Below are 206,437 nucleotides of genomic sequence, written 5' to 3' on the forward strand. Positions count from 1 at the left end.
AGAAATTCTCCAGTAATGTGCCTGTAATTTTCCATTAATTGGTGCACTGTAATTTCTCTCCAAAAACAAAAACAAAAAAGACAGAAAAGTCACTTTTTACAGGACGACATATTCTGTAAATAAATCAAATAGCGTGCACGTGAGAAAGCTGTGCTTTACGTTACCATAAATGCCTCGAACACAACGTGTCCTCATGACGTGTTCGACTTTGAATTGACAGGCAGGGCTGTCACAAACTGACATTCACGATTAATTATTAATTTAATCACCTCTCAGCTCGAGTTCAGGTGAGTGCATCCAGTTACCCTCAGCAAAATTCACGCTTTTGTTTCCAAAATAAAAGTGTTTAATTTTGAAAGATTGAATTTAGAACAAAATCGATATTATTATGTGTCTTTTTTGGGGGGGAGGGGGAATGATTCAATCGCCATTTCGGACGCTGGGCTGTGTCACTTTTAACGCGGAAGATTTGACCGTTTACTGTCTTTTGATGGGAGAATCATCAAAAATTAAGAACGGACGTAAAAGTCGAACACGGGAGGAGGAAAGTTTTACAGCTGCTGGGCTCCTATTTCAAAAAGATGATTTACCTTTACCTGCATCCATCTTGACTCTCACAACTCCCCAAGTCTTCTGACACGTGCAGGTTCAGCTGGTGATCCGTCCCTCACACACACACACACACACACACACACACACACACACACACACACACACACACGCACAGTGAGAGTGAGTGGCTGCAGTGGTTGTTGCATTGCATTAGAGAATCCAAATGCAAAGTGAGATCAGGTTACATTACTTTGATTGGAAAACACTTTGTTAAATTACTTTTCATACCCTGAGCACAAAAGCAGTCAGACAGTGGAGTTCCACGAGCTTTCGCACGCCCCAGGTACAGCAAATCATTAAGAAAAATTAACATCTCATTTGCATTTAAAACGTGGGAGAAGGACGACATTATTAAAACGAGAGGAGAAAAAAAATACATGTTATTATTGTTATTGGTAAGTTTTTAAGTTCCTGCCAAAGGTAAGTCAGCATCTTGGTTTTTTTTACCCCAAAATAAATATTCCCAGTGTTTCCTGACACTGTGTCGAGCGTTCACACACTAAGTTGAGGGAATGAAGTGCCAGAGACTTAAAAATACACTCTGGCTCCTCATTCATTATGCAGATTTGCATGTAATTGTTAAATATGCCCCGCAGTGCTGGATTTAAAAATAGGTCTGTATCTTTTGTCATTTTCAGAAAAAAAAGAAAAAAAAAAGAAAGTATTCTTCACGTTGCATTTTATTGTACTGGGAACAAGGGGGATAAATCCCTTCTCTTCCCCATCAAACTTTCCACATGAATAGTTAAATGTGTGCCCCCTCTGGTTGGAACTTAACAGAGAGTGGAGAGGCTTTACAGTAAAAGATTGTAAGGGCGTCGGAATATTTTTAGATAATTGTGAGAGAAAAAAAGGGGGGTTGGGGGGGACGAAGAATTTAAGGTTTTTTGCTTCACTTTTTCTTCAAAAGTTTTGACTTTATTCCCCCAATTTTTGTCTTTGTTACATTTTACACAAATGAAGTCACCACACTGAATTGAAATAACAATAACAATAATAATAATAATAATAATAATAATAATAATAATAAAACCCCATCTTCATTACCTCCCTCACCTCTCTCTTAGCAGTCGTCCCATAAGGCCCCCTTTTGGTTCATCACTGTGGGAGAGGATCCTTCAGTGGATCTGTGTGTGTGTGTGTGTGTGTGAGTGTGTGTGTGTGCGATCAGCCCGAGGCGGCTCGGAGGTGTCCCGCCAGCTGCCTCAGTCCCAACCAGACAGCCAACAGCTTCAAATCACATGTCAGCAATATGGGAAACAGAGCTTCTGTCCACTGGGCCGCTGACATGTGTTAGCCTATGGCGCCGTGCGAATGCATAATGTAGCAGTCACCTCCTGGTGGCAGGCTTTGACCTCACAAATGTAGATTTTTTAATTCATTTTTTGAAAAATTTTCACATCAGATTTCTTACAAATTTTCCCCCGTCTTTTGTCTTCTTTGTAATGATGATGTGATAATGTGTCAGCCCCGCGCAGTGTGACTTGCTGATTAGTTTGTGTGTCTGGTGGGTGTGTGTACACATATATTCCTCTCCCCGGAAATCTACGGATGAGCGGCTCCCACATAAGCTCCTGATCACTTCTGTAAATGCTTCCTGTCACCTTCAGTGGTGTAATGATCATGAAAATTGTGACCTTGATCTATGGAAAGCCATAATGTGACTGAATGGGCCTCCTCCCACACACTTCTCTCTGCCGGCTCCCCGAGCTCGGAGGTGCGCTAAAGGACGGCTGCGAGGAAGATTGTTTAGTGGTAATAAAAAGCCAGTAGTTTGGCTTGTAATGGCTCGGGCATTCCCTCCTTCTCCTCTCCAACAGCCATTTGGCTAAATCTTCAGTGATGGAGGCCCCGTGCGAATGTAGATGAGAATCTAGGAGATGTTGTCCTCAGGAAGCGGGGAGATTTTTATCGTCTGGTGGTCTGACATGATAAAGCACATAACTGTGTTTAGGGGATGGAAGGGAGCAACACTGATGTTATGTCCTGTGCTTATCATTTAAGTGCAGGAGTTTTAAAAAAAAATCCCCTCTATATTGGTATTGGAAGGTGTCATCTGCTGGTTTATTATCATTGTTTACTTCTGAGCCAAAAGAGGAGCGCTGTAAACTGTGACTACGACCATAAAAATACATATTTTTATGGCTTCAATCACATTAGACACGTCGCTTGAGTTTGTTTTCTAAAGTGCATTGTTTTTGCGCTTTAAATAAAGTGTCTGTTTATATGAATTTTAATGTGTGACAGTCTTATCTGCTTCGGCACAACTTTCCCCCCCTCCATGTTTGTTGTGCTCCAAGTGAAGACAGGAAGAACGAAAAGGAGAAGAAAAAAACGAGAGAATCAATCTCTGGCTCCGATGTCGCTCGGATTCTCATTTAGCCCTGGAAAAATCTGGTTTGCGCAACATTGTTTATGATCACACCCTTGCCAGCTTTTCATATTTAAACGAGCAAAGGTTTAATTACCAAATGATGACAGTGTCATATGGTGCCATGATGGCACAGGGTGTCTAATGAATGCAGAGGAGCGAGGGATGCGTGCGCGACACTGAGTGACAGTGGGATGCACAGATCAAAACAGGGAAAAAAAGAAGAGGGAGAGACAGTAAAACATCTGTAATTTGCAATTCACTAATGTTCAATGGTTGCTCATGGATTAAGAATTTTAAACTATTGTCTGCCAGATGGAAGAGGAGAGGGGAGGAGGAGGGAGGGGGTTGTAGGGGAGGAGGAGGAGGAGGGGGCTTCCAAGCAGCATATTTACATCTGTATATCAACCCTGGATTTAGTAATCAGACAGAAAACCAACTGCCTCCAAAAACACTCTCGGGGCATTGCATCTATTACCTATTTTCCAGCAGCACAAACATTAGCGAATGATTCTCCTCATTTGTTTTTTGTGTTGTTTTTTTTTCTCTCTCTCTTTTTTTTATCTGAGGCGTATTTAAATTTGCCGGGGCAGCTCGTAGATTGTGGGGAGTTTTGTGCACGACTCGCCTCTATCTATCTCGATATAATCACGAGACAGTTCGCGGAGTGCCGGACCCGGGCCTGTTCACACATCAGAGTTAATTTCACCAGGGGTGTTGATGTGCTCTGAAATATTGCGCCGAAGTAATATCAGTTAGTGGGGCCGCCAAAAGATGTACATGCTTAACCAGGCGTGAAACCTTGCTGAATTACACCATATTTATACTTATCTCAGATCAGCGCATTTGTCATTAAAATCTGGCCTGGTTTGCCTGTCTGTTTTATGGATCTGTTTAATGATGCACTGTGTAATAGTGTTACAATGTATAGCCCAGGCTATTGGCACATTTCACTCAGCGGCATCGATAAATAACCGCAGCAACCTTCAAGTTTCATCTCGACTCGGAGGCCTCCTTGTATCCCAGGATTCCTTGTGGTTTTCTGTGGTCTGGTTGCTTTCCTGGTGTTAACAAATCATGTATGGAATACTTCACTCATAGTGGAAGAATCGTCATAGGAGACATACATCAATTTAAAACATACACCATTACATTCAACATCAAGTTTAAGTGTTTCAGCTGCCTGAGAAGGAGCAGATTTAGACCACTGTAACTGTTGCGTAGTTCGACCCACAACAATGTGTTGTATGTTAAAGGTCATGTGTTTTGTCATCTTAACTTCACTGAGTAGCAGTAAAAGTATCTCCAAATTGTACTGAAGTAGCAAACCCTGCCCCAAAATGCAGTAGCAAGTCTGGGCCTTCGTGTTTAGTCACCATAATCTGACAATGTTAATAATTATTATGCCTCAAACACTTTTAAGCAAGAGCATATCGAAGAAAACAGCGTGTAAAATGTGGCCTGCACAGCTAAATACCAAACAGTCACCAGCCTCAAGGTGTTATTGAAGACGTCCAGCCACTGAACGTGGCATGCCGTCTTCCCCTCTCCACCATATTCCCATTTGAATTATCATTGCCCGTTTGTTGCAATAACTTACGCTGCGAATGCTGGCTGGCATTCATTAGCTAGCTAACACAATCAAGGCTAACGCTAGCTGGCCAACATTAACGTCCCAAATGGCAACTAGCTAATGAGATGCTGGGCACAAACAAGGATGTTACAGTAACATGGACTCAGTATTTCTAGGTGGAACTTTGTTCATTGCTAGAAAGCTGCTTAGTGGTGATTTGGAGCGAAAAAAGCTTGACTTCCTCGGTATAAAAATACCCAGATCTTCCGTGTTGTGCACTGGAGACCAGCTGAGCTGGCTAACTGACTATCTTTAATCGGGATGAAATAATTGAATCGTGTAGCTCTTTAAGACTTTCCAAATGTTATTGGACCGAATGGCTCCAGTTATGACAGTGAAACGAGTCATCTTGCGGAGGTTGTGACAGTCAAATGTTTCCGCCATTTTACAGACACTTCATTCACAATGTAAGCTTATGGGAAAAAGTCTTTTTGGGCTGCAGTGCTTCATGTGATGACGTATTTACACTGCTCTAATCATTTTGGACCTGACAACCATTGTTTTTAAGGAAAAGAGATACTTTTATGCTCTTCATTTCCACAAGTTCTGTAGATATATTATCAATGATTTGTCCACCACAGTATTTCATGGGGCTGCAGATCTCTTTCCAAACCCTTTACATTTCTTAATGCCTTTTTCCTTCTTTCCAGACAGCAGTTGATTTCCATTGATTTCCAAATAGTATGAAAATCATTCAGCAGGCTTTTTGAATCATTCACCGCATTATGTTTGATTTGACAGCGTTCACAGTGATGAATTGCACAGCTTAAGCTCCAAGAGTTTCAAGAGGATGTCAATTGATTTTCATGCCATAGGAAAATGAATGGAAGCCAGTGGCTGTTTGTAGCAGGGGGTCCGAGCATGGGGGTCAGCACCCTCTGAGGGGTCACGGGATGGCTGAGGGGATGGAGAAGCAGGAAATGTTTATGTTACACAAAATCAGACTTCCTTCTAGTCTTTGTTTGTTTCTTATTAATCAGGGCATACTTTTAGGTTAGGGACCACTGCTCCACAGATCACAGGATACAAATAAATATATTTATGTTTATTTCAGTTCAGTGCTTCTGTCATTAAGAGGGTGTGTGATGACCTGTGTGTGCCATCTTTAGGCTAAATTCTTTATTCGTCTCTTGTCACAACTTCATGCTCGTACTCTGGTAAGGTTTAGGCACAGAAACCACTTGGGTATGGTTAGGAAAACATGGCTGAAAATGCTCATTAAAAACACCCAGTGTTGTCGCCCCGGACTCGGCTTGGGATGGCGCGCCACGTAATGATGTGGTTTAATTCCAGCTGTTGACATTTGTTGGAATGTCATCACGCTCTTTCGTCCGGTTCCACAGTCTGCTACCACTAAAGGTTAAAGACACATTATGTAAAATTTCAGGATAAAAATGTCTAAAAAAAAAAACCCAATGAGACCTTAGTTACATATTTTGTTGAGTTGTGTGTATGATCCGAAATGTGTCCAAAAATATCCAAACCCAGAAATCCCTAAGTTTGCTTGAGGTAACGGCGGTCATGGTCATGAAGATAGACTTTCTTGAGCAGTGGAGGTAGTTTGACAACGGGGACTACAATTCCCATCATCCCGTTCTACTCATGTCTTTTGTTTCATTTTGCTTTGATTGACAAACCCCTTGTATGAAATTATTTTTACACATTATGCATTTATATTGAAAAATGAAAAAAACATATAAGAAAAAAAAAAAGAAAATCAGACATTTTAAAAGCGTAGTGTATTCATCAGCCAGAGGTAATGTAAACAGCAACAATCAGTGTCACTGGTACGGCCCTTTAGTCCTGGATTCATTAAGCAGAAGTGGACTGTGGAGAGCTCACCCTTTCATTAGTAATTAAGTGCCGCTGTCATGCTGTGACGTAATGACTTCACCCCGGCCATCCATCCTGTGACACCACGAGCTCCTCCCTCTGAATCACACACCGGGAATCAGCGCATCATCATACACACACTTTAAATATTGATTGTGTTGTTGGGGGGGAGCTTGTCATTTTTGTTTTGTTTCATAGAAAAAGAGCTGAGTCCTTGCTTTCCGGTGCGTGCTGGATGTACACCGGGGCGGACACATGTTGTGGCAGTTGTTTGCCGCCGATATATCCGGGCCCTCTGACTGTACGGCTCTCCCATGGCTCCCTCCCCAGGACCGCGGAAACATCTGTCACGGCGGCTGCCATTTTCCTCTGTGGTCAGAGCGTCAGGTGAAGGTGCTGCCTGCTAGCCTCATGACATGGTACACATGGGTACCTCCAACAACAGTGCTCATTAACAGGCAAATGGAGCAGGAGCCCCAGCAAATTGAGCAGCGTTTCGCCAGGATCGGCCCTGCCAGATTGTTCGGATAGCCAAAGTGACATCACCAAGTGCCAGCCCCCTTTGCCCCCCCCTGCCCCCCCCACTCCCCTCCAAAAAAATTAACATCCCTAATCATCTGCCAGGCTAAACATTATTCTTCATGATTCAGATCAGCCATGCTTGCCCTCCACTCACAGAGTATCTCTCCTCTCTCTGGGCCAAAAGCAGCCAGCCTTGGACTGATTGCTCAGCCTTTTGTGCCCTTCGTTTGTGAGAATGGCAAATCGATTCGAAAATCATCACCCATGAGCAGCTATCATGCAGAGCCGGGCGTGTGAGTGTTGCAGATATGAAATGGAAATCAGGAAAACAGAGAAAGTGAGAGGCCCCTGCTTTTGGAATGAGCGTCGCTGAGAAATAAACTCACAAACAAGTTTTGTTTTTTCGTGTAAAAACATTAAACGAGAGCCGCGAAACTCACAACGCGGGATTCAAACCCGCTGTCGCTCTTAAATTGGGGCCTAACACTACAAAAAAACTAAATGACAATAACAAGTTATAAGTTTTTTGTTGTATTCTGATGCTTGTGAAGGTTTGTTTGAATCAGTAATGTTTAAAAAATGTAGTTTAAATCCTGAGCATCCAACACTTTAACAACTTTTCAAATTCATGTATGTGAAATGATGCAGAAGGTCGAGAGAAAAAAAAACAGGGATTAGGCCTTTAATACCATCACAATTTCAGCCTTTAAATAATGTAATGATGTATTAAATATTATATTTAAACTTTGCCATGTGAAAACCCAGATTCATTATTGGTTGCATTAGAGTTACCACATGTTTCACATCTTCCACAGACAGTTGGCTGTTTTCTTAATAAGGATATGAACTAAAATTGTGCAATGTGAAAAAAAAAGCAGTGTCACATGTGAACTTGACACTTTCCTTCATGATTGTTACATATTCTCCGTGTCCTCACTATTTGAACATGTGAACTAAAATTTTGAAAGTTTAAAGAACATAATGTCACGTGAACTGGACATTTTCAGACACGGTGGGCTATTTTCATGCATGCAAAATTTTACAGTGAAAGTAAAATACCGTCACATGTGAACACATGACAATAATTTCACACATTCAAATGTATTTATTTCTTTTTTCGCATGTGAATATCACATGATTGGCCATGTCACATGCACAACTCTTGCATCTCCTTCGTCTCCTGCGGTTTTGAATCCTCACTAAAACCTCAGATTTAACCCCAAAAAGTTACCTACAAGAAGAAAAGACCGGCACGAGGAACAGAAAGGAAGCTTGGCATATCTAATTAATTACCGCATATTAGAATGTTTGTTTATAGAAATGAAGTGCTACAAGAGGTCTGATGTTAATTAATTTAAAGTGTACTTCCCCCCTCACTCCCCACAATGTGTTGATGACTGCTGCTGAGGTACTTTCATGGCAGGTAAACCTATGTCTCATTGGATTTCCATCAATGGCTCTGAGGTGTGTATGGAGCAAGAGCTTGCCACACAGATTAGGGAGAGTGTTAACATGATTGCTGGTTAATAACGCCAATTAGAATTCACAGCAAGGCGACGAGAAGAGCAGATCAGCGTGATTGTGACAAGAGCGGGCGAGGATGTCTGAAGTGTGCCGACGTTGAAGGATCACAACATACTGTACACGGCATACAGCAGCTCGGCCGCGGCTTTTTTCGTACCGCGTTTATAAAGTCCGAACTTTGAGAAAAAAAGACAAATGCGAGATGTGCTGCTGCTTCGCTGAGGAGCAGACTATCTCCCAACGTAGTTATCTGTCCTCCAGCTGTATTTTTAGATTCTGCAGCGCACTGTAAAGGAGTAAGAAGTGCTTATCCATGTGTCCTGTTGACTTTTTTTGTTGCCACTTTATCAGTGTGCCTGGGAGTGAAGCGCAGCGCTGCACACACAGTATAACCGCGGTCTCAGGAGGTCTCTCTCTGGACAATGATGTATTTAAGCCCCTCCAGAGGTCAGATGGACTCTGTCCAGAACATCACCTGCAATCAATAGTGTTGGTAAACCAGGCACAACTGAGCGGACATGGAGGGTCCTCTTCTAAACACACTGTGAGGGAACCGCATGGACCATTGCACTGCTAAAACTGTGCGAAGAATGGCCTGACGCGCTGCTACTTAGGCAGCGGCGGCCGAGGGAGGACTTATTTATGTCGGGCTCCGCCGGCTAGACTCAGGTTCATGCAACACTTCCCCCAAAACTTGACTGAAGAAAATATATATCTCACTTAAAAAAACCCCAAACAAGATAAACAGCTTTAAATGAATATATGTAAACTGTAGCATGAAGGTCAAAGTTCAAGTCTTTTTTTAAAATTCATATCCAAAGATCCTTCTGCTGTCAAGAGATTTTGATTTCAATGACAAACAACAATAAAACAGATCTCTGTCGTCCCCACGGCATGTTTTCAGGTGCACAGGTAGAGCCTACAAGTAGTTTCTGATAACATGTGCTTGATTGTTATTTTTTCAAAGACGGAGCGTTGCGTCTGGTGCCTGTGCATGATCGTATGTTGCAGCACAAATGTCGCTGTAAAGTCCATGTCATGTAAATAAACCGTACTAAACCAAGCTAGCTGGCTTTCTTACACACTCGTCTCATTTGTCTAAAATGGTATTCTTATTTTACACATTTCAAAGCCAGAACCATGCAAAATTGTATCAGTAAGATAAATACTACCATGATTTTTTTTAGCTTTTGTTGACTAAAGCGCTCTGCTTCAGAGCTCCTGTTGAACCATTGTTTCAACAGAAACCGTTTTTAAAAGGAATTTGACCTAAGAACAGACTGTAAAAGCACAATAGAGGCAACAGATCACAGAAGTAACTAAGTAGATTACATAATGAAGAAAAAATGACTTCATATGACTTAATTTACGGTAATTGGAATAGTTACTGCATTCTATTTTTGGGCTTTAGGATTTACTCTTTTACATTATTAATTTCTTTATGAGTAATTTTTGTAAATCCAGACATCCCACAAGCAATGAATAAAATGAAATCACTTGTTTGGACCAACATTTGGTCCAACCAATTCTTTCAAGCTCTGCAGGAGACACTTGTCTGGTCTGTGCTGCATGATCATCATTTTAAAATGCTTAATATTGAAGTCAGTACAGTCAATATATCATCATTTTTCTTTTATGTTTAAAGATCTCACAAAGATGCAGATTTTCTTTCCTACATGAACACATCCTCCCTCTGCTTTTTGCTCATTTTGCGGACTTTACAACATCGGTGGGGTTTTTTTAGATTGAGGAAACAAATCCGACTCCCGAGCGCTCAGATCTTTATCCTGAGCCAGCCCCCTTTCAGTAAGTGGGCCGGGTTCAATCATGTGTCTGCAAACTTGATCCACCCCCCCTCCAAAAAAAGAAAAAACAAAAAAACAATGAATGCAGAGGCACCGAGTGTCAACTGCAAGTGGGTTTTGAAGAATTGGCATAGTCATTTAGGCAGCACCTCACATCCTTCACAAACAAATGAAGCCCCCAGTGCTTCAAAGTGAGATTGATCTCCTTTTGAGACTCGGCACAGAACACTGGGATTCTGAATATTGAGAAAGGTGCCTCTCTCCATGGAAACCCGTGTCTACGCCCGCCCTCCCCCTCCGTCCTCCATCCCATCCTCCACTGGAGTGATGTAGAAAACGGGACCCGGCGGAGTTTTTCAACTTCATCAATATTCACTCATTCATCGTGAATCCTGGCAGCAAATTCTCGACTGTATTACTGGATGGATGTTCTCCTTTGTCACCGTGAGGAGTGTCTGAAATGGAATTTTAAATTAGAATAGAACAATTCCTCCAATTTTTATGGACTCCGGTCACAGCCATATATATCACTTAATGATGGAAAACTTTTCAATTTTCCTTTGCGGAAGGTCTTTGGCACAATCCAGCCATTAAATAGGTCAGGGATGAATGTGCATAGTTTACTCTCAATTCAATAAAAGAGATGGAGGAAATCCTGTTGATAAAAAAACAGCTTATTTGGAAAAACGCATAATCAATAAGAGGAAAAAAAAAAAAAAGGATCACCTCCTTTGGTTTCATCTGCCCGCCTGCTTTCGTCTTAAAACCTTCCCTTTGAATAACACCACGTGATGATGAAAAATAACAAATAAACACACACACAGCTTGTTGATAAAGATGTTTCCAGCGGGTTTAAAAGTCAGTGAACCCGCTAAGTGAACGGATCATAGCTGGTCACCGCCTCGCTCCCGATGACCCATGGCTGCATGGGTCACAACATCTGCAAAAGCCTGTGACAGAGAAGAGAAGCGGCCAAACTTCTTTTTCTTTTTTCTTTTTTTTTTTCCACGGCTCCCGCTGTCAATACGTGTTGAAAAAAATGTGGTTATGGCGTGATTAGCATGACAAACTGCCTACGGTGTAATTAGATTAGTGTTCAAACATATCGGTGTGGGGAAAAGAGAAGGCCTCGATCTGCTTTTGTAAGCATCCAAAAATGATACTTTCTGAAGATTTTGTGGTGGAAAATATGACAAAACTGGTGGTGTTATAGCTATTTTTGACATATATACAAAAGACAAGCCTGAGCACTCTCTCAACGGGGAAAGATCTTTTACATCAAAGCTATAAATGTTTATGTTTTTCTGTTAATTATTCCTCTGTGTATTCCAAAACCGTCTAATCCTGATTAAACGTCCTTTTAATCACTCGGCTTGAAACCTGAATTAATTACAAATCCGCTCCAAAAAGTGTATTTTGTCATAAAAATGTTAATTACCAGGGGGTACTGACCTCCCTTTTGGCGTTGTTGTATCCCCAGCTGAGGACGGGGCGTTTGTCCACTGTCGCCACTTAATGACGGCGATATTAAACACTCACAGAATGTTGTCGCGCTTTTGTCTTCATTCATATCAAAATGAAGTTCTTGGAGGCCCACATTTATCAATCACGGCAGGGCTCCAGCTGTTCGCGAGTCTTTGGCCTGGCTTCAACAGCCGGGCTTACAAATTGTCTCTGAATAGCGTCGAGCAAGGCCCCTTCAACCCCCTTTTGTCACTGTCTCCTGACAAATGCTCCTCGGCTGCCTCTCCCAGACACATGCCTCCTTCCTACCTTCTGCTCTCTGCTATCAGATGGCCTGCTTTGCATTCTCGCGTGGCTCGCTACGAGCTGCTTTATCTGCCCGGCTGCTGGGAGCCCAGCATCACACAGGGTTATATATCGCGCTCACAGCTATGATCTGTGCCCAACCTGCCAAATGCCTTTTTTTGCCCTCTTTAGCTGTGAACTGGGATTATTATGCAAAAAAAAAAAAAAAAAAACCTATGTAGTGTTTTCTTTCTCTGAATTCTCTGAATCGAGGGTACATGCTTTCTGCTTTAAATTGCAGTGATGTTGTGAGGTCAGTAATTAAAACAAGTTAACACTTAAATCACCAGTTAATTAAAGCTCAGTTAATAGAATATATTTAACTGTTAAAAAAACGATGAAATGGTGTTTAACCATTTATTAAGTGCTTGTTTACTGTAAAGTTGCACCTGATGTATATAATACTTAAATACTGTGATAATGCTGTAAATGTTAATAAATACTGTTTGGTTTATCTAACAAACATTTTAGTGCCCATTATGAAACTGAAACTGATGTTAATAATAATTGGTACATAAATGGTTTATAAGACTCAACTTTTTATTCTTTATTTTTTAACCCTTCTTTGTCCCCATTGACTTCCACCAAGTTTTTGTTAGTCTTCTTTGGCTCTACACTGAAAAATAAACAACAAAAATGAAAATCACATCAATTCTAAATGGATAAAAGCAGAAGAAACCAAGTGCAAATGACAGAAAATAAGTGAAAAACGGATTTGACAAAATACAAACATCTATTTCTAAGATTTAATACGACAAAAAAAAAAATATATGTTGGAGGTTCTTTTCTACTCATGTAGATGTGGCTGGACGAGGAATTTAGGAGATTAAATGTCCAATTTTGTCTAAGTTTGAGAATTGAGAATTCAGTTATAATTCTGTTTTCCCCCCGTTTTTCTTTATTTCTTTATTCTTTATCACCCCCATTGACTTCCATTATTTCTCTATTGTTTGTTTTCTTGGGTCTACATCATAGCATAAAGAAGAAATATGAAAATAATCTCAGAATATAAAAGCGGAACAAACCAAAAGCTAAAGAAAAAATGAGTCCGCTGAGTTCACAAAGTACAAAAATGTTTCTCATCTAAGCATAATTTCTGTTCCAAAAGAGCTTTATTTAATTAATTGAAATTATACCAGCATATAATAACAGTAACCCTTGAGAATATAGAGCCTAAAAAAAAAATCACCTAAAAATACAAACATGTTCTATCAGTTCAGCATAGATCAGTAGTTCAGATGCTTTACTGTTATTGTTTTATTGAAGACAACAACACATCCCAAAAATCAAATCTTTTGGAAATGCAACGTCCGTAGAACGCACATAAAAGTCAGCTAGCTAGATCGCACGTTCGCAACTGAATAACATGATTGAGAGAAAAAAACGATCAAACAAACAAACAAACAAAAAATGAGAATCAGATGTCAGCGCCTCGAGCTACAGTGTGCTATTGTTATCTCAGACTAAAAGAAAATCATGCATGTCACGAGATCAAGCGGAGCGGTCATCTTCAAGACTAAGCTTTTGTTCTTCCTGCCTCCCGCAGCATCATTTAAAGCTGTCAAACACGGAGCGGCTCGCGTTTGCCCTCCACTGACCGACAGCCAGCGCTGGACCTACATGTTGAATCATCTGTCAGACTCTCAAAAACTCCCGCTGATGGAGACCAATTGAGACTGACAAGCTACAAGTGCCTCCAACTGCTGCTCAGCTGAGACTTTGTAGCTGACAGCAGACAGTTTAAGCCTTGAGTGATTCAGTGTTGAAGGACAGACAGAGCCACGGTTTCGTTTTTATTGCCCCCGATAAAGTTAAAAGCCGGACACTTCAGTCCTCACATCAACTGAAATGATCAGTTTATCAAAGGTAAGGGCTTAACTTAACACAATCGTAATAAAGGACGTCAGTTAAATAAATCAAGACAAGAGCAAACATCTCTTTTTGTGATTGTAGATTATTCTCCACTAAAATGCTCTTAACAACTCAGAAAATGTATGTTTATAAGCTCCAGTGAGGCTAAAAGCTAGAGGAAGGCCCGTGTCTGTTAGCATTTCTGTTGCTGCAGTCAGCTAGCCAGCGAGTGTTTCATACTTCTCCGTGATTCCTACCAGGCCTGTTGTGCTGCCAGCAAACTTTCTTCTTGATTATATAAGAGATGGTTTGGTTTTTTGCAACATTAGAGGTTTGATCCTTTTAGCCTATAAACCAACTGCATGAAAAAAACAGAACTACAACCAGAGCTACGAATGTTATTATCAGGCTAAACTAACGTTTTGTCAGCTAACTTACATATTAGCTTAGCTAGCTTGTTTACTTTACATGAGAAAAAAGGGTCCAACCTCTCTCCTTATCTTTGCAATCCACTGGCGACAGATGCCCTGTCTTTGGTAGTATCTATAGTGGGGTCCACAATGTTGCTTAATTTAAGCTTCCCTCCGGCACTTTCTTCATCTCAGCTTCTTTTTCACGCATGAAAATTTCCATTGGCATGATATCAGAAAATATATCCTCTATGCTCAGCTCAAACTTTTAGCTCATGCCCAATGGAAGCAACAATAGGACGCAGAGCAGGGTAAGTCTTGCAAGAAAAGTAGTGGGATCCATAACAACACTTGTCAGAGCAATGTAAGCTAAGTAGCTGCTAGCTTGTGCGGTTAGCTAGCCAGAAAGTTATGGATGCACATTTTTGTTCAAGTTAAGTCTTCTTATAATGACATTTAGTTTCAGAAACTTACTTGAAAAGTAGTCAGTTTGAGGCATGGGAGAGCAGTGTCAGTAGCTGTTAGCCTGCAACAGCAGCGAGCTAACCAGGAAATTGGATGCACATCTCTTCACCAGAATTTAGTCGGCTTACCATGACATGTGATAGTTCTAACAAATTAGTTTTGCTACTACATAGGAGAGGGCCATGCTTAGTTAAGTGTATATATTTCTAACTATGTATTAATTCAAGGCTTGGCAAGAGTGGTAGCTGCGAGCTCTCAGCTGCAGCTTGCTAACCAGGACGTTGACCATTCAGCTCTTCCTTCACTTGATCTTTACCTGAAAGACACGATTTAAAGAAAAAAAGACAATGCTGCAGTCACACTGATTTTACTAAAGGTTGAGGCTTTAATTCTTTTCCCCTCCCTGTTAAAGGTTTTTAAGTGGAAAATGACGGTCCATGTCAAACAGATTGTAAAACCCTTTGAAGCAAAATTTCCATAATTTTGAATTGGACACATTTTTAACACTAAAAATATAATGATTCGCAAAATGGCAGACAAATTTTTGAGTATGGAAAGAAAACGATTTCACAAACATTTCTGAAATTAGTCAATACATTTTATTGTGAAAAATTTCCTCTGCATACTTATTTAATCCATGTTTAATCAGAACACATTTCCCACCATCTTCCTCTAGAGGTCGAGGCCTTGAGACGCCGCTGCATCACTCAGTCTGTATTGACGTGTGCTGTTGACCCGATCTTCAGAATTCATTGCAAAGAAATGCTGCATCATGTCAAAAATGGAGGCATTACCGGCAGATAAAAAAATGGAATTGTCAGCTGAGAATGAATGAAATGTTCAGTTTGTCTTTTGTATCCATTTCAGAGGAAATAATTAAGACAGATGGGCAGATGAATTAGCTGTCCTCCAAGGTCAAACACTGATTGCCTTATTACTCTATTATTTCACTCTGGTGGAGCTATTACTGCGGACACTTCTTCATGATATTTTGTACATCCGCACCAGAAGAGAGAGTGAGAGAGATACAAATTGATTGTTTGGCGGCCAAATCAGTCACAGTCATCTTCGGCGGATGGATTAATGGCTTTGATGGCTGTTGCAGGTTGGAGCAGAGAGACTGGCTGGAGACAAGAGAGATTGGTTTGAACCCCAGGGAGCTGAATGGATGTGAGTTGCATGTAAGGTTGCTTGGTTTTGTTTAGAAGGAGGGGTTGGTGAAAAATGTGCTGGTGGAGTTTGGCGCGTCCTCAGGATGCACTTTTGTTCCTCTGCTATTACAAGTGATTGACTACCATGTTCACGCTTCCCCCAATGTGTGTCAACCGGCCTCCCTGTTCCCATGCTTGAGCTGTCATCTGGCTTTTATCTGAGGTAAGTCTGAGGTCATTTTTACAGTTTTACATTAACTCTGAAAAAGAGGCTGCTTTTTTGAAGCTCCCCTAAAGTCTTCATACATTATAGTGATTATTGTGTACGTGTTCAACTAAAGGAGCAAAACAACTGGATTTGATTCTTAAAAGACCCAAGTTTAAGCCCTAAATGTTCCATCTCAATGTGCTGTTGATGTAATATTTAAAATTTTTATGAAAAAAATAAGTTTTTATTTGAGACATTAAACTCCAAACATTTGATGGATCTTGAGTTCATATAGGGGTTAAGGTCCAGTATTTCATCAGGAATGGGTTTTGGGCATTTTCTCTCAAAACCTGGTGCCTACATTACCCACAATGCAACATGTCCACTGAATGACATCACTGGAGGCACTTTATGGGATTACATGCAGCTTCTACTGGAGCCACAAAAGGCTTTACGCTACTTTTTTTTTTATTTTACACATATGCAGTTTTACTCCACAAAACCTGTAAATGCATTTTAATGTGCAAAACTGTAAAACTAAGGTGGAGTTACCCTTTAACCAAAGGTCACCTGATGAAGTCACCCTGAAAAGCTTCAATTATTAAGACACAGAATGGGTACAAACTACAGCATCTTATGAGATCGTGTTGCCCGCCAAAACAACATTTCATCCACTCTTTTTGCTTTCAGGTGAGACTACAAGGTTCTCTGTAGGTTCAGAAATCAGCTAGATACTGTAGATAATCTCTAAAAACCTGAAATGTGTAAAGAAATGAATAGAAAGCCTACCTTCTATGTACCTCTGATGAATACACATTGACTGCACACTCTCCAGTTGCGTTGGACGTTCTTCTTCTTTGAGCAGCGGCCGACGTGATTTATCTCACAGAATCTTGGAATCCGGTGAAATTATTCATCTTCCAGCCTGTAATTCCAAATATTTGTTGCAAGCACTTGATTGGGGTCAATGCCTCAATACTGTATCAGGGGAACAAGGAGTCTCGTAATGATTTATTACCAGCCCAGCTGCACATATTATTATGAAATGAGTTTATTAGTTTTAAAGCTACAGTAATGTGCTTTTGCTTTAGGGGAGCAGGCATGGGTGACGAGGGCCTGCATTAACCACTTGATGTGAAGGCTCCATTGTAGTACATGTATCCCTAATTTGGTTCAGTACCGTGACATCATGCACATTGCAAAACAACTCAGCTGTGCCACATGATTGCGCGAGTTGGAATAGTGGGTGAGTGTTGCATTGTTTCCTGTCACGTCGTCAAGTGTTTCTCGTGTAATTCCTCTCCCAGTGTATTTATCTACAGGCGTCTAAAGGGTTTTACACGATTTTCACAGCTCTATTAAAAGAAATAAAAGTTTTTCAATAGCGGAGTGCAGCATGTGGCTCGTCACTTCGCGTTTTTCATAGTCACAGGAGAATAATAACTAAACAAGAATGTTGTTACTCTGTAATGGGAGGGAGACAAAATGGTTTCTCTCACCATTATCAACTCCATTTTCTTCCTTCCATTCCTTCTGATGATCAATTAGATCTTAATGGATAGCCTGCTGTGCTGTGAGATGATGACCAACATGTTTTTGTGTTGAAGTAAAGCAAATGACAAAAACCTCGCGCACGGCAGCCAGCAGCACAGAACTGAGCGTCCCATTCAAATCTGTCTCTATATGTTTCAGTCATTGGTTGCGTCATTTTTAAATGTGTGTTTATTGGATTTGTTTGTTATTTTGCAATCACTTATTGCCACTGTGGGTGTTTAAAAATGAATGTTAACTTCTTGAGCCTTAATGAAAGTTTCTATAGCAGTAAATGCTTCATTGTTTTCAGTGTTGCTGACTGCTGGGCTTTTCCTCCGATGTGATTTTTATTTTGTGATGTTTCAAAAGAGGATAGTATATGACATTGTTGGATGTTTTTGGCCTCTTGATGGGCGTTTATTGAAGCTGCAGTTCCCAGTGCGCGCAACTTGATGCAAAATGTTTTTCACTTTCTACAACATTCAGCAGGACCCACATGAAATTCATTTAGTGGTTCACTTCGAAAGTAGAAGTTAGCAAGCCTGGCTCCACACAAAAAGTTGAAACAAGCCACAGTACCCTAGCTTGCTAACATTAGCCCTGATTCCCGCTACTTTGCTTTTGGCCCGTGGTCTGTTCAAGGTACAATTTTCTTCATTCTATGCAAACAGGATATATATACAGCTAAAACTAAACACACAAATATGCATAAACACATACGGCGTGTTTCAAAGCTAGCTCAGGATGTAGGGAGGCAGCAGCAACAAGATGGGGATGATAATGTGGTCTTCATCTTAAAAGTCTAAAAATTTGGGACCTATATCCATCAACTCCGACTGTGTGTGAGCACTGAGCATCGATGTTACAAACACAGAGTCCACCTCTCCTCCTGCTGCAGTCCTGTGCTCCGTCAGCTCGTAACATGGTGTGGCTGTTAAGTGCAACAGTAGATCCAAGATGTTGGAGATGTGGAGGCACACAATTATCACATGGTAGCAGATGTAATCACGAGCTATGTTCGGCTCAGAGACATCAGTTCTTGAGTTACTAAAGCAATATGATTATCTGCCATACCAGAGTCACAGGAGGATGGTTGGTGTGGTCATTGGACGACGCCAGGGTCCACAGTTTGCACCCAGACTCCAGTGGCACCCCCAGACATTGTGGTGGCCAGATGAGGCAACTGAAAATGTTGGGGTTGCACACCAAAACCAGCAGGATTTCTATTATGTTCGTCTTTTAATATTTTCTTTCACACGATCTTTTCTGAAAAATGTGCATGACTGATTTGAATGCATAGGAGGCTACTTAATCCTTAATAGGAATATATCTAGTGACACAATCGACAGAATCTTATTTGCAAAGGTGTGGGCAAAGATCATGCTTTTTTTTTTTTTTTTTTTTAAATGTTAATAAAAACATTATGTTTCAGGTCACTGCTGTTTGACTGCCTATCCGAAAAAAAATTAAAACATGTTTATGTTATCATAGTGTTTGGTCAGTAACCCGTATCTCTCGTCTTCCTGCTCAAATCTTCTGGTATCCCTGCCTACTTTATCCAATTGGGACAGAGAATTCCATAAAGAGGCGGTCCTGTCTGCTCAGTCAACACGCACAGAGCAGCAACCTCTGTTCTGGCATGAAACAGAGAAAAAAACACTCGAAGAAAAGAAAGAAACATTTATTTGAATCCTTTAATTTTCCAGCTTTCTGTGCCTCCATTTGGAATTCTATCAAAAAATTACTAGGTTTGCCCTTTGAAGTCGGATACAAGATTTAATAAAAAATCTTATACAAGAAAATGTAAATAAAGTGAGTGTAATCTATCAAGCATCCTTTCTACACCGTTTACCTCTTAAGACCAAAATGGACTCATAAGTGTGTTTGCATCCGTCTTCATAATAGAATATAACAGTTTAACATGGTGTTTCAGTCCTCTTCTCATTTCAACATAAATAGCTGGTCCCTATTTCAAATGACAGCACCATTAGTAGGATAAATATTCTGAATTGAAGCAGATAAAAGCACCAATATTCACCTGGTAAGCCAGCGCACATTAACAGTCCTGCTCCTCTCATAATGCTACGCTGCCTCCGACACAAAAGCCTGATCAACATCCAAGGCTGCCGCTTGTCAGCCGAGGAATATATAAAGATAAATGATATTATGTTAAATTCCACTTAATGACAAATTTTTAATTTTCTGAACATGGTCATTTTCTGGCTAGTGAATCAAGTGTAAGGAGCTAATTACGTGAGGATCTGAGCAAAAATAACTCCTCATTTTCAGGGATAATGGAAGAGAAATGTTGTAGATTAATGGCACTATTTATCTTTTTTAAATTTCTATCTTTCTCCAGTGATGGCTGCGCTCCCCAAGGAAAATATTCATAAAATGAAATTGAAGTCATAACTTAATAGGTTATTAAAATTTTTGAGTGCATATCACTTCTCTTTTCGCAGCGCTGTAAATTTAAATTGAAGTTTGTGGTGTTCGGAGTCACCAGTGGAGGGTTTTTTCTTTTTTTTTTTTTTATGATGGCACAATAGAGGAGGAACATGCATCTTTGTCAGGAGGTATTTGCTATTCTAATTTTATGGCAGGCCAGATTATCAAAAAGGAATGTCACAGTGTTGGCTGCTGACAACACCTCAGCCTTCAGCCATGTGTTTCCATTAGGGGCCCTGGGCCGTCCAGGGGTTTGTTCCCTCTATTATTTTCCATTTCAGTCTTTTATCTTGATTTAAAGTGAGGCTTGCTGAATATTCTCTCTCACCCCTCCACCCCCCCCTTACTCCTGCCATTCGATTCCCCTTTTAGGAAGTGAGAAATGCTATACTGCGTAAGGTTTCACAAGAGGGACCGGTGCTCTCTGGGGAGGCGATGTAGATCGGTTCAAGGTGGAATAACTATCTTTAGCCATGCAGCGTGTTTGGAAATGCAGAGAGGAGGGACGGAGCACCTGGAAGGAACAAGAGGAGGCAAAAGCAACCTGCAGCAGAGAGTTTCTGCCAAGGTCACAGGGCAAATCTTTTTCCTCTAAGTCACATTTATGATACAGTACATTTTTAACTCAGTGCGTCCTGGTTAGCATGAAGCGGTCACAGTTTATTTATTCTCAGTTATTGGTCAACATCAATGAAACGGCTTTTATTAATGGCTTTCTGCAGCAAAGTTTGATGCCTTATGTCTTAATATGGACACATTTTCTATTAGTGAAAAACACCGTAGGTGAACTGTTCTGTTTGGCTGACACAAGCATTACTGCTGTTGTGTGTGCTTACTTTTCTTTAAATATATAAACAGTAATTATCAGTTTTCTGCAACATAATTTTTAGAAGTCTTCGCTGTGCCAAAATCTGGGCTTCCACATTTCATGAAGGCAACATTTAAAAAAAATGACTATATAGCATTGTTATTATACAAAATGAGGACATATTTAATGTTTTATACGCAATATGCATGAACAAACTCGTATTCCCCCGTTTGCCAAAGTCATGTCCAGAAATCTGCAGTATGTTATCCAGCATATGGTAATAACACATGTCGGAATCTGAATGTGACTCGCTTTACTGGTGAATACAGTGAATTTAACTCCTTGCGCATAAATAGACATACAGCAAAGAACAGGGACAGACAAGAACTGAGCAGATGAGTTCAGGAATGGTTAAGAATAAAGAACTGGAATGGTCAAGAGGGAAATAGGTGTGTGTGTGTATATATATATATATATATATATATATATATATATATATATATATATATATATATATATATATATATATATATATATATGTAATTAAGTCACCAAACAAACACCATAAAAGTCTTCATATGCTTGTTCTATATGTTGTAAAAGTGGTGCCTGAAGTGAAAGTGCATGATGATATTTATATGTTTGAACTGTAAAAAATAACCTCTGTAATGGAAGTAAGTTGATGTCTGTTGGTGTTAGAGGGTTGTTGACACTGTGTGACAGCTTTAAGTGTTCATCAATAGACATTTGGGGAATTTTTAAGGGGTAAAAAAAAAACCATAAATGGTCAACACCATCCACAGGTAAACAGCAAACAAAAATCAATATGCCTTTAATTATATGTTTACAACTGGGGTCCCTGAAACCCCAAACAGCAATATGACATAAGTATAAAGTTATGTTTATAACTCAAAATATTAGGAACATATTGAATGGATGCATGCAGTTAAAGTATCAAAATACAAGTAAAAGTAAATGATACCTTTATTTACATGTATGTGGTTCTATTCTGGCTCTGATACAGTATGTAATCTGCAAAGTGACTAGCAACTAAAGTTATCAAATGAATGTAGTGAAGTTAAAAAGTACAACATTTGCCTTGAAAAAGTAGCAGAGTGCAAGTATGAAGAACAGCAAATATGGAAATACTCAAGTAAAGTTCAATTTCTTCAAACTTGTACCAGGTACAGTACTGTTTAAATGTTTATGACAAGCACTTTTAAGCACCAGCTGAGGAGATCACTTGTGTAGTAGAAATAGTTGCTTTCAGTGCAATTAGGATTGAAAATAACCACCGACGAGCTTGTTATAGCCTCTGGCTGCATCATAAATAAAACTAAAAGTGTTCATCTGACACAAACAAATGCAATTCCAGTAATAATGGCCTTAGTTTGCCCAAGTCCTCTCATGAAATCCAACAGTACTCCTCCAGCCTGTGCAGGCTCTTAATTGCACATCCATGGTCAGTTATGAAACACTGATAGTATTTGCGAAGTCAGAGCTCCAGCAGAGGACAAGAACTGCAGGGTTTATTATATTGTTTGACTGCCTCAAGACAAACTGGAGCGCAGGGACGCTCCGAAACACTCAGCCCGCACAAAAAAAGCCGAGCTGGAGCGCCTGTCAGTCAATCATCTTCTGCTGGAGAGTCGTATTACTTACAGTCTGAGGAATTGTGATACGGAGGTCTCCAGTTGGTTTGAAATTAATAACATTTTGTTCCCCCGTTTCAAAAACGGACACAGCGCAAATTTATCATTTCTTGGGCAGGGGAGCTTTGTAGCATCCCCTCAAGGATCCTTCCCTCTTTTTTTTTCAACTTCTATTTAGGAATTCTGCGAGCTCAAAAAAAAAAAAAACAACCCTCAAAGTATAACATATAGGAACACTCGTACAGTCCTGGCCTGTTTATGCGGTATAAAGTTGATAGGCTGTCAAGCCCCCAGCGAAAAGGCCCAGGATGAAGCGAGCTATCCTTTAAATTGCCGGGGTGATAGTTTGCAGATAATAAAAGAAATAAATCAGACAATGGGGCTGAATATTTCATTTGTTATCCATATTCCTTATGGGCAAAAAAAAATATGATACAGAAATGTAAAAACAGCAATTCCACTTTACCCCCTCTGGAATTGTAACACTCGAGATGCTGTTTTCATGTCTGAAGACAAAGTACATGCTTTCCCCCTCGCCTGCAACAGATAAATCTAATAGGCAGCCAGAATTACTGGTTGTAATGTTGTGTAGTCTTAACCTAGTCTTCTCTTTCACTATTTTTATTTCTGTCAATCTCTCAAACTAATGGACACTCTCAAGGAGCAGAAAATGGCTGGGGACCGCTTTCTATTTATAGATGTAGAGGATGTAGTTCAGGGCACAGAAAGAGGTTAGACATTTCAGTGTGAGAATACTTTGAGAGAACATTTCACCAGGGCCGTTCCTGGGGTTTTGGGGGGCCCGGTGCCAAAAGTTATTTAGAGGCTCCTGTTTTGGGAAACTATGTTGGGGGGTTTCAAACCCTCAAACATGACACCTAATGTTGACCTCCAATTAAAACTACAAAATAATAACTGTTGAACTTACAGAGCCTTTCCTTAAAATGTTTATTTTGAATAAGAATAACAAATGAATAAATAAAATGAAATAGGACATCACTACAGAACACTGGTTGGTGGGACCTGATGTACTGATGTAATATTCAAATACATCAGTCTGGTGCTTTTTAAAAGGAAAAGAGGCTAGATCTGAGAAAAACTCTTCAAATCTCAAACTCAAGTGAGACAACTAAAGTTGACTTAGCCAATAAACACCACAAAACAGTAATAATAAATGTGAAACAATAAGGTAGAATTTCACAGAGACTTTGTTAAAATGTTTATCATCTGCATATAGCAAGAAATTAGCCTGCCAGGGCCGTTTCCAGCTTTTTTGGGGCCCTGTGCGAAAATCTTTAAAGGGTCTCTATTTTGCAAAAGCAATATTGTGGGGGACTTTTTCAAAAGAGCAGAGATTCGATCTGTGAAAAACGCTTCACATCATTCTTTACGCTCTCAAACTCAAATCTGACAGTGAAAGTTGACCTCAGCCAATTCAAATGACAAAAAATTATATAAATATCATATAATAAAAAACATATTAGGGCTCCTCTACAACATGAAACTCCTGAAAACAGGATTTAAAAAAAAACTGCATTATAACGTCTGGCAAATGTGCATAAACAAGACAGAAGCTGAGTTTTCCTTGAAATGTTTATTTTAACATTATTAAGCATTTCACCCTGTGATTTCTTTTGCGGTAAAATCGCACTTTAAGTCAAACTTCACCCTGATCCTTTCTCTGCTTGTTTTTGACGTTCACTAACAGGAAAAAAAAAATCCTCCAATGGCTGCTAAGTATACACGAAAATTAGATTTAAGTAATTTTCTCACTTAAGGGCATGGTGCTGAGTCTGTCTCCATTGTTAACCCAATCTAATTGAAGCCCATTATTGCATTAATAAGATGTTTTTCACCCTGTGAGCCCCACACTGAGAAACACGGCGCCCCCACTGCTGCTGCTGTGTGATGGGTCTTTTGCTACACGGGGCCCAGAGCACATCGCTCATCAGCCAGAGCCGTTGTACATTATGTTTCCGAGATGACACCTCAGACCTCCCACAACCCCTGGGTGAGATTTCCTCCCCTCTGCAGTGGCACTTTAATCTTTATTTCGTCATGTCCGTCCTCCCCGACCTCTAATATACTGTCTCATTTCGTCTTCGCCCATTTTCTGCTAATTCACCACCATCTGCCTTAGCATCTGTTTGAAGGGAGAAACAGGAGGGGGAAAAATCTTCACTTTGAGGAAAAAGTCTGCTCTTTCTTTCTTCCTCTCTTTCTTTCTTTCTTTTCTTTCTTCTTCTCCTAACTTTGCTCATTGTATCTTCCGCCGTCTTTGTCGGAGCCGAGGCCTCCGCCCCCTTCTCTGTCTTCCTTTTTCGCAAAAGCCTCCTCAAACCCCTTTTTAAGTCTAATGCTACATGTAAACCTCAGACCTGCTTCCTCTCTTGTTTGTGGAGGCCCCCCAAAGACGACAAAAAAAAAAAAGAAAGAAAAAGAGAAAGAGAGAGAGAGAGAGAGGGAGGTGGGGAGGGTAAGGGTGGGGGTCATATCCTTTCCATGTCCAACCGCTTAGTCAATAACCACTGTCAACAGGAGCACACAAAAGATCAGAAAAGTGCAATTGTAATTTTCGGACAATGGCGGGGAGCTCTCATAAGGCTCGACTGAAAAAGGGACACCACCTCCCCAGCGCCCCACTCCCCGCCGCCTCTACACCCCCCCCCCCCCTCCCCCAGCCACCCTCTCTCCTCTCCCCTGGCTTCCTCCCTGTCCTCTTTGAGCGTCGCTGACAATAGGGAAGCCTGCTGCATTGCCGGGGAGAGCCACGGGATCACCTCAGTCAGCCTGCGGATTACAGACATTCTTTGGCAGGGCCAGTGTTGCTGCGGAGAGCCCGGGTCCTCGTGGGCCCTCTGAGGCTGCAGCACCGCCTCGGGCCCCCCACCACCCCCTCCTCCTCCACCTCCCTTCCTTTTTTGTATTGTGTTCACATGTTTGACAGACACAGAGCCCATAATAATCTCTTTCCCGCAGGGACCTGCACCATTTGTTTGGCAGACCCTACAAACAGTTTCAATCCCTGTTCTCCCGGCCTTGTCTTCGCTGCTGTAGCCCATCGCCGTCATCTAATTAATGCAGCCTTCCCTTTTCATCTCCACTTCCTGTTCATTGTCTGATCCTCTCCCCACTCCCCTCTTAAGTCCCAGATTTAAAAGTCACTGCCTCCACTGGTTATCATACCATATTTGAGTGGCTGGGGATTAAAAAGGTGTCTCTTCTGTGGATTATGACTTTCTTACATATTCATTGTTTTACCATTACTTCCATTAATATCCTCAGAAATGTGGTTAAAGAGGTCGGGATTTGTTTTAAACAGAGCAAAAAAAGGGGATTAGCCAGTTCATGCTTGTCTTTTTTTTATTTGAAGCAGCTTCATGTGATTTAATTTGCAGCTAATTGTGTACTTTCACATTGTTCATGAAATTAGCATTTTAATTAGGATGTCCCGAGAGACGCAGTTATATTCGGCGACTATATGCCTGAAACTGAGGAGATATCTGTTACATAATGATATATTCTGAGCGATTACTGAAACAACAAGCTGCTAAAATGGGCCAATTTTAAAGAAATGTGTTTGTGAATGGGCAGACCACATTTTCTCAATATTGTTTTTTCATAATGGTTCATAGACTCATTTAAGTGTTTGATTATATTTCACTCACATTTTGTCTCCAAACCAAAGAGCTTGATTTTGATTTATCTGAGCCTTGTGGGCCTCGAACAGTCAGTTTAAGACTTTGTTACGTCTCAACCAGACTGTTAAACTTTCCGAAACTTGCCATATGTAATTTGTGAGGAGTTGTAGAATGTGAACTCCTCCACGGGTCATTAGAAACCTAAATTTCCAACAGCATGGAGGACATGTCGTCAGACCTTTAGCTATGATGCACGGCAATTACCAGCAATCCATGCGGTAAGTCCAGGAAATGGTAACAGTAAAAAAAAAAAAAAAAAAAAAAAAAAAAGTAACAGAAAAGAAATGTGAGCTAGTAGCAAGGTATAAAAGTCTCTTTTATAGGGCTATTCAATTACCAAATTCAATCGAGGCATTGTTAAAACCAGGAAATGTAGATGGGCAAGTCGTTTTCAGCAGCCTATTTAAAAACGGTTTTCATTGTCAGTTTTACATTTCAGGGTTGACGGAGCCGACTTGTGACTGTCAACAGCCAGATGTTTTGAAAAAGCAGCTAAGTGTGGTCGGAAGTCGAAGCGCGTCACACGAAAAAATGGCGATTTTTGTGAAAGATACCTGATCCGTACGTCCCATCAGATCCCAGGAGGACGAATCTCAGCCCAGAATAAACCCCATTAACCTTTGGTGTGGATCGAGATAAAGGGACGGATCTGGGAATGTTTTTCTCTCTTTCTTTTACATTGCGAACACCTTGGTTTATTTCTCAGGGAATAATTCATGGATCTTTTATTTAAAGATGGCTGTTATCTATGAGTCATTACAAACTGATGTGGATAAAGGGGACTGCTGGGCCTTGGCGGAGGTATGCGATCTACGGAGTCCCTTTAGAAGTTATTGCTTGGCCAGATGGAGGCTCCTGTTTCACATAAAAGAGACAGAGATAATAAAAAACACATTCTTAACTCGACTAAATCCAAACAAAATGTTAAGGATGAACTATCAGTGTTAACAGACCCATTGCAATTAATACTCGATACTGGTTGATCAATTGCTACTAAATAACACTGATTACAATAAATCGCAGAATTTGTCAATATCACACTGTTGCTGTACACTTACAGTGCACTTTTCAGTCACCACCTGTAATTTTAGTTAAATTGAATAAATGAGGAAGTTTTCCATTGAGACACTTTCCTCAGAACTCCACTCTTGGATCTGTTTACTGTACTCTCTTAAAATACAACATGCTACAGATGCTGGCTGTTACCTTTAATGATACCAGCATCTCCATATGGAAGGATATACAGCGAGCCCACGCGACTATCGCAACCTATTTATGACCTCTCCCTCTGAGAGGAGAGAGATTTGAGGAGCTATAATTGGTTCTCCTCACATGTATTCTCCCCAGTGTGCGCCCTGCTCGCTCCACAGGGAGCACTTTGATGATAACTTGCCGCATTACACGCTAACTTTTCGACAATGGCTACACGCTCTGTCTTTATTGCCCCGACTCCTAATGGCTATCTTGAAGTGCTGCCTCTGGCAATCTGGTCGCAAATAAATAGAAGCTGACACAGTAATTTACTCAAATCTTCTCTACAGTTTTGCCCCGTTCTCCCTCCAGAGATTACCCCTGTAACAACAATTATTTCAAATGTCATTGATTCCTGCCTGCGGGGCACAGACAAAATGAACATAAAGTCTTTTCACATGGCAAAAATTAAAATATTTAGGGGGTTCTCAAGAACAGGAACGGTCTCGTGAGGTGGACGACACATGTAGCCGTGGCTCGGTTGTGTTTGTGTTCGGGATCAGACATAAAATCAGCTGTTTTCTTCACCAAATGACTATTAACCTTTATCTAATAGGGGCAATGGTTCTCATTTAGAGAGGAGACCCAGCGGAGGACATATAATTCCCTTTCAGTGGAGTCTTGTCAGCTCAGAGCACTAAACAAGATGAACACATGGGCCACAGTGCTGCTGTCTAGTTGAGCAATCCCAGCCCCTGCACAAGACTACGCGTTTATGGTTCCACCTGAGATCTTTAAAAAAAAAAATATGAATATCAAAATCTGGCTGCGACTCTGACTGTGGCAGGAGTGACGTGGCTTTGTGTTTCCAGCCTGTGCTCCCATCCTTGTGTTTGCATGCCATTTGCGCATGTGTGCACGTGCATGTGAGTAGCTGGGGGGGTCAGGAGAAGCGTTTGTGGCTCATTTCCTTGTTTCATGTTGTTGTGCAAGCCACAGCTCAGTGGAGGGGATCCTAACATGTCACAGTGTCACGCCAGTGTCTCTGTCTGGTTCTACATGACCTCTCTCACCCTCTGCTCTCCTCTCCACGGACGCCGCTCGGCCAGACACATCAGATAATGTAATAAAGATATTTCTGCACCAATAGGAAATAAAGAAGGGTGTCCTTGTGTGACCAACTGGCACTGAACTGCGGTCTTCTTCTGTGAACCTGAGCTAACCTGCCGAGCGTTAGTCTGTGAGGTTGGTGTCCAAGGTTCGGTATGACAAGATAGTTAGGCACAGTATGATGTGCTCATGGTGAAAGGAAGGAAGTCAGTTCTAAACTAGGCAGTACTTAGAATCTGAAAACTGGTTGATATGTAACGCTATAATGTCATTTTAAGTGAACATTGAGGGAAAAGTGGCGCAAAAAGGATTGCAAAGTACTGGCAGCTCAAATATTTATCACGTTAAAAGAGGAAAATAATTATTTGTTGGAGCTGCTAACATCTCAAAGACATCTGAAATGTGACCCTGATTATAGTTTTTTGTGAGATATAAGAAGCTGAAAAGGCTGGAAACTGCTGGTTTAATCTTTAATAATGTGTTACACGAATAAAAGCTTGTTATAGTTACAGAAACTTAAGCTGTCGAATAATCGTACTGCCATAGAAAGCACAATATGTGCGTAAGCTGAAATACTCAAGTTCAGTAGGTGTATTTAGTTAGTTTATATCAGTGGTTACTAATGTCAAAAAAGGTCACACCTATGAGAATGATTCAATGAAAATGGCATGGAATCTCCTTCTTCATGCACCTTGGAAGTAGGTGAAGTGGTGCCAGACATCCCACCTGGGGAGAGTTTAAATTCCACAATCGAGAAGACTGACACACGGGGAGGATTTTATATGCTGAATTTACAGTATAACGGCCACAAATAAATACACGAATAGATAAAACAAAAAAAGAAACAAATGAATTATATGAAATTATTTCTGGCAGTGTGAATAAGGCACTGGTGATGGTTTTAGGTGCGCATTCTGAGAAATCACACTTAAATCAATAAGTAAGATATGAAAAATCCGTGGGTGGGACGGCACAGAGTCGTGACCTCGGCCTTTAAAAAAAAAATCTTTGCTACTCTCCTGTTTCAGGGCCTTTTAGATACAGTATGTACGTCTGAAATTTAGTGAAGATTGGATGAATTTTGTAGCAATGAAAAAAAAGGCAAGAAATCTGTGCAAACCACAAAATCCAGTGAAAGGTCGCTTGTGCACCTCTTTATTTAGACATCGCGTACCGAAAAGAAATGAAAGAAATGCGACACATTCCTTTGTCCATAAAATCACCAAATGATGTCCAAATATGACATCTCCAAATAACTTTATTGACAAACAAACAAAGGAAATGATCAGCAGTTCAAATTTTGTACGTTAAACAAAACAGAAAATGATTCACAATTTGGTGACAGACCTAGATTTACAACATCATCAACATCATCATGATCCTCTCTGGATATTCTTAACTCAGCAGTGTTTACAGAGTGAATACATCCTGCTGTAACTCTGTGATGCTGTGCTTTATATTTGAAGCTGTTGTCTATCAAACACTGATTTCGGCTGTGATGAGCCCTGAAGCAAATGCAAGCAAACTGTCCCAGATTGCTCAATAGCCAGCTTCTGGCCCAGTTCGTTGATTGGTTAGCCTCTTTCACATAAATACTCACTCACACAGACAGACACACAAATGAGAATTGCACCCATGGGACACAATGATTCTATCATACTTTAGCTAAACATAGACTGGGAATTAGTTGACTGGATAATCAATTTGACGGAGTGCCTCAGCAATAAGTGAGTGAAATGTACAGACAGTGCATGTCGGATAAGCCTCTGTAAGTCTAACATTTGTCACACGGATCACATGTGTAATCTGCATGAAGACGGAGCCTGGAAAGTTTGGGATTTTATTTATTGCAACCTTCTGCACAAACCTGAACGGGCCTGATATTTCTATTCTCACTGTTATCCCTCAAGTTGTTAATCCAATTTCGTTCAACTATTTTGTTGTAAAATGTCCACAATGTAAAAAAAAATGATCCAGATAAAACTTCTCAGAGAAATCAATGCGTGTTAACAGTTCTCTATGTCTCCTGGTAGTGGTCTATAATGTATAAGCCAATTAATGTTTTTTGGGTGAAGAAAATCTCTGGGCATCATGTCAGCATTTTAACAGAAAAAAAAATAAACAAACATATAAGCACTAAACACCTCTAAAAGTAAATGACATCTGAATAATTACTACCTATAACCTCTGCTCTCAAGGGAGCAATTGAGAGAGCCCAGATGGCCACCAAAATAGGATTTAGGTGACAAATTGACAACATTACTCACACAGGGATTATCAATTACCTAAATATCAATTTCTGTGAAATCTCACTGAATAGCAGGAAGGTGTCTTGGAGGAGGTGTCACTGCCCGAAGTATACTGACTGCAAGATGGGACATTTTAAGATAATTATCTTTCAGCAGCCTAATACATCACATCATTTGCACTTGCATTAAAACAGTTTATCCCATTGTGTGTTTCTATATGTGGTGGGATCCCCAGTATTAAAAGTACAGGTATACCATGTGGTGGCATCTCATTTGTTTACAAATATCAAGAGCACGTTTCAACGATATGATTTGAAAATGCTCATACATTAACAATTCTGCAAGTTGGATGACTGAGAGCCTTTATCAACATGTATAAACTGTTGTTTGACAGTTGTGTTAAACATGATGACAACCTGACCATATAATATTTGAGATATTATAATCTTGGATACATCTCAGTTTGTTTTATTTTGAGATTAATTTAAAAGGGATTTGGGCCAAGGGCCATGTATGACTACAAACCATTACATGATTTTCTGAACTTTGATCCCAAACTAAACAAAAAGTTAATAGACTAGTGGAATTAGCATTCGGAGAGGGAGAAAAAAAAAAAACCCCATCACAGTAAAGGTAATCAAAATATCACTATGGTATGAAAAACACATGTGACACATAAGATTGTATAGACTACTGTATGGCACATCTTGAATTTAAGAACCAGTGTGTCAAAATAATCCCTATGTGTTCCTGAAAACAGCATTGCAGTCACTTATATTCATGTTTGTGCAGATGTGATTTACCTTGATGGACAGCTGTGGAGTATGACGCATGTCCCGCCTACAATTCACCGGATTGGATAAGCCCGCCCTCCTGCTAACCAATCAAAAGTAACGCTACAGAGGGGACTTCCTATGTACGCACGTACAAACGTCAAGTACGCTCAACAGTTATGCTGAATAGCTGGTAAGTGCATATTGATATTAGTTTGAAAAATGTAGCCTAGCTATCTTTAACAGAACTGTTAACATAGAATACAAACATAAACAGCAACTCTGTTTATAACTACCACCAAATTTATGGAGTGGCTGCAACTTTTAGCCATTATTAATGAAACTAACGTTAGCCTAAAATTGTTAGCTACATAGCTAAGGCAAGCTAGTTAGGTAGCAAACTTTAGCTCTAGCATTGTGGGGATAGGTGAACCTGGGACTGCTGTATGTTTCAAGCACAAGTTTCTTTGAATAGAACCAAAAAAACCTACTGAAAACCTAACCATGAAAACATTTGGGTGCATAAAAATACGTGAAACAATGTTAAATTCAAATGGTCCTGTACCTTTATGAATATGCATTCACCCTAATTGCTGAATGACTGCCTGTATTTTAATTTTCTGTTGTCCAACTTACTTTAGTTTTGTCATCCTATTGCATTTTTTCTAACATGAAATGTGAATTTTTGATTGTACAATGAATGAATGTCATGTCCTGAAAGAGGAGTGTCAGCAAGTTTTGATTTTGATGCTAACCTGCCTAAAATGCATAAAATGTCAACCATGAGTAATGTAAAGCCAAAAGATTTTCTTTTCTTTTAGCCGATGAAAGATAGCCCCAGCCATACCCCAGCAAACATCTCACAGAGTACCTGCCTTCCTGCTCTGAGTTTTCACAAAAGTCAGGTATGTAGATGATGTATACTGCATTCATTTTCATTGTTTGGATTTTAAATTAAAGCACTGAAAAGACACACTAAGAATTTTACATTTGATTTTGTATAGCAAAATGAATTCTCTGTTGAAAATTAGGTTAGGATGATATCATAACTTGGTGGTCAAATGAGAACCAATACACACATACTCACACATTTATCATAACCATAGAAATCCTATGCAATTGTAATGCAGTCTAGTACAGGAGCCCTGTTTTTAAAATCCTACCTCTGTGCAACAAAATATCTAACTTTTGTGAAGACTGTTACAAGGGTGTTGATTTGACTTTGGAGTACTTTTGGAGCCCATCAGCTCATGAGGCTGTCTGAATACAGTTACTCATGTCCATGTTACCTGGTCTGTCAGTGCTGTCACTTCATGAGAAGAAGCAATTTTACGCACATGAATATTAACCTGTGTAAACATTATTTATTTATCCGTGAAATATAAATGTGTTTGTTGAAGCTGTACATCCACTGAAGAGTTGAACCATACGTATAAATGTAGTCTGAAATACTGTAGTTAAGAAGCCAATAGATGTGTTGTTTATATGCTTTCTTAACTTCAACATCTTGATTATATTTAGCCGGCAGGTTTTACGTGAAACCTTTCACCTCACGTGTTATTAATTTTCCATCAGATCTGCAAAGTTTGGATGCATGTGATTAAGAAGTCAGGCAATGTAAATGAAACGTTTCAGTAAGTTTCCATGACAGTGATATATACTGCATAGATCATCTTCACTTATTTTGACTTGCTAATTAATCAACATTATTTATTCAGGGAAGAAAAAAAAAGCAAACTTTGTAATTAGCGAATGACTTGATCTGTTGCGGCAGACTCAGCAAGAATTAGGAACTTTGAATTTGATCTGGAAGTCTAAATAACTCATTAGCATTGTGATTTAGTAAATGCAACATGAAGTCAGGAAAAAACAGTGCTGCTAATGCTTGACGTGCAGATGATTATATTAGTCAGCAAATTAACAGACAAATTAATCTCCGGACAAATAATTCAATGATGTGTGGTGTATACACAGGGCTTCTCTGTTTTTTCAGGAGACTACTGTTTACATCCAGTAATCCTGATTCCATAGATGCACTGCCTGCACCTAGATAGCTTTATTGTATGTTTTGGTGACATTAGATTTAATAAAACTATGAACTTAAACTGGCAGTCGCTCATTACTTCCTGTTTGACTGGATAAAACAAACAATTAAGGCAGCTTTTCGTAAGACACAGTAGATGCAGTACTACTTACGACTCAAGTGAAAACATGTTTCCCTTGTGGATGAGGCTCAAAGACAGAAATCTGGTCTCGTTTTCGAGCTGGACCGGAGCTTTGTAGCAGGCAGTGAGTGAGCACATTAATCTAATGCATCAGCAGGTCCACATTTGTTTTAATGCAAACTGAAGAGAAGAAACGCACTGCATCTCAAGGGAGAAGAAGCTTAAAATCTCAGTCTAATGATAATAGATGATAATGTTAATGAGTTGTCCAAACATAACAAATGGAATGAATTACTGCCTTAGAACCAAGTCTGTTTCATTAAAATACAATAAAAAGGAAAGATTAGTTTTATATGGGAAATAACTTTCCTCTTTTGCGTTATTGATGAGACTAAGCAGAACATATCAAGGTTGGCTTGAGCCTCTGGTCAGTATTGATAACATATTGCCACTGTATAGTGTAGTGTTACATTAAGCTAAATCGAATTATTATCATGACTGCTGACCCCTCAACAGGCAACATGCTTCAACACTGGTCGAAGCATTAAGCAGAGTTTCAATGACAATCGTCTCTTTTTGGGAGGCAAGATTACCTAAAGTGAGAACCCATGCCCATTTGAACGCAAGAGGTGACCAGAAGTACACAGTTCCATCTGTCTTGATGATCTTATTCCCCAAGTAATGTTCTTCCACTTTAATCAATTTTGTGGCAGGCCTGTGTTCATAGTAGTCAGGAACACTGGGATTATGTGCTGAGGCTACTCTCTCTCTCTCTGAGACGACCTTGTCTGTGTAACAGTACTGTTAGCCCTCGGCCTCGAGCAGTCAAACACACACTCAATCACCCCTGTAACCCTTGCAGTCAACAGCAGACTGTCGCAGGCCGTTTGCTACAATCTCAATTTGTATTTCGTCTCAGACTGTGATGACTTGACAGAGAAAAATAAGAGGATTTGTCTTGATCTTCAACTCTCCCTTGAGGAAGTAAGTCCTCACCTTGAAGTTTAGAAACTGCATGACTGCCTGCTTTCGATCAAACATGTCCATTCATCCATTACAATTTTACAAAGAAAGGGCATTTAGACGGTAAAAGAAAAATATGCACAATCATTTGAATCATATGGAATGTATTTTGTTTTCTCTAAAGATGAAACATCAGGAATTCAGTGAGTTTTTCTAAGATAATGTAAAGTATTCGCTGATAGGGTTGCTTATGTATGGTACTTTGTTTATGTTGACATTTCTTTGATATACAACTTTTATAGTGCTCTCAACTTAAAAGCCATACTGTCTTGCCGAGAGCTTAAAAATTAACGTATACGTTGTCAGAAATGAATACATTAATGGAAAAATGCACATTAAAACTGTGCATAGAAAAAGAAAGAGGTGACATCTCCAGATTGCTTGTTTTGTCTGTCAAAGAATGAAAAACTTAAAGATATTAGGTTTCCAAGGATATAAATTACAGTCAGAGATAATTTAATATAGTACAGCAGCACCACCTCTTCTTTAAGAAGCTACTGAATAGAGTTCCACAAAACGTGGATGGGGGTTGGTTCTTGGCCCATTATAGACCCCATAAACTTTTGATAGAGATTCAGATAAATGGGTGATCCAGGAATTTTTCTCCCACATTTTTTAATTGAACTGTTGGTCAGACAACAAAAGCAATTTGAAGACATCACATTGGTCTCTGGGAAATTGTGATTGTGACATTTTACAGACTTGACGATTACTTGATTTTTTAAAAGAAAGGCACATCAATCAATAATGAAAAGAAGTTGTTAGTATCAGTCCTACTTAGCTTTACATTTTACCAAAACCGTAGCAGCAGGGTAAATGGTAGAGCAGTCCTCTGCCAAGCCTGCATCAGTAAACACTGCAAACCTCTAACGGTGATGCACTGTAATGGTTCGGTCTTGAGCTTGGCCAGAACATCGCATGAGGTGCTAAACAGCAACTGGCTATAAATATAAGTGGTGAGCACTGCCAGTTGCACTCTTGTGGCTGAAATGAGCCCGATGATGGGAGCTTGAGAAAGAAAGGGGGATATCAGTGGTCACTAAATCATTCTGTAATCAGCTCTCTATGCAGGATCATCCATGCATGTTCAACGCCCCATTCTGGAAGGCTCCAGCAACAGAATGCTCCAGCTGACCCCATCTGTACCCCATCTCGTTTTGCATTATCCCAAACCCATAAAAGTCCCATGCAGCACAAAAGAGTTAATGATTCCCTTTGTTTTGTTGCGGGGAACAGAACCAAAGCAAATGACAACAACAAATCCATCAAACTTAGCAGCAGTGAGCACATCAGCAGTTTTTGCCAGCCCACCAGAGGCCTAAAATGCACATATTGCATGCTGGCCCCCCAAGCAGCAGGCGGCCCTGGGACTCGCCAGCCCCTTGGTGGCCAGAGAGGACTTGATAAATGACTGGAGCAAACTTCTCTGTCACCAGTGAGGGAGGAGTCCCCCACAGTAAGCTACATCATCCTAACAGCATTATTCTTTTCATGCCCGTTGTCAATACAGCGTCCTGTGATTGGCGTCACGCTTTGCACAGGTTAATTGGAATCCTGAACTGGAAAACAGCGGGGGAAAAGTGCAAATATCGTCGCCCAGAGAATCACCATATGAAGACCATGAATAAGTCTGTCGATTCTGATTCATGGCAAAGACATGAAATGTTAACAATGTCGTAGTGCAGATTGTACAGATTGTTAATAATGATTCTTAAAAAATATTTAATCAGGAGAACATTTTTATATTTGTATTTCTTAAGAGCTGTTAATTGAAAGTACCATGTAACAAAACCAACAATCAAGAGATTTTCCATTCTGAGTTTTGAGTTTATTGAGACAAAAAGTCTCATTTAATATGAAAGCAACATTTATCAGAATACAAGAGGATGCTGTTGAGCTCCCTTCCCAAGATGCAGTGTACTATTCAGGTCCATTACTGGGTTGGAAAAAGGTAACTCAATCACTGCATGTCTCCGGCTATATAACAAGCATATACTCAGACCAGAGGGCACCCTTATGTTCAGTGACCTATGGCATGAACACGACAAGAGCAACACCTTGATAAAGTAGCTTAACATGATGGAAATCCACAGTGAGATTGACACTTGGCACCTTAAACAAAGCTTCTGACTTTCATCAAGTTTAACCGAATTAGTAAATGTGAATCGAGGTGTGTTTGACTTGATTCTTTGGCAACTCATCAAGATGTGGGACAAGTGCAGGGCCATTACACTACACTGGAATGGACAGCTTTCCTCATCAGGGTAAATAGGAGACAATGTCAGATGGCCGTATTGATAAGTTAATGAGGCACAAAACACTTTGTAGAAGACCCATCCACCACCCACCCCACAACCATCTCCTCAAAACATTGATTTACACATTATTCACATCACAGTGTTTACATTGCAGAAATAGTCTAGGTAATTAAACCTCTTGTCCACGAGAACACGTAACTTAACCATTTCCTTTACTCTTGATCCACAATTATCCTACATGGTCCCGCTGACATATGTTTGCTGTATTGTGTCATCAGACGGACGAGCGGCATAGAAATCCCTAATGAGAGCCGAAATACTTGTTTCATGTTTGAGCAGTAATGGAAATTACTTTTCCTTTTAGAAACTGGCGCGCAAGTATCACAAGAATCACCGAGACAGCAGATCAAGAGTAAAATGAAGTATGCAAATGTAATCATATTTATCAGAGAATGCTTATGGCAGAAAGCTATTAATTTCTCCTCTGCTTCTTGACACTTTAACATATGCATCACCTGCTTCTCGCAAATGATTATTTTTGTGTTTTCCATCTCCGTTGACAGAGCATTATTTTCTTTTCCATTGCGTCTTGTTATTTTTCTAAACTTTCTCTGTCTGAAGAGTGTAATGGCCTCTGATTGAAATTTCATTCAGAAAGACTAAGTGAAATACATGTTGTGTATTTAATGGGAAAAATAATTGCACGTCAGATGAAACAAAGCATGACGCATAGTAACCAGGAAGAGTGACTGAAAACACAAGTCAGCAAAGAGGTCAGGCCGTTCACTCTCTCATTTGCTGCAATTACTCGCTACACTCTTTCATTTACTCATTTCATCACTCTCTCACCTGACTCATCTATAGCTTACTCACTCCTTCTCTCACTGTTTGGGGCTTTACGTTAGCAGTTCTTTACAACTGTTGGAATACAAGGTTATTTCTGAGACATTTTAGTTGTGAGGAGGTTCAAGTTCAAAATCACCTTTTTAGATATATGTATATATGTCAGTGTCTTCTTGATGCATACTAGCAATAGATAACTATAATCAGATTTAGATCTATCCGGATTAATATAAGTTATTGACTGACTAGATAAAAGACCTCCATCTTTTTTGCTGATCTCAATACTGCCCGTTGTGTTAGCTTGCAATTTTTTGGTAACACATCCAAGAGTCAATTTTATGTATTGTTTTGGTAATGTAGTTTATTTTATTTTTGAGGAAATTAAAGCTTGTTGCTCATATTTTCGGGATGACTATTAGTACCATCATAAAATATGAACACAATGAGATTTTTGATGAATAGTCTTCAGTATTGTTGATATAATGACAAAGTGGTCGAGGGAAGTATTAGAACAAGTAGAACAGTCTTGTAAATTCAAAAAACTGCATAATTTTACTGTAATGCAGCCTTTACAAGATGAGTAGCAATAGTAGTATTGTCTCCTAACATGATAATGATATAAAATCCTTATATCGCCCAGCCCGACTATACTGCATATGTAAACATGGAAGCTAAATCCGTCCTCGACAGAACAATACTACAGTAAAACAATTAAAAGACACACAGTGATTTGGACACTACCATGATGACAAAGTCGCTCCATGGTACAGGATCCTCATAAAAATGAAAATAGTGCCATAAATCTTCATTAGGATTGTTGCACTAATAATAATGTCTAGTTGTTGGCAGATCTTCTATACTGCAATAAATAAATGAAAGCTTTTCTTATTGATAAGCAGAGTTCTCCTCCTCAGTCATGAAGGTGACCTCTGCCGAATTGTGAAAAACCCACTGACAGACAGAGAGCTCTTGTGCTCTCTCTCTCTCTCCTTCTCTCTCTCTTGAGATGCACAGTTGCTGCATTTGGATGAATAAAAAGCAATACTTCCTGTAAAGACTGCCTGTGTGACTACTGTACAGGAGTGCTATTTCAATTCATCCCTGGAGCAACCCACAGGAATTGAGCCCATATTGAGCTCACTCCTGGGCTCCGAGAGTGGTCAGGAAGATTGATTCCAGGGCTAGATCACCGCTCACTGAAGACTGAAGTGCAGTCTGGTTTGCGCTCGTGCATCACATGACCCTGTAGGTTTGATAAGAATAAACAAAATATTCTATAAAAAAATAATATGAAGATGGAATAATGTCAGCTGTCTACTTCGGGCATTCAAAGTTCTGGTCATTCATAATTATTGCCTATCATCATAGAACAGCAGGCTATCTTCACTATCTATAGCGTAATGACCTGTGGGTTATTGCAGGGACAGTATGGTGGTGATCACTGCATCTGCCAAAGTGCCTCTAACCTTTTGAGTATCACTTATAATTAGCGGGGAGAAGACATGGAAAAAATACCAGATGGTAACATTATTTGATAGTCTCCCAAAATGACGACCACGGTCCTTTAATTCTTGTCTGATAGTTTTAATTAAAATGGCTTGTCAAAACGACAATTTACGCTAAATTGATGCTATGCATGATGCTATTAATACAATGTCACTGACATTCCTATTAATTACCCTGACTAGTTGATATCACACACATCTTCATTATCGACATAAAGATTAAGATTGCCTTAACTGTTAGAGGACTGGAGGAACCCCGATGTGATGCATTATTCTAATATCCATTCAATACGAATATTAGCTCATTTTGAGGCCAGCACGAGTCATAAATGATGTGCTCTACCTGCCGAGGCTGTGTTTTCTTGTTCTCTTTTTTTTCTGTTTCTTGCTCTGTGACCTGAGAAATGGCACAAACAATGACAAGCCTGACAGGGAATATTGTGGACAAAACAAGCCTCTGTTTGGCTAACCAACCAGCAAATATGTCAGATGATGCAGTTTGTTCACTTCACACCGCAGCGTGTCGCACAAACGATCAAGCTGAGCAAATTATTTGGATCTACCATTGAAAATCTACACATTTTGTCAGTATTTCAGTAGCAGTGCTTTCACAATACAGTTCACTGTCATGCTAACTGAACTGTAGAGAAAATGCATGCCAAAAAATACCACGCCTTTCTCATTTCATTTTGGCAGTCATATTGGATTTGTAACAAAGAATACAGAGTCAACTGTCCATACGCTGAAAAAAAGCAGTTACTGAAACATAACCAAGGGCTCACAGGCTTCATCAGTTTCAGCTGATACATATAACCAATAATTATCTGCTTCGCATGGTGGATACCCATAAGATAACCGATATTATCACATTATTTTCATTTTTTTAAAAGTTACCAACCTTTAGGTTATGCACAGCTGAGGGTAAGAAAAGCTAAGAAACACTGAACAAAAATGGATGATTTAAAATGCCACAGCTCAATAAAGATTTGGAGTGTTAGTTTCCAATTTTTGGAACGAAAGGTTATATAACCTAACCTAACCCAGATTGTAATTTTTCTATATAGTGCATCCCTAGATCGCTAGATATTAGTAGATTAAGCATCAAGATTGAGTGAACAACATGCCAGCTTCAAGCAAAATACTAGCTGAATTTTATTTAGGATTCTTAATACGATACAATAGAAAACACTATAGAGAAATGTGCAGATATAGCTGCCTCCATAGTAGTTATAATAAAAATCACCACACATAAACAAGCATAATATATTCAAGCAAAGCACAACCACAAGTTAAACATATTGCACATATTACACAACCAGTGATAAGAACACCATGAAGCAATATCACAGCCCCTGAATTATCACAAAGATTGTGTAGAATCTCTGTAATAACCTTTATTTTAAGGGTCTGTCAATCAGCTTTGTACAACACGACATCAAGAATCCATAAAACTTCCCCCAAAAATGCTCAGCATATTTTTGACATACTTTGTAAGCAGAGCTAAAGCATGGCTGAACATACTCCACCACTATTGATCAAATATATCAAAAAATTGTTTGTTAGCTTGCAGTGTGTTCTATGAGGCCCAGGTTGCGGTAAGTGAACAGTTCAGTCAGGTCTGTCTGGTTCATCTGTTTTTTCCCGTGACAGGGTAGTCATCTTCATTCCCTTTGTCCTTACTTTGGAGCAGGAGGTAATATATAAAGGTCTGTGCTCACATGAGGTGTCTCCCTCACCTCTCCACTTGTCCTCCTGGACTGAGTAATGTCTGAAGCCTCAGTCTTGGCTTGATATGATGAGTTATATCCTGAATTCAGGGGAGTGGACATTTCATTTTTTTTGTAATGTAGACATTTTATGATGCGGTCATGTATGATTCCATCCCATTGGCTTTCGAGGTTTTATTGTCAGATAAGAACTGTGGCACATTATCAGCTTATGCACGCATTTTTTCATATTCTGTCTATTTTTCTTTATGTTTAAAAATCAGTTGGTGAGTGAAAATAGCAGTACCAATTCTTATATTTCCTCAAAACAATTAGGCCAACTACATGCTTTACAGTGAGGGTAGTGTATTTTAATTGTCCATAGTTTATGACTGTTTGTCCACACTGTTATCCTTTGTTTTATGGAACCAACCAGCTCAAAGTCAAACTCAATATGATGAGGTATTAGCCTCCACCACCATTTCACTCAGACATGTCAAGGTCAGGTCACTGTGGGATTGTCTCCAACCCCCAGCGGCCGCAGCCACACATCTTCCCTCTGTAGGGGACGCACATTATTTGTGTTCACCTCATCACTGCTCAGATGGGCTGTGCAGAGATAATAATACCCCCTTTAACCTTCTAAATGATTACAATTGTAAGAAAACAACTGCTTTTGCCAACACTGTTGCTGCTTGGATTTTGTTTTCAGGCTACTTGTTTATTTTATTCTGTGGTAGCAGTTTGCTGCACTGTTTACATTGCATAGATATAAACAATATGAGTATTTATATGCACAGATTCCATGTTTTATAGGAGCTGCTCTGTCCTGCAGCAAGTCTCCAATGATGAACCTACCCACCTGCCTGATGAACTTGTACTTCAGAGCAATGAGACCTCCAGTTTTCTGCCATGGTGTTTACTCTGAGGCTGCCAAAGGAGGAAGGAGAGGGGATTCATTTGTCCCAAGGTGAGACACACTCTCCAACACCCCGATGTTAAATAAACACTCCCAGACCTCTGGCCAGCTCACTCCAGCCACTGGAATACCATTGGCGTGTCTAGATGATGGAGGGCTATTGTTATCTATCGCCTCTGCACTCTACTGAGAGGCCAATGAGAAGGCAGACCACAGCGGCGCGCTACATATAGACTCGCCCACTCACATTAAGTTATATTTGTTGGTCCTAAATAAAAATAGAAAAGCAGATTTAGAAACACTTTCTTAGAATATCATCTGATTGAAGAGGGAAAGAGGGAGAGAGGGTGGAAAAAAAAAATTAGATCGCAGCTCAGCGTGTGTTTCATCACCTGCAAAGCCAATGAGGGAGAGCGTCTCCGCGTCAACAACTGTAAAGCGTATCCCAGCTTCTGCTGCTGCTGCCATCTCCGCTGCACGCTACACTAACCAAGAATGTGTATTTCTGCAGATGATTAAATCAATACCATTTTGACAAGACTTGTTGGAACATGCCTCTTTATTTTACGCAATTCCTTCCCTTTCGTCAGGGAGCATTTATCAACCTGCCGGGTTGCTGTCACCTAATGGAGATTGTTCTTTAGTCTGCTCTTGATAGAAGGGAACGATTATGATGCATGTCGATAGTTTACAGAGATATTGACACAGGAACAAAGAGCAGACCCTTGCGGCTGATAGCCTTTTCCCTCACACTCCCTCAAAGCGCCTTGGTCATGTTTCAGATGTGTCTTTCTCCCTCACCTTACCTCTCCCATGATGATTTTCCTTTGTTTTAGAGGTCAATTAAGGTCTCAAGGCCCCACAAAGGGAACTTCACTGTTCCCTTGTATTTACTTTTCAACACAAGCCAGACACTCCTTCCCCTGTCAGTTGTTTGGCTTAAGCCCTTCCCCCAAACAACAAAAAACAATCTGCCACCTTATAAAGGCCTTTACATGATGCAAACATGATGATTGGTTTGGCACGCAAGGAGTTAATGATAAAACCAGCCCAGGGTGTGACAACAGGCCGTGAATATAATAAGCTTGAAGGAGACAGGAATGAGAAAAGGTGGGATGCATATAAAAAGAGGGAGGAGAGTGGGAAAACAAATGATGAGCTCTACCTATAAATTCTTCATCTGCATTGGCTGATTGGAGCGGCTTGACTGTGCGCTCAGCTGTGACTTAACAACTAATCCAGTTTGTAAGTTATTATTTATCTCCAGGAAAGTTTGTCAAACTTGGGCTTTGATTTTCTACCCTGATTTCCCTCTTGTGGCTCGCTCTCGCACATGCTCCCCACATAATTTATGACTGCCTCTGGTCTTGATGACAGATTATTAAAAGTAGAATTAGTTTTTTGCGCGGGATTTCTCCACTGGGAATTGGGAAGGCAGTGCTCTCCGCGGAAGGTCTCTTACGAGGTCTCCATTACTAATAGAAGTTTTTTTCTCTGATGGGGGGCAAGGAGACTAATGATTTGAATTTACTGTGGCAGCCGTCACGTGGTCTGGAAGGCATCAGTCGAACAGACAAGAGGTTAACTTCCTCCCTGTGGAGAGGTTTATTGGATTGTTTAGCAGCAGAAGGATAATGTTTTTGTCATAGACTGCTGCGGCAAAACAGCGGTGTGGCAGAGAGAAGGGGAGAAGAGAAATGAAGGGAGGAAGGACACAGAGAGAAGGGGGTCCAGGGATGGATAGAGGAGCAGAGAGGAGAAAACAGCATGATCGGAGCACAGTGAGCAAGGCGAAAGCAAGTTATTTCTAATATAGGTGGACAGATACGATAAAGCTCGGTGATAGTGCGCCATTCCGCTACAGCTCTTACATGTGTGCAGGGAGAAACACGCTCCCATTCAGCGGTGTGCACAAAAGTACACACACGCATTCAGTCTCTCTCACACACAGACAAAAAGAGAGATGTTAGTTCCTTTCACCTGATGGCCGTTTGGAGCTTGTACTCCCAGCATGCCTCGGCAGTATGGGTACCAGAGGGGAGTCACAGCGCAGCTGAGAGCCTCGGCTTAATCTTATGCATCATTAAGCACTCAGCGGCAAGCCAGCGCTGTTCATATACATCATCCACGCTTAATAAACATAATGATGACATAAGATGTAATTCTAGATGAATTTTCATTTTATAGGGAAATGGAGAATTCCTGTAGAAAGGAAAGAAAAAAAGTAAATTATCTGGGAAGTACAAAATAAATTATGTTTTTTTTCCCACTTAGATGAATGTAGGTGTTTGGTGCATCTGAGTTGGGGATAGTGTGTTAGGCTGCGTGGGGATGTGGCGTCGACGGTGGCGATGAGGCTTTTGGTTATGGCGGTGGTGGTGATGGTGTGGCAGGTGTAGCTGGTTCAGAGGCGGGGTCGTGGCGGAGCGCGGGGAGGGGTGAGTCTGAGAAAAATGGGGGTGGCTATTGTGAAACGTTTGCAATTTTTAATTCCTAATCGCGGGGCATGATGGACAGGCTGAGACACCCCAGAGTGTGCAGCTCATCCATCATGGGAAGAGGAAACCGGAGAGAGAGAGAGAGAGAGAGAGAGAGAGGAGAGATGTAAAATTTCAGATGGAGTTACCTTACAGGGGGGAGAGGGAAAATAGATTCCCGATAAAAGCGAAGGATGTGGGAGTGAAAGGGCAGCAGGTACTGTGGGAGGGCATCACGGGCCCGAGATTGCTTCATGTCTCCCTGCTGGGACTCCGGGGTAGCTCGGCCTGGAAATGAGTTCCGCTTTCAGGGACTGTACCAGACATTGAATCATCCTGAGAATCATCCTCGCTGCACTTGTCTTCAACAGATAGTAGATGTAAAGTGATGGTGACCTGGCGATGGAAAAGTGAATACTCAATGGGATATAATCAACCAAGGAAACAGCAGAACGACATAAACACAAGGGATGTAAATGCAAAAGTCTCCAGTATTCTGTGCTTTTACAGTAAAGGGACAGTTCATCGCAAAAAAGAAAAGCACATTTTTTACCTTTTACCTTAATGCTCTTAATCCGTCTAGATTTGTGTGAGTACTGAGTTTTCTCAAATATAATGGAACAAAATAGGACTTGGTTTGTGGTACTAAAAGCTATTTAAAAAAAATATTAAAATCTGAAAAACTTAACAGCAATGCCTTCATCCAAAAACCGTGACGACTATTTTTTTTCTGGATCATAGCGCAGAAGGAAGCGTGCATCTACCCGTGGATGAGAGGCTAGTTAACTAAGCTAGCTAACACAGCGCAGCAATGTTATGTTTACGTTCACGTCTGTTGTTCATGAGTAGATGCACTGTGTTACGGTTGCCGGGTTCACTTCAGTGGAAAAAAGAAATCATTTAGACATGAAACTGCCAACAACAAGGTCTTATATTTTAGAGAAGGCAGACATCTATACAGCTGATATCACCAAAACTCAGCATCTCACAACAAGACAATCTAGATGGATAAATAGCACTACACTTATTTTATTTTTATTTTGTCCCTTTGAATTGCCTGCAGCATTTTGCCTTTGGACCTGGATGCCTCCAGTTTCAGCAAATTCCCCCCCAAAAAATCCTCAGGCATAAACTATGCTCACTTTCACATTGTTTGACACGACAACTTGATCTACTAAATGAGTTTTGTCGTCTCTGCCTGATTGTTTCCTCTTTGTCAGAGCAAGTTTTCTCAAACTATTTGTGTCCTGATAGCAGAGAGCACCCTGAGAGAGTGTGAACTGTACATCAAACATGATAATGTCTCATTATATCTGAGAATTAATTAGCTTCAGTGTGTTGAGGTCCTGGTTGCCTGCCTTTTTTTTTTGGAGCCGTAATGCGAGTTTTAGACCTCAGCAAGTTTGGAGCCAGTGGACCATACAAGCCAGTATGCCAGTGGGTGAGCCAAGTCTCTCAATGCAGGGATCATTACCGCCTCTCTTTCTCTCTGTCGTTCTTATTCCCTATCCTTCGCTCTCTGTTCTGCTCTTTATTTTATTTTCGTCCCCTGTTAAATATACATGAAGCCTCCTTTTTCACATGTATTATGTAAACACTTTCAATTTCTTTTTAGACAAAATCGTACCCTTTTTTAGTCCAGTCATAATGGAATTTATTAAAATATAGTGTTTATCTGACTTTAATTTTAGCATCTACAAGTTGCTATTAAGGTTAGGCCTATGTGATGTCATCTTTGTGGTAATTAGTTACCCACAATCCCCCTCAGTCCCATTTCTAGGAAAAAAAAGAACAGTAATAGGCAGAGAACAGTGACAGGATCAGAGAAATGGGCTTTTAACTAACATGCAAAGTGATGAATGGATTGACCACAATGTAGACTAATGGAGCCATGGAACTAATTAGGCCGAGCAGAGCTGTGCTTAAATGTAAATGGATTGAGCTGGATGAAACGTAGGAACAGCTGAGAGAATGATGAGGTCCTTCACTCGGGGGTCAATCAATGGCCAAGCAAACACAATCTATGGGCCTCCGTGAGGTCGTAGCCAAGGAGCATTTCATCTGTTATAATTCAGGGATTGTTGCATGTGTACAGTATGTATTTATGTGTTATGAGTGTCTTATCCATACAATATGATTTAAAAGTCTGAAATCACCTGTCACATTGTTTTTTTTATTCTTATCTTCAGCAGTTTTAAAAACCCTTCTTAAGAAAGGTGTCCCAATTCAGCTGATGAAGTGAAAAAATGATCAACATGGTCTGCCATTTTCTGGACCAAAGAACTAGTTGATAGGTAAATTATACATATAATAATCAATGATGAATATTATTGTTAGATGTTAGCTAGCAGTATGAGTACTGTTGCAGTCATTTTTTTTTAACTTCTGATTATTCATTTGTTTTCCAGTCTGAAAAAGTGACCCTTAATCATTATTGAATCACAGCAGTGCAGTTGGGCTCTACAAACTTGGGAAATCTGGCTCTCTTTTCGTCCTTGTGCAGTTCACTCATATGTTAGATAGCAATAGTGTTAACCTAAGGCTAACCCTCTATCTCAATTTTGAAGTTTTCACTGAATAGCTTTGCTACCGCAACTTGTTATCAAAATTATTGTGCACCTGATACGAAAACAGGACCCTGCTCATGTTTAATTTTGCAGACTTTGCTGCTAAGCTTCCAGTTTCTTTTACCAATGACTTACAATTTCTATATATTCTTATTTAACTGTTGGTCAGAGTATCTGTGTCTCTTTCTGTCCTTTCAGCGTTCAGTCTGGTTGAACCATTGTACAGCATTTTGTTCTCTATGTACAAACCTTATTATTATTATTTCCATTTTCCATGCCTCATGCAAAATCTGTTTGGATAGCAGCCTTCCTCCAACATGAACCATTAAAAAAATATAAAATAGCCCTCCCAGCAATCAGACTGCCATAAATTAAGCTTTTCGAGCTTATGAACAGTAGTGAAGACACTCTGTGTCATTGATACATATGGCAGACTGCATGACTTTGCAGAAAAGCTGTAATAAATCTCTAATCATTCTCGTCCCTGGTGCCCAGCTCTCAGACCCTGCAGCTTGGCACCTACCACATGTTTGCTGGCGTGCCCTCTGACTTTGCGGTCCTTGTAGACCACTTCTGTTGGCCGCGCCTCAAATCTGCTGCTTTCACCTCAAGAATGGCCGCAAAGATAATTAATGCACTGAGCTACAGCACCTAACCTGCAGTTCTGCTCCTCATATAGAGGTGTGTTTCCTGCACATATTCAGCCTTTATGGCCATGCTCTGACCTTGTAAACATCTGTGGAGTGAAGTAAGTGACATCAGTTTACACACTGTGTGTACTGTATTTGCCTGCTATGCTTCCTGTTGTTGTAGCTTCGCTAGCTTGGAGAGCAGTAACATCCACTGAGAAGCCTACCAGTTGCTGGGATGCAGTTCATGCCCTCTGTTTGCCTCTGTAGGCGCTGCACATCCCGGAATTAATGCATGCAGAAATGCAAATAACCCACCCCAGTAAAAGTTGACATTGCCTCCTCTGATAAATTTTTCTGCTGAGGTAAGAGACAATTTAATGCAGAATTAGAAGTCACTCTCCGCCACCATTTACATCCTTAATTAGCTGTAATTTCTCTGCACCCATTAGAGAGACAGAGAGGGAGAGAGAGAGAGAGAGAGAGAGAGAGAGAGAGAGAGAGAGAGAGAGAGAGAGAGAGAGAGGGGACACAATGGAAGAAAAAGAGGTTAAGATGAGAGCGTGTTGCCTTCCCCCGGTGCAAGGATGGTGTGTGTCTGTTTGTGTGTGTTGTGTATCAGTAACGTCCTCCCCAGCCAGGTTGCCTTTGGTGATTGATCCACGTCTTGCTCAGTCACCAGCCATTGGCACTGGGGTGGATGTAAACACTGATTAGAGGGAGGAAATGAGGCCCTCACTTTGTCCTCTGTGTCAGGGAGCACTGCGGTGGCTGTCTCTGTTTGTCTAGTTCTTTCCACCTGAGCACGTTTCAGAGGACACCGTTAGCTACGCTTTATAGCCGTTATTTAGATAGCGACACAACGGGATGCTCCTTTTGCTCTTTGACTGACATGCCCAGCCATGTGCTCAGCAATTCAACTCCCCGCATCGGACAAAGTGCCTACAAGTTTGCGAGCACGCAAAAATGATGATGTGTCACTTTGTATGAAGGAGAGGTTGGACAGGGTTACTGTTGACTTGATTGGAATATACAAGTAACCAGCAGTAACTGTACTTTCTGTCAGTTTAGTGTAGAAAGTGACGTTTTGCTGCTGTTTCACCACTCTGAGTAAAATATATCTGAGTAAAAATAGACATTCTTAAAATTGTTTTGCCAATATTATAAAGTGCATACAGACTGTATGGTAAGCTGTATTTTCAAGTCACTGGTTATATTTTGGGATATTCATCATACTATTTACCTGTAATGTTACAATACATGCAAATCATGAAACCGGATACTTTCCCCTTATGAAATTATGACAAACCGTTCAATTTGGACAACAAATCGGCTCCAACTACTTTGGTGGCGCCTTATCAGGAAAAGAACAGCACAGAAAGAGTGCTGCACAGAAAACATTTTTCTTTCTTTGCCAGGAAAAATGAACTGTCAACATTTAATGATAGATATTTGCATTGTGATACAAATCGTGTCCTTGGCCCTAAACATAAGATATAGATCCATTTATAATGAATTCAGATAAAGTGTCCTTTTTGCATTCTCGCTCTAATGGATCTGTGGAGCCAGCCAGTCAGTGACCCTGGTGCAATCAACAAAAACCTGTGCCAGTGGATGATCAGACAGACATCTATCATTTCCTCTCACACCTTCTTAGACGTGGCTGATACTTAGGTGCAAATGTATTTTTTCCCGCTAAATGTATGTGTAACTTCTGCAAGCTGGCTGACTTTTTTTCATGGTTTTGTGAGAATGTGTGGAAGAAAGGGGGCAAAAAGACATTAGATTTTTTTTCCATCATTAAGCTGTGTCTGGGAGATGATGTGCTAGCCGTATGTGGTCCAGGGGAAGTATTTATAGCCCTGCTGGAATCTTGCTGTGCCGCGTTGATAGCAGAGATAATGGGAGAGAATGGGACGCAGCGAACTGTTCTAATGACACCAACAAGACAAGAGAACAGCGAGGATAAATAAATGTTAGCCATTTTCTCTCGCACATCATTTGCATTTTTTCTTGTTAAGGTCACTTATAGACTCAGACAATAACAACGAGGGGGAAAAAAGCTCTTGCCGAATACAAAATCAGAAAAATAACAAAAACAGAACTACTTAGTATGCAAGCCAATGATTTTATTTCCTAATAATGTGACATTCAGTTAAAGATAGTGCCGGTTTTTAATTTTTAGCCCCTTTAATTCCCGTGTAGCTGCTTCAGTGGGTTTCCTTGTGAAATAGGGGGAATACAAACAAGATTTCACTTCATTACACAGGAACAAACTGTACAGAAATTGCACTTACTTATGGAAATGACTGTTAAACATGCACAGCATTATGTGCTCTGCCTGTGCCGAAAACGTTGGAAACATTAAACCATGAGCACATGAGTACAGACAGTGAGCCAATAAGGAGGACCAATTACCAAGGACTGAGTTTGAGGAGCACTGGTCCTGGGGATGATCAAAAGGGACAACTGATTAAAGAAATACATTGACCTTAAAATGGGCCTAATTTAATCAGCCGCTGTTTCTGACGACGGAAACACACTCTTAATGATAAACGGACTTTCCTTCTTTTCAGAGGCTCACTGTACCACCTAACTGCTGACAGATCCAACTTATTTGTTTCATTTCATACTTCCATCCAACGGCAACAGTAGTTGCAGTAACTTTGTGGAGGAGAGGGTCATTAGTGTAACCTCTGGGCTCCGTTTTGTTGCCGGAAGGTAATGAGAGACAAACAGCATGGTCAGCAGTACGCATAAGTGCTGGGGGTTTATGGGCAGTGTGTTGTGTCCCAGGTTAACACTGATGCCACCATTTAGAGCTCTGTGTTTTAGCACCCGCCTGCTAATTGAGATGACAAAGGCCATAACAATGACATTGTTGGCCAAACAGCCCTCTCTAGGCCCACGTCTGGCTCCAGTCAAGGACGTCCAGCAGGCTCAAAGTGCAACCTTGGAATTTAAGATGGTGCCTGAGACCTTATGTGTATCTCGAAAACAATTAGCGCAGCTCAGGTGGGCCAACACACATTCTCAGACTCGCTTTAAGTGCCAGAACTGCTGCACTTGTTTTGTTTGCTTTACTTAAAGTCACATAAACCACGTCCTCCACTCACAACAATGGCACATAAACGACTCTGGAAAAGCAAATGGAATGGATTTTGTGTTGTTGTTTCAAATATCAAGTTAGATTACCGTATTTGTCATTTATGCTTCTCGTTACACACTGAGGCATCCTTGTAAATAGGCTCCTGCTGTAATATGAAACAACATCAATTGACACCCCATAAAACATATATAACGTGTTAACAAGAGATATAAACAAGGCCAGCTGTTGAATTATCTTTTGACTATCCTAAAACTGTGTTTGTGATCAATTAAGGCTCAGTCTCACAATTTCACATTGAGAACAGGATGTCTTCTGTTACCAATCTAATAATAGTAATGCATATGGCGAGTGTTTTGATTAACATAATGGAAAAATAGCCCACATAATTTATCTTCTAAGTCCGAGGGAGAGAGAGCCAGATTGGAGCCTGAGGACTCAATCCACCTCAACATATGCTGCCATTGTAAGTCTCTGAATGTGGAGTATCTCGAGCCTCGTTCCCATGATATTTATTGAAAAACATTTGACTTTATGAGCTGCATACTTAATGAATGCCTATCGATGCTGCAGCTCAGCAGATGAGGCTATAATTCTACATATAAGTATCGCAATCACACGTGGGACTCTAATGTTGTTTCTAATTGTGATCTATTCTAATTTCCAGTTTATCAGTCCTGGTCTGAGGCTGTGTAGAAGACCACCATTTACATTGTTAATTTGCAAGCTAATTTGAAAGGTATTATAGCGGTATAGGCATTTTGTTTCCTCTTGAGGTTAACATTTTCTTTTTCTGTCCTTACCAGATATATCTCATGTTATTTCTCTTAATCTCTTTCACACTGAACAAAAAACCCCACTGGCAGCCACAAACATCGGGCTTTTGCCTTCATTGGGAACAGCTACGATCAGCATTCATCCCCAGTTAAAATAGCTCTGCAGTATTCACTGGTATGATCAGCAGAGATGGAAACATGACACCCAAGTAGAGACGTAAATAATCCCTTAATTTTCCTCAAATTTTTCCAAACTTTTCCTCCTACTTTCCCTAAATGTCCCTTAAATTGTCCTTAAATGTTTCTCATAATTTCCCTACGTTTTCTTCAAAGCTTTCCCCTTTCCCCTCTTCTAGTGAGATGCTATGACACCCATTGAGTTCCAGGCATTAAAGCGAAAGCAGTTTTCCATCTGTCTCTGTTCAAGCAGCGCTCAAATATTGTTCAGCTGATGTTGAGTTTGTAAAATATACACAAATCTAACCGCCATAATGTTTTACTGGCCTCCATGCTGATTTCTACTGTTCACTGTTTATTGGTGCATTTATGATTTTGAAACAGACACACCAGGAAAATAACAGAAAGGTAAACCCTCTAATTGCAATGGGAGAGGAGTCAATTGTGTGTGTGTGTGTGTGTGTGTGTGTGTGTGTGTGTGTATATATATATATATATATATATATATATATATAAATATATATATTCTCGGCATGTTTAGCCGTGTTTGAATATATGATATGTAACCTTTTGTTTCAACTAATTCACGGTAACGGTGCATTTCTTTAGGTCACCTGGTGCTGTGACTTCCAGGAAATAGTTGTGTAAGGGAAGGGATTTGAATATGATGTGAAAAAAAGACATGAATTAAATCAAAATTTTTGCCTCAGTCACAGTACATAGATTTTCATCAGCAAAGGTTGTTTTTTGAAAATGAAGACAGCAACTCCCATGATCCCACTTTCTTTTGTTTTTAATTGAGACCCCTAGTGGCATAAAAATGTCATAGTTTGCATTTAAGAAACCACCATGTGCTTTTTTGTGTAAATATGTATCGAATTGACAAAAATCCTGATCTGTAAAGTGACTTTTTTCTACTCTGATTGCGATTGAGATTTAGCTTCTGAAATCAGTCAGATGTGTCACTACACCTGCCATGTGGCATAAACAGAAAATGCCTCTGCTGGATAGGAATACACTTCTTTTTATCAACCTGTTATATATACAGCTCCAGCTGGATGTGAGCTATGACTGAAGAAAAATACCTGCACAGATGGAATCACCTCGCTGTAAGGGAGATGCTGATGTCTGGTCAAGCTCCAGTTTTATACCCAGCAAAAGACAAACATAATTCAGATGCATTGCCTGGCTTATCTTTTCTTGTAAGACGAAAAACAAAAACCTCAGAAGTAAATCTCGTTCATATATTTGTCTGAAACCAGATCTGCAGTTGCTACTTAACGCTAGTCCATTGGTTTTGTCTGAGTGATTCACCTATCGGAGGAAAGTTAGATGTATTCCACTGATTGTCTAGCTGCAAGGAAAAATCCATCTCAGAGCATCCTGCGGCTGCTGGGCCTTTATTGACATATCAGATGGGACATTGGAGGAGAAATTGGCCTCATTTGTTTCTCATGTCACCTTAATGGCAGATCTCTTTCAAGGGGCAAAGAATTGACAGGCCCACGGTCTCAGTGAGCAAACAGCCAAACCTAGTTTATTGGTTTCCTCTTGCAAACACTCTGCCTAATGTGGCTGGCTAGATCAGCCTCCAAAGTTGAAAAGATCCCCCAGAAAATATTAATCAAGTCCTCTGACTGATTGTCTTTGCATGATAAATTATCTGGAAAGGGACAGTGTTGCTATAGCCCAGGGACATTTATCACACACATAGGCTGAGTTGGGATTCCAGGAGAGAAACGACTGTGCTGACAGAGTGGAAGGGTCAATTAGACATTTTCAGCGCGGATGTACTGTATATAGAATCAGAAACAGTGGTGAGAGGCTTTAGACTACGTTGTGTTTGAGATAGCTATGAATGAATGAATGAATGAATTTTACACTAAGGTTTCACACGTTGCCCAGCCAGCTTCATGTATTACACCGATATCTTCTGCAGTTGTTATCCACCAACTATCGTCGCTGTCAATACTTTTACCAATCATTTCCCTCTTCAGCAGCGTTAGCGTCTTGTTTCCCGGCTTGATTGAAGTTTCTATGCGTCACTTGGAAGTGAACAGGTGTCAACCTAGCGCAGGCACCTCGCAGATGGCAGCATAATTAGCATTGATTCTGGCAGGCTTTCACAGGCCAGGGTCTAGATGGCCGTGACGACCAACTAACCTCCCCACCTCTTGATGGGCTACCTCTGGGACAGATCGAAGCTCATTTTACTCCTAGAGTGGTGCACACTAAAGGACTTAGTAACACACACCATCTGAGGCACACAAATCCTGCTGCATAGCCTCTGAGAGAAACAACTGACAGAGTAAAAATGTCTCTGTAGTTGAGTAAAATACGCCAAGATTAGTGCTTTAGCACATGTTAGCGACTTCAGTTAAGACTATTACATTTTATTTATTAATTAAGGCACCAACTAATGATTGTTTTTACAATTCAATACTTTGACAATTATCTTCACAATAGATTGTATGTCAAAAATGTCCTGAAAATTCTCATTGCAAGTTGACCCATTCACATTGCTTGTTACGTCCAACTAACAATCCAAAACACCAAATATATTCAGATTTTTGTCATTGTTTACATTGAAAAACAGAAAACATTTTCACACGAGTAGCTGGAACCATATAATTATTGGCATTTGTGCTTTAAAAATTACTGAAATGGTCAGAAATGTCGCTGGGTAATTTTTCTGTTGATCATCTAATCGATTAATCAATTCATTGTGTCAGCTCTTTTGTTGATGTTACTCTAGATCAAATTATTGACCCAGAATATATATCAGTCGTAATATAGGTGTATCCATCTCTCCTCATATTAGATTCATAAACATTGATGAATATTTATTTAATGAATTTAAGACTTATTTGATTTTACATTATTTTGACAAGGATCTCAGATTAACTGGGATTGACCCAGTGGCTGTGTAAACAGATTGACTAGATTAAAGCAATGCAGTAAGTATACACTATATTACCAAAAGTATTCGCTCACCCATTCAAATGATCAGAATCAGGTGTTCTAATCACTTGGCCTGGCCCCAGGTGTATAAATTCAAGCACTCAGGCATGCAGACTGTGAAAGAAGACATTTGTGAAAGAATGGGCCGCTCTCAGGAGCTCAGTGAATTCCAGCGTGGAACTGTCATAGGATGCCACTTGTGCAACAAATCCAGTCGTGAAATTTCCTCGCTCCTAAATATTCCACAGTCAACTGTCAGCTCTATTATAACAAAATGGAAGCGTTTGGGAACAACAGCAACTCAGCCACGAAGTGGTAGGCCACGTAAAGTGACGGAGAGGGGTCAGCGGATGCTGAAGCGCATAGTGCAAAGAGGTCGCCGACTTTCTGCACAGTCAATTGCTAGAGAGCTACAAACTTCATGTGACCTTCAGATTAGCCCAAGTACAGTACGCAGAGAGCTTCATGGAATGGGTTTCCATGGCCGAGCAGCTGCAGCCAAGCCACACATCACCAAGTGCAATGCAAGGCGTCGGATGCAATGGTGTAAAGCACGCCGTCACTGGCCTCTAGAGCAGTGGAGACGCGTTCTCTGGAGTGATGAATCACGCTTTTCCATCTGGCAATCTGATGGACGAGTCTGGGTTTGGAGGTTGCCAGGAGAACGGTACATTTCAGATTGCATTGTGCCAACTGTGAAATTTGGTGGAGGAGGAATTATGGTATGGGGTTGTTTTTCAGGAGCTGGGCTTGGCCCCTTAGTTCCAGTGAAAGGAACATTGAATGCTTCAGGATACCAAAACATTTTGGACAATTCCATGCTCCCAACCTTGTGGGAACAGTTTGGAGCGGGCCCCTTCCTCTTCCAACATGACTGTGCACCAGTGCACAAAGCAAGGTCCATAAAGACGTGGATGACAGAGTCTGGTGTGGATGAACTTGACTGGCCTGCACAGAGTCCTGACCTGAACCCGATAGAACACCTTTGGGATGAATTAGAGCGGAGACTGAGAGCCAGGCCTTCTCGACCAACATCAGTGTGTGACCTCACCAATGCGCTTTTGGAAGAATGGTCAAAAATTCCTATAAACACTCTCCTCAACCTTGTGGACAGTCTTCCCAGAAGAGTTGAAGCTGTAATAGCTGCAAAAGGTGGACCGACATCATATTGAATTCTATGAGTTAGGAATGGGATGGCACTTCAGTTCATAGAATGAGTAAAGGCAGGTGAGCGAATACTTTTGGTAATATAGTGTATGTATAAATATGGTGTGAATCAATACAGATTTCCAATTGACAGAAGGATAAATATCCAAAAAGTTGCAACCACCTTCAAAAGCAGGCAGCAGGATTGTTCTGTAAGTGTGTCAACGTTCATGCCTCAGTGCGCCTCCTCTCGTGGTATTTGGATATTGCAGATTGTATGCTGGTATAGGCCAGCCCCTGCACTTTGAAATGGATCTCATCTAATCATATTTCACCATGTCAAATGGCAGCATGACATGCTGTTTTACTCCGTAACATTTGGTTGTAGCGAGCCAGCTGACTGCATCCGATGCGAGGAGTCCCCTTGTTATTATGAACCACTTGTAACGGTGTGTGTCTGTGGGGTTGTTGTCAGAGTCGGTGGGTCATGCAGACATGTTGGTCACTAATACAATACACGGAAAATTGCTTCTGCGGCAGACATTTGTTTTCATTCTCGCATTGCAGTGCGTTCACTCCATTACGGAAACATAATCCAGACACATTTACACAAAGACCTTTTAATAACATCCAGTGTAGCTTGAATCACAGCAATCTAAATGTCTCTATTATAGCAACCAAATGCCGAACACAAAACAGAAACACACGTCGGTGACTCATTATACTCAGCAGCAGTAATATAATTGATGATCTCTAGTGCATATTTCCCCCCTCTCACCTCAGTCTTTTTCCCTAAATACTGTCAGCAGTCACTCCTTAACAATGTGAACCACCCATGCTGTATACTGCACTGGTCAGGTGTCAGGATTCATTATATTTGGCTGAGATTTGCATAATGCAAGAGGCATCAAATTAAATTTGCATAATTCCTCTGATTACACTTGTTATTAAATGTGAGTGACATTGATTTACAAAATGGCCTGATATAAGGTTAATGGCTGATGTCACCTTCTTGCGCCTCTGTCTTTTCTCAATTATTCGTAAAGCTGTCTTCAGCACGTCATTTGTGTTTCTATATCCATGAGTAACATGGCCTTCTACTGTATGCATCTCTGCCTTCACCTCTATACATTGAACTGCCTCTATGCTCAAACTGCCCTCTTATACGAGGTTTCTGTAATTATGTAAGGCAGAAAGTAATTTAAATAGGATGAACAGCCATAACATTGGTGTGCCCTGGCCCATTTAAGCACATTTACGTGGGCCATTATTGACAGACGGCTAAGTGTCATTTGTCAAGGCAGGAAAAATTGACAGGGCTAAGAAACAGAGTGAAGTAACGGTCAATCAGACCTACTTTACAGTCATAAGGAAAAAAAAGCAGACAACTCCTGTGCTTTCATTTTCTTCTGGGAGGAAGCATAAGATCATAATACCTATTTTCATAATAATACAAACAGCCTGTAGGCTACAAAATAAGAAGATGGCCATACTGTGTGTGCCTCTGCATTGCCTGTCGGAGACAGAGGGGTTTCAATCTCTTTTTCATTTCATCCTGATAGCTCTGCCTTTTATTACCGAGGGACAGGAACGTTTCCTGAGGTAAAAAGGAGAGCACATTCCCAAGATAAAGTTGGAGGTTTACAGCTATTTCCAGCCGTAATGTATTATTCCGTTAAAGCAATGATCAGGTAGTGTTGGATGAATGGGAGATGTTCAGCACCATTACTGCCTGGCACATCAGTGAGGCATTATTACATTATCGCTGCTCTTTAGTAGGAGATTGGGTGTGTGACCGGGTTCTGAATACACTCATCCCGCTCTCCACGGCGTAAATTGCAGATTGGCTCATTGACTTCAATGATAAAATGTAAAAATTGCCAGTAAAGAGAACATAGACTCAGGTTACTCCTTAGCTGTTTGTCAACGGCAGATGTGACTCAGTTGGTGCAGAGCATGTTAAAGAGTTCCATCTCCCAGAAGTCAATGTCATTTATGCCTGAAACTGCTAAAGCAATAGCTCATCTTGTCTCTGGTGTGTCATACTACACTGCCTTTGTCTGAGATTAAAATTTGCTTCAGCGGTGGGCTAAAATCCTAAAATATCACGAGCATAAAGCAAAGATTTAAATGTAACCAGAATGTGTTGAAAGGAATGAAACATTCAAATTTATGTTTCAGTATTCAAAATTAAAGAGCTATTAAGAATTAAAAGAAAGGTGTTTTTTCTCACACAAATAATTAACAATTACGATACATGTCACTGACATCTTTAGGATAATTTGCGTTTGATAATTGACAGCTAATTAATTAAATAATGCATCAACAATCCGTCCCACAGACCATGTGTTCAATGTGCGCTTTACTGCCACATGAAAGAAAAACCCAGAAGCATTATTATTCTGCCTATTAGACCTGGGCAGGTTATTCTGGAAATGGATACCGCTAATGTTATTTCGCATGACACTCCAGAACAGCATTAATCCATGATAATTACCTTGGAAGGAAGCAAATAAAGACAAACTAATGGCAGGGTTGATCATCAATTTCAAACATTCGACTCAAATGCCCTACATTTTTATGCAGGAAGCGTCTAGTTGCTGTGCTTCTGCTCTGAATGCCTTTTTAAGTGTATATTATCCTGTCCTTGACTGGGGAAGTGCTAGGAGAAATCATTAAAGCAAATTAGACTATTAACATCCTAAAGAGCATTTATCTTGTGGATCAATAGGCTCTCATCTTCTTTAGAGGACCCTTTGGTGTCCTAAATCCATTATGAGCCAGATTATGAGGATAGTCAATTCATTACATGCAGATAGGCCAATAATTATTGACACTGTTGGTACCACTAATAATTTCAAGCGCATATCTTTTGTAACTTTTAAATTATCTTTAAAAAAACAAACAAAAGACAAGCGTGTTACTGTTTTTGAATAAATGAAAATGACTAAATGTCTTCAGCTGAATTCATTAAAGTTTTCGCACAATCTCAGGAGAATCCAGGCGCTCACTGGAGAGGATATTTAAAGCATCCTCTCAGACAGAAAAAAAAAAGAGTCTCTTGGCATTGATACACTTGTCGTAGATCAAGCAACACTTCACCATATGATTTTTCCTGCTTTGCTGACTGTGTGTGAAGATGCCATACACCGGGAATGGATTGGATCTGCAGTCTACCATCACAAGATCTGCGATGCTCCAATCAACACACAAGATGTTCAGACATTTACAATTGCATCATTTTGCAGCACCCTGCGCGTGACGTCACTGCTGCCTCGGTTTTTGTGTTTGCATGCGCTTGACTGTGTCTCTTGGATTTGTCAGCGTGATAGATCGACACATACATGTGGATTTTTGTTTTAGCTATCCATTGTCTAACAAAAATGCATTTAAAGAAGTGGGAAAGAAAGGAATAATCAGACATCATGTGGCCCAGGAGGCAACATACACAAATCAACAGAGCAGCCGCCTTTGACATGATGTATATTTGATGAACATGATGTGATACAATTATCTCTGCCCGAGCCTTCGCCAGTATGTTGACCAAGAAGGGTATTGTTCAAAACCCATAAATCTCACCCCCTTACGTCGTGCCAATAATGGCCTTAAATGGGAATGAAATGACTTTCCCTTTTTCATCAGTTGTTATGCTAAAAACTGTAACCCTAAAGTGACCGCTGCCACGCATAATATGCTACACCGTTTGTTGTGCGCTGAAAAGGCAAGCGGGAGATCCTTCTGTTCCCCATATGGCCCCATTGTCTTGGTAATGCCGTACAATGCGCCCCCTTCAGAGCATGCTCTGAGCCCTGCTGGTAGAGAATAAACTGTTGGTTTCACAGAGGCGAGCAGGAGGCCTGTGGACACAGAAGTGTGTAAGATGTGGGGCTCCCATGCGCGTGGTCGGTCGATTCCACCCCACAGCCAGCGACGAGCCAGCTGGAGAAATGGAAAGCGTTCTCCGAGCAGTGGAGAAGGAATTTTTCACCACAGGAGGATGTTTTTGAAAGTTTGTTAGAGGTATTTTCTCAGTGTTTAATTAGAAAAAGGGAACGTGCACCCTAACTGAGGTTAACAGCCTATTGTTGCTGTTTTGAGATGGATTATGTTTGTCGTCCCGTGCATTGCCACTTGTTTTTGAAGTTCCAATTGATGACTCACTCCCGTTCACACATCCTATTTTGAGGTTCAATTTCAATCAATTAAGGCAGTCGTTAATTTTGCATTGATGACGATGTAAAAACAAAATTGAGTAGCAACGTGTCAACTCTGCATCTATTTAGATTAATTTAAAACATCATTTTTGATTTGTGCTTTTAGACACACTCCATCAACAAATAATTACAGCAGCCTCCATCAACAAATAATTGTAAATATTTTAATTTATTGATTCATTAGCTATTGGCACAGCAGTAGAGCATCACTTCAGCTGCATGCTTTGTGTGGGCTGTGTGAATATTCCCTGCATAGCTTCCATTGTCTGGCCCCTGGTAGCACTGAAGCTAAACTAATCAGTTAAAGAGTTGCTGAGTAGACAACAACCAGATCGTGCTAAAAAGGAAAAACAGACCATTAAAACACTAACTGGCCTTACCAGAGCACTGTCACATTTCAGCTGTTTTTTCACCAAACACTTGGCAGTACACATACGGAGCTGCAACTAAGGATTATTTTTTATAATAAATATATCTTTAATTAATCTTTTATTTTAACAAATAGGTTGAAAATCTTGAAAAACATCTCAGAGCTAAAGGTGACACTCTTAATATATGTTTTGTACCACCAACAGCCCCAAACTATATTAATTTTATTGTTGGAGAAATCTTATTTGGGGCCAAATGTGAAGCTATAGAAAGTAATTCTTTGCCTTTTTTGTTGAAAACTCACTTAGGAGATTAATCAATGACGAAAATACTTTCCTACCAGCAATCTGTCGACTCATTATATTTGACTAATTAATGGTTTAATAATTCATCTTTGTATACTTGCACGCAAGTGAGAAGCCATTAAATGATCATGCTTACTGTTTGTATTTCACCTCCTGCTTTCCTATTTTTTTGTGGGTTAGGTCTCGTCTTAATAAACAGTTGGCCAGGACATTAATGAGAGCACAGTGGGGACATGGACCAGGATGTGTGCGGAGGCTTTGGGAATGTAAGGGTCACCTGGTCAATGAATATGAAGGCCCCTGCTTATTATAACTTTGTCAATGACAAATAACAAACTGTTGGTATATGAAATGCTCCGTTGTATCATTTTGTGGAGGACAAGGGACATTTTAAGCTTGGCTGCCCGTACACTAGCCTTTGAGCTGGCCCTGGAAAAGCTGTTTGTTTGACCCTAAGGAGTGAGAATTGACAAAGCAAGCCGTGAGCATTTGTTTCATCTGCTAAGCCATAGATTGAAAATGATTTCCCAATGCCCCGTTTGAGATCCCCGTGAAGGGGGTCATCAATTATTTCCTGATACGTGACACAATATTGTACCTATTTTACTGACCACTGCTTTCTGGTTGGTCAGATAGCATCTCTTTTATCAGCCCATTATTGATGGTGAATGGAAGCACAGTAAACAGACCTGTGGGTTTATTTCTACTTTCTCTCTGCCAGGGTGCTTCAGAGCTAAAGTGTGAGGAGTGAGGTCAGTAACAGAGAGGATTGAAAAATTACCAAAAAATCACAAAAATATCACAATAATTATCTTGTATAAATGATGTAATTTTCACCTCAAAAAGAGGTGAAATGATTGAGCTATAAATAAAAAAAATACAATCTACAGATGTATGGATAATCACTTGTTTCAGTCAGTCTTCAAGCAAGAACTCACTGGTTCCAGCTTTTCAAATTTAGGGAACTTGCTGCTGTTCTTTGTCTATGTATGACAGTTAACTAAATATTTTTGTCTTTTGGTCTGCAGGTCAGACAAAAACAGATATTGATAGGTAGCTTTCATTATTTTCTGACACTTTATAGATAAAACTATACATTAATTGTAATTGAGAAATAAATATCAGCAGATAAATAGATAATGAATAACATCATGAAACACTATGATGAAATATCTTGTTTTTTGTGAGAAAACACTTCCAATTGCAGAAATGAAGCACTAATACCTGTTTACTCAACCCATTACTACTCACATACATCACACAAAAGAAGAGAAAAACACAACCAGAACAAATGCAAGACATTCATACACAATAAAACTCTTTTAGGCAATGCTGTTTAATCTTCATTTTGCTGGGAGAAGTGTGAGTCTGCTGAAAGCACACTGTTTTTTGAGCAAATGGAGTTCTAAATTGCTTTTTTTAAGTACCATGCGCCAGGGTAATGTCTAGAGGTACCGACACAGCATTCCGGTGGCAATGATTTATGGTGTGGGGCAGCCACAAATTGACTTGTATGCAAGAAATGTAAATGGAAGTGGGACATTTGATGGAGAAGCTCATTTCCAGCCTTAAATGTTTTAAATTAACCACACAAACTCACAAGGCAAAATGTTAATGGGCATTTTTTTCTACTTTTTTTTTTCCTTCAGTCTTTTCTCCCCCCTTAACTTAATCTACATTACAGGTCAATTTATTATACAAACAGTAATGTTGCTCTAGATTTGCAGGGATCAATGGATTTGACAAAGGGGATTCATTTCAGGAAATAAACCTTTGAAATTAGCCAGGGAATGGGGTAAATATTTGGAATGATAGATGTTCAGCACAGGACAGTGTAAATTACATAAAGGTGCAGCCAGAACAAAGAAAGACAGACACAGACCAACAAAGACAGCAGAGCAAATTCACTTATTCCTCAACAAGGCTATTTAGCACACATTAAACTGCAATCCTTCCCCTTAAATACACGCTGTTTTAGTCATACTGTAAATAGGGTTCAAACACAGCACAAAGGAACATTTTTGCAGAGCCTGATCTATCGATTACTTCTTAACCATGCTGTAAAAAAATGTGAAATCTGTGTTTAATTTTTCAATAGAAACTGAGAACTTTCTAACTTTTTAGCATCATTTATTCATCGTACATGAGGCAGTGGCTGGATAACGGGATGGAGGAGTGAAACGTGGAATCAGTGGTGCCCTCAGGCTGAAGAAGAAGTGGCCTGGAGGGAGAAATTGTTTTCTAATAACAAGAGCTTCTGGTCCCCCGAGGGACAATTACAACGTTAGCTCCCTTGTCAGAGTAAAAGCCGCTTTCAAGCTGCTCCTTTCATAATGCTATCATGTTTGCCCCTGAGATATGCCCATGGTCTTCATGTCTCTGTCTCTTTATTTCTCTCTATCACTATTGATTGAGGGGCCATTTATATTCACAGTAGGGGGTCTTAATTATGAGTGTGAGTGAGGCCAGCCAAATAGGGCTAAGTGGTAACAGGGGGGCAATGCCTCTGCCACAGGGCTCTTTACCTATTTAACATTCAGCGCCTCTCTCCATGATCATTGGCAGTACACTTATAAAATCAACGTTGCTCAGTGGAATAATAACAGTTTTTGAAGTGGCTTCAGTTAAGCTTGTAGGCATGGCAAAAATTGGGATTTTGTACGGTAGAATTGGAAAACAGCATATGCTGTATGGAACTATTTATTTGAAAAAACTATAATTACAAATCATGCTTTTTGTAATACTTGTCTGCATGTCAGTACTCACACTTACTGCTTCAAATGTGGTCTTTGTAATGTGCATGTTGTGGATTATCTATCCCTAAGTGAAAACTGTACAAAATTGACAGCCATTTGCACTTTTCTTCTCTTGATATGACAGCCCCCGCGACATCAGCGTTGAGACTTGCCTTGCCTTTGCCTTTTTAATTTTAAATCCCCCTTATGCAGTTTGGCAAACTGAGACCATCCAGCCAGTAAATGTTCTGGGTGAGTGTTAAGTCGCTACGTTTCAGTCAGTCGTGGAAATGAGCTCAAGCACAGCTCCCCGTTTGCTTCAATCTCCCGATCACACATACAGTAAAGGAATAAGCCCTTCGTTTTACCTTTTTAGGCTTCTCACAATGCAAATTCTTCCTGAAATGACAACTTCTTATTACTCAACATGTATTGACTTGCCATTGACTGTTAAATATGTGCTAACAGCTTTGATTAAGAAACATCTTTCACATGTAATCGCAGTTTGAAGTAACCAGACTTCTTTTTCTTTCTTTTTTTTCCCTTTTTTTTTTTTTTTTTTACATCTGACCTCATGGCAGACTGAGAGCGTTTAGGTTCAAGGCCTCTCTCTGTGTGGCAGTGCTCAGCGGCGTGGCCACCATGGTAGTGGCGGTGGTCGAAGGGTCACGTGGTGCCTGGCTCATAGGCCTCTGTATCTGCTCTCGCTGACAGGAGGACATTGTGTTCCTCTTTTTTTTTTTGCTTTAACCAGTCAGCCATGGCTTACATGGTTTGTTGTGGCCCCAAGATCAGAAGGAGGAAGCTGAATAATGTCTTCCTATTCTTTAAGGGGAGGGCCACGGTTGGTTGATTATAGAATAGCTTTGACAGACCAGAGGGAACTATGGCTTTTGTCCAATTCCCCACACAAAGAAAGGTAAGTTCAGAAAGAGCTTGGGTTGGCTTTTTTAAGCAGATGCTGGCTGGCCTACTCCTCATCATGCCATCATAAACTTATAATGCCTTCAGGGACTCCCACTTATGCAGGCTGTCAAAGGACAAGCAGCATGCAGCACTCACTCTCTTAAAATAAGGCGTGAGTAATTTAATTCAAGGCCGGCATCATGTGAATGTATGAATTTAGAGTTCAGACAAAGAAATTAATTATTTAATCCATTTAAGAGATATAATGTCAACCCATTTTTTATGTGAACTGAATTGAGATTATTTTTTTCTCCCCTTTAATTTGTGTTTTTTAGGATTAAATTCTATTCCTATTCACATGTGCAACGTGTGTGACCACACACATGCACACAAAGACCCAGAATCCAGACAGTCTGCGAGAATTAGCATTTCATTCAATGTAACAAGGCCCAATATGTTTCCAGAAGTGCTGCCATACTGAAACAAGTCCTTTTTACAAAACAGAGCCCGAGGGCACGGGGCTGACTCCTGGGACCCCGGCAGCCTCCACGGCCTATTTGTTCAGCAGAATCTGTTATTCTGTCACAGCAGGCCTGTCACAAGTGAAATCATTTAAATGTCCAATCCTGTATTTAAGCAGACTGTCTCACCACGACCAGATGAGCGGCACTCAGAATTTATAGCCAGACGTATCAAAGGGTAAGCAGAGCAGTGTGCAACCTGGTGAAGCAGTGGTCCTGTGGGAGCTGATTTAGTTGCTCTCTCCCTTATGCAACAATAACAAACAGTCTTCTCATAATGAATGCCCTGGGTATTCCTCATTGTAAATTCAAATTCAGCACTTTAAGTTTTACAGCATTTGTAATGAAAGGTTCTTAATACCAATTATAACCAATTATAATTACTGACTGAATGCATCATTTCAAAAAACTTTGAAGAGTTGTCTCTTTCTGACTTTATAGACTGCATGACAGTATGGTCATGCCATTTTCAGAACTTACAAGACTGTTGTACTTGTTATATTGTCTTTCACCCACTTTGTCAATAAGTCCACACTACTGATTATTGTTTAATATAATATTTAATGTGTTGTAATAGTTGTATTTACAATTTTGTTGCAATATCCAAACCAAGGCTTTCAGTCAAAAAACATGATTCTTGTCTTTGGCGTGGAACAATATAAACATTTCACGGTTCACGGTTACCCCGTCCAATTTAATTGTGATTCACCATATTATCCTGATAATATTCCAAATCTTCCTAAAACCTTTAATTAAAAAAAAAAACAAACTAAAACATACGAGAATTACTTTGTATTGCATCACAGAGAAGACAAATCTTTTTGTTGTGTATCGCGATACCGCCGAACAGTATCGCAATATTATATAAGGCCACACCTCCCAGCCGTACGCTGTAGTTATTATCATTTACTACAAAATCGAGATCAGGAATTCAAACTGCTCTGTTTGCTGCCAACAAATTGTTCTCTGTAATATTTCAACTCGCATGTAATACCTCAAGTGGGACATAGTGGACAAAAGGGTTCACCCCACCAAAAGCAGTCTGATGTCGGTGTGTAATGGACCTGTCATCTCTGATGGATTTTCAGCTCTGCCGTATTGTTTGTCCCACTACAGACAATAGAAATCTAAGGAGACAAGCCATACAGGGTTAGTCTGTGAGGGCAGCACACCTTGATCAATACTAAATTTTTGTGATCGGACCAAAATATATAATTGCATGAAGCAGATAGGGGGAAATACGATGCAGACCGCTCTTAGGGTGATTTCTCATAAACATAAAAGCTGTTTGGAGGATTATAATCAATGGCGCAACCCGACCCACCACGTTGATGATAGACTATCATTACAGATTGTTCTCTGTGAGTAATGGGACCAACGCAAAAACAGATAATGTGATTCAATAGTATATTTACTGAATTTGTGAAGAGAAAGAAAGGGGAATATCTCTGAGTAACCCAGAGGCTAAGGCCTTAATTAGGACTTGCCAGGATCGAAAGGATGACACAAGATCACAACAGAAACTCCAATAAGTCAGAGCTGGTTATTGTCTGTCTACTGTATGTGTAGTTGTGTCAGATCTGAAACAGAAGTGGCTCTCAGCCCCTCTAATGTTTGGTGTAGACTCACGTTAAGATCGATGATTTGTTTATTAGATTTCCAATCAGAATATAATGGCCTTGAAGCATTATCTGCTGTAGGGTAGATGTGGCTGAGTGTGTCTGCAGAAGAACCTCCCCCCTCCCTCCTGATCTCTTAGCTCTTCCTCTGAGTGTAAACAGACCAGAAAGAGAATTAAAAGAGATTGTATCGCTGTGTGCCATGCCACTGTGCAATTCCCGAGAGATAAACATTAAGCAAAAGGCAGAATGGCTGTGTTTTTTTTTCTTCTTACAGTCATAAAAGACCCCACCCTCTGAGATTGTTATTAGCCGGGATCCCAGGGAATGTCATATTAACAATGAATGTCTGGTAGTGAGGGAGATTGTCCTAAGTATGAGCCTGGCAGGGAGCTCTCTTTAACTCTAATTCACATTGGAATCAGATCGTCCTGCTAAGATCTCATCAGCGTTATTACCCCTGTGCCCAGCCACTTCCTCCTCCACTGTCCATATATGTCCCACCGAGCAAAGCAGGCCTCTGCCATCATATTCTGTCATTACCACTCCCTTCTTCATTTTATATGGCCTAAACTAATGTTGATCAGTTCAATGGAACCCTTTCATACTTTGTCATTCCTTTACAGGCAGATGAAACTTAAAAGAATTCATGGTAATCCCTCCCTATTTTATTTCACATTTTTAACAATTGTTGCTAACTGCACTGGTGTGAAATTATGTTTTATGTTTCCAGTAGTGTGTTTGCAATAAATGTTGTTTTTTAATTTATGATCAGTTAACCTACCGATTATTATCATGACCTGTGATAAAATTAGCGGTTATAAAATGCGAAAAAACGATGAAAAGTGATGATTACTCAATTTCCCAGGGACTAAAGACTTGAAATCATTTCTTCAGTCCAGTCCAAATCCTACTACTGTCTACTACTCTACCATCATAAATGACAAAGAAAAAGCATCAAATATTTACATTTAAGATGGCAGAAGCAGCAAACGGCATTTTTTTCTTGAAAATTTAAAACATGATTAGTCTGTTATCAAAATAGTTGTCAATTAATTGCCTACATTTTGATCAACTAATTGATTTATCGGTCTAAGCGTGCAGCACTAGAATAAATACCCAGCCTAGCATAGAGCAAATGAGAGAGCACCACTTATGTGGAATTAACCTTCATGACCAGAACACCCACAGAAGACGACCTCACAGTACTGCTTCACACTAATATAAAGACAAGGCTAGTGAGCACCGACAGTATGTGAAACATATACAGTACAGTGTTATGGACGCAGTCTCTTAATTAGTTATTTAGAGAAGTAACTAATAAACTGGCAACTGATTGTGTTTCAGATTTGTTTACAGCTGTATAGGTCTGCTCAATATAAACTGATGGACTGATGGTGATAATGACCTAATTTATGTTTGGGAACATAAGAACTTTGCACAAGGAAAGATTATGTAAAATCTCAAGAGTTGCATGTTGCTGTTGCATGAAACAATAGACAAAACGCTATCAAGTTTCACGCAGTGGATCAGAGTTTGGAAACACTGCTTCGCACTAAAACAAATTGTAAGAAAACATGTAATTGATAAAGAATTTCACTCAATTTTGTTCATTTTTTCACACAGAAATGCCAGAAATATTTTTATATATAAAAAAAGATGGTCTTTTTCTGTATTTTGCACAGGGGAGCCCGTGTGAAGACTTCACTGCAGATACCCAGAGGACACTGGTTGGGTGTAATGTGTTCAGTATCGGCTAAGAGACTGAGGGGGTCGAAGACTTCTCTTGTTTTACTCAGATGAATTGGACAGGCTACTAGAAGCGCCGAAGCTTCAGTATCTTGATAGCAAACTTGATAGAGCAATGGGCCGTGGTGGCACTGAACATAGGCTTACATCGATAAAATGCAACGTACTGTGTATACAGTATATATCCAACAAGATGTGTATTCAGTTGAAACCATTAAAATGCTGAGAGAACCCTATAGCATAAATGAAATTGTTGTACATACTCACTGGGCCCTGACCGACAAAATGGAGTGCAAATGTTAAGTACTGCGAGATGTAAAGTACAAACACATTATGGGCAGGTATTAGCTTATAAAACACTGCAAAGCAGAGAAGAATGAGAGCACTCACTTCACTGCTCTAGCTCACCGAGCCAAAAAAATGAAGGTTTATTATTGCTCTTCTGAATGAAAATAGAAAAATTAGATACCAAGTCATGACATGTAAGAGTTGGCAGAGTGTTCTGCTTCATGCATTGTAAAGCAGTCGTGTTTTTTTCATTTTTTTCTATAGATGTGCCGTTTTTTGTCCCTTGAGGACTTAGTTTGTTTTACATTTTCAGGAGCATGTGTTCTCAATAGTTCCTAAAATATTTGTGAATTTGACTGATAAAACAAGGCTTTGAAAGTTTTCTTGAATAGACATGAATAGACATGGGTCAAGTGCTTGCTTTGTGTATTTTGGGCAAGAATAGAAATTGATTTCTTTTAATATCTTTAGAACTCTTGTGTATGAGCTTCTCTAAATCCTACTAGTTCTTAAAAGTATTTTGCCAGAGATGCACAGAGGATGTATAGCTAAAGTAGATCAATTGTGGAAGTTTAAAATACTAAATGGGTAGCCAAGTATATTTTTGTGGCCAATAATGTACTGGTGCTTCCTTACCAAATAAAGTATATGAGTAATATGGCATAATGAATTTGAAATAATTGGACCTGCAAATTCCTCTTCAAAGTTCTTGAATTTTATTCCTAAGAAGGATTTGGGAACTCTGACATGGAAGTGAAATTAGAACAAGTGTCTCTACTAACTAATTAGATAATTGTATGTATTAGTTTGGAAAAATCCACTTATTATATATCTAAGGAAACCTTCAGTTCCACCATTGTTGCTAGTCACCAGTTTATTGCTGAGGTTTGAACAAATATAATCTTATTGGGTCACGTCCTATCAAATCTCGAAAGCCTCTGCCTCAGACATCTTTTTGTGCTTTACGGTATGACAGGCATGTATGATCGCTCTAAGTAATATGTAAGTTACGTTATTTGCTTTAACAAGTGGAATTACGGCCCGTTTGACAACCGTGTTCGACAACCTTGGCAGCACTAAAACTGAGCCACATGATGTCATTTTAAAAATACCCTTCCAACTTTGCCACACTCTTTAGTCTTTAGTCTTGAAGGGGGAATGCTCACTGATTTGTTACCACTCAGCAGTACTTTTCTTCTTAATGAATTTTTAATATCCTTAATGACAGCAGAAGAATGATGTCATTAGGAGAGGATGTTTGGAAAACGCTGACTTGAACTCTTTTGGACGACCATTTTTATAATTATTTAATATAGATTAACGCCCCATAGTAATGAGCAGTTTGGCTATGAGGGGGGCAACCATTTAAAGTAAGACCCTGCCATTCATTTGGCTGTAACACTTTGAAAAACTTCAGTTTCTATGATCCATCACTCATCCACTGAAGTTTGTTGTTGAGTGACAGTCCTCTTGATTCGACATCAATCAAAGAGTAGACAAAAGATAAGAGGTGATGGTTTAACACTGATACAGCTTACACAAATTGTGAAACATATATTCATGTTTCCAGCTCAGAGATAGAGTCACACACATTTTCAGAATAACCATGACAAGTATCTTCCTACAACTATCTACATCCACTAATGCCGTGATCATCTCCGGACAGAGCAGTAATGCCATGGAAGCAGAGAATTAAGATTGTGTCCTCCTGGTAATTTACCTACTGGACCTTGTGCGCTGGTGAAGTGTGAATCAATTTGTAAAGGATAGTTAAATTTCTATAACAACCTCCCCCTTCTTCACACTTGACTATCCCACATCAGCTATTAAAAATGAAAAGGAAAAAAAAAATCACGTGGCGCCTTATGAAGATGATCAAGGGGAAGGCCACTCGCTGGGAATGATAAAACGACTGGCTGCTCTTTCACCCCCTTTTTTTTTTTTTTTTTTTTTTTTTTTTTGCTGAATGGACCGACCTCTCCTTTCTGTGTACTGTATGTGTGTATGACAAGCGCATGCATTAGGCAGAGAGAGATAAATAAACAAGCCCTGGAATATAAAATGAATAAAACAAGAAGGTGGAAGCAGGCTGGCTAGGACACTGATATCCCTTGGCAAAATGTTTTATCATATTCAGCAAAGGAAGAGCCTTTATTTTATTGATTTAAAAAAAAAAAATCCCAGAGGCACTAAAAGGAACAGGCAATGATTAATGTCCCTCTCAGAAAAAGAAATTATATGGAATAAATTAAACTACTGCGGCAGCAAATTGAAAAATAAGGATGTAAATGAGGTTTGAATACTTAATATCTTATAAAGAAAAATAGTCAATGAGGCCCAAAAATGATGAGGGATTGCCAAAGAAACATAATATTAACTCTAATGACTGAGGCTAGATTTTCTGTACTGTCAGAATTTACCTGTCACAACTGATTTTCTGGCACAGACATGAAAAATGAGGGACAGTGTTCGAGGCAATTGAAGGAACTCAGTGAAAGGAATAAGAACAGGAGCAGATGAAAGTGGAATTAGGGATGTAAAACATCTTTAGCTTTATCTTAATACTCGCTTGTATTACATTATACATCCATGTCAGAGCTGAAAATCCTTGAAACAAAGCCTGAATGCTACATCTGTTGTACCGCCAGCAAATGCTTCATTGTAATCACACATCAGCCTATTACCATAGCACGCAGGTTAGTATGTGCATCATTGGAGTGCATTATGTTCATATAAGGAGCTCATGTTTATCACAGGCTTCATCTCCAGGCTCCATCAAACCTTGGAGTACGTCTTTATGTTAACGCAAATGATCTGCGCTTGATTTATCCAGCATTATGACGTTTATTTTTCTCTCGCTATCATCGGAAAAGGTCAAGCTGCTGAAAGACGGCTCCTGTGATATTTGTCATTCGTACGCTTTTGAGAGAGCGTCCTCGCCGCGTTTGCACGCTCTCAATTAAGTCACGGCGCAATCTGGAATCAGTCATTCCTCAAGCTATCGTTCACATTGCGGTGTGCGATGCACAATGCCGACTAAATGAGGAGAAAGCCAAAAGCAAGAGAGACACAGAGAGAGAGAGAGAGAGAGAGAGATCTGTGCTATCAGTCGAAGTCGTTGTAGAGTTGGCCCCCGGTCCTCCCCATCCATCAGAGGTGGGGTAAAGATGAGAGAGTGAGACGGGGCCTGGGGAGTGGCAGTCGGGTGCTTGCATTGCACCCCATTACTTCAGATGGATAGCAGAGGGGTGCTCCACATTAAACACTGTTCCCTCAGTCGGAACCTTTAATTATAACTCCTCAGTATCACTTACAGCAGCCCAGCACAGATGTTAAAAACCTTTCGCGGCTTGGTTACCCCACCTTACTTAATCTCAAGAAGGGGTGAAGATACAGATGGCGTATCAAGAGTCTGTGGATATGCTTGATCTCTGACAACAGAAGTGTTTTTTCCAGTTGGGGAGGGTGGAGGTTGAGTTTGTGTGTCTGTGTGTGGTTAAAAATTTTTGGGCATATTTTGCAGTGACTCAGAAGTTGCGAAGTTGCCATAAAAACTGGTGAGGGGTAAAATGCATCGGAGCTCATACTGTCACTAAAGCGGCGCAACCAATTCAGCAGGGAGCACGACTTGTGCTCTTAGGAAGGGAGGGAGCACTGTAAATCAGTGTGCCTATGAGCAGCTTTGTTTACATATTACACTCTTTACTCTAGTCTGAAGGGTTCAGCAGCCCTTATATCACCCTGCCTCTGTGTATGGCTCATAAAACTAAAGAAGGAATATAACGCTGGTGTGGTTTAGCTGCTTCAACAGTATGTTGTGGCATCATTGTCAGTGTCAGAGCAGTAACATCAAATAGCATGTTGACTTATATGTACAGCTGCAACATGAGGTGATTTGTCGTCAACTATAATCGACAAATATATTGATAATCATATGTAATAATTCTGTAAAAGGGAAAAACTCAAAAATATTTCATTCCAGGTTCACCATTTTCTGTTTTCTTTACTCCTCATTTTAAAAAACAAACATTTTATTCGACCTAATTTCCAGAATGAATGTTAGCAAGTACATTTCTGCAGATAAGTTTCAACATTACTTTTTGATTTTTTAAGTTCGGTTCTCTAATTCTTATCACAATGCTGTGTTTGTGCTCTGGTTAGGTTTCAACACAAAAACCACAGGTAAATCAGGGTTTGGCTTAAAATACCTGTTTTGGTTGCCAAAATGGAGATGTCTCACCTTAAGAATGTACATTGGTGTCATGGTTACAATTGTTTAAACATTGCAGTCCTTCATCGAAAATATCCAGTGTTTTCACACTTACAGATGTTGAAAACGCAGACTCGAACTGAGATGACTGATTAGCAGCCTTGCCCCCTGTAACTCCACCACAGCCCTTAGACCTCCGATATAAAAGCCAGTTCATAAACAAATAATTTGAACAGGGTATTACATGTTTTGTACAAATGTCTATATGATACGTATCTTACGACAAAACCCACATCTGTGGGTTGCAGAAACATTATATCCCCTCTCCAAGCAAAGCAACAAAGAATTTTATAACAGATTGAGGAGAGCCTGCTGCTACAAACAGAATTAAAAGTGATTTGCTGTGTTCAATAGAAAGTTGTTGCTCCTCTTTAAGAACACTTGAATGACCTGAAGTAGAAAAAAAAATCCACCACTTCACATTTTATTTAGAGAGGTTAATATACAGGATTCCTTTATATTGAACTTTGGTGTGTGCCGTTGTACACAGACACACTCATTAAAAAAGATTCTACAAGAATTACTTCTTACAGTCACCTGCATTAAAGCAAACAGGTACACTCATGGGCAGAGAGCAGCAGTACATCCTACCTTTGCACTCAGATCACTGTGTTTGAATTACATTATACCACAAAGCACTACTGTATCTCAGTGGGTACCCATTTAAAGGCTGTTACTGGGATGCAATTTAAAGCAGTGCCTTGGCAAATTACCACAGTCAGCCGTGATAAGATGCTGCAGAAAAATACAAATCAGGCTTTGTTTGGTGCCGTTACCACTCCGCCCACTCGACAAGATCGGCTGCACACCTGCCTTTTGCATTTACGATGGCCTACTCATTTCAAAATGCAATAAATCACATCTGTGTAATCTTGTAAAACATGACTTATTGCTGTCACCTTCAAGTTTTGCAATCACAAAAAACTTTGCAGTGTATTCACAACGTCCAAATCAAAACTCTTTAAAAGGTTTTACTTAATTGCACATCCATGCTTAATTGTATTTACACTGCCAATGTGGAGTTATATTGGATCAGTATCAAGGTCATAAAACTTGGTTGTTAACTCAGACTTCCAAACATGTTGCTCACGAGTCTCTCATCCAGCTGATTTTATTACGCAGGATCTAATTAATTGACCTCTCGTATGCTCTTTTGTTGTCACGGGTCGCCTGTAAAACACTGTCTTTGGAGGTGATTTTATATGGGCCAGAGAGTATTTGTGTCAACGTCAAGTCAGGCCTGGATACAAGGTGCCACACTCTAAAGGTTTGGTAAGTGTGATATCCTGACATGGAATCCATTTCCCTGAATCTATAAGCCTTGCCTGAGTGACTATGTATTGTGTGAACAGATAACTCCCTCACTCCTTCTCCCTCTCCCTCTCTCTCTCTCTCTCTCTCTCTCTCTCTCTCTCTCTCTCTCTCTCTCTCTCTCTCCCTCCCTCTCTCTCCTCTATACAAACATTCATTGCTGCTGCATGCATGGTACCTGAGCAAGCACACCAACAATGTGTTACAACAACTACATTTCAGTTTTGCCACGTTGCCACTGTGATGCAGATGAACTGTCAAAAACGTTTGGCAATTTGTTCTTTTACATTAAAGAATTGCGTTATCACTCATGTAAACCCATGGGGCCCTTTGTGTTAAACTGCCAGTGATTTCTGTTCTGACTTTTCGCCTCAACATGAAGAAATGCAGTACATACGGTGTACACAGTGATGATAAAGACACGGTGGATTATGTAGCTACAGTTATCAGTTTAACAAGGCAGGTGAGGTGAGGCCATTTTGCTATGTCAACCAAAGACCAATGCAATTTAGATTAATAGTAGAAGGTAAAGTAGTATTTTCTTAACCCTAACCCTGCCTTAAAAAGCAAATGTTATTCCCTCCATATTTTGTCTTTTGCATGTATAAAAGTAACAGTAGAACACTGTAATATTACGCTACTGCAGAAAAAAATCTGGTATTCCCAAGGAAAATGTTAAAAACAATACTCACCAAAATATACTCAAAATATCAAATGTACACATAACACCAAAAGGCACCATTCAGATTGTCAGATTTATGATATACTATGTTACTGCTTATTGTGTAATACTGTTGCATAAGCAGTCTTCTCAGGTTGTCAAGGTTGAGATGATTTTAAAAACTTTATATACTGTTGGTCGTTAATCGACACAATATAAAGGCATTTTATAAATTGGGCATAAAATCAAATTAACTAGTGGCAACAGTGGCATCAAATGGTGATACCTAAGTAAAGTAAAAGCACATTATATATATTCAACATTTGTTTTAAAAAAATGAGAATACTGAAATTGTTGCTAAGGTAATAGATAATGGTAATGTACAGAAACATCAAAATTCTGTTTCTATATAAGGGAAACAAGTTGCAATTTACATTTATTTTTATTATCTGCTAAATACTTTATCAATTCATAGGTCAAACTGTCTGTAAAATGTCAGAAAATAGTGACACATATCCATCACAAATTTACATTGGTCAGGATGGCATCTTCAATTGACTCACTTTGTCCGACCAACAGTCCAAAACCCATAAAGACGTTTGATTTCATATCATGTCATAGTTGAGGGGTTGGAAACAACAATCAGTTATCAAAGTTGCTTCTCCTTATTTTTCATTAATTGCAGTCAAATGTGTAGCCTGCAATCGAGGTCCTAACAGTTTTGAACATGGTATTAGCAAATTATCTTTTAGAACACAGTCAAGCAGACAAGATATATTTATATAAAAACAAGGAAAGAAAAATTTTAATCCCATGTATCATAACAGCTACATCATAATTATCCTCACAGTTCATGTTGACATTGTATTTTGTATATCTTCCATCAGCTCTGTGATCTCTGTCATTTGGTGAACAGTTAGTACAAAGAAAAAAAAACATAATCTACATGATGAAACACCTGTGCGGATATTGACTGATGTATTCTTGTTGTGGCACTGGTAATATTGTACGTTATAGAGGTGACTCTGCTGCACAGCACTGGAATAGAAAACTTAACTTAACAGACCTATGCATTAAACATATTGTAGAATACAGTGTAACATTCATCACTGTCAAGGACAGAGTTTGTATAAATTTAAATGCACTGAAGCGTTCAGAGCATTTTTTTCCCCCTCTTCTTCCTTTGTCTATGGGTGGGAGTATATGTGTATCACTATCAAGCTGCCTTATTTTTTCTAACACTGCAGAATTAGATATGAAGACTTCAACGGCATAATGTTCTAGCATGGGTCATATTCAAATTAAAAGCGTAACTATTACAGCTGGACTACTTGATGTAAAGTTAATTCAATAAAAAAAGAAACCCAGGCAAAAAGAAATGCATTGAGATTTGTGGGAATAGCTTGTTCAAAGATGTAGCCTAGTTTAAAACCAATCATAGCCCCAAGTGCCAAATGTATTGGGAACCAAGACATGGCTGTGTAAGTGCCTGACAGTTTTAACATTAAAACAAATTGCCTAACCTTTCCAACATCCAGTGACAAAAACAGGAAAAATGAAAGATAATGGGTTATTATTCACAGAGGGATCCTATACATAATAATGATATCATCAATAATGGTACACTGGGGCTCATATACTGGGGGCTCCTGTGGCTTAAAAAAAAAAAAAAGGCATTTAATGGAATTACTTATTTTGAATCATCAGTCCTAGTCTGCTCTTTAGCTATCTGAATAGAAAAGGGCGAAAGTGGTGTACAAATAGGGAGAGGGAAGATATTTGTTGGGATGAAAGAAAGAAAAAAGGGTAAAACAGAAACAGAGAGGGACAAAGAACAGGAGAATGTAACACGTTCTAATTCTTTGAGGACTGGTTCCAAGCTTCAGCCATGAGTCAATTTGCCAAATAACACAAGCAGAACCACACAAAGGAGGCACATCAGCACCGGCTTAAAGTACATGGCAGTAAGTGGGCAATAGACTTACAAAGTATGCAGCGCTCGCCTGACAAATGCAATAAACAGCATTATCCTTCAGAGGCGATGCTGGTGGTGGCGGCTGTGCTCCACAGCCCTGTGCCCACCTCCTCCTCACTGTGGAGGCCAGGGACAACACACAACACTTGGGAGAGTCGGGGAGCAGTGGGGGTAGCGGCGCGTGGGGTGGAAGAGAGGGGGGCTCTTATGGGTGGGGGAAGAAATAGGAGTTGCTGGTAGACCGAGACTGGCACCGACATGTGGGGAGGTGTGTGTGAGGCAATCTACAGAACAAATGAGGGCACTATCGCCTGTCATATTTCACATTTTCTTCGTTCTAAATAAGACAAAGACCATGTGAGCAGAAAGCTCTTAGGAGGCATAAACAGCTGGAGAATGCTGCACCTCCACTGCACTGTGACCCACGCTGCAATAAATCTGCATGAAAGTGATTATGATGAGGCAAAGTGATCAAGCAAATGAAATATCTGGGCTTTAGCATATAACTCAGTGAGGTGAGGTGAGCTTTATAGCCCTTGCTCTAGGGGAGCCATACCTTGCATGTCCTGGGCAATTTGCTTCTCTTATTGCATGTTCTGTCTTTACTCTGAGAGGGTTTGGCAATGTGAGCATTGCATGTTTGAGAGCTTGCTAACGTTGTTGTTTGGATACTTGAAGACTGGTGAAATAAAAATGGTATTAATTTAATTTTAGGTTTTTGGAGTTGAATGCACCCATACCTCCTAGCAACACATTTATTCTAAAACCATTTTTGTCACCTGAGTAAGTCGTTGACAGCTGAAATATAAAGTTCATTTTCCTGTATCTGAGCAGGAGTAGCCATAAGCAGCTTGAGGAATACAAATTGGATATTTTTTTAAATTTTCATTTTTTTATACCACCTAATTTTTCTGTAGTGCCATATGTAGCACCCAAGTAAGATTGTGAATAAATTGCTACATTCAGAGACTTGGAGGAATTTAAAAAATGAAAAACGTGGGCTTCAAGAAATGTTCACATTTTACAGATACATTTTTTGAATGAAACTTAGAGGATGTTGAAATATTAAGGGATGTCATACTATTTATTTTGTTTATTTGAGTTGTTAAAGCAGATTAATGGATTTCAACAAACTTAATTTCGCAAGTGCTAAACCGCATTGGGGAGTTGTATAACATTTTAGGATTTAGGTAGAGGTGCACTGATTGCAACTTCCTTGGCTGAAACGTATTTAAGACAGTGAGCTGAAATGAAACAAGTGCTCAAATTTGGTAAATAACAAAAAATATTCTGTTTATTTTGGTTTGGGTTAGTGGTCCCAATTGGACAACAATTGGCTGGTCAACAGTCATGGCTATGATCATGGCGAAAACTGTCCTTTTCTAATTTCTGGCTGATCGACTGTTGCATCTCTAGATTTAGGGGCTCTGTAGCCTACCAGCTTTTGGGTCATGACTAGTTTACCAAAAAAACAATTACCAAATTTCTTGAGGATATAATAACTATTTGATTTAACAACCAAGCAACTAAGCTATTATATATAATGGATGCTGTATGAAACAAAATCCTATTTATTGCTATGGTCATTTTTTCATAATTGAGGATAGGTGTGGTGGTTAGGTTGCTGTTGGTGTTGGTTAGGGGGCATGTATCCTGTTTAGGGACCCTACTAAAGCTGGTACCAGCCCCTGGCCCAGATGCCGTCACTTTAGCCAGTCAGTGTCCCAGCTCTCTGTGCTGCCGAGTCTATATAGTGATGATCTAGCAATGATAACTGGATCAATACCTCCAGCCATGTGGACAGCCGGCTGGGAGCTGCATCACTACCCTCACAGGCGACCGACTTGCAAACACCTCACCCCCCACCACCACAGCCATCATCAGCCCCACCCCTCCTCCCGCTGAGACTGTGGGCTTCACAACTCCTCCGACACACTTCATCTTATAATTTGATCAAGAAAAGTGTCACATTAAGCAGATCTTACGGTCATAAATGAGAAATATGTGGATTTTATGATCTGTAAATGAGTGCCCCTTCATGGACGGTTATTTTAGTGTCAAAATATATTAAATACATAGGAAGGAAAGGCTGTACCTGATCACTGATTCCATACAGTCAGCACTGCACCGTAGTTAGTTATTTGTCTTGTTATAGTTTCATTTTCTTAAAAAAAAAAAAGAAGAAAAAAAAACACGTATCAGATCCATTTCTTCTTCAGCATATTTTAAGATAACCAGCCAAGGAATAAACAAATAGAGATATAAAATTAATTTTCACAAAAATCATAAAAATATAACTGTGGACATGTGTGCTGAGAATAAATGTGAGCCGGCGGCGTAGGTAAAACCAATGAGATGTTACTAGTAGAGGAATGAAATTGGTTAATACAAAGGCATGTCCGTAATAACAATGTCCTTTCTCCGGTGACAAAGACAAAGTGCCTGCGTTTGGAGCGTACAAGCGCAAGAGACAAGTGACGGCTGAAGGTAGACTTTGGGAGAGCATTTGAATTTCATGTCCAAGAAGAGGCAGCCCATCATTAAAAAACCCTAATTTCTGTGTCAGGTAGAGTTACAGGTAATCGATCATCTTGTCACACCGATTTATTTTTTTCTGCCCCTTCAAAGTGAATTCTACTTCTTTCCAATTAAACTTGTTGCTGAAAAAGAAAACGTCTCTGGCTATTAAAGGCACATTTTGCCATGTTAGGTCTTTTTCCACCAAAGGTAATTTCTGAACATTTGGAAGAAAGGAGCCCGAGGGAGATTGAGGCTTCCAGGCAATTCTTCATATAGAGCTGATCTGAACAAAGCAGACCTTTTGAGGTTGGCATTGGACGTCTATTAATGTATGTGCATAGTCTTAAATCATTTGTTTGGATTGTCCTCAGTTGTACTTGAATGACATAGAAATGCTAATGCTACACTTCCTGTATAGATCCTTGTCACAATCTTTATTTTTATGTTTGTATGGATGTAAGCATGTAAGATGTTAAAATGGATCCTCCAGTCCATACTTTCAGTTTCTGTGTTTTGTATTTTAAATTGTGAGAATGAACAGAATTTCAGATACAGTAAAATAGAATAAAAATGCGATTTATCGGACAGATATTCTGATTGTGATATGATTCACAGTCATCACAGCAAATGTCACAGTTTTTGTTATCACAAGAAAAGTTATGATGATTTGACATTGGTTGAATTTCAGACTTTATTTGCACATCATAATATGAGTTCAAACAAAAATGAACCATAGTGCAATGGTAAAGAATCAGAGTAGATCTTTATCAAAGGTTAAGTTATCAAGTTTACATGTCATCTTTGGTTTATCAGTCTGTAATAATAGTATAAGGGTCTGTACCAAGAAAACATGTTTTCTTACATCTGGAGAACAAGGTTTTTATGACATGTGGCAATGTGGTATTGTCATATGTCCTACCATTTATCAAAAGGAGCAGCTTCTGTGATTTGGATATAGCATTTGGCCATATTGCAATTTTGCTAATATTTGAATTAATTGTTTGGCCCTATTGTCAGAAGTTATTCTTGCAACAATAGGTAATGAAGGGAACTTTGTTGCTGTAATGTGTCCTAGTGAATTAAGTATGATTCCACTTTGTCCGCACAAAACGAGGTAGCATTGTGGTTTCGCCAAAGGTCTGATAGATGCTTTAGGTCTCAAGAGGGGCTTATTTTGGAGAGGGTTTCCCCACTCTGACAGCTTCACTCAACCTGACACTCCTGAACAGTGGCTCTGGCCCTGACAGTGTATGCCACCAAGGCACTGGGATATGTCTGCATAAAAAGCCATTTATTGGTACATTTCTAAATGTTAACGCTTGTCAGCTTCACTTTCTTTAAAGACCCTCACCTCACCAGGGGGATAAAATGCCTGCGCTGTTCTGGTTGTAATACTCTTCTGTCCCTGACAGACAGTGACAAAAACGCCACTGCTTGTGGCCTCCGCCACTCACATGGGAGCGAGTGCTCCTTTGTCCCTTGGCCTAATTTATTTATGTGGCTAATCTTCAGGGGGTGGAGCAGCCATGCTCAGAGGTGTGTCATTTTACAGGGGGACCCACCGGAAGGATCAGTGACCTTGCAGAGACTTTGCGCGTGATTCATTTCAATTAGAGCACGAGATCTGTCTCAGCATGCAATCGCATAAATAAGGGACACATCTCTGGAAAAAGTCCCAAAAGTTCCTACTCAACACTTGATTCCTCTCTCATCTATCATTTAAACTTCTACTTAGGAGATTCTCAGCAGAGAAGTTAGTCAAATTACCTGAAATAGTTAATCAAAGTTGACTCTTATCCTTGACAGCTGCAGTCTTGTTTAACATGGCATGAGAGCTGCATCGCGCTGCTCCCATAAGATTCAGTGTCAGAGGCAAGACTGCATTCATCCTTACCCCGCAGCATTTATTTGGACAGAGGTGCAATGGCAGCAGAAAAGGAGTGGAGGAGATGGAGCCTTGATTAGCAGCAGCCTTCCCAGCATGCTCTGCTATGACAAATGACTGACTTCGAACAATATCTAAGGCGATCAGGATAAAGTACCAACCATTTCAAGGCTCAGCAAAATTCTAATTCTAATTAGACTTCGCACCACACACCAAATAAAAATTGTTCCCATGGCATTTTGGCCTATCAACGGTTTCTCCTATCGCTGAAACAAAACGAATAAAGAAAATGATTAAAGTGATAACAAAGGCATAAAATTTAAATTATTGAGGCACCACATCTGGGATCTGTATGTCACTGCGCTGCCATTTTTACCCTCTCATTCAGCACTCCATTCTCTCTGCATGAGAGAGACTGCAAAACAGAGGGAGGCAAGGAAAAGGGAGAGAAAGAGCAGGAAGAGATTGTAACATTAAAAGGTAGAAAGCGAGAACGCAAATAGGCCTTCAGCTTTAGCGTTATTAATGACTCTTCAAAGATCTCCGACTTTTCCAATCTCTCAGAGAAGCGCATGAAGGAGTCTGCAGATGAAGCTGACCTTCAAAATGTTCTTTGGTCTTTAGTTAAGAAATTCACTCGCCATTATGGCATCATTAAGGAAACAAGGATAAAATTACTCCATGGTTAATGGCCTATAGGATCCCCCACCAAAATTTGTTTCAGATCTAATAAAACTGTGCTTAACACACTCGAATGAATTATGAGGACTGTTATGCAGGGTATTAAAATGTGGAAAATAGATTTTCGAGAGCTTGGAGGACTGGACTTTTCGATTCAGATAGTAGAATGGGATTTTCTGGGCAATAAATTCCACCATGTCTCAATTTAATTTCTTTCAGCTCTAAAATCTGAAGGTATGATTTATTGTGTGGTTTTGATCTTCTTTTCAAATACACTGTGGCCAACTTGGCCATTTCCAAGAAGAATAAACACAAGCGTGCTTTCACATGTTCGACACCGCATACGCGAGCACATAAAACTGCTTGTTTTTCAAACACTGTTTGGCTTATAGGGCTTCATTAAGAAAAGCAGTGTAATTAACAAGACATGCCTTATTTGAGGTAATCACTTATTATTAAGACCTCCATTAAATTGAGGTTTGCATTTACATTTTCTTAACATGCTGTTGAGAGAAAGGATGCAGAGCTGGTTATTAGCATGCCGCATCAGAGGGCAGAGAAAGCAGGCAGGAAGCTGTTATGGAGAAAAATGAAGCTGCAGGCTATTGAGGCTCTTCATTGTCTCATATACAACCACATCGCAAAACCCGCAGAACTGTGTCATTTCCGCCACTTATTACCTGCTATTGTAATCCAGACCTGGATGCCATTGTGAAATACAGACTTATTATAAAAAGGGGGAAAAGTTAGCCCAAGATGGTGCCACAGAGAGGTGGTTTGTGCGGTAATGGCATTTGCTCTCTTTAAACTTTAATCTTTCCTATTAATTCCCTGCAACTGGAGAATGTACGAGAGTTAATGTTCCATGAACGTGTTTCTCACTCCGCAATCTCTTCAAGCTAATTACCTTCAGGTGCTAAATGGTGGGAAATTGCCATCCATTTGGATGAGAAAAATTTCACCTCCTGCTCCCTAGTGAAACATTTTTTTGCCGGGCACATTAAGGAGAAAAAAAAGAGGAAAAGAGGCAGGCCTCCACCAAGGTAAACAGTGGTCATAAAACTACCTCTTCCTGGTCTTTTCTGTCCTCCTGCTTGAAACAGGAAACCACAGTCCCACTCTCCCATCACATTGCTTACCGGCGGAGGTCAGGTAGAGGTCAACAGGTGCTCCTCTTGACAAGGGGAATGCAGAACAGATGTTTGATTGGCATGAATCATCTAAACTGCCCATTAGAAACTTATGATGTGAAAGGATAGGACTCCTGGTGCTAGGACACTTTTTAATTTGATGTCCAAACAGAACAGAGATCTTGAAGTTGCTGCATATTTAATGAGACACCAGTGGTTGAATGTCAAGTATGACTGCAGCAAGAATTGAGGTGGTGCCTTCAAATGGGTGAGCAGACGGCATTTATTAAACTTTGATGTAATTTAATGCAGTTTTTCTGGGTCTAAATTGACAAAATGTCATTCCTATCTCCTATAATAACATTTTACTGTGATCAATAGATTAGTTACTGAGATGCATAGATATAGTAGGGCTGACAGAGTTCTCGACTGAAACAAGTATCCAGTATCATCAAAGTATAATGTGTCAGTGTCCAATAAGCATATTTTGTGCATAATTGCAATACAACATGCTTAATGCTTAAAAGTACAACATGCAATGAAAATAAAACAATATAGTGAAAGAATACAGGTAAAATACTTGTAATTGTGATGGAGGGAAACTTATTGGGTAGCTTTAAATTCATTCAAGATTAGTATAGGTAAATAGTTGTCTGAACTCTTTTGATCAAAAGCATTCATCTAAAGCTCAATTATGAGACTGTTCTGTAAATAGTTTTCAATTAATAATATATACAGCAACTTCTGATCAACCCATATTAAATATCATCAGCCCGCATACTTTCGGTTTAAGCCTCACCCACTTACGAATATAGATGTGTGGTGTATTTGCTCATCTCTAGTATATAGTGACATATGTGGGGTTTCCATTCATACGTACAGTGCTGCAAATTGAAATATAATGTCCAGGAAATCTGAAAAACGTAAACGTTAATTCAATTTGTAACATTACCATTATACGATTACCTTCAGTTTGTTCACTGAGATGAACAGCAGGCGTCGCTAATTCTTCTCGTGGCCGCCATTAAACCATCGCAGCATAAGAGGGCGCAACAAAATGACAGCGCATAAGTAGTACCAGTCAAACCTTCAACAGAGAAAACATAGAGGAAATATAGCCTTGATGTTTATTTCATGTGTCATTGCTCCACACAGATTGGATGTTTTTCGTCTGTTGATATTTTTTGTGCCTTATGTGGAACTTAGTCACGTATGTTGTGATGCATTCGCTATGTCTGTTTTCATTGCATTTTGCTGCATCCGGCTTTTGTCGAAATGTCATCTCCTCCTCCCTCACCAAGTATAAAAGATTTTTGTGCTATTTCTGTTACATGTTTTATGTGAGAATTTAAAGTGTGTCTTGATACAGATTGTACCTGCTGTAACAATTCTAACTACATTAGGGTCAAAGTTGAAAGTCAAGGTTTAAAGTTCTGTATAAACCATCCATTATGGCTTTTGAAAACAATAAGTTGTAAGTTGTTCAGACAAGTGTTTGGTTACCTCATGCACTCTTTTGTAAATGTGTTTGTAGTGGTGCCATAGTGCCTCCATTATTCACAAAACATTTAGTTCATGGAAGTTAATCAACAAACAACTTTAACAGTAAAACCCAAGTTGTTTAGAAGAAGTTGTTGTTTGAACTGTCCCCGAACTATGCACATTCAGTTATTGTCATACACGGTGTAGTTAATTATTTCCAAGCTGCTGATGGGGAATCAAACTATGTTGGGAGTCTTAAACACGGAGTCCATCCAACTGTATTCAGCCCCCTGTGAACTCCATATGAAACCCCTCATGGTGCAGTTCAGCGGGTTCTCAGAAAGAGTCAGGAAGATGCATCATACGAGGGGAGTAAAAAGGCCAGCTGGGATGGGTGGGCCACATTGTGATCACTCACCTTCATCCCTGATTTGTAGTCATTATCCCTACCAGCGTTTGAAGATCAAAAACAAGGACAGGGAGAGTGATGGGGGACAGAGAGAGGCAGCCGGAGAAAGAGAATGGGGGAAATGAGTGAAGGAGGGAGGGACAAAGAGACGACTGGATATGTGTGTGTGTGTGTGTGTCTATCCCAGTGACTGCCATTTGCCCCTGTTTGGTGGATATAGGAGTGTAGGTGGCAGCGATGTTGGGGAGTGGGTGGGGTTGGGAGGAGGGTGGATAAGGGTGATAGCACCTTAAAACCAACCAAGCTGCAAAAGCAATGAATATTAAATTCACGCCTAAATAGCTGGGTCTATGTGAAGCATTACTGTATTATAATTTTAGATTTGTCACCGATGGGATGCAGGTTTGAGTTGGAACAACAAGGCACGTCAGACCAGTCTTTACTCCCCTGATAACGGCACAGCTGTAAATCGATAATCTTATCGTGCATTATTATGAATTTGGCATTTGGTGGTCTTGCAGTCGGGCAAATGCATATGAGGTGTGTTTTAGTTGTCCTGGCAAGTGTGATAAGGTAAGACAGTAAAAAATAGGAGCATATAACAATTAGAGGCAAATATAATTTCTCTTTACCCATCCATGTCCCAGGCAGAGTGTAAATGTTGAAGGACTCCCATCAGGCCTTTGTATAAATTAGCCAAACCCTCACTGTGCTGAAATCTATCCCCAACTGTTTGAGTGAGAAAGCAGAGATTTTTCCCTCCTTTTTTAGATTTAATTATCTTTTGTTGTTCTTTTTATCTACCTTCAAGGATTGTCCTCAGTGGGGGGTTAAAAGAATGGGAAGTGGAAAAGACGAGGGGGGTGTCTGATAGTGAGCGCTGGGTATGTAGGGCTAGTTTGTCCTCTGTTTGATCTGATTTCCTTACAATGACACAGCGGGAAATTAAATATGAAACCGAATTAAAGCCACTACTTAATGAACAACGGGGAAAACAAAGTTGGCTCCGCTCCAAATTAAGCGAAAGTCTAACTTCTCCTTCGAGCGTTATCTCTTTAGTTCGGCTCGGTCTGAGGTAATTTTCACTCCATTTAGACACAACATTTAGGCAAGTGTTTGATGATTTGTAATAAAATCCCAATTTCGAGCCATTTATCTGTTAAATTTATCTCAAAACAGTGCACAGAACATGAAGTCTGCTCCAACTTCTGACTGTTTGAAGTGTAAAACACAGCAGTTTTATTACTTACCTCATTTTTTGTGTGATGTATCGGAGGTGAGTTGTCCACAGTGGCAAGCCTTCCCACATATTGATTTAATAGACTCTCTGAAAGAGCTTTGCTTCTCTCCTTTGAGAGAAACAACACATGTAGAACATTAGCCAAATTCATGTTGTTAAATAATTTAGTATCAGCCTTTACTGTATGCGCAGTCATTCAAGTGAAGGCTTAGGTACATTACAGAAACATAACATCATTATTGGCTGTTCCGTTGCTTTTCTGTTGTTTATTGCTCTGTATTTCTGTTTTTACATCATCAAACCTACAGAAATATATGACAAAGATAGGATGGTTACATAAAATAAAGTAGAAGCCGAATCATGGTGAAAATGGGCAAAGGCGTAATCAAATACTAGAGTAAAGGTTTTAAATCTAATTTTTCTTCTCCTTTCCTTAACCAACAGTATCATCCTCCCTGTAAACAAATCAGCAGATTGTTTCACTTCTGACAGGTGGAAATAAGGGGGAATAATTTCAAACTGAAAGAATACTGGATGCAACAAAAACACTGTCGAATGATGCCTTTGGCAGGTGGAACTGCTCCCCTGCCAAACTGTCACCATTTAGGCCCCGATAACGCAGGTAATTGCATTTCCAGAAGAGCAGGAGCAGATGAAACATGCTGTGGACAGATACTGCTGGCACACTGGCCCCTTCTGTTGGAAAATTTCATTTTTCCACAAGGAAGCCATGAATGCTAAGGCTGAATCCAAATCCGTTTTTCCGCACTTTATCAGTGTGTGGCCCACCAAGTGGGGAGATGGAGGTAATTCATTCAGCTGAGACTCACCACCCTAATCCAATTTCCAGCCTCCCCCAGCAAGAGATAATTACAAGTATTAAAGCTGTTAGGACAGGGGGGAAAAGGGCCCTCTCTCTGAAACTCTGCTGCAGGCCCTGGAAATATCGACTGAGCGGGGGGATTTCTGCTGGGAGAACTCAAGCTAAGGTATTGTTCAAAACTAAGAAAGTGTGTTAACTAATGAGGCAAAGGGAATCTCAAGGTATAAAAGGACACCCATAGCCACATGTCATTACAGACCCCAGGACTTTTTTTTCCCCCTCTTTTGCCTCGTGCATCACTTAAGCCTGCACGAACAATTGGTCATTTCATGTGTAAAGACAAGTCGGGGTTCCTGCACAATCAGTATGCATATAATAGTCCTTGGAATGTCCCATCGCTTTTAACTCCATATGAACTTCAGCATCCTAAATACAGCTCTTCACAATCACCCAGCTTTTTAAGAAATACTCTAAACTCAAGACTTGATGCCTTAAAACTTGCTTAAATGCCTAAAAAGCTTCTTAAACAACCAAAACAGTATCATAATGTCCTCTGGGGTGAAAAAATCTCACTTTTCACTGTTTGTCCTTGCCGCAGCCCCTCGAACATTGCAGCCACCTACACCCCAACCACTGGTAAACTATACCTTTTCATGCCTTTGAAGCCACAATAGAGGACTGAGGGTTGCTTTTTTTCCCCACTGCTTAAACTTTGACTCCTCAAGGAGCGGAAGCCGCAAAAAGCTCTAATTAACGGAAGCGGAGACGCTCCTGCGCTCCCCCATTCAGCGCGCAACAATAGACAAACCTATGAAGCAGAACCAGGAATGGAATATTGAAGGAATGAATGGAAACGCACCCAAATAAGAGACCCGACATCACCCCGTCCACTCTTACTCCCTGCTCTTTATTGTGTATCTTTGTTGAAGAGGGTCTGCCACAGGAGTCCCATTCTCTATCAATTACTGAAGATCAAAGAGGCATGGCGAAGAAGCATGTAAAGAAATGTGTGTTATTGAGTTTTTATATCATCTGAGACCGCTTTTCTATAAAAGTATGTTTAGTCACACTCAAATAAGAAGTGCCCGGAAACATCTTGTGCATTTTAAACATTATTGCCGAATCTTTGCCGAAGTCACTAAATGTGTTATTTTACAGAAGCAGCAGAATGTTCAGTCCTTTTTAGTCTGCATCTTTGTCTGTACACAGATAGTGACAAAAAAAAAAATAGGCTACATATGCAAGATTGTATTCACTCAATTCAATTATATTCCTTCATTAAATTAGTAGAAAATTATAATGTTTTTAAAAATCTTGAAGTTTAAGAGACTGATATAAAACTAGGGCTGCAACTCATGATTATTGTTATTGTGAATTAATCTGTCAATTGTTTTCTTGATTAAGTTATTACCTGTTTGGCCTCAAATGTTAGAAAATGGTGAAAAATGTGAAGCAGTGTTTCCCAAAGCCCAAGATGAAGTCTTTATTTTGTCCAAAACCCCAAATATATTCAGTTTACTGTCATAATAGAATAAAGAAATAATGAAATATTCTCATTTTAAGAATGGAATCACATCATTTTGACTGAAACTGATAAATCAATTATTTGACTAGTTGAGGTTGATTCAGTGGTTGATAACTAATCGATCTATTGTTGCAACTTTATGAACAACATGCCTCATAACTGATATGTTTCAGTCCCTAGAGTCAAAACTAAACATGGAGATGCAGCGTTCAGTTGTTATGCACCACATACCTGAAACAAACTCCCGGAAAACTGCAGGTCCGCTGCAACTCCAGCTTCTTTTAAATCAAGGCTGAAGACCTTTTTGTTTGCCACAACTTTTTATTGAAGCAATTTTATCAATAACTACACTGTAACTTTCATTATATTGTCTCTTTTAAACCTATTCTGTTTAACTTATTTTTCTACTTTTAACTTGTTTTATTATTTTGCTTCTTGATGTCTTCATTCTTCGTAAAGCACTTTGAGTTGCATTGTGTCTGAATTGTGCCATACAGATATACTTGCTTTGCCTACGGGAAACAAGAGACAGTACTTCACTCTGTCGCCTTAATGTGAAACACTTTTCTATATTTAGGTGTGAAAGTGTATCTGATTCTACTTAGATTAAAAAAAAAACTAGAACAAAAAGATCAACAATGTTTCCCGTAACGCACATTTTAGAGACTTCCCACAGCTCCATGCATATTCATACCAGCCATTTTAGAGACGTGCTAATCCAATTAATGAGACTCACACTGGTCCTTACCTCATTTCTATTTAGGTGTGTTCAGCCTCAGAGATGAGTCAGTTATCACAGTTTGAATGTTGTGTTAATTCAACAAGTTCCGTTAGAATAGATGATAGGAATGCAATGTTTTTTTTTCTCAACAGAGCGCTCTAATTCTGCTCTGACCTGGTTTTAAGAGAAGAAATCGCCTCCTACTGCAATCCAGAGATTTAGGTCATTTTGTTCCCAAAGTGTAAACAATGAATACCTGAGAGTCAGTGATGGATGTCTTTCAAAACGTAAAAGAAGGCAAGGCAAGTTTTTATGTATAACGAGCGTAACGAGGCAATTCAAATTACTACAGAGATTAAATGCATTAAGACAAGATATCAACGAGACACAAGGCAATATATAAGAAAGACATAAATAGGGTTTAAAAAGAGTAACTTAACTTAAAAGATCCAGGAAGATCCAACAAGGAAGATCTTTTTTTTATTGGTGTACAGAACAAACTAAACAAATTCGAAAAACAAAACATAGACAGCAGTTGTACACAAAATTACATCGAAGAGTTATGATTACAATGATCAACGATGATATTTAATGATATTATCACAGTCCAGGAGGAAAGATTATCGAGATTAGGTTGGCCGTTTGTGTTTTAAGTGTTGTTGGAACAAAAACTTCCAGCTGTTACAGTAAAAGATGTGGGTGAATCAGAAAAGCCTCCACCCAATTGAGTCTGACAGTCACAATTCAATATACCTGGGATAAATAGTTGCATATTATACTCAGGCGCAATTCAGTTGAGGAATGATTTTACAGGAAATAGTTCTTTTGCCTTTGAATAAATTGGGTGTTGGTAATTACCCCTCTCATTTAAAGAATGTGTAAAGACAATCTAAGAATGGCATGTACTGTACTATATCGTTGCTAAAGGGGCAGAAATAGCCGCGCTGCTCGTGTTATCTGAAATACTGACACTCCTATTCGTTACCAAGAATGTTTACTATTGTTTGCAAGCTTTATTTCCTTGAAATATTACATATCCCCGGCATAGGGGGAAACTGCAGCGAGTCTTGTGTGAAGTTTTTAATATGTCACAGGCATAGTGCTGTTTGGAAAATGCAGTGTATTTTACTCAGCCCCCAATAATCTATTCTGTTCAGCCAGGCGCACACATTGACAAATGTTTCCAGCATTAGGTATTTACCTAGTGGAATGTAATGGATGTAAAGAGTTTGAAAATGCCTGGCGCACTAACAGCATGGGCAGTAGCAAGACTATCTAGACTGAGGAGAAAAACACACTATTCAAAACAGAATCAATGGTTCTGAAGGATGGTGTATGTGTGTGTTTGTGTGTTTGTGCATGGTCATGTGCGTGCATGCATGTGTTTGTGTTTATGCGTGCACTTCTGTTTGTGCTCTTAAGCACTGACTGTAAAATGTACCATAAGTCACTCCAGACAGAGTGATAGTTTCAGCACAATCCATGCAGTGGAAATGTAAATATTTTTTTCCCAACACAAAGACAATGTGAAGTCATTTCATTTAGTGTCACAAAGTGTTCTTGTCTGCAAAGAAAAATATGTATTCTAGCCCCCCAGGAGTTCTGTGGTGAGAAGTTACAGAGGTAATCCAGCCTGCAGGACACCCAACACATGAATGTGAGAAAATCATATTTAAAAGCGTATTCGTTTGGATTCTTTTGCTTTTCCTTTGGTTGTATTTCATGGTCATAACCTTAAAAAAAGAGTCGATAGTCAGTGCTCAAAAGACAAAAAAGTTTACTTTTATCTCTCAGCTGTAAGATTTAACTACCTCAGATAACTTCAGTCCTTACTGTTGAGCATGTGTATGTGTGACAATGAGAGTTTGTAAACGTGCAGTCTTGTGTATGTACAGTTATGATCTGGAGGGTGGAGCTAAAGTTTGATTTTGGTAAAGTGTTTCTGATAATGTAGACAATATAAACTTGGGCTTCAGTCTACAACTTTTTGGTCAAAATTCTTTTTGCTCTTCATTTTCTTTTGTGTTTTTTTTTTTTTTTTAATTCACATAGTTTTTATACTTGTGGAACCATTCAAAGACCACAAATGTCCCGCTTGAAAGCACATGTATTTACCATGTTCCTTCACTCATTCATTCAGGTTTATCCTTTTACTTTGTCACCCATCTGTATCTAATCAAAGAAAAATAATAATACAACCAACTATTTGATATCAGCTTCCAGCTCTTGACTTTTTACGTCTGTAGTTGCCGATGCCTGATGCAAGAGACACATTTGGTCTGTAATCAACGACCCTTAATGTGGTAAATCTACATGTCGTCCCTTGGCAGCTGAGAGATGAGAGCTTCGGCTGGGACAGAGGTCTGCTTTGGGACAGTTTGAAGGGGCTGATCCCCGGTTCAGCTTGGATTCTCCTCTTCTCATCTGTTGGCTGATCTTTTTCTCTCTTTCTCTCTCTCTCTCTCTTTTACTCTCCCTGAAACTACTTTTCAGCCCTATAGAGGCCTACACAGCCATCTCATTCATTACATGCACCATGCATCCCGTCAGACATACAGACGGGCAGGACACTTTGAGACAAAAAGGGGTAAGATCGTTTAAAGTATGTAGATTTTATAGGTGTATCTTACTAATATTGTGCTTATCCAAATAGTAGCAACATTATTGTATGGAAAAAAGTACATATAAATATACACTTCAAGTACTTTTTTTAAGTAAACTTTGAAAGTGTTTTGAGAATAATGTGATTGTAAGGGTAAAAGAAAAAGTCAGAAATGTGGTTAGGTTGAAGAAAAGGCAGGTCTGACACATCAGAAGTCCCATATATCTTTTAGAAATGGGATTTATAATCCAGCCTACAACAGGAGGGCTGCTATGATGTGCAGTCAATATATGGGTGGTGCTCCCCATAAAGGCCTCGGCCTTCTTTCTGCTTTTGATTTATTGTCACAGCAGCTCAGCTCAGACGGCCTCATGAAACCTTTGTCAGTCCACTAATGACACTGTTTTTGTTATTTGAGTCCTTTTTTTTTGTCCCTTTCGCCCAGTTACCATCTTTTAACTGTTTTGCTCTAAATTCCAGCAAGAAAAGAGTCATGTTTTGTACTTCTATAGAGAATTATGTTATGTTTTTAAACTGAGGATTGTAGTTTAAGAGGAAGAAAAGTGTATAAATTGTATCTTTTATTTCAGGAGGCTATTTTATGATTATTCAAATCACAAAATGAGTTTTTCTGCCGAAAGTTAAGAATTAATCACCGTTTTTTTTTTTTTTGTTCTTTTTTTAATGCCATTGGGCAATAATGTCTTTGAAACTGTCCATTAAGTTCAGTGTGCAAGAGGAAACTGTTAGTCAGACATACAACTGGATATAATTTAGCCCCTAATCTTGAAGAGATGGATAGTTATATTTTTATGTGAACAATTACAAAATGATTGTCAGTGACTCACATTCGAGGGTGATGTTTTACGGAGACACTACGCATCCATCTTTAATTCTTTTACTTCTGATTTTTGTTCTTTTAAAGGCTGATGTTTTATTGTAGTAAGATATATTTGTTTGGTCAAATACTTACCACAAAATGAGCAGATTAAGGCTAAAACTGGTTAATACTTTTTATTTCTTTCATGAAGTTGCTGGTTGCTTTATGAAACCGACCCTTTTGCCAAAATCCCCTTGTAATTTGAGCTTAATGTTGCTCCAGACGAATTAAGTGCAAGTTAATGATTAAGCTATGAATCTATCAGACACTTGGTATGGGAAAGTTTTTAGGGAGGAACAGCTTGGCCTGGCTCAACGATCATTAAAACGTGCTGACAGCGATGGGAGAACAAGTTCCCACTTTGATCCGATGACAGACCTGAGCTCAGCCTAACGTCATCCCCTTACTCTGCCTCCGCTCTCTCTCACTTTTATTAACTCTGAGGTTCAGGCAACAATGTTGTCCACTCCAAATCTGGCAAAATACTCACTTAGAATAGTCATATCAAAGGAGTTATGGCATATGAGAAACAAAGCGCTCTTGAGAACTGTTCGGCTTTGTTTCTCGTTACATCACATTTTTTTAGGGGACAAAGATGACAAAAATAGGAAGTCAGGATGTTTTTCTTCATATCTCTTAATTTTAGTTGTGTCATACTTGATTAATATGCTTTTATTTAGTATTCGAAATCTAACAATCACACTCATTAATGTCTGTCTGTGCAGTGCCCACCAGCAGATACATATTCATGGCCATCTACAGCCGATTTCTATTCTATATATTAGGTTTGCTACATAATTAAAGCAGATGTTTGGTAATTGGGATGTGATATAAAAACAGTATATAGTTCTGAACATTTGCTGTTAGTCACAACTGCGTCTGTAAGTACTATTTAAGTCTTTGACATCTGACAAAGACAGATGGAGGAAAAATTAAAAAAAGAAAGTTTCTATGAAATCTTTGCTTGTTTGTTTGTAATAGCAAACTTTATTGTTTCTTTTGGACGGATTTATCAGCCGTCTGAATCGTGTCCTGACTTGAGCCTCAGCATTAGGTGACAGTTGGTGTAAGTCAGCCATAAGCAGCTACACCGGTGTGGAAATTAAGGTCTTCTGCTGCCCCCCAGGGGTTTGTAGAGGAGATCGCAGGCAGTCCTGCAGCCAGCAGCTCTCTCTGCTTCACACAGGACTTATCTGAGGTGATACAGCTTAAGTATATGTGTACGGTCATGCTGAGAGAACACTAGCGTGGACGCTGTGTGCTTTTATATGATTATCACGCTCAAAATGTTGTAAAACTATATGCTAGTACTCAGTTTTTTATTATAGTGTGTGTGAGAATGCACACTCTTTTATTCCACTGTGGTTGTGAAGCCTGCGCATTTAGTATGCAGATTTTAAATTTCCATTTTTATACATGTTCACATTAATTTATTTCATGTTACACTAAAAAATAATGCACATAATGCAATATTAGATTGAGTTTTTTCTTGCAGCTGCTCTGAAGCTGATTTTCATAAGAGACAATGAAAAATACATCAAATTGGTATTTAAATGACAATTAGCACATCTGTGTAATGCCATAAAAACAATCATGGCCCGTATTACTGAGTAAATATTTAATCCAGATGCAGAAAACGGCCTTAACTGCAATCCATTTGTTAAGACGTCTTATTGAATCGCAGTATGGGAGCTTCAGTTCACTGTAAAAAGATGAAACGCTGAAGTGCATTAGGACGCAGAAATGCTCATAACATCTGTTTCCTTTGTGTTACAGAGGATATCGCTTTGTGGCGAGCAATATGTGCCATCAGTGACTGGTGGAATAATATTTGTGTTCCCCCCTCAAACAGACACACTGTCACAGAAGCACTTGTCTACATTTTGTAGTTGCTCGAGGAAAATAATTGCCTTATCTGCAACTGTCAAAATGATGAATGCCCTGGAGAGCACCGAGAATTGACTGATGGAATTGGGGGAAAATCTAATCCCTGATCTGAACACTTTGTATAATACATTAACCCCTCTGGTACAATAGGCTGCACAGAAACAGATTTGTATAGACTTGTAGAAATAAATTCAACAGAGGCTGAAGGATCGATAAACATCAGGAGTTATGGCCTCGTCTGCATCGAGTCAGACAGAGCGTCAGGAAGCATTAGGTGCATTGAGATGTATGCCGGGGCCGAGTCAAAGAACGGATGCAAAGTAAAATATGATACAGTGCATTATGTGCCACATGTAAAAGTATAATTGATATGGATAAATAGAGTAATTGTTCATCCTAAAGAAATTGTGTTACAGCAGCCAGGGCACATACAAATGAGGGTAGGTTAGAATTAAAATAACTGAAAAGCCAAATGATATAAAATTACTCAAATTGAACAAATAAAAAACTGAGAGTAGTCAAGCAAAAAAGTACCTAACATGAATCTGACATGAATTAAATGCACACAGTACAAATGTACAATGATTGAGCTGGTTTCAGAGTTACTGTATGTGAGCAAACAATAGATCCTTAGATCCATCTATTGATCTGTTTAATGAAGAATTAAAGCTAAAAGGAAAAGATGACGGAAATATAAAAGGATAAGGAAAGGGAAGAGGGAATGAAGATGAAGGTCTTCTCAATCGGATATGGAAAATGGAAGTAAATCACATCTAAAATGATCAAACAGATGTGACTGCCCAGGCTGTAGGTTCGTTTCAACATCGCGGGAAGACACGCATGTTAAGTGAGGGTCAAACAGGGTTTGAGCGTCAAGCGCTTCGTTTCAGTGGTTTTTATGCTCCAGTTTTGCATCAGTTTCTAGCAGAAATGTCTTTTTTATGTAAAGGAAAAGCAGAATTCAGTCGGCAGGTAACAATTCAAAATATGTGGTGTTATAATGCAGAGAGGCTCTCAGGCAGGCGGTTTGTGAAGAACAGAAGTCATCTGCTACTTTCGTGTTGTAACAGAGGGGACCTGTCTCCGCCGTCCCTCCTGAAATCTACGCCTATGTTTAACGCTGTTGTTGTGTTTTCCACTGTTCAGCTGACACATCTCTTTGAACATTTAAAACGAAAGCTTCACTAATTCTGTTTTATAGTAATTTTCTTTACAGCTGCAAGGATTAATCAACCAATTGTCAATTATCAAATTAATCAGCAATTATTTCACTATGCAATTAATCACTGAATAATTTTCTAGGAAGAATAAAGTCATAAATCTTTAATTCCAGCCTGGTAAATGTGAATATTTTCTGATTTCTTTACTCCTATTTGACTGTAAGTGGAACATTCTTTTGGATGTTGGGAAAGCAACATATTTGAGGACATCGTCTTTTAGAACAGTGATCAACACATTTTCTGACATTTTATAGACAACCAGTAGATTAATTAAGAAGATAAATGTATGAATATATTACATTAGGGCTACAGGTGACATATTTACATTGGTAATCTGTACAACAGAACGGAAAATATGAACACAAAATGTTGATGACAATGTAAAACAATTCCAACTAAGGCTAAGAAATGCTGATATTAAATGATCACCCTACCCCAAAAACATGCACTAAACAAACTAGTATTGAGGGACTTGTAACTAATACCCATTTTTGCAAATGTTCTTGAAGGGAAACTTACCTTAAGATGAATATTTAAGTGACAAGTGACAAAGAAATAATGGTGATGTTTAGAATGCAGTGCTATAAATGAGCACAGTGTGATATGCAAAGGAGCATGATGGGAAACTATCTTGTACTCTTCCTCTATCTGTCGACAAGCAGCAGAGTGGAAATCTCGCCCAGATATGAGGGGATATCTCTCCTGATTAAAATGATATTAACTTTTCATAACCTAATGTTCTAAAATGAAGTTTGCTAAAAACGAATTGCTGGCACCTACCTGTGAGCGAGTTCTCCCCCTTTTTTGTCACACTCGGCTGGAATACATTATCCCCAATATTAGGAGAGAACATACCTGTAACAGGTTAATGACCTCACACTTTCCACACCATTTCACTTAGCGGGCCATAGCCAGGAAAAGCTAAACGCTTCACTCCCACTTCACTAAATTATGAATTAGCCAAAAGGTGAGGCGATTAAAGATTCAACGTTTTGCAGTTCGACCAATGGGCGGTCTCCTCGTTGAGCTCGGGTGTGATATCTTCAACCATTAGCTGAAAACTGTCTTGATATCCATCACGGAGGATATAAATATTGGAAGAGGAGAACAAATAATCCAGAAATTACCAATCAAAGAGTTTGCAACCTCAGAGAAATTACTCGCTGTAGTATAAATAAAATCAACACAGTCTTCATCTGTACACATTAATAAATAACTCACACATTGGAAAGCATGAAGGCTGTTGAAATATTCCAACAGCTTTTCATTTTTATCATGTAACCGAGCCTGATTTTGATATAATACAATGTTCAAACCACAGTTATCAACCTTAACGAGCATTTCCTTAACACGTTGCCATGAATTTTCACAAATCGACATGTAAACAACGGCATTTCCAAACACCTACAGTGGTCTCGGCATGTCAGACTCCCTCAGCCTCAGCCTCTCCGTAACGAGTGCTGACAGGTCACATGGCACAAACTGTGATGTCTGAATAATTTGAACAAATGCTAAATCATTGCAAAGCAGCCAGAGAGATCAGCGACGTGAAAGTGAAGCGTTTGCGCTTCCCCAAGGCTCAGTGGCATCTGTTCTACATGTGTGCAGCAGCAACATCCATGTTTCACCAATTAATTGTGCTTGTATTAGAGTAAATATTTGACTTTGAAGCGCTAAAGCGTTAATTGGGGTCCTTTATTACTGCAAAGAAATCCATGCGTCAATACTCCACCACAAAATGGGAGTTATTTAATGGGAAACCCTTTAAATGATCTATGCAAAAGTCCTATTAAATGTCAATGAATTTTAACTTGTAGCAGTGAGCCTACGTTTCAGAATCTCCCAGCCTTTGAGTCCTGGAGTCGTAAAAAAGCGTTTGTTCTGAGCACAAATCAGCGGAATAAGACAGGCTGATGTCTCTCCTTAATTCTGTAAATTGGAGGGTTGTGAGTCCAATTACGGTCTGATGGTTCAGCTCGAGGCCACCAGGGAGAGCTGTGCTTGTTTCTCAGAGCCACTGGAACAAACCACCCTAACAGCTTTTGCCTTACCACAAAGAAAGTGGTATTAATTACCACTCCAGTCTTTTTTTTATTGGCTTTGTTGATGTTTAAACACAGTAAAAGAGGTGTTGTGTAACAGCCCTGTCTGAAAAAGCAAGTTCAGATGCAGCTTTTAAAATGACTTGTTTTTTAAATGAGGTTCTGACTGTCCCTCCACATCAGGAGGATATAGATCTCGTCTTGCTGCAATTATGATGGCGGGACTTGTTCTCTTTTAACCTGGCGAAGAAATTATGTACATGAAACCTCTGCAGGATGTGAGGTTGTTGGGGTCTGTTGCTTCTACTGGCCATTAACTGGGGATTAGTGCTGGTGGGGCACACATCCCTTTGAAGAGGTAATTCCTCACACTTCCTTGCTATAGAAAATCAGGAAGCAATCATAGTAGAAACCATGCAGATGGTCCAGACAAGGAAGCCTGTGACAATTTTGGCTCACAATTAAGACTTGGAGCAGTTGTAGCGGCTGCCATTGTGAAAACTTAGCACATCAGAAAATTCAAGGGGACATCAGAATTAGCGGGAAGCGCTCCCAGCCCTGTCATGCAATCAAGCTTAAAAGTGAAGAGGGGTAAGGGGTAACGGCGACATCAGATGTTTCTGGGAGTTTTTCTTAATAGTAAAAGTGTTTACAAGCTTGTGGACTCACTTCACAGTTTCCCATATTTCTGTCAGCACAGTATATCCAAGCATGAGCGAAGGCTGTGAGACTATAAAAAATGCCGGAGGGGAGATCAACATGATGTCACACAGAGAGGCTCAAAGAAGTTAAGAATATATGTTAGTGAGAGTAATGACGGGGCATGAATCACTGTGCTGCTGCTGGAAAGAAGAGAAAGTCGCGAGTGCTGTATGTTGGAGCACACTGACCTCTACAGGGACAAAGGGTGACTAGACGAATACTGTAACTCCACTGGGAGTCTGAGGTTCTGCTCACATTCCCTTTTCAAACAGAAGGAAGGCCATCTGTATATTTGAATTTTACAAGATCTTTCTCAGTGATTCCCAAGTAGAAACACTTTTAGAAACGTTTAGTGTGTTTAGTTTTTACATGTGTCTCTGGTTTCCTCTGGTGGTCTCTCTGGTAAATTGTTAGCATGTCGCCCGAGCCAGCCAGACTGTGTTGTATATAGAACTGGGGGTTTGTCACTCTCTCAAAGCTGTTTCTGTATTTTGGTTCTCAAATCACTGACTTTGTAAAACCAGGGGCCACTTTTACGTGAAAAGCTAAATTGAAGGTTGGAGATTGCGCTTGTATTTAAAGTTTGCACGTAAACTGGGAGTTTGAAGGCAGTTTTGAGGGCTGCAGTTGTGCTGTGGGGCTCACAGTGGGTGTTTACTCTGCTCAGTTTGACGTGCAAGTCAAAACACAAACATATGAATTATCTTTCTTTATGAGGTGCAATTCTGCCTTTAAAGAGCTCGCTTTGGCTTCTCCCAGTGAGGAGTCTATAAAGGCAGTCACTTGGCCCATATTGTATGTTCTATCTTTCTTTTCATCATGCTATTTTAACGATTTCTCTAAAAAATGTCAAATCAACTGTACTTTCACTCAATATTTAATCATTGTTTTGTATTTTCTGGTTGTTTCTCTGCTGTGCTGCTCCCAAAAAACTGAAACTTAATGCCAATAAAGTAACTCCGAAAGAGATGTAACCAAGACAACCCTTTGGAATACTCCAAAACAAACAAGAAAAATAATTTTAAATGTTTATACAGCAGAACATATTCAAGTTTTATTAGCTGTTTTATTTGATTACTCGTTCACATACAGAAACCAGAACAAAGGTAAATTTTTTTATGTCCATACTTGCTGCACATTGTAAATTATATTACATTGCATAAGTAAATCCTTTACTTATACATTATTACACATATCACATACTGTATATACAACAAAAGTATTTTGATTATGTAATAATTGATCATCTTGAATCATTATACATAATAGAATTTGCATGCAAGTGACATTAAATTAAAAACAAAATTAATTATTTCAGCTCTGTAAGTATGGCACATGTAAAACTATCGCACATGAAATAGTATAAATGTGAGAGACCATATTGAACTTAATGATAAAGACAGGGCTGCAATTATGGATTCATTTTCATTTATCAATTACTCTGCTGGTTATTTTCACGATTAACTGTTTAGTCTGTAAAGTCGTTGTGAACCGGGCTCATCACAATTTTCCAGAGACGTCTTTAAATCACTTTCTTTTGTCAAACCAACAGTCCAAAACCCAAAGACTCTTCATTTAGAATTATAAATGACAAAGAAAAGCGCAAATCCTCGCATTTAAGAAGCTGTAACAATTAATCAATGATCAAAACAGGTGACAACTCATTTTATTTCAATTCAATCCATAGTCTTATTTTTTAGCCTTTCTTGAAATCATTTCTGGACTGTCAGTTACTGACCAGGATGCTAGCCTCATGTACAGTCTGCTCTTGTATAAGTTGATACATTAATCTTCGATTTGGATTAAATTTATATAATTCAAAGTAATTATAAATCTTGCTCTGCATTAGTCTTTATAGCATTATTGTTGCACTATGTCTAGTATAAGCTACTGGTTGCCTGAAAGACCTTCAGGATCAATAAAGTGACTCACTGCCTGTGAGATCAGTAAATAATCATTTGTGTGTTTGCGCTGAAATTCAACTTGGCTCCAGTCATCACAATCACATCATGTTATCTTTCTTTTTAGCTGAACGTCAGCGATGTTACCCAGCAGGAGGGGCCCTCAGAGCCACGGTCGCAGCTCCCTCTGCTTCGAGCTCGCTGCCATCAGATAATCGGGTACTGGGTTACACGTCCGTCTGCCAGAGGTTTTGATTAGCAGCATCTGTGTGAGCAACTGGTCATTTACGAGCCATGTGAGAGGCCCAAGCTGCCCGTGGGTACTGACTGACACTTTGTCTGGATTTTTTTATGAAGCAATTTAACCACAAATCTCCTAATTTAGTGTATGTGCTGCATGAAAATAATGTCACAGCAAATCAATTTCAAAGAAATTGATTAATTTTTGACAAAGCTGACATTTGTTCCAAGTTTCAGACTAATCCTGATGACGTAAAACTGGATAAGTGTGTCTCTAAGTCAGAGTTTATTTAACCAGAATTCCCAAAAGCTAAATACAAGAAACTAGGTGTTCCATCGTCTTCAAAGCTGAGTTCCTGCCCTTTGGAAAAGTAAAGAGAGGTGTGCCTCTCCCCTCGCGGGGGCCTCCTTCCTGCGCAAACTGAAAAAGGACCAAGGTTGCTGAGAGAGGAGGGAAAGGGGCGCAAGGGCAGCTGAAGCTCTGGTGATGGAGTGAGTAAGCAATTTAGTTGGTGGTTTGATGCCTCGCTCCTTCTGTCAAAATGCAGAAGTGTCCTTGAGCAAGAGACTGAGCCACAAATTGCTCTAGATGAGTGTGCAGAAATTTGAAGAGTGCAAGTCATTTAACAGTTCACCCTTCTTATCTGTAGTGCTATATATCTATCGAGATTGTTTTTTAGAGTTGCTGTGTCTTGGCGTTATCAGCCAAAGAGACGTGCTGTACCTTCTCATGAAAATAATGCAACAAGATGATACTCGTGTCTCCTGAAATCATGACCTGGTTACTCAAGACAATCCACAGACCTTGATGTGATCAGATAAATGTGGGAGCTAATTTATTTCTACCAAACTACACTCGCCACCGCACGGAAGGAAAAGTGCAACCGCTCACGGACAAGAGGCTTGTGCTCATGACAGCGATTGATTTAAACATTAATGGCTTCCTCCTCTACTGAGCTGTAATGACATTTAGCTCACTTAGCTTGTCTCTCGTCCACAAGTAGATGCATTCTTACATGTACTTCTGCATGGTGATACGATGGGTTTCGGTAACAAAGAAAATAGTTCCTGCATGAAACTACTCACAGCTGTCGGTGAATTATCTTGAGTATTGAGGTCATGATTTCTGGAAAGACACACTGCAGTTACGTTTTCCAAATGTGTTTTCTGTTTGGCATTTGAGCAATAGCTTTTAGCTTTTTTGTGGATCTCCAAATGAACCAATAACCTAGCAGCCCTGGAACCCAAACTCTTTTTAAGTGCATATTTAGTGTAACAACAAGATCATACATTGTCAGTCATGAGAAGAGAAGCTTCAGTCCAATCAGCTGCTGCTCGTCTGTCATCGGGCATTAATGAAGGGTCTCGGCCTCACCACCTGTTCTGCATGTTCTAGTGCCACACAGATGTTTGTGTAGCTGCAGGCGATGTTGCTGTGAGGCCAGCAGTGGTTGTCCTGTGCGGTATGTGCAGCACCCGTTCAGTTTGTCCTGCCTGACTAAAAATAATAATATAAGTCTTCTCTGTTCTTTGTTTAAAAGTATGTGCACCTGAACCTGTCCTCGCCAGGACATGCAGGTGCACAGCAACAAAAAACAGCATTTTTCTGTAGTGCCCTTCAAAGGCAGGTAGCAATGACTGTTTTCAGGCTGACTGAGAAACTGTATAACACTTTGAAAGGCTGTAATGCTTTCATATTTTTAAGGTTAATTTTGAGGTTTACCAAAAAGGGGACATAGCCATAGAAACCACAACTGCACTAGGCTATTGCATCGTCTTCTGATAGCTACCAAGATCTTTCAAGGTACTTAACCTTAGCAGGAGTTAAGCTCAGTATATCCATCACAATTGGATTTCTGCCTCATGTAGTTGTGCGGAATAACTAACTGAATTGCAAAGATGTCAGTTAATCAATATGGATAATTTTCTTTCGCAAATATCAGTTAGGGAGAAATCAAGTAAATTTGGCTTCAGTTTAAGTTCAGGTTAGTCTTGGTTATATCACGACAGAGTCCAAAACATGCCACAACAGAGAAGCAGAGGTGTTTATTGCATGTACAAAAGTATTTTGGTTGTATTAAATGCAAATAAGTAGCTTCAGTTATTGGTAGTCTGTCATTCAAATTAGTAAAACCACAAGGACAATAAGAAGCAACCGCGCTAAATGGGTGAAATCACAGATAATACGACAGGCTGAGAGGATTTTCCCTTTCAGCTTCAGTTTCCCTCCTCATGCACTGATTCACTTTGCAACATGCTCAACTGGCCATAAAGCAGCTGGCAAGGGCCGACTAGTGCCAACGGTGCAGCACACACCACAACAGCTAGGGCTACAGACGCTCACCGACGGTCCTGACATCGATCGTCAGCCTTGTGTGTCAGGGCCCGTAGGGTTCAGTGTCCTGCCCAAGCAAATTGGGATAATGGAGCCTCAATTTACACTTCTAGATTATATTTATGCCATGCTGGACAGCAGAACAAAACCAGAATGTAATAACTACAAAGCCGAAAGAAATGGGTCTTAACTCTTTGTCTGTTTAGAAAAGTATAACAAAGGGACATAGCAGCAATTGTGGTTGTATGAAGGTTTTCTATTTCATATACTACAAATCCTATAAGAAATTCTTTTGTATTAAACTATTGTACTGTATTCCAGCTTGATTTACACACTGGTAGAGACAGAACCACTTCTTGGGATGGGAACAATGTGGGCACATAATTTATGTGCCCTTTTGGGAATAGACCTCATTTTTTTGATAAGAATCTTGCAATAAGAGAAGGTAAATGTTAGCTTGTTAGACGCTGTGGCCTCTTTATATAACATGTTTTTCTCTGAGGGGAATTCTACCCATACTTTTATCTGCACCCACAATCCGTATAAGACCACAGCTTTGTGCACTAGAAATAGAGCAGCTCTGTGTGCAAGAAATGGCTGAGGTGCAAAGGTATGAAAATATTCTCTTCCTGCTGCTGCAATCAAAGAGAGTGAGTGGCTGCTGTGGAAAGGGCTGACTTGTTTTTCTGCAGTGTATACTCTTCTCATGGTTTTATAAGATGTATATTTAGAGATGGCAGCGATAATAACAAGACAAAAGACAGAGGGAGAAGAAAACCGTAAAGGATTTAATCGTCTGTCTGTTGTGTATATATATATATATATATATATATATATATATATATATATATATATATATATATATATATATATATGGATGCACCGTTGGACTGAATTTGACTGAAAGTGTTAGAAATACCTCTGGCTGGCGGTTTGAATTCTTTTCATCATCACATACAACTATTTAAAGGTGCAAATGGTGACTGTTTTTGTTCAAAACAAAAATAATTAACAAAAATTATCAACAGAATGTGAAGAAATTCCAGTTTTGACGTTATGGAGACATCTATGTTTTATGTGCAGAGATATCTACTAAAGTAAGCATGCTAACCAGCTAACCCAAATCTGTCCTTATCTCCTACCACTTTTTACCTCAAGAGTGGCAGTCTGATAGTATAGGTCAGGCCTCCAGAGGGGGGTGACCTCCCGCTCCTCCTTCACTTAACAAGTCTCCTGTCCCTGCTTTGTCTTGGTCATCCCTAGAGTCAGTGTCCTAGTTGGGGTTGCTATGTATTGCCCTGGTACTGTATTCCCTGTCGTCATACTTGTGTCTACTGAAGCTTGGAAGCTTGTTCAGTCCCATTAAGGTAGTGTTCACTGGAAGACTTATGCCTTGCCGTCTCACCCGGCTCATGTTCTGGTGCCCATTCTGCCAGAACTCCCCGCTCCTCTTCCAGGTAGTCTAAAGCTGCTGAGCTAGAGGTCTAAATGACGCCAACTCTCCCCTGGTGCTCTGAACTCTGAGTAAGGGCAGAGTGAGCAATTCAGACCGTTAGCTACACAGCTAACTAGCTGCAGATCTGTAGTGAGCAGCAGTTAGCAGTTACGCTGGTGATTTGCTGCCCCCTATTTTGTTATGGGCATAGATTTGACAGGTGGCCACTTAATACAGTCAAAATGGTATTATGAGACAGGTCTGACCACGCTAGCATGCTAATGTTAGTTAACACCACTGCAACACAACGAAAGTTTTTCTAATGACAGTTCTGGCCATATATTACAAATGTTGAGCGCTGACTTGACCAATGACTATATGATCCTCTTTTATGTGCAACACACTGGCCTACTGCGGCATGGCACACAGTATAGGGGTGCATTTATTGTTATTTTTAGCACTGTGGTTTGTGGTCAAATGTGGCTAAAATCGTATTATTAATACAGCCCATAGCTCTATTTTTATCACTGACCTATATTAGAATTATCACAGTATAATAATGTTTGCTATGACAACTCCAAATCCTGAATGCCACAATGGGGCGCGACAGTCTGTAATTATTGTTCCACTTATACTGAAAATAAATGGTCTCCGTTCCTCGGTTGGTGGTGCATGATACGCTATGAGTAATACAAATGATTCTTTGGGTCTGCAGCTTCTCCAAAGTGAGGGAAAAAGGTGGGAATAAAAGCCCATAATTTGGATTTTTGGAATGGCTGCGGTTCAGTTTCTCCACCATCATTTCCTGCTTGTAAAAATGGATACTTCCGGCGGTGATTCTGGTCTACTGGCAGACATGTTTTACTTTACTGGATCCTTTAATCTGTGGCAACCACGCAACAGCGTCACATGGTCGGTGCTCTCATGGCATCTGTTACGTCAAAAAAAGCAAAGGCCTGTTATTACACAGTTGAGGCTTGAGATTAATCTATAATTGGTAAATGCATCAACATCAAATTGGTAAATGCTCCTTCTGCTCCTTTTAGCCCTAAACTGTAATGCCTGTTTTATTGTGACTAATAGTGGCAGTAGAAAGGCACTTACTCTGTATTTGGAGCGGAGCCAGCAGAGTGGGACAAATGGAGCGACCCATTCAGTACTTCTGAATATTTTTAAAGACCTCTTCGCTCTGGCTTGCTGCTGACACAAAAGGAGGTATTGATGTAAGGGAAGACTGAAGCTTTGTGTCATGCCCACCAGATCTGGCAGTGGAAACACTTCTTTCACAGACTTTAATTTAACATGCAAATGGTGGCACGTCTTGTTACTCAAGAAACCTACAGTAAGGCTCATTGTATTTGAGCTACACTGTACTTTCATAACAGACAGGAATTCCTAGAATTTATTCGTTTTTTACATGATTTAAACTAAGTTTAAGCGGAAAAATTCAACTTGTTTTCTTTTTGATTCTGGTATATAGGACCAGCCTAATGGAATGTAGAAAATCTTAAATGGTCTGCGTTTCTTTTGTAACGGCAGTAATACATTTTCTAGCTTTGAATCCTCTCAGGAAGGACTGTGTGTTGAACTCTACGTATCACGATTGTATTTGCGCAAAAAAAATAAATAAATAAGGGAGAAACGGTAAGTAAATATAGGAATGACACCTATTCACTGAGAATCAGAGCTGTCCATTGTTGTCTTGTTTATTTTGCACCACCTGCTGACCTAACCCCAAGTGTTTGCTCAAACTCTCCCCTCTCCCACAAAGCCATTGTTTGTTCTGCAGGAGGCTGACTGAAGCTAAATGTCATGCTAGATGGCTAAAACCAAGGAATATCCATGGCATTTCAAGCCAGGATGGATATCTAAATTTAGAGCGGGAGTAATGCTTTATGTTTTCTTGTGGGTAGAGGAGTTGGCAGTGCTGCACATACACTGAGCTCATAATCGAAATGATAAAGGGTGTTCCAGTGAAAACAAATGCAGCCAAGAGAACCCCAAGTAGGGAAGTCCAAGATTGCACAGTATTCCACTAGAAAATTCCTGGTGTTTATCACATGTCACATGGTGCTATGGTGCTCTCACAGTTCCACTCTTGAGATGATTAGAGCATCATCAAAATTCAAACATAAACTGAGATTGAGTTTACACTTCAATTTTCTTGAGGATTGATATATTTTTAAATAAGTTAGATTGGTTTTAGCAGCACATTTTTGCCTTACCGAAAACATCGAAACCTTATTGTATGGATAACATTTGGCTGCTGCATTTTTTATTTTTTTAAGCTACCACAGTCATCACAATTATTGTTATTTCGTGTCTTTAAACATTTTGGTGGCTACGATGGTCAGACAGCTTGAGCCCTCTGCCCACGTCTCAGTGGCACTCTTAACATGTTTTGCTGGATCTAAATCCAGAGAAGATTGGTGTCCATTTCCGTCCTGTCAATGGCTTTTACGGCGTGGTCAGCCACAAGGGAGAGCTCAAAAAACAAAAACAACACAAAACAAGTTGCGATGTGTGCCATGTTACAAAGAACTGTTAAAAGGTTTCTCAATAGTTCGGTGAATCATGATTTTAAAAAAAGAAAAAATGAATATCTCCAGAGTATATTTAATAATTGTGATTTCAAAAGCCTTCTGTGTCACAATGGAACAGTTGCTGACTTCCTGCTGGAAGATGAATGGACATAGATAAAGAAGACAGTGATGGAGGTTGATAAGTTTATTCTGTGTGTGCAGGAAGCCAGTTTTCATTCTCATTTCTGCACTGCTTTTAGCCGTGTTGACAGCAAACACATCAGTGCAGCTGTGGCAGGGAAACTTAACCACATCAGATCTTTGATGTCTGTCTATGGTAGTATATGTGCAGAAAAAAACTCATAAATCCCCAGGTTACCGTTTCCTGTTTAAGCTCAAAATTAGAAAAATGTCTGGCTTTAATAACAGCGAGACAGCTCACGTGACTTTTGATCCCATGTCAATAAATGGCTGCCAAAAAACAGGTTTTATTGCCAGCCTTTTATTTGAAGCAGCATGATATTAGCCAAGAAGTGCTTCCTATGCAACACAGCGCTTTATGCAACTTCTGCTGATACACTGGAAAAAAAGCCTGTATGGATTGTATGTATAGTCCGGAAATGGTCAAAGATGAGAGAAAACTCAATAATGGTGACATTTCCAATACACTGGTTTTATATGACTGATGAAAACTGTTTAATTTGTCTCCTCATCACTCATCAGCTGCATACAGTGAGCTTTGTGCATTGAAATTCTGCGCCCGCGCCTCGCACAGTCACTCATTATCACATGCAACAACCTGAGTTTTATGAATTGCATTCCTCAGTGTGAGATAATTTACCGTGTATTTAGATTTATGTCTCCTCCTCAACCATCATTATCGTCTGCAACAGCACGAGTTTTATGCCTAGCTCCTAGACACATCTGAATTGACTCAATTCTGTGTCTGTTTATCACAGATAATGCAGCATGGCATCGTTCAGATCCTCTGCCCGGGCTCTTTTGCATATTTCAAACCCCTCATGGTTGATGTGGCAGGGCACCATATAACAGAGTAGGAGGGTGGGGTTACCTAAGTGCCCTCATTTTACTGCAGAGGGGGGGTGGGAAGGCTTTAATTCAGTGGAAAGTGGTTATTCTATATTTGCTCCAACCATATGGTTACTCCACCCTCCACACGTCCCACATAAAGCCACTCCAATATAAGAGTTTATAAACGCTGAATCTCTCCTCATTAGACTGAGACGCTGCAGACCTGGTAACACTTTTCATTAAAAACAGAACAGCCAGCCCCAAACTAACCAGATAATGATCTGTTGATATGAGTAAATGTACTCAGGATTACTGATGTGGCTTTGCTGTGCAGTGTGTGAGAGCTCAGACGCTTGAATTCGCAAGTATTTAGATAAAAAGTTGCTTCTTGTGTAGAAGAGACTGAACGAGGCAGAAAGAGAATATGAAGGACAGCTTTCCTGCATGTCTGTAACCGGGTGGGGTCAGGTGGACGAAAATGACTTGGACCACATTATATGTAAAGCTGAGGTAATTACTAGGTTTGCAGACTTAAATAGCCAGGCCCGCAGTGGTAAACACACTGGAAGTCAAGGCAGCCTCCACAGCCTCCCTCCTTCTTGCCTCCTCAGAGACAAACTACTCAGTGTGCAGAAAGCTTAAACATTTGGTTTAGGTAGAGCCAAAGACGGCAGGTACACTTCAATTAACCACTCTAACGAAACGTAAGGAGGTTTTGGAAACCAGTGAGTGGCTTTGTTTCACAAGTGTTTGTTTATTCTATATATAGAGTTCTTTATTGCATAAAGCACAAAACAGCTCAACAAATACAAGTGAATCCACCGATGTCGAAGTCTTACTAGTAATGGAGCAAATGACAAGAAGAGCTTTATGCCACTATACCCTATCAAAAGTGCCTGTCACGTGGTCTTATAGCTTCGGAAACCCCTTCAACCCACACATTTCCCACGTCAAACTGAAAGTAGGGCTTTTGCTTTCCAATGTGGTTGGACAGCATTCTATACACTTCCTTGTAGCCCAACCACAACTGCCTTTTTCAATTTTTATTCTGTTTTTAGACATGTTAGCAGAGTAGTTTCATTCAGTTGTTCTACCACTTAGGTCCAGATTAAAACGCCTCAACATCTATTGGAATTGCTATGAATTTTGGTACAGATATCTCTGGTGCACAAGGGTTAAATCCCACTGACTTTGTGATGGCCTGACTTTTGTGGTTTCGCATTACTATCATGTGAACTGCGACGATATTTGGCACATACATTCATGTTCCCCCCAGGATAAATGAAAACTCAACACTCTTCATCTTCTGCCAAAATCTTATCAGTTTGAATAAATTCAATGAAAGTTTGTTTTATGACCAAATAACCACAGTGTGACCATGGTTAACAATCAACCCACTAAACATTATCATGATAGCATTGTCAATCTGAGCATGTTAGCATGCTGATGTTAGCACTTGCCTCACAGAGCTGCTAGCTGGCAGTGGACTCTTGGAGATGTTGACGCAACTGTGGTAATTTCTGAGGCCAGAGTTTGTCGTGTTGTCAAGCAAATAATCTGTGAATGCTCTTTCAGTGTCGGTGGGTGAACTTGTGCCCACCGTTCCTGTTTGCCAATGTAATGTTCCAACTTTTTGAACACAACACCAGCAAACACAGACTGTAGTTAAACACGCAGACATCCACTAAAGTCTGAAGGGAGATACTCCATTAAAAGCTTTGTGAAGCTCGTATTGATTACAGGAGAACAGTTTTACTGTGTACCATTTTTGAGAGGTGTTCCTTTTTATTGCTACACCACATTTACACGCCACACTTTCTTCCTGCCACATTTGCTTCCGTTTATGTTGCTTAGCATGCGTGATCATCATAAAAAGATAAACTGACAAAGATGACAAAATGAGGAAGTTGTGGTTGAATGTTAAACTCCTTCAAGACTGAATATCAGTTTTTCCACATTTATGGATGCCAAAAGTGAGATGTTTAACAGCTCATGTAAAAGAAGGTTTATTGTGACAGACAAAATGCAAGAGGAACAGACTGGAACATCAGCAAAACTGTCTGGCCGGCCAAAGTATCAGGGCCTCTTTTTTTTCACCAGCCGAGAGACTTGTGTCAACAGACAGAGACCTGCCGACCAACCTCGCACAATCCTGCAAACCAGCTGCAGTTGGAATGTTTGCATACAGTGGCAGTGTAAACATCTGTTTTTACAGAATGGGTCCTTACAGTGCCGAGGACAACTTCAAACAACTTTTTGGCCAATTACAAACATGCATGTACAGCAAACTACAGTATACGTGTGCAAGAAAAGTACCCCTGCAGAGGGGAAAAGAACCTGTGGAGAACATTCAAAGCTGGAGTCATTATGACATTGAGGAAAGAGAAGAAATAAATAAATAAGCATGGGACATTACTTCTAAATCTCATGCGTAGAAATTACCTGGCAAAAAATTGATATTTCCTGTTCCTGCTATGAGAATTGCTATACTAAGCAATTCCTTTTTTTTGGCTATGCATAAACATTTCAAGTTTCTTTGGTGTAAAAGCAGCTTATTACTCAGAAGTTGCCAGACAAAAATAACTAATGAGTGTGAAACAGGTCCTTATTGTTCACAAACCGACAGCCATCTCCCCCAGGACCTCCTATATTTGCTAAGGAAATAAATCTTGACAGACTTGCAGGATAAGCCAACGATAAACAGAGAAAAAAGTGCAAAAACAAAGACAGCTTTCTATTTTGACCTTGCTATACCCATATGTACAGTACCTATATTGTTTCAAACACCCTTGCTTCAGTAATTGAAACCTCAAGATGTATTTTCTTCTCAACAATCATTTTCTTCATCAAATTGTTTTAAATAGTAAAACGCTTTAAATAGCACAGTCAGAAAATATAAAGCTCTCAGTATCAGCATAAAAGACCCTAATAAATATCCACAATTTTCCAAAGGATTGTTTTTTTCCTGCATCAGGGTTCAGAGTTCATGTTTGTGATAAAAAGTTGAACATCTTGTCCTCAATCAGACTAATCGACTTGTCTGTGAGCATTTCTTCACTGCTGACAGATTTATACCCAAAAAGCTTCAGTGTTGGCCCACAAACTTTCTGTACAACCTGGGCTATTTTGAATGGTAAACTGAACCTCCATTTCTCTACTTGTTCTGAGGAGTTTTTCTGAGTTGAGTAGACACCACTGGCCTTCTTAGAGGCTTGGATGTTCCTCAGGATCCAGGATTTCGCTTGTGGAGTGAACGGGATTCCAGTAAACTTGTACATCTCCGTGGCCTTCCTCATGGGGAACCGAGCAATGTCCTCATACCGAACGAGCATGTATCGCTTGCGAAGCCACGGTGGCCGTCTCAGGCCGATCTCAGCGGACATCCTAATGTTGTCGCAGTTCCCTTTCAGCTTTCTGACTTCATCGTCATCAATGGGCACATCCCCATCCATAGCCCACTGTTTCCAGTTCTTGTACTTGGCTTCAAAGGCCACCATGCGGGAGGCTAATACAGCCCGGGGATCCCGAACCAGCTGAATGAACTTTATGTCAAGGCGTGGGTCCTCAGCCAGAGGACGGAGGGTCTCCAGCTGGCGCACCCTCACTGACTTGATGGTCCTGTGCTCCTTTTGGAGGCAGGACTCAGATGCCATGGTCAGGTTCAGGGGCCCACAGCGCCTGGTCCTGCAGTGATAAGGCTCAAAGACTCCTTTGATGGGAGGGCTGCAGACCGAGTCCTCACAAAGAGAGATGCTAGACTCTCTGCGGAAGAGGGCAGGGGTGATGTGGTCCACAGGGGGGGGTTCGATGAAGCTCTCCAACAGGGAGAAGTCACACAGGAAGAGCTGCTGGAGCACGTCACGGTATGCCTTCGCTGCCACTGTGGCATTGGTGCCACCAGTTTCCAGTGTCAGCATCTTCTCGACGTGCCACAACGGCTCGAACAGGTAAAACATGTTGTCACCCTGCTGGTTGAAAAACTCGCCCACAAACGAGGAGCCCGTCCTGGTTGTGGCCAACAGGAGGATGTGTTTCCTGCCCCTCCTCACCACCCCCTGGTGCTCACTGAAGTTCTCCAGGCGCCGCTTCATCAACGTGAAGGCAGAGTCCATCTTGCTGATTGAGGTTAAGGAACCATTGTGCTTCAGCAGTATGTGGGAGAAACCACTGGGCGGTAGAGGGGTCTGGGGGGTCTGCATTAAGGAGAGCTTATCTGAAACCCTGGAGGATGAGAGGAACCACTGAGTTAAAAGTTGACAGAAAGAAGTCAAAGGCGTGTTATTCAGCTCAACACTTTTTGCAGTAATTTTCTGTTGGCAAGAGGGGAAGAGAAAATCACAAAAGCACCCCATTCATCACTGAAATGGACTTACCTTGAGATAATGTTGTTTTCCTTCTCAATGATAACAAGTGTCACAAAGAAGACGATGTATATTGTGTATTTGATCCTCATTCTTGGATGTAGCTGTGCCTGGATGTGCTTTTACAGACTGCTTCTTAATAGGTTCTGCCAATCTTGCAAGTCTCCAGTCACCTTCTTAAAGAGCCTTCCAGTTATTTGTATTCCCCGATGTAGGCGATGTTTCATCCTATAAACAAAATGAACATCAACCTGTCAGTTACACATTTTGCACATTTGAGCGTGGCTGCGAGTAACTACTCCTGTCTCAATTCTTTATGACGAAATTCTTTAAGCTATTTATTTTAAGTACTCGTGGAAATGGGGAAGTTGACAGCTCATTGTTGCACTTCTTAAACTGCACTGTGATGCAGAGTCATCCCTCGTTTGTTCCTGTATTTGTTCAGCGTGCACATCACCACTGTATATTCTACAAAAACCAGTCATGGAGACATTAAATTCGACAAAAATATCATATCTGAAGAAGGTAAGAATAGAAAATAACTGAGTGTGTTGTACTGGATTCTAAGCCAGTTCTTCCCACGAGGAAGTCCTTGTTATCTCTAAGTGCACCAGTGCATTTCAGGAACATGCCCACCCACCATGCAAGACTGAAGGCTGGTGCACAATGAAAAACAGTGTTTACGAGTCCGTCTTTACAGAAGTTATTTAAAGAATGGGGAGAGACAACTGCAATCAAGCACAATTTTGTAATTAAACCGTAATTCCACTACCGTAAGGCTGCCTGCCTGCGTTCGAATGACAATCCCAACCTCCCACTGATAGGTAGCAGTGCACCCTGTGGTCCAAACTGCCAGCTGCTCTTCCATGTCAACACTGGGAGGAGATCTTTTCAACAGAGGCCTTCAGTGACATAGGTTACTGGTACAGTAGACCATCTGGTGGCGGGCTAATGGCTTGCTGCTTCCTCATAATATACTTTTGTGCTTCTAAAACACTGACTGAGCAGGACACATGTCCAAACACTGAGAGGTATAACTGCACAGGGCTGAAATTGAAGGGGAAAGCCTGCTTGTCACTGAGCTATAAATTGCAGAGCTCTGAGCCTGCAGGCCATTCAGTACATCTGTTGGTCTATAGAGGGCATTCACAGAAGATAAGAGTGGATTTAATGATAATGATGCACATTCCTAAAAGATTGATATTACTTAACTTCTAAGATAATTGTAGCTTGGCTCAGATCCCTGACTAATCTTTGGATTTTAACATAATCCTGCTTTGCCTCGTCTGTTGGTGAAAGGGTCAATAACACAGCAAGAGCAAAAGAGACACCCTGAGGAAATTGGCATGTGTGCTCGCAAAAATGCCGGGGGTTAACAGTTGGGGTGTACAGTGGCTCTTTTTACAACCTGAATCAGACGTCTGGGTTTGTGAAAACATTTGATTATTGGATCTGTCAGGTGCTACACACAGTATCCTGAGTGTGCCCGAGATCTTTAATGGATCACTGTTAAACGTTTGCAGCTCTAGCCTCAGGGGCCGACACATTAGCAAAACTGCTGCTATTAATCAGCAGAGCCACAAGCAACAGACCAGCCTTTTGACTCACTACAGTCAGGTAGTCATGTCACGAAACATGCAGCGCTGCGGAGGAAAGCGAGAAGCCTGATACATGACCCGGTCTGGAGGTCCAGTTCTCACATCCTGTCGCGACTTCTGTCCAGTTCCGAGCACAGAAGCAGCAGGCCAAGAAGAGTGCAGTCTCAACACAGGGAATGGTTGGACACTGGCTGTGAAATTCTCCCGAGAAGGGAACGGGAAGTTTTACAGCTCCAATAGAGAGCTCTGTTGACGTGGAACGACGTGTAATGAAAAGGTGAACGGCCCGTGCACTGAGAAACGTTTTTCAGCTGGAGGAAAAATCGGCTCTGTCTTGCACCACCCTGCCGCATGCCACAACCACAAAGGTCTCTTTACACAGGAGTGACTCTAAACCTCCTTTGGGCTGAGATCGCAGAACATAAACTCCCAGGTCACTCACACGTCACAGGGGTCAGTGACTAAGCCCCTGGATGTTACAAGCCATGTAGAAGTGGTTAGATATTCGGCTGCACCAAAGGAAATTACTGAGTCCTTAAGCCGTTAGTGGTCGTTCAACAAAAACTGTCACAGTTTGTCTGAAAAACTAACAAAAGATTTGAGTAAATCTGTTGTTGTACTAAAGCAGTAGTTATTGTTCTACTGCGGCCGCACCAAAAAAGCGATGTGGCCTAACGAGTAAGACGCAGGACTGAGCATGTATTTAAGCAGTTTTAGCTCTTTCCATATGCGATTTAAAATAAACAATTCATCAAGAAAATAAGTGTGTCTGAGGTTCTGTCATTTGTGTGGTAAATTAGATGTACACCAATTATCTCAGCTTATTGCATCTGCTGTGTGAAACAAAAAAAAAAGAAAGAAGCACACACACACACGAGCAGACATTCTTGAATATTCACAAACCACTGAGGCATATGACACTTTTGATCATCTGCTCATAACAAAACCGCCACTGTACCATTTATCATCTCGCTGCAAATTCTTCTAATTGCCGCCTTTTATTTGATGTCGAATCGTATGTGAAGACAAATTAAAAACACCACTCAGCCCACTTTGTCTGAGATATTGCCAGTGTATGTTATACCGTTTATGTCACATGCCTATCCTGTTTTTCATTCAAGGCCATCAGATAAAGGAGTCCACTCTGAAACACAGCATGTAGGCGTGATAATTGCAGGATGATGTGTCTCGAGAAACAAAAATAACAGGCTGGAAACTACCAAACCTTAGAATGAGATTGGGCGATGGTAGAAATGTGTCAACTGTCATTTTCTGACCCAGGTTATACTGTGAGATCTATCTTTGTAATGTTTGTTTGTTATGAAGAGCAGCGTTACAGCCTAAATAACTGAATGAAACACTGTACTGTACATTTGTGCTAAGCTACATTTATTTTATTTGATAGCTAATGTCACTATAGTGCAAATTAAAATGTCACATGGCCTATAAAGCACATCATATAAAAAAGGATGCATTGTTATGGATTAAACCATTTTTGTTTTAATTCATGAGAAGATAATTTTCTAAATGTACTGCAATTTACAGACATGATTGGGGACACTTACAGTGCATTACTTTCTATCTATATGTAATTTATTATTTCAAGAGTACCTTAGCCACATACCAAATTATAACAATGGGATGTGTTCAACCATAAGCCTGTGTGAGTAATGTAGTACATTACATTAGCTAGGAAACAAAAAAGTAACTGTTAAAAAAATGCTCACAGTTCATGTATTGATAATGAATAAAAGTGATCTTCTTCATGTGTACTTCCTCTTGTCTCTTGAAGCAGTGGCTTCCAAAAGTAACGGAAAGTATTCAAGTTACATTACTTAATTATAGTGATACTTGGATTAGGTATCAGAATACATTTTAAAAGTAACCCTCCCAATCCTGTCAGTCAATTTGTTTGGAGAGTTTGTGGTCAGTTTGACTGCTGGTATAGTGAGAGTTACTAGACTCAGAGGTAAATTTAAAATAGTTGCTCTCTCCATGGTTACTGGCAGTTTAATGAGTATGTTCACACTTAGAAAGGCGGGCTGAACTTTGTCAAGGTCCATGAAAAATACTCATATACTGTGTTTGTTTACCACCTAAAAGCCTTTAATCAAATGGCACACGCTTATAATAAACTATGAATAAAATGCAGGGCCAGCTTGACATTTTATCAGAAGAGAGGGCTGAGCTGTATCAGTCAGGGTGTTGGAGGAGTAGAACAGTGTGGCATGCAGGCAACAGGTCGGATTAATCTCAAGAGTGTGGCCGAGATTCATGCTTGTTGGTTTTAATCTGTTTTGGGACAATGTGGTGATTTTTGCACTTGGAGGGGGGGGCATGCAGCACATTTGTACCTAAAAGGTGTTGGCATGCAACTTTGTAACTGCTGATTCATAATCAGGTTGAATTGAAAGATTAATGGTCGGAACCCCCCCAGCTCCTGGTAATGCCACAGCAGTTAGTCTCTGGAGAGCATGCGCTGCAATTTTAAAGGTCAAAAGGACGAATTGGACAAACAAGTCATGCTCTCTTAATAAAAAGAAGGAAAAAGAGCCCCATGATAAAAGTCACTGTCCTTCTCATTTAAGTGTTACGGACTTTTCTCGGGTGTTGAAGGAGCTTAACAGTCCTCTCATGTGATTTGATTAGTTTTCTAAGTTTTTTTTTTGTTTTGTTTTTTTTGGTTAATTATATAAGGAACAGCTCGTCCGCTCTCCATACCCACCATCACGCTGAGCTGCGCTGTCTTGAAGTCCGCTTCTGTTCATCCGTCAGCAGCCTTTCCCTCAAAGAGCGACTCCGGACACAAATTAATTCCATCACATCCCGAGGAGAAACTTCACGCGCGCAGCAGGAAGAAAAAAAACGCAGCCCGATGCGCGAAGAGTAGGTCGACTGCTTTCAGTGAGTAAGAGCCGCGGAGGAGATGGGATCATGTTTGGGGAGGCTGCTGCTGCTGCTGCAGGTCAGGGCTGCTCAGTGGACTGAATGATAAGTCTGTGCAACAGTTGCGACTCAGTGAATCACATGGCAAAGTTTGGTCCAAAGGAGCGGAGCTTCAGGCAGGGAGGCGCACAGTCACCCCCTCCCCCCCACAGACCCCTTGTTTCTACTGTAATAACATATATATCATACAGTGAAACCACATGATAAACAATGTCAGGGTGAATAACGAGGTGTTGGCCTGATACTGTTGTTATGTTGCTGTTATTTAGGTCCACTCTGTTTTTAGTGGTGGATGTCGCAGCCAAAAGAAGAGGTAAGCGCTCCACCTAGTGGAGAAAACGCAATGTGCACCCTGACTTGTGTTGTGGGTGAGTAGATGGGATAACTGCAAAACATTTACAGATGTTGAAGTTTAGTTTAATTATTGTTTAGCACGTTAAGTTTTGTCTGGTCACGATTTTGTTTTGTTTGGGAATTTTGGTAACACTGTGGGCACCCAAGGTTGTATAGATAGAAGGATAGGTGTAGGACCACAATGCACCTGGGTGGGCCTGTGTTTGCTGTATTTTTCATTTTTTTCCTGTGCAGGAGAACTATGAAAGATTCCCCTGTCATTTGTTTGCTTACTTTCTTTTTGGAAAATTAAACCATGAAAACCAGAGGAACTTCGAATACACATTTGACTTATTTTACCTGCATAGAATACAAGCCCATGGTGCAGCAGTGGCTTTTTAAATAGCTTTTTTATCATATGATCTAGATTTTTATATATACAAAATGGCCACTACAACTGATTCTGCCTACAACATGATTTTCCGGGTAAATCCAAATAAAAATATAAGTAATTTACTCAAGAAGTGTTGTTGTTATTGTACTTTCGAGAGGAAATAGAGCCTACTATTTTACTCCATTAAATGTATGTGATTTGTTATTTTTTTAATTTGCAGGTTAAGAAGCCTATAAGACATGAAATTATTCCTTAAAATATATATTTTTGCAATATGTTAAGTGTTTAAAATTGTCTGAAAAAAAAGTATATATGTATATACATACACAACATAAACATATAACATGGTGTACAAGTAAATGTCTGAAAGAGGCTAGTTTGATATAAACCCGCCTACTTTTTATTTTCCTTTAACGTTTAGTACCCTTTGTGAATTAAACGTATACTTTTAAATGCAGGGTGTTGTAGTACTTTTTACATGTACATTTATTTATTTCATTTGTGTAATTTCATTTATGTAAAAAAAATATTTTTTAAACCCGTCCTGAATGCTTCTTCCACCACCACTGATTAAAGTTTTACTGGATTATGAAAGGCGACCCGATAATGAACTACAATTCCCAGCATACCCGTCGCGTAATGATGACGCACGTATAGAGAATTTTCACGAAGGTTGCAAAACAATTGCGTCAGGAACTTGCGCACTTGTTTCTGGAAAGGTGAAAGACGACCGTTTCTCTCTTGGTATGTAACCTAACGTCAGTTTACTTCTACATTTCTATCATTTATGATGAATTAAACAGTTTATTGTTAAAGTTAATTCACTAAAAGCGTCTAAACATTGTGTACATGTAGTCCGCGAAGAGTTTATAGCGTAAGTCTGTAATGTAACATCGTGCTAGCTAACGTTAACATTAGCTAGCTTAGTTGACTAGCAAGACATGATAAAGTTTGTTTTCTTCACTAAATGGTCAGTGTAATCGTGACAGTACTATAGCATTATGCCTCTCATTGTAATAGATAGAAGCTGGCGTTATTTGTTCAAACATTGTGTGACGTTATTGTCAGATGCTGTACAATGACGCTCTGTTCATCCCTCAGACTGATACAGGATAATATACTGCAAACATGTTGGTGGCGAGGCTGACGTGCCTGAGGAGTCTTCCTCTCGCCGGGCTGCGACCTGTGCTGTCGCAGGGCTCCTCAGCCCTGAGAACACCCGCCCTGAAGGCCTGTCCACCGCTGCTCAGGCCCCAGCAGGTACTGTAAACACCGTCAGGCTGGCACTCATGGCTTTATGATTGCTGTATTCACCTTTAGGTTCAAAGAAATTCTCATCACTTGTGGGTCATGACAGCAGATATTGATATACAGATTAAAATACATTAGAAGATAGGCACTGAATGTAAATAATCTAGCCCCCAAAACATTGAATGTGATACATCATGCCTAAGATGCATGTTTGTTTTGTAATACTTCCAAATGTGTGTTTCCATGACATGTTTATTCTAAGCTAATGTATTAGATTGTGTGTCTTTTGTTCAAAAATGCAGGAACCAAATACCGTTTAACAGAATCAGACTAAATGCCAGACAATATGACACCTCAATTTTGTTATGTAAATGTTTTTTCTTAAGCTAGTCCAATGCCTCATATTTTATTGGCTGACTCATCAAGAGCTGTGGGTAGGGACCAAAGTAATACAGGTTAAGTAGCAATAGAGAAACCTACAGGGTAGAAAACTGCAGCCTACAAATATTCAGAATAAAAGGCTTTTCAAATGAGGGATTTTGTCAGTATTTCACAGGTTTAAAATCTGTTTAAAATCACAAATTGGATCCCTGCAGCAGCCTTCTTGTTCCATCAGTGCCCTTTCTAATTGAATCATATGAATAACATTCGTTCTAAGTCAAAGTTTCTGTCAACAAGACACATCTTGCTTGCACATAGCACACAGGATGACATAAATTCAGTCCAGTTTTGATTGATGATTCTGAGCATGAAATCCTATGTAATAAATCCACAATTGCTGGTTTGTGTTAAGTTTCTTTTTCTCCCACCAGGGTTTCTCCTCTAAGGCCAGATTTGGTTTCCGCCGTGGGAGGACAACAAAAGACCAGCTCAAAGAAGCAGCTTTTGAGCCAGCAACAGACACCGCCATTAAAAGTAATCACCATTACATCTACTAGTAGTTAAATACACATTTTAGAGCCTTTGGCAGATTTCTAAATTGCTGTGATTCCAAAATTTCCAAGCACAAACTCCAAACCTTTTACATGACAGTCAAGTCACTGTGTTGATCTATAACACTATTGAGTGTTTTGGTTTGTTACATAGTGCAAAAGAAATGTGTCTAAAATATTGTTGTGTACACAGTTGACAGCATGGGCAGAATGATTCTGGCTGGAGGTGCAGCAGTCGGGCTTGGAGCGCTCTGCTACTACGGATTTGGCATGTCCAATGAAATCGGTGCCATTGAGAAATCAGTGTAAGTTGCAGCCTTTTGATTTTTGTTTTAAAGCACATACACCACTGCATAAGCTACATATTCACCTGGCTTTTCCATCTCTGTCTAGGATCTGGCCTCAGTATGTGAAGGACAGGATCCACTCCACCTACATGTACTTTGCAGGCAGTGTCGGACTGACGGCTCTGTCAGCTGTAGCTGTGAGCAGGACCCCGGCACTTATGGGTCTGATGATGAGAGGATCCTGGCTGGTAAGCTTTATAAAAAAAAAAAAAAATATATATACCATATACATATATATATATACCATATACATATATACTGTTTAACTGAGTTCCCAGTCATCATGAAGCTGGTTAAGCAATAGCTGTATATCTATATACCTTTCAATGATTTAGCACATACTTGATATTTTTAGAGGTATTTAAAGGTTATTAATATAAATATCTGATGTTTGTTCTAACTCAGGCTATTGGAGCAACTTTTGCGGCTATGATTGGTGCCGGCATGCTGGTCAGGTCCATTTCATATGAGCACAGCCCGGTGCCCAAACACCTCGCTTGGATGTTCCATGCAGGTTTGTGCGAATCATCACTCTGTTACATTTTTCTTCTGAGTCCTGTTGTTTCTGTGATGTAGTTGCTGTGGGTGAACACTAGAGGGCGGTCATGTAAAGACTCAGAGTAATGATGGCCTTTGTATTTAAACCCATACAGTACATTTGTTTTGTTGTGAATGTGCTATTCAGTCATCGTCTTGCTATTTTGTTCAGGTGTGATGGGTGCTGTAATTGCTCCCCTCACCCTCCTGGGAGGGCCTCTGATGATAAGGGCCGCCTGGTACACAGCAGGCATCGTGGGAGGTCTGTCCACTGTGGCCATGTGTGCCCCAAGTGAGAAGTTCCTCAACATGGGTGGGCCACTGGCAGTCGGCTTTGGAGTTGTCTTCGCTTCCTCTATTGGTTAGTACAACACAGTGTCACCTCGTGAACTCTGCCTCACGTGCTCTACACAAACATGCAAACGGGTCCTGTCGGTGACTTCTTTCAGGTATAAATCAGATAGACCCTTCTAAATATGAATGTCACATTTATAACCAGTATTAGATCCACCAAGATGAGGGTTCATCCGCAGGATTATATTAAGAAGTGAGACAAGACACCATGTGACAAAACCTCTGGAAAGTTACCATGGTAACATGCCATTACAAAGTTGTCTAGCAGAAATTGCACTACCGTTGGTCTGTGCTGCTGTGTTTGCACCTTATGACACTTTAAATAGCAGCATTTTACCAAGTTAAATGTTTCAATGTGAACTTAATGAGAGCCTACAGCTAAATATCAGGTGTTTGGTGTTTTTTACCATAGCTATTTCCTTAAGCTCCCACATGAGAAAATTCACTTTGCCAGCTTATTTGTGCATGATTTTGTTGACATGACACAATAAGACATAACAATGAATAATGATGTACGTTGTTTTATAGAGTGCTTTTATAGACTCAACCCATAAAGTGTGAACATTATCAGCAGATAAATTAGGACGAAAATAATCATCAGTTGAAATTTTGGTGACAGCTGTGGAAAAAAATCTGACAGTCATGAACAAGTTTCATTTCTGTGATGGCTGGATTTATAAACACAGTGATGCTGTCAGGCAATTAAAATAATTCACAGACACATGTTCAAATACATTCATACATTTGTTGATAATTTAGGCAAAAGGAATAAGCGTTGTGTCAAGCACCTAAAAATATGGAAGAATTTATAGGAAGTTAGCTGATCCATTAGCTCTATACGAACATATTATAATGCCCTAAGTCTAAGAATAATATTCATAAATAAAAGCCACTCCTGTACTAGTCAGTCTCACAATTCTTTCCTCCTCAGGATCAATGTTCCTGCCACCAACCTCGGCGTTCGGTGCAGGCCTGTACTCAGTGGCCATCTATGGAGGCCTGGTCCTGTTCAGCATGTTCCTCCTGTACGACACGCAGAAGGTCATCAAGAGAGCAGAGACACACCCACTCTATGCTGCACAGAAATACGACCCCATCAACTCGTAAGTCTCAGGGTAATATTCGAATTTCTGCTGTTTGTTATGCACTTGCACCAAGGAATAGATTTCATGTTTTTTGGCTTCTAACAGGTGTATGGGGATTTACATGGACACACTGAACATCTTCATGAGACTGGTGATGATTCTGGCTGGCGGCGGCGGCGGCAGAAGGAAGTAAACAGACGTATTTTGGCTTCAGCTGTCTCGTTTTCCCCTCCACAGAGCTTCAACAAAATCGTGTTTTACTACTAGCAGCATACACCAGGTGTTATCGCTTAGTCTCATCTAACTGGTAAATAAACATGAAGGCTTTGTAAGTGTTCAAAGACGAGGATCGCACAGACAAATTGAGAGCTCTTACGTTGATGGTGGAAGTATATTGTTAATCCTGGGGGTTACAGACAGGTCACATCCGACTGTCTGCATTGTTTCGCCTGCCTCAGATGTCCTTCGTATTCTCTATGTTTTATATTTATTTTCACTTGGTGGGGTTTCTGTTTATGATGAGAATGAGAGTTAAAGAATATCATTTATATGGAACGGAAAAGCCACACCATAGACTGATCAATAAATGACTGTGCTGTATACACATGCTCCACTATACAAACAGATATTGCACTTCTGTGATGGGATAAAGAGGATGGAAATAGTTCATATATTTCTGGAAAAATACTCAGTAATTTCAACAATAAAAGTCACTTGTTAAACAAATCAAAAGTGATGTTTATTTTGTCAGATGTTGCTGTTGTGTCCTTTAAAAATGATCCTAAAATCCAGCAGAGGGTGAGCTGACATGTTCCTTGAAGACATTTTGACACCGTCACAGTAGAAACACCCTAAAATGATATCACAATGTCACGTCATTTGTAAAAGTCTATTTGAACAGATGCACAAACAGGACTTACACACATGCATTAATGTACCTGCAACTGACTACTTGATATTTGCACACACACAAAAAGGAGATTACCCCACATAGGCTTAAAGAAGAAAAAAGATAATTCTGTCTCGAATTTAGTTGAAACTATGTTGAAAATGTATTCAAAAGCATGAAACTGAAGCATCTAATACCTGTAGACAACCTGATCAAACGTAGAACGTTGAGCGTCACAGTGTTTGAAGAGAATGGAATGGAAGGAATGGACAATTCCTAAAATGGGATAATCCATTCATTTTCTTTTTATGGCAACAATAACTGTGTTTTAGGTGCATATTTCAAATAAACTCAATAATCTGTAAACTCATCAACATTAGAGCATCTTGAGCAGCACATCAGATTAATTGTGAGTAGTGTTTTAAATCAGGAAACTTCTCACTGCTGCTACTTAATCAGCCAAAACTCACATAAGGTATTTTACTATTTTGTCAGAGCAGGTCGGAGCAGAATATCAGGGACCAGCGGGGTCCACCTTGTATTTGCCTATAAACAGTCAGTATGTAGCAGCAGATGACAAAGGCTTAGCGTAGTAATCCTCTTGTCCACCATCTGGCCGCTCCTCTAAAATTAAACCTCCAAACCAGGGCACTTGCAACAGATGCTAACATCTGTAAATATGCAGGTGCTTCATTAAAGCACGTACACGTGGAGCCCACAGCTGCCGGGCAGCGTTTCAGTCTCTCAGATCATGTTCACGTTTAGGACACATATGATTCACGTATACTGCGTATCGCAAAAGCCCTGCGGATGGGAGGGATAAAGAGGGCAATAATGGATGAGATTGGGGAAAGCTTCAGCATGTGGAGATCTGGCATTACTGGGGATAAAAGTTCCTCTCTGTCAGTCATTTTCAGAATCAGATTGATGACCAATATTTGGTCAGCGTCCAAGGTTTTTTTACTGCTCAACGTAGGCTTTGACATGGTTTGTCTCACTGTGTGAGAGAGAGAGAACATAAACAAATTCAGAAGAAGATGAATCCATGCACGTCTTTTCTTCTTATGATTATAGCGTCAGCACTTTCATCCACAATACCTTAAAACTTCTGACCCCAGGAGCTCTTGCTCTTACATAATGACACAGAGACTTAGGTTTCACATCAGCCTAAGCCCTGGACGGTACAGTTCTTTCAGGTCATGTTTGAATTGATTTTTTTGGCCGTGCGTGCAACACCGACACGATGGCCTGTTGGTCATTCCACCGCTTTGATCCAAACAGAACCATCTCAGTAACTAATGGATGGATTGGCCGTGGCTCATGACCTAATGACCCTTGAAATCTCCTCACCACAAGAAGCTGACATTTATGAGTTTTGGGGACACTGTATTAACAATAAACAAAACAGAATATGATAATTTGCTCATCCTTTTTGACATTTTCTCAATTGAAAACAAAACAAAGACAGTATAATTGTTATGACTTCATCAGGGGCCTACCAACACACTGTAAGGCCTCGAACAGACGTTGTGGTAATGATATATTTGAGTTAATTTGAGTGCTAAAAATTCTATAAACACTGTTTAGCCAGTCATTTACAAGTTTATGTTAACACCTTTTAATTATCATAGGCTACATAAAGCATTTACAATTTTTCATCTGAAACGTTAAGATTTAATATACTACACTTACACCGTTACATATTACATAGTAAAATACATATTACAAACCTAAAGGGCGACATTCTGCTTGATGTATATTTGTACTTTCAATACGTTGGCATTGAAAATTTAGCTGATTATACCACTGTACTTTCACATACGTAATAATGTGAGATTAACCATTTTTACGTTTTCATAGTTTCCATATTTCATGTCTTAAATCTAACATATGCAGCAGTATTATTATTAATTAGCTCTTGCCCGTTTCCTCTTGGATTCTGTGTTTATTTTCATGAACAGAGCAGATTCATCATTGGCTGCAGACCAGTAAGATGTCTTGAGCGTGTCACTGAACGTCACACCCTATTTTTATACCTGTGAACATAGGAAGTGCACAAGTCTGCACCTCTGATGTGAGTGAGTCAAGGCGGTTAACACACCTCGCCCAAACTGCAGGCAGTGTTCACTCGCATGACGCCGATAAAATGAACAAAAAAGGTGCAAAATGGAAAGTCTGTTCAAAAATGCAAGATTTAAAACATCACACCACTTTGGCCCCTCAGAGCATTTCACTTGTTTTTCTTATCTTTATTTTATCAGATTTATTTTTTGGGGTTGTGTCTCACTGCATTTCAGAGCAGTGCCTGTTTTTTTAGAGGCAGCAAGTGAGTCATAGAAAGGGAGGTTTGAGACAGCGCTGAGTGGCAAACATCTTCTGTAACATGACATGCTTAAAAATTAAGCTGAACATAAAAATAGAAAAATAAGCTTGCAGCAGGAAAAACGTTTAAATCCAACAACACTGACTGGCAATACAGACTTTTTTTTTTTTTTTTTTTTTTTTTAAGAACCTCGTTTGTGATTGACAGGTCACTGGGTTTCCCGGTGAAAGTAGTCTTGCTAAGACCAACAGAAAAGCCTCTTGGCTTCGAGCGCAACACAGATCCACAAGTGCAGCTGAGGCTCGTGTTGGTCAGCGAGCTGCCAAGAAGAACAGAAGCAGAAGCTTAGGGCCAGTGGGTCTCGCTACATGTGACTAATGAGTTTGTTGAAACCTTTTAAAACGCCGGCGAGGGGAGCCAAATAAGCCATGTGTCCACTGACAAAGAGAAATGAAAATAAAGGGTGTTTTATGGGAAGTCTTTGGGGAGGTATATCATATCACAAAGCCTTTTGGTTTCACAGCAGTCACATCTGTAAAATGTGTACACTGGTCACATGTGTGCAGAGGTGTGATGATCGCCACGTCTCGTGTGAAAAAAAAACCCCGAGCCCCCTCGCCATCCTCGTGCAGGTTATTCCAGGAGAGGAGTCGTTGTGCGAGGAGCAGTGTGGCAAGAGATGTCTTTTGCGGAGGGGAAGGGATGCGTCACTGGATTAGTGCCTGAGAATCTGTCCCAGCCTCCCTCCTCCTGAGCTGCTGAGACGCCTCCAAGAAGGGGCACGACACTCGCTGCTCGCTTTCCCCCTCCACACAAGCCTTCCACATGATCCAGCCAAGCCTTACCTCCCCACCAGGATGAAGAAAGAAAAGAACGCTCTGCTGTTTCTCCTCCTGATCCACTTCAGCTTGGGTGAGGCTCCGCTTTTTTCCTTTTTCTTTTGTGGTGTTTTTTCCTTCTTCTTGCAGTGTTGGTTTAAGACTTCTTGGCTTGCTCTTATCTGGTTAATCCTCTAACACAGAGGGCATGTCCATCTTAGCGTAGACTGCTCATGCTGCCTGCACCTTCTTAGTTAGATGTGTGATTACATCTCTGTGTTGTGATAGTGGAAACTTAAATTCCAAATATATTTATGATTTGTGTCCATCCTCCTTTTTTCCTCCTCCCGGCTTTCATGTCGTGCCCCTATTTTAGCAAGTGAGTGCCACAGTTATCACTTCATTACACAAGCAAGAACCAAAATATCTAGAGAATCTAAGTGTTATTTTTCAGTTTTTACAGTTGATTGGGTAGCTTACTATTGTCATTATTTCACAATTTCTGAATTTCATTTTTTTTTATGTTTTCCCCAAAAAGGACAATCAGACTATGCTCCATATTTTTACGATAATGGACCCAGCAGTACAAACGGCAACATGGCCCTGTTCAGCATCTCCGAGGATACACCAGTTGGTAAGTCTGTTGCACAATCTACTTTACTTATCAACTTTACCTGTTGAAAATCTGGTTGATTCCAGTTGAAGGTGATGCTCGGTGTAGTTTGAGTGTTTGTTTTCACATGCGTACAGTGTGCGTTACAATGAAATCATCGCACTGGTGTTGAAGCTGCAGCTAATCACTGTAATACCTTCTGGATTGTGACGTACAACAAGACTTACGGAGAGGAAAACAATAAGGGTGCTGGCTCTTCTGACCTGATTGTTAAAAACGAGACGTTCACACTGAATAAAAAACAAATGGAACAATGATAGCATTTTGTGCATATCGTTTGCTCCACAGGGACACAGGTATACATCCTGAACGGCACAGATCCAGAGGGAGACCCTGTACGATACGGTCTGACCTTCGAACAGAGCTCCAAGGAATATTTCAGGGTGGACTCCAAATCGGGAAACGTGACTCTGGTTCAGGAGCTCGACAGAGAGGTGAGCCTGACGATGAGAGTCTTATTTTGAAGAAAACCTGCAGTAAATGTGTCACCAGCGATGCTCAAAGTGACATTTAATGTTTTCTTTGTAGAAACAAGCGGAAATCTCAGTGACTGTGAGCATAACGGACGGTCGCAATAAAGTAAGTTTTTACTGTTTTTAAGTTTATCAAAATCTGAAGGAACTGTAACATCTGACTGAAATGCAACTGATGCAATGCATTTAGGGCTTCCAGCCGAGGTTTGATTTTCAGTCCTTGTCCCTAGGTAGACTGTGATTGTTACAACGATGACTCGGAACAACAGTAACTGAAAATAACATCTAAGAACAGACAACAGGAATGAAAAAAAATGTAAAAATTCCAAATCTGTAGGCCTTTAACTGTAGAAGAGAACTGGCTGATGGCTGTCTTGTACTTTATATGTTATCCTCATCAATCTACTGCATTAACCACACCATTTCTGTATGCATATAACATCTTATTTAAAACTAAAAAGGCTTAAGGCTTGTCAAATATTTTGATGGCTGAGCCTCTGCGAACATTTTCTTTCCCCACAACTGTAGCACACTTTTTGGTTCTCCATCAAATTTTTTTTAGAATTTCAAATGTGTCAATGCGTCACTGGTGTATCAATTTCACTTATTCTTTATGGTATTTTACAGTTGTGACTATAAGACTTCTGCAGTCTGTCTGTGGAATAAAACAAAAATCAGTGAAATGAAAAAAAGAAAACAAACATAAATAATGTGAACAAGTTATGAAATAAGTGCAGTGACAGAAGGTAAACAGCAGAAAACTTGCAAAACTCGCTTGTACTTGAAAAACAATGTAAGGTTATAAAATGATCTGTCTCTGATCACTTTCAGTTAATTATTCTCTTTGAAAAAAAGATAAAATAGCCTTTAAATAAATCCCAGTTGGCACAGTTTGTATGTGTTGTTCAGAGGTTGTTTCCTTGTCGCTTTCAGGTTGTTGAGACTGTGCGAGTGTTTGTCACCGATGCCAACGATGAACCACCTGAGTTTCAAAACCTGCCTTTCATCATTGACGTCCCAGAGGTACAGTATGCAGAATCAATACCCTCATATAATAAATCCCTTTTTATAGGTGTTCCCATGCCACTATCAAACTGAGAATAAAGTGACCTCTCTTGTCTCTTCATTAGAATACGACTTCAGGAAGCAGCATCTACAGAGTCCAAGCGCTGGATAAAGACATGGGCTCAGGTGGCAGCGTCTCATATTATCTACAGGTAACCTCAAAGCTATGTTTTTATGCAGATGATGCACAGCTGTGACCCTGGCAACTCCAAAGCTCTGAGTGTCAGATAGAAAACCTTTTTAAAAAATTAATTACAACAAAGCTGCTCAAGGCTGTTCCATCATGACATTTCAGGAGCACATGGAGGCTTTGTGTTGAATTTGCACTCATTATGACTCAGGTGAACATGTCTCCAGTTTGATATGTTGCACATCTAAAACCAAATATTTCCCTCAGATTATATCCCTCATGCTTTCATTTTGTCTTGCTCTATCTTTACTCTGGGATTAGGTGGGAAAATCTCTTACTGAAAATGCTGCAGCCAGGATTTACAGTAACACCTGCACGTGCCCGCATGAGCGACCCAACGTAACCTAGGCTAAAATATTTAAAGCTATTCTAGTCCTCTCGCACATGGCCACCAGCTGAATTGATTTTATTAATCACACATAGAGCTGTAAATAGTTTGGCTTCAGACAACATCTGATTTCTTTCACTCCTACACGCTGGAGTGCAGCCTGCCAACAAGTTTATCCTCTCAGGTCCCAAAACCTTATTTAAAAAACATTCTTTCTTATAAGTTATTACTGTTTTCCTCCTTTTACTGTTTCACACTAGGTGTTTTTTTTTTAAGCTCTTCTATTATCTTTGATTCAATTTCCTTTTATTTGTACAACCGCACCATTATCATCTACACAGAGATAACTGGCTTGGTGTCACCCTAACATTCATGGGTAAGACCACAGGTCGAGCTGACAACATGAGAGCTGTGCTGCCATGTGGAGGGAGGAAAAGGGCATTCGAGTGATGGGACAGTGTGCAGAGGGGAAAGATTAATCTCATACCAGAGAGCAGTCTGGAAACGGTGTTACTTTAGTGGATTAAATTTCAATTACATTTGAGCAAGGCACTGAGGGCTTAATAGGGGCTTATGTTTGGTCGGGGCCAACAGCTGACAGCACAGTAGTTGTTACTGTTCATGTGTCAAAAACCATCCTGATGGAAGTCCGTAGATAAAAAGTCAAGGTTGGTCAGGAGTCAGTGCTGATTATGAAATGAGCTTGATCGCTAAGTTCAAGTATAAATAAAAATTGTGTGTTAACACTGTCTGTTTACACGTTATCAGACGTCGCCGTTCGCCAAGTTCACCATCGACGGGCACAGCGGCATCCTCAGAGTCAAGCCTGGAGAATATTTAGACTTCGAGACCACGCCCACCCACTTTGTGACCGTGGTTGCAAAGGTGAGAGGTCACTGTCGCTCTCCGCTCTCTTTGGTTTGTCCTCTCAGGCGTCCCGTGAGCAGCTTGGCTCGCAGGTTTCCTCATCATTAACAAAGTGTTTGATGTTTCAGATTCATCCATGTTGGGTTTTTTTTAAACATTCAAATCCAACGTTATGTTTGTGCGCTAATCAAAAAATCTCAGCAGGGAAAAAGAATATCAGTAATCCAAGCAGCCAAGAGCTGTTTCTCCTGGAGCACTGCTTTTGACACGTTTATTCTGGTCGTCTTACAAAATAAAATAAAAAATCTGTGAGCAAAGTTTTTAATTGGCTGAAAGCAACTTCACCATTTTGCTCATTAAACAAGGTAATAGGAAACAGGAAAACAGCAGCAGGAGTATTCAGATCCTTTACTTAAATAAAAGCCCTAATAACACAGAAGTATTCAAAGTAAAACATGTCCCCTGTGACTGCTGTAGTATCATATTTTGCATAATTTCTGGTGTATTAATGTAAAAGCAAGATTTAACAGTTTAGTTGAGGTGGAGCTCATTATGTACTATTTTAAATATGACAGCAACCAATGATTGTTTTCATTATGTTTTGAGAAATTTCACCACAATTAACCAGAAACCAAAAATAATTATTATAAAGCAGTAAATTTACTAAAATAATGAAAAGGAAATCAAATTTATGAGGCTTGGATCATGAAATGACTTACAGATCTTCAAAACAGTTGCACGTTTATTTTCCGCCTCATGTTGCTATTAAGCTCTTTTGTCTAATCAAACGTGCACATTTTCACTTCTGAAATGTATTGCACAGTGAATCTGGTTAATTGATCAAGGAAATCAGTACTAAGGAACTAAGGAAAGTAGACTATAAGTTGTTCAAACTTTTTAGCTCGTACAACTTTACTAAATAGTCTAATTTACTCGGTATTTCTGAGGTAATCGGCTTCTTGACTTTTTTGAAGTAAAAGTCAAATTTTCAAATTGACGGTGAAGTAAAAGTAGAGAGTAGTATGAAAAGAAAAGACTCATTCGAGTTAGTAAAAGTGCTTAGATACATTCCACCACTGGTCGTGAATAAGCTGTCTGAACGACGACACTCTGCTGTATCTTCACAGTCTCTGTATGTGTAATCCTTCCATTGTTAGTAATAGGATGAAGGATGAGGATGATTCTCTCCTCGGCTCCGAGTGTCTGTGGAAGAACAAACAGCACGTGCAGCTTCACACTTGAAGCACAATAACATCATTAACATCACCATGCAAATGAAGCTACAGATTCTACCCTTCCTAATTTGACTGGATTTGCCATGCTAAGTGTGGATTAAGAGGTTTACATCCCAGTTTTAAACGGACATCCGGCCAATAAGTCTGATATAATCTTATTAAACCGCCCAGTTTGGTTTTATTTTGTAATATTATTTAACTGGTTTACAGACACCAAACTCATCAAACCATTTCAAGCTAATGGGAAGGATATTATTGTAGTTGGTTAGAAATGGGAACTATACTCACTATTAGTACTACTGTTAGTCCATTCATTCCTATGGGAACATATATTTCATACTGATGGGCTTGTGAATCATGTTCTTTCTTTATGATTTGGATTGCGGACAGGCCGTACGCACTGTGTGCCGCAGGAAGTTAGCAGAATCAAATTATCTAAGAAACACTGAAAGCTCTGTTTGTTTTGGGTGAAAAGTTCGATACCATATTTAGCTAACATCGGTAGCTGCGTAGCTTATGGATCGCGTGCATAACGTTAGTGGTTCAAACATTGTTGAAAAAAGCATTTAAAAAAAATGACTAAATGCTAACTTCCTCACTAAAACTGAGAACATTTTTTAAAAATATTATAACCACTATAACATGTTCTAACTCTGCCTGTCTGTTGTTTGCTCAGGATGGAGGTGGAAAGTACAAGGGGAAGCACCAGGTGTTGACCTCCACAGCCACCATAACGGTCAATGTAATTGACTCCCAGGACATGCCCCCGTCCTTCATAGGAACTCCTTACTTTGGCTACGTCTATGAAGTGTCCGTTCCCGTAAGTCCTCCTGTTGTTCCTCACACGCCAGTGAAGGTGATCAACCATTACACTGTGAGATTAATTCTATTCCTTTTTTTCCTTCCAGGGCTCTGAAATATTCACTGTGTACGCTAAAGATGGAGACCAAGGCAACCCGAACCCAATACATTACTCCATTATGAATGGTAAGAACAATACATCTTTAAGTAACACTATCAGATTTGCTCTTTTTTTGCCACATTTAAAACACTTCTTTCATCGCCGGCTTTCAGGCAGCGATGGTGTGTTTGAGATAAACAGCACCAGCGGATGCATCACCCTGACAACGTATCCGTCTCTGCTGAAGAACGAGTTGTATGAGGTTAAAGTCAAGGTAATGTCGAATTTCTTTGAGTTTCCCTCCAGTTGATTTAATCCACTTTTACGCCTGTTGATGAATGATGTTTTTCACACGCAGGCGTCTGAGGTAGGACCAGGCAATAAGCTACTCGACTACGACATCACCATGGTGACGGTCCGGGTGGTGGATCTCAACAACCATCCTCCGACCTTCTACGGAGAGAACGGCCCGCAGAGCAAGTTCGAGGTCACCATGTACGAGCACCCTCCAGCTGGGGAGATCCTCCGAGGCTTCAAGATCACCGTCAATGACTCCGACCAGGTAGATGTATTCCCGCAACACCCTCCTGTCTTACTGATCTCTTTCCATTATTCACTCTGTGTTTATTGGGCTTCAGCCACCTGTCGATAAGTGTCACAAAGGCTGCTGCTCTTATGACAAAAAGTGTTTCTTTCGTTGATCCGCGGCTGACGGATGCACTAATACCTCTGTACACAACGTTACATAAATATCTGCCTCAAAGCATGTGCAGTTACGCAACACCATTTAAAAATGTTGACGAAATCTGTTCATTAATTCAAGATGTTATTCATTATGTCACCGTTCTCTCCACACGCCCTCAGTGACTCATGTTACATTAAATGCCAAGGTTCACTAAATGTCATCCTGAGTCAGACGAACCTTCAGTTTTCTTGTTTTTTTTTTCCCGAGCAGCTATATATTCTTACTTGCCTGACAGATTCACAGTCTCTCGAATCCTGACGTTTGTTTGTCTTCGCAGGGTGCAAACGCTAAATTCAAACTGAGACTCGTAGGGCCGAGTCGAGTGCTGCGAGTGGTCCCACAGACGGTGCTCAATGAAGCGCAGGTCACCATCATCGTGGAAGACACATCTGGCATCGACTATGAAAAGGGACCGACCCTTTCTTTTAAGGTTCGATTTTATTTATCAGTAAATTACTAAATTAGAGTGTGAATATTTTGACACCAACTAATTTATATCTTCGCCGTTTTAGTCTCTTATTTCTTAGTCTTCACGCTGGGGTTGTCTTCAGTGGGAAAGGGTACAGTCGACATTCATTCTTGGGTCAAATGACTCTGCAGTACTCATTGACAATTAATTGGATAAACACCAGTTGGCAGCAATTTGAAACACAAGCTCACTTTTGCCCCCTTTCCGGTACACTGCTATTATGTGAGTTGAAGTTAAAGATGCTGGCATGTACTTTTCATCAGCTAATTTCCATCATCAGATGTCCACTGGCAATGAGAAAGGAGTCAGTTGCCTTTGTTTAAAATGCATGTACGCGCTAATTTTCTGTGTAAAGCGGTAGTAGATATCTTTTTTTATTAATCAGTTATTGGCTTTTCTTAAAACCTGAGATTTTCTTCAAATTGCTTGTTTTCTTTGACAAACGGTCAATACTCCAGATATGTTCGGATTACAATGAGTTGTATAACTTTTAAGTAGCAAATTCTCATATTTATGTTTTCATATTCTTCTTGTAGCTCCACCAGCAGGTTGACATTAGACTCTGTGGACAGTTATTTCTTATTATCACTTCACCACGACTGCTAAAACAATAAAACAAATTATGAATTTTGGTTTTCTATTTAAGGACGTTGTTTGGTTTTGGCCAATTGTTTCAGCTGTCATATCATTTCTCTTTCCATGTGACTTTGCAGCTGCTGGCAGTGGAGATCGACACTCCGGAGCGGTTCAGCGCCGTGGCCGACATCGTCATCAACCTGCTGGACACGAACGACAATGTCCCCAAGTTCACGTCCGAGTACTACATCGCCCGAATCCCTGAGAACTCTGCCGGAGGCTCCAGCGTTGTGTCTGTAACGGTGAGTCCAATTGAGATTAAACTGTGTTTTGACCCCAACCAAAGAGATTACATAATCCATCAATCCTCCGATAAATGCATATTACTCTGTGCAGTTCATTAGATGAAAGCCAGACAAAAAAAGGTCATGAGCTGTCTCTGGCTTTGTTTTGTTGGTCCTGGTTATGGAATTCGTGCATCTGTGTGACACTCTGGCATATGCTCCATGTTACACCTCAGGCAGGGGTTTTATTATTAGAAATATCAGCACATTCGTCTCCTCTTTCCCACCATTACGGATTTATCCCGCTGCAAGGCAACATTTTGAAACCGCGCAGGGCGGAGTATAAAGCTTAATTTTGCCCCGAGGTTAATCATCCTGACCTACACCTCCATCCCCTCTCACCACAGGAAGAGACTTATAGCCTGGCCCACCCCACTGTACACAAGCTTAAGACCCTAGCTGGTTATCCTTCAGTAGAAACATCTGAGTAGACAACCTTCAGTCACCTTGGTTGAGCTTCGTATGCTCCCTAATGTAACTATGCTGAATTAAATGTATCCGATTAGTCAATAATCTTGCTCACGACGTGTCTGTATTTTTTCACACATTATTGTATGTGCTATAAATACTGAGCTTCTAATCGCTGTCCTGTTTTTTGTTTTGTTTTTTCTTTCCTCCAGGCAAATGATCCAGATTCGGGGCCTTGGGGGGAAGTCAAATACACGATTTATGGATCAGGATCAGATTTGTAAGTAAAAACCCTTCCACTCCTGCCAGTTCATGTTTGATCTGATCCGACACTTAACTCTTGCACCTCCAGAAAACACATTAAAGAGACCGAAAAAAAAGTCGGTTTAATGTGTTTAAAAAAGTCAAAGCTGCCCAGGGTGGTTGGGTAAACTCAGGCCAGCAGGACGCCGGTCTTGATTCATCTTTTGTGTCTTTGATGGAAGCGGCAGAGCAGGAACCCAGTTTGATTGGCCCCTCTGCTACACAAACAGCTCGCTCTAAAATGGCTGCAAGATGCTGGCTAATCTCCTAATTGGATACGAGGGTTAAAAATAGACAGCCTGGCCCGTCTCACATAGGGAGAGCCAATTAACATGCAATGTGACAGCTGGAGCCACAGAAACGGCAGCTTTGAAAAGCAAGGCAGCATGCGGCAGAGGAAAAAGTGCGAATTTATTCCCGTCTTCAGGCAGGGACCTGAGTTAATTGTGCGAAAGTTATCAGTTTCAAGGCAACTTGTGAAATTTCACAGTGGAAAAACCGAGACAGAGAAGATGGCTGAATAAACTGGCAGTGAGCCTGATGTTGAACCAGAAAGCGCTCAGAAAGCACAGACCTGCGTCAGTGTTGCAGAGTGCTTTAAATTCATTTCTCATGCGTAAAATTCTGTGATTATAACATCTTTCAAGCGGAAAGGCGACACAGTCTTGGTTGGAAATCGTTCACGTACATCACATCTTTCTATCAGATCTTTGGAATAAAGACATGTTTAGAAACTTAGAGGATCAGATGCTAGATAATCATACTAAACTGGTTGATGGTGGTGATGAGTGGAGAGGAGTGTGCACCTGTGATTTTGTTGAGACTGGACAGTTTGTTAAAAACAGGTTTGACTCTTTTTAGCAATTTGGCCATTTCAAGATGGATTCAGAAAAAACTGAAGGAAAACTGCATAAAAATGTTTAAAAAAGACCAAGTTGAAAGAAATTGAACAGTTAATCCAAATATTTGCTGCACCTGATTTGCTCAAGAATTTCCAAGAACTATTTAGGCAACAATAGACTTTGGCAAAATTTAATTTAGATTCGAAGATCTTTCCCTCTTCAACATAAAGGTGCAATAAGTAAGAACCAGCCACCATTTGAATTCATACTCCAAACAAATATTTCATATCACCAGAGTAACTGCTAACTGCTGCTAACTGTATTCTGTTTATAGGTCCGTGACTGTAGCTACTGTTAGCTTGTTAGCTCCGTTAGCCGCAAGCTGGACTACCAGGCTAGTGCTGGTGTTTACACTGCTAGGACAGGAGCTTTAGACTGCTGGAAAAAATTTGTTTCAAGCCCGGGGCTAGCTCATTAGCATGCTCACTTCAGTATATCTCTGCAACACAACACATAAATGTCTTTGGATTGTTTTGAAAGTTGCATCGCTACTTGAACCAGATCTGGACCAAAAATTGACCAGTTATTCCTTGGTCGATTATGTATTTTTGTTAAATATCACTGAAATCTGAAGAAAAAGTTCTACGAAGGACAGAATTAAAAGTATGTAGAAATCAATCTGAATTCAAAAAACTACAATGCTGATAAGTGTTCAGAAAAGGCAAAATAAGGTTACATTTTAATTGAAATCAACAGGCAAACAAACAAATAAATAATTGTTGGGGTAACTTAAGACTGTAAGGATATCTGTAACTAACCTGAGCCTTATTGATCCTCAGGGAGGAAACACACATCAATTATCACAGGAAACAGACAAAGTAGTCAAAAGTTCAACTATAATAAAATATAACAAATAAACTGAAGAAATTAAACAAATTACATTTGAAGGCTATTTCCATTACATAAACCACAACACCTTAGACCAACTGCAGGACATATTCACTTATCCGTGTGATTTCTGAGACAGATAGGTGGGTACTGAACATGTTTTGTCCTCCAAATTGTTGGGTCCCCTGTATTGACTTCAGTATATTTTTACAACATATTCCCCGCAACAAAGGATGTGAATCTGCTTTTTATAGTCACATATAAATGTGAGTCACGCAGAGACTCACAGGATGTGGCGTAGGTGTCACTCGTGCTGGGAACAAGTACGTCAGCGTTAGAAACACCTGCTCCGTCGGTAGAGAATTGAGCGCTGTGTTTATGACTCATGTGCGTTTCTGAACCTGCAGGTTTACCATCCACCCGTCAACGGGCGTCATCTCCACGCAGCCCTGGACCACCCTGGACGCAGAGGTCAGGTCTAAATACAACTTTTACGTCAAGGCTCAAGATTCGGAGGGGAAGTACAGCCTGGCGGAAGTCTTCGTCACCGTCATCGACATGAACGACCACCCGCCGGAATTTGTTGAAGAACTCCTGGAAAAGACGATGATTATTGGTACACCTGTCAGAGTGGAGGTACTGCACGCTAAAACATTCTCCCCTCGCACTGAAAATCAAGACACATAAAAGTAGTTGAAGTGCAGAACTGCCCATATTGAAATGTAACTGAAACCTTTTAAATTGCCATTGGTGTGAACATCTTCATATCATATCTCGTTTCAATTTTCATGTTTTAAAACTCATCATTACCGCCAAAACTTGAGGATAAGGCAGTGAAAGTCTGTATTTTCTTAGTGGCATCAAATCCCACCGACAACCTACAATGAACTGATCCTATTAACAAGTGTTACATGTGTGTCTTAAGGCTAACATGGCTTATATCCCCTTGACATGCAGCCCTATTGTTGTGGAAGGCATCCTCCTCCATTACAACCATTAATCCACGGCTGGAAATAGTCCCCACTTAATGTTGTGTTTGCTACAACTGCAGAAGCCACAGTGCCCAGCAGGAAATGACTTAAAATGATCTCTTTTTTAATGTACATTTTCATTTTACTTAACATTTTTATTTTACATTGACTCTGTGTCCATCGTATGAAATGTGCGACATAAATAAAATTAACTTGACTTCCTGAGATCCTGCTCGCTGGTTGGAGACGTGTAACTGTCATAATCCACCACAACAATTAACTTCTTTTAAAAATGTTTCACCCCATAGCAAAATGAAACCTTCAACTTATGCTTAATGGCACACTGACATTAAACATAAGCTGTCTTCCTTGCTGTCCGTCATCTTCTGTTATGCTGTTATCGTTACTTCTGAAACGATTGTGAGATATTTATGCCAACGTAGTATCCAGTGCTTGCATACTTTCCCCCAAAATAGTTTTCTTTTCACTTAGTCTTGATTCCATACAAAGGTTTGGGACATGCTAAAAAAATCTCACATTTTGACAAAGTGTACTAAATACCATATTGATGAAGAAGTCTCCATTAAAAGCAGTGATTTGGATTCAGCCACTTCAGTTTAATGGTTTTTAATGTTCGTTGGGCTTTTTTTGGCTTATAAAGTTTATTCAACCATGTTATGTTATTCTGACACTTTCTTACAGGCAGTGGACGAGGACGCGGAGTCTCCAAACAACGTCATCGAGTACTCCATCATGACAGCTGATCCCGACAACGCGTTTGATATCGACCCCGACACTGGCGAGATCCTTCTGAAGCCGTACATCAAGTCCATGGAGATCGTGCAGAACATCACCAAGCAGAAGGACTGCAAGTGGTCTCTGGTGGTCCAGGCCAGGGACAGAGGCTCGCCGTCTTTCAGCACGACAGCCGTGGTCAACATCGACATCACGGAGGCGGTAAGACCTGCAAAGACTCGCAGCATGCTCGCAGCGCTTTCTATACCAAGCCCGAGCTTTAGGCAGCAGGAGCTGTAGATTCAAGCAGATTGATACATGATGTAGGCATTGCTGTCATGCTACACAGCTGCTAATCCTTGTTTCAGCCAATCACGTCATTGATCGTCTTTAAAGGACAATGCTGCTCATTTGTATGCTTATTATCAAGACCCACTGATGAATTTATCCTACTGAAAACCATTGCATTTTGTGAGTTGAGGAGAGGTGCTGACAGATGTACTGCAGTTAAAAGTAGCCCTTAACACCCCACACTGAAATTTTGGACGGTGTCTGTTTCTGTGAAGCCGCTCACGTCACGATCCCACCACTCCTGGCTCCCACCTCCGCATCCACACACACCTCCCTTCAGAAGTAGCTGCCAAGGCAACACACACACACACACACACAAAAACAACAAATAAAAATATGTCTCTCTTTCTCCTCACCTCACCTCATCAAACTGTAAATGCTGACTTCGGTGGCCTCGTTGTCTATGTCCACAGTGTTGCATGTGATAAGCCACATTTAAAAAAAAACCCAAAACAACAGCCAATAAGGTCTGAGCAAAAAGTATGAATTGAGCATGGACGTGTGCAGTGTGAGGTCAGCCTTAGAGTCATGTTGTATGATGGTAGTAAGTCCAACTTTCACTGCCCTTTAAGCTCTATTGTGAGAAAAATATTTGAATATTATGTTTATTATGTTGTTTTTTCCTTTTTCTTCACCAGCCAACTGCTTACCTTATCTTATTATAATTACATTTGGTTTATCAGAGCTTTTTGCATTATAAAAAACAGCTGCTTTCCTGCAACAGAGGGAAACACTAAATATGACATAAGACAATATGTTCAAGTTGCTAAAAAGCTAAAGAGGTGGCAATAATTCTCTGTTGGTCTGATATCATGAGTTGTTATTGAGTCAATTTTATACAACAACATAATGAAATTATTATTAAATGTTTTACACAGAGACATAACACTTTATTTCAGCAAATTTGTTGCCTTTGGATTCATGGCCCATATTCCCCTCTGTCATCACGCTCATGGAGGCTGCTACGCTTTCTTTAAGAGTTGGAACAAACCCTGTATTGGGTTTTTTCATAACTTAAGCTACTTAGGAAGATATCAAGGTTTAATGAATGGTTTGGTCTCCTATACATTCTGGACAATAGATTCTATGGCAGAGAAGAATGAAAACAAATGGCTATGGCCGCAGATGACACGTTAGTTGTTTAAATTCAAGCTGGTTTTAGTCTCAAGAACAGCAGCATTGTCCTTTAAAGTTTTCACTCATTTACATGGAACCATATTTTATTTGACTTGTCCTCACCTTGTCTTCATTCCTTCACAATTCATCAGAAGATGACTCTGTGCTTTTCGGTGTTGTTTTTCTCTGTTGTGTATCGTGCATTTCAGGTCAAAGGTCGAATTGTTTCATACTTCATGGGCCTCAGCAAGCGTCCGCTGACTGTCTTTGGAATTTTTTTCAGCATTGTCTCGTCCCTCATTTTACTTACAATCTGCATATCCACAATCCTGTACTGCAACGCTGTGAAAAAGTCCCGAATCAACCCTGAGAGTAACTATATTAAAGTGGTCCGCAGGAACAAGTGAGAGATATTTTGTCTCTGGTACATTCTTCATACATAACCTTTAAAAAAGATTTATATTTTTTTACTGGTAAGCTTCTGTCTGTAAAAGAGTCCCGGAGCACATTTGAAGGAATAATACTGTATGACAGCAGGATGAAATAGTTTTTTCTATTTTGCATTTTTTTTATTTGTCTTAATTAATTTTTGATTGGAAAATACTCTAAAAGTAACATTTTTTTCCTCATAATGTAGTTGGAATCTTTACAAACCCCGTCTTTAATAATCTAAAATACTTCCCTTGAGCATGACTCATGACTATTTGGCCGTCAACGTGACGAACAAGAGATTGAGCCTTTTACTTTGGATTTTAACAAACCCTGGATTTGCTCACTTAATCTCCATCTTTTCCCACACAAACATGCACTTCACTCCATTTTGGCCTCATGAACTGTCATCGTTCATCAGTCACATGAGGAATCCTAATGCACCGCACTGCCAGACGCATCCCCAGCAACTAGTGTTGTGCGTAGCTCTTAGCTTTCCTTCAGCAGAGGGAGACGGACGGCTGAGTGATGATTGGGTGTGAGTGTGGGAGCGTCGCATTGTGTGGTAGACATGTTGTTCGGGCCTCCTCTGTCAGTGCTTTGCGCATCCATCCATCTCTCGTGCTTGCATGCTTTAGATGAACGCTGCGTTAGCACTTGGATTCAGTCCCTTGGACTTGATTTAAACTATTTTATTTGTGCTCTTTTACAGACTCCTCTCAAGGGGCCTATGGCGGCCTTTTTAATGAAAAGTAGGGACAATCCTATGAAAGCGCTAGGCATGGTCACTGTTATCATTAGCTTACTGGTAGGGGTGACGGTCTTGATCTCTACAGCTATGTACATGCGGAACTCAAAGTCAAACAGGATCACGCCAGCACGTCGCATCATTAAGAGGCGACCCAGGGACCAGCAGCCGCTGTCCTGGACCTTCAGGATGCCCATTATCAAATTCCACGACCCTGCAGACAAGTTCCTCATCAGCAACCCAGAGAGCAGCGTGCAGCGGGGCACCAGCACCCCCCGGCCCAAACCTCCACCTCCTAGCGCTCCTTGTCTTCCCCCTCCACCGCCATCTAACATACGGCCCAGCGAGAGGCCACGGGCGGTCCCAACAATATCCGGTGCGCTGGCCTGCAAAAGCTCCAAGAAACCGAAATCCACTCGGCGCAAAGAGGGAAATATCAGCTCTGCTTTAGTGTCAGAGCTTAAAATGAAGCTGGAGCAGAAAATCAACGAGAGCAACCAAGGTTATTATTAACTTTTATCAATCAAACCTCTTGTTTAAGATTCCATGCTCCATTATTTGACGGTTCATCCGCTGTCTGAGGGGTGTCACCTGAACTTCACGTGATGATCTGGTGGGGCGGGCCTGCCTGTAGGTTGTTGTAAACGTTATGAGAAGTGTTAACAGGAAGGTTTACAGATATTTATGTCTTAACACGAGGCTCCACTGCATCCTCGGCTGACCCGGAGAGAGCTCGAGTCTGTCACTGGTGCAGTCAAAGATAAATTCCCACACTGCCATCTTGAGGAAGATTATCTTCACACCACTGTAGATTGTCCAGGGAGAGGATTACTCAGACTATGTATATATAAATTGCATAACGTCCCTGAAAGTGTAAAGCTCGCGACTCTGTAATGTCTGCAACACAAAACCTAGGATTCGCCCATCAAATCCTACTAAAAACAAAACAGTTCGTCCCACTCAGCTGAAAGACACAGTCATGAAAAACAACACCTGCTTCGTAAAAAGTGCTAAAAGACCCATGTGTTAATATTTTTACTGTGTTACATCAGCCGCCGGAAGCTCTTTTGTATGATTACAATGTGCCACTGTAGGTTCTCACAGCAACACAAGCTAACAGAGTCGCTTTAATTTACTTGAGCGGGTCATTCTAGAAAAAAATGCTTTTCTATAAATACCATGTGTCCATTTTAAATGCACAGTGTTGTGTTACTTTTCTTTATTTTGAGTATATGACAAGATATTCCCATATCTATCTTGCAGCAGTGAATAAACATGAAGTAAAAGAAACCATCTAACAAATTAGTCAGTTAGATCATTCTGTATATAACCTGCTTGTACATTTCCTCTGTAGATAAATAGCCTGTGTCGAACGTTTAGAGTTCACGCAGTTAACCTCCATGTTACTCTTCAATGCCTTCAAAATGTAGGCAAATAAAAATCTAAGTCGTTTAAATTGCTGTAATGCATATGTTGTATATGACTATATCTTAACTTATAACTATCTTAAATAAGTTGAGATAAATTATATATGTTCACTATAAATTACACTTGCCTGGTCCTTCGAAGTAACATATTTGTACCGTCTTTGTACCGTCTTGATTTTGAATAAATATTTGAAAAACAAAAACTGGGTGTGAGCATCTTTTTTTTCCGGAGGTGAATTAAATTTAGTTTAGATTAGAACACTTTATATTAGATCATTTGTATTTAATTTGTCATTATTTAGTTGTTTTGATTTATGCATAATCTTTGTTTTCGAGAAAAACAAAGGTTCCTAAACAAGTAAGAAAGGCACTCAGTGTTTTTCACAGATGCAAACAAACGGTAAACATTAGATATTAATATATGTGAAATAAATTCACACTCATTTGAAATGTGGTGCAAAGTACACACAGTCTGAAGGTGCACTGTGTAGTTTTGAGGAATGAATTATAATCTTAGGAGGAAGATCTTCATTGACTGTATTTTTTGAATAACTGAATAAACAAACTGACCTTAAACGACAACACAGTTTCGTACTGTTTTACTTTGTTTGTATATGGCAGACCCTGCCATCTTTTTAGCTTCAATCAGTGTTCTGGGAACTTAATTTCCTCTTACAATACCTTGTTTATTCAGTTATGGAGGATATTTATGAGTTTTGAATTATTACCTCATTGATATTAAATGGTAAACTCAACCACAAAAGAAAATTCATTCATCACCTTCATGCCATTGGAAAGAACAGGTCACAGCAAAACAGCTGCTGTATTCTCCTAATCAGCAACATACAATGGCTCAATAGAGCTTATCTGGTGTAATCCAAGTCTCCAGAGGACCTGAGATTCCAGATTGATTTATCAGGATGTTATATATGAACACCCTTGCACCACAGTTGTGCTTATGCTTTTAGCTTATAGCAACCACAGTGAAGATTTGGTTTCAAAAAGGGTGTAAATGACGTCTGTTTAAATCAATTTGGAATCTCAGGGCGTCTGGAGACTTGGACGAGCTGTATGGAGCCATTTCGTGTTTTATTTAAGTTGTTCAGTTGTTTTTTTCACTCCAAATCTCCAGAAATGTTTTATGGTCTGCAAAACTAGATCATGACTGAATTTTCTTTTTTGAGTGAATTGTCCTTCAATCATCTTTCAACCCTCCATATTTACTTTGTGATCCTCCGACCGTGAGGCTGGAAACCACCGGACTTAAAGTCTTAACAGTTTATGCAATGGAAGATCTGCGTTGAGCAACCACAGCAGTAAAATCCACCTGACACACTGATGCTTTTTTCTTTAGACCTTTAACTTTTACGGACATTTTGCAGTTAATACTTCCAACCATGCAACTACTGATTCAGCCAGGGCTTGGATTGTTTTATGAATGTGTTATCGTTTGTTAACTACCTCCAACACTGCTCTCTTTATGACATAATCATCTTCATATTTTTTATGTAATCATATTTGACAAATAATCACAACCTTTTCATTTATCTGTTTAAATATCTAAGAAATGCTTGTGTACAATGGATGCAGTGATTCCACTGCAAGTGTGAAGTGACTGAATTCATCATTTATGTAACACTAAAACTCATCTTCATCATATTTAAACACAACAATCTACTAGATAAAAAGGAGGCACTGAACCTTTTCAAAAGGGCTGAAAAAACAAACTGAAATTGTACGCGTACCCTCTGCTCGTTTGATGTACAGACACAGTGAGCTCAGAGCTGTCATTAAATGGAAATATCATGTTCTGCTGACTAGGATTCAGATAGAAAATCGCTTTAATCAGCTTACGAGTGTATGTATAAATGCACGGGAAAACGCCGCTTATGTAACAAATCCCCTGAGTGATTGTGCTAAAAAATCAGAGTATGTCTCAGCATTTGTCTTTGACTCCCCCTTTAATCCACAACAAGCAGCATTTTCATTTCCATCACACGACAGCAAATCTGCATTCTGTCCAAGAGAAACAATGGAAAATATATATGCGTTTATTTTTTACATCGAGGGATTAAATGAAGTGCATGTTTTTTCCACTCTGTATCAAACAGTAAGAAAAAAAAAAACTTAAAAGAAATATCAAATACAGTTTAACAAAAATCTTACATGTATATTGACATAGATAATTGCAAAAACTCCTTACAGTAAGGAAAAAAGGCGTCTCCACTTGGAGGTGATAACTTAAGATATACAGCATATTTACAGAATGACTATATATTTATAATATTCTTAAATAGCCCCAGTTTTTCCCTCTCATATATTAGTTTTACATTTGAGTCTCAGAGTCAATCAGCAAAAATCTGAGTTTCCCAAAAAATGGAAATTGGAAAACCTACAAGATAATTTAACAAAACTTGTTCTAAACATATTTCAAGAATCCTAAATGATCATCTGGATGAAAAACTGTTCTGTTTGCTGTTCTATTTGAAAACATCTTCCTGTTTTTTCTTTTCTTACCCAAACAGACAGAAGCCTGAACTGACACACTCAATCCAAATCACCAGAATAAATGTAACATGTATGTACATTTATGCAAAACCACAGATAAGTTAAGTGCTCATGCACTGGTTAAGTTTAGGCTTGGTTTGGTTAGGGTTAGGAAATCATCATGGTTTGGCTTAAAAGACCAGTTTTGGTCACAACAAACAATGCTGGAAATGTCCTGAGGTCTAAAAAAGAGTTTCTCACTAAAAATTGTTGTCAGCATTTTGTCAGCCTTGTCCCCTGTAATTTTTACTGTCCACTAAATGTTAAAAACTGGCACTTAAAATGACTGTATTGATTTCACTTTCCATTATTTTATATATTCAAACAAACTAACAGGTTGATAGTTCTATCATGTTGTACCAGAAGAGTTCGCTGATGTGCAATTTTGACGCAATCTTTTTAAAGAGGTCAAAAATCATGACATCAATTGTGCAGCGGACTAATTACTTTTTCATCCAGATGGTCAGAGGAGTCTCTGAGGAGTCATGAGATACCCTCATTATCAGCATTCATTTTGTTGAACAACCCTCTGTTTTCAAAATTCAGGTATTCATTTTTGGAGAACTGAATTGTTAGTGCCGTGACACAAATGTAAAGATAAACTAGGGCTATTGTGAAAACATTAACCATTATTTACAAATTCACATTTATGTACATTTCTCAACTTTGCTGCTAGTACAGATGAGCTGCGCTTCCTCCTTTGCACCTGTCCTGAGACTTCCGCCTATTTTTTGGCTTTTCCTCCGAGTCTCTGCACAGGCCCTCCTCGCTGGTTGCCTGCAGACTGTCAAAGGTGCCCTGCCTCTCCGTTCCCTGCATGCTCTCTCCGTGCCGTCTGCGCTTCTTCCACAGATCCACGCAGCGATCAAAGCAGCTGAACCTGGCCTCGGTGGTGCAGGCGTACATGCCTGCCGGCACCGCAAGCACCATGGCGCACACGATGACGATGATATGGATGAGCCTCTCTCTTTGCTCCATCTCGCTGATGTCGCTCCCCGTCACGAACACGATGCACTGGCCCTCCCTCGGTGGATGATTCTTTAGGGTCACGCAGACCTCGTACTTGGTGACAGGAAGCAGGTCAGCGACGGAGTAGCTGTTGATGCCTGGGCCGATGTAGATCAACTCCTTTTTGGGTGAATCGTATTTGCCGAAGTGGATGGTGAACCAGGTTTCAGCTGGGTTTTCTGTTGTTGCATGCCACTCCAGGGTGATACCGTAAACTGTCTGCTTGGCGATGCGGATGTCGATGAAGGTATTGTCATCAGACGACAACCTGGGGACAGGCGGAGGGAGGGGATAGGAGGAATTGAAGGTGCTGATGTTGACCGAGATGCTGACAGAGGAGTTGCCAATGAAGTTGTTTGCCATGCAGGTGTAGAGTCCTCGGTCTGCCAGCTGGAGAGACGGGATCACCAGCTGGGATGAGATGGTCTCTTCATTTATTTGAGTCTCTTTAGCTGCAAGAGAAGACAGGATGTCAGAGCAAAGTTGAGGTTTGTTTACATCTGATAAAGACATGGCACGGTAACCCTTAAAGAGGTCATTGTACTGTATCTCTCATGAAGCAGATACAGCCCGAGGGTTCAACATATACCACACTAAGTGCTCCCGGAGCAGGTTCACAACAGTTTAATGGATGGTAGTAATAACAAAAAATCTTACCAGCAAATCCTCTTATAATCTTCAGACTGTACAGCCACTGAATGCTCGGGCCCGGCCTGGCCTTGACTAAGCATGTGAGTGTTGCATTTGCTCCAAGAGGCAAAGTGATGTTTGTCTCTGGGGCAGAGGCCACGGGCTTCATGCATGTTTTCAGCTGGATCTCGTGGAAGAACTTGTCAGCTTTGGAGGCCGGGCCCGAACACTTCAGATAAGAGTTCATCAGAATGATGGGAGGGCCGACCGTCCGGATGAACTCGACGAAGCGTTTGAGGCGACAATCGCACAACCAGGGGTTATCGTGCAGCGCCAGAACCACGTTGGAGACCAGTCCCTCTTTCCCCCACGACTTCTCTGCCGATTGGTAAAGAGGCCACTGAGTGAACACATCTTTTGATATGACACTAAGCTGGTTGAAGGATAAATCTAAGTAGGTCAGTGCAGGTAAGTGTCTGAGAGCGTGCTCAGGCAGGACATCCAGGCGATTGTGCTTGAGGTCCAGAATCTTCAGTTTCGGGGTGTCCTGAAATGCGGCCCATGGTACCGAAGTCAGCTTGTTCCCTTGCAGCCTGAGCTCAGTGAGGTTAGCCAGCCCCTCCAGGCTTTTGATGTTCATCAGGGTGATCTCATTGAAATTCAACCAGAGGAACTCCAAGGCACTAATTTTAGAAAAAGATCCTCGTGGCAACTCAGTCAGGTGGCAGTTTTCGATTCGGATTTTCGTGAAATCATGTGGAACGTCCTCTGGGATTCGTCCCATGGAGGTTTCCATACATAGTAAAGACCTAAAACAGATAGACGAGATCTGTTTAGACAAAATAATATTTATGTTCCCAGCTACTGATCTACGTGGACCATTTGCACAAGTTTATGGACAGCGCTAGAATAATTTGGTTAGCAGGTTACAGATTCACGGCTAACACGTAACCTACTTATAATAGCCTGTATCATCTCAATGATCGCTTACCTTCCCAAGTTATCATCTGTGCAGGAGCAACCAATCGGGCAAGTCGATGATCCAGGTGTGATGAGATAAAATGCCAAAGCAATACGTAACGCGACATTAAAGGCGTCCATATTCCTGGAGGAGCTCGTGAAATAGGCCTGTGAGAGCAGGACGAGCCCCTGGGCTGCATGGGACAAAGCCTATTACCTTAATCCTCATTGACGTAACACTTAAGACACCAAGTGACATGAGACACACATAGGTAAGGTTTATTTATAGCAGTGGTCCACTTTGGCAAGAAAACATTGTCCGATCTGCTTAAAAACATGACCCAAATGTTCAATCTAGACTCAGCGAATTGTATTTTATTGCATTGCAGTTCTACTTTTGGGTATTACCCCAAACTGCTTTGCATCCGTCTAATTTAATTTATTTGTCCCCCACCAAAGCACAGGCATGGACATGACAGGAGGGCCATCTGCATTAAGTGGGCCGGAGCCCGTCGGGCTTAGCAGCACAGAGAGGGAGGGCTGCAGAGAGAGACAGATGTCTGGAGAGGACTGTAATCTGACCTCAATAATCTGAACACTGGTTGTCTCACAGGTTGTTAAAGGCCATATCAGCATATAAAGCAAGTGTGAAAACAGACAACATCCACAGCACTGTGGGTTCAGTCTTTGACTGACATTTTTTCTTTGATGTCCAAGACTTTTATCCTGGTTTAACAAAAAGATAATTCAGATCTTCGGTGAATCTCCCAGATATCACGCAAGATTTCAGTTGAGGACATATTTGTCAGTAAAGGTCATTCCTTGTTGTTTATCTGCTCCGACTTTCTTTATTGAATACTCCTGGAGGATTAGTTAGTCTGCACTTTTTTTTCCTAGGCTATTTGAGTTGAACTGTGTCATTAAATAAGATATTTTCTCTGAGATGTTTCCATTTTATCATGTGATTCTGATGATTCGGATCGAGGGCAGAAGTGAAAAGCATAACCGACAAGATGGGGGAAAGTCGTGTTCAAGATCAGTGTTTGCCTACATTTACATTATTGAAAAGTGTCATTCAGTATGGAACTCAACTGGTTTTGTTCTGCCTTGGTCTTGGGTCTTGACGTTCACTCTATCCCTTTGAGTCTTAGTCTTGTCTCCATACATGATTACAAAATAAGGAAACAGACACAAAGTTACCTTTGACGAAGCAGTCACTGTCCAATTTAACGATTATCTGTCTCCACTGATGGGGGCGAAGGTTAGGGCAACCACACACAACGCAAACCATCGATGTGTTCAGAGTTTGTGATTGTGCTTCCTATGTATCATTAAGGTACTTTGTGTATCATTACTCATAAATCAATTCCTTACCTCCATCTGCAGTTTGCACCAATGCAACAAAAATGACAGGAAACCGTATTCAAACACTTAACTCCTTTTTACATGTTAACAAGACAAAGAAAGATGCTCGCTGCTGTGTGAGGGTTCTTTTTAGGAACAGAGGTGGTTTTGAACAAAATGCGTCATACCATGTTAGCGTTTGAATTTTGACCCGATGATGGGTCGAGATGAAGGGTTGAGGGATCACAAAAGTTACTACAGTTCATCTTGTAGAGAACATGAATGTGTACTATGTACTCAAGAATCTAGATTCTGAGATGTAAGAAAAAAGCTTGAGAGCATATACATATAAAAAGAAAATCATTTATTTTTTATATGGTACATTCATACAGACAGACATATTTTTCAGGTCACAGTTATTTGCACATTATAAAATGTAGGCCTACTGTATCATAGGTTTTTGACCCAACAGTAAACCTGGCACGTTAACATCATACTGACATCGAAAATAGACTAATAACTGCTGGTTCTTTTTTTGTCTAAATACTTTGAATAAAGACTATAACACAATGCAGACGTTACATAGTGGAAGAAATTAAATTGATTGGGTTTTAGACCTTTAGGACAAAGTTTTAAGACATTTTCCTTTGCAAAACATGTCCTTTCAAAAGTGCATGATGAATTAAAAAAAAAGTAGTTTTTACACATTTACACGACATGTAAAATAAATTGTGTCACGGTGCGTCGTTTCCCTTTTTTGCTGTCCACCAAATAAATGGTGGTTTTTATTCCCACAAGGCTGTAAAACACTTTCACACATCCAGTGCTGACAGAGCTGCTGGTGTCCTCTGAAGACCCCCCCAAAAAGAGGATCAGTTGAGTCTTTTCAGTCTCTGAACACCGTTGTTTGTCGTTAGAAAACAAAGTGCATCTTCTGAAGGTTGTGGCAAACATTTGGTACTAGCAGAAATACTCGTTAGGTGGCCCCTCAGTCCTGGCCGTGGCCTCTGAGTCAACACTGGACCTCGCCGAGAGCAGCCTGTTGGATTCATCAGGATTTAGCCTGGTCAGATACTCGCCCTCCATGCCTTTAGCTTTGGCCGCGGGGCCGAGGGTTTCAAACGTAACGTACGAGTCCTGTATTTCCTTAGATTCCCTCCCAAGCATCTTTTGGCAGCGCTTCTTTAGCGCCCCGCAGCACACGATCAGTGTCAGGGGGACAGCAATCACGCAGGCTACTGTTATCACCACCACATTAATGAGCTTCTGCGTGCCGCTAGCGCTGGCCGCCTCATCAGTTGAGAAGATTACACACTGCTCTTTTTTCGGGATCAGGCCTTTGACGCAAACACAAGCAATGTACTTTGTCTTTGGCACGAGGCCATCAATAGTGATACGGTTCCTCCCGGCCCCTACGTTGATCCGACGCATGTCCCTCTCACCAAATATAGCGTACAGGATGCTGAACTCTGTGGTGTTTGTGGCTGTAGGGGCTCGCCAGTTCAGAGACACAGTATGGTCGGTGTCACCGATCACCTTCACTGAGCGCACCACCCTTTTCTCCGGAGCTTGCTGTAAGGACGAGGCATTGGCTGCCAAGTTACTCAGAGCATCTCGCTCCACCTCCACTGACTTCTGAAGGTCTGACACCTTCCCTCGTCCTTGAGAAGTGTCGTCAGACACGCTGTAGCTCTCAATCTCATACTTCCCAGTCACTCCTTTGCCATTGAGAGGTTCGATGATGGGCTGGGCGGCAGTGGATGGGGGCGGAGGAACATATCTGGCGATGAGCTTCTCCTGGTATGCTGCTCTACCAATGCCACCAGGTTTCTTCCCTCTGTTTCTCTTAGAACTGCCGCCACCTGCTTCCTCTGACCGAAAGGAATCTGTGATCACCAAAGAGATGATGGCGTCTGCAGTGCCGACGAAGTTGGTCGCTTTGCACACGTATTTCCCAGAATCTCGATAGGAAACTGCAGGCACGCTCAGAATAGACCAAATGATGCCCTCCTTTGAAATCTCTTCCTGGACTGAAAAATAACAAAGCAGACACCCACAGTGTTAAGCAGATTGGCACAAAAGAGAGAACTTTAATCTCGTTGATGCATTGACTTAGACAGAAATAGATCTGGTTCTAATTTAAACACATCTGCAATTAGTTTAGCGGGACTTACCTGTGCCGTTGATTTTTTTGCCATCGGCACGGCTCCAGGAGAGCTCTGGGATGGGGACTCCCACCGTGCCACAGCGCAGCAGCACGTTGTTGCCCAGTGAGCTTCGTACACGAGCCACGGCAGTGTGCACCCGAGGGCCCTGGCACCTCTGCAGCTCTGATTCGGTGAAAAGAACCCCTGACAAGCTCTCCGGATCAGAACACCTCAGCCTGGTGTCGATGAGAGCCACGGAGGATGATGGGGACTTCTGAAACTGTACCAGATCGTAGAGCCGGCAGTCACACAGCCACGGGTTGTCATGAAGACCTGAAGAGGAAACCAGAAGTGCTGTCAGTTAAAATAAATACTTCTTTACCCTCCAGCACTACATCTTAAAATAACAAGAATAAGTTTGACAACCTGACACACAATAACTATAATTAGACTAATCCCCAACCCAGCTTTAAATGCCTCTGGTGTCAAAGAAGTGGTCCTCATGCAAGGCAGATTAAAAAGAATACGTCCCAGTATCCTAAAATGTCACAGCTTGATCCTCACCGAGAATTAGTTTGGAGGAATCGGCGTCCTGGGATGGCTTCACGCTCAGCCACATTGTGAGAACGTCAGCGGGAACGGTCGTCAGACTGTTGCTGGATAAGTCCAGATAGGTGAGATTCTTGATGTACACGGTGGCCTCGGCAGGGACGACGGAGATCTTGTTGTTGTGCAGGTCGAGGAGCCTCAGGTTCGGCATGTCGGTCAGAGACTCCCAGGGGAAGGAGGTGAGGGTGTTGCCATCCAGCCGGAGCTCGTCCAGGTTGTAAAGACCCCGGAAGCTGTCGACGCTCAGTGAGATCAGTGAATTAAAAGACATCCAGAGAAACTCCAGGTTGTTGAGGTAGTGGAAGTTGTCCACCGAAATCCGTGTGATCGCAGTCTTTTCGATGCGAAGCTTCGACGTGTCGGATGGGAAATTTGGAGGGACCACAGTGATCTCTGGATCGTTGCAAAGCACACTCCTGCAGGAAATTTTAAATAAAAATATGAATTTTCAGAAAGCATATTCACTGCAGGACTTTGCAGAACTGGATTAACTCTCAAATAAAACATGCAATCTGCCCCCATTTTATATAAAAGACAGTATAGTTCAGCACTTATTCGACAAAACGTAACCTATTGTTCAGTAACAAGCAAAGGAGATTAAAGGGCGAGTCCAAGTTAATCCTTCACAATACAGAGTGACTGAACGGAAGAAAGCTGCAGTGAAAATCAGTTTTGCACGCAAGATATAAATAAAATACGTGTAAAGTCTAGAATTGAAATGAGATAATTGAGATGCTCACCTTGCTTTTGATCCATCACTCAACTTGTGGAAGAAGCAGCTGCACTGTGAAGGACAGGAGCTGCACAGCATGGGAAGAAAAACTAAAGCCAGACAAAACGCAGCAGCGAGATGTCGACTCATTTTCTCTACTAAAACTCACTATGCAGCTAAACTACAATTAAAGACAAGAAGATCTACAGCAGCTCAGGTCTAACGAGGCATCGGATGCATGGTGGTGGTGTGCAGGCTCACAGCTCCATACTGCTCCAACTGGTCTGAATCCAGAGATAAAAAGGATAGGCAGGGATTAGCGAAGGGACTTGGGTTATTTTCATTCACACGATTAGGCTATTGCTTCCTGAGCGCTGATAGGCTGCTACAGTTTTCACTTTCATTCTCCCAAGAAATACTGATTGGATGTTTAATTATGGACACAGTGTAGAGTACACAGCCTAAATGGGGCAGAGTGAAGCAGGTAGTTTAAGCAGGTTTGCAATCATGACTATCGTAAAACATTCATGAGGAATTCCCTAATGGTCTTGAAATATGCTTTGTTTTTGAAGATGCGTGGTGATGTTGTCTTGTCAGTTTAGAATGAAATAAACTACCAAATGTATAAGAGTGTAAAAGACCTTCTACACATTGTTACAAGCACATCAAGTCACCAAAAACAAACTCTGACACAAACACAGGGATGTCATCCAGTTTGACATTTCTCTTATACAGACTTCTTTTTCTTGTCGTGTCTGTTTGTCCTGAAACTGTTTTTGTTTTTTTTTCTTAAGCACTGACGGACTGTTGTTTACAGGTCTGATGGCAAGAACTTAGCTACAAATGGCCACCAGATGGCAGTGTGGAGTGGCCACCTGTGTTTACTCTATTATGTGACTCACCTTCTTTTGTTTTCAGACCCACACTTACTGAACACTTTTTGATGCAGTAAATCAATGGGTAAAAACACACTGCTCAGTAGTAGTTTGGGGTATTTGGATTGTGTGAATATTTTTGCCCCCCAAAAATAATGCAACACACTTCATATGACTTTGATTGCACATCCACATATGCACCTATATCATACCATACCTTTGGGTATTTTAGCTTCACCTCTAACCTTTTTAGGTTTTACAGTACTTTATACTTTTACTACATTGAAATTTAGGATTGTTTTCTCCACTCTACATTTTTTCAACTTTAAAGATTCAGATTATAGATACCAAATTTGATCTAAAACCAATTTTTTCTTTATTTTTGCAGAATTTTTTGAGCCTATTTCTTATGGCGTAATGCTGCGGATGAATTGAGGAAGTCTCCCAGCTTGAGGAAAGAAGCTGATCTGTGGTCTGGTGGTATGATAAGGCACCAAAACAAAGTATACATCATTCAGTATTGTCATCTTTTGTCCAAAGGGGGCCATCAGAATCAACCAAATAACAGTTCCATGTAGGCTGCGAGTGAAAGATCTGAGAACTGATGACTAAAGTACTACTGTGTTTGTTTTTAACCTTTTTCTGTAGTATCCTGCAGATCTGTGTGTGACACACTTTTTGGATGACAGACTTGTTGTCACAGTCTCTGCGGGTTTTTTCACAGGTTCACAGGTAATCCTTTAATCCTGGTCTCCCTCCCTCTCTCTCTCCCTCTCTCCTCCTATTATTAATATATGTTTGTTCTATTTTATTTCAGGAGGTTTGTTCCCAGGACCCGCTAAAACCTCCAACCTCTCCAGCCTGTCCCTTCCTCATCTGAGCTCCCAGTGCTTAATAATGACACACTGTATCACGGACATTATCAGCACATGTTATTTGCCAACGTGTAGCCGACCTCATGTGCTTTATAGACTACTGCTTAGTTTAATAGTAAAGCACAGCAGCATTCATAGACTCATTGCATGTTTTGCTTGTGAAATGTTGGAAATGGAAAGTGATTAAAACAGTGTAGTGGGATGAACATGATCATATTTACACCTGAAATGTGTAGAGGTAGAAGAATGGAATAAGAATACTTGGGTTAAAGTGCCTCAAAATTGTATTAGACCGGAGTAATTTTTATAACATAAAAAACAGTTGTTTCAGTTTTTCATCTTGGCCGCTGCTCTTCAGAGTCCGTGAGCTCAAATGCAGTTTCGACACTAAAACCTTTGTTTCATTGCAAAACCTGAAGATTATGACGGAGTAATTAAGTGTTGGCCAACACATTAATGATGTGCAACCACACTGTGAGGGCATTTAGGACAAAATATTGAGTATTCAGGTCAGTTACAGTCAATGGGGGTTTTTTATGTATTCATTGAATGAGCTGCTGCATTAAATTTAGTCCTCTATGCATTTATATTACTGATTATTGCAAAGGATGCATCTTTTTAGTCCACCTTACTATTGTTGAGCTTAAATTCATTAAATCAGAAATAGTTTGGGGGTTATTTATTGCAGCTTTGACTTACAGCTGACTGTGACATCGACATATCAGTAGAATGAGATAGTGTAGAGTCCATCAAAACAATAAACAAACCTCCTGAACTAAGATTACAACCAGTTGATCAATCCACTACATTCATGTTCTGGACCGGTTCTTACTTCATCACACTCAGCTGCAGTAGATTAACGGATTGTTATATTGAATCTTTTGCATTGTGAAATTGTTCCTGTGTTTTATGTTCCTGCGAGACCTCAGACTGCACCCTCGGCTTGTTTCCAACACTTTTACTGGGAGCACTGTTGGGATTTAAGGCAGCAAACGTTCTGATTTCCTCTGTTGGATATCAACAGTCTCATCTGTCAGAGCAGCAGATGAAGCGGTGAACATCAACGCAGCAGCTCCTTTTTTCTCTGAATATATGATAAAGTCTGAAACTGGGTGGGACAATATGGGTGGTGAGAAAAGGCTATTATAAATCCATTGGGACACATCATTACTCCATTGTTAATGAGTTTGCGGTAATCTGCGAACAGATTAGTGGTGCAATCAGACCGGGCCCAAATGTTGCGTTTTAGAAGGTTCAGGCTGCAGCGAGAGCCACTGTCCTCGTTCTGCTTTTATTTTGGTCAGCGGCTGAGGACAGCTGATGAGTAAATTGAAAAGATCCGGACGCTTTCACAGACTGTTTAACTGATCTTTTACACTTAATGAGGCCGCTGAGAGAGAAACACCAGATTTTCTGTCATCTGACTGAGGAAATTCAGTAGTGATTTGTCAGCTCACTCCTGAATGTGCAACCACAACGTTTAGTCGTTGCTTAGTGGAATTGATTTTTCCTTGATGTTGCAATGTTTGACACTGGAGACTGTTTAACCCACCGACTGGAGGCTGAGAAAACCTTTATTGTCCATAATAAGGCAAAGGAAATTGTGTCTTTGGCTTTAGTAAGATCATACAATATACACACACACACACACACAGAAAAAAACAAGTATGGTAAGTATGGCTGGAGAGGTTAGAAGCAAATTATAAAAACATGTTGTTAGACGTTAGAGGCCAAAGTCCATCGCTGCTCGTTTACGATGTCAGTTGAAATCAGTAAATGGATTTAGATTACAGCTCATATCTTAAGACACAAATACACATATACCCTTTACATATATACGCACACACTAACTGCATGTACTCACACCTACAAAATAATACAGGCACACATCAACACACACTTTTTACGTAGCAGTATTTTAATTTATGCAGACAGAAAGGAAAACAAAAAATTGAATGTCCAATTTTCTCAGTGAGGCATTCAGAAAAAAAAAAAAAATCAGTGTCAGATTTGTAGGTTCTGTTAATATATCATAGATAAAGTAAAAAAAATGCCCCAAAATACACTTTTGTGGAAAGATTTTTAAGTCAAGTCAATCATATATAATATGGCCCCACATCATAAATTTGCCTTGAGGGGCTTAACTATCTGTCACTTATAGTTTGACGCCCCTTTATCCAACTATGGATTATGTAGCCTTCAATACTCTCAGACATTCAGTCGATGCAGCATTGAGTAAAACTACATTTAAACAACAACAGTAGTGCTAACATGCCGCTTACATGGACATGTGAAATATGGGCAACTGCATTACCCCCTAAAATGTATTATAAAAACCTTTAATTGATTATCTAAAATAATATGGAATCTTTCTTTGATCATGAAGCCTAATGTTACTTGACTATTCTCTAGTTAATCCGCCAAGTGTATGTACTACACTGCAGACTGGACTCTCTGTTAACAGTGACAAACAAACCGGCAGGATCCATGTTACATAAGCTGCTCTCCCATATGAAATGTCTAGATTCAAGCATAACATGTGCCGAATTTACAAGAAGGACCAAGTAATTAAGAATTCATTGTGGAAAGCATGACACAACGTCTGTAAAGTTTCTCCAAACTCAACAACGCACAAAATTGAGACCTTTTGTAAGGGAGTCTGGGGAATTCCTCTCCCTCGTGATCTCCTCGCTGTGTTCGACTGCAGTTGGAGGCACATTTTTGTTAGTAACTGTTTTATTTATTATTAGTTATTTGATTTATTTACCTTACCTTATTAGGGTTATGCTGGCCATTCAAATCAATACAAAGAAACATGAATGTGACTTCTCATGCAGAACTAACTGTGACTCACTTCCTTTTGCCAATTAGCAAAATTGTTTCTGTGTGGATTCAAAATTAAATTGGATGAGAGTCTGGTCTGTTTAAAAGCTTCTTTGAGATGCAACCCAAAATTAATATATCTAAAAGAAGAAGAAGAAGAAGAAGAAGAAGAAGAAGAAGAAGAAGAAGAAGAAGAAGAAGAAGAAGAAGAAGAAGAAGACACAGCCAACCTACAAACGTTCAACTTTGGTTGAAAAAAACACCATTTCCCATGATTCCACTCTTGTTTTCCTTATCAGCCTCAACTACGACATAAACGCCGGTGGCCGAATTAAGTAACAGAATTAAGTAACAGAATTGAGGGGAAAGTTCGTCTCTCCTGCTAAAGAAAAAAAAGTTAGAGTCCTGACTCAACAAAGTTTACTTCAGAGAGCTGCGCAGGAAAAAAAAAACTTTTAGTGGGATCCCAAAACTCGCAGGAAGTTTTGCTCGTTAGGACATTCCTCGGGGGATTGCAAAAGGGGCTTTCATTCAGATTAGTCTCTTGATGCTTTTTCACGTGAAAGAGCCTTTATAAGAGCGTCGTGTCGTGGCAGACGGTGGTACACGACACAGACACGACAGCAGGAGGAAGTTTTGTGCAAAGTTTTTTTGTTTGTTTGTTTGTTTGTTTGTTTAATTTCGTGCATTTTCACAACATGGCAGCGTACACGCTACCGGAGGGCTTCACGGAGTTCGATATGTTTACATTCGGCACGGCGCTGCTGGTCGGGGGTAAGTTGGAGCCAAACGAACCGGAAGATACTGCTGCTGTGAGGATTAAAGGGACAGTTCACTTGGTTTGATATTCAAAGCAGCCTCATTCAGGACAGAGCAAACCTAATGCATTTGTTTTCTTGATTTTATGTCTCATCCTTATGATTTAAATTAAAAGGTTTCTCAGCTCAAGGGGAGACCAGGGACAGGTTTTCACTGTTTTCCCAATAAATTATATACACTTACATTGGAAAAGCCAGTTTTCTATACAATTAAACATTAATGTGTCACATGCTGAAACAAGTGTTTTTAAATGTTTGCATTCTTAAAGATTATGGCTGACAGTGATACCAGTAAGAGAAGGCCTCCCTTTTCTGTTTTCTTGAATTGCTCTGATATTGGATCTGTACATCTTATCGGGCCAAACTACATTTCTGATCTGCCGCTTACCCGTTCTTTATGAACCATCCAGGCCTCTGAGGTCTTCAGGTGCAGATCTGCTTTCAGCCCCTAGAGCCAAAACTAAATGTGGATGGAGAAGCAGCGTTCAGTTATTCTGCCAGAAAGCTGCAGGTCCGCTCCAGCTCTCATCTCTTTTAAATCAAGACTGAGGGCCACAGACTCTCACTGAAGCATTTGAGGCTCTGAACTGCACTGCGACTTTTATTTTAGCTTACTTTCCTATCCCTTAATTTCTTTTAATGTTTTGTTTCTCGATGTCTTCCTGCTTGTTATTAATGTCAACTGAAGTAATTTTATTCCCCTGTAAAGCACTTTGAATCGCCTTGTGTCTGAATTGCACCATGCAAATGAACTTGCCTAGTGTCATCGGCCAAAACATAAAGTTCAGGTAGGACGGAAGGAGCAAATGTTATTGGTACTTCTGATTTAAAGGGTAACTCCACCAGTTTTACACATGGTCTTGGGCAGGACTACTGAATGTGTGGGGCAAAATAGGGGGGGTAACTCCTTTTGTGTTGCTAAATTGAACTGTGGGTAATGTAGGCAATGCACTTCTTCTTTCTTTCCAAAACCTGGTGCCTACATTACCCACAATGCATCTCTGCCTCTGCGTGACATCACTCGAGGCCATTTATCAGATCACATGCAGCTTCTTCTGGAGCCACAAAAGGCTTTATACTACTTTTTCCAGATATGCATTTGTCCTCATTAAGACCTGTAAGTACAGCATAACTTGTAAAAATGTCTCCAGATGTTTCCAGAACTTGATCAGTCTTTTTAAGTCAATCCATTTTTTTTCATATGGGGGCTTAACTATCCGTAGCCTATATGACAGACTTTATCCAATAATGGATCATGCAGCCTTGAATAGTCTTAATTCTGATTCGGAAAAACTCACATATGAAAGTTAGAGAGACGTGGAGAGACATGGAGGAAACCTCTGGAAGAGCAGCAGAGGATTGATCTCTTCCAGGACGAACAGACATGCAATAGATTCCTCAGACACTCAGTCAAAATTGGTGGACCTTCCCTTTAAGGACGGACACTTATTTCCTTTTACTTTCCCCCATTTTCAGGTCTCCTGGGATTCTTCCTCAATGCCATCAGCATCGTGTCGTTCCTCACGGTGAAGGAGATGAGGAACCCCAGCAACTTCTTCGTGTTCAACCTCGCTGTGGCCGACCTCAGTTTGAACATTAACGGACTGACAGCTGCGTACGCGAGCTACGTCAGGTATCAAACGCAGAAAACACACTGAGTTTATCAACGTCTTGTTTTTGTTCTTCCACAGGCCCCTCAGCAGTGTTGCCTAGTATTTAATATAAGCCAATAGCGGCGAGTTAAATAAGCCTTTGGTTTCATAATCCGATCCACTTTATTTACTGTGTAAAGTTCACGTTTTACAAGCGTTTGAAGTTACCTAACAGGATCTGAATGGTAATGTAGCTGCATTTCAATAAAATTACGTCCTTTTTAAACCTCTAACCTGAGTATCACGTGGCTGGATTAACCCACAGCGTGACCCCCCCTGCCGACCCTTTTATTTCTCCCACGCTCTGGGCAGAGTGAAAGTACAGTCCTGTGTCTATATATAGAACACGTAATGTAACCTAACATACTTTTACAATATAATACTGGCACCCCTCCTCTGCATCCTGGTGTATGACTGAAGCTTCATTTTGTTTTCTAGGTCTTGGCCGTTTGGTCAAGATGGATGCTCCTTCCATGGTTTTCAGGGGATGATAGCAGTCCTGGCGTCCATCAGTTTCATGGCTGCCATCTCTTGGGACAGATATCACCAGTACTGCACCAGTGAGTACAGTAAAGCTCAAGCCACTGCCCAGAAGAGTGAAAATCTAGACCATCATAAATTAGGGATCGACCGATGTGGCTTCTTTAGGGCTAATACCAGTACTGATTATTACAAGGAGATGAAACCCGATATTTGGGATCTATATTCGTCCGCAGTAAAATGTCGAATCTTTCTAACAACCACTATTGAAATAAATCTCAGTACAATTTATTCAAGAACACAACACTTCCATACACACATTGTTACCTCTATCCAAATAGACAAGTAAAACTTGTGTTCTCCTTTTAATCTGAATCAAATGACTCCTCACATCCAAGAGACATAACCACAGTTTTTATCCTGCAGGACAGAAGCTCTTCTGGAGCACCACTCTGACGATGAGCGGCATCATCTGGATTCTGTCCATCTTCTGGGCTGCCGTTCCTCTGATGGGATGGGGCGTCTATGACTTTGAGCCCATGAGGACCTGCTGCACGCTGGACTACACAAGAGGGGACAGGTGCAGCCATTCACTGTTGTTTTCATCACCATCAGTTTTTTTCTTTCATCTCAACCAGCTTTCCACATGATGTTGACGAACAGTCACATTATCCCGCGATGCGTTTCTTTTCAACAGGGACTACGTGACCTACATGCTGACTCTGGTGGCGCTCTACCTGACGTTCCCAGCTATCACCATGTTCTCATGTTACGATTCCATCCACAAACACTTCAAGAAGATTCATCACCACAGGGTAAATGTGCTGCAGGAGTCTCAAATGATCATTTTCAGTGCCATACTTCAGCCAATAGATCTTTGTCTGGCCTCCAAACAAGCATTAAAATTGACGCGTACCTTTTTCCCAACACCTGACACATTTCTTTCTACGTTATATCACATAGAAACTCTAGTTTTAATATTTTTGGCGTGATTTTAGAACCACAAACAAAAAATCATGCCCCTGCATTGTATAGAAGTGGTGGCAGTCCAAGAGTTAAAGAGAGCACTTTTTACAGAGGTGAGATGAGGCGTCAGTCGCCTGTTTTCCATTCAAGTGTAGCACAAATTTTAACAGAGTTTCAAGAAATTCAGCAAAAGATGTGAATTAATGCAAGTTTTTTTTATTGTTAAAGAGAAGATGGTGCAATGAGATGACGTAATTAAAAGAATGCCAGTCAAACCATAACTGAATTCTTTTGTAGTTTATCAAGATGTAGCAGACAAATCTAAAATGTTGCTTTCTTATTTGCAGCATTAAAGTTTTGAATCCACTGCATTTCATGTGTAACGTCTTCAGTAACACGATGAACTTTGCCTTCTAGTTTAACACCAGTATGCCCTTGAGGGTCATGCTGATGTGCTGGGGCCCCTACGTCCTCATGTGCATCTACGCCTGCTTCGAGAACGTCAAGGTCGTGTCTCCAAAACTAAGAATGGTGAGCGCTTATTTCGTTTGAATAAGTCTAACATTTTGTAGGAAAATACGGTCAAAATAGTGAAAAAAAGGATAGAAGGTAATCATATAAATGGTCACTGACAGGATAATTCCAGTTTACCACAACTTTGGACTACTTTACACATGATGCAACTCTTTGTTTCTGTTCTCAGGTGCTTCCAGTTGTGGCAAAGACGAACCCCATCTTCAACGCCCTCCTCTACTCATTTGGAAATGAGTTCTACCGAGGCGGCGTGTGGCACTTCCTCACCGGACAGAAGATCGTCGATCCGATGGTCAAGAAGTCGAACTGAATGTAATTGTTCTGGCACGAGTCCTAAACTGTGATTTCGTCTTATCGTAGGTTCCTCATTACTCACTGGTCTGGTGTTGTGCATGTTAATGAGCCATTGACAGTAGCTGTAGCTGAAGCTCGAGACAGTCTCTACATCTGGAACGGCCACAGTAGCCTCATGCTGGATTCCTGTAAATCTCCGAAATGTGTTGCAGGTACTTTATCCATTTTCAAATTGTTGTATTTATCTTACAGCCGTTTGTGTTTAACCTGCACTGCTCCTCCGTCCGTGTTTTGACCACTTACAATAAACACATTGTGTTGCTGCTCTTCTGCTGTTTGCTTCATCTACTTTTAAAAGCGGGGGGCAGCTGTAGCTCAGCGGGTAGAGCTAATGATCGGAAGGTTGCTGGTTCAAATCTCGCCTCTGGGCAGGGCTGAGCTGCATGTGGAAGTGTCCTTGAGCGAGATACTGAACCCCACATTGCTCATCAGTGAGGGCCCTGCGATGAGCTGGCGACTTGTCCGGGGAGTACCCTGCCCTCGCCCTGAGACAAGGCTGGGATTGGCTCCAGCACCAACACCCCGTGACCCCATGGAAAGGGATAAGTGGTTACGGACAATGACATGACATGACATGACATGACATGACTTTTAAAAGCGCTCTCCAACCCTGAATACTGAGCCGCTGTAAGCGAAGTCTGCGGTTCGACAGCCGACCAGCACGCACGAACGGCAGTCTCAAGCCGTTACTAAGCAGATTAATCAGTTGTGTTTTGTCGTCAGGAAGACAGTTTGTGGTGATATAACCTCTATGTAAACAACGGAAGCATTAGCAGTTAACCCTCTAATGAGTCAGGGCAAAGCTGGGCTATAAGGGTCATCAAACATGAGTGAAAACTTCTGCATGTTCAGAACATTTGTATAGTTCAGGCACACTTTTAGTCGGTGTATTGTTTTAAACTGTTCAATCTAATCAATCGTCAGTCAGTCTTCGTGTTTTTAATGCCAGTTCAGAACACACATCATCTCAAGACACTTTCCAAACTGAGCAGGTCTGGACCTTGCTCCTTGGCTGTGGCCTATTTTGCCCATCGACCTGTGAATTTCAAAACACATCCATGTCACTATATACCTTTTTTTCACTCTGCAATTATCATGGCCTAAAGGCATCACGATAATGATATCACCGCTTATACCCAAACTATTAAAACAAAAATAATGTTGAGTCAGATTCATCTTTCACTTTGTGTTTTGTCTCCTTCTTGGCTTTTTGATTACAAGCAAATTACAAATGTAGGGAGACAATGATCGTGCATAAACATTCGAAAAGAACAATCACACTTAATTGTTCCATGTTACGGGGTGTTATATTCATACAGCGTGCCATATTTGTATTGTTAACACAATAAATAATATTTCATTTTTAAATACCACAGTGTCATCAGCATATTGCCACACCTCTGGTCCAAGACCTTCATTTTACATTGCATTACAAGTCCTTCATTGAGCACATATGACTATGAAAAGGATCCAGACTGCACAACAGCAAGATAACCTCTTTATTGTACATACATATAAATATATTCCACTCACGCAAATATACTTTTATTCTTGATTTAAACATGCAAAAGAGTGAATCTTATCTTGCCGTCCTGACGACCAGGAGATCTTTGCTTGTACGAGAACATTGACGTCAGGGCTTTCTGACTGGGAGCATCCGAGGATGCTGGGGTTAAATAAAGGGTTAAGCTAGGTAAACATCTACTATGTTTGGCCACTTCACTTGTCTTCCTTAAAAAGCGCTCCCTCTTCTTCCTGGTGGATCACACAGTGAGGAAGGAAGGAAGGAAGGAAGGAAGGAAGGAGACAGAAATGTGTCCTCTAAAGATGTACAGGGTTAAGACTTTGGTACCGTCAACAACTGACACCACGTGAACTTGTTCACAGTTTCTAAATAGTTTAATAATTAAATGCATGAACTGATAGATGAAGAGGTAGATCATTTTTGGCTCAGTCAGTCTTAGGGTTGGTTGAATCAGACCAACCAATTTGCGGGATTGAGTCTCTGCTGACAAGTCACGGCAGCCACATTTAGAACAACAACAACATTAAAATGTCACCTTCTCCTTTGTAGCCATTGCTTTGGATTACACGGATGTCGTTCTGGCTTTTCTAAAGACCAGCCACACTTAATGCGAGGGCCACGGTGTCGGCGAGGGGTCAGAGAAGATGAGACATCACTCTGAGCTGCTAAATGTATCCAATCCAAAAATAAGCCACAGTGAGACCAAATCTCTGTCACACTAACCTCCAAGAGCACTGACGTCCATGCCAAGCAGTCGTCAGCAGGTGAAATCCTCTCACCGTCTCTTGGCTGACACAGGCTCAGAGCAATATTGTTGTTGACTACATGGAATTAGAACAATTGTTGTGTTGTCAAATCTAAGCAACAGTGAATAAGCAATAAAAATTACATTTTAAGAGGCCACACATATTGGACAATGCACAAGTTCAGAACCATGTTGATATATTCTCAATGAGGACTAACATTAGAACAACAATATAGTGTCTTGAAATTTTTAATTGTAGTGTCCTGAAATTGGACCAACAATGACGCTATAATTAAATATTTATTACATAAGGACAGCTTGTATTAGCCACGCTATGTTGTTGCTCTAGGGATGCTAATCTCAGTCGGTCACCATATACGACAACTGTCAGATGGATTCTCATGAAATGTTCTGCAGACATTCATGATCCCAAGGGGACAAATCCTTGGACCTGGACTTTGGTGACCTTTTCTCTTGCACCACCATGTGGTTGACATTTGTGTTGATGAGTGACATTTTTCTGGAACTATTAGATGGATTGATGTGACATTCATGTACCTCATAGGATGAACTGACATCTCTTTGGGTGATCATCTGATACATCATCAGGGTAAACTGCTAATTTGTCCAATGCTTCAGTTTCCTGACCAAATACCTGAAAAACCTAATGATATTCCAATCAGCACTTTGTGTTACTGCTAATTGGCAAATGCTAACAGCTTGAAACTAGAATGGAGAATGAAACATGCATACGGTATCTCACAAATGTATCACAAATGTATCTCACTTTTGTGAGATACTGTAGTGACATACACTGAAAAATACGATGTCAGAGATTAAAAATACATTTCATGAGTCCACATGTGTTTTTTTACAATACATGCCTATATATGGATGCCATCAGCAGGTGAAATCCTCATTTTGCATCAAGAAAATTTTACAAAATACAAAAAATGTTCCCCTTTCATAATATATTGGTAATATATACTGATGTACATTTAAAAATCAATAACTTTAATTATAGTTTGCACGTTTCTAGATAATATATTGTTAAAGGTCAAGAATTGTATACATGTCAGTGTATAGACAATGTATATACTTTGACATAGTAAATGACACAATGCAAGTACATTATTATAGATTTTAATTCATATGAAGAAATGTTTTAAATATGTAAACACAAATAATGAAAAATAACAAAACTGTTAATATATTAAATCCTCATACACCCATGTAAATATATATTTAAATTTTTTTTTTAAGGGCATGGTGAAAATTATACCTGCTCACCATGTTCACAATAACATGTCATTTGTATGGTTATGACAGGACAAAGGGGATCTTTAAAAACAGTGAAGTTCCTCCTCATAAACTTAGGAAAGACCTTCTCAGGAAAGAATGAAGAATCCAACAGATTATCATCAAATTCTTAGAAACAGTTGCCTCATTGACTGCTCGCTTATTAGCAGACGCTGTGTGTGGACTAGTGATCTAAATCAGTCGGCGCTGTAGATAGAAGCGGCGCTAATAGCAGCAAGCTTACAGGAAGAAAGGAGGACAACCTGTCACAGACAGATATAGTCTCATTGAGCTGTCTTCCAACGCATTGTACCAACAACTAAATCTGACCACAAAACCTTTTTTTAATTCAGCACAGAGTCAGGACTTAAATCACCACCCACGCACAAGGGGAGATGAAGGTGTTCCCGGCTGTGCTTGAATAGCAACGATCAGTGTGTTAAATCTAATGCTAGTCACAGACAGATGGTGGGGGAAAAAAAAAATGTTGAAAAAGCATCTGTCATGAAAGACCTGACACAGCAGTCCCATCACACATGGATGCACATGTGACATATTCAGAGAGATTTAGTTAATCAGAGTCAGACTGCGACCTTAAGAGCAGCAGATCACCAAGGCCATAGCCAGAAATCTAGACACACAGAGGTCGTGAGGCCCCAACTCACTGAGAAATGTTTGATGTTGTAATAAAATGTTTCCATACTTTTTAATATGTGCAGAAATGCTGCAGCTAACTTTCTTCCATTATTGATTAATCTATATATTAATTTCTAGATTTTCCGATCAGTGGTTTGGTCGATGAAATGGCAGAAACTAGTGAAAAATGTTGATCACAGCCCAAGATGATGTTTTAAAATGTTCCGTTTACTGTTGTGAGAAGTCAAGAGGCTGAAATTTTTATCTTCATAAAAGCATAGAAGTCTTGACTGGCTGAAGGCTGAAGCACAGAGATCAACTACCAGGTTAATAATCAACTGTGTTAGCAAAATAAGCACAATGGTAGATGTTTAATAATACTTAAATCATGATGCGAGGCTGCGTGAATGCAAAGGTCAGAGCAAATCGTTCATCAAATATTGCACAATGTCAAGTGTCGGTGCCAAAAATGTTCCTTCGTAAGGTGTTCAGGAGCAGGTTTGGAGTCCACTGCTACCTATTTGTAAGTGACACTTTTTTCGAAAGTTTCACAGCATTGAACTAAGAGACATTTCTCTACTTTGGTGCAGTGAAATGTAACCAAATTTGAATCTGTGGTAGTGTAAGACATCAGGAAAAAGATGCAGTGAAGGACTAACCTATGAAGAAATTAGTTTGGTGAAAGGTCAAAGTTCAGGAAACTGTAAATAGAGTTTATTCATTTTGGATGTGAAATTGTGTCAAATGTTCAGTTTCAAACGTGTTCCTCCAGAAACTGTTTAGCAGCATGTTTTAGGCTGTTAGGACTCCACTGGCGCCTATTTGTAAACAGACTTTTAACTAAGTTTCACAAACTTGGACTTCAGAGACTTAGCCTCTAGGGTTAGAGGCAGTAAAGTGACTTCAGTCAGTGACTGAGGCCATGACCTATGATATTCGTAAAAAAAAAAAAAAAATCCACCAAAATCCAATAAAAACAGATGTATCTCATTCAACTAGTAACCAAAGACATTGTGGGATTGAGTTTGAGTCGATGGGTCAAATGACCTGGAAGCTATTGATAAAGACGCGTCCCTATGCAAAGAGAATGGGATGGATCAGAGGTGAGATCTGACTGAAGTGTGTCAGTGTGCAGCTCCACCAGGACAGAGCTGAAACTCTGAACCCCTGCAGACACCTGCTGCCATGTTAAACAGGAAAACCCTGAAACATGGCTGCAGCAGAAATCCATAACGTGAAGAGTGTTGATCTGTGAGTGGCTGCTGAGCCAAGCCTCTCTCATTAGTGGAATTGGGCAGTTATGTCCTGGTGTGTTAATCCTCCTGTTGGTGAATTAATGCTGCATTTTCTGCCTCCAATCATCCACTGAACACACAGTAAACACCCCTCCTCTGTCACTGTAATCAGTTTAAGTGTTGATATCAGCCACTATTAAAAGAGCAAAACAAAGACGCTCTCTTGGCCGGAGCTGTTACCACATCTGTAATGAAGTCACGTTTGGTAGAAAACCTTAAAACAAAGATAAACGGTCACATAGATTAAGTTCTCATGAATAAGTGTAAGACATAACAATTTAATTGTTATTGTTGTCTTAATTATAATTAGTAAGTAGTAATTCAGTTATATAAATTATAGGACCTATTTAAACCTTAAATGTCCAAATTTCAATTTATTTGAGAAGAAAAAAAGGATAATAATAATAATAACAAAGATTAAAGGTTAATGGTAAATTTGTGGTAAATAACATTATGTGCAGATGTGCTTCAGAGATTATTCAGTCCTGTGTTTGGAGTTTTGGTGGGTGATGTGTTTTCCAGTTGGTTTGTAGCATCTACGTTATTATTTGCAAGCCTTTACTGCCCTCTAGTGGCAAATGATAACACGTGTGATCAAGAAATAAATAAACAAACACGCTTTTTATACTGTTAACATGACCGTGAACATAAAAAGTGATGTTATTGAACACAGAGAAGAAAAGATGATAAATAAAATGAAAAAAGTAAACATTAAAATTGAATGTTAAATTAGGGGACAATATTGAATGTGTGTATTATATCATTAAAAGACATATGAGTGACAGTTAACAGTAAAATAAGATTTGGTTGTGCAGTAACATTTGCAAGTATTGTGTAGCTACATAGATTTGTTTGTGAAAATGTAAAGTGGTATGCCTTTTATTTACACATTAGATACTGATTAAAGGGGCATTGTGTAGTTTATCGAGGGAATTCAATCTACAGCAATTCAGTATTTTCAGGGTTAATGAAGTAATACTACAAAAACAGAAATATTCATCTTCTACACAACTGAATAAATAAGTTGCAGTCAGAGAAAAATTAAGGTCCCGGAACACTGCTTGAAGCTAGCAAGGTGGCAGGGTCCGCCACACATAAACACAGTAAAACGGTTTGAAGTTGTGTTGTTCTTTAAGGTCAGTTTGGTTATTCAGTTTATTCAGTAATGAAAACAAAGAAAGTTTGCTTATTTAATTTGGTTAGACATAAAAAAAAAGAATCTTTCTCTTCATTAACATTTTACCTTACCTTTTTTACCTCATATTAATAGAAACAGAAATTTCACAAGATCTAAATCATTTTATGTTTTCAGTCATCTCATTCGGAGGAAACGTACATCCACTGGAACAACAGAATGCATAAACTATATTAGGCAACATTTTATACGAACCTCATTAAAACACTGTAAATTTAAAGTTGATTAAATTGTATTTGTTAGTGTTACTGTTCTAAAACATTTGAATGCATTTTTAAAAAAAAATGTATTAAGCAAGTGTTTAGGTTTATAAATATCAGTTGTGAAAAACTCTGCAGTAATTACGGTAAATCACTATTTTTTTCACAGGATGACTATTTTCTGTTATTTCACAGTAATCTTTGGTGCAAGAACATCGTGTGGATGATGGGAAGACTTTCGGGGAGTTTTTTGCTGTAATGTCATATCTTCGCCACAAGGTGTCGCCGGTGTCTCGTGTGAAATTGAGCCGTTAAATGAGTTAAAAAAAAAAAAAAAAAGAGTCGTTCTCATCTCTGGACGTGACAGCTGTGCGTAATTGTTTTCGTGTTAATACACAATTTGATTGACATGTTTTGGTTCTCTGGCTACATTTCAATGAAGTGAGCAGTTTTCATTCACAAAGTCAGGGAGAGAAAAAAAAAACCCTCCCTTTGTGTCGCTGTCCACAGCCTCGTGGTGCTGAAATCTCTTCTTCTATGGTATGAGTTCATGTTTGATGGAGATTTAACATTTAAAGAAGCTCATTAACTTTCCCTTAAGCCTCTAAAGGGTTTACTGGCCACTTTGAGGGAGTTTCTCCCCAAACAAATCGAGACTCACAAGCGAGAAGTGAGTTTATAGGGGTTTCATTCATGTTTTTGGCCTTGCAGTCTTCTGTAAATGTATATAAAAACTCAATACATGAAGCACACATGCCTTCTTATGTATAATACAGCCTGTGTTTTACTATTCGATCTAAAATCGTGTAGATTTTCATCCGTAAAGCTGCGTTATTGGAGCTTTCTCCGCTGTGCCTGTGCGTAAATATCCACGATTGCGCACAAGAATACTGGAAAACCTCCTTAACACCAAAGTCAAGAGTCCCACACCGGACATGAAGAATAAGAAAGCCTCTTCTTTTTTTCTTCCAGGCTTCTTGTAAAAGGCTTCGTGATGTGGCGCTCACCGGTTCTTATTGGCTGAAGTGATCGTGGCCACGGTTGGAAAATTAACATAAAAGAGGCGAGCGGCAAAGGGATCCACTTGGGGGCAAGCTGGTGATGCGTCATAGCTGCTGGTGAAAAGGGGAGACAAAAAAAAGGGACTAAAATAGCGCCCGAGCTCCGGGTTAATGTGCACCAATGGCCACGAAGGCAGTCGTGGTCTCAGAGCTGAGCGCAAAAGTGCCACAGGTCATGGGAGGAATGGACACGGAGACGAGAGAGAGCTGGAGCGCCCGATGTGTCGCCAATAACTAACACACACACATACACACACACACACACACACACACAAAAAAACCCAACAATCGCTCCAAACTAACTCTGCCATGTAAAAGATTAGCGGATTTCACCACGTCACTTCTCGGGAGATCATGAAACAACATCGGATGCGGCTGAGGCGAGGACAAGTTGAGGAAGCTGAGGAGAGCCCTCTCCACCGATGAGGCAGCCAAGTTCCTTCTTCGCCTCTCCCTTTACGCACAGGCGAGGTGAGGACGGGGAGCATCACATCAATGTAGAGAGAGAGAGAAAAAACGCCAATGAGTCATCGATGAGGTGCTGAAAGATCGGCAGCAGACGGGAGAAGCACAACTACAACTTCTCGTTTGTTTGTTTTTTGTTGTTGTTTTTTTTTCTACATTGAAAAATCATTTTTTTTAAAGACATTAAAAGCACACTATGGATGGAGAAGGAGCATCATCCGGGCTGGCCAAATCAGCCGCCGTGAAACTCTCCGAGATGGGCGAGAGAACCAAGCAGCTGGGCACCAAGATGCGGGACCCTCACCAGCAGAGACGGATCATATTAGTGATCGTCTGCGTGGCTCTCCTGCTGGACAATATGCTCTACATGGTAATCGTGCCAATTATCCCAGACTATCTCGCCGAGCTGGAGAGTGAGCAGTCAGAGCACGTCCACCTGGTGATGCACCCCAACTCCTCGGCCAACAGCACAAGCCAAGACAAAAGCATCAAGGACAATTTAGATGTCCAGATAGGAGTACTTTTCGCCTCCAAAGCCATCCTGCAGCTGCTCGTCAACCCGCTGTCCGGAACTTTCATAGACCGGGTCGGATACGACATCCCGCTCTTGATCGGACTGAGTGTCATGTTCGTGTCCACGTGCATATTCGCGGTCGGGGAGAACTACGCGACGCTCTTCGTGGCCAGAAGTTTGCAGGGGCTGGGCTCGGCGTTCGCGGACACGTCCGGCATCGCGATGATAGCCGACAAGTACACGGAGGAGTCGGAGAGGAGCACGGCGCTGGGCATCGCGCTGGCGTTCATCTCTTTCGGGAGCCTGGTGGCGCCTCCCTTCGGGGGCGTCCTGTACGAGTTCGCGGGCAAGAAGGTGCCCTTCATCGTGCTCGCCTGTATTTGCCTGGCGGACGGCTTCCTCCTCCTCACGGTCATCAAGCCGTTCTCCAACAGGACTAGAGAGAACATGCCAGTCGGCACCCCCATATACAGACTCATGATCGACCCCTACATCGCCGTGGTGGCCGGCGCGCTCACGGTGTGCAACATCCCCCTGGCCTTTCTAGAGCCGACCATCGCCAACTGGATGGAGACCACCATGCACTCCTCTCAGTGGGAGATGGGGCTCACCTGGCTCCCCGCCTTCTTCCCCCACGTCCTCGGCGTGTACATTACAGTCAAACTGGCAGCCAAGCACCCGCACCTGCAGTGGTTCTATGGAGCGGTGGGCATGGTTATCATAGGCGCCAGCTCGTGCACGGTCCCCGCCTGCAAAACTTTCGGGCAGCTCATCGCCCCGCTGTGCGGCATTTGTTTCGGCATCGCGCTGGTCGACACCGCGCTGCTGCCGACGCTCGCGTTTCTGGTCGACGTGCGTCACGTCTCGGTGTATGGAAGTGTTTACGCCATAGCAGACATCTCTTACTCCGTCGCGTACGCCATGGGCCCCATAGTGGCCGGCCAGATCGTGCACAACTTCGGGTTCGTGCAGCTCAATCTGGGCATGGGCCTCGTCAATGTGCTTTACGCGCCGGCCCTGCTGCTGCTGCGCAACGTGTGCCAAATGAAACCGTCCTACTCCGAGAGAGATAACCTGCTAGAGGAGGCTCCGCAGGGGCTGTACGATACTATCAAGATGGAGGAGAGGAGGGCTAAAAAGAAGGGCTACAGCTCGGCGGGGAACTGCCTGCCGGTGGATGAAAACGGGTTCGATCCCTTCAGAGCGCAGCGGTCCTTGTCGGAGGAGTCGTCCGGCCCGGAGTTCACTTAGGACGCAGAGATCGGAACGAAAATGTTACAGTAGTGATTTAAACTTTTATGTAAGTACCGATGTGCAATATAAAACACCCAGTCACCAAAATCACGACGGTGTGACGCGTTTTTCCAAAGTTGATTATTATCGTTTATTTTTCTATTCGTTTCTTTCTCTGTTCGACTGTGATTTCATTGTGTCCAACAAGTCTCTGTAGCGTTTGTTCATGGACGTGTAAACTGGAGTTTTGTTGTGAGAGATCTGTTGAATTCGTGTGTATTGTAAAAAAAAAAAAAAAGAAAAGAAAAAAGAAAAGAAATTAAAAAAAGAAGATATAAATAGATTCATGTGCGTACAAGATTATATGGGACCAACTATAAACAGCACAGTTCCCCCTCCCCACACCTTAACACAAGAATAGCCTCTATTTTTAGTCTCGGAGGAAACTTTTTTTACTTGCACATCAAAGGCCTGATTTGATTTTTTTTGTTTTAATTTCTTCTCGTCCAAAAAAATAATAATAATAATCGTGAGTTTGAATTTTGTAACACGTGGGCCTGTTTGTCCTTTATTTGTTATTTTTTTAATTTTTTGTCGTTGGTTGGAACTAAATGTATCATAATAAATGGATTTTTGTACATATGTGGATATATGCACAATGTAAATGTAAAGAAAACAAAACATACGTGGACCTCGACAAAGTGTGTGTGCGTGCCTGTGTGTTTGCGTGCGTGTGTGTGTGCGCGGCGTCTGTGCGTAAGGAGTATCCTTGAGATGAATTATGAAGAAGAAGAAGAAGAAAACATGTATTCATTTATGAACTGTCGTTTTAATAAATCTCTGTTTGGATCTGTGTGACGGCATTTCTTATTGTTTGGAGAAAAAAATGGGGGGTTTGGAGTTTTTATTGTAACGAATTGAGATGAAACATTCAAGAAAAGAAAAAAAAATACGTTGTGTTTCAGGTGGAAAATGGGGGGAAAATAAAGTGTTAATAAAGTTAAAGCCGGGCGTTTGATTTCCACATGTTGCGCCTCTTTGTTGATGCGTAATCAAAAATATAGAAATATAATAAAAACAAAACAAATACGCCTAATAAGTGAGCAGACACGAGTGCGCAAAAGTTCAGCGAATCAGCCGCAGAAGAGATTTAAGAGCATCCCCCCAATTTCTCTAAAGAAAAAAAAAAAAAAAAAAAAAACTCAGAAAACGCAGGCTTACATCTTGGCCCGCGAACGCACCACAACTGTCAGTCCATGAATGCCACACCAGAAACCCACTCCCTTTCAATATAAATATATATATATTAAAATCATTAGATGTGGGTGGAGGTGGAGGAGGAGGAGGAGGGAGGATGAAGCAAGCTGTCGGATAATATGTTCCGCGAATGGATGTCGATGGGAGGAGTTTCTTGCCCCCCGGGGTGGAGGTGGGGGGAGGAAGGTAGACGCAAACACCTTCAGCATCTTTTTTCCGAGGCGCGCTTTTAATGTGGAGCCACAAGACCGTATGGCGAGGCGAGGGGACCGGGGAGCAGTCCGGCGTCCACACCGCGGCGGGGAGCCTCTCTCTACACTGACCTGGGATCTGATCATGTGAACTCCCGCTGCACTTCTCTGACCTCCTGCGCTCATCAGGTAAGACAATCTGTTTTCTCTTTTCTTTTTTCTTTTTTGTTTCTTTAAGATCACCTGTGTGGACCCCCCCTCACAGCCACATTCACCTGGAACAACTCACTTTTAAAGTCGAGTTTGAGCTGTGAGGGAATTCTGAAAAAGTTTCGTTTCCAATCAAACCAACCTGCATCAAGGATTCATCTTTTTTTGTTTGTTTCCAGACATGAGCTCTGTTTTTTATCCAACAATGCGTCCAAGAACTGCGCTGAAAACAAGCTCAGATTGCTTCCGTTTACTGGCTTATACATGTGCACACATTTGTTTTAGGGAAAGAAAAAAAAAAGAAGCTTTTAAGCATGAAATAGAGATGAAACGAGTTTTCGAGGCGCACACCCCTCTCCTGCAGAGGTGAGCGACGAGGCGCAGCTGGATCTCAAGGACGCGCCGGCGCTTCGCTTCACAGGCTGCACAACGATGAAGAATGGACGCTTTTTACTTCTAGTGAATTATTATTTGTAACGTTATGTCACTTTTTATGTTCTTTTTTTTTTCTTTTTCCAAGGCTGAGCAGTCCTCCACGTGTCTGTCACGGTGTTGTTTTTGTCCGTTGAGGAGTCGACTGGGATGAAAACATGCCAATCTTGGAGAAAGAGACGAGCAGGGACCGAGACAGCCAGGTACGAACACCTTCCTCTTCCCATCACTTTACGTCCTCAGCTTTTCTTTTCCTTTTGTTTTGCTGGGATGGTTTGTTGCTCGTTCGTGGTCCGCTGCACTGACACGCTCCGGCCGCTAGGGGGGTAAATAACAGCGGGCCCTCGTCTGCCACCTGTCAGCGACGGTGTAACTGAGTACATCTACTCAAGTACTGTGCTGAAGCGCAGTAATGTTACTCGAGTATTTTTTTTTTTCCATTTTCTGCAGCTTTACACTTTTACTCCACTATATTTATTGATAACTTTATTCACCTGTTGACTTTGTGTCAATAGGCTGAAAAAAAAAAGATTCTGATTATTTTTCCTATCATAATAAGGAAAAATGCTGAATAAAATAACACTTTAGTCGATTTAATATCAGGTACCTCAAGACTTAGTGAGAAGTAATATTTTAACACAATATATTTACTTTCCGGTACTGGGCTCACATACAAATTTGAGGTACTTGTACTTGAACTGAGTATTTCTATTTTTTGCATTTTCATACCTTTCAGAGGCAAATAAATAGATTTCTGCTCCACGTCATGTGTCTGACAGCTTTAGGTAATAGCAACATCTCAGATTACAGTTTGTCACAGTCTGTCCATCTGGTGAAACCCGTTCACCTCCAAGGTTGATGATTTCGAGTTTTCTTTTCTTTCAGTGAAGCGATGTGGATGCAGAAATTCCCAAAAACCCCTCAAGCTAAATCAGCTTACTGGAAGATACACTCACTGAGATTCATTGTCACACAGCTGCAGAGAAGAAAGTTGATATTCTGGAGGAACATGGACAGCGACGCCACAAACACACATGATTTATGTATTTCACTGGAGTTTGATTGATTAGAGGTGACACAATTCAACATACGGTCCAGTGTGGAACTTTCACTACAGCTCTAACAGTCAGAATAGACACAGAAATCCAAAAGATTAAAGATTTCATTACAGGAATTAGTTTGACTTTAATTTGTAATCTGTTCCAGATTTGACAGCTCGTAACTGATTGTTTGCATTTAGATCTATGATGTGTTTTCTTTTTCTTTTTCTTACGGTTCATCATGATCATTCTTACTCTGTGTTTTTACCATTTCCACTTCCTCTCCACTACAGTTTTACAAATGTTGTACTTTTTTTACTCCACTGCATTAGTTTACTCGTTACGTTGCAGACTACATGCTGCATCCGAGATTTTGAATCAATCTCTGGATAAAAAATGACAGTGATTCATATCATCAGAAAGAGGCTGAATATGAGATACGATAATTGATTACTAACATATATACATCATTGTATGTATGTGTATCATTTATTTTTACTTGTACTTTTTGTACTTGAGTACATTTATGACCATACAATTAATGCTAAAGTAGATTTTGATATCAGATACTTCAAGAGTATTATACATATGTGTGACCTTTACTTCTACTAAAATATGTTAACAGAATGTCTTTACCCTTTACTTTTACTCAACTTTACTTTTGGGCACTTTAGCAGTTACAATGAGCTCTTACTCAAACGTCTACAACAGTAGAATGCAGCATACACATTAATATTAATCTAAACACATCATATATAATAACACAGCACTGACAGGGAACATTTACTCCATAGTGAGTGCTTTTACTTTTGATACTTTAAGTAGGTTTTGCTGATAATACAGGACTTTTACTCACAATTAAATGTTTTTACTGTGTGGTATTAGTACTTTTACATAAGTGAGAGATCTGAATACTTCATCTGCGCATAGTACTGTATCAAAAAACAGCTACAACAGTCAAATGTAACATACACTTTTACATCACGCTGTAGAGTTTTGAATGCAGTACTTTTACTTGTACAGGAGTATTTTCACAGTTTGGTGCTTCTGCAAATGATCCAAATACATTTCCCACATAGTACTGTATTTTTTGTGCAGTCATTTAATGCACATACAAAGCCAGTGTTGCATTATATTATTTAACAACTTAAGAGTCTGTATTTCTTAACTGTGGTTTGATCCTTTCTACACTTGGTTTTGTTTTTCCAGGCAGATATTTTACATAACGCTGCACAGTTTCCATAAACAACTTATTTTGCAATTCCAACACTGGCCCTGGTCAATATTAACACGTTGGGTTACTACCAGTGCCACTATGCAAATGTTCTAACATCAGACGGAAAAGATAATCAATTCACATTTTCCATCCTGAAAGAAAACAAGAGCGTTTTCAAGTTCCCGTGAGACTGCGGGGACTGATAACACTCCAAGCATTTAAGATGAATTATTAACTCAGGGTTCTAATAATAAAATCACAGAGGAAAGATGTGAGGGAATCACCCCGTTAACTAATGAACCCTCGGTGAATCACAGGAAAGACACAAAAAACGCTCAACAGCTGCGGTCCTGATAACAATCTGTTGTTTTCGCGACATCAGGTGCTGCCGAAGGTCCCCGTGCCCCCGCTGAGGCAAACCCTCGACACGTACTTGAAGTGCGTCCAACACCTGATCAAGGAGGAGCAGTTTAAGAAGACGAAGGCCATCGTGGAGAAGTTCGGAGCCCCCGGAGGGGTCGGAGAGCTTCTACAGAAGAAGCTTTTAGAGAGGAGGGACAAGACGACCAACTGGGTAAAGTCTCAGCTCTTAAAAATTAAAAAGACGCAGATGCAGAGGCAGAAAAAAACAACAGATTCTAGTCAGTTTTTCCTCAAACCAATAAACATTTTTGTTTCCTTCGTGCCTTTTTCTATGGTCATTTGAGAAACTCAATACAGTAGCTGTAAAATCATTATCATATCATATCATTCATTATCACTACAATCCAACTGACTAAATTTGACTTTTCACAATATCTGCACTCAGCATCAGATTCGATTGTGTTTCTGTAGTATTAATAATAATCAAACTCAGCATCTGCTCTATTTAATCTAAAAAAAATGAATGAAAACTTTATCAGATCACGTCTCAAACATGACACATAACCCATTCATAACAGAGTTGAATCCCCCGGCGATGAAGATTTATCTGAGCCTCTGCTTGTTCTTCGTCGCCTCAATCTCTCCCCTCCCTGCGTCTGGCTGATCGCTCAGTCCACAGCTCATCCAGCTCGGTGAAATCTATCAGGCTCCCACTCCCACGCCGACTCTCTCCCCGCTCTCCGTTTCATCTGGCAGTGATGCACTGTAATGGCTTTTTACGCCGCTGCACACAGGTCCTGACTCCGAGAGTAATAACTTGAGTCGAAAATAAAAACTGCTTAACGATCCCTGTGTTTTCATTTAGGTGTACGACTACTGGCTGGAGGACATGTACTTGAGCAACAGGCTGGCTCTGCCAGTCAACTCCAGTCCTGTCATGGTCTTTCCTAAGCAGACGTTCAGGAATCATAATGATGTCCGTGGGTATGTGTTGTACCTTTGCTTCTGCTATGTGTTTAAAGTTTCCCCTCCTTCTTCTGCTGTGATGCACCGGAGACTCTAATGATGCTGTTTTTCTGACAAAAACTGATGGTGCAGGTCAATGAGAAGAGCAACTCCAGACCAAAACTTGATACTAACACACTTTCTACTGAATAAACAGCCACCACAATATGTCAGACATTACAAGAAATCTGTATCTGCAACAGAACATTTACATTTAGACAACCGGGTCTGGTAACAGACAATAGTGGTAACAAGTGGTAACTTGAATGACACTCAGTTGAGCGAATACCTCCGCCAAACACCACAGGCCCCTTTAATTCAGTGGAGCCTAATCCAGTCACTCACAGACACCAGATGCCTAAATACACTTTTGTCGAGATCCACGAGAAATAAAATTGAAAAATGTTAGAAAAAAGTCATTTATCGCCATGTTTAAAATACGTTACCCTGGATATCTTTATCCAGATCCACACCAAAACTTATTCTGGGTCGAGACTCAGCATATATCCAAGTTTTGCGGAAATACGTTGCGCAGTTTTTGTGTAATCCTGGTCACAAACCAACACAAGCGTAACCGATTTGGTGGCGGGGAAAAAAATCAGGTTGCGGATTGAGTCACAGGAAAAGGAAGATTGTTAAGGAACAGCTTAAACAATTATTCAACAAAAGGTTTGTTTTCCGGTGTGATATCATTAAAAAGAACCAAGACTATCAATAAAGATCTGAACAGATGTCAAAAATTAAATAATATACCCAGCATTGGGTTAATGAGTAAAGATAAGAATGAATGAAGAACACGGACATTTGTCAGTATCAGTCCTCCTCCCTCTGTTGATGTGATTTCACTGCCTGCAGGCACCACTGGTAGAGAGAGGACGTTTAATAAGTGACATCAAAACGTTAAAAAGTACAGATAAAAGAAGCGTTAATGTCAGAGCTTATGAATACTACAGCATTTAATCATTTATCCCCCAGGGCTGATTAACGCTGGGTTTCTGTACCCATCCCAACAACACAAATGCAAGAATTTCCATAAAAATGTAAATCACAATTTCTCTTTCAGTGAGTAGAAATAGGGAATAATTCACGTCTACCATATATTACATCCAAAAGACAACAGAAGATATGTTAAAAGGAGCCTCAAAAGTCACGTATGACACCCAGAATGCACTGAACAAAAACAGAAACTTGGTTTGCAGCAGCTTGTGTTACATTCCCATGAAAACCGGTGAGAAGAGCCACTAAACACGAATAGTTTCCGGTAGCATATCGCTCGGTTCCTCGGTTACACTCTCCTTTGGCGGGCTTGAGATTAAGATCTGAAACACGGACGCGAAGAAGATCACTGGGCATCATCTCTTTCCCCCCCCTCAAACCTCTGAAATGTTATTAAATGAGCCGTGCTCCGACCAGACATTACACCAGTCCCCCTCCAGGCCTGTAACTCAACATTAGCTTTTGTCAGCTCGTGCTGCGCTAACTGAATATTTCCCAGAGCGGCCCCCGAAGCTGCTAATCCACTGACACGCGCACTCATTTAGATTGGGAGTGACAGGGCCAAGCTCTCCACAGAGACCCGCTAGTCAGGACTCGTTTAGGGGGTGTGGTGCGCCGCGGCTGCCTCCTCCGTATTGATCTGGCTATGAACGTAATAACACCGAGACAAATGACACACAACATGAGACCTGACAGGGCTCTGTGTTTGCCCACACCGCCCACTCACACGCACACACTGCCTCTCTCTCTCTCTCTCTCTAACGCAGATAAACACACACAGCTCGCCCACTGTATCCTAGTAATTTACCGTAATGTGATTACTGTCAGTCCTTCTGGAGTATCTAATTAGAATCCCTCTGCTGTGTATTGTCCTGCACACTCCATTCTCTGTTTTCTTTAATTTCAACATTTCTCGCTCCTTTAAGATTCGCAGCTCGCCTCATCAGAGGAGTGTTGGACTATAAGGCCCTCGTCGACGCGTAAGTTCAACCTGTAACAGATTACCTGTCAACCCCCCCAGACACACACGTACATGCATGTCCTCCACCACAGATGAAAAACAAAATGAAGTGTGAGCGTGAGAGTCCTCTGAGGTCATGTAATGTGTGTGTGTGTGTGTGTGTGTGATGATGTCTCTCAGGCGAGCACTGCCGGTGGATTTTGCTCGGGGCCAGCTAGCCGGGCCCCCTCTGTGCATGGAGCAGTACTACCGCCTCTTCAGCTCCTACAGATACCCGGGGCTGAAGACAGACACGCTGAAGGTCCAGACGAGCGCGGCCTCCTCGGCGCCGGAGCACATCATAGTGGCGTGCAAGAACCAGGTCAGGACGCCCCAGCCTCTGAGGAGACTCAGTCAGGCTTCAGTCCCGTCTATCTCAGAGAAGATAGAAGTGAATGTAATGATGTAATGAGGAAGGTGAGAGTTAAATACGTCACATCAGACATAAACTATGACTTAATCCTTCATCAGATTTCAATGTATAAGAGATACAAAAGACATTTTATTTATTCTGTCAAGTAGCCATCTTCAAAAGTAATGTTCCACGGACGGGGAAATTAACTAGTCAACATCCTCACACCTTCAATGTTAAACTTTATCAGTCCTAAATATCAGCTTTATTATTCAGTGACAGGCAGTAAAAATGAAGTACCTTCACTTTATAAAATGCTGAATTACGAAGGCAGTCAAACACCAAAGCCGTATTTTGATATCGATACTGTTTCAGTCGACCGCGCAGCTCTACGAGGCAGGATAAACAATAGGACTTCTGTTCCTGGGCAAGCATTTGACCCATTCAAGGCAAGTTTGAACGGCAAGTTTCAGTACTCTGCAGGGTTTTCCTATAAAACTGTACTGACTCAAACAAGATTAATTCCCCCTCAGTCATCACTGATGACCTGCTTGAAGCTGTTGTGTCTGAGGTGCCTGTTTTCTTATTTTGCTGTGCTCAATATGTTTCTGGGTGTCAAACTCTGGGTGGTAGTGTGTTGCCCCCAGCCGCTTAACAGCGTGAGGTGTGGGCTCTGTGGAGATTTAGCAACCAGGCTGCATCGCCGTCTCCGTCTCTCTCGTCCTCTCTGTCTGCGATTCTCCTCGACGGGCAAGCCGAAGCCCAGGGCTTTGGCTGAATTCACAAAAGAATCGACCTGTGGCCTCGTCCTGCAGGGTTGTGGGCACGTTTATTTGCGCTTTAGAATGAAATGAATTGTTTTAGCTCTCTTCGCCCGCTCTCTAGCTCGCTGCTAAATCATCGGCACTCCCTTGGTCTTGTTGAGCCGAGGAGGAGGAGGAGGAGGGCAAAATCCTGCATAGTATACCTTTAGATAAGAAGAAGTCTGAACACAGCTGCTGTGCTTAGGTTTCAGGTAACTGGTGCACGTATACGTTGATGCAGATTGTCCTAGTCACAGATGCACACTCTGCAATATGTGTCTCTCCACCAATGATTATTTTGAATACGAAAATGTAGGTTTTACTCCAGTATTTACAAATGTAGTGGCTGTCCAGTTGATTTTTGTGTCTTCTTCTCTAAGACCACACCAGCCCATTACTGTAATCCCATTTCGTTTTCCCAAAATCCTCTGCACAGATTCCCATACAACCATAAAACAAGACCCTGTCGCCAACATCTGGAGCTCCAAGGCCTCTATTTTGATTACATTAGGCTCACGGACTGTGCCTTTAACGGATCGTAGAGAAAATGGCAGAGCAGGAGCTTTCACCTGGAAGAGATTCTGGGAACGATCACTCCGCGGCACATAAGGGCCGGTCCCTGTGGAGATGCAGGCAGTTAACTTAATTACAGCTGATCGAATCCGTCACTTTAAGAGCTTCCTTGAGTCACACGTTTTGCTGATCGCTGCAGAGGAGCCATATTTTTAGCTATCGGCTGAATTTAGTCCTTGCCATTATTTTCTCGGCGGGAATAACAGCAGGCGAGGGCACATTTAAGCCCGAGCATTCGCGATGAGCTGATACAGTGGGATGGTTAAGGAGCACGTGATCTCTGTAATCTGTTTTTCCTCGCTAGTTTTTCGTGTTGGATGTAGTCGCAAACAGCAAGCAGCTCAACGAAACAGAGATCTTATCCCAGCTGGAGAAAATCATGAAAATGGCCGACAACGCTGAAGAGAGACTCCCCCCTGTTGGCATCCTGACATCGGATGGGAGGACAGAATGGGCACAAGCCAGAGAAGTACTAACGAAAGGTCTCAACTTTTACATTTCTCAATTTCGTGCCACTCTGAGAAGTTTCAGACACCTTGAATCGAGATATATCACACGTGAATCTCTCCTTTATCCAGATCTCACCAACAGGGACTCTCTGGCCCTGATCGAGAGCTGTTTATGCGTGGTGTGTCTGGATGAGCCCTGCGGTCTGGAGCCCAGAGACACCACCAGGGCCCTGCTGATGCTGCACGGTGGCGGCCGTGAGAAGAACGGGGCGAACCGCTGGTACGACAAGTCGATGCAGGTGGGACCACTCTTTTGAGTCACCTCACATCCTCCGCGAACGTCAAGTTTGTTATCTAATCCCTCTTCTCTCAGTTTGTCGTAGGAATGGACGGGGTGTGTGGGGTCGTGTGCGAGCACTCGGCCTTCGAGGGGATAGTTCTGGTGCAGTGCTCTGAATACGTGATGAAATACATGTAAGACAGTCGCTGAATATTCTTGTTGGATGTATCCTGATGAGGCAAAATGTGAAGGGAGTTCTCATGTTGTCCCGAAACAGGACGGGAAGTCCATCCAAGATGGTAAGAGCCAGCGTAAGAGAGCTTCCCCCTCCGAGAAGGCTGCTCTGGAAATGCAACCCGCACATCCAAGGACTCATAGCAGCGTCTGGAGACAGACTGCAGAGGCAAGACAATCAAGTTAAAAGACAGACGAATGTTCAAATAAGCCTTTTCTAACGCTTTTCTCCTGCAGGCTGGTGAATAATCTCGACATGGATGTTTTCACGTTCAAAGACTACGGGAAGGAATTCATCAAGAAACAGAAGATGAGTCCAGATGCGTTCATACAAGTCGCCTTGCAGCTCACATTTTACAAGTAAAGTACATTCAAACTTTTGATAATAGATTTAAAATTATTTTACACCTTTTATCCAAGAAAATGCAAGAAGTGCTTCAAAGAAATGACATGCACCAGGCACCGGTGGACTGGAGGGGGCTGATGGTAGATGACACATGATAAAGCGCCCTCTGGGGTGCCCTTCCAGTCTACAAACGGCGGTGAAGTGCCTTCTCTTCACTATAAACATGTCACCGCTTTCTTGCCCACCACTGACACCGAGTGCTTCACATAAACATAGGGACAGACAGTTAATGGGAAATAAGATGGAAGGTACAACCCATTTATATTGAAAGTAAAAATTAGATAAAGATGAATAAAAAACAGCCACAGAATGTCACAATTAATGAAAAATAAGAGGTCGATTAAAACCCACTCGATGATAATAGAACAAGAACAACCGAGGTTAAAACTGAAATATGTCGCACTGTGCTGTCATTGCCCTGATTCTGTCCCACGTATACTCAGGTGCAGGGGAAGGCTCGTGTCCACCTACGAGAGTGCCTCCCTCCGGCGTTTCCAGCAAGGTCGGGTTGATAACATTCGCTCTGCCACCCCCGAGGCCCTGGCCTTTGTGAGGGCCATGACAGACAAGAGGGCCACTTTCACCGTGAGTCATTTTTCTCACTTTGACCCCAAATTACCGAGCAGCTCCCACATTACTGCCCACCACACCTGCTTAAATGAAACAGGTGCGAGCAAGCGCTCCTCTCGCCCCCATTCACAACACGTGATCTCCCTTCAGGTTTAAAAGGTCTGTGAAGGAGCTCACCGGGCTGTCCTCCTCTCTTTTTGCAGAACGTGAGAAAAGCCCCGTTTTTTTGTTTGTTCTCTGAATTATTTTTCACTTTTCCAACAGGATGCAGAGAAAAGCAAAAGACTGAGGGATGCAATTAATGCCCAGACGAATTATACACATGCTGTAAGTGTTTTAAACCATTATTTTAACTTTTGATACATTATTGTGACACATTGCTCATCAGTGAGGGCCCTGCGATGAGCTGGCGACTTGTCCAGGGAGTTTATTAGGTTTAGGTTTATTTTTCCGCCCTTCCAGTCTTCATGCTAAGCTAAGCTAACTTCTCCTGGCAGGAGATTTATAGATAAGGAGTAGATATTGATCTTCTCATCTGACTCACAGCAAGACAGCTAATAATTGTGTTTCCCAAAATTGGTTGCAAGGTGTTTGTTCCATCATCTGTTACGTCGGGTGGCAGCCATGCTCAGCTCAGCCTGAATTGATATTTCTTACAATAGATAGTGACCAGTCCAACTTCAGCCCAACAAGGTCTTCTGTGTTCATTTTGTGGTTGAAATTAAGTAATGAGAAAAAATACGTCTTTCAGGCTATTACAGGAATGGCTATAGACAATCATCTCCTCGGGCTTCTGAGGATCGCAAAGGATCTGAACATGGAGAAGCCCGAGATCTTCTGTGACGAGACGTATCTGGCCAGTAACCAGTTCATCCTTTCCACCAGTCAGGTAACAACTGATCCCATTCTCATGAGCCTTTGCTCTTTTATATCTACACATATACTTTCCCAGAACCCTGTCTGATCTATTCCACATCCATCTTGTCTCAGGGCAGGAAACCTAGTGATTCCTCCACAGGGATGAAAAGAGATAAATGAATTGGCTTAGTTAGTTATCATCAAATGGAGGTAGAGGATACTAAGGAGACACTGTTGAGGACATAGTGGTGCTGATTTGGCTGTTTTGCATATTATCCATTCATAACCTCCAGTCAAAAGACCTTCAGTCATTGCAACAGAAATAAATATACAGTACATCGGATGGTAAGATTCCCATTTAAGATGTAAAAGGGAGATATAGTTCTCGGAGCCCAGAGTTGTTCCGCTCACAAAATTGTCGTAGTTTCTTCAGCGACTTCTTCAGAGGCAGAAGTGAAGTCAGCACTGAGCTGCATAGCCAGTAGAGAAGCGAGTGCAAACAGCTGAGCCGGTGAGACTTACTAAACTCTTCTGAGGTCATTCTGAACAGGAACTGAGACTGCAAAAGTGCAGCCCAACTTGAGAAAATACACGGGACTAATTAAAAAATATTTAGTTTACGCTGGTGTTTAGGATCCTCACCGAAGGCTCTGTGCTTCCTTTTGCAGGCTTTTTTAATTGGAGACCCTGCCAGACTCATCCCCTGCCCTCGGCTCACTTAAAATAATATATTATCTCACTTATACAAGTCACATAAGGCAGCCGTACGTAAGTGTAGAATACATACAGTCACTAACTATTAATAAGACATTCTGAGAACCCAACAGCTGCATTATTATGAGAGCATCTGCTGTTTATCGAAGCAAAATCACATTGGTAACGCGTAATCTTTAGTGATCAGCCATGATTTTTTTCAGAAAAATAAATACGCATCCCTCTAGAGCTGCAACAAATAGTCAATACATTGATTAGTTTATCCAGAGAAAGACAAGTTGCCAACTATTCTGATCATCGCAACAGTAAATGAAGACGTCACTTTGGACTCTAGGAATCTGTGATGAGCATTTTTCTTTAAACACATTTTTAACATTTCATAGATTCAATGATTCATCATTTCATTGTGAAAATAATCAGCAGATATATTGATAATCCTTAGTTGCAGCCCTGGATTTAACGTCAGAGGTGATTCAAAAGATGCTGTGCTCATCGTAAGTTCACCATCTCAACATTTTGTGTCTGCTGGTAAACATGAAGTGATGCATTTCACATCTCTAAATTGTAACAGCCATGAAAAACTTGTCAATCCCGAAATGTTAAGATGATTTAGACAAAAAGATTTGTACAGAACCCGCTGCATGTGGTGAGATGTAAAATGTAAAACCCTAATCTCTTGTGTACAAATATTAATTAGAGCTCAGTTTATTAATTGTTCAACAGAAAATGTATCTTTTAGATCATCTGTACAGAAAAATGACAAACATTTGCTGGTTCCAACTTGTGCAATGGACTTGCTGCTTTGTCTGTTTTATATGATTGCATGATTGTTTTGCACTGTTTATTGAACATAATGAGATGAGGACATCACCCTGGGCCCTAGGAACATGTTTCTACACTAAATTATCAGTTAGAGAAAGAAGGAACAGATCAAAATCTTTAGCTGCAGCCCTTATCTGAAACTTTCTCCTCAAATACTCCTGGCTAACCCAGACTGTCCTCTTCTATCCAGGTCCCCACCACAGTGGAAATGTTCTGCTGTTACGGCCCGGTGGTGCCCAACGGCTACGGCGCCTGTTACAACCCGCAGTCAGACCACATCATCTTCTGCGTGTCTAGTTTCTGGGAGAACACAGAGACGAGCTCGGCCGTCTTCGTCAAAGCCCTGAACGAGGGCCTGCAGGAAATCAGGGACCTGTGCAATAGAAGCAGCGCCGCGGCTCATGGCGGCCAGGGAGCCGGCCAGCCTCATAAATCAGGGAAGTAAGCCATACTTAGACTTAGTCTGTAGATTCAGTAGTTGAGAGGCCTTAGTGTGTCTTTGTCGTCTGTGCAATAGTGTAACTTTAACAACAAAACAAGCCTTAAATATTATATATATAAATATATTCTGTAAATATTCAAAAAATGTGAATGAAACCTCGAAAACTTTTTATTTTTCCATGTGTGTAGACATTAGAATGATTTTGGGTCCAGTAATGACCCAGCGTGACTCGGCGGACTGAGATTAACTGGTCTGCTGCCTTTAGGAAACTGAAGCCATGCCCACTTTGTAGCACTGATGTGAGGGACAACTGTCCTCTGTCAGAGACTGAGCACTCAGACTAATAATTATACCCCAATAAAGTTGACTTTGGATATTTGATTACGTGTTGGCATCTATTTTGATCAAGAAGACTTGGAGAAAGAGAAACCCCTTCCATTGAATTCCTGCAGTTGATGATGCCTCAAATATCAAAATAATCTGAGTAGAGTTTAAAGAGAATACACTGTACTTTTTTACTGTGTTATTTTAAGACCAGCAGTTGAACTTGTAATTGAGTAATATATCAGTAATGTAACTGTACTTGTACTTGAGTACATAAACATTATTCATTTAAAACGGGATATTCTGTATTTTAAATGTTTCGTTTTTTAATTAATACACATTGACTTCACATGAGAGAAAATCTGTGCATTAAATGTGACCCTTTAAATTGAACGTCTCTAATAGAATTAAATGGAAAATACACACATAATCATAATACTCAAAGTCAATATTTGACGTATAATTATTCTTCTCGAGTGAATCAACTGAGTGATCCTACTGTATATGTTACGCACTTAAAATAGAAATATACGGGAGAAAACCATGTAAAAAATAAGAAAAAAAATCCGTACAGTATATAAAGTATAAGTGACTTATAACAATCATGACATCCTGTAAATGTGATCCCGCCAACACGTGTGACTTTGTGTGGTGAACAAACCGGATCAGTTGTGCTATAAGATCCATTTTAAGTGTGCTAAAAGTTGTTTTCATGACATTTCTTGAAACCACTGACGCCATACGGTTGCCAAAGAGGTTGTGTGTATGTGAAGTCAGTCTGTTGAGGCACTTTAAACATATTTATACAAAAGATATATGAATGAATAGCTGCACTGTAAACATAGAGGACGGGTTATGGATAACGTGTGTGGAGGGAAAGCATATGTGATATGGTTTCAGTGGCACATTTGAAGTCATCCTGTCGTACTGTATGTGCTCTCTATTATAGCAATAGTTAATATGTGTAGGGTGTTATGAACAGTGTTCATCTATAAATCCAGTGGTGACTGAGGCAAACCACTGTGTTCCTGTGTACTGAAGTGCTTTTTATTTGCACTTAGGGGTAGAATGAGGGTTAGTGACGTAGGTACTTTGTGCAATAACATTATAGCAAGTGCTGTGAGGATATATGTGCAATTTAAGTCAAATCATTAGATGCATGGAGCTTACATTATAGGAAATAAATCATAGCTGCTGTTTTTCATTATTCAGAGATACTACATCATGCATGTTTTGGTCAAGAATGCCTGTTCAGAGTGTTTCCTGCACAAGTCTTAGTTCGGTCTGTGGTGGCTCGTGTTACAGCCAATCGAATCAGTGTGGTCTTTAGCGGTCGTTACGTGAGAGTAGCTGTCGACTTGTGTGTCTATGTATCATCAGCCAAAGTGAATGTGAAGCCGTGAAGATCAAGAAAAGAACCATCAGCGACACACGTGCATGCTTATTCTTACATATTAACTGTATTTTTTATATATGTTCATTGTATGAAAGGCTAAATGAAGATGTAGTGAAATACTGGTGAAGTACACGTATGTGACTAAAATGCCTTAAAAATAAGAGTGATGCAAAGTGTTTTCCTGCCAGGTGTAATATCCTTCAAATGTTTAATGTTCTGTTTCTAATTGGTGTTCGCTGTATAAAGAATGTAATATTTATCATGTCTCATTCATAAAGAGTACCTGATGTTCCCTGAGGAAATCCAGCTGTTATATGTATTGTAAAGTATTAACGTGGCTTGATAAATTAATGTGTGAAACGTCACTGACTAAGGAGAATATTGTGATTTATTAAGATATTTATTAAATGAATGTAATGTGAAAACTCAAATGTTTATCGTTATGATAAAAGAAAACAAAAGGCTACTTTATTTTTTCAAGGCCGCAACATTATTTTGCTGCTGGAAGACAATTTAATCTGTAATAAAGCTGTCATGTAGCAAAAATGATACTCAGAAATAAAGTCAACTTCAACCTATTACCTCTCACAGTGTCAGTGTTTTCTGTTATGGTTGAGCTCCATCTGGCTCATTTTCTTTAATATATGATTTTTTAAATTAGTTTGGTGGCACAGTTTTAATGGCTGTAGAAATGAGGCCATCGTAATGAAAACAAATGAATGTTGTGTTTGTTTATTTTGTGTAATTTGGTGCGTTACAGCACATAGAGCCACAACTGAAAAAGAATTAATCTGCTGATTATTTTCAAGATTCATCGTCCAGTTTAGTAAATGTAAAAACATCTTGAGAAATGCTCAGCACAATTTCCCAGACCCCAAAGTGACGTCTTCAAGTGGCTTGTACCCAAACACAAACCCAAAGACTCTTCTTCTGCTGTCATGAATGACGAAAAGAAGAGCAGCAAGTCCTCACGTTTAAGAAGATGGAACTTCTACATTTTTACACTTTGTCTACATGGCAATGAAAACTACTTTGGTAGTGACGTCCAGATGTTGTGGGAAGAATCAGTTACAGATGTTTATCTGGAAAAAATGGCACGTATAAAAAACAGAGATGATAATTTCCTGATTTTTAATCCTTTTCATGGTGATCCAAATGCCTGGCATTTACCCCAAACTGATCACTTCAAGTTGAATAAAACATTTAATAACATCTACCGAAAACCAAAGGTGCTTTGAACACTACATTAAAAGAATTTGTGGCAAAATCACATCCTTAGCTTTCAAACACTAAAGAACACATTTAGTCACTTTAATTTCAAACGTAATGCTAAGCTAACACGGCTGTGAAATGAACTCTAATCATAATGATCAATCTCAAGTACAACTGTAACTGGAGGAACAACTGAAGTCATTTGCATATGGCTCTCTGTTCGCAGTATGGCCACTTCACTAACACACTCCCAACAGATGGCCTCGTTTCACTGGCATCTGATAAGGTCTTTGGGGAGAGACCCAAATTTAATTCTCCATTGGTTAAACCACTGAACCAGGTCGACCAAGTGCCCGAAAAACATTAAACATTTAGTCAAGCCTCCGTGAACCGGTCCAATTAAATTTGGAATACAAATTGAGAATTAAAAAAAAAAATGCTCATGCTGACTCATTAAACAAACAGTTCAGTGTGTTAGAAGCACAAACTGTCCAGTTCCATGATAATGCTGATTGTTGTTTCTATTTTCAGTAGCTCTATGTTTTATCACAATATCTCCTTCTCTTCTGAGAGATTCAAGGTCTTCGCAGAAGTGCCATGTAAGTCCTATGTCCTATGTTTCCGACATTCCCAGAAAACGTCTGTATAAATGCATCCAAGAGGAATTCTAATCAGATACTGCAGACAACAACTGGCTAATTTCAATTCAAAGCAGCACATTTCTACTTCTGAGTTCCTTCTGGAAGTTTCTGTTGCTCACCTTGTCCCTCGGGGATAGCCCAGACGCCCTGCCAATGGAAAACTCAATTCAGCACTTGCCTCTGCAATCTCAATTTTTCAGTCACTATGCAAAGCTCGTATGAAAGTTGGAAAGCAGACTGGTAAATGTCTTCACCCTGGTAGTTTCCAAACAACACCTCCATCTCTGAAGTTAGGATCCCATCAACTTGCTGATCTTGGAATGCCACCTCACCCCTTCTTGCAAGGAACAGCTCGATACTTCATTAGGACAGCAACTCACAGAGAAGGCCATCAAACATTTCACAATAATGGCCTCATTGACTGAAAGAAGCAGATTCTCAGTCTAACTTCCATCTGCGGTGGAAGTCCTATGATGCCATGCATTGATGATATAATGTTTGCCAAGAACAGATAAACAATCTGGAGTTCTCCAACAGGAACACTCGCCACAGTGCAAACATTGGTGTATCCCAATGGCCACTTTCAGACTTGCTTTTCTTATCCATGAACACAATGGCTCCGACACCTCATATATCACGAAACATCCGGGGGGGGGCGGGGACTTCCTTCAGTCTATTAGGGACTGACCTGATATCGGCCTGGCCAAATTTTAGAACCATATTCTGCATTTTTCAGTTGTGAGCATCACATATTGGTCTCCCTAGTTACTAATTTTCAAAAATGGTAAATAATAGTATCATTGTATGCCTTTTAATGCTGTTCATATGTGTTGTATGAGCTGGGATTTAGGCTACAACAGCTGCATTGGTTAGGGAACATTGTTTAAGGCAACTGTAAAATTATCCTGGAGATCTATTTGGGGAAGAGATTAATGTTTTTAAAAAAGTTGAACCAGGTACACAGACAATTGACCCAACTTTTTTGCCAGAGCCCGCTGCATTCACTCCATTCGAAATGAGAGGAGAAATGTTTTCTACCTCAACTTTGAACACAGGCTACAATCCAAGAAAGGTTTATCTAATTCCACTGTATTACAATAGTCCAACTCAAAGAGAATACAGATGGAAATTCTCCCTTTGTGCGATGTCTCTCTGAAGTCACCGCCAAACGAATATGATTATCAGAGACTAATATCTCAGGTTTTATAAACGTCTGAACGACCTGTACCACAGTGGGGAAAACATGTCACACTGTGGTGCGAGTCACCTCACAATTCTACTGCTGGTTGTCCAGCTGTGAGTCTATCGACAGAACATTAAGCTGGGTCATCTGAAGCCAGAGCTGCCAGCAACCAGCACTTTCACTGCGTGAGGAGCAGCTAGTGACAAGCCTTGGCGTTGAGATCAATGGCGGAAGCCCACCTGGAGATGGATGATGGGAGTACATTACCACTAATAAGTGTCTGCCACGCTGCAGACGGAGACAGAGCCTTACCTGCTGGCTGCTATCGACTCAGGGGGGAGCAGAGGGGAGCAGAGCTGTCCATCCAGATTCCCTCCTCCCTGCTCAGGGGCCTGCCAGAGTCTGAGAGAAATGAAAGGCTACAGAGGGCTGCTACCTGAGGATGACAAAAGCAACGCACAGGCAGCGTCTATGCAAGTCGTTCTTCATTCAGTGTATAATCATATTTTTCATTTATTGAATATAAAAAGTAGATTAGTAGACCCGCTATATTTTAAAAATGTACACATTTTATAAATGGCACACAGTGATGTACACCAACTGCTACCTGCTAATGTTTGCACAAGATCCATAGAGTAAAAATGAAAAAAACAGTGCTAGATAACATTTAAAGTCTTCAGTCAGACTTCACAATATTGAATGTTACAGACATAGTGGCACAGTGTGATTTGCATACATTTGATATGCAGTGCAAGCTATCTTTTGTTAAATGTGTGCATCAGAGAACAAGAACAGCTAATCCAGAGAATAGGCGACTCCATCACCTCGTTTGCTAGCACTGTCGACGCCACCAAGGAAGCCTCCTGTTAAGCTTGGTGGAAGACGAAGACTTTCACGAGCTGATGGCATTTGCTGAGCTGGAGTTCAAGCTCCCATCAATGAACAACAACTAAAAAGGTGGAGAAGATGTGGCACTAACCCTAACTTACCCCGCTCCGATGTTCATTTCTTGTCTTATGATCGATTTTTCGTGTAAGTACTCGAGATACAAAATAAAGGGCGGAGTTACATTTCTTTATGTGTGATGTATTTAGTGATATGCACTCTCTTGATGTTCGGCTGTGTTAGCAAAGGTGTCCACTAGCTTGTATTGGATCACATGCCAAGTCAGCCCATTTTGACAGAGGTTGGGCCTATAGCAGATGTTATTTTCTCAGGTTCAGGTCACGTTAGCTAAGCGTTACTGTTTAATTGTATGCAACGCTTGTGCAAACTGGTGAACAATGCCTGAGCATGCAAGTTTATGTCAAGACATGACATTTTCGGGCAAACAACCCCGTGGTCAAACTCACGCAAGTTACGTAAGCCAACATTCACTATTCTTATTTGTATACACAGATAGCTTGTTAGCCTAAGCTCGCCTGATAGCTTAAAGCTAGGTGGGCTAGTTTGACCAACTAGGCTCACTTCAGCTTCAACTCTTTGGCAATGTTTGAATAGCTGGAACAGCCAAGATGGCAACAACTGGTACCACCCACCTTGATCTCCATTCTGGTTCATAATAAACCTATTGGTGACATCATGATAGCTCTGTGCACGTATTTTACAGGCAATGTTTAATCCCAAAAATCATGAAACATGGAAACAGTCGCTGTCTTTAAACAATGACGACACCGCACAGGGAAATTCCCTCCTGTCCTTACAACTGACCAGCGGACACGCTCCGAAACCCACAAACACATCAGCGCTCGCAAATCATGCCGTGCGCTGTAATCACTAATCACTGTGTCGTCCTAATGAGCCTCTCTAATTGAACATGTGCACATGAATCAGAAATAACAGCTACAAGATTACAATCTGACTCCATTCAGCGGCCAATTAGTCACAGTGAACCTGTCATCCAAACGTGTTCCCCACACTGTTAATATAGTGGGTAATTTAGGAGCCATGAGCTATGATGCAGCCATCTCTGAGAGTGAAACTGCGCCTGCCATTTTCCCTCCAAAAAGGAACAAGTATGTATGTTTCAAATATTGACATTTAAGAGAAAATTCAAAAGACAGAACCGCTGCCATTCTTACAATCTTTCAATTAAGGGCTGAGTCTATATTATAAGCTGTCTCTTTTCACTCACAAAGGAGTTCTGATAATGGCCGTTCTGGCATTTATAAGGAAACTGCTCCCAGGGCAGGAGCTACATTTACACACCATCTTGGAGCCTAATTGGGCAAGAAGTGAAGCCCCATTAAAAAAAAAATATGGCACAATATAGTGTATGCCAAGAGCTGAAACGAAGTACTCCCACGGAGCTCGCCCATTTCAGTTAGATGGAGACAAAAGCACTGATGCTGCGGTGACAGAGTCCTGTGCATTTCGGCTTCATATGGTGGCTGAGCGACGTCCATCGTTTGCTTTTTAAACAGGGCATGAGTCTGAAGAATTTGTTCCCATCACATAACAGACAAATTGCCAAAATATTTTTAGGGAAAACTGCAGTACAATATGATGATAGGCACTGCAATTATCCCTAAAATGACTGCTCTCTCATAATCACACATTGTTGCATATCACTACAGAGGAATTGCCAACTTCAAGCGCTTCACCTCAGCGGCTGTCAACAGTTTCTTCAGCTGTTTTGATATCTTATAATGAGGCTCCACTGGATGACAACGTGACACCCATTCATCTCAAGGCAGACTGCCTCTAATTTCTTTTCTTATTTACTCCCTGTTCAGCGAAGGTGCTCATTCTCTCACGGGTTTCTAAACAATAATCCATCCCCGGGCTGCATATCGGTGGCAACACAAGCCACATACGCTACTGTAAACGTGGCGCCTAAACAGTGTTGGCAACGTATGATTCATTTTGTGATCTGAGGATCAATAACCAATTTGAGGATGACCTGGTGGAGAGGTTCCAGATTGCGGGGGCCCCTGCGCTTCGATGTGCAGCGTAAATCTCAGGTGGTGGATGTGCTTCTAAGGCCTGCCACAGCTCCTGCTCGGGGAGGAATGATTTATGCCTCGGTGCTGTAGCATGTCCCGTCAGCGAATGGCCAGGGGCTAATTTGAGTGGATTCAGTGAAAGAGGCAATGGAGTGAATAGTGGGGTTGTTAAGCCAAAGGGGTCAGGGTGTTGCAGCCAGAGAAAGTGCAGAAAGTAATGACCGGTGTGGAGTACAAAAATCTCAAAAGTTATTAATCATCAGCTTTATAATCGTTATTTGGGGATGAAACAAAATGTTGATATAGCAATATATCGCGTTGCCTTGTCTTGCGATACATTATCGATACACTGGCTCCAAATATCGATATTTTTATTAGGGGTTCTAAACAAATTCCACTGCCTCCAACTTCAGAAAACTTTGAGAGATTTCTGGAAAGATGGCGCTTGCATAAAACGTGGCTAGGCCTTGGAGAGAGATAGATAAGCTATTTTTTGTAAATTGGTGCCTCATGACATGAAACCCGACTTCTCGACTTCCCTGGAATAAAATCAGCTGTATCTTCCTTATTGTGGGGGGGCCTATTAATCGTAACTTCAGTTCAGCTCCCGACTTACTTAAATGGAGCTAAGATAATTATCATTTTACAGCCACTTCTTTCACAATGTAAGCTCATGAGAACAACAGCAGTTTTTGGCTCCAGTGCATCACGTGCTGTAAATTACACAGTTGAGCCACTATGTAAAATTACTGAAGTTTGCTTTGGTTCCAAACTGTGGTGACAGCTGTCTATGGGAGACACATGGAGATTCACACTAATAACCAACATCTTATACATACAACATAGTATATTGCCAGTGGTATTCGCTCACAAGAGTGTGTCTATGGGAATTTTTGACCATTCTTCCAGAGGTGCATTTGTGAGGTCACACACTGATGTTGGACGGAAAGGCCTAATTCATCCCAAAGGTGTTCTATCTATCCACACCAAATTCTCTCATCCACGTCTTGCTTTGTGCAGTGGTGCACAGTCATGTTGGAACAGGAAGAGTCCATCCCCAAACTGTTCCCATAAAGTTGGGAGCAAGGAATTGTCCAACATCTCTTGGTATGTTGAAGCATTCAGAGTTCCTTTCATTGGAAATTAGGAGCCAAGGCCAGCTCCTGAAAAGAAACCCCACACTATAATCCCCCCTCACCAAACTTTAAACTTGCCACAATGCAGTCAGACATATACTGTTCTCCTGACAACCACCAAACCCAGACTTGTCTATCAGGTTGCCCAGATGGAGAAGCACAATTCGTCACTCCAGGGAACTCATCTCTGCTCTAGAGTCCAGTGGTAGTGTGCTTTACACCACTGCATCCGACACTTTACTTGCACTTGCTGATGTATGGCTTGGATGCAGCTGCTCGGCCATGGAAACCCATTCCATGAAGCTCTCTACACGCTCCTCTTGAGCTAATCTGAAGGCCACGTGAAGTTTGGAGGTCTGTAGCGATTAACTCTGCAGAAAGTTGGCAACCCCCACACAATATGCACCTCAGCATCCGCTGACCCCGCTCCATCATTTTATGTGGCCTACCACTTGGTGGCTGAGTTGCTGTCGTTCCCAATCGCTTCCACTGTGTTATAATACTACTGACAGTTGACTGTGGAATATTTAGGAGCAAGGAAATTTCACGTCTGGAACCTCTTGCACAGGTGGCATCCTATCACAGTCAGCAGGTGATTTTTAACAGGGGGGATGACCCAATGGGAGCATCACCCTACCTCGACACACCTATGTATGCAGTGGACTGAGTTTATTCAGGCAGGGTCTTCTCATGTTTCTCACGATACACTTTAAGCAGGGTTATTTTAAGTTACATGACAAACATGACCCCTTTGAGTTTTTTACCATCTAAATTTCTCCAGATGAATGTATTGTACTTGGCCCTATGACAGTCTCCCACCTGAGCACGCTGCATGGAGATTAAGAATGGGAATTAGATGAGTGTGTGACTGAGTGTGATAGTGTGAGAGATGAATCAGATAAGGCAGAGCAAAGACCAGGAAGAGAAACTCTGATCTTTGGCATCGCCATCATTCATGTATGCGCCTGAACAGGTTTAGGCTCAACACCATAATGAGTCACCGCATATTTGTCCGTTAGACGACGTAAATAATCATACAAGACCTGATTGAATTGTTATCTAATCATCCCCACGCAGAACTCAGAATGGGGAAATAAAGAGACTGCACCTAAACCGCAGGGCCTCTCCCTGGTCTGATATGAATTTTCATATCAGTCATCATAATGTCATCATGGATTATTAACAATTTTAACAGGATCTTTATCCATTTAACAACACTTGTGCAAAATAGCAGAGCCCAGCCGACTTATTTGTAGGCCAATTTTATTGGCCAATATCAGCCTATCACAGACATATCAGTATCAGCGTATAGATTGTCCGAAATGACACAAACTACAAATACAGAATGGAGAAAGTCACTCCAGCAGGGTGCGTTTCAACGGGGGAAAATAAACATGTGTGTCTGCTACAGGTTTTATTCCGCCCTCCGCACGGCATCATACATGAAAGTATAAAGAGAACAAGATTCATAGTGGGAACGTTTCAGAAGCTGAGCCTTTTGCCTGGCCGACTTTGTTGATCTGGTAATTTTTCACTATTATACGAGTCTACACAGGGTGTTTTGTTTTGAAAATTGGCCGGACACTTGATGCTGTTCCTGTGTCTCTAACTTCTTCATCAGAAATAAACCAGGCAGCCGAATCACAAAGCAGCAGTGCCCAGCTTGACTCCACAGTGTGCCGGAGCTCATCGCGGCCACTTGTGATTCGTAACACACTATCTGCTCCTAGGGGATGGAGAGTGATGTCAGATTAACAAGGGGGGATGCTTTTTGATAATTTCGCTAATAAGGGGGATGGCATCCCCCCTCATATCGCCTATTGATCACAGTACCATGCTGGAATTCACTGAGCTCCTGAGAGCGACCCATTCTTTCACTAATGTTTGTAGAAACAGTCTGCATGCCTCGATGCTTGCTTTTATACACCTGTGGCCATGGAAGTGATCGGAACACCTGATTTCAATTATATGGATGGGTGAGTGAATACTTTTGGCAATAGAGTGTATCTAAATCGTGTGACTTCAAATGACAAAATGCCTCCAGAAAGAACACACAGAGAGTAGGTTAACCCCAGATTTTTCTTTTCCATCGACACGTTGCTTGTCCCTTGATTTCGTTTTAGGGAAAAGGATCCTGTTCGCTGTGTAACTGCTGTCTCGTGTGATATTCGGTCGGACCGGCCCTTCTTGGTCACAATATTACTAACCCAGTTTTCTTGAGAAAAAATGACTTCAGAACTGTTCTACTTTCTAGCAGTTTGGCCTTTGGAAGATCTTATGGCTATTTAGGATGATGGCAAATGTTGCCGCCAGTGTGCGTCTGTGTGTTGAAGAGGCACTCAGCTAAGACTTTATGCAAATATTTAGTCACTGTTTCATTTGACTTTTCTGATTCTGTAAAAACAGTGCAGTGAATGAATACACAGTTCTTGATTTTTACTTTTTTGGGGGGTATTGTGTCTTCTACAGTGACACAGGCAACATAATTTCGTAGGTGATTGTCTCACAATCTATCAGGTATTGCAGAATCGCTGTATCACGACACGACTGTTATCACAGGCTTTGTATCTGTGATTCCCACCTCTATTCCACTCGCAGGATCTGAGTGGAGATAAACAAAAAGAAAAGGAGGGAGAGAGTGGACGTTCATGACCGGATGCGAGCGGAGAAGGTAAATGGTTGTGCCAGGCCATCATCTTCGCACCAGAGTCAATCATCCACAAAAGCACTGCAAAGAGACAATCGCTTAAATGCTCTCCTCACATCGGAGTAACAACCGTTCCGTCTGCCCGCTCGGCCTCCCAGTTCAGCACTGAGAGCAGCTCCGAGAGCCGCTTGCGTAAGCGCCGAATATGAATGGATCAAAGGCGACAGGAGGGAGAAAAGTTAGATGGAAGGAACTCATTAGGAGCGCGGCACTCTCCTCTCCAACCCCCCTCCCCGTCTCAGCAGTGCGGAGAAATTTGTGAACTGGCCATGAGTTCTGAAGGATATATCTTGTAACGCCTGACAAGTGGAAACAACCACCAGGCAGCTAATAGCTACACTGTCATGAAGGCAAATTAAAAGGCATGAGTTTGCATGCATGTAGTCTTTGCAGCTCCGCTCACGTGAGACACGCTCTGCAAAAGGCAATTCCCTCTCTCCCCAACAGATTGGTTCTGCCGCCTGGCCAGATGTGAGATGGGGGGGGGATTGTTGGTTCTAGTAAAAAAAAAAAAAAAAGAGGTCGACTGAGGGGACGGGGTGGAAAAAAAAGGTGTGCTTCATTACGTTCTCAGCTCCCAGGTGGCCATCTGTCCCAGCAGTACTGTCCCTGTGGAGCAGAGCTGTGTGGGGTGGAGAGGAGATGATCAGAGGCCTACAGAGAGCAGCAGCAGCAGCAGCATCCTCCAGCACACAGCTGCCAGCGGCTCCATCACTCTCATGACTCCGGTAACTGAACCACACGCCGCGGAGCAGTGCCCGCTTCCTGACTCCGCCAATTACAGTGACCCATTAAGAGGGAACAAACGCAGCTTCAACAGATGGGAGAACAGAGGTGTGTTCATTCGCTTGTTCGGTGAAAGAGGAGACGAATACTATATTCGATGCGATACTGATGGGAGTTTTTGTGCCTCTGGTTTAAAGAGACTTTGTAAAGTTTTACAGAAGGATCAGGTAAAAGTCTTATGATATAATTTGATACTCTGTCTTACTGAGGTGTATCCAAATCATGTTGAATATCATTAAATGTCTTTTAATAAAACAAATCTTTCGAGGTTTTCTTCTTCTTCGTCATTGTCTTCTCTGTTGTCTTTGGTGTCTTCTTCTTCTTTGTCCACTTCATCTTTGTTTCCTATGTCTTCCTCTCTGACGTCTTCTTTTTCTTCCTCGTCTTCTGAGATGTCTCCCTCTTAGCAATTGTTGTCTTGTTTGTCATCTTTGTATTTTTCTTCATCGTTGTCTTCTTCGTCATTGTTTTTCGTCATCTTATACTTCTTCTTAGCCATCGTTTTCTTCTTCTTCTTCATAGTTGTTTACTTTTTTCATCCTCTTCTTCTTCTTGGTCATCGTCTTCTTAATCTGCATCGCCGCCTTCTTCTTATCTGCCATTGCTTCTTCCTTCTTAGTCTTTGTCGTCATCATCCTCAGTAGCTGTCTTCGTCTTCTTCTTAGTCGTTGTCTTTGACATTGTACTCTTCTTTGTCCTCTACATCTTTGTCTCCCACGTCTTCCTCTTTCTTTTCCTCGTCTTTTGAGATGTCTTCTTCTTTCAAGCCAATTGTTTTCTTGTTCGTCATCTTCGTCTACTTCATCTTTGTCTTTTTCTTCGTCATTGTCATCTTCTTTTTCTTTGTAATTTTCCACTTCTTCTGCCGTCGTTGTCTCCTACGTCTTCTTCTTAGTCGTCGTCTGCTTCTCGCTCTTCTTAGCCACTGTCGTCTTAGTCTGCATCGTCTTCCTCTTCTTAGCCATCGTTGCGTCTTCCTTCCTAATCTTTCGCTTCATCATCCTCAGTATTTGTCCTCTTCTTTGTCTTCTTCTTTCACTCACCCTGCGATATCTTTATCAGCTATAATGAAATCTCCATTTCCCGTTGTTGTGCCCATATTGTGCATCTACTTTACGTATTCCATGAAATAAACATACAAATGATACTGGAGGGTTCAAGGGCGTTGTGCAACACAGCTTCTTCACATGGTGCTTCTCAATACATTAACTATTTTTGCTACCACTGGGAACACACACACACACTATGATCAACAAACATCACGCTGCGGAGCTCACAGGGGAGTTTCCTTCTTAAATAAACTCAATCCAGGCACTTAGAGATGCCACGAGAAATATGACAGAAGGCATTAAGAACTTAATGGGCCACACAGCTGTGAGGGAACACTGTATGGCCGACTCTCGCAGGTTTGGCTTGCGCGCTTTCGTGAGCTCATTTGTGTTTATTTACTTTTAGCGGGTGGGGGGCTGTGGAGGCAGATGAAGGAGGAGCGGAGAGGAGCCGAGCCGGAGCTGCAAAGTAATGGCTCCGTCTTTAATGAGCGGCTGGGGAAGCGCAATATCTGGTGACAGAGAGGGTCCCTCTGCCGAGTCTCTGTCACAGCGGAGAGGCTCGTCCTAAATCTCGCTCTTATTGCTACGTGCGGTGGGACAATATCTCACTCCGGAGACAGAACTTCAGGTTTTTATGGGTGCTTGGGTAATTGGAACAGCAGGGGGGGAAAAAAAAAGGTCTAAAGCACTTGTCCGTAAAGGGAGTATATTTAAACTAAATGACTGGCGAATTGATATTGGTATTCTCTCTTTAGGCACTCTCTGTTGCCCTCCTCTCATTTGTCAACAAGATATGTTAGGTGAACTGGCGTCGCTCGGCACCGGAGCGATGGTGTCATCTAAGCTACACGTGTCCTGGTGCAAATAAGCCTGTCAGTTTAGCCACTAGTTCATATGTAACAGACGACAGGACTGAGGAATGGTGGCGGCGCCGCTTTATGGCCCCCTCAAACCGCAGACAGCTGGGATGGGCACGACGAATAGGCTTTGTCTCAGTATTTTACAATTACCTCCAACAAAGAGACGGACTATATGGCAGTTGTTTGGTTTTTTTTTTGCCTCTAAACTGACTCAGAGAAAAAAAAATAGCTGACACAGACTCACCGTGGTTTTTGTAAGACAAACATGGCGGCGTAAAATAAACACAAGTGCCAAGTCAGACTTTAACTTACCACCAGAATCAGTATGTTTAAGGGGCAGGGGTGTAACAAAGAGGGGGGAAACAGATGTATGCGGTCGGGCAACAGCACTCAGAAAGCCTTAACAAGAGGACACTATAATGTTTTGTCCACTGGAGGGGCACCCTACTTTATCACATTTGATCTAACATAGATGCTGATCCCACCCAAATCCATACAACTGCTGACAGAGATGACAGATCAAGTTGTTGATTCTCAATGAAAAACTACTGAACTGCAATTTTCACACACATCACAGAATTGTATCATATTTTCATTTGAATATATAAAAAAAAAACATCTAAATGCAATCAGAAAATGGGCCAAATGGGAAGTAGCTTTACCAAAAAATGCCAGTGTTTTCACGCAAGCCCTCCCGCCAAATCACTTAATCTTCTTTAACATATCCCCGTGATTCCAAATTAAGTGCTCGGTCATACGGTGTTAAGCAGAGTGCAAAGATAAAAGAATCCATCTAAGCACTTTTCATCTCAATTAGGAACCCGTAAACCCCCCCCCCCCTCGAGTTATGATACTTGCAATCACTTTAGCATGTCTCATTTCTGTTTTGATTAAAAAGGATGTCTCTGTAAAGACTGGAGGGGCTTTCACAGATGAAATCCAATTAACATTCAGTTAAGAAAAAAAAGAAAGAAAAAAAAGGCCCAGCAGGGATTCATTTTCTAACCAGGAAATCCTCAACTCCCCTCGTGTCCCCATGTAATTACAGTTTTGACACAGGAAAAAAACAGACAAATATCAGTGCTGTTTTATTAATTCATCTGCAAAGGAAACAGTCAAAGTAGTGCGAACAGAACTAATTTCTTTTACGCTCCACGTTCTTCCTGTCCGACTTCCAGGAGAGAGGGCCCAACAGTGACAGCTCCATGATGAGCCCAGTGCAACAGCCTGAGCCTGGAGGTCCACTCTGCCAGAGCTGCTCTGTAAAAAGCACCAAAGGCGCATGGCAGACAGCTCCCTCCTCTCTGTGGACACGCAGAGTCAACCTGCGACACGTGACAGGGCTCCCTCGCCCCCGAGCCGCTCGCTTCGGATATTCCCCACAGTGCACTGTCACAGAGTCCTCACACACACGTCAAGCTCTCTGAAGGCTTGAGGTTCCCCTTCTCCGAGTGTTGACCACAAAATTCAGCGGTGGGATGTAACATCTACTCAAGCGCTGATGTACAATTGAGGTAACTTCCCATGTTCTGCTTCTGGAGCGAGTGCTTACACACCACTCATCATAATCTTGTGATGAGTATTTTTCTAATGTGGAACATACTTGCTGCCTCTCCACACACGACGTGAGCTGGTGAGGTATGGACTCACGTACCTCATACAACCCCATGTCAAAAGACCCGGACTATCCCTTTAAGTTCAAGGTCTTAAGTTCTTAGGACCAGTCTTTCATACTGCTCGTTTGGTCGACCAGCATTACAAAACCAAAAGCTCAATGATATAAAACATAAGAACATAACAAATCCTAACCACTCACTTTGGCATTTCTGCTCCATAACCGACATAACTGATTGACATCTGACTAATGAGTGAATTGACTGGCACCGCACTCTAATGAGGTAAAACACGCTCAAACTTGTTTGCGTGACTTTTGTTTTCACTCCTGGTTAATGACATGTCGACATGTGTTGGAACCTAATAATATCCTGAAAATGATCAAGGCAAAACGCCAGTAAAACGTCTCCTTTGAAATGTGAGGGGAGCATCTGTCTCTGCCACCTCTGAAACCAGGAGAGAGACATCTGCCTGATGTGGTATTGTGCCCGAAGTGCTCCAGGATCAACATGTATGTAAACATCCATACATGTTCTTACACGCAGCCTCTCCTGCAGACGAGGATGATGTAAATATCATCAGTATATTTTAAATTTTAAATTAAAGTTTCGCACTCTCCTAATAAGCTTCCGGTAGCGCTGTGAAATCTTTGCCAGGGAACTGATAAATATATTTTTCCCTTTTTGAAATTATGATTGGTCCTGTGTGGACTCGGGGAGCAGATGGTGTTATCTACCTCGTGGGTGGAGGGAGCAACAAGTGTGCAATTAAAGGCCTGAAGAGGTGCCTTCAAGTTCAAAACAGATTCACACTCTGAAAAAGTAAACCAAGTCGGCCACACACCGCAAGATTAAAAAAACGTCATATTTGGTGCATTTAAAATGAAATCTGGACGTCTAGAATGCTAATATATGCTAAAAATGAAATGCATGAAAGCTAATGAACAGTTCATGCGATTTTAAGTGGTCAGTGGTATGAGGACTCTTCCTGAATTAACAGCACACACACAGACATCTTTTCACGATCGCCTATCCAGCTGTTTTTTTTTGCCCCCCACAAAATACGCTGAGGTTGAATGTTTAACAAAGAAAAAAAGCATTCAAGAAACTCAAATGAGCACAACTGACACAAGTTGTAAGTCATCTTTGCCGGGGCCGCTCCGCCCGCCTTAACTCTTCCGCGAAAGCAAAAAAAGAAAAAACAAACAAAACAATGGCCTCCCTCCATCTTTCATTCAAGCTGAGTCAGTATCAATCACATGACACTCCAGTGATAGATAGGCAATCTAATAACACTAGGAGCAAAAAATAACTTCGCTCACTCAATCCTTGACCTTACGGAGCGAGCAGTCAGTTTGGTTAAAAGCCACAGCTATCACATAAAAATGGATTTTTCCCTTTCGGATCAATCGCGGTGGAAACATTTAAACTAAAATGGCCACAGAGAGCTGTCACTAATAAATAATCGCTGTTGGATTGATACAGCGCCGCCCCTCCGCCCTCCTCAAGAGCGGGCAATATTTAAGAAGCTTTTTTTTTTTTTTTTATGACTGCCGGCTATTTAGATTTGAGGAAAAGACAATGCAAGCAGGTTTTCATTTTTTTTTCAGGAGCAGTGAAGGAACTGCCTTTGGAAGAGGAACCATCTCAGCATGTGTAGAGCCGGAGGAGGGACACAATTACCATCAAACGATGGCGGCAGTGACACCGCTGAGGCGCCACACAGGACACAGAGGAAGTGGTGAAACATTTAGGTCACGCCGAGTTCAAACATGCTCGCAGCTGCAGCGGGGAGAGCCGAAGACATTTACAGACGCAGCAAGATTTGTTTAATCGTGATGGCACAGAATTGATTTAGCAGAAGAGCGGTGTTTAAAGAACACGAGCGGGACAAGGCAAACATCCTGTCTGCGGAGGAGTATCTGAAGTACTGATGGGTGTGTGTCGCAGAGTATTGTCTTGGGTCTCAGTGGCTGTAAATTTCTTCTAATAATGATGATTAGGCTTTAGCAATCAGGGCAAGTGTTTTTTTTTTCCTAGCAGCACGTTTCGTAAGCAAGATTTGATTTTTAAGGGCTACTGGGGTGAGGTCAGAGCCCATTAATTGAGACTTGGTTGGTAAAAACAACAGGGTTGAAACACTGACATGTCATTCACACCTGTGAAGATAAATAGTACAATATATGTCCCATATCCACGCCATTCTTAACTTTAATGTTAGTTGAACGCCTGAACTGCCCGATGCACTTCCATCATTTCAGTGGCTTGTGTCACCATTGAGGTCTATGCTAACGTGTACAGGCTAGCCAGCAAAGACACTGGAAGTTAATGTAGGTAGCTATCTAGCTAGTGCAACACACATTAGCATCTTACCCTCTCGCCTGACATCACAGCTAGCAACAGCTAACTTCTGGTTTAGCTTCCAGCTAACTTGAATGGGGATAAAATAATGTAATGGCATGGCTCTTCTAGACTTTCATTTCATTGGGGTTGTGGTGCTTGAAAAAACCTATCCAGCATTTTACAGATGCTTCTTTCACAATGTAGGCTTACGGAATTAATTCGAAATTGAAATTCTGGAGCTCTTTCTGGGGGTATGTAGCTCACCCTCTCTCAACCCTAGCTTTAAAATGGTTAATTCTAATACAGGAAAAAATAAGAGCCGCTAGCTTTAGGTTTGCACCTTTAGTGTCCAGGGTAGGCATATACCGTCAGCCCACATCTGGTATGTCTTACTACTATCTAATGTGAGTGATTCCTTAATACAAATGTCGATGTGGTGTGAGTCCCACCTGCAAATGTAATGGATTTATTACTGCTATATCTTCTAACCTTAGCCCTGATGTTAAGTCGGTCTTCTGACTTCTGCATGTCAGCTATCTCTGCTAGTACCAGTCGAGTGTAAAATAGTAATAATTCATGACTTACGCTCCAAGATTAGACTCAATTGCAAATAAGCTGCGTCCCACAAGCACTCTCAACACCCCAGGTGTACTATATGTGCAGCATCCGTCTTTTTTTCATAATAAAAGATTCTTATCATGCAAAGGACAAAGTATGAATAATTAGCAAAAGGGAGCTCATGACAACGAATCCTATTTTTGTCTTATATACTCCCGTCCAAACAAATGTAAGCCACAGCTCCGAGGGCTTCATCAAACATATCAATATTCAGCTGATAATGCCTTTAATCTGTGGCCAAGAGAGCCTCGCAGAGCTCCTCCAAACACTACGGGGAGTTCACGCTAATGATCAAAAAATGATCACGAAATGTGAAGTAAATAGCTTGCAATGAATTTAAATAGGCCTCCCCATCTATAATACAGCACCCTGGATTATCAGAGTTGACCCTCTTGGATGGAAACAAAGCAAAAGGGGGATATTACATGACAGTGTCATTCCAAATTCAGAAAGATTCTAATGAGGAACTGTTGGATGCATTTTACTCGTTCTCTGGGGTCCCTGGATAATTCATCCAGTAGAATAAGAAAAACTTGGCATTGATGGTGCTGTATGTGTATAACTCAATTCATGTGTAGATAAAAATTGACTGGATTAAGTCAAAACAACACAAAAAAAATAAAATTTGTGATCAATTGCAATACACAACAAAATCATGTCTACAAGCTGCATTATTTACAGAAGTTTTTTCGATCTGAGCTGCAGTACGGTGATGTGTCAAAATGTGATAATATTCGAAAGACTAAATAGTGTTTGTGACTTTATAACAGATGGTAGCCAAAAGGTCAACAAAACACATGGGGCTCACTGCGGAGGGATCAATCCAGTCGGATACCCCTCTGTGAGCGTGGTGGATCCCCTCGGGTGAGACGCCACCAAAGGCTTTTTTTGAACTCCGCACGCTACAAAGAGAGACCCCTGCCTCCCTCTACCTCAAGTCCTGGTTCCATGGAGGCAGACGGCACCAAGCTTAGAGACGCCTACACCCTCGTTCATTCACCTACAGGCTCCCAGGAGTCCATTCAGCAGCGCACACAAAAATTATTTAACATTCAACTAAAATTATTTAGTCAAACTGCTGCTGACAGAGAACAGGCTCATTAGGCCTGTAACCAAACTGCCACACATCATGAGGGGAAAGTCACAGCATGCATCACAGGAAAACTAAGTAATGTGTATAATCAAACAAACCGTAATTTTCTACCTGGAAGTGACTGTTGTTGTTGACGCAATATCAATGATTTAGCAGCCTTTAGGGGGCAGCTTATCACCAGAGTAACCGCAAGCTGCTGCTAGCTGCAGCTAACTTTAGCTAGTTAGCTCAGTTAGCCAAGCGGCTCACCAAGCACCAGGTGAGTATTGGTGTTGTTTACTTGGACTGTGGCTTTCAGTTGTAGTTTCTTTCAGGCCGAGGGAGTGGGACGACCCAGCAGGGAATGCTGGTGGGGAGTGGCGGTGGAACGAGGACCAGAACCAAAGCCTGGTGTGTGGGCAACGGAACCAGGCTAAATAGCCTCTCAGTAAATAAGGCTAAATTGTGACTGAACACAACCAACGGAGGCCTGGTTTGATGACTGAAATACTGTACAGAGGTCATTTA

The 206,437-nt window shown here is 40.7% G+C and overlaps 8 protein-coding genes and 1 long non-coding RNA gene across 10 annotated transcripts; 5 read left to right on the forward strand and 4 right to left on the reverse strand.

Annotated features, from left to right (window-relative positions):
• The first annotated feature begins 31,688 nt into the window (after nt 1-31,688).
• Nucleotides 31,689-142,025, forward strand: LOC119009604 (cadherin-related family member 1). 2 transcript variants are annotated; one of them, XM_037081023.1, is made up of 21 exons: nt 31,691-31,852; nt 32,481-32,564; nt 41,960-42,129; nt 125,971-126,316; nt 126,599-126,601; nt 126,761-126,856; nt 127,184-127,329; nt 127,424-127,474; nt 128,302-128,391; nt 128,499-128,585; nt 129,720-129,836; nt 131,730-131,873; nt 131,962-132,040; nt 132,128-132,228; nt 132,313-132,516; nt 132,977-133,129; nt 133,882-134,046; nt 134,709-134,776; nt 136,937-137,165; nt 138,203-138,457; nt 140,844-142,025. In XM_037081023.1, exons 4-21 carry the CDS (start codon nt 126,262-126,264, stop codon nt 141,390-141,392), a joined length of 2,592 nt encoding a protein of 863 aa, XP_036936918.1. In that variant the 5' UTR covers nt 31,691-31,852; nt 32,481-32,564; nt 41,960-42,129; nt 125,971-126,261; the 3' UTR covers nt 141,393-142,025. The 2 variants fall into 2 exon arrangements, with proteins under 2 accessions (XP_036936919.1, XP_036936918.1); XM_037081024.1 differs by lacking the exon at nt 126,599-126,601 and having other exon boundaries at nt 31,689-31,852; nt 41,976-42,129.
• LOC119009608 lies at nt 104,029-108,074 on the reverse strand. Its single transcript, XR_005071771.1, has 3 exons — nt 106,168-108,074; nt 105,605-105,697; nt 104,029-105,431 (listed from the first exon to the last, which is right to left on the reverse strand). It is a non-coding gene; the product is annotated as an uncharacterized LOC119009608 (long non-coding RNA).
• On the reverse strand, nt 110,045-118,121 carry LOC119009606 (carbohydrate sulfotransferase 3-like). Its single transcript, XM_037081026.1, has 3 exons — nt 116,739-118,121; nt 112,428-112,643; nt 110,045-112,275 (listed from the first exon to the last, which is right to left on the reverse strand). The coding sequence occupies exons 2-3, from the start codon at nt 112,505-112,507 to the stop codon at nt 111,039-111,041; spliced, it is 1,317 nt and encodes a 438-aa protein (XP_036936921.1). The 5' UTR covers nt 112,508-112,643; nt 116,739-118,121; the 3' UTR covers nt 110,045-111,038.
• On the forward strand, nt 118,293-122,918 carry ghitm (growth hormone inducible transmembrane protein). Its single transcript, XM_037081027.1, has 9 exons — nt 118,293-118,430; nt 118,788-118,946; nt 119,750-119,852; nt 120,063-120,174; nt 120,263-120,404; nt 120,622-120,730; nt 120,926-121,114; nt 122,039-122,210; nt 122,298-122,918. The coding sequence occupies exons 2-9, from the start codon at nt 118,815-118,817 to the stop codon at nt 122,383-122,385; spliced, it is 1,047 nt and encodes a 348-aa protein (XP_036936922.1). The 5' UTR covers nt 118,293-118,430; nt 118,788-118,814; the 3' UTR covers nt 122,386-122,918.
• A 3,460-nt stretch (nt 142,026-145,485) lies between the features above and the next one.
• On the reverse strand, nt 145,486-147,300 carry LOC119010096 (leucine-rich repeat, immunoglobulin-like domain and transmembrane domain-containing protein 2). The gene is made up of 2 exons (XM_037081966.1): nt 146,519-147,300; nt 145,486-146,313 (listed from the first exon to the last, which is right to left on the reverse strand). Exons 1-2 carry the CDS (start codon nt 147,285-147,287, stop codon nt 145,526-145,528), a joined length of 1,557 nt encoding a protein of 518 aa, XP_036937861.1. The 5' UTR covers nt 147,288-147,300; the 3' UTR covers nt 145,486-145,525.
• A 1,912-nt stretch (nt 147,301-149,212) lies between these two features.
• On the reverse strand, nt 149,213-159,118 carry lrit1b (leucine-rich repeat, immunoglobulin-like and transmembrane domains 1b). The gene is made up of 5 exons (XM_037082551.1): nt 158,043-159,118; nt 152,292-152,547; nt 151,507-151,967; nt 150,970-151,275; nt 149,213-150,825 (listed from the first exon to the last, which is right to left on the reverse strand). Exons 2-5 carry the CDS (start codon nt 152,411-152,413, stop codon nt 149,756-149,758), a joined length of 1,959 nt encoding a protein of 652 aa, XP_036938446.1. The 5' UTR covers nt 152,414-152,547; nt 158,043-159,118; the 3' UTR covers nt 149,213-149,755.
• On the forward strand, nt 157,124-161,907 carry rgrb (retinal G protein coupled receptor b). The gene is made up of 7 exons (XM_037082552.1): nt 157,124-157,610; nt 159,131-159,287; nt 159,745-159,866; nt 160,213-160,366; nt 160,484-160,601; nt 161,170-161,283; nt 161,456-161,907. Exons 1-7 carry the CDS (start codon nt 157,535-157,537, stop codon nt 161,594-161,596), a joined length of 882 nt encoding a protein of 293 aa, XP_036938447.1. The 5' UTR covers nt 157,124-157,534; the 3' UTR covers nt 161,597-161,907.
• An 8,350-nt stretch (nt 161,908-170,257) lies between these two features.
• Nucleotides 170,258-172,215, forward strand: slc18a3b (solute carrier family 18 member 3b). Its single transcript, XM_037081819.1, has one exon. It carries the CDS (start codon nt 170,258-170,260, stop codon nt 171,824-171,826), a length of 1,569 nt encoding a protein of 522 aa, XP_036937714.1. The 3' UTR covers nt 171,827-172,215.
• A 1,104-nt stretch (nt 172,216-173,319) lies between these two features.
• On the forward strand, nt 173,320-186,069 carry LOC119009317 (choline O-acetyltransferase-like). The gene is made up of 15 exons (XM_037080437.1): nt 173,320-173,445; nt 173,987-174,101; nt 176,537-176,728; nt 177,383-177,501; nt 179,445-179,498; nt 179,660-179,840; nt 181,551-181,728; nt 181,825-181,994; nt 182,069-182,169; nt 182,253-182,378; nt 182,447-182,569; nt 183,059-183,200; nt 183,450-183,512; nt 183,937-184,074; nt 185,770-186,069. Exons 2-15 carry the CDS (start codon nt 174,057-174,059, stop codon nt 186,022-186,024), a joined length of 1,887 nt encoding a protein of 628 aa, XP_036936332.1. The 5' UTR covers nt 173,320-173,445; nt 173,987-174,056; the 3' UTR covers nt 186,025-186,069.
• The last annotated feature ends 20,368 nt before the right edge of the window (nt 186,070-206,437 follow it).

This window comes from Acanthopagrus latus, chromosome 20 (assembly GCF_904848185.1).
Source record: "Acanthopagrus latus isolate v.2019 chromosome 20, fAcaLat1.1, whole genome shotgun sequence".
NCBI lineage: Eukaryota > Metazoa > Chordata > Actinopteri > Spariformes > Sparidae > Acanthopagrus > Acanthopagrus latus.

Coding starts and splice junctions, on each gene's coding strand:
- ghitm (XM_037081027.1), top strand. CDS start 118,815: ATGTTGGTGGCGAGGCTGACGTGCCTGAGGAGTCTTCCTCTCGCCGGG. Junction 120,405..120,621: donor TGATGAGAGGATCCTGGCTG/GTAAGCTTTATA, acceptor GTTCTAACTCAG/GCTATTGGAGCAACTTTTGC. Junction 120,731..120,925: donor CGCTTGGATGTTCCATGCAG/GTTTGTGCGAAT, acceptor TATTTTGTTCAG/GTGTGATGGGTGCTGTAATT.
- LOC119009317 (XM_037080437.1), top strand. CDS start 174,057: ATGCCAATCTTGGAGAAAGAGACGAGCAGGGACCGAGACAGCCAG. Junction 179,499..179,659: donor TATAAGGCCCTCGTCGACGC/GTAAGTTCAACC, acceptor GATGTCTCTCAG/GCGAGCACTGCCGGTGGATT. Junction 184,075..185,769: donor TCATCCTTTCCACCAGTCAG/GTAACAACTGAT, acceptor TCTTCTATCCAG/GTCCCCACCACAGTGGAAAT.
- lrit1b (XM_037082551.1), bottom strand. CDS start 152,413: ATGAGTCGACATCTCGCTGCTGCGTTTTGTCTGGCTTTAGTTTTTCTT. Junction 151,968..152,291: donor AGTGATGGATCAAAAGCAAG/GTGAGCATCTCA, acceptor AATTTCCTGCAG/GAGTGTGCTTTGCAACGATC. Junction 150,826..150,969: donor CAAAAAAATCAACGGCACAG/GTAAGTCCCGCT, acceptor GTTATTTTTCAG/TCCAGGAAGAGATTTCAAAG.
- LOC119009606 (XM_037081026.1), bottom strand. CDS start 112,507: ATGAGGATCAAATACACAATATACATCGTCTTCTTTGTGACACTTGTT. Junction 112,276..112,427: donor GAAAACAACATTATCTCAAG/GTAAGTCCATTT, acceptor CTCATCCTCCAG/GGTTTCAGATAAGCTCTCCT.
- LOC119010096 (XM_037081966.1), bottom strand. CDS start 147,287: ATGGAAACCTCCATGGGACGAATCCCAGAGGACGTTCCACATGATTTC. Junction 146,314..146,518: donor GATTATAAGAGGATTTGCTG/GTAAGATTTTTT, acceptor CTTCTCTTGCAG/CTAAAGAGACTCAAATAAAT.
- rgrb (XM_037082552.1), top strand. CDS start 157,535: ATGGCAGCGTACACGCTACCGGAGGGCTTCACGGAGTTCGATATGTTT. Junction 160,367..160,483: donor GACTACACAAGAGGGGACAG/GTGCAGCCATTC, acceptor TCTTTTCAACAG/GGACTACGTGACCTACATGC. Junction 160,602..161,169: donor AGAAGATTCATCACCACAGG/GTAAATGTGCTG, acceptor TTTGCCTTCTAG/TTTAACACCAGTATGCCCTT.
- slc18a3b (XM_037081819.1), top strand. CDS start 170,258: ATGGATGGAGAAGGAGCATCATCCGGGCTGGCCAAATCAGCCGCCGTG.
- LOC119009604 (XM_037081023.1), top strand. CDS start 126,262: ATGAAGAAAGAAAAGAACGCTCTGCTGTTTCTCCTCCTGATCCACTTC. Junction 126,857..127,183: donor CTCCGAGGATACACCAGTTG/GTAAGTCTGTTG, acceptor TTTGCTCCACAG/GGACACAGGTATACATCCTG. Junction 133,130..133,881: donor GACCGACCCTTTCTTTTAAG/GTTCGATTTTAT, acceptor GTGACTTTGCAG/CTGCTGGCAGTGGAGATCGA.